The sequence below is a fragment of the Danio rerio genome, chromosome 1, assembly GCF_049306965.1.
Source record: "Danio rerio strain Tuebingen ecotype United States chromosome 1, GRCz12tu, whole genome shotgun sequence".
NCBI lineage: Eukaryota > Metazoa > Chordata > Actinopteri > Cypriniformes > Danionidae > Danio > Danio rerio.
In genome coordinates, this window is record NC_133176.1 from 18,909,514 (window position 1) to 19,192,500 (window position 282,987).

General features: G+C 36.1%; 5 protein-coding genes across 61 annotated transcripts in view; 3 read left to right on the forward strand and 2 right to left on the reverse strand.

Moving 5' to 3' along the window:
* The first annotated feature begins 7,899 nt into the window (after nt 1-7,899).
* fat1a (FAT atypical cadherin 1a) lies at nt 7,900-158,214 on the forward strand. 44 transcript variants are annotated; one of them, XR_012394540.1, is made up of 31 exons: nt 10,033-10,144; nt 12,390-15,673; nt 45,879-46,193; nt 68,599-68,660; nt 79,075-79,404; nt 82,302-82,512; nt 82,836-82,904; nt 85,139-85,278; nt 113,031-113,306; nt 113,577-113,787; nt 114,478-118,548; nt 119,679-119,875; nt 120,310-120,463; nt 124,749-124,982; nt 129,502-129,891; nt 130,587-130,801; nt 131,403-131,540; nt 131,631-131,774; nt 133,409-133,606; nt 138,290-139,112; nt 139,565-139,696; nt 140,807-140,964; nt 142,884-143,340; nt 144,076-144,229; nt 145,133-145,243; nt 146,451-147,097; nt 148,355-148,492; nt 150,268-150,649; nt 153,159-153,218; nt 153,663-153,698; nt 155,125-158,214. XR_012394540.1 is itself a non-coding variant. In XM_021469232.2 (30 exons), the coding sequence occupies exons 2-30, from the start codon at nt 12,415-12,417 to the stop codon at nt 155,793-155,795; spliced, it is 14,001 nt and encodes a 4,666-aa protein (XP_021324907.1). In that variant the 5' UTR covers nt 7,900-8,122; nt 12,390-12,414; the 3' UTR covers nt 155,796-158,214. The 44 variants fall into 44 exon arrangements, 10 of the variants coding, with proteins under 10 accessions (XP_021324907.1, XP_073786694.1, XP_068071879.1 ...); XR_012394536.1 differs by having other exon boundaries at nt 150,268-150,328; XR_002456398.3 differs by having other exon boundaries at nt 150,607-150,649.
* A 2,484-nt stretch (nt 158,215-160,698) lies between these two features.
* On the forward strand, nt 160,699-197,428 carry casp3a (caspase 3, apoptosis-related cysteine peptidase a). 3 transcript variants are annotated; one of them, XM_073951668.1, is made up of 8 exons: nt 160,699-160,806; nt 161,322-161,570; nt 162,467-162,609; nt 164,521-164,649; nt 164,758-164,933; nt 165,039-165,165; nt 167,643-167,913; nt 196,415-197,428. In XM_073951668.1, the coding sequence occupies exons 2-7, from the start codon at nt 161,527-161,529 to the stop codon at nt 167,870-167,872; spliced, it is 849 nt and encodes a 282-aa protein (XP_073807769.1). In that variant the 5' UTR covers nt 160,699-160,806; nt 161,322-161,526; the 3' UTR covers nt 167,873-167,913; nt 196,415-197,428.
* On the reverse strand, nt 170,675-220,908 carry acsl1a (acyl-CoA synthetase long chain family member 1a). Of its 11 annotated transcripts, none has more exons than XR_012401073.1 (22): nt 220,856-220,908; nt 199,030-199,251; nt 189,470-189,584; nt 189,298-189,362; nt 188,747-188,848; nt 188,538-188,637; nt 187,383-187,558; nt 187,250-187,282; nt 186,297-186,348; nt 185,984-186,057; nt 184,106-184,183; nt 182,294-182,428; nt 182,064-182,198; nt 180,393-180,488; nt 180,128-180,200; nt 179,924-180,012; nt 177,867-177,983; nt 176,801-176,944; nt 176,242-176,343; nt 175,403-175,474; nt 171,595-173,142; nt 170,675-171,425 (listed from the first exon to the last, which is right to left on the reverse strand). XR_012401073.1 is itself a non-coding variant. In XM_005168350.5 (21 exons), the coding sequence occupies exons 2-21, from the start codon at nt 199,222-199,224 to the stop codon at nt 173,002-173,004; spliced, it is 2,094 nt and encodes a 697-aa protein (XP_005168407.1). In that variant the 5' UTR covers nt 199,225-199,251; nt 220,856-220,908; the 3' UTR covers nt 170,675-173,001.
* Nucleotides 220,909-226,745: 5,837 nt separating this feature from the next.
* helt (helt bHLH transcription factor) lies at nt 226,746-228,399 on the forward strand. The gene is given in 4 exon segments (NM_207065.2): nt 226,746-226,965; nt 227,492-227,596; nt 227,679-227,775; nt 227,871-228,399. Coding segments are annotated over 4 exon segments (813 nt in total). The 5' UTR covers nt 226,746-226,791; the 3' UTR covers nt 228,308-228,399.
* Nucleotides 228,400-251,372: 22,973 nt separating this feature from the next.
* The window catches only part of si:ch211-197n1.2, a 57,276-nt gene continuing 25,661 nt past the window's right edge, over nt 251,373-282,987 (reverse strand). For both annotated transcript variants that reach the window (XM_005168366.5, XM_692079.8), the window contains exons 13-18: nt 266,208-266,307; nt 265,493-265,617; nt 257,501-257,744; nt 254,027-254,199; nt 253,075-253,222; nt 251,373-251,874 (exon numbers count right to left, since the gene is read on the reverse strand). In XM_005168366.5, coding sequence (XP_005168423.1) covers nt 251,617-251,874; nt 253,075-253,222; nt 254,027-254,199; nt 257,501-257,744; nt 265,493-265,617; nt 266,208-266,307 — 1,048 coding nt within the window. In that variant the 3' untranslated portion in view covers nt 251,373-251,616. The remainder of the gene's footprint in view (nt 251,875-253,074; nt 253,223-254,026; nt 254,200-257,500; nt 257,745-265,492; nt 265,618-266,207; nt 266,308-282,987) is intronic.

Below are 282,987 nucleotides of genomic sequence, written 5' to 3' on the forward strand. Positions count from 1 at the left end.
AGCCTATTCACACGGGACGTCAGCATCAACGCTTCCCATTGCTTTGAATGGGTGACATCAAGCTTTTGGCGAACTGAATTTTGGATCCAATGGCACTGCTTCAGCAGAAGTAGAAGATGGGACTCTCAACCAGATCGCTGTATGCAAAAACACCAGTTCAAACAGTAGCCGATTGTTGACTAATTTCATTAGCTGATGCTGCTATGACGGTCGTGTCAGCCCCAACTTTAGACACACCCTCTGTCAAGCGTTGGCGATGAACCCCCGTGTGAATCAAACGTAAGTCAGTTAGTCAATCTACAGCAGCCTCTGGTGGATTTACGAGAGAACAGCAAGCGCGAATGGCATTTGCGAGACAAATTTGAGATCTAGAATTTACACTGTCGCCTCTGGTGGATTTGTGAAAACAAAAACTGCAACAAATGTAGCTCCTGCAACGTGTTAGGTGCTCTCCAGAGGTACATTTTCAGAATGAGCCTGGATTGCAAATGTAGTGCAATGCAATTATTATGCCAAAGCTTAATGTTTTATAACACCAAGTGCAAAGTCTAGTACAAAATTGCGAGAAAATTTGCATTAACATTAAAACTAAGGAACTTGAATAAACACATTTTCTCAACAAAAAAAGTGTGACATAGCTTCATTTTGGTAAAGCTATGTTTAGACTGCACGGATTTCGAAATAGTCATGTCACAAATGTTTTCACACTGCATGACTTTCTGGGGTAGCGTTTCGTCGCTGCTGTGTTTACACTGCAAGATGGATTGGCGACAGCTACGGGGGTTTCACACTGCATGACTTTACTATAGAAAAAATGCCAACAACTTTGTCTCAGTCAGCAAACTACATCTCACAAACAAACACGTGCGAGAAGTGACATGGAAACAATGCAGAGTCACATTGTATATATTAGCAATTTCTCCTCAACTGTTTTTCGACCCGACTGTGGCATTGCTCAGATGACACATCAAACGCGTGCTCTTGCCAAATTAACACTAGTTTTTCCTCCATTTTTCTAAATAGACCAAAAAGAAGCCCTTTTAACTCCTCCCAAAACCTCCCACTAGCCTGCAAATACCATACTAGTAGATGCTGCTCTCTCATTGGTTGTAGGTGATTGCCGATGTTATTTTCAATCAGAACACATTTCATACGGCATGATTTGAATTTGCAGACAGCTATATTTAGCATGCCAAATATCTGACAGGTTTCGGAGACTGATCTGTGATTTTTTAGATCGCGTCTTTGAAAGTTTACACTGTGTGATTGTTACGTGAACCAGCACCAATTAGCCTGGGATTTCAGGCATTTGTCCAATAGCATCTAGCTTGCATCTAGCCTAAGCTTGCATCATAGAGGCTGCATCACTCAGTGATGCAATGTCAGACACAATGCACTCAAATGGAGCGAGTGACATCACTGCCAGGGGTAGGGTTAGGGGTGGGGTTAGGTGAGCCTATTAAAAAAGCATTGGATGCAGCTCAGATTGCACTGCACCGGGTTTGCATCCAGACCCCTCTACATTTGTCGCAATTTCTCAAAACTTGTCAGCAAATCAAAATCAGAGCTAAAATCTTACAGTCTGAATGTGGCATAAGAATTTATGTTGATGCCTTCACACATGATATGTTAATTATCAACTGAAAGTAAATAGTAAATAAATAAATAATTATCAAGAAACCATTAATGTCTTAGCTAATAAGCTTGTCATAAAAGTTACTAGTAGCTATACAGTCAAGCTTGCAAAAAACGAAGTTCAAAAAAACAAAACCGCATATTGGTCATGATTGTAGGTTTGAGCTGGATTCAAACCAATCATCAACTGCAAATAACCAGCTCTAACCAGCAACCATAGTTCAAAATCATTTTTACAGCAGAGAACTCTCCATATTTTATTTTTGTTCTCTTTTCAGCCAATATTAATAATATTTAATTCAATTACATATTCATAAGCAACATTTATGAGTAAAAATCAATATAGAAACATATGGAATGCAAATCAGTTGGATCATGGAGTATTTAATGTCAAAATGTTGGCATGTGAGGTAGCAAAAACCCTGTGTAAACTCAAAGACTGTGATGCATCATGTTTGTTTGTGGGCAGGTTATTTTGGGCCAAAAAACGTCTCATGAGCACTGGCCAAACTAGCTCTGTAGGCTGTCGAATATAAGATGATAGTATTTCATGCTGTACCACAGAGAATATTAGCAGCCTGCAGCAATATATTAGAGATATATTGTACTGCCATCAGTGGCTAAAAAGTTCCTCTAATACTGAATGAGAAAAAAAGTTATCAATATCTGAAAACTATCTTTTCTCTGAAATGTAGCATGCTCAGTGGGATGGCAATGCAGCAAATAAAACCAAATGTTCTAAAGATCATCCGTGTTCATTTTCAATGACGTATTAAATAGTGTGGGGTGTGATACTGGTAAGTGGCAATTATGTTGAGACTTTTAGCTAGAAGGATTTATAGAGATTATCTGCAGTTCTCCAGAGAGTGAAAAAGAGAGTGCTCAGACAGCCACGTTCTTCATAAAATGCCACATTTTCTAAATATGTTGAGGTTGTAACTGCATTTTAGCTTCTTTGGGAACAGATCTTTTTCTTTGCTAAATTATATAAAGCTTTTGATAAAATGTCTGTCAAAGTTATACATTATGTATGAGTTTGGCAGTCACTTTTATAGTAAGCGACTTTGCGTTTACACTTGGGAAGTGAAGCACGTGTCCACTTGTCTTTTAAGATGAACTTCAATTAGACTGCATTTTAATGAGTCGTTTAGATTTCATTAAGTGATCTAATATGTCTGTGATCATATTGGCTCTAACTTCGTTAACTAAAGATATGATAAAAGCAAAAGCCATAGTGTAATGCTTATTGGGGTCTTTCTCACCAAAGGAAACGGTTTGTAGTTCCTATAACTCTGCAAAACCACAATCTTCTGCTCGGTTCCCATACAAGCACCAAGTGGTGTTGTTTATTCAACATCAGGGATTTTACTATGCACTCCAAAATGAATTTTCTGTCAACATTTGCTTGCACCCTTAACCTGACTTTCATTGTTCTGCAAAACATAAAAGAAGATACTTTGAAGAATGTTGACAACTAAATCATTGACTTCAAATATATGGAACAAAGTACTTACCAACAGTTCTCAAAATGTGTTTTTTTTTCCTGCAAACATGGTTGGAACATGTGGGCTAGATAATAAAACCTTTATTTTATAAAGAAGTATCTCTTTAATTCATTTTTTAATTACATTTTTAAAGAAGCACAAACAAGCTGGTTTTACATCTTCCCTAAAGTTAAACTGTTGAGTTTTACCATTTTTTAATGCATTTAACTGATCAACAGGTGTAGAGGGAGAAATTTTAGCTTAGCTTAGCATAAATCATTGAATTGGATTAGACCATTAGCATCTTGCTCGAAAATGTAAAAAAAAAAAGTTAAAAAAAAAAAAAGAATTTTGATACTTTTGCTATTTAAATCTTGACTATTCTGTAGATATTGTGTATTGATACAAACAGTATATGCATACCATCATTCTGGTGTAATAATCAAGTAACTTTGCTGCCATACCATAACTATTGCAGGTTAGTGTGATTTTAGTGAGTCAACATTTTTCAGAATTTGCCAATCAGAATTGTTTATGTTAAGTTTAGGCTTACATTTAGATTTTTTTTACTACATGATTGTCATCCAACTATCATTCCCCTATAGGAATAACTTACCTCTATGGTAGGGTTTAGGTGTAGGATTAGATATGTATTTCATTTTCTAACAAAAGGACATTCCAGGATCTCAGCATGGATCAACGTTTATCCTTTTCTCATCATCCTGTTTCTCATTATTTTTATTAAAGATCATTATTGAATAATGAATAAAGTTAACACATTGCTTAATATAAGAATGTTCAGTGCATTTGCCGGTCTCTTTGTAACTTTTTTCAGGAGCCACCAAACTAGGTCAGAGGTCATGGAGACCTTGCGTGGAATTGATGTCGCTGAACAATGAAAGCAACTTTTTCTATTGTTATTTCTATGAGTTAATACTACCTAAAATGTCTAAAAGGATTTTGCTATTTTTACAGTGAATTATTTTAAAGTGATTCAACTTTTTATTCAAGATCGACTTTGTGTAGTAAGGATATAACTGCCTGAATGTAGATTATACTGTTTTTTTTTAACCAGTTTTGATAAAGACGGCTGAGAGTACATTCAGCCTTGGGTAAGAAACAGGTTGTACTTTAAGTGTGTGTGTTCTATTTGATTGTGGATCAGTTTTACAGGTCTGGAGTCAGCTCTAAACAGTCTAGTGGATATCTGATGTTTACATGCTTAAGATATTTCTCAGAGCTGTACGCACACACTCACGTGGAAATGTTCCTATTCTATCTGTGTTTTAACCAACTAGGTTAGAACACCTATATGTCGCAGTTAATGACGTTATGTGAGAGTATAATTGTTATTGATTTGTGATTGTAAGCAGAGCGGCCTAGGAGCTCATTGCGAGTGTTGAAGCTGGCTTCTGCTGATGAAACTGCAAACTGTCTTCAGTAAACTTCATTTATTTATTGGAATCTCTGACTCCGGCTCTTCTTCATCTGACAGACTGGTCATTCTTTGGGTTTAAACTGTATCAAATCCCTACACAGCATACATGTTAATCCAGGATCGCATCCTTGACAAAGTCACACCCAGCGACTGCTGCAGAAGCAGTGAAATGGGGTATATGCCGAAGCATGCTAATAGGACTCTTAATTTGCCAGTAACCTGGGTTAAGCGCTTCCGGCGAATTAAATGCCAACGCAAAATCCGGTGCGTTTAAGGTCTGTTTTCTTTAAAAATCAGCGACCTCCACTAGCTGAGTGATATCCGATTTAAAGTGGGTCTCAGATTGCACAAGAAGCACTGCATTAAATTACATTTTTTCCTGCCATATCTTTATAATATGAGCATTTATTTTACCCCACTATATTCAATGGAGCTTCTGTGTTAGCCTGCCGATTCTGACGGGCGCGTGCAAGTAAACAGCAACCAAATAAATGCTAAAGTTTATTTAACTGAGTGTATTTTAATTAAATTACAACATTGATGCTGTATAAGGAACCGTATAAAACGGAAAAAAAGTTCACAATAACAGGTCACCGGAAGTGTATCAGCATGGGAACAGCACTAGCTCGGCATATACCCTATTACACAGCACCTGAATATGGTCCGCAAGGTAACTGAGGCAGTCACGATATGGCTGCTAGGTTCCTTGATTATTAAACCAGAAAGAGAGTATAGTTCCTAGCAGTGGTGTAAACTAACTAATTACAAAGACTTAAATGTAATTGAGTACTTTTTCTCAGGAATTGTAATTTACTAAGTAGCTTTGAAAATGTGTACTTTTACTCTCACTTGAGTACATTTTAGTGCAGTATCTGTACTTTTACTCTACTACTTTCCTTCAACCTGCAGTCACTACTTTATTTTTTTTCTTGTCTATGGGGATTAGAAAAATCAGTCCTGTGATTCCTGTCCAATCAAATCGCACATAGAAAGAAAATTGCATCATCATGAACTACCTCAAGACATGTGTGCTTTATAATTGCAGCAAACTGTTTGGAAGCATTAAAAGAGTCCAAGATGATTTCCAAAATCTTTACACGCATCAACCCAGAGACTGTTTAGATGTATGTCACTTATATGAGAAGATGATGCATGTTTACTGTGAGATGACCGAAATAGCCTTAAACAACTAGCAGGCAAAAGACATCAACATGATGTCAGATTGACGTTGTACCCTAACGTCATGGGGACGTTGCCATTTGTTTGGAAATGAAAATCGGGTTGACATCTGAACTCTATGTCAGACCAACGTCAATGTCCAACCTAAAACCAACCAAATATCAGCGTCTAATGATGTCACAGCTTGAAGTTGTGTGGACGTTACCACTATGACGTCTATCAGATGTTGAATTTTGGTTGCCATACCTGATGAATAAATGTCCGTATTTGACGTGAGTATGACATTGGTTTAAGAAGTTGGCTCGACGTTGGATTTTAGTCACTTTCTAAAAACCTTAAATCGACTAAATATCAACGTCATTTGACGACATTATTGGACATCAATGTGACGTTGGTTTGAGATGCTGGCTAGACATTGAATTTTGGTCACCTGACATCACAACCTAAATCTAACCTTATATTAACGTCTTATGATGTTGTGTGCCTGCTGAGCAATAACTAAATGCACTACAGAATGTTAAGTTTACACACACATGCGCAAAAGTACATATAAACGCAACAGCTATTTACAGCATAATACCAACACAATCTCACGGCAATTCGTAACTTTTTGATTTAGTAGCTAATTTGTATGATTTTGTACAATCTAATTCGTACAATTTAGTAAGATTTTCTCATCACCAAATGACGGTTGGGTTTAGGGCTGGGGTTAGGTGTCACGCCTCCTTTTTAAAATCGTACAATTTCGTACGACTGAACTCATACAAATTAGCCACTAAACTGGCAAAACGTAAAATACTTACTTTTCTCATGAGATCAGGCTGGTATTACTCACTACTCACTACTTCAGAGTACTTTTTAAATGTCTACTTTTTACTCATATTCTGAGTAATATTTACAACAGATACTTTTACTCTACTTGCACTACATTTTTAGGCAAGTAATGGTACTTTTACTTGAGGATGATAATTCAGTACTCTTTTCACCACTTTTTCCTAGCCATATAGACATAGAAATTAGCAACTTTTCATCCTTTGGACATAATGTAATTGTGATGCCAAGTCAAGGTTTAAATAGGAAAATTATCAAAATTATTTTCTGAATCTTCAGTGAGATGCTAATGGTCTAATCAGATTCAATAATCTATGCTAAGCTAAGCTAAGCTAAAAAATGCTTCCACTGGAGCCAGAGATTTGCTGAATAGATTAAAAAATGGTAAAACTGGTTGTAAAATGGTTCTATTTTCAAAAGTGGGTTGTTTCTTGAAGACACATCTGTTTTTAAGCCTCTCTCTTCATAGCCACTATTCTGAGATGCTGAGGTAAAAAAAAAAGTCACTCTCCACTAGTGCCAACACATCCAGAGGTTGTGAAGCTCTCATTCCTGCACACACACACACACTTGTATGCTCCTCCTCCATGCCGGCTGTTCGTTCTTCGGGCTGGCACTCCACAAACTCCAGACCAGCAACGGAATGTCTCAACACTTGCAAGATCAAAAGCACTGGCCATCTCCCTCACGTCACCTGACCGGAATCCAATTAAACCTTTATGGGGGATAAGACTGAAGCAGTGTGTCTGTGTAACTATGCAAGGAGGTGCGGTGGTGGAGGGGTTGACTGAACAATCCTGCATCAGGATAAATGGTCAGAAGAGGGGGAGTTAGGGGCACACAAACATGCACACAAGAGACCTGATGCCTCACATTCACAGAGCCCCTGGGGCCAAAGTTTTATGACTGAGTCTAAATCTAATGAACATCAGGTGCAGTTATTTAAGCAACATGCCACAGTGCAGCTATAATAAAGCTTCAAATAAAAGGTCACTGCGCACTCACTTTATACAATCAAGATGTTTCACACTCTCAGATTTGATTATTAATCTGAAGAGTCTATCCGAGAGGCAGGATGCTCTGTTTCATTGATCCTAATGGATCAGCGCTGACAGCTTAAGTCTACAGTTGCAAAGTTCCATTACGCTGATAATTCAATAAACAGCCTTCAATGTCGGAGCAAAACGTCAACGCGTACGGTAAAGGTGAGATCACTGAATCAAATGATCGACTCCAACGGGAGAGTGGTGACGTCACAGCGGCGGAAAGCCAGCCAGGCATCCCGGAGGATCCGCGCGCCTCCTCCACTGCCTGAGCGCACGAGCTCTGAGTGAGTGTTGTGGATGGTCACTGCGCGCGTGGCCGCGTGGAATCCTGCTCACGAGGGTTTCGGATGTGTAAGGAAATGTAGGGGCTACTACACCACGAGCCGGATTTATTACGACATTTGACTGATTCTCCATGCGAAGATATGCTCACATACTCTTTTTGCCAATACGTCCTGGAGATCATTTAGACGCAACTTTGGAGCGGCGGCTCTCGCCCGCTGGATCTGGTGAGCCTCTTTCATTATAGCATTACAACTTTTTTTCCAAATGCAACTATTTTGTTTTTAGAGCAAAATACATACATTTAAATAAGTAGCTTAGATATTAGTCTCTACTGGCACAAAAGCTGTTACTGATTTACTAGTACTTTACCATGCGATGCATAACCTATAGTAATTGCTAACCTTCGGGCATTACGCATTTTAATAAATGGTCATGCAGTGGCAGTGGGCACACGCAACTCGATGTAAGAGCATTATAAAGTGAGTTGCACAGATTGAGGTGTAGAGCGCGCAGCCTCGTGGATCGCTCGCGCTCTGGCACAGCAGTGAGACAGCGCCATCATTCGCGAGCAACAGAGTGCATGTGCCGTGCTGGGGCCACGCTTTAAAAAGCTTTTCCGTCAGACAATACAACTTTTACTGGTATCCATTTGGTTTAGAACGTTGATTTGATTGTGGAAATTTAAAATGTAACCTTTGGAATCTCAGTAGGGAGTTCTAGCCTAACTATTTTAATCTATAAGGGGAATTCTGATAAGATTCACCTCACCAAAAAAGCAAAGAGTAATAACAATAAATCTCTTAATTGAGCAAACATTGCTTAATTTTCTAAAACACTTAAAGGGATAGTTCACACAAATAAAACTTTACTAATCATTTGCTCACTCTTAAGTGGTTACAAAACATTTATGAGTTTTTTTTCTATGTCGTGGATATTTCGAAGAAAGTTGGAAACTGTTGAAAAATATCATGGAAGTCAAATGGTTTTCAACATTTTTCAAAATATCTTCTTTTCAGTTCAACAGAAGAAACACAAATAGCTTGATTTGAAATAAGTAGGGGATGAGTAACGAATGACAATTATTTTTTCTGAACTACCTCTTTAACTCTTTAAATGCCCCACCAAGAAAAAAAGTACTGTATTTCTTAACTTTTAATGTCACTAGTTAACACACTCAATGCATTTATTTCAACGCATCCCATAATTTCTAAAATATCAACCTCTACCAAATGGTTGATATGTCGATTTATGGTAAAATACCAGATTTAATACAAATACTGTTAAAATCTTTATTTTTTTTAAAAAATGATGTGTAAGACCAATTTATTAAAAAAACAACAAAAATGAAACATTTTTGAATAATAAATCATCTTTATTTTTTTTGAAGTATGCCTTAAAATATTTCAGATTCTCATTTTTCTTGTTTTTTTTTACAATAAAACCAAATGTTTTTGTAAATCAACAATGATGTGTAAACTAATATTTAAAACAGTAAACATTATTTAATTGACTTTAACAATCATTATTTAAAACAGTAAAAATATGGTCAACCATTTGGTAGAGCAGGCCGTTTTAATGAAGATCTGACATGTTATATTTCATGATTCTTCAAAGAACTGAAAGAATATTTTAGGAAGCAAATTGTTATTTTTCCCATGACATCACTTTTTAAAACCCCATTTGACGAATCTTTATTTTTGTAAAAATGTGTATGGAATAAAAGCACCACTTTATAATCAAGTGCTCCATTCGTTTGTAAAAGCGGACACGTGCGCAACAATCCGAAAATATAATTTAGCAGAAATAAATGTTATTTTTTTTACTGTCAACTTGGGACTGAGTTGCAATTACATAGTACCTAATAGGTAATGTGACGAGTAGGGTTTTTATCATATAACTCACAGCCGTGGAGATCATCTCTCTCCTTTGTTTTAAAAAAACCCAATGATGCAGCATATTTCTTCATTAGAGGCACAGGTTTGGCACATAAAATAAAACATCAAAGGCTTCTCTCGTCCCACTGTGAGGGGAGAGCGACGGCTGTTTCATCTTCATGCCAATAGGAAGTAGATCCGTGCGCTGTGCGGAGAGATACAAACGGTGCTTTGTATGTGTTTGTGCGTTTGAGTGGAACGGAGAGTTCAGTGAGCAGAGAGCGCGGCTGAGAGTGTCGGTACCATGCAGAGATTGGGAACTTACAAACTTCATGAAAAGCCACCTAACAAAGGACGTTAATACTGGAATCGGTACGTACTATTTTAGAAGTCTTCACATTGCGCGAGGACTTTGTTGAAGTGTTCTGGAGTTGTGCTATTTTCAGAAATGCGTAAAACTTTCAGTCAGCTCGCGGTGTAAAGTTGCCGTTGGTCCTTCACTGCTGCCCGTATAGTGGAAATAGGGCAAGTTTGAAGTTGATCGTAGCATGGCAGAGCGTTGACATATTCTAAGTAGATAGTTTGAGTTGAATTGTTTAAGAGAAGCGGTGCAAACTGGTCAGCTAATTGTTTTAAATGGGAACAGTTCGTACATCTGGCCAGCGCATGGGGTATCAGTGTGGCGACGTAAAATGAATAGGAATTGACGGACTGGGGGGATGGGGATACACTTTTAACAACGGAGCTGAAACCCTTCTTTTGTTACTTTGGTATTTTGTTTCCTTTGCAAAAGCTAAATTGCCTAACGTTAAAGAGAGGTCCCCTTGACAGCATACAAGTCTTATGTTTTAATGTGTTTACAGCAAAGAGGCTTTAACGTTATAGTGTCTCTGAAAAAGTTCGGACAGCTATTTCATTTCTGTACTAAACGTCAGTGATTGTGTTTTTACATGCTCGAGGGCACGAAAAGTCGTGTGGAAATTTTGAAGCGTGAAGTCATCTGCTGTATAAAAGGTCTTACAGAGAACCTAATAACGTTAGTCACATTAATACGTTTCAACACTCATACAATGCTCTAAAATGTGCGTCTATCCGCAAATAATTTAATACAGAAAAGAAAAGAAAAATGATAAGACAATGAAGACATTTGCGCTGAAAGATTTCTTTATTTGTTTAATATGATTAGTCATTCAAACGGCACTTTCCTATTGTGCAGCATATTAGAAACAAGACTACACAATGTTACACTGTTAAACCCAACAGTCAACTTTATCAGATGTGTAGTTAATTAAAAATTGACTGAAAGTAGTTCTACTCATTTGAAAAGAGTTTTGAACTCAGTGTTGAAGGTAATTAAATACTTCATTACTTTAACGTAAATAGAGCAAGTTGACAGTACTTATATAGATTCGTTTTTTTTTTAAACTCAAACTGTTTGTAGCAATCGGTTTACTCAAATGGTTTGAGTTGGCTTAATTTATTGGGTTTTACAGTGCTCAGTTGGTTAGAGTTCTCTTCATTTATGGAGTTTTACTGTCCTCAAATTGCTTCTTTTACTCAAATGCATTAAGTTCACAGTAGTCATTTGGGTTAGTTTTTGAACTTAAATGGTTTGTAGCTATCAGTTTACTCAAATGGTTTAAATTACCTTAACATTTTGGGTTTTGCAGTGTAGAGTATTTCTGACTACTTTAATAAAGATGTTTTTTTCCTTACCACTAATGCATAGCCTATAATTTGAAAAAATAACAAGCTCTTCTGTTTGTCAATCGATCACTGAGTTCGGGTAGATCATAGAATTGATGAAAGAACGCATTTTGTATTAAAGGGCTAGCTTATCCCCCAAAATTATTTACTCACTATTTACTCACCCTGAAGAGTTTCCAAACTGTTATGTGTTTATTTATTCTGCACAATAAACTGTTTATTCCACACAAAATATATTTTAAAGAAAGCTAAAACTCATGTAACATTTGGTGGTTGCAAGTTTTCAGCCTTCTTTAAAATATCTCCCTTTGTGTTTAACAAAAGAAAGATACTCAAACAGGTTTCGAACAAGTGTAGGGTGATTTTTAATTTTTGGGTGAGCTATATCTTTAAAAAAAGTTTTCAATTTTCATACACATACCTGATTGTTTTCGTTCTTATGAACATATCATTGAACACATCTCTCTTTATGCACTTTGTGTTGCACATAGCTGAAGAAGATATATGGCAGGAGGCAGTGAGAATAATATATAATTTATTCAGGAAGCAGTGGAATGAGACTTTATATACACAAAAGGCACTTCCATTCTCACAACAATTCATCATCTGGCTTATCATCTGTCATGGTGTCTATGGTGAAGTTGGAAACAGAGACAAATAGTCAGGGCCAGTGGATGATGCTGAAGCACTAATCATATTTGTTTTTGAGTAACGATGTGCCATAAATATTAAAAATGGTCTGTTTCTTATGTGTTGTCAAAACTGTATTTGATGCAGCCAATTTTTGTAAAGGTATTTAAATCTAACATTTTTTAGATTAAAGGCACAAATCATGTGAACTTATTCAAAAACTAAATCTGTTTTAATCTGGAGTTTTATAATAAAGTTTTTCTTTTTTTTTCCTTCACAGTTTCAGAGAGGAGTGCGCTGCAAACATGCAGAACCACATGACTTCATTGCTGGTGGTTCTGCTGCTCCTGTGCGGCTGCACTGCGAACCAAAGCCAAGACAATGCGCCCATCCCTCTGTTTACCCAGTCTGTTTACAATGCTACCATTTATGAGAACTCTGCTGCTAAGACCTATGTGGAAAGTCCTGTCAAAATGGGAATCTACATCACAGATCCGACCTGGGAAATACGGTACAAAATTGTGTCAGGAGACAACGAGAACCTGTTCAAAGCTGAGGACTATCATTTGGGAGACTTTAGTTTTTTGAGAATAAGGACCAAAGGAGGTAGCAGTGCAATTCTTAACCGGGAGGTCAGAGACCACTATATTCTCACAGTCAAAGCCATGGAAAAGAATTCAAATGCTGAGGCTCGAACACGAGTCAGAATTCAGGTACTGGATACAAATGACCTTCGACCACTGTTCTCCCCAACTGCTTATAGCATATCTTTACCTGAAAACACAGCTATTCGCACAAGCGTAGCTAAGGTGATGGCGACAGATGCCGATATTGGTACAAATGGAGAGTACTACTACAGCTTCAGAGAATGGACAGACATGTTTTCTGTCCATCCCACAAGTGGCGTAGTTACTCTTACCGGAAAGCTGGACTACTCTGAGACAAAGCAGTACGAATTGGAGATTTTAGCTGTAGACCGAGGCATGAAGCTGTATGGTAGCAGTGGATTTAGCAGCATGGCAAAGTTAACGGTACGAGTGGACCAGGCCAATGAGCATGCACCAGTCATCACTGCTGTAACCTTAGCAGCCTCAGAAACAGACAAGGACCCTACTTATGCTGTTGTAACTGTCGAAGACAATGACCAAGGTGCTAATGGTGAGATAGCATCTCTCAGTGTGGTTGCGGGCGACCCTCTTCAACAGTTTAAAGCCATGCGGACAAGTCCAGGAAGTAAGGAATATCAAATCAAAGCAGTTAAGCAGGTTGACTGGGATAGTCAACCCTTTGGATATAACCTAACACTGCAAGCCAAAGACAAAGGAAATCCACCCCAGTTTTCATCCGCAAAGGTCATCCATGTCATGTCTCCCCACTTTAAAGTAGGGCCCCCTAAATTCATTCAAGCTATTTACAGAGTCAATGTGAGTGAGTTCGCACCACTGCACACACCTGTTGTAATGGTAACAGCTGTGCCAAAGTATCCCCAACTTAAATACGCATTTAGACACAGATTGGATAAAAATCATTTTGCCATTAATCCAGATTCAGGCTTGATCACAACAGCTGCGCCCCTTCACGCAGACTCTGTGAACAAGTATGAATTAGAAGTTGTGACCAGTGACAAAAAGGCAGTCACAAAAGTTATCATTGATGTGATTGATGTGAACAACAATGGTCCAGAATTCAAGCAGACATCATATAAAGCTAGCCTTGATGAAAATATGCCAACAGGTACAAGTGTACTAACCGTAAAAGCCACTGATTTAGACAGTGGGGAGAATGGATATGTCACTTACAGCATTGCAAATGTGAATTCCCAGCCATTTGTCATTGACTACTTCTCTGGTGTCATTAGTAGTTCTGAGACTCTGGATTATGAATTGATGCCAAGGATTTATACCTTGAAAGTTCGGGCATCAGACTGGGGTTCCCCTTATCGCCGTGAGGTGGAAACTCAAGTTACCATCATGCTTAACAACTTGAATGACAACAAGCCACTTTTTGAGAACGTGGATTGTGATGCAACTGTGCCAAGAGACCATGGTGTGGGTGACCAGATCACAACAGTGTCTGCAATTGATGCTGATGAGTTGCAGTTGGTGAGGTACAGAATTAAAGCGGGCAATGACTTGAATGTTTTTGAAATGAATCCAAGCTCAGGTGTGCTATCTTTGAAGCAGACTTTGAGTGAGGGCGAGGCAGCAAAAGTGTCTTATCACAGCTTGCAGATCATAGCCAGTGATGGAGAACATGAAACTCAGCCCATGTTTTTGAACATTACTGTCGTTACGGCACACAAACCAGTACAAGTAAAATGTGTTGATACAGGAGTTGCCAGCATGCTGGCAGAAAAACTCCTGCAAGGAAGCAAGGTCCATACGCAAAGTGAACCTGAAGACCACTTTCAAGACTTCCACTCTGTGAATCGCGTTGCACCACAGTTTGCAGATACTTTTCCCAGTGTGATTGAGGTCAAAGAAGATCTACCTGTTGGGGCTAGGATTGTCCATCTTAGTGCATCAGATTCTGACAGTGGTTTTAATGGAAAACTGGTTTACGTTATCTCTGGAGGTGATGCTGAGAGTCGTTTTATTATTGACATGGACAGCGGATGGCTCAAAGTGTTTGCTCCTCTTGATCGAGAAACAACTGATCACTATACATTGAACATTACCGTGTATGACCTTGGAATACCCCAAAAGTCATCTTCACGTCTTCTTGATGTGAAGATACTGGATGCTAATGACAACAGTCCACAGTTTTTAAAGGAAACGTACTCTGTGGAAATCAGTGAGAGCTCCACTGTTGGAACAGAGGTCATTCAAGTTGAGGCAAAAGATAAAGATCTTGGGGACAATGGTGTGGTCAGATACTCAATATTGGCAGACACAGATCAATTTGCTATTGATACAGAAACTGGGATTGTTACAGTGAAGAAACCTCTAGATCGTGAAGTGCAACCCGTTTTTGTGCTCAAAATTGCAGCTCGCGACCAGGCCACTGCTGAGCCTCAACTTGTTTCAACAGTGTTGCTAAAAATCACACTAGAGGATGTAAACGACAACCCTCCAAAATTTATTCCGCCCAACTATCATGTGAGAGTACGTGAGGATCTACCTATCGGTACTGTTATAATGTGGCTGGAGGCTCATGACCCTGATGTTGGGCCATCTAGCCAGGTACGTTATAGCCTCATTGACAGTGGAGATGGTAAATTTGAAGTAGACAAATTGAGTGGTGCGGTACGGATCGTACAGAATCTGGATTACGAGAAAAAGCAGGTGTACAGTCTCACAGCAAAGGCAAAAGACAAAGGGAAACCAATATCTCTGTCCTCGAGTTGCCACATTGAGGTGGAGGTTGTGGACGTGAACGAGAATCTATACAGGCCATTGTTCCCATCATTTGTGGATAAGGGATTTATCAAAGAGGATGTGCCCATCGGAACGTCTGTGATGAAAATCACAGCACAGGATGAGGATAAAGGAAGAGATGGAGAGATCCGTTATTCCATTCGGGATGGATCAGGCCTAGGGATCTTTACTATTGACGAAGACACTGGTAAGTTCTCTTCTCTTCCCTTTAATCCATTCATGACTGGGGTGGGGTAGCGGGGGATGTTTTGTCTGGTCATGAATTATTCAAGAAACAAATATCCTATGCATGAAGGTGGCCGGTGATATGAATGGTGAAAATGTTGAAGGACTTGCCATATTAGAGTGTCCAAAAGTGATTGGTAGTATTTTGTAGGGCATCAGTAGGATGCTTGCACAGGTTGGTGGTAGCAGTTGGATGTCTTTGAGAGAGCTGATGAAGAGCATCCTGATTCTTTTCATTTTTCCGCCGGAGGAGAGAGAATTGATGGCAGGAACAGATGGAGCAGCTGTCTCTCGGACCTGCTGTAGACATTCCACACTAGTTGCCGTGGTATTAAGAGGATTGCTCACCCTCCCCCTACTTCCGTGCACACATATTTTTCTATGTGATTCTTTTTTTCTCTGTTTATGTTTTTTTTTTAAATAAGCAAATCAAGCTATTTCTCTTTTGTAGATTATTATGTTATGTAGGCCACAGGGTACTTAATGTGTATTAATATGAGCTAGTGAGAGTCAGAGAATGGTGCATTTTAAAGCAAACACTTTCTGTGGCAAAAGTCAACATCTGGCCTCATTATCTTTATACAAAGAATGTATTAATACCTCTCTCAGCTGCCCTGACCACTCAAAGCACCTGTGCCAAAAGCTTAAAATAAGCAGCCTGGAATTTCAACAGTCTTTGACACTGTGTGACCATTGGCCACCCACTAAAACAAATGAATGCATAAAGTATACCCAAAGCTCACAAAAATGCTGCTTTTTTATTGATTAATGAGCTTTTACACTGAACACATTACATTATTGTTAATGCATAAACATGTTTGTTGCATGCATGCAATCAAATTTAAGACACCCTAATGAAAACATAAATATTTTTAAAGTTAGTCATCATGGTGGGTGGAAACATGTTAATAGGTAATAGTACTGTTAATTATGTCAGGTAGCCAGGCATATCTGCCTAAGAAAGTAAATTAGCAATATCTCCTCTAAATTGCTTTTGGGAAATCTTGCTTTCCTGGGTGGTAAATTTAGCATGACAGGATGTGCTGGCATAGGGTTGTCCCCCCAACAAGACCATCTGTTTGCTATTGTGCCTGCCCAGTCTTATGGAGATTGGGCTGTGCTACAGGTCCAATGGATAGAAGCTTGCTTGAAGTTGTTTCCAACTTGATTTGAGTATAAAAGGTAGTTAAATGGTGTCTTGAGAGGCAAATCAGGAAAAAAAGAGTTGATTGAGTTCGACACTGCCATAGTCAACAATTCTCAATGTCAATTTCTTTGCTGGGTGAAGTATTGGTTCAACAATCCAAGAGAGATTTGGCCTGGTTAAGAGAGCTGTCAGTTGCACATTAAATGTTTAGACATTCATTCATCTCCATACATGTCAGCAAAGTTAAATAAATCAATAAAAACCATTCTGATGAGTTGTATAGCTGCATAATCTAATGTAGTAGTCTTGGGCGTTTAATCGAAAAGTAATCGAAATCAGCATTCAGAATTTTTTTAAAGATGATTTTTCAATTACTTTCCCTATGTGTCCCATGACCCCAGTCTGTTAAAGGCTGTGGCTGGCTTCTACTTCTGTGACCACTTTGCAGCCACCTCTGATCTCTGGTCAAGTAGGACGATGGACTCATTTTTGAGCCTTACTTTGTACCACATTGACGATGATTGGAAGCTGTCAGTGAACTAAATGATTGTTCATTAATCGTAATCGAGTTAAAATGTTCAGTTAATTGAGATTTTGATTTTAGGCCAAATCGCCCAGCCCTATAGTTAAAACACTAATATACTATAACATGACATTGCGGTAACTGAATACTGTCAATTGAAACTCCACTAGAGATTAGGGTCATTAGGAGTCTCTGACCTTCTCCCCCACTCTCTGACCCCCAATTTGATCTATCTGCTCTGGCGGCTATGCCATTGTCTTTTCCAGTGTCCCATTGTTAAGAATCATAGCCAGGGCTGGTAGCAAAGCAAATATGCCTAAGGTAACAGCAGCTCTCATGGGAATGGAAAGATTAGAAGAGGGATGGGTAGGAGGTGTTCAGGTTTGAGGTCACTACATGTGGGATAGATATCATGTTTCAAGCACGGAATCAATCTTTACACTTGAGACTGGAGAGTTGTAATAAAGAGTCATTTGTTGTTCTGCTCTAAATGGGTATTTTGAGAATGAGAGGTCACCGTTGCTGGAGGCCCTGGGCACTCCTTTAGTCATGTTTTATGAGAATTAACACCAAAAGAAAATGAAGATTGAGACACATCTGGGCTAGATTTGGTGCTCTGAACTATATTTTCTACATCTTTGTGTTATTTACCCATTTTATCCTATGCTTTTGCAAACCCCACAAGGGGGAAAGGAATGTGCAAATTAAATGTTTTCCATCTTTCATTTTTACCTCCCATTTTGTTTGCTTCAACATGTTTGACTCCAGTATGTTCGCCTTGTAGGAATGTCAGGCTTCAGTCATTTGCATCCTGTCTTCCCATGTATGTATTTTTGTTTGTCTGAGTGGAGTGAAAGCTACCCACAATAACCTCAGTTCTGGGAAATGTACTATGAATTATACTCTTACTGACACAATGAAACTTCATTGCAACTAGGGTTGGGCCATTTGTCCTAAAATCCAAATGTAAATGATTAAATGAACATTTTAACTCGATTACAATTAATGAAAGATTATTTTATTTATTTATTACATTTTTGTTGCCCTCATTGTTCACTGACAATTTTTATGGCCCATTTCCACTGTGTGTCGACGTCATTCTAGCTTGAGAAAATGTCTACAGTAAAGCTGTATGGGTCGTTCACATATCACATGAGAAGCACTTCTCACAAAATAGATTCTTTACACACATAAATACTTCTGTATAAATGTTTATTACTAATCTTTCTATGAACATAATTTGATTATAACTGCAGATCAATGATGTGCGAAATAACCTAGTGTAACGTCTGCAATTATATAAAATAACACATACAGACCCTCACAGGCTCTGATATGTTACCAATTACAGAAAAACTAAACACAGCATACATTTAGTCCTTATTTGGGTTCAAAAACAACATGCAACATACAGCCCCCTATCTGTATCTTTAATCTTCATCAGCACATGTAACCTCTTGTAAAGTAATTCTGTCATTTTCGAGTTCAAAGTAGTCCAAAAGGTGATGATAATAGTTAAACATGCCAGTGTTTGTTCATGTTTTAGGTTGCTGAAAGAATCATTTGCTCCTTAATTTTTGTGGGCTTCTGGTTTGTTTTTTCACACATCACTCTAACATTTGTCCATTTCTAAAAGTATCGTAGGTCAGAAGCGCTTAAATAATCAAACGCACGATATCATCATCAGCTCAAAAAGTTCGTTATTTCAAATATAGATGCGCAATGAGTTTTAGACTGCCTTGTTAACAACTTTGGGGCACAGGGTAGATTCTGTTCCTCTCTTGGCTTTGTGGCTATTCAGCAAGACGATGACAAGATTTGTTTGATCTCGGGTTGACCATGCCTTGTTATTATATGTATATATTATTACGATGTAATGTCTTGGCTGTGTATTTAAAAATGGCACTTTCTTTGTTTTCATTCTCCTGTCTTGTGCACGAGAGAGTGACGCATCTCTGTAAACCAATAGCATTCAGTTGCGCGCCTAGCTCTGCCTTTTGGCACCCTTTTGTTGTGCTAGATAACCTTTGCAAAGGGTAACCAAAAGGTAGTATGGTACAGTTTGCTCTTTGGTACCTTTTGACAGTGGAAACACCCATAAAAATGTACCAAACTTAGTCATACAGTACCGTACCACTTAATGGAAACGGGCCATTATCTCTGGGGCTGCTTCCAATCATTGTCAATGTAGTGCAAAGTAAGGCTCAAGAATGGGTCTATCGTCCAACTTAACCAGAGATCAGATATGGCTGTAAAGTAGCCACAGAAGAAGAAATGAGCCACAACCTTTAACAGAGCGTAGTTAGGTGGCATGTAGGAAAATTAATTGTAAAAATCGTCTGGAAAAAATTTGATTGATTATAGGATCTGAATGTCAATTTTGATTACTTTTCAATTAATCTGCCATCCCTAACTGTAACACTATTAGCTTGCTTCAAAGTCGGTTGAATTATTACTTGAGTTTATCAATCTCAAATATTTTTTCTGTCTCAGCAGTCAATTGCAAAGCTAGATCTGTGTGTAGAGTATGTCTGTAGAACCTCCTGCTGTGTTTACATATGTGATTTTCACAAACACGTCAAGAGCGGAGGGCTATGTTGGGCTCTGTTGTGACCTCAAACCAGACAAATTTTGCCGTGTGTGTGTTTGTCAAGATCATACACACACACATATATACAAGCACAGATTCTTGAGTCACTGAGGTATGCCGCTGAATTGATTGATGTCACCAGAGCTACGCAAAGAATTTAGTGCCTTTATTTAATAAACCTCTTGTGGTAAATGGGAATGCGAAAAAGTGGAGAGCAAAGTCACGGGTCAAGGATCTTAGACTGATATTTATAAAATGAAATGCTAAGAACAAAGTCTTATAAATAGATGGTTGCTGATGCCAATTTTTCTCTAGGGTTACTTTCAGTGTCCTTCAAAGTCTGCATGGATTCAGCTATCAATAGTTTTTAAAAAAGCTTTATTTTCCTCTGTTTTTTTTTAGTTATTTATTTTTTGTTTTCTTTAAATGTACAATAGGTAATGTTTCTGTTTCATCAATATGTTCAAAAACACAAAAAAATAGTATATTTATATATTTTTTACTGAATTATGTACTAATATTATCCCTAATGTTAAGGAATTAAGGAATTTCATTTAGACATTAAACACTAGATTTCATGACATTTCTCGTCTCTCATAAGCAATTGCTTTAGCAGCCTCGATTGTTTCAGCAGTCTTAAAAATGAGCTGAAATATTAAGGTCAGTGACATTGTATGAACATTTAGTCTTAACTTTTTATTTTAGTTCTGACACCTACTGCTTATTATGCAGAACTAATAATAAATAAATGGTAAATAAAAAATGTAATAATTTTTTTTATGGTTTTTCTTCCTTAATTTGGATAAAAAATTTTAGGTTACAAGCATAAAAGCATTGGGAGCAGAGATAGGGGAGAGGTCGGCAAAAGACCTCAAGCTGGGAATTGAACTAAGGTCACTGTAAGTACCACGGTGCTATAAGTCAGTACACTTAACCACTAATGGCGCCAACAAGTCGAAGCATGTTTACCAGGCTTTTTTTCTTACAGTAGACCCCAATAATCTCCTTGATTTTATTAATTTACTCTGTAATGAAGTTGGCTCAGATTCTTTGCCCAGTTGACAAGATGTGTTTTAACCTCCTGTTAAAATTTTCATTTTGAGAGGCGACACAATTCAGATCATAAACTTTTTATATGAGTTTTGCCCTCTAAGTTAATTTAATTTGTTTCATAGTTACCATGTAACTTCCACATGAATAAGCAGAATATACACCAAATAATTGGCTTCAAAGGCTACAGTTTGTGAACTCTATAAATATTAGTTGGATTTTTGAAAACGTTCCTCAAACATTGGCTATGTTTGCATCCAAAGATGCAAAATAAATTTATATGCAAAACTTTAATAACGCAGAAAATATTAGCAAATTAGGCATTGTTTCAATCTAATGAGTTAGAGTCACTTCCAGACACTTCCAGAGTCATCTCTAGATAAATTGTATAATAAATTAATAAATAACTTGTGCCTCAGAAGATGATAGCGACAAGCAATGAATGCACTGTGGCTTTTTGGGGGATAAGACTGTTCGTTGGGAATGCATCCTCTCAAGACAGTTAAGGAGGTAATAATACTGAACCACTTTTAATGAAGGACTTTGGCAAAGGCATTTTAAGAATGACCAAACCAACATTTTAGGTGTTGTGAAATGTGGTCAGACCGCTAGTTTATCCATTAGTGCCATCCCATTTTTATCATCACATGATCTCTTGAAACAAATTTACATTTTTTTTTACGCACATGCTGGAATTTATTTAGTAAAAATGTTCCCATTGTGCGCACACTTTTTGATGCATGTTCAATTAAATTTATGCACATCTCACATTTCGTCAAGCTTTGTTTTATGTGATATTTAAAAATGTGCATACAAATAGGTGGATGGAACATAGCTATTAATGTCAAGATCGCTATGTTTTTTTGTCCCAAACAACAGAAACTTGTGTAAAAAATGTATCATGCAGTTTTTTGTGCAATTTGTTGGAATTAGGCTTTATGGTTTCACTCTGAACCAACTGCGTACATATTTAAACACAGAATTGGGACAGACCTACTATACGTAGGCATAGGGACTTACCTGCTTTAGCTAAACACCATTAGGTCAGAGGGTGCCCCATAATGCTGAGCATGCAACTAACGAATGCAACCGACTCTCTGCTAAAACATATCAGTGCATGAAGCAATGTATGAAGCCAATGCCTTTTTCTTTATTGCTGTTCCCCATTGATTGATGATCAGAAAATTTAGACTGACTTGTGATAAAACAATACTTTCATAAGAAACAACATTTACAACTTCTACTTAAAATGTTTCCGAGATTGATTACTCACTAGTTGGCTAGGCCAAAAGCTTTAAACTGCAAGTCTAAATGAGTTTTCATTTATGTTCCTGTTCCTTTATTTTATTACCATATCTGTTAACATCTTCCACTCTTTCAAGTCCATATGCCCTGGCTAGAGTTCTCTTTGAAGTTTCACTACCTCACTATCTTTAGTATGTTTCAAAATGCATTTTTGCAATTGCCATTTTTAAAAAAAAAATTAAGTTTACGTGATGTTATTTGACACAAATTAAGTACTCTATCCCATTAACGACTTTTGACAGAAAATATTTGGAGAATTGTTCTCAAACTACAGTAGTTGAGCCATATGTTTGAGATTCACTAAACAGAACTGGGAAGATTTACTGATGTGTAATCAGACTACACAGGTCATGCTGTCTGTTTTTGATTCTATGAAGAAGTGGGTCATAATTCACTGGTTTAGATCTTATAGCTTAATGGTAATAATGTGTGTTTTATAGATTCAGTGGTGTTATAAAAGTCAAACTTTGTAACAGAAAAACGGATAAACCAAAAGGAAAAATTTTGGCCAAAGCTGAATAATAATGATTAGGGCTGCACAATATATTATATCACGGTTTCACGGTATTGTGCTGAATATATTCTTTTTAACTGTCTGGGTAAAAAACTAAAACTTTTTTCCCGTTTGAACACAATATATTTATTTAAAAAATATTTTGGAGCAGTAAACATGTCAGGCTAAATAATTCTAATGAATAATTGACTTCTGCTGTCTTTATTAGTTTCAAAAACACAGATTTCTTTACAATTTAAAAAGGCGTCTTTGGATATTTTTTCTGCTGAAGAGACTGTTGTCCTAAAAAACAACAAAAATGTAAATAAAAAATCTTACACATACCTTGAGAACGGTATTACAGAAAATTTTGTCGACTTTAAAACCTTGACTTTTCCAAACTGCGGTATACCTTTAAAACGGTTATCATCCCATGCCCAGTCTGAATTAAAGTTGACCAGGAGTTACATAACACATGTGACTTGTAGTTTAACTATAAAAGAGTGCAACAATATCATTTACATGTGTTTTTACAGTCTTCGATTGAGCATTTCAGTTTTAAAAATTTGGCACAACAAATTATAACGTTGAAAAGTGTAACAATGCTAATTATTTATATGAAATTTAAATGAATCCAAACTGAAAGCAAGATTATTTTACTTTTTTTTCCAAGTTCTGCTTTTAAGAAAAACCTCTTAATTTCCCCTGATTTCTTCTGAAGGTGAAAACAAAACAATATTTTTACTTTATTTAAGACATTTTAGATATCTGCATTAGAACCAAGACAAAGCAAGGGAAACATTTGTAGAATTTAGATTGTTCAATATTTCTGTACCTGAATACTGTTAGACTCTTCAAAAAATTGCCAAATAGAGCTATTCAAACCATCCTGTAAAAGTGTATTCATGTCGCAATATTTATCAAAAATAAAATATCGCAATGTAGGTTTTTCAATATCGTGCAGCCTTGTTAATAAAGCATATGGCCAAATAACTGAACAGTTTTTTTCCCTCAATTCTTTGTTTTTTTTTCACCATCACATAAGCTAAAAATAGTCAAAATGTGCTTTTCAAAGAAATATAATCAATTACAAAACTACAATTTAATTATTTAAATAAAATTTATTTAAAATTTACAACATAGGGCTGGGCCGATATTATATCAAATCGTGATAAATTTTTGTCAATAACAGCGATAAGCTCTGGACTTTTTTATTCTATATTGATCTAAGAGCAAATCACACAGCGGAAATGTGCAACAATGGAAATCTGGAAAAGTGTGACATTAAAGATGTACTGAAATTTCGACCACAGAAAATTATCGGCTGAAATGTTATGCCTTTTAATGGACGCTATAATATTTGTGGCTTCAGTCATTGTTGGTATACTCTTTTAAGTATGGAAGCATTAACAACTGATATCGAAATATATATCGTTATCTTTCAATATGGAAAATAATTATCGACATTGCGATTTTGCCATATCACCCAGCCCTACAACACACTCTATCAACAAAACAGAATAAATTAAATATACATCTGTAATTACATGTAATTTAATTTATTTATTTACAAAATACTATTTCATGACGCATGTTTAGTCAATTTTTTAATGAACATACATTCTGCCTATTTTCTATACAAAGTCAGAGGGGGTATGACAGGTGCCTCCATATTATTTATTTTTCTTTTCTTTTATTTTTTTTTAGTTTTTTGGTTACAAAAAATCTCAGTAGGTTCTTGAGTGTTTAATGAGTCTTAAAAGTTTTGAAGAAATGAATTAGTAAATTGTACAAAGCACCAGTATAACAGTGCGCATATGCTGCTTTTTGTGCCATATCCCCCATGTGCCCTTCCTGTCGGGAGAAAGGTTGGCTGATTCTTTTTGATGCCAGATAACAGTGGAATGTGCTGGCGGCTTTGTCTTCCCATTCGGTTGGCCCAGGCAGGGATAAGGGGAAGGGGGTCATCTAAAAGAAAGCTATCATGAGCCAGTTTTCTCTCCTATCCTGACTCTCCTGGCATGCCTGCTGCATTTCGCCCTGGCATTCTCTTCACTTTGGCTTTTTGCTTTTCCCACAAAGTGTCAAAATATTGAGCCTGTTGTTTGACTACACTCTCGTCTATGACCCATCTTGCCATCTCACCATTTTTTTCCATCTCTCAGGAGTGTGACTACCTTTTTTCTCCACGTTTTTTTAAGAGAGTAGATGACTGGCTGACTCCGTGTAGTCTCTGCTTGAGCCGTGTTGCTGGGGCAACCGGATTCTGGAATGCAGGATCAGGAGTTGATTGTAGGGTGCTAAATGAAAAGCACACTTTCCCTTGTTAAAGCGGCCTGCTGTCTCCAACTATCAGGTCCCATTTTTTGGAACTTGCGCTGATGGTAACTCTTGGTAGTTTAATGTTCCCTAAATAAAAGCCACTTGAGCGAAAAGCAAACCAGCAGTGTTTTTGGTTTTTAGACGTGTGCGCTGCAGAACTGATGGTTTGAAGTTAAGCCCGATATTTAGATTCCGTATGGCACAATCCAGCACTCAGCCGTGCCTATTCTCATTACGGTGAGCACACTTACTGTTCCCTGGTGATGTCACAGAGTTTTTTAATGAGAATCGAAGGCAAGTGACAGCAGATGTAAACACTGCGCTGGTGGATGCAGAGTGCGAAACCAAAGATGCTAACCACCGACGCGAGACAAACTGTATGATGCATCTTCTTCCAAACTGTATCTGACTGTGTCAAAGTTAACTGGCATTTTAGCATTGCACATCCTGGGACTATGAATGTCAAACCCACGGCTTTTCCACTCAGAGGTTAGAGATGAGAAATGAAGATGAATGCTTTTATATCACTGTTGGGCTTTTGTGTTCGACAGATAATCACAACAGCTTGCCATAAAGTGCAACAAATCATTGGATCATGGTGGAGCAGTTAGCAAAACAGCATTGTTTTTGTTAAGCTTAGCTGCATGGTACACTATACATATGTACTACTTATGCACTTACACACTCCACAGCATATGTGAATGTAGTGTCGTCCCAATATGCAGAAATTCAAACCGTTTTCCTGATGACGTTTTTCGGTTGCCAAATTAGTGACCAAACTACTAAATAATACCTGCCCTGAGTATAACCACATTCATCATTTGGAGGCGGTATAATCACTCTCGTAGGAGAATACTGCTTTTACAATCCAAAATAAATAAAGTTATCCGACATCAGCGGCTGAAAGCTCTGACACTTTCGCTACGTGAGCAATTCATTTTGATGGTTGAATAAGTGTATCATCTGGGTAATTAAAGTGTACTGAGTTTTCAGTGTGAACGCGCTACTTACACTATTTATACTACAAGATGGCGTAGAATAGTGCATAAGAATGCGTTTGGGATGCACCTCTTGTTTTTTGAACAAAAAGAGTCAATACATCCATTTAGAAAATGTATTGTTTAGGGAGCGTTAGGCACAACAAAACCAAAGCATTGTCCAATTTCAAAGAGGGAGACTAGTGTATGAAGAGTGGTACGCTGAGTTGACAGAATTCATTAACTCTTGTATATAATTATGTATAAGGCTCTGAAAGATTCCCACAGAAATAAAAATCTTGCTGCCTTATTTTTTAGCTTAACTTTTCTAGTTATCTCAATTAAACTGGCTAAAATGTTAAGTTAAAATCTGCATAACCTGAAAACATAGTTAAAACTTGATTAACTTATTAAAGTTTAGTTTTGGGGTGACATGGTGGCTCAGTGGTTAGCACTGTCACCTCACAGCAAGAAGGTCGCTGATTTGAGTCCCAATTAACTAAATTGTCCATAGTGTATGTGTGGGATTTCCCAATGATGGGTTGCAGCTGAAAAGCAATCCGCTACATAAAACATGTACTGGATAAGTTGGCGGTTCATTCCACTGTGGCGGCCCCAGATTAATAAAGGGACTAAGCCGAAAAGAAAATAAATAAATAAACTAATGTATGTGTGGGGATGAGTGTGTATGGATGTTTCCCAGTACTGGGTTGCAGCTGGAAGGGCATTCGCTGTGTAAAACACATGCAGGATAAGTTGGCGGTTCATTCCTCTGTGGCAACCTCTGATGAAAAAAGGGACTAAGACGAAGGAAAATGAATGAATGAAGTTTAGTTTTTAAAGTTAAATTAACATAAAAACATTTGAAGTCATTGCTTTTTTGCCATATCATTTTTTTTTTGTACAGTGCAGTGTTCATTGTCACAATTTAGCTTAGCTATTATTAGCACACATATAATTATTACATATTAGCTTAAAGAATTAGAGTGTATTCTAAATCTACTGACATTTGGAATTGACATTGATAGTCCAAAAAACCAAAAAATGAAAGCTCTGCCATCATTTACTCACCCTTCATTTGTTCAAATCAAATTTGACCCATTGACTTTCATATGAATTGTTTTCCTACTATGGAAGACGATGGGTCCCAGCATCCAGCATTCCTAGTTAAGGTTTAAAACCACACGAGAGAGATATATAATGCCCATATATAAAGGGATCATTTTTGGATGACCTATTCCTTTAAGATGATTTATCATCCATATATTTGTTTTAAGTGGTTTATTATCGTACTTGTCGTATAGCCTTATGAAATAATTCAGATCCAATTAAATTATGATGCATTTAAAGGTTTCCCCTACATTCATTCTTTCATGACGAGGAGGCACCAAACCAAACTCATTCCCAGCATGTAGGCATGGGACTATAACTGTTTCAAGGTATACCACGGTTTAGAAAAGTCAAGGTTTTTAAAACTATGAAAACTTTCTGCAATACTGTTCCTAAGGTATTTGTACGATTTTTTACTTACATTTTTTTGGTTTGTTTTTTAGAACAGCAGTGTCATCTACCAGAAATAAATCTAAAGATGCCATTTTAAATTGTAAAAAATAAAAATAAAACTTTGAAACAAATGAAGACAACAGAAGTTGAATTATTAATTTAGCCTGACATGTTTACTGTTCCAAAATATTGTAAATGTTTCTCAAAATATGTGTTCAAAAGGGGAACAAGTTTTAGTTTTTTACCCAGACATTCAAAAAGATTATTTTTTAGAGCAGTAATCATAATACCGTAATACTTTGAAACTGTGATATTTTATTTAAGGTTGTCATATCGTCAAAATCTTATGTCAGCCCATGCCTACCGCCATGGCTACATTACAGCTTCTCATTCAAAAGCTTCAGTTGTTGCTTATAAATTTTTTATTTTTTTATTGCAGGTTATAATCACACCAAAACATATTAAAACGTAAGTGCATTATAACAAAGTGAACTTTTCTGTAATCGTAGTAGTGCTGTTCTTCATTTGTTTAACCCTTTAAGGTTACATGCTGACTGACTGACTGACAGTGCTGGGCGATGCATGAGGCCAGCAAACACAAGGAAGCTTTCAGTTAGGATGAGTTTTCATAATTATACTTTATTTATAGATAAAGGTCTATGGTTCTGCACACAATTACGTTATTTTGCTGGTGTTTATGGCTGTTTCACTTTACTTCAAGATGCATCAATGCCATTCTGTAGCTTTAGTGGAGATATTCATAAATATTCCTAGCAAATCTAATAAATGTTGGAGACATACTTGTTACATAAACGCACTAAAATGCACTTCAGCAGCGTTTATTTCAGAGGGCACAAGAAAATCAGTGTATATTTTAGGGTGAGCAAGAAGTTATGTGCACGAACAGAGGATATCGGCACGCGAGCAATGAGATTTGCATGGTTATACCACATGAATGCGATCTCAACTTGTAATACTGCACTCATGACAGTTGTCATTGAAATAACACTATAGGTAGTTGGAAGATCTGTGTAAAAGGCCTGCCGCCACTGCTGGAAAAACAATCCTAGAGGAAACACTGAATTTCATTAAATGTTTTCAAGTATTTAGATTTCCTTTATTACATTTAACACTTGCATTGTCTCTTTGTCCCTAAATTTAGGGAATCCCATCCATTTTTTTTTCTCATAAGATGATCCATGCAAGTTCCCAGCAAGCATTTTTAGTTTTTAAAAAATGTCTAATAGATGTCTAATAGATGTCTAAACATAGTCATCTTGGCTAAAACAAGGCGAAATTCGGGCTGCCAGTGAAAATCTAATAGATGTCTTATGAATAGGCCAAAACTAGTATAGTTATCAATTTGACAACTAGTCTAGTTTTGGGCTATTCTTAGATGTCCATTAAACAAAAAATTGTTTGCTGGGTTGACTCAACTCAAACTCAACATGCATCTTAATTCAGACAGGTTCATTTGATTAGAACATGCCTTCCAATATTACAGTCTTGTTCGCTGATTCAAATCAGTTTGTTTTGGAACATCAGTTGCGCAGCTTTGCCCCTAGATAACGGTTAGGTATAAATTCGCGTTCGTAATGATATGTAAAGGCGTAATTAGGAGCCTAGTTAAGAGTCAAACATCTGGGGTTTGAACCAAATGACTTTTCTATTCCCTGTGTTTTACTGCCTCGCCAGACTCCTCCCTGCAATATTTTAAACGCCTTTGATCCTCGCCACACAGAAACACTCCAAGGAGCATACGTTTATAAATAGAAAAGTGAGAGGAAAAAAGAAGTGAGGCTTTCAAAATGTCAAGGCAGCACTCCATATGAAACACACACTCTCACTTCGTAGTCTTATCAGGCTTCCCAAAAGAGGAGAGAAAAGCTCTCCGGCGTGAACCGGGACGCTAATGCGCAGGGCCTAGTGATAATGCCAGCGCCGACTGTGTGTCACTGGACAGCTATTTCATGCCTTGAAAAAATGTTGTTATAACGGAGGACAGACGCTCGTTATCAGGAAGGGCTCAGAGATTGGAGTCAATTCAGAGGGGAAAGAGCATGCTTAAAGTACAAACATGATATTTAAACAAACAGGCCGCGCTCACTGCCAGGCCTCTGCAAAAACACAAGGTTTCCTGGACAATGGGATCTGTCTGGACAAGTGTCAAAAGAAGCTTTCAGTTGGAATTAATATGTTAAAGCGGTCAGGAAAAAAACTCCTCTTCATTTATTTACGACTTTTCTTTTTTTCTGCATGATCCTGTTTTGTTTTCCAACTGTGAATTTGTCAGCATCGCTGGTTTTTGTTTATATCTTAGTGTCGTTGTTTTGCACATGTTGTGATTTTGTTCACTGTCTGCTTTTTAGATGATAAGATTAGTGCGATATGTTGAGTAGAGTATTATGTCGGTCAAATCATTCAGTTCCTCCTAAGTATGATTTTTCCCCCCAGCCAGATGTAGTAAGCGGGGTTTTTTTAGTGCTCGTCAGGTTGATAGTTGCTTTGTTAGTCCGGACGATATAGTACAGATGCAATGATGCATGATACGGAAATAGAGGGTTGACTCAAGAGGCTTCGTAAGGCTGTAATCACTTTGTCCAGGATGCCCTGAAGATAAGATGGCTTTTGTGTGCCACAGTGTTTGTTAAAGTCATCAACCGCTCATTCTTTAATTGCTTCCTCAATCCGCTGTTTGAAGCTGATAAACTTGGCAGTGGCAGTTCCTTGTTTCCAACTCAGTTTTTTTCTTTGTTCCAAACCTAATTTGAGTATTGAATGGACTATTTCCACGTAGATTTTTGTCAGTGCTCATGCAGTATCCTAAAATGCTCAAAGCTCAACCATGAGCAATTCCAGCGTTATGGATGTGACATTTGCAGTAAAAACTCAAAGCATAAATTGGCTGAGAATGTACACTCAATGGCCACTTTATTAGGTACACCTACCCAACTGCTTGTTAACACGTTTCTAATCAGCCAATCACATGGCAGCAACTTAATGCATTTAAGCATGTAGACATGGTCAAGACGATCTGCTGCAACAGTAACTCAAATAAACACTCATTACAACCGAAGTATGCAGAAGAGCATCTCCGAACCCACAACACATCCAACCTTAAGGCAGATGAGCTACAGAAGCAGGACACCACACTGGGTGCCACTCCTGTCACCTAAGCACAGCAAACTGAGTCTACAATTGGCACAGGCTCACCAAAATTGGACAATAGATGTTTGGAAAAATGTTTCCTGGTTTGATAAGTCTTGATTTCTGCTGCAACATTCGGATGGTAGGGTCAGAATTTGGCGTCAACAACATGAAAAGCATGGATCCATCCTGCCTTGTATCAACGGTCCAGGCTGGTGGTAATGGTGTAATGGTGTGGGGATATTTTCTTGGCAAACTTTAGGCACATTAGTACCAATTGAGCATCGTGTTAACGCCACAACCTACCTGAGTACTGAGGATCTGACAGATGTGAAATTGGCACTTGTGTGACTTTGGTAAATCAAATAAAATTGTTTGAAAATGTTCCGTGTACTTGTGTATATTTTTTTCTCATTTTTGCTTTCTAAACAAAAATAAACAAACTTTTTTTTTTGGTGCCAAATTTGAACCTTCTCACAAACAAAAAAGTTGTTGTTTTCAAATATTTATTTTTGTTTTCATCACATTTTGTTTGTTTAACACAAAATGAAAATGCCATAAAACCAAAACGAATAAACAGCTTTAAATTTGTTCTCTGTGTGGGGGGGAATTATACACGCCCCCTCTCCCCTGATTGGTCAACCAAACATCAAACCACCGTCATCAGCGTTTCCTTTAAATAGCTAGAAAAGTGACCGATTTTTGTTATATCATGATAATTATTTTGGTATTGTCGCTGATGCACAAGTCTTTCCTCTGCAGTTGTTTATCTTATGTAATTTATTAATATACTAGTGTGTATTTTTTAGATATTATTCTGAAATGCAGGATATACTGGCAGGTTAAAAGCGCTGTTGTTTCAGTGATTAGAAGTACACATGTGAGATGCCATTTTGCAACATTTTGCTGGACCAGTTGGCATTTCTGTGTGGAGTTTGCATGTTCTCCCTGTGTTTGTGTGGGTTACCTATGGGTTCTCCGTTTTCCCCTACAATCCAAATTCATGTGCTATAGGTGAACTGAATAAACGAAATTGGCCGTAGTGTATGAGTGTGTGTGAAAGAGTGTGTATGGATGTTTCTCAATACTGGGTTACAGCTGGAAGGGCATCTGCTGCGTAAAACATATGCTGGAAAAGTTGGCAGTTCATTCCGCTGTGACGACCTCTGAAATAGAGAATAAACTGAGAAAGTGAATGAATGAATGTTGGCCGGACAAACAGAAATCTGAAATTCTAGCCCAAACTGGGAACAAAACTAAAATTCTGCTATTGAACCTAGATAAAATTCACGAGGTTATGATGATGTAGTAATAAATATTAATTTGTAGCACAAGTATTTTTCATGGCTTGCGTCACACCATCAAGCAAATCTGCGTCCGTGAAGTTAAAGTGAAGTGGGGTATAGCCCTTTCAAAACCACAGGAAAAAAACTCTGGGAACCGAGAGCATGATATGATTAAAGTTGGGAAAGAGGAGAGGGAGGGTGTGATGGGAGCTTAGCCGAGGGTTCCCTTATAATACTCTTGGTTCTGACACCGGAATCTCAACTATTTCTCTGGAGTCTCAGGGAAGAAAAAGAGCGAAAAAAAAGAGTGAGGTGAAGAGAAAAATCGCTGAGAAAGTTTATGTAAGCATGTGAGCAGGAGGCCTAAGAAGGTAGAGGAATGCAGGAGCTCGGCAAACAGAATTAACCAAGCCAGTTCAAAGAGAAACGGACCGTTTTTTAAAGTGCAGACCAGGGGAATACACGTCCCAAGCTGCCCTAGCTTATCCCTCTGCTTGCACCACCTCCACTGCATATGTGAGGCCTTGTAGAGTCACTCTCTGAAGGTCAGAGAATTACTCACAGCTAGTCAGGCTTTGGTGATGTGCACAACAGTTCTGTGAACGTCAAGTGCATTTTCAGGAGCTGAAGTCCTCTGGTTTGTTACGCATTTGCAGACCCAAAAAAAGATAGTATTGACTGTTGTTTGAAGGCAACTTGTCTCTTTCTGAAAATGAGCACTAGGGATAAACAAGGGTTTATATTTCATAATCCTCTATTTGACAACCCCGGTAATCTGTTTCTGGCATTGTAATTTGGTGCAATTGCCAGCTTTTTGTATGCAGTTTCCAACTAAAGCTGTGCCATGTTTGTAAAGACAAGAGGATGACTTGTTAATGTATATAAGTGTTTCTTCAGCTATGGGCACTGTTGTCTTTGTTAACATGTTTTCTAGTTTAGTTTGTTCTTCAACAAACTGTGTGTGTGAATGAGTGTGTTTGGATGTTTTTCAGAGCTGTTTCCCAGTGATGGGAAACATTTAAACACACTCATTCATTTGTTCATTTATTTGATTATTTAATATAATTACAGACGTTACAGTAACCAGGGTTCAACGCTAGGGATTTTTTTCTCCTGGCCCGATCGGGCAAGTGGTTCAGATTTTTACTTGCCCTGCCAAAATTTTCTCAGGCCCCACCAAAAAAAAAATGTTAGCCATTTAGTTATTCAGCATAACTTTTCTTTAAATACAACTGACAGTTTAAAAATGATTTAATTTAAATACAATACTGATTAGATTAATTAAAGTGAATTGTTTAATGTGTGGTTTAGTTTAATTATTTAGTTGACAATTTTATGTTTTTTGTTTGTTTAAAATCCATCAAAATTCCTAATTTTATAAGCCAGCTCATTACATCAGTCTATAATACTGTCAGTATTTTTATTATTCATTTATTTGTAAATCTTAATTTAAAATGCATTTCACTTCTTGTTCTTGCTTGATCCATCAACATAATAATCATATTAGCTGCACGAATCGCGCTTACTGGGCAAACAAGTTCTGAAACAAACGTTTGGGCATGAAAGCACGCAATTGACAAACAGTCGCAGCCAAATTAAACTTTAGTGACAAAGCAGCACTGGCCCCTATCGGGCCAGTAACCATTCTGTATACTGTCCCGAGCGTCTTGCACACTGGCCCCGGGCCAGCGGGCAGTCCTTATTGTTGAGCCCTGGTAACGTTAGGCTATTTTGCAGTCATTGATCTGCAGTTATAATGAAATCTTGTTTATAGAAAAGTAAGTAATAAACATTTATCAAAAAGTATTTATGTGTATAAAGCATCTGTTTTGTGAAAAGTGCTTCTCGTATGATATGTGAGCGACCCGTACAGCTTTATTGTAGACATTTCCTTGAGCGAGAATGATGCCACTAAAACTTTCTGTCATAACTCCACACTGAAATGCCAACTGATCCAACCAGGGATCGAACTAGCAACCTTCTTGCTGTGAGACGACAGCACTACCCATTGCTCCACACTGCCGCCTTTACAAAAAGGTTGATTGCTTCAATTTGATTCAAAAAAGGAAAGCTGATTACCCCTTATATAACTTATAGTCGTTTGGTATTGCTTAAGCCAATTCATAACATGGTGGCTATGTTTATGCTACTGTTGGCCACAGAATTCAACACAGCACAGAGACCTTCCCTCTGACCCTCATTTTTTGGGGAGAAACATTATAAGAGACAATGGAGCATGGAGGCTGTGCTATTCCCCAATCCACTTAACATTCCCATCATTATGGCCCTTGATGCTTTCAACCAGGACCAACTTTAACATGTCAAGTCAAGATCAGAAACCCTTCATGCTTGTTAACTCAGCGTTTGGAGTGTAGTCATGGCCATCTCATGATCCAATCAGTCACCAGGGATGTCGAACCAGTCTGAGAATGAAATGAGCTTCCTTTCTGTCTGTGTTTGCACGTTCGGATATGCACACACACACCTACGTGCAAGGTCAGCCATGTTGAGCCAGTGCGAGCGCTTCTCATTGTTCGTCGAGGCATTCAGGTAGCTGTGAAATATCTCGCTTCAGGGTGAAGAAATGAACAGATGAGGCAGCCAGAGAAAAAGACCCGCTGTATTTCTGTCATCATATTCTGTAGCTTCAGGGCAGGTTTCGCAACTTCCTCAACCACAGTTGATTCAAAGGTGTGGCAGAATTACCTGTGAAGCAACGTTAATACACTGAGTGAATCATTACATTTACAGACTTTAAGGGCTGTGCTTAGATATGGAAGTTCCAAAATCTTTTGTTTAATGGAAACACTTTTTTTTGTTGTGTAGATAAAGGACTCAACTTTGGTTATATATGTGCAAACTTCTTGTTGTTCTTATCCTAAGGATTATACCAGCAATTGTGCTACATTGATGAAGATTGCCTGAAGCTTTTTCCCCCTTTTTTACACAATAGCTTCTTCTCAGTCAGGGTTGGTTGGTAATAGGAAGGACTAGTGTTTATGAATCAGAATCCTGTTGGGAATGTTTATTGTTTGGTAAATGTTCTTGCATGTAATTCAGGTCTAATCCACTCAAGCAGCTTCTAAAAGATCGTGAGTTCAACTGCTAATGGAATAAAAGTGTAATAAGGCTGAGTAAAAGTCCCATTATTTTATTATAAAATGTTAATTAGACAGTTCTTTTGTCTATAATTAAAATAATAAAGTTTGTTTGATTGTGTATAATAGGGCTGCACAATATTGGAAAAATCAGATTTTGAGTATGGTTATACAAAGTTGCTTGAATAGCTCTATTAATGGTTTTCTGTGCAGTCTAACAGTAATCGGGTATAGGAATTGACTATTCTTAAATAATTTGCTTTGTCTTGTAGGGTTTAATGGTTTGCCGGTACTATGGTAGTATCGCGATACTATGGCTCCAAAATACTGGCTGTGCCACTGTAGTTTGTAAACGGTAGTATCGTCTTTAAGGGTTTATCTACGATAGATAATGCTGCATGTGGAAAAGTCACTAAGATGCTTACACATTTGTGCAACAATAGACCATTTTATTTTTAATGAGCTGTGGAGCTATTTAAGGTTGCAAAACTGTGTAGAATTCGCACCCTTTATGGTAACCCATTGCACGTTTTCTAATGCTTCGGTTTGAACACACATCTGAATCGGTTAATTTCTGTTCCTGTTAATATGATTTGCTAGTAGCAACAACAACCACAACAATCTCTTAAAAAGAAAGTGAAATTTTGAATTACTTCGGATTCTTACCTGAGAAGATTTTGCCCAATATTTTAGCTGAAAATGTGGTGAGTTGCAAATAATACTTTTTGGCCTTAAGGGAATTATGAACTAAATTCAAGTAGGCATATTATAACATAAAATATAGTATTTCTGACAAATTTCTTTATAATTTGGGTAGAATCGCAATACTACCGCAAACTACTTAATCCATTGAAGTTGAAGTAATGAAGTATTTAATTAACGCATTACTTTCAATACTGAATTCAAAACTCTTTTCAAATCAGTATTAACTTCCAGAAACATGTTGAGTTTTCAACACTCAATTCAGTTGATAAAGTTGACTGTTGGGTTTTTACAGTGTAGTCCAAATAGCTAAAATTTCTTAGAGCAAGAAAAATAAATAATATATATTTTATATAAAAATAAATAAAATATATTTCTGTTTTTATCTTCAGAAGAAATGAGGCAAAGCTAAGAGTTTTTCCTTAAAACAAGCACAATTAGCCACAAGTGGGGTTAGTGAAACAGTCTTGTTTTTGCTTTGAAATGTAAATATTAGGACTAGAAGTAAGACTAAAATTCTATGTAAAGAAAACATTTTTTTCTCATAAATCACATAAATTCTGTATAAATATAGTGATTAAATTCTGTAGCTCCTGGTCAACTATGATTCAGACTCAACATTGCAAATCTTGCGATGTGAATATTGCAAACGCACACATTGTGCTACCGATGCTAAAATAATATAATAGTACAGCCCTATTATAAAAGGTAATATAATAACTAATATTGTGACTTTTGTTATTGATATAAATAAACTGAGGGTGACGCCGTGGCGCAGTAGGTAGTGCTGTCGCCTCACAGCAATAAGGTCGCTGGTTCGAGCCTCGGCTGGCGTTTCTGTGTGGAGTTCTCTCCGTGTCAGGACCTCCGGGTGCTCTGGTTTCCCCCACAGGACAAAGACATGCGGTACAGGTGAATTGAGTAGGCTATATTGTCCATAGTGTATGTATGTGTGTGCATGAGTGTGTATGGGTTTTCCAGTGATAGGTTGTGGTTTAAAGGGCATCCGCTGCGTAAAAAACATATGCTGGGTAAGTTGGCGGTTAATTCCACTGTGGGGACCCCTGATTAATAAAAGGACTAAGCTGAAAAGAAAATGAATGAATGAATTAATGAACTGAAAAAGAAATATTTCAGCAAATTGCCACATAAATATTTATTATTTTACCTAGTTTAACTTAAAAATTAAACAGCTAAAATTAAAAATAAATTTTGAATACAAAAACTAAGAAAATACAAAAATACAACAAAAAAAATCGTTAAAATAAAAAATAAAAAGAAAAAAACCCAAAAGATTTGTAATTGAAATAAAAAAACAGAAACTCTGAATATGTGCGGGTATGTGTGTGTGTGTGTGTGTGTGTGTGTGTGTGCGCGTGTGTGTGTGTGTGTGTGTGTGTGTGTGTGTGTGTGTGTGTGTGTGTGTGTGTGTGTGTGTGTGTGTCTGTGCTTTTATTGTTCATTTTCCATGGTCTGAGATAAGTTTAAAAGTTCTGAACTGCATCTGCCGGAAATGTCTAGCAGTGGGTTCACAGTCTCTGACATGTTAAGGCATGGCACTCACATGGCGGTGCAAACTCAAACTTGGGATCTGTCAAGCTTCTCTTAATCAGTTTCATTTCTAAATAAGGCCGTGTTCACACTTGGCAGGTTTGATTAAAGTGAATTCTGCTGTGATTGTTGTGTTAGGGTGATTCATTTGAATGTGTGTAAACACTGCCATCTAAACCTTGAGCGTTCCAGACAAGTAAAAAAGATGTGTCTTTGTCTCATTTTAGATAAACTCCAGTGCATTCTAACACTGTTCAAAGGCAACTAAATAGCCTAAACATGATGTCACAAGTTATGACCATTAACATGATCGAAGTATACTTGGTTTTGTTGTCAATGTGATGTTGTTGTCCATTACTGTTTAATGCAGCAGACATCAAAATGCATTTTTCCCCATCAAAATGTACATCATAAAACATTTTTATTTCATTTTATCACATTTAATTTCAGTCTTGAAATGTCAGTTTGAACACTAAGTGAACCAAGAACAAATACATCTACAAGTATAAATGCATCCTGAGTGTCAGAAATGCCAAATGTACACAAGAAACACTGTATTGTTATGGCCATTCTAGTGGGAATGGTCATGTGTGTGTGTGTTAAAGTCATCATTCTGGTCACTGCTTTTTAAGCATTGGCCTTTTGAGCTTGAAGGAGCAGCTTTCTTCTGTGTGTTTGCCCTGGTCATCCAAATGAGCACTCAACCATGGACAGTCGCTTGGCAGAGACAAAGCTCATTTTCTGTCTCAGCCGTTCTCTCTTCTCCTGCCATCTCTTTCGCGTCCACATCTATCGTTAGGCTCCTCTGACTCCATTTGACACATTCCTATACCCATTCTAGCCGTTTGCACAGAAACTCATTTGTCTTTGTCATTCTTTCTTTTCTGCCAGCCGTCTACAAATAAAGCATGTTTTATATAAACGGCTAACGTTCAGTCTTGCACAAACATTTCTCCACTCACCTTTAGTTCAGTACGCCTAAACCTCTACTCTTGTACAAGTTAATCTGGTGCTAATATGAAGCCTTTGCGAAGTTTAGTTTAACAGTCATACTGTTAAAGATGATTTATTAGGTTGCCACGGCAAGAATTGCAATTACTATTGCTTGTACTTGTGGTTGGGGATTTGAACAAATCCCTGCCCTGAGCATTACAATTAGGTATGTAACTCATCCCACATTATTTGTGCTATGACATGTACGATGCTGAATAATGTGGCCTATTTGACCATGCTGCTGTCATTTAAAAAATGGATAATGTTATGTTGTCAAACTAATGTCCTGGAAATAACTGTGCATTTTCAGTTGCATACAGATATTTCCAACTTTAAAACCCAACCCAATGCAACGTCAGTGCCCAATCGCACATCAAAACATTGGTAACATAGCCGTAACAACAAACAACCAATTTTCCTTGCTTTAAGTGTATTAACTTTACTAGCAATATGTTTATTGCCTGATGGGCAGGGAAGTCAGTGTGACATTGGAAAATTTCATGTAATGAATTTAGTTGGTTAAGTTTTGCAAGGGTACTATTAAAGCAGGTCAATAATATGCAAGCTAATACTCTTTAATTGTTGTAATGATCAGATCATTTCTGTGAATAAGCATATCTTTTTTATAAAGATATAAATCTTATACATTTTATATGAGGCAATCTCTAGGCATTTTGTAACTCTTAGATTTAGTGGCTAATTTAAACGAGTTTGTGCAATTTAATTCATTCATTTTAATATGATTTGCTCCCCCAATGAGGGAATATAGGAATGAATATAGGGGTGGGGTTTGGGGTGCACACCTCATTTTTAAACTTGTACATACTTGTACAAATAAACTTGTATGATTCTGTATGAATAAACATCTTTTCTCACAATGCACAAAATAGTTATGTTTCATAGTTAACTGCACATTTAAGGCTGATTTATACTTCTGCGTGAAGTGCACACGTATTCTCCGGGGCAGCTTTCATGCGGATGAATAGCTCTCGTCGTAGCTGATGGCAACGCTTACGCGCACCTCTCAAAAAATGTAATGATGCGTAGCACAAGCTCTGTGATTGGTCAGCTTGGTAGCACTGACAATTGTGGGTGAGGGTGGGAGCCACATGAATCTATTGGAGCGAGTGCTTACAATTGTCGAGTCTCATGAAAGAGCTCCAGATGGAAGCTTTTGTTTTGTTTACCTTATGATTAAAGCTGTTGCACGCCTGCCAGTTTCTGCCTCTGAATGAGTGAGTTTTAGCTACTTGTAGGGCTGAGCGATTAATCGAAAATAATCGAAATCAACATGTAGAACCAGGAATTTTTTCGATTACTTTACCTACCGTTTGTGGAATCACGTGACCTTGCTCCATTACGTTACGTTATTCTGCTGGCATGTCAAGCATAGACAACTTCAACACTGAGACAACTGAGCAGCATGAGCAAGACAAACAGCACACAAAACTATAAATGCACAGCAATACGCAAGGCATGCACTGTGAGTCACGGCGAACACTCGAAGCAGAAGTATAAACCAGGCTTTGCACATTATGTATAATAGCTGAATTTAATTCAGTGTCACACACACTCCTTCAGAAAATATCCTACTATGCAGATTTGTTCCTAAGGAAACATTTCTTATTGTTGTCAATGTTTAAATGATTGGGCTGCTTAACATTTTGTTTAAAACTGATAGATTTTTCTAGACTCTGAATGAAGGGTTAACAAAATCAGCATTTATAATATGATTATTTTCTGTCGGCGCCAGTGGTGTAGTGGTTAGTGCGTCGACACATGCACTCCGGTGCTCAATTCCAGCCTCACGGTCCTATGCCGATGCTTCGCGTCTCTCTGCTCCCTATGCTTTCCTGTCAATAATCTCTACTGTCCTATCCATTAGAGGTGAAATACCTATATATATATATATATATATATATATATATATATATATATATATATATATATATATATATATATATATATATATATATATATATATATTATTTTCTACTGTTGTATGCTACTGTAACTTCAGGAGCATTTAAGATGTCCTTGCTGGATAAAAGTATTGACTTCTTCCAAGAAAAAAAAAAAAGACTGAATGGCAAAGCACTTCTCACATTTTCTTGTGCAAACTTGAGTGTATTTAAACAAACTGTTCTTTTTTCCATTCATCTCATTTTTAATGCATGCTCCTTTAAGAGTGAACTCTACAGAGTTTTTTTCAGTGTTGAGTGTGTAACAGTCTGATCTATGGGCCACCCTACGCCAATAGCTATGGGCAAAATGAACTGAGCTATCCATTTCCTTTCTCTCACCTCCTATATTAGAGCCCAAAGCTATCCAGCTAATGTCAGGTGTTACGGATCAATGATGAATGAAAAATCGGGCCAACAAGGTCACATGAAACAGCCCGAGAATTGGAAAGCAGCGGTTTTTCCTTGTCTGTTTTTAAAGAAGTAAGCTCTTCACTGTCAACTCCCTTGAGGCTCCATCTAGTCCTCAGAGTCTCTAAAGCCCAGTAGAGCAAGTTAAGGAGACAAAGAACCAGAACTTGTACCAAACACTGTGGAAAAGATTGCCCTGTAACAAACAGGATCAAGTTGCCCGTTGTTTATTTCCTTGAGAGAAAGCTTGTACTCTGTGACTAAATAAAAAATGCTGAGCCAGCTTAAATAAAGTTGGGGAATTAGTAAATGAAGCTTTGCTTGCAACATTTTCTACCTGAATAAAAATCGCATTAAGATTTCTTAACAAGCTAACCAATATTACCTTTAAGCCACACAGAGGACAAAAGGATATTTTTGATTATACTTTTGTATATGATAAACAATAACAGTTCTCTGGTCGTCCACTATTAAAGTTAGAGTTTGCTAGAGTGTTGCTACATATGTTATTCACCAGCAAAACAAGTGTCCATTTATCTTTAGAATTTTATCTTTGAACTGATGTTATTGTGGTTATCGGACATGTTTCCTAGAAAGTGAATAGTGTCTTTTTCTAAATCATTTTCTTCTGGAATGTTTGTAATTCTTCACAATACTCACTTCACTATTTGCAAATGAAGTAGCTCAAAATGAGAGACAACTCAAATGCCAAAACTTGTAAAATAGTCTTAGACAATGGACGATAGGCGAGATATCACGATGTAGAGCCAGCATCGTGATTCCCCGCACCTCCCCCATGGCAGCAGGAACAGCCAGCCCCGTAAAACATAGCATAGAACTACTTGTAGTTAAATGCGTTCGAACAGCCGCTAAAGTACGCCTGCTCTCTGCCTACTGAACTCCTTCATAAACAGAGCAAGATGACCTGTTGAAATAGAAACCTGTACTCCTGCGGGAGTACTGATGCAACTGAATTACCATCATTGCACCCAATGTCAGGGTCAATCATGATGTTTCACATTAGAAATCCTTTGATGACTTATTAGTTGACTTTGACTAAACCTAAAAGACAGACAAAACATGTGAAGTAAAACGTTATTAAGTTTTAAAGTACAGTGGCTTGGGTATAGTGGAAATAACAGAATATAAATGCATTATGGGAACACAACTATATTTTTATAAATTACGGTATATTAGATGTGATCCTGGATGTATTATGTTGCATGGGTACATGTTTAGCAATAGCAAAAATACATTGTATAGTTCAAAAATCATTTAAATATTAAGGAAAAATAATGGCTGTGTCAGAAATTGCATACTATTCAGTAGACTGCATTTGAATTTAAATTTACTACTCATCCATTACAAAAGTATGTTCTATACAGTATGAATGTGAGTAGTATGAATGGTACTCGGATGTACTACATCCGCCATTTAGTCACGGTCACGTGACCTACCAGCGTCAATTTCGTCGCATCACTCCCATTCATGAATTCTTACGTGGTGCGTCATGGTAGAGGGTAGCGTCCATCGCATTCACACTTCAGAATCTCGGTGGAAGTAGTAGGTCATTTGTGTACTTCTCGCATACTGTTTTTTGAATTCTATGAATTCGGACACACTGCTTGGCTTGCATACTGTTTTTAATGTACTATATTGTATGGAAGTATGCGATTTCAGATGCAGCCAATAAGTCATTGAGACATTTAGTCAATTTTCATTTGTAAATAATCAAAACTCTTATCTTTAATCATTGCTAAGCTCTTTATTTAGAACACTTTAAAGGAGATTTGTCTTACTATATTTTTTTATTTGATTTTCAAAAACCTGTATATCGGCCAAACATTGTTCTAACAAACTACAGTAAACATCACTGGATAGCTTATTTATTCAGCTTTTCAGAACATGTATAAATCACTTTTTTAATTATTACACATTATATTAGTTACAGTAGGGGAAATAAGAATTGAACACGTCATCATTTTTTTTCAAAAAACATATTTCTGTTAACTTGACATTTTCACCGGATATTGGTAACAACCAAGGAAATCTACATATGCAAAGACAACAAATGTAATTAATTTACAAATTAAGTTAGTTGTAATAAAATGAAATGACACAGAGAAAAAAAAGTAATGAACACATGAAGAAAGGGAGGTGTAGAAAGGCAGTGAAAGCGCAGACAGCAGATGAAATCCCTGTGTAGTTATTCAGCAACCCTCTGCCCTTCGTCAGTATAAATGAATATTAGCTGCTTCAGTCCAACATCAACATTACTAGGATGATAAAGATGAAACCAGGATGTACATTTCAGCAAGACAATGATCCACTTCTCAAAAAACTTCTCAAATGCTTTCTGAAAAAAAAAAAAACTTTAATTTGTTCAAATAATTTTTTAAAATAAGATTTAACATGACGAAAGATAGCCTACTTCAAGAGACATATTTAATTGACAAAGAACATTTATATATATATATATATATATATATATATATATATATATATATATATATATATATATATATATATATATATATATATAATTTTTTTTTTTCTTTACTTTAGTCTTTTTTTAATCTGTGTGCTGTACAATTCTGGTAGAAAGAATACTTTTGCACAAGTGGTCAAAATGTCCGCCCAAATAGAGAAAAGTTTGCTCTGCTTGAAGAAAAAAAAACAGAGAGAACATTGCAGCAAGGTATAATCTCAAAGTTTAACGGCTCATGTTTAATCGGATCGAGTTTTTCGACGACAGTATCCTCACTGTTCTGGCAGAGGTAAACTTTGGCCAGGGAGTGTCTATCTAGCTCTCTCTATTTCTTTTTTTTTCTTCTTTTGACACAAACCTCACCTGCCCGATGAGATCACTGGATACTGATAACATTACAGGTCTTTTCAGGCAAGTCAGGTCTTTATTGCCCTTCAGCAAGCCCACGCTTTATTCCGCATGATACAATAAAATATCAGTAATAAACCAATAAATCACAATGAATCATTCTGCAGCATAAATTACACCACACCTGGCTGAATGTAGAGATCACAAGTCCACTTTCTATTTAGATGTGATGGATTCGACCTCTCTTTTGTATGCAGGCCTGCTGTTTGCTCTCTGACGGCCTCCACCTTCTCCTCCTCCCCCATTTCATTCCTTTATGGCAGTCAAAGAGAGAGAGAGTCTTGCCCTTCTGAATAGGCAGACTGTTGACACAGCTGAGTGCAATGCAGCGCACATGTGAAATGTCTCTAATGTTTAGAAATTGCAAGGTAGTGAGCCGAACAGGTGACTCTGGCTCTAAGTAGGCAAGTTTAACAAAGGCATTGTACACTTAGAGAACCGGAAGGCGGTCTATAGGAGGTATCAGGTTCCCACTTAAACCTATCAGAGCCACTTATCCGCTTCCAAGGCTACCATTATCATGGGCAAAGCATTATGGGTAGAGACTGTGGAAAGTAGAAATGCTCTTTGAAGGCCTGCTTTAGACTTTACACCTAGAGAAAGAAACGTATAATGTGTGTGAAGTGATTTGCACTGATTTGTGATGAAGAGAAGCCAAATACTGCGTGGTGGTGGTGTTGGATGTGAAGTTGAATGAATCATTGGTGACAAATGGTTGTGAAGAATTGCAGAAATGTTTGCTGTATGTTGTGTATCATATGGGGGATGTGGAGTGCCACTAGGAAACCAAATTAAGTAATTATTTACAATGTGAATATATAAGTTCATTTTAAATGGCATAAACGTGGAAACATTTAAAACATTGTGTACTGTTCATGTTAAAAAATGTAGCGTTCATGTTAAAGTGTAGCAAACTGTTCACCTTTATAGACCCATTTTAATGTGGTCATGTCATTGGCCGATGAACATTTCTTGCTTGTTATCAAACTATTTCATAACTAACAATAGGCAATTTAATCATAACTTAAAACAGACATAAAATCCTTATTTATCAATATGTGGCTCTTTTTATATTCTTGGAAGCTATGGGAATAAAAACGTAAAACAGGAAATACGTTGGTACCATTGTTTTTGTTTACATCCCTCAAAATGGTCTATAATGACACTAGGGCTGCACAATATTGGAAAAATTTAACTAGGGATGCTTATTTTGGTTAATTAAGTCAAATTAATAATGATAATAAAAGAAAAAATAATAGAAAAAATTAAGAGTAAGAGAGAAAAGGGAAAATATATTAAACTGAATAGGCTGGGGGTGACACATTCTTCAAACTTGTGGTTTTACGTCAAGAAAGAGCTGTTTGCTTGTGCTATAGCACTAGTATTCATATGGAAGGTACAAACTAAAAGTGCAAGATGGACAACCTTTCATTCTACAGTAACTGCTTCAAGTAGCATGCTGCAAGAATGCCAACAAAATGTTAAAAAATGTAATCACTGAACCTCGAAGATTGTATTAGATTCTTTCTAAATTTACAAAAAATAAGATGTCTTTCATAGGTGTCCATTGAGTATGGGATGGGGATAAGCAGACAGGGTATTCAAGAGGTTTTAAAAAGTCTTAAAAAAGTTCATTTTAAAAGTAAATTTTTCTATGACCAAGTAAAGCTACCTTATCAAGTCGATACCCAATCTTTTTATTTTTAAGTTTTTTATTGTAAAGAGAGACAATTCACAACAGCTGTTAGACAGTTTTACTGCCAATTCTGCAAATTATATATTAATAAATTCCCTAATCAGGGAAAATTTTTAAAAACTAAAACCCTTTACATGATCTTTCATTAATACAAAAAATATTTACTGAACTAGTTGGCCCAATAGAAAGAATCCTTAATGTTTAGCCCTGTACAAGTCTAAACTTTCATTCACAATGGTCATAAAATGGCCTTAAAAAGTCTTAAATTCGACTTGAAGAAACCTGCAGAAACCCTGGGAGACTTCCACTGCAACAAAATAGAAAAGCTATTAATTCAGAAAAATAACTCACAGTCAGGGGTAGAGCTCCAAATAAGCGGAGAAGGATACATTTTACTAGATGTTTGTCCTTATTTTTTAAGTCGCTCCCAAAGTCCTCAATATATGCATATAGAAATAAAATAATTTTTAAAGTTGATAAGGAGATATGACCATAATTCTTCTTTCTTTTCCTCAGGAGTGATCCGCACACAGGAACTGCTGGATCATGAAACTGTACCTCACTACTGGCTGACGGTCTACGCCACCGACCGCGGTGTGGTCCCTCTATCTTCCTTTGTGGAGGTCTATATCGAGGTCCAGGATGTCAATGATAATGCCCCACAGACCTCAGAACCGGTCTATTATCCGTCCGTCATGGAGAGCTCCCCTAAAGACGTCTCAATCATCCAGATCGAGGCCTTTGACCCGGACACAAAGTCCAGTGAAAAACTTTCTTACAAGATCACCAGTGGAAACCCACAAGGCTTCTTCAGCATCAACCAAAAGACCGGTGAGTGTGTTTTCACCTCATATTACTTACAGTGTATGCTGAAGATCCTGCTGAGGTAGACTGGAGTAAGCTGGGGGATGTTTTGATGTTTTTTTCTGTTCTATAAATTGTGAAAATACACAAGAATTGTGATTTACATGAAAATAAAAATTAGTTGGGATGCTCAGATCAGTCAGCCAGAGATGGGTATCGGCCCATAATCATATTTAATGACATAAACCGATCGCAAGTGTTTGTGTTAGTTGGAGATTAACATAATATTTGAATGACCTTGCTTGTTTTACAAACAAGAACTGAGACTTCTGTGTTTTTGACAATATTGCAAGGTCACTGAAACATGGCTGGAAAATTATATATATTTAAAAAATGTAAAATTATATTTTAACATGAATATTAAATAATTTAACTTCTTGTAATATACTTATCACAATAAACAGTAGCATATAGGCCTATTTCCTTTTAGTAAAGAAGTGATGAATTCATAGGTTTGCATTTTAACTTCTTATGCATGAAATATGCTCTCCAAACCTTTTCTAGATTGAGACATGTTGTTTCCAAACTGTATTGTTAGTCATTTTTCAAACTTTTAAAAAAATCTGTGCTATCTATTGTTTTCTGTAAATCTGACCATGATATGTTCACACCCAAATGGTTATAAGCGACGTATTCAAGGGATTATATGCAGCATCTCTTACTTATTCTCTCAGGTAAGATGAGATCTCCATTTAAGTATCATACTTACATGGAAAATGTGCATTATGCATTATAAAGCTTAAAGCATCAGAATCGTTACTTATATTGGCCGATCTCCATGACAAGGAATCTGTACTTTGTATCGGCTGCAAAAATCCTGATCTGAACATCCCTAATAATTAGGAATGTTACTCAACCACCAAGTCAGCATACTAGAATGCTTTTTTAAGGATTGTGGGACACATAAATGGATAGTTCACACAAAAAGCAACTTTCTGTTATAGTTTCCTCATCTTTTACTTAACTCAAAAAAAAAAAATATATATATATATATAATATATATATATATATATATATATATATATATATATATATATATATATATATTCAAGTCTATTTATCTTTATTTCTCTAGAGCTTTTACTATGTAGATTACAAAGCAGCTTAACATAGAAGTTCTAATAAATTGAGATGTGTCAGTCAAGTTTTCAGAGTTGAAGTTCAGTTTAGTTTAGTGTGGTTTGATTTTTACTGTTGAAAGTCCAAACACTGAAGAATAAATCCACTGATGCGCAACTCCACAAGTCCCAAACCAAGCAAGCCAATGGCGACAGTGGCGAGGAACAAACTTCAACAATTGATAAAAGTAAAGGAAAAAATACTTCTATAAAATGAGCTGAAACAACACCATTCTTAAATTTTTTTGGGAGGACAACTTAATTGTTTTTCATTCAGTCTACTTACATTTTTGAAAACAATTAAGTGAACTTAATCGATTTGTGCTTAGACAACATGAAGGAAATGTGTAGAACCCAGCATTTTTTACAGTGTTCTATTGTTCTGTTGAACACAGAAGAAGCTATTTTGAAGAATATTGGAAAACTGAAACTACGAACTAAGGAAAAACAAATACTATGGAAATTAATAGAAATGTTTCAAACATTTTTGTTATATCTTTTTGTGTACAACTGAAAAAAAAAAAACTCTTGAAAATGTTTTCAGTTTAGATAGAGTTCATCTGTTGAACTGGAGAAATAATTATGCAGAATAAGCTTACATATTTAATATGTAAAAATTACATATTTAAATATATTCAGATAAAAAAACATTTATTTGTTATTTATTTAAAACACTTTATTTGTATCATTCATTTTCCTTAAGCTTAGTCCCTGATTATCACCACAGTGGAATGAACCGCCACTTATTTGTATGACATTATTAATTTTAATGAATTGCTGTTTTTACAGTATTTTTAAACAAGTAAATACACTGTTAGTAAAAAAAAATCTTACCAACCCCAAACGTTTGAACACTATTCAATCTATGAGTATTTGTTGACCAAACAGCAGTTTTGTTAATAATTTGTTAAGCTCATGCACAGCTCAGTGATTCATTTCCTCACTCAAACATGGTTTGCAGAGCATATTTTGTTTGAAAAAGCCTTTTTCATGTCACATCGACCTGTGTGTATACTGTGAAAATGGTCCATCAGAGTAAACATCCATCTACAGGACACACATACAAACAGACAGGAGGAGAGAGGTTAGCTACATCCTAATGGTCTTCTGAGATTCTTTGACTGCCATCAGTCCCAAACATCAGGTTTTTATGTAAATCTACTGAAGCATAAGGCTCCCTGAAAAAGTGTATGAAGACACACTCGCCTGCACTCATATCAGCGGGTTCTTGCTTCTTCACCCAGTCTCCCCCCCCCCCCCCCTCTCTGTCTCTCTCTCCGGCTGACGCTCTCTTCTCTTTCTCACTTTCTTCATGGATCACTGTGCACGCATATGGGGTTTACTAAATGGACCCACACTGAATATTTTATGCAGCCGTGCCCCCCCATCCTCTTCTCCCCTGTAAAAACAAGATTTGTGGGCTTACAGGGGAAGAGAAGCGTAAAAAGGTGCAAACAGCCGATCCAGAGGTCAGGCTGTCGTAGGAAACCTTGAAATGATTCACACTTCAGGTACAGGACTTAAGACTTTTCAGAAACATGTTAGGTCAGATTACCTAGCTTCAGTAATATCTGCTCCATTGTTGTCTGAACTTGTTTTAGAGCTAAAGTACAGACTTGTAAATCTCAGATAAAGAAGATGGTGATAGCTAGTGGCTACACTTCTTTTACTGTTGCAGTTTATTTTGCCATAAGGGAAAAAGAGAGAGGAAAAAATGAGCCAGTGAGATGACAGAGACTGCATCTATTTGATCAAAATACAGTTATGTTTTTAATTAATATTACAAGCTGAAATGTTAATACATTTTAAACTATAATTTATTCCTGTGATGGCGAAGCTGAATTATTTTGCAGTTATTACTTTAGTCTTTAGTGTCACACGATCCTTCTGAAATCATTTTAATATGCTGATTTTATAGTCTGGAGACATTTCTTATTTCTTTAGCTGCATAATATTTTTGTGCAAACAGTGACAGTTTTGTTCGGGTTTCTTTCATGAGTGTGACGTTTAAAGCTGAAGAAAAGTTTTTATTTAAAATAATAGTCTTTTGCAAATCTTTTATAAAGCTTTTTTTTTGTGTGTGTGTGTGTGTGTGTGTGTGTGTGTGTGTGTGTGTGTGTTCAAAGCAGAAAAGTCAGTGAATCAAGTCATCAAAATTTCAGGATTAGGTAGCTTCAATAATCCTGAAATATGACTGTACACATAAACAAATCATGAAAGAATTGTTGATGTAAAACAAGAAATTCTATTCAGATAAATTCCTAAAAATGCAGTTGTAGCATTTTGTTTACTGAGATTGGAATAAAATATAAAATTTAGTTCTTTGGAATGAATTTAGGGAACTGTTAAATAAAAACTTGTACAGCTCATGTCAGAATTATTAGCCCCCTTGTTTATTATTTTTTTTTCCCAATTTGTGTTTTACAAAGAAGATTTTTTTTCAACACATTTCTAAACATTATAGTTTTAATAACTCATTTTTAATAACTGGTTTATTTGATCTTTGCCATGATGACAGTAAATAATATTTTACTAGATATTTTTCAAGACACTAGTATTGAGCTTAAAGGAATTATTTGAAAACGATGGTTTGGTTAAGTTATTGTAAAATTATGTTTTTCCTGTAAAAATATAGCTTAAAGGGGGCTAATAATTTTGCCCTTAAAGTGGTTTAAAAACTGCTTTTATTCTAGCCGAATTAAAACAAATAAGGCTTTCTCCAGAACAAAAAATATTATCAGACATACTGTCTTGCTCTAAAAAAATTAAATATTAAACCATATGCTAAATACTATACTAAAAACTTAAAACTATATTAAACTATATAAAAACATTTTCTGAATGACTTACAGACACTAAAAGCCCCAGTATACAGAGTACGCACAGTATAGAAATCAGAAAAGCACTGAAATGATGTCATTTCAAACAAACAACAAAATTAGTTTTTAGTTTGTTTCGGCAGTATGAAACAGCTCACCAAAGCCAACTTTTTGTGTTAGTTCATTCATTAATTTTGGGTTAGTTATAAACACTTTTGATCTACCATTGGTCTTTGATGATTATGCAATCAGTAGGTGCGTTCTGGAACTCCACCTTCTCTGACATGTAATCCGTAATCATTGAGTTTAGAGTAAAGGAGAGAGGAGAAAAAGCATCCTGCACAACAACACCAACTTATCAACAGGAATAAACTGGTGGGTTGAGTAGCAGAGCTGATATAGATGTAAGATCACTCGTGGATTTAACGGTTTTCTCACAACAGGATGTGAAGCACAACCGCATCGTGCCATGTCTGATAAAGTTCTAAACATCATTTCATTTGCTGTCTATCCGCAGCAAATAGAAAGCATTTTGGTGTATGCTGGGTTCCACACAATCGATTAAAATTAGGACAAAATAAAGGAATTAAGTTAAACTGTTGTTCTCTCAGATTACATTGTTCTCCATTGTTGTTGTTGTTGTTTAGGACTAGCGTGACATATTACAATTCCGCCTCTGCAGCGCATAGTGAGGTTCGAAATCAGTAGACTTTTTTGCTCGCAAACGACGAAAAAGAGCTTTATCTGAAGAATATCAGGGCCTTAAACCAAAAGTCTTTGTTTGCCCTATCGTTGTCACAATACTGGAATTTTGGTACCAATCAGTAAAAAAAATTTTAAAACAAACATTTTTGCTAACATTTGAGCGCTGATCTTATTGATGGCCAATCATGGTGATGTCTGTTGAGCATTTGAACACAACAGCCAATTAGCGGTATTTAAGAATGCACTCAACAGCACTCAAATTAGTAGGAAATGGACATTTCTAAATTTCAGTACCGAAGTATCAAAATTCCAGTATTGTGACAACACTAGTTTGTTCTAAAAAACACATTGCTGTCTTTGTGAATTAATTTGCGATTTAATTGTGATTTAAAAAAAAAAAAGATTTTCTCAGAAGTCCTCATTGCACTGTGGATGTGCAATGAAAATGCTCACTGAAGTGTTGTTAGGCTTCGTGAACCTGAAAGCAATCATTCTGAGAAACTGGCCCTGAAGTTTTATTTGAGTTGAAGGTTTTGGCCAGTCTGTGAAAGTCAGTGGCCAGCCTCTCTCACAGCATTTTACAGACTTGTGTGGTCTTTTTTCCCCCATGCAGTTACATACACAAATGTGAAGGTTATTTTTGCTAGCAGTGGCCAATGAGTTTTCCGACCAAATAAGGGTTTGTCCTCCAGCAGAGTGTGTTCTCTCACTAACTGTTCCACACTTGGATTCGCTCCAGGGAAGAAAGAAAGAAAAGGAAGGGGGAGAGCAAAATTGAGGCACTTTGTGTATTTAGTTGAATATTAACTGTTCCGAGAACAGCAGATCTGTGGATTATTAAAGCGCATGGCTGTTAGTTACCATGAGAAAGAGATAAGACTTCTATTTAGGAAAACTGCCACACTTCTAGTTTAGTGATCAGCGTAGTTGTTACAGAGGAGATCCTGAACTATTTTGCCATCTTGTAAGTGCAGATCAGATCTCCAGACGAAAGGATCTGCAAAGCATAACTGATCTTATACAACCATATCGGTATGTAATGTAGACGGGACAAAGTTGCTCAAAAGCACAGGGTGCTCTCACCCACCCAAACACTCACAGACGCAGACATAATAGAACAAAACTGGGAGTAATCAGGGTGGTTCCTTCTCTTTCTAGATAGCATACAGCTGTACGAATGAACGTCTGAGAAGTTCAGTACAGGAGATCTCTTCTACACAGACCTGGCTAAGTCATATGGCTTGGCAACTTAATTATGTTCTATTTATTTCAACATTGATAAATTTACAGGTGTTTCTAGTCATCAAAAAAGCTTACATTTTTAGGCTCAATGCGATTGTTGCTATTGTTAACTATGGTTGAAACTCTTAAAGATTTTTTTGTTAGGTGTAATAAACATACTGATACAAAACATGCAAATATTATTTAATTGAAAAAAACAACAACACATATTTGGGAAATGACTGATAGATGTTCAAAAACAGAATAAAAATACTAGGCAAAGTAACTTAAATGTAAGTAAAATATTAAAGTTGATTGATTTGGCCACTTGAATTTCCTTCAGTGCGGATTTACAGTCTTATCTTTAAATGAAGAAGATGATGCTCTCCCTGCTTTACTAAGCGTTTCACAATAACTGGGAATATAATCCTTTTAATCATGAATGATGACTTGCACTGCTGTTTGAGTTTTTGAGCTCAGAGGGAAAGTGAAAGATTTCACTCAGAAAGAAATGATAGAGAAAAAACAGACACCTCTTGCTTAGAATGAAAATTAAATGTTTCAGTTACTTCCCTTTTAAAATAAATGAAACATTTCGGGTACTTTATGTAAAATAGATGACACATTTTGTACTGATTGTAGTTAATCAATCAGAAAATATAGAAATTTTAGAAAATTCTTTTAAGGGTCAGTCACATAAGAATTGGGAGCATGCAAAATTTCTTTGGACAAGATATATCGCATTCAATTCCACCTATTAAAAAGTATAATTTATTAATTATAAGTTAATGGATTAAAGGTCCCTTGAAGTGCTTTGAAATGTGCATTTTAATCCGATGTTTGACGTAATCTCAACTGAAACATGAAGAGAGGGTGGGACATAGAGTAGCTCCTCCCCTTTAAAAACAGCCAATAGCATGTTGTTTTATCACCGCTCTGCCAGTGAGAGTGGTTGAGCTCGAGTGCATGAAATGTGACGGGGCATGTCATGTTATTATTAGAAGTTTTAGCAGACATTCATTCGTAAATACACTTTTTAAAAAAATATATACCCATAAAACTGGCGACGCAGTGGCGAAGTAGATAGTGCTGTCGCTTCACAGCAAGAAGGTCGCTGGTTTGAACCTCGGCTGGATCAGTTGGCGTTTCTGTGTGGAGTTTGCATGTTCTCCTTGTGTTCGCGTGGGTTTCCTCCGGGTACTCCAGTTTCCCCCACAGTCCAAAGACATGTGGTACAGGTGAATTGGGCTGGCTAAATTGTCCGTAGTGTATGAGTGTGAATGAGTGTGTGTGGATGTTTCCCAGAGATGGGTTGCGGCTGGAAGGGCATCCGCTGCGTAAAAACGTGCTGGATAAGTTGGCGATTCATTCCGCTGTGGCGACCCCAGATTAATTAAGGGACTAAGTTGAAAAGAAAATGAATGAATGAATAAACATAAAACTTAAATTCTTGCACTTACAAACTTTCCCAAGCATACAAGCATTCCCCAACCAACCACCCACCAGTGCAATCCAATGGTAAAAGTAGCTACTAAAGACATAATAAACATATTTATCACAAGTTTGTAGAAAGAAAAAAAAAGGGACCAAATTTTTTTAAATAACAAAACCTTGTCTATAAGAGCATACCTTATTTTTTCCAGATGTAAAGTACCTGTTAACTCTGTCAGCCATAATTTAAGAGTTGGAACTTCTATTTTCCTCCAAAACAAAAGGATTTGTTTTTTTAGCAGAGATCAACTCATGGCATGTCAGATATTACAGAGCATTTGATTGGTCACGATTTGAAGTATTACATGACGTGAATAAAATCATCAATCCATTTAGGTAGATGTGAGAAACTGCAAATTTGACTTGTTTTTCTCTGTTTAATATCTCCTAAACATGAATTTAGTCACTGTTTTGGTGCGTATTACTACTTTGGTGCATTACCCATAATTATATTAACTTCACCTATAAAACCAATAACACCTAAAAAAACAATCCAAAATCTTTAAATATTGGTTTCAATAGTCTCAGTTCAAAGGTCCAAATCTCAGTAATTACTAATGTCGAAAGCCTGGAGAAATATACCCCAAAAAAACATTTAATGTAAAAAAAAATGCATATGCATAACAAAAAAAAAAAAAAAAAAAAAAAAAAAACTTTAGTATTTAAACAAACATTAAAGTGCAAATATGCAATTATCAAAGTGCAAAATCCACCTTTTAATCTTATTCTCACAAGTTATGCTTTCGAGATATATAATTGGAGGTGGGCTTTAAGAAGCACTGATGTACAGTCTACCTAACGCTTATTCAATGCTGCAAACATGTTTTAATGTACTTTGTATTGTTTTAATTCAGCTTGCTTGTTTCAGATTTCAGTAGTCTTTGTGTTCTTATTTTGACAAATATTGGAATTCCCAGTTTCCCATTCATATATGAATGGAAGTCACCGGAAAAGCAAGTGCAGTGTGATCCCCAACTTTTCCCCCTGAAGGGGGATTTTTCATTTCTCTATTTCTGGTTTAGATGTATTTCGGAAATACGGACTGTAGTGAACTGTGGAGATTGAGAGCAGGGACATGTTTTGAGGCAAGATATGATGGCAGACAGGCTCTGTGAGTGCCAGCATATCAAAACCTGTTAAACTTTCATCACAGACTCTGAATAACTGAGATTTCTCTGAAGCAGAGCTCTAGTAAGAGATCACCGCAAATCTCTCTACACGACTACAGCAGCCATTTTGTGTGTACATGTGAGAGAGAAAAGAAGAGGGCAGACAGCATTACAGACCGTCTACAATGTTTTTTTATAATTTCAACAATATACAACTTCATTTCAACATTTTAAAGCGCTTCATGCAATATGGTTCAAGCAATCAAGCAATTAACTCGTAACCCTTATCACAGGTTTCAATATCACCATAGCTACCGGTGCTGTTTATATTTGAATAAGGTTTCTGCGAACGCTCCATTAAATATGGATTTAATTGTTATCACCACTGACCTCTATTATTAGTATTCTGTTTTCCTGGCCAAAACGTCACGCCTGACGATAAAGCAGTTAAATATACAGCAGGCCAAACCTCAGTAATTACATGCTCAGAAACTGCAGAGCCCTTCTCTGGCGCGTCTACAAAGCTGCCCTGCAAAAAATAGGACCTGTGGGAAGAAACAGAATAAACTTGTTTGTTGGTTCGCTGGTAGAGCCGTGAAGAGCACATCTGCAGTCTTGGAGTTTGATTGTTTATTCCTCAGCTGACATTTCTGTCTTCTTGGTCACAAAAAGCACCTTGAATGGTATTGACTAGTTGATTTAGGTGTGTGTGTGTGTGTGTGTGTGTGTGTGTGTGTGTGTGTGTGTGTGTGTGTGTGTGTGTGTGTGTGTGTGTGTGTGTGTGTGTGTGTGTGTGTGTGAAAGAGAAAGAGAGATAGCAGTAACTAGTGCTTTGGATGAGTTTTTTTTTTTTTTTTTGGCAACAGTAAACACATCTTAGTGCAGCTTTTGTGTTTCATTGAAGAGAACATGTCATGGAAAACAGGATTTTCCTTGATCTTCTGTAAAGAGTTTATTGTACCACTCTCTAATGTGCACAACACAAAGCTGTGCTTCAAAGATGTGCTTTATTCATGTCAAAACTGGCAAAATTATGACATAATGTAATTTCTCCATATCTTTAAGGTCTTTCCCAGAGGCCTTTGCTCATTGTAAGGCATGTGGGTGGTTAGCCAGTCTCTTCGTCTTTTCTTTTGCCCTCGCGGAATGCTTTCTCTCAATGACTGCACTTTTTGCTCATTCGTATGTGTAAAAGAGATCCTTGCTGCACTATACCTGTCGCTGAAGAGAAATTAACCTATCTGCCTGAAAGCTGCTTTCAGCCTATTTTTCGAAAGAACCACGCTGAGTTAGACTTTGAACAATGTGATAAAGGAAAAAGGCTTTATGTGAGCAAGTGTGTTTGCACAAGCGAACGTGACTACTCATTTTTCTCAGAGTGAATGCGCATGTGTAGAAAGAGCGAGAGAGAAAGAGATCAAATATCACTGTTTTCTGTCAGCAGCATTTTAAAGTGATAGTTCACTCATTTTCTTACTCATATCGTTTCAAATCTGTAAGACGGTCTTTGTTGTGAGGAATACACAAATTTAAATATGAATGATACAAACGTATGAAGTCCGGCTCCAGTGTTGTTGGGTTTTTTGTTTCTGTATTGATTCATTTGTTTCTTATTTATTCAACAGTACAGTTACTAAAATTACATTTGATTTTGTCAGTGAAAATTGCATTTTAAAACCTCTTTTAAACCTTTAACAGCATATTCAAATCATTTAGCTTCATGACCTTTAACATGAAGTTTGCAACACAGGCTCATTGTGAAAACGTACCCCCATATACATTTCTCGAGAGCGCAAATTATGTAGCCAGAGCTACGTATGGCTACATTTCGTCTTTAAAGGAAACGCTATGGGGTGGTATGACGTCGCCGACGCCTTCTGTTTCTTTTTGCGATACCTTACCTCCATGTGGACCCAGTAGCACGCCGTGTACGCTGGCAGACTTGATACGCAGAGAAGAAGTGACCACAATGACAGGGGTTGAGTATGGCGAAGAACGCAGGTAAAACAAAAACAAAAGGCAAGTAAATAACAGGCATAAGTAAATAAAAGGCCGAGTAAACAAGTAAATAACAGGGTGAGCACGTGGTAAGATCTAAAACTGTGGTAAAAATCAGGCTGTCGCAAGGGCTTTCTTTTTCTGGATTGCTTTTGAAAACACTGTCTGTTGGGTTTAGGGTTGATCAGTTGATCATTCAGTCTGTCAGCCGACAGCGGCCTCTAGTGGATTTACGCAAGAACTGCAGGGGCGAATGTCACTCAGGAGAGAAATTTGAGATCTGATAAAGCTCACCCCTGGTGACCCCTGGTGGATTTGAAAAAACAAAAACAGCAAAAAAAAAAAAAAAAAAAAAACTCCTTGCATGTATTTCGCAATCTCCAGTTGAGCTGTTCAATTATCAAAAACTTATCGCAATTGCAATTTGAAATGTGAGCCTGGGTTGGAATTTTAACAGGAGCTTTGCTAACTGAATTAACAGATTTTTAGATACTGTTTTCTGTTTATCTTAGGAAAACGCTTTTTTTTAATTTGGATTAAATACATGGTTGGCATATTTATAGTTAAAATGGACTAAATACAATAAAGCCTATTAAGAGAAATTGGGATCTTCACTCATGAGAACAGACTTATTTGATTTTTTTTTTTTACGTGCATTACTGGGAAAAAGACAAAGGAGAAATTTTTTCAGCTCAAAGCCTGAAAATTAGATAATGAACAATAACGTTTGTGTCTTTTCCCAGTAAAATAATGTCAAATAAAATGAAATAAGAAGACTGTATAAATTGCTTATATCAAGCAGTCTAATAGAGTGACGCACTAAAAGAAGAGATACTGTAGCAGAATAGCGCAGTGCAAATGGCATTGTTGAACTAAAATGAACTTGAACCTTAAGATAAAAGACACCTTGAGTACTTAAATTACTTTAAGATACTTATTAGCTATTTATCAAATATAACGAAACTAATATAATTATTATATTATTAAATATAATATCAAAATTAAGACGTATACAATTTTATTATCATAATAGTATATAAATAATTCTAAAACAGCACCTCACATGCTTAGTATTTTTTACTCTTAGTATGCAGGTAGATTATGTATGGGAATTATTTCTCTAGCTTGCAGGCACAAGAAGGAATTGTGCTCAGAACAATGCAGACAGCTCTTGTTCTGGTGCACAAACCACACACACATACACACACTTCTAGGAAATCTCAGACCTCTGGTGTAATACCTGATATCAGCATTAGCTCCTTCTTTGTCCTATTACCACACCAGTTATGGCTAGCTGTACTGACACTATGGAGAGCACTGGATGCCGGGATAGAAATCAGCTCAGGTAATTAGAAGTCTATGAGCCACCCCTGTGCGTTTGAGCTCCACACTGCTTATTTAATTGGAGTGAAGGGAGGATATAGCCAAAATGATTCTCAAGACCTGCTCCCCTCTCTTCTATACTCCCTTCCACTTTCATATCATCTTTCAGTTTTTCAGAGAGAGAAAAAACTGGTTGGTACACTACAATGCCATGCACATTTTTCAAAGGGATCAACCCAACGCAGAGGAAGCTTGAAAAGAACTGGATAGTATGTCCAACGACTTCCTGTCATTTTCTGCTTTTTAGGCTCCCACAGTTGGCACGAGACACAAAAGGTTATTAAGGAATGAAAAGTAACGCGAGGTGCAGAAGGGGAAAACACACAAATCATTCCCCCTCCCTCCTGCTCACTCATTCCTGTGGATAAAGTTGCAGGGTTTTAGAGGCTTGTGAAGCATATCCAGCAGCACACCTGTCCCGCTTGTTTACTGCTAACCGACGGATTTCACACACCAGAAATCTCCCTGATGGTCAACCCAGCCGAGCGGGTCCATGAAAGTGTCCGGAAGAATCTTCCATGGACATTTGAGAAACATTGCATTTCTTTCATTGGCAGGGGAAAGTATTTGGTTCCGTTTCCTAGACAATGAAAATAATGCAATTCTTGTTCTCATTTAACATGCAGACCAGATATTATTAGTAAGCCATTAGAAGGTTGACTTCACTATGGCGCTTTTAAAACATGGCCTTCAGCATGTGTGAGACTATTTGCATGACAAAACAGTAGAGGAACACTTTATATTAACTACACACTATGAATCATTTATTAAGCATTAGCAAATAGTTTGTTCATTATTTGTTAAGCATTAAGTCTTTATTAAAAGATGTTAGTAAGCAGTTTGTAAATACCGCTACAAATGCTGTATTCTTCATTTTAACACATGCATAATGTGCTTAATTATTGTATTTTCATACTTTGTTAATGATTCATTTTTTATTACCAAATTAAGAATTGCATTGTTTGCTTGAAGTTATTTAAGTTTAGCTGGTGGTTTTTTAGGATCGGTCAGAATGCGTAGATAGATGATTAATAAACCATTCAAATGAACATTTATACATATTATTATTCAGGCATTTATATGCACCTATGATAAAAATCATCTTTTTGAAGCTGTTTGTGCAGAACTGTATAGGTATAGTGTGTTCACTGTCATATTAGGGTGATATAAGAACAATAATTTTTTTATTTCCTGAAGTTAAAATAGGATTCAAATCCCTCCCATTTTGAAGCCCACCGCGTGACGTAGGTGTGCAGTTACCCCGCCCACCGAATTGATTGACAGCTGCATATTAACATGTTTCCGTAGTAACGCGTATAATCATGTCAAGACATGTGCAAATCTGTTTAGCTCTCTGTGATCATTAATCATCATCAAATGTGATCAAGAATAAGTTTTACAAGTTTAAAACATTTTTAAAACAGTGCATGTTTGTGATGATTTAAAGCGATTTTACTCCACTGTATCACCACAGCCACATGTCAGTACAATTATAAAGAAGACGCTTCATTCCCCATTTGTGGATGTTAAATCAGGTTTATTTTTGTGCGTGCAACCTTGTAACGACATTGTGTGTGACTTATCGTTGCAGAAAGACTTGAATTAACTCCACATCAAATACATCAAATAACCGTTGGTAAAGTTCTTACAGTAGTATTTCTCACAAACGTTTAGTGACATCTGCTTCATTCATGTTTGTCACTGTGCTGTTTATCTAACGGAGCTGTTTATCTCAGAGGCGGAGATTGAGGCACATTCTGACAGGCACATGGGAACGGTGGACAGGGAGAACTAGTATTAAAGGCACAGACAACAAAAACAGCTACATTGTCTTTAGAGCAAAATTGCAAATTTTCTGAAATGTATAATAAATAATCTGATGGGTGTTTTGAGCTGAAACTTTACAGACACATTCTGAGAGACACAAGATTTTATGCTTCATAAATAAAGTGTGTGTAACTATATTCAAGCCGAACAAAAAATACAGTATGCCATGTGTATTCTTATGTACCAGGGCTCTACTTTATATCGTTTCAGCATCGATATCACAATGTGATCATTCGCAACAGTTACATCACATGTTTTGAAATGTTGAGTCTTGATTATAATTGATCATTGATCATAGAAGTCCGGAGATGGTGGCCTCTGCTGGCCAGCGAGGGGAATGACTGGGACCGAGTCGGTGACAGCATAAGAAATTGTCATTGTTTTAATTTGAACTTTTTCTTTACTGCATTTATCTATGCTTTTAATTTGTTTATTAGATGCACTTCCCTAAAGAATCATCCCAATCAATCTCAAAAGATAAATTCTTTTCATATAGAGATATTCAAGTCATCTGGTGAAATCGTATTCATCTCACAATATATAATGTTAACAAAATAACAAAATATCGTAATGTTCGATTTTTCCAATATCGTGCAGCCCTAATACGTACTGCATTAGGTTTGTTTGTTAAGTTTTAAATGAATAATATAAATGACAGTGGCATTCCAACAGCATTCTAATTAGTGCTTTTGAGCGCTCAAGACATGTTTTGTTTGTTTTATTTTACAAAGTGAGTCACATAATAATGTCAACTCGCACATTGCTTAAAACTATTTCTATGCTTTTGTAGACTATAAATTACAGACTACTAGGAAGTAGTGAAAAACAAACAAACTAAATTGACTTTAGGATTACAGAACTGGACGTTTCAGGGACTTATTTTTGCATTTTTGGAATTATTTGTATAACACTATAATCATATATAATGTGTGTGTGTGTGTGTGTGTGTGTGTATATATATATATATAATGCATATATAATTTCTATGTATGTACACATATATACACACACACACACACACATATAGATGGCGAAGCAGTGGCGCAGTAAGTAGTGCTGTCGCCTCACAGCAAGAAGGTCACTGGGTTGCTGGTTCGAATCTTGGCTGTGAGGATTAAAGGATTTCAATTTCTTTTGGTATCACTTCATCCTTAAAGGACAAAATAGACACTTTTTGTGGCAGTGTGCCATACCTTGTGATGTACAGAAAAAAATCAATGTTACAGTCTTAATACGAACATGACCTTGTGCACACAGAGACAGGAATGCTCTGATTTAGTGTGGTAAATCCAGGTCGTCCCCATGCATGAGTGAGCCATGAGCGCTGGAATACTCAAATCAGAAAGAATGTTTTGAAAGAGACATTATCTGCCAGGGATTTGTCTCTTTATTCTTGTTCATTCTCTCTCTCTCTTCCTGACCCACACTCTAAATGGAGTTAGCACAGCGAACGGAGTGGAGGTCTGAAAGCTCAGTGTTTGTAATCTCAGTCACTCTCCGATAGGAATTTCCTACCATCAGCTGCCCCATTTCCAGGGGCCTTCGGTTTCTAAATGCGGAGACTGAGCTGAAGCCACCAGACGAGACTGATGGGATTTATTCAGATGATGTCTGCTTTATCTACCAATGAGTTTAAGAGCTCCTGCTTTGAGAAATGTAGGGGGACATCAGCATTTAAGTGAATCTATAAATACAGAACACATAGGCTGGGGGAAAAGAAGTTGGTTTAACATATATTTACATATTACATCATTTTAAAAAATCCCAGAAAACCTGAAATGGTATTTTCATCATTAATATACTTGTTCACTTGTAAATACTTGTAAATACTTATATATAAACATAGTTGCATGGTTTTGAATGACCAAAGAACACAATTGAATGGGACTTTATTCATTTGTTAGTTACTACTTTTGGGTAAGATTACTTTAAAAAGTAATAGATTATAAATTACTGACTACTACTGGAAAATTGTAATCTGATTAAATTACTAATTACTTAATGTAAAAAGTTATCAGATTACTAATTGCTTTACTTTGAAGTTACTTTTAAAACATAAAATATACATATAAAATACAAAATAAACTTAATTTCGAAGGTTTTCAACTGGTTGCGCCTGAAAAACGCGAGCGCACGCAAGCCACGCACCTACATCGGAAATAACGAACTTGTACATGCAAAAGACGCTATACTGTATATGAACGGTCCCATAAGCAGCTACGCTTCTTTTCGCATACAGAAAATACCTTCACTTCTGATTCTGCACAAAAATCTAATTTAGCCTGATTAAGCTGAGTTTTGCCAGTGTGTTTTCGAGTCCCAGTGTCCTCTTGGCGGTGAGTTGTCGAAAGTTTTTTAAAGACTGGACATAGACTGTAATATTTTTGTTTTTACACAATTAATGAAATCAAAGTAATGTCTGGATTTCCACTTAAAGAAGCAACCACTTTCTTTAGGTAATTTAAAAGCGTGTGCTCATTAATTGATGTTGCAGCGGAAAATGTGATTTAAAAGAAGCATTATTTTCTTCTAAAAAGTATACTTGCTGTTTCAGAGCAATACATATAATGACTACTAGTCACTGTAGGTACGGGTTACAAAACGTTTTGAAGCTTCGACACATTTGCTTAGACTGTTTCAGTGTTACATTAAGCTTCGCTTTGCCCACACCTATTAGCAGCTTAGTCAGGCAGGCAGTGGCCAAACAGGAGCAAACGGCATCATGAGGGTACTACCATAGCGTATACGTGTTCACAGGCAGAGGTCGGTGCAGGCTGCAAACATGATAAAAAAAGAAGTAAGGCAAGGCTCTAAAGGCACAGTGAGACTAGACAGCAAAAATGCTTCAGAATGTTACAGGTAAACATACAACAAGACTCAGCAATGTGTTTGTGAGAGAGGTCAATATATAGTCAATGTAATCTGTTTATAATTTGTAAGTAACGCAAGTTACACAATTACTTTAACTTTAGTAACAGTAATCAATTTGCACACATTACACACATCAAATGTAATTTGTTACATTACTGCAATGCCCAAAAATGTAATTGAATTATAGTAATGCATTAATGTGGAACGTATTACATCCAACTCTATAACAAAAATATTAGAAGATAAGTTGAAATGTTTCAGTATTTGCATGCTTTTCTCTTAACCGAGCACATATTTGTGCGTGAGTGTGGAAGAGTGTCTTTTTGATAGGCTCTGTTGAGCGTTCAGCAGGAGGTTAATGGTGTAAGGCTAATGCAAGACGTTTTCTGACACACACAAACCAAGCAAAGACTTCCCCCTCAACCTCAACTGTTGCCCTTATATCTCTCTTTCTCAGTGCTGCAATGGCTGCCACACACACACACAGTATGTTTTGGAATGGGAAGGAGGGTTAGGGAGGGAGTGTTTGGGAACATTGCCCATGTCTGCCCACTTTGTGTATGCGCTCATTTATCTGTGTAGCCGTGGCATAGACTGTTTTGTGCTTGTTAGTGGGCCTTGAGAGCATTTTGCATGCACATTCATCTGTTTAAGAGCAGTGCATGTGTGTTTTTATAAGTGTGTGCGCTTTAACATGTGTTCGAGAGCCTTAATGAGGAATGTGGTGCCTTGGTCTCTTATACGAGGTGTTGCATTCTTGCCTGCTAAACGATACCTCTTCTAAAGTCCATCAATGGGCCTCGGCCTAAGCAAGGGAGAGTTCAAGAGAGCTAGAAAGAGAAAATAGCCCTTCTTTTTTTCCCTCCCAAGCCGAAGTGTTTTAGAGAAAAGGCCAGAGTGTCATTTACCCAGGCATTTCGATGCTCTTTTTTTCTGTTTTCTTTCTGATTTTTATCCATTTCTGTTCTCTAGAGGCAGTGTGGCAGCGCTATCATTATATGTGAGATTTCACTATGTGTTTACTGAAGGAGTTGAGCGGTTAGTGGAGAGGATTTTTAGCCGAGGGTCACATGCTTGTGCTCAGCGAAACAAACGCAGCTGTTAGTAGCTCAGACTACACAGACAGATCAAATAATGAAATCTCTCGGCAAAATTAATTTTCTTTCTTAGAAATAATGAGGGTGAACAACACCATCTGATAGCTAGTAGATTAATTTAAGCTAGTTTTCTGGTGTCCTTGGTAGGCTTTATAACTAGTTGTTTGGTCAACTATAACTATGTTCATTCAATTATGGCTGATGTATTGTCAATGACCATAAAATAAAATGAAACAGCTTCGAAATACACAAAAGTTTGTCTGTTTGTAAAATATTTTACTTGAGGTCAGTTGAAAGATTTTTTTTTTAAATACACAAAATGTTTGTTGTTTGTTTGTTAAGTTTGTTTGTGTGGTCAGTTGAATTAATTTAAAGTACACAAAGGTTTGTTTGTTTTTGAATATTTTACATATGGTCAGTTAAAATTTATTTAACCGATATACACAAAAGTTTGTTTGTTAAATTTGTTTCTTTTGTTGGTTGAATGGAATTGGAATACACAAAAGTTTATTTTGTTAGTTATATATTTATGCGTGATCAGTTTAAATTAATTTTATTGAAATACACAAACGTGTTTATTTGTTAAAATTGTTTGAGGGACCAAACACAGTTTATTAACAGCTTAAACAGGCAATGGTCAAACAGGAGCAAATGGCATCATAGGAGTAATCCAATAGCATAGTTGTGGTCAAAGACAGAGGTCGGTGCAGGTGGAAAACAGGATAAACAAAGTAACAAGGCAAGGCTTTAAAGCAGGGGTGGGCAAACTCGGTCCTGGAGGGCCTGTGTCCTGCATAGTTTAGCTGCAACACTAATCAAACACACCTGAACATGCTAATCAGTGTCTTCAAGATCACTAGAAATCTATAAGCAGGTGTGTGTGATCAGAGTTGGAACTAAACTGTGCAGGACACCGGCCCTCCAGGACAGAGTTTACCCACCCCTGCTTTAAAGGCTAGAGATGGCTGACATGAAACTGATGTTTTAACACAGTGACGAGATCCCGAAGAGCAAGTGTTTCGAAACACTGCACTAAAGCATGATCCGAAACACCCAGGTCACGTGACTAAAGCGATTCAAAGCATTGGTCATTTGAGAAGTGTTTCGACACCTGAGAAATTTACGCTTAACTGACAGGGTAGAAAAAATCTCATGTAGGCTAGTGGCTCATGCGTGTGCACAAAGTAACTGCAAATGGCCCGAGTTCAAATCCTGACTTGTACAAATACCTTGAAATTATGGCTTGATGTATTTTAATAATGTTTTTTATGACCAAAACAATACATATTTATTCAGTGTTCATTTTCAGAGGTCGGTGCAGGCTGCGAACAGGATAAACATTGAAACAAGAAAAGAATCTAAAGGCAAAGTAAGACTAGACAAAGAAAACATTTCACAATGTTACAGGTAAACTTAAAACAGGACTCAGCAATGTGTGTGTGAGTGTGTGTGTGTGTGTGTGAGAGAGAGGTGAATATATAGTCCATGTAATCAGTCTATGGTTCATTTCCAGCTGTGTGTGTGCAATCAGGGAGAGAACTGGAACTGGTGTGTTGTGTGTGTGAGGTGCTTAATAGAAATTGAAGTCCAGTACCCTGACAGATTTGCAGTTCTCCAGTGATCTGCAGCTGCTAGATCACTGGTAATTGTGAGTTTGTTTAATATTTATTTATTAATTATTTATTTGTTTGTTAGTTTGTTTGTTACATTTGTTTGTGTTCTCAGTTGAATTGAATTGAAGTACACAAAAGTTTGTGTGTTTGTTCGTTTAATTTGTTTGTATGGTCATTCAGTCATTTGTCAAGTTGTTTTGTTTGATTCTTTTGTATTTTCTTGCTCGCTTTCTCTACACGTTAACTCTTGCATCTTTCAGCTTGAATGTTCTTGTTTTTCTTTTTCCAAAAATGGCTGAACTGTAATTTTCTTTGGCCATGCTTAGTTTGCCATGCAGGAGACCACTGCTTTTTTGGCTGGGGAAGAAATGGACTGTGGGTACAAACATGGGCGTCTTTTTAGCAGCGTGTTCTTAAGGTCTATCCAGCAGCAGTGCACATATATGCTCATGTGGAATGATATCTGGTGCAAAGTTGTTCATTTCAGCTGAAAAATGGGGTTTAGTTTAATGTGCATCCATATGGAGCATATTCAGTGGAAGTCAGAATTATTAGCCTCCCTTAGATTTTTTTCTCTTTTAAATATTTCCCAAATGATGTTTAACAGAGCATGGACATTTATTATTAATAATGATAATATTTTTTCCTCTGGTGAAAGTCTTTTTGTTTTATTTCAGCTAGAATAAAAGCAGTTTTAATATAAAAAAACACTTTAGGGTCAAAATGATTAGCCCCTTTAAGCTATTTCTTTTTTACATAGTCTTATACAATAACTTGCTAAATAACCCTAATCTGCCTAGTTAACTTATTCACCTAGCTAAGCCTTTAACTTTAAGCTATATAGAAGTGTCTTGAAAAATATCTAGTCAAATATTATTTACTATCATTATGGCAAAGATAAGTTATTAGAAATGAGTCATTAAAACTATTATGTTTAGAAATGTGTTGAAAAAATCTTCTCTTTGTTAAACAGAATTTGGTCAAAAAATAAACAAGGGGGCCAAAAATTCTGGGGGGCTAATAATTCTGACTTCAATTGATTATGTAGATTCATGACATAGTCTTTATTAGAAAAAAGTCATATTTGCATAATTTTCATATTTTTACAGTTAATAATGCTGCATAATTGTTAAATTGGTAAAATCAATTAAATATACTTTATAAACTGATTAATGAAAGAAAAAAAATTAACTTATATAACTCCCTTTCCTTTGTTTGATGAGTTTCAGAGGCAGCATTTATAGTTTGGACATGTAAACTTTGGCTAAATTAAAATTTTATAATATATTGTTTACAAATAACTTTACATTAACTTTAATGAATATTTTAGAACATTAAAAGTAATCAGAATGAGTGTCATTATGGATAAAAACAGACATTTTATTCAAGGGATTATGCGACATAAGGACTGATGAAAATTATACTACACTTGTTTTGTATAAAGTAAAATGACTAACTGTCTTTATAGATTTTTTTAACACTGAAAAAATTGCTTTTAAACAAGAAACTATGCTAATAAAACTATGCTGAACACTGTGTCCTTTTATTATTAGGTCTTTGAAGAGAACATTCCCTTATTGTTATTTTTTACCAAACATAGGATTGTCGACAGAAAGTTCAAATCCCATCTAGTCAGCACTTTTTAATAATGTTCTGTAATGTTTACAAATGAGGTCAGTAAGCAGAGAGTACAGGTGGGTTTTGTAACAGTTTGAACACATTCAACCACATCTACACACAAGTGAAGTGGTCAAAATTGGAAAAGTTCAAAGGAACAATCAATTTTAACACTCTTTTTTTTAATGAAATTCTAATGTTCAATTTTAATCAATTCATTATGCTAAGCTAAGCTAAAAGAAATCTGCTGTGAATGGATTTAAAATGGTTCAAGTCAACTGTTTAAGTTGTACAATGAGCCTTTTTCAAAAAAAAAAAAAAAGCTGGAGTGTTCCTTTAAACTGTTTTAGACCTGTTCACACCTGTTTTTGCATCATCTGTTTGTGATCATATTGACACAAAAAACACAGCCTTAGATTAGCTCGAAAATGCTATTACTTAAGAGTGTAAAAATATATTGGATGTACAATAAATTCCTTCCTATTTAATGTCCTTTTCCATTCCAGTTAGGTTCTTGGTCTATAAACATAGCGTTGCCTTTAATATACCGTTTTACCGTGCAGAGATTTTCATGACTGCCCACATTCAGTTTATTTTCATTTTCCGTGTACGACTGCGAGAGAAAAGGAGAAGGAGACGGTTAGCAGCCTAACACAGTTTTGAGCAGGAGCAGGAGGCGTGTTGCGGCCAGGCTATTTTCTGCAGCCTGCATGTGCGCTATTGATGCCTTCTGGTTTCGGAAATCCTTTTTCTGCACTAATCAGACGTGGTGCGGTCGGCAGGCGTCTCTCGTGTGGCCGGGCCTGGCAACGTCCGGCGTGCTCTCTGCCCCATCTAATGTACAATTATCCTGACGGAGAAACACAAGTCTGCTTATTATCTGCAATCGAAACGCTCTTTACAGAAGCGCTTGCTCATTTGCATTGTTGTTCGATCTCTGTCTGCCTGTTTATACACTCCTCTCTGGGTTCGGCACTTGAATTCACTTCCAACTGGATTTCCGTTCAGCTCAAATGGTGTTTTGCTATAATATAAAGAAAAGCCCTTGAGAGAAATCTTCAAAAACCCACCGCAGAAAAAAACACACAACTACTAAAAGATTCACACGTAGAGTAAACCCAGTGATGGTTGCATTGACATTTCACTCATCCTTTCAGAGCTTGAAGCTCTTTATAATGAGTGTTGTGTGTTTGGTGGAAGGTAGTGTGTGAGTGTGTGTTTAATGCGAGCCTGTTTGTTCAGCTTTAAAACAGTCCTGACAATTCCCCTTTTCTGCAGTTCTGTGCAGCTGAATCTCTGGTATTTAACGTATGTGTGTGTGTATGGGGGTTATTCTACCATATTGCAACCAGACGTTAAATAAATCTGACAAAAACCTCCCTTTCAGAATGTCTGTGCATTCTCACTGATAAGTTTTATTTTAATTAACAGCTTGCACTAAATTAATTTGGTTTTATATGGACGGTTTTACAAGGTTGTTAAAATGTGCTCATGTGTTTGCAGGTCTGGTCACCACTACGTCTCGGAAGCTGGACAGAGAACAACAGGATGAGCACATTCTGGAGGTAAAAACACCTGGATTCCATTTACAGTACTCTGTTTTACAGCAGTCACTCACTCTAAAAATGTATATTTAAAAGCCCCATTTGTAGGTATTCTTCTAAACCAATATACTGGGTTAAAATTAAGTTATTCTGTGCTGAGGATGAGATGTTGTATTTGTTATAACAGGGATATATATATAAAGCATATATAGAAATGCATTGGCAGTTGAAGACTCAAATAATATTCATGTTTAATTTAATTAAATTCATCTTTATTTCTATAGCACTTTTACAATGTAAATTGTATAAAGCAGCTTAATATAGAAGTTCTAGGCAGTTAAAACTGTGTCAGTCCAGTTTTCAGAGTTGAAGTTTAGTTTAGTGTGGTTTAAGTTTTACTGCTGGAAGTCTAAACACTGAAGAGCAAATCCATCGATGCACAGCTCCACAAGTCTCAATCCAAGAAAGCCAGTGATGTGGAACAAACTTAGAGAGGGGTCTGGATGCACTGCAATCTGAGCTGCATTCAATGCTTTTTAATGGGCTCACCTAACCCCACCCCTAACCCTACCCGTCCCAGTGATGTCACTCGCTCCATTGAGTGTATTGTGTCTGACATGGCATCGCTGAGTGATGCAAATTCAGCTTGCATCATAAAGGCTGCATCCAGATACTATTGTAAACTTCACCAGTTGACAAAAGTGAAGGAAAAAACCTTGAGAGAAACCAGGCTCAGTTGGGCACGACCATTTCTCATCTGACCTAACTTCTATGATGGCAAAACTGAATATTATTAACTTAACTATTAAGTTAACAAGTTAACTTAACTATTACTCCAGAATCTGTCCTAGAAACCTGGTGTCCTGGTGACCCCCACTCATCTCATAGAATGAGTTATTTCATACACTCAATCTGAAGGTGTTAAAAGAAAAGACATGTCATTAAGGCCCGATCCCAATTCTACCCCTTAGCCCTTCCTTTACCAATTTTTCTGAATTCTCTTTAGTTTAAAGGTGTAGGGCTACAGGGAAGGGCTAGACAGCTCTTGAAATTAACATTTTCTTGGACCAAATTCGAAACCAAATGGTAAGAAAATTTCCCAGAATACACCAACCACAACGGCTGCTTAGCTGCACCCGGAAGTAAGGAGATCCACAAATTAGTATTTTTTGTTTTTTATTTATTAGTTTTTTTCACAACATACTTTCACATCTGACTCTTGATGACACTCAAGAGTGGCTTGGAATGATCTTTTTTCAGTGTCTGGTATAATGCTTGTTGTTTTTGTGTGTTGAGATGAATGTGGCTATGATGTAACTGCACAGTACAGTTATAAGCTTATTGCCGCATTATATGGTTATGATTACATGATATCGTTGCCTTCAGTGATTTCCTGAAGATAAATGGCTAAAAAATAATGCAACTGGATTAACTACAGCAGTCGCCATTGTCAATGTCATATGATGTAAGAGATTGTGATGACGTATGATGATGTGTTCAGGTGTTGTAGTGCTGTCTTTTTTCTTAGGAGTAAAATTTGAAGCCCCTCCCCTTCACACTGTTTCAAGGGCCAAAGGGAAGGGGAAAGAGGAAAAAAATTGGGATTGGGCCTTAATGTGGTATTTTCATGTGCTTTCAGATGTAGCAGCAACAAAGAGTAAAAGTTCACTAGGAAGTGACACAAACAACTGTGAAATTGCAGAATGATTATCTTCGATTTCAGAGTCGATCCAGTTAAAATGTCTGTGATTATATATATTTTTTTGCATAGCTTATGACTGAACTATGGCTTTGTGTAGTAAACACTGCTACATCTGAAAGCAGGTGCTGGAGATTTACTACTGATAATACAACCGGCTTTACTGACAAAATGGTCATGAAAATTACCTTCTGTTAAACGTACAGCACAAATGTCTTTACTGTCACATTCAAAACTAAATCAAAATGACTAGTTTCTTGAATAAAAAATAAACTTTGAAAAGTTCTGTAGATGGATTATTATTTAGTTTCTTTTAGCAGTTTTTTCTTTAAAAAAAGTTTTGTACATTAAACTGGATTTTGTGGAAAATGTATAAACAGATAAGTTTAAAACTTGTTTAGACCCAAGGCACAAACCTAAACTGCACACGCGAGCAGCCTGAATTCTTCCCCCTCCTTTCCTTCCAACATGTTTCTGAGGGGATTTAGATATCCGGTGTGTGTGGAGGGTAGGTGTGTGTGTATGCATGTGGGGTTTGCCTTTGTTCTCTCTCAGTGTACCGTCTCGGGATTAGGCAGGCCAGAACAGGAAGCGTCACCCTGCCCAGCCAAAGTTTATACTTGTGGATTTTAATTGAGCTGCAAGCATCTCTCTCCCTCTCTCTTTCCATCTCTTTCACAATAACACTTACCCGCCCGCTCCCTTTTTTCCCCAAAAACTAACCGCAGTTTGCTGATACTTCAAGTTGTGCACAGAAGACTTCACAGATTGATGCTCCTTTAATTATCATTATAAATTGTGCAATTCGTGGCCTGTGGCATGCCGTTTAATTTGGCAAATTTGCAGCAGCCATTCCCGGCTCTTCCATGCCTATTTCTTCGACTCTAATTGCATTTGTAAATGACAGGAGGGATGCGGACAGGAAATCAAATCAGGGAGGATGGTACACCCTGCAGCCTGCGCTCATCCAGTGCCTGTCCTCCCTTCTTCTCTCCACGCATCCGTGACGTGAAGAGCTTCACTTGACTTCAAAGCAAAGCCCGCTGACCGTTAGACAGTAGGCTTGTAATTAGCTAATGCCAATAATTCAGCTAAATATTAGTAGTGCCAAGATCCCCTCAAGGTTAAAGCTGTTCCTCTGGTTTTTAATTAACTAAGCTTTTTTTTTGTTTTAACCATCAAGATTGGAGTTTGGTGGTGCGTGTAGTTTCATTGGACTTGGATGGCACATCTTAACCATAAGAAATGCTTTTTCACCTGACATTGTCTTTTACCCTTTTAATTGCACTTTATAATGGAGTTGTGGAACTGCATAAATTGGTGGCAAGACCTGACTTTAAATCACATTTGAAGTCTCCATGGGTTTATCTTGTACGTAGACATATAAGCAGTAAAGGAGAAGCAAACCTTTTGAAGACATCTGAAAATTTGATGCACAGCGAAGAGACAAGTCAAGCACACTTTTGGCTTCAGCATAAGACATGCTTCAAAAAGTTGTGGTGTCAGTGAATAGTTTAGTCCTCCTCTTAAGTCCACCTAAGCTTGTTTACAGTTCAATTGAAGTAAAAAAAACATCAGTTTCCAGCATTTTTTAACAAAACCTGCACTTTTTCAGTGATGCCACTTTAAGTAAAAGTAAAATACAATATTAAAAAATAACAATAGGCCGGCAGACTAATCGGTTGCATATATTGTCCATGGAGTCAGAGTTGAAAGGTACAATATATAATTTTTTAAAATTAAGAAATCCAAAAACAAACTAGAACAGTGTTATATTTTTTGCTGACTTGTGTACATACATTATCCAAAATCTTCAGAACTATGTTCAAATCCAGAATAATAATTTTAACTAGTGACACAGACCTGTCATGCCTTCTTTTTTCAGTTTGGTTTTGTAGAAAACAGGGAAACACTAAAGATGCTTTGTATGATGTGCATCTCAACAGAGTCTCAAAAGAGCAGTATTATAACAGAACCCTTAAATGTATTTATTATGTGATCACGACCAGAAGAACCAGATGTGGTCAACCATGGCATAATAAAAGCTCTGCTGCTTTAATGTGGAGTCTAACTTGTCTATTATCAGCACTTGCTTAATACTACTATAATAATAAGTTTTAAATACTTTAGATCAGTGGTCCTCAATCACTGGGCTGCTGATTGTTACTGGTCCGTGGATCAATTGGTACCGGGCCGCACAAGAAATCATTAATTGTTTCCGATTTATTTATTATCCAAGTCTGAACAATCTTTTTTTTTAATCTACCGTATTCTCTCTCTTACATATCGGTAACTTGAGCGCCCAAATTTAACCCACAAGTAGCTAAATAATTAAGAAACAGATGTCTTCGAAATGTTTGCTTAGAGCAGGGGTCACCAATCTCAGTCCTGGAGGGCCGGTGTCCCTGCAGGGTTTAACTCCAACTTGCCTCAACACGCCTGCCTGGATGTTTCAAGTATACCTAGTAAGACCTTGATTAGCTTGTTCAGGTGTGTTTAATTAGGGTTGGAGCTAAAATGTGCAGGACAACGGCCCTCCAGGAACAAGTTTGGTGACCACTGGCTTAGAGGAAAAGGTCCAGTGAAGTACCCGTGAACTGCCAAGGAATCGCATCCCATGCATCCCATTTTTCAACAAATCAGATAAAACCACCATGTCTGTGCAAGAAGATCAACTGCTGGAGATCGCAAATGCCGTGGTCTTTTATAGGCCGTTTGCATATGGTGTCTTTTCTAGAGTTCACTAAGTTCATTATTGCCAATGTTGGTGTGACAAACATCGTGACACGCTCACGCCTTCCAGACGCACATAGTTAAATAAATACTGGGAGCCTTCGCGAGTCACATGAAAAGAACTGACCAATAAGCTTCAGCTTGTATGGAATATACACATTTCAGTAGACTAATTATCTCAGACAAACACAGAGTACCCAAACACTGCAGTGCTTTGTAATTTTTATCATAAATAAGACTTGCATCAGAGTGACAGCAATGTTTTGTCAGCTCGTCATTCTCTGAGAAAACATTTGATGGTCACCTAGCAACCTACGAACCACCGCCTCTTAGTCTGTGGTAAAATTGTCAATCATTCACCGGTCCGAGGTGGTAAAAAGGATGGGGACCACTGCTTTAGCTCATCCATGAACATGAGTTTTGCAGGTGTCCTGTAGGATGTAATGAACACAGCAACTCCCATGATTCCACACTCAATCTTAGCATCAACATACTGCCTGTATTTGTTATGAATATGTGCACTCTAGCGGCAAAATGACATACCATGGCTTTAATGTGATCTCTATTTTAAAACAACTCCCTTCTCTTTCAAAACATCTTCTGGCACTGTTAGGATCTCACGCTTAATTTGATTACCACACCGCTTTAGACCAGCTAAGGAAAAGACTAATAAACAAATGACCATCAGTCTAGTCCCTGTTCACACACATTCTTCTAGATCTTGTTTCTACTTTTTTTTTTTTTCTCGCACTTCTCCGGTGGCCCACTGCAGTAGTCATGACAACCCTGGCAATTTGGGTTTTTGGCCAGTGTTTAGTCAGGGGTCCAGCAACAGGAAGCTCTTTATTGACATCGTCCCTCCAGGGGTCTTGTCTCCCCCAGCCTCCCGCCCATGAGTCTGGCTGTCTCTCTCCCAGGGGCAGTGCAGTCCTGCTGGGCACAACACCGTAGGGGACAGGGGAATGAGCTGGTGCTTGGGGCTCATGGAGGTTAGTTAGAGGCAGCAGATGCCTGAGGGGGAGGGAGAGGCAGTATTACGGGGCCAGGGTGAGGGCATTTCTCTCTCACTGTGTGTGAGATATATGGGAGAGAGCCCTGCAAACTTTCACACACACTTAAGAGCTGGGAAACAAGGTGTAAGGTGCAAATGCTCCTGGAGGGGGAGGGGAGGGAAATTCAAGAAAATAAAGAACAGAGAGAGAGCTGCTCTGGAACATGTTGAGGCATGCACCGCATGTCAGAGAGTCTGCCCCATTGCTCTTTGAACTTCTATAGCCAAACAGGAAAATATGCCCACGATTCACTTAAGTTGATTTGCAAAGAAATGAAATTTATTTCTGGGAATGCTCTCTGGGCGTCTGAGGATGCTGGGCGTTGCTTTGCCTGTTTTCCAGGCATGTGAAATGCGTTACTGGCTCGAGAGCTCAAAGCGCATTTTATAATGTTCAGGGTGCTTTCACCTATTAGTGGTGGTTCATTCAACTCACTTTTCAGTCGCTCTACCTCAGGTATTTCTTATTTCTCATTTTATTTAAAGTCAGTTCTTGTGAGTAAGGATGTGCGAGACTTGTGCACACTGCAAATAGTCACTTATTAATTTTTCACATTCATTTTTTTGCTTTATAGCTTACATGAAACTATAAAGGGCGTCACTGTGGCACAGTGGGTAGCAGCATTACCTTATAGCATGGGTGGACTGGCCATCTGGCAATTCTGGCAAATGCCAGAAGGGTCGGACCAATTTTTAAATGTGGGCCGGTCAGTTTGTTGTTTTTTTTATATGTATTGTACTTAAGTGCAGACAGCTTTTATCTCTTGCTAGATGTGATATTATGATGATGATAATAAAAATAATAATAATAATAAATGTTAAAATTTGGCCCAATCGGCAACTGCCGTCTGGTTTCAAGATGCGCCGACGCAATCCGAGGTTAACTGGACATAATCAAAATCTGGCAAGAATGTCATATTATTTCACCATCTTTAAACCAAAATAAATAGTGAATGTGCGTGTCCGTGGGTGGGGCTGTGTCGGTGTGGAAATGTGGGCTGGTGTGACTACAGTGCCAGGGCTGAATTTTTGTCCCAGTCCTCCCCTGCCTTATAGCAATAAGGTCGCTGGTTTGAGCCTCGGCAAGGTCAGTTGGCATTGCTGCGTGGAGTTTGCATGTTCTCCTAGTGTTTGTGTGGGTTTCCTCCGGGTGTTCCAGTTACCCTCACAGTCCAAAAACATGTGGTGTAGGTGTATTGGGTAGGCTAAAATTGTCCAAAGTGTATTTGTGTGAATGGGAGTGTATGGGTGTTTCCAAGCCATAGGTTGCAGCTAGAATAACATCCGCTGCATAAAACATGTGCTGGATAAGTTGGCAGTCCATTCTGCTGTGGCAACCTCGGATTAATAAAGGGACTAAACCAAAAATGAATGAATGAATGACTGACGGGCATCATGGTGGTGCAGTGGGTAGCACGATCGCCTCACAGCAAGAAGGTTGCTGATTTGAGCCTTGGCTGGGTCAGTTGGCATTTCTGTGTGGAGTTTGCATATTCTCCCTGTGTTTGCATGGGTTTCCGGTTTTCCTCAAAGACATGTGGTATAGGTGGATTGAGTAGGCTAAAATTGTAGTGTATGTGTGTGAATGGGAGTGCATTGGTGTTTAACAGTCATGGATTGCAGCTGTAAAGGCATCTGCTGCATAAAACATACTGGATAAGTTGGCGGTTCATTCCGCTGTGGCGACCCCAAATTTATAAAGGGACTATGCTGAAAAGAAAGCGAATGAATGAATGAAACACTGACGTGGGGGATTTGTAAAATATTAAGGGATTTGTTAAAAAGAGGTATTCGTTAACCTCAAACGTTCAAACTTTAATTTTTATTTACCCTGTGGACCGTTTTACTTCAGAAAATGTTGAAATCTAGTTGTATAATTGATGTTCTGAGCAGACATGGTAAAATTTATTGTCAACTGGAAATTTAATTTCAACTGTCTGAATTCTTTCCAGTTACTGGAAAGGCTTTTTAAAAGCGCTGCATTGCAGGCATTCAAACGTGCTCGGCTCAGGAGAGTAGACTGTTGGAGCTGACGGAGTCCCTTGTCTTGCTGTTCAATTAAATCTGTTTGGCCAAAACACATGGACAGCTTTGAAAACAAATACACATTAAAGGTCCACTCGCTGTTCACACCAGAAGCTGGAGCGCTTTTATGGAGCGCTGAACAGATGCTACTAAATGTCTACGCCGTCCTGTTATTCATCTGCTTCTATGTAGACTGCGATAGTTTGTTGTATTTTGCTCTCAAAGTCTGCTGAGTTCATTAGCAGGAAATAGTGTGTATGTCTGCATCTCTTTGTGTGTTTGCATTCATCAGCTTATGCGCCAGTGTGCCATTAAGCGGCCACAAATGGGCATTTTCCGAGATTAACTGAAGATATCCAGAGGAAATTAATGAGCTGGTTAACGGATACCAGCTGAGATTGGACACAGCATTCTGAGCATGAGTATATGCTCAACAAACCACCAGCGTCTGCTTAATGCAGCCGTCTCTGCTCGTTTGGAACAGCTCCTGTACCTATTATAGCTCATATTGTCGAGAAAAGTGCTTCGCTGTCAGATCTTCTTTTATTTCGTCACAGTAGTGTGCTTGCAAAACAATTGAACTAAACCGATCTACTAATACCTGCAGTACTACTAGGTCTTCAAAAAACACAATTGAATTAGACGAGAAATGAAAAGCACACTCAAAAGCCCATATCCTGCCTGAATATCACATTCATAATGCTATTTTTCATCAGTTGTCATAAAAGAGAAATTATCTTGAAACCGTCGTTCCACTGTCACACAGGGAAATGCATAACAGTCTGTTCTCACCCCCGGAAACCCTTCTCCACCTTTCTGCGCGCTTCTGAAAAGATTGCTTGACAGCTAAGCGCACGGGGAATTACTTCAATTTTGTCAGCCAATTGACTTAGATAGGAACACTTGCCCAGGTGTTCCGAACAGGAGATTTTTCTTTACCTCTGAACGGCGATTGATTGAAGCACTCGGTATAATGAAGGTTTTCAATCACTCGTGTCAGATATTCTTGAGCGTGTTCTATTATTGTCCTGTGCAGCTCTTAGTAGCGCTCGTTTTGTCACTCTAATTGAAAATGTTCATTATGACACCGACTCTCTCGGGTTTTGGGGTTATTTGACATGAAAGGGAGGAAGAAAACTAGATCTGAGTGAATGAATCTTTCCGCCCCCTCGATTACAGGGTTTTCTAGCAGTCCCCTGAAGCTTACTTTCCAAACAAATCTAACTTTGAAGAAGCAATGTGCAAAAGTGCATACTTTTTTACAAACAGCTACTCATTGAGTTGCCAGAACAGCTAGTCACCTAAATGGGTTTAAAATTATACCCATATCATCTCAACTGTATATATGATTGTTTATCCATCCGTCTTGCAAACCTACACTTAGAATTACAATATGTTTTTATTTTAGGTAGTGTTGGGCAGCAGTGCAAGTAGTGGTGCTACTAGTTTAACTACATTTCTCAGTAGCGTGGCAGTAGCGTCACTACTTTCAAAATTAAATAGCTTTTCAATAGCGATGCTACTATTTTAAGCAAGTAGTACAGTAGCATCCACACAAGCTACACTTACCAATCGCTGATCATTAAGTGACACCACTGCCATTCACGGAGCTGTGAAGCTGGTGTCTGACCGATGAAAGTAAATCCATATGATAGCGAGAATGGCAAATTCTTCTTCTTCTTCTTCATGTTTTATGATGGTTGTAAACAAACTTTTTGGTGAGTTGCTGCCACCTCTTGGTCCGGTTGGTGACGTCGCCAATCAATCATTGAGCTGACACAGAAACTTGGTTGATGGAAAGATGACTGTAGAGGATTTATTTCTAAAACAGGACAATACCTCAAAGTACATGTCTTAAAGTTAATTCTGATGCTGTGCTCTTGTTAGAGTTGTACTGGTTTTACATTTTGTCATTCTTTGTTCTGCAAATGTGCCCAAGTGCAATTGCATACAAATAATAAAAATTAAGTAAATATATATTGTGATGAACAACATAAACATGGATTGTGTTTTATGGATTTGTTTGCTTATATTTGTATTATTTAAAGTTTTTTTATTTTATATTTTTATAGGGTTCAATTTATTTGATTTTCTTATTCAGTGTATTGTTTGATTGTTTGATGGTTGGATATGCTTGTTTATATTATTTGTCACAAAATTGCATAAAGCTGTTTTATAAAAGCCAAAACCAGTTGTGCCTTTTGATGAAAATAACAAATTTATTTTTTTCTAGTTGGATATTGTGAATTGATTTACGATTATTTCAGTAGTGTGCAGCACACACTTTACATAAAAGGAATATTACATTATTCAACTGTTAATATAAAAATATAGTTTTATAAACTGCCTAAACATGCATTTACATAACAGCCTTTAGCCAATTGCAATGTTGCGCATAATGATTTTGCCAAGTATGATGCGATCCTGGATTAACATCTATTGATCCTGGAACATATTTTTGTTTAAAAATGTAATCCATACCTATTCTCTACCCCTAAACCCAACAATAACTGTTAATTATTCCCAAAATCAGAGGCGAATAAAACTTGGATAACAATCATATAGAAGTGCTTAAACTGTAAGCCTAAACTTAACATAAACTGTAAACGTATCCCTTAATTCTCATTGTTATTGTAATGTTGTTCCCGGATCAACATAGTAAATGCAGGAACATGTCCTACTTGGTGAAATCAGGTTGGCGTCACACACAAGTGCTATTGGATTTTACTGTGAATATTTAAATTTGGAAATTAATCAACAGTTATAATTTTTAGATATAACATATATGTTTTCAAAGGTTTTCATGATAATAAAAAATTGAAATTGTAATGCTAACATCAATAAATTTACCATTGTTTAACCTGAAACTGATAAACATGACAACACTAGAAGTTACACTTATAGTATTGCATTCTTCAATCTTACAGATCACAGTTTCTGATCAAGGCGTTCCTGCGAAGTCCACCACAGTCCGAGTCATTGTGAAAGTCTTGGACGAGAACGACAACAGTCCACAGTTTATGGAGAAGGTCTACAAAATCAAACTTCCTGTAAGGGAGAAGCCAGAGAAAGAGCGTGCTCTTAAAAGAGATCCCGTGTATCGTGTCATCGCCTCAGATAAAGACGAAGGACCTAATGCTGAGATCTCCTACAGCATCGAGGAAGGAGACGAACAGGGAAAGTTCTTCATCGAGCCCAAAACTGGCATGGTTTACTCCAAGAAGCTTTCCTCTGCTGTAGATTATGACATCCTAACGGTAAGTACACACACATTTGTTTGTACCACATATACCGTTGAAGTCAGAATTAATAGTCCCCCTTTGAATTTCCCAAATGATGATTAACAGAGCAAGGAAATTTTCACAGTATGTCTGATAATATTTTTTTCTTCTGGAGAAACTCTTATTTGTTTGATTTCGACTAGAATAAAAACAGTTTATAATTTTTAAAAACATTTTAAGGTCAAAATTATTAGACACCAATATTTTTTTAGAGTTATTTTTTTCTACAGTCTACAGAACAAACCATTGTATAAAATGTTATTTACTGTCATTATGGCAAAGATGCAAGAAATCAGTTATTTGAGATGAGTTATTAAAACTATTATGTTTAGAAATGTGTTGAGATCTTCTCTCAGTTAAAGAGAAATTGGGGGAAAATATAAACAGGAAGGCTAATAATTTAAAGGGTTAATAATTCTGACTTCAACTGTACATAGTCATTTGTGATTGTGCTTGATTCTTGGAAAGATCAGAAAGTTGATCTTAGTGGATCGTTTTATTCCATATGTTTTTGCTTACTAGCTTAGGTTACAGCATTTAAGGTGTCTTGGAATGTAGAAACCTGAGATCTCAGATTTGACACGCACTACATTTTTCTTGAATGGCCGTCTGATTGATGTTTTATGACTGGAAAGTGAACTTCCTGCCGCCCATGTGCCTGGTGACATTTTTTTTTTGCCAGACCTCCCATTCTTTCATTATCTAACATCTGTCGCTTTCCAAACGCCACACAGACAGGTGTTCTGCTGCCAGTCTTTCTCTAGCACTTATTAATAGTGTTTATAGAGCTCTATTCATTCTGTAATGCAGAACTGGGGTTTATTCTTAAAATCCAACAATATCATCAAAGTAAGCTGTATAATGTGAAATGTCACAGATTTTTCAAGTTTTGGACTAATAATTCCACCTAATTAAATCGTAATATGGACAGAATATTTAGCCAAATGTTAATATTTGAATATAAATGTTGCATGGTGGTTTCTCAGAGATGGGTTGCAGCTGGAAGAACATCCGCTGCGTAAAAACGTGCTGGATAAGTTGGCGGTTCATCCCACTGTGGTGACCATGGATAAATAAAGGGACTAAGCCGACAAGAAAACGAATGAATGAATGTTGCATGGTGGGCAATGCGGTGGCACAGTAGGTAGTGCTGTTGTCTCACAGCAAGATGGTCACAGGTTCGAGCCTCGGCTGGGTCAGTTGGCATTTCTGTTTGAGTTTGCATGTTCTCCCAGCATTCAAATGGGTTTCCTCTGGGCGATCCAGTTTCCCCCACAAGTCCAAAGACATGTGGTACAGGTAAATTGGGTAGGCTCAAAAATATTCTGTAGTGTATGTGTGTGAATGAGAGTGTATGGTTGTTTGCCAGGGATGGGTTGCAGCTGGAAGGGCATCCACTGTGTAAAACATATGCTGGGCAGTCAGTTCATTTCGCTGTGGCGACCCCAGATAAATAAAGGGCCTAAGCCGAAAAGAAAATGAATGATGGAATGTTGCACGTTGGTGTTGCCAGCCTCTGCTATCTTATTATTTGAGGACTTGAACACATTTACTTTTATTCCAGAGCTAATCTGATGGTGGGATCACACCAAATGCACAGCACCACATCGCTCACTCTTGATAAGTCACCCCTCCGAGGAAAATTTTTTAATCGAGAACACTCAATTGAGGCAAACTTCATGTCGTAGCAAACAAATCATGCATTCCACATCATTTTCACCCCCTGGTAGTAATTTCATGTAGTAAAAACTCTTTTCATGCATCTGCGTCCACTTTGTATATAATTTACTTGCGTGAATATTTAGTTTCTCATTTAGTGTGGAGACACTTTACCAGCATTTTTTTCTAAGAGAAACTGTTGTGATTTTATGTAAACATATTAGAAAGCCTTACTGTCTTTGAAACAACAAACCTAGATAAATGGCAGGTTTAATTCGATTTATTTGTTTATTTATTTATTTATGTATTTATTTATTTATTCTTAAGTCCAGAAGCATTCAAATGAGAAAAAAAAAAAAAAAAAACGGATTTTGGGGGAATAAAAATACAATTTTCCTATATTCAGATTAAGTTCTAACTTGTTATTTAAATTTAAGATGTGAGAAACCACTAACAATACCAAACAGAATTATTCACAGACAAATGGAATGCTTTGTTAAATCTTATCATAAGCTCAATGAAACCATTGTTGTTTGTTTATTTGATATTAACAGGTTAATTAATTTTAAGCAATAGTTTTAATCAGGGTTCATACGGGTGCTGGAAAATGCTTGATTTTAATATAGTGTTTTCAAGGTTAGAAAAGTGCTTGGATTTCGGACAAAGTGCTTGAACCTGCTTGAATTTGAAATTGCAGGGCTCGAAATTGTGACCGTTTTGGTTGAATATGCGCCCAAAATTTTATCCATGCGACCTTAAACTTTGGGAGCTAAGTGCAGTGCTCAGAAATAGTTTAAAACTGTTGACAAGTCAACTCGCTGCAGTATAAAAAAAGCCCGCAATGCCTTAAAGCTTTTCTGATTGGCCCACTGCTTTTTAACTGCATGGAATGGATGTGATAATATCAGCTGTTAATCACTCAGTCAATGCCTTCCTATAAATGACAGGAAGCGACAGCTGCGAAAATGTAAAGGTCTGGATATATTTGAGAATGAAAATACCAGATTTTGTTTTAGAAACCACCTTAAGTTACAAATAACAGCACATCTGATCATTGATCTTATGATGAATGTTAATCCACCCTTTACAGTTTTCGAAGAGTGGATAAAAGACCTCCGCTGGGTTAAAGTCTGCTATGCAAATGTCTAAAGCCTTTCATTTATTTTAAGCTATAGTGTTACTGGTTTTACATTTTATTCAACACTTACCCCCAGATTAAAGCAGTGGATAATGGCCGACCCCAGAAATCGGCCACCTGCCGTCTACACATCGAATGGATCCCCAAGCCGGAGCCGAGCACAGTCCCCCTGGTATTCGATGAGCCCTTTTACACCTTTTCTGTCATGGAGAGTGACACCGTGTCCCACATGCTCGGGGTCATCAGCCTGGAGCCTGTCGACACACCAGTCTGGTTTGAAATAACAGGTACGCCGTTTGTTTGACAGACTTTACATGCTCAAACTTGCATTCTAACAAGCTGAATTGATAAAATCTTCTAATCAAACTTTTTAGATGAAAAGTCTTTGCATGATATAAGCTTTATCTTTGTCTTAATCTTCTCAGTAGAACTATTCTTAATAATAATACTACAGTAGCTCGCATCCTCTCCCTGTCCCTTTATCTTTTAACCAATCTGTCACTGACAAACTTTACTTTTCTCTCTCTCTTTTCCTCCTCTTCTCCTTTTATTCTGGAATGGTTTGGGTTTTGCTTTCTTCCTCTTGTTTGCCTCTTCTTCGCTTTGGAAGAGGACATAGCGGCTAAAGAGCTGTTTTACATCGTTCAGATGGCTTGCGACCTGAACTGCACTGCAGAAGGTATCTGCCGCAGATCTCCTAATACTGCCTTTATGGGATCTGTCATGTGCCTTTGTACTTGTGCTGTGTCGTGACTGTTTCACATTGGTTGCACCACGTCCTGAGTTTTGATTCTTTCTTGCTGAGGGCACAGAAGCTGGCAATGAAAGAGTTACATTTATGCTATTACAACAAATTGATTTATGTATGTCCACCTAGTGCATACAAAAAGAATGACTTTTTTCATTGCCAGCCTATGCACTTAGTGTTGTTCACTTTGAAGACCCTGCGCTCTCATTTTCTTTCATGTGTGTGTGTTTTATTATTATTATTGTTATATTTATGTTTGGTCAAATAATCAAGTTGATGATTCAGGGCTTGCTGGCAAGATCATACGTGCAGGATGACTGGTACATTGGTGTAATAAGAATTATTTAAAGGAGCATAAAATTGCTGAAATCAAGTGAGGAATGTGTACTCAACATTCACATTAATATATAAATAATTAACTATTGGCAAGTATGTTTTTTTTTTTTTTTAATAATTATTGGTTTTTGCCAGCAATCTTAAATGTTAAATGCCAAAATAAGTTGAAATACTGATTAAGTATTAGATTTTCCTTGTGCCAATTCCAAAATCTACTATTTTTGAAACAAGAAATGACGAATAAAAAGGTGTGAAGCACCAAAAGTAGCCCATATTAAAATTAGTTTTATTACTAATCTGGCTATTGTTGTTATCCATGAATATTCGAATGTACTTTTTTAAAGAGAGGCTAGAAAAATCGTGAAGCTCTACATTATTATTATTATTTTTATATTATTATTTTTATTATTATTATTATTATTATTATGTTAAAATCTTTTGTTTTCAAATGGCCAAATTCTGACTGTGAAAAGTTGAATATGCTGGTCAGTTTGTTATTTGCTTAATAAATGATAATAGGCCACGTTTTTAATTTAAAACTATTTAAACCTATTTTTTTCTAACAATGTATTATGATAAATTTGTTTATTAAGATAAAATTATTTTTAAAATAGATTTTTTTTATTTCTTTGTTGTAAATGTTTACGAAATGTTTTTGGTACATCAAAACATGTAGATTTGATGACCATACGGCAATTAATTCAGCTAGAAATAGTCGCAAAATGCAGTATTTAAATATCATGATTAAATAGAAAAGGAGGTGAATAACTGCAAAAACGTTTACTTTTTGAGAAAAAATAAGCACCCCTTTCAGCAGGCTGGCTACAGACCTGCAGATTTGTTTTGTGAACCTAATTCTCTAACTATTAATAACTGCAGAAAAAAAATAATGGTAATCAAATTTTGTATAAAATAAAATAAAAACTGCTTTGGTTGACTTTTTAATCTGGACAGACATTGGTCATTTATTTTTATTAGTATAATTCTTTAGCAAAAAAGTAATCACAATCAAATTAATATAATATAATATAATATAATATAATATAATATAATATAATATAATATAATATAATATAATATAATATAATATAATGTAATAAAGCTCTGATTTCCCCAACAGTCCAAAGACATGTGGTATAGGTGAATAGAAAAACCTAAATTGACCATAGTGTATGAGTGTGTATGGGTGTTTCCCATTGTTGGGTTTCGGCTGGAAAGACATTCGCTGCATTAAGTGTGTGCTGGATAAGTTGGTGGTTTATTCTTCTGTGCGACCCCAGATTAATAAAAGGACTAAGCCGAAAAGAAAATGAATTAATAATATAATATAATATAATATAATATAATATAATATAATATAATATAATATAATATAATATGACATGACATGACATGACATGACATAATATAATATAATATAATATAATATAATATGACATGACATGACATGACATGACATAATATAATATAATATAATATAATATAATATAATATAATATAATATAATATAATAATATTTGCTTGTATTTATTTCTATATTTATTGTGGACACTATTATTTGTTATCACTTTGTAACACTAAGCAATAATATAGTCATATATGTTAAGCGCTAGGGCAATGATATGGTAGTCTGCATGTCTGTCAGCCATTTTTGTGATCACACTCAAAGTGTCAAACAGTTGCTGCAAAAGCACACACGTGACACTGGTTTTTGCCACCTGTGCAGTTCTCTCTTTTTCTCTCTCTCCTGTCTTCAACTGGCTAACTTGCGATGATGGCCGTCTAATTTCCTGTCTATTTTGCTTGTGCTGAAAACCTCCTCTCAACAGGTGGTAATTCTGACAGTCGATTCGAGGTGGGGAAGGCGAGCGGGACAATGATTGTGGCCCAAGCGCTGGACGCAGAGCAGAAATCCCATTACAACCTGACGGTGAATGCAACAGATGGCACCAGATCTGTCAGCACGCAGGTAATTGAATTGCTAATGAAGTGTTTATGGAAGCAGAGCATTGTGCGCTCACCATAGAGGCCTGGACTTCTTTTTTTTTTGGAGATCACTATGAGGGGCAGAAATGACTCACTTTTTTGTGCATGTGTATTTCGCTGGTGGCAAGGAAGGAACAGCAACCCAAGCATTTCTAACTTTCCAAATTGAGTTTCCTCATTCCTGCATTGGCACTGTAGGTCCCAAAGGTCGTTCCTGCTTGTGCTCATTTCAGCCTTCAGGATTAAAAAAGAAGCACAGCATCTTGCTATTTAAAGGCCTTTTAGATGAGATAGAGAAAGCACAAAATGCAGTTATTAAACCTTATCAAATACATGCTTTACAGGGACTTTACAGGATGTACAGGTTCTATGTCATTTAGATTATGGGCTGCACTGTACACTCCAAAAAATGACGTTTGTTATTTATTCAAACTTGTTTTGAGAACAATTTATTTGTTTTATTCTCAATCCACTTACACTACCTGACAAAAGTCTTGTCACCTATCAAATAAGTTATTATTTGTTATTCTTAAGTTTTAGGTATAACAAATAATAACTTGACTTCTAGTAGATCAGTTGGTATCAGAAGTGGCTTATATGAAAGGCAAAGGCCTCAATATTACCTACACTGTTAGACATTTCTGTAAATTACACAGTTATTTACTGTATTTCACCCAGTGTAATACTGCAAATTCCTTTCACGGTAAATAACTGTATTTACCGTTGCATTATGGGAATTAAGTGTGACGTCGAACAACATATACAGCGATGTACTGTATTTGTAAAAATTCGTGTATTATACTGTATTTTCCACAACTGCTTCAACGCCACCTTGCGGCGATTCGACTACTCTGCACCACATTTTGCCTGAGGACCCTGGAGCAATTCTGGAGGACAATTTATTAGTGTGCCTGAAGAACATACTGGATTTAACAAACTTTACTCTGGTAAGCTGAGGCAGTGTTTCATTTTACAGAATGTTTTGTGGACGAGAATAGAACAAAGTAAAGTATAAAGTTGGCTATTATTATTTTCTCTGGCTTGGCGTTATTTCGCCCATTTGAGAAATATATCATCTATTAAGATGTTACCTTTATTTAATTTATTACATTAACACTACTATTACTTTAAATAAGACTGTTTATGACTATTAGCCATTGTTCTCGTCATATCTTTTTATTTATTTACATAGGAACCGGTGTTGCAGCGGGTTTTGGTTTAGGAGGGAACCAGAGGTAACGAAGACAGTTTTGGAGGACACTTAGCACGAGACAACGGTCCGGCAGAGAGTGTTTTCCCCCAGAAGAATATGAATGAAAGACCAACAAATAATCCAGGTAAAAGCGCGTCTGTCTGTGCTGACAACACTCGACATTGATTTGAGCACCTCTATTAGCATTTGTTTGCTCGGCAACATTGGCTGAAGCGATCTTAAAATGGTAATGTTAACTGTTAGCTAAACTGAGCTAAGTTTATACTGAATTGGACTCAAACTCATTTTAACGTGCAACGTTTAACTTATATTGATTTATACTATATATATTAGATGTGAACTTATTTTTCTCTGGTTTAGAGTAACTTATAACGTTAGCTTGAGAAAATAACATCGCGACGTAACCTATAACGTTAACGTAAATCTATAACGTTACAATATGCATAGAGGTAAAGTTGGTTTTATATTCGCACATTCGTTCATTTAGAAGACTCTATACTGTTTACCATGTTACTTTGAATATTCGATCAGAATTAGCATGCCAGTATCACTTGAAATCAACATTAACATTGTTTATTTGACCTTGAGCACGTTATACTTTGATAGTTATTAGCTGCTAAAATGATTTCGCTATTTAGGTTTGCAAATAATACTTTTATGAAATTAAATTATTAAGGGGGAAGTCTGAATCTGCTAATATAAAACCAATTTTACCTCTATGCATTATGCTAATAACCACCTTTTTGCTATTTATTGTTTGCTAATTATTTTTTTATCACAACTCTTGACATTTGGTTTAACATAATTGTTACCATTATATTTTTTTCTGTTTAGATATGGCACGAGCACAGCACCAGGTTTTGTCTGAAGAAACAAACAGCATTTCAGAGGAACATCTTGATCAGCACAGCCTTATGCTTAAAAAATAAGCAAGACCAGTAAGCAACCAAGGTAAACAAATAAAAAAAGTTGTGTGGAGGTTGTGGATTGTAGCATGGTATTCTTATCTGTATTTTTGGCTTTTTTATGGTCTCAATATTGAATACTGGGAGCCTGCCTGTGCAAACTGGACCTCATACAACAGTAAGTACTGTACATCTATTTGTTTCTCAATATAGTAACGTTACTTTTAATACAAAATGTGTCACATGTTTAGTTGCTAGCTAAATAAAAAATTGTTTTCCCTTTTTTATTAAACCATTTAGTAGTTTTTTTTTTCATCTTTGTTTATAATATTTTTGAGCAGATTGAGGTCTGTCATGGGTCAGACATTTCAAAATACAATAATTAGTATTGGGATACATGCATTTGTCTATGTATTAAATGTCTTTTTCCCCATTTCATGTTGCCTAAATATTTTGTAATAAATAAAATAATACATTTTTTTGTATAAATAATTTCAGAGGATGAAACAAAATGCACAGCAACAACCAGAGTGAGCCAGAAGATAGCAGGAGAAGTAGTGAAGAGAATGACAACCATGAACAACAGTGAGTTATCCTTCTTTCACCAGCTAACTGAGAACTTGGATTAGGTGAGACACTCTCAATAGTTTTATCAGTATTCAGTCAGTTTTAGTTTATTAGGAATACATAAAACAAATAGTCTAATCTGTCCTGCAGTGAATCAACCCATCACAAATGCTACAATGTTTTTGTTAAACCTTGTTAGGGAAAAAAATAAACAGGACATTCTGGTTAGTTATCTTTTAAACATGGTAGTGAGCAGGTTATGAGCAGGAGCCAGTAACCAGCTGAAAACTAGCCCAACCTAGCTGCCATGCTTCAAAATAATTAACCAGTATATGATTTATTTTTTTTAAACAAGCTTCTTCTATGCTTATGTTAGTCTGTTTCTCCTTATCCAGAGTTCTTCATAATCCTGGACTGGGCCAAATCCTGACCAGATGCTGTGGTGGTCATGGAGGAGTGAATCCTGAAAGACACACGTGATCAATGAGTTTCCGCATTGATCCAATGGGCCAGCCTGACCACCCGCTGGTGAACTTTCAAGCCTCTGGTGCCTAGACTGCGGCCTTGCACAAGTTTGGCTAGAGGAGAACTGGTCGTGCCCAACTGAGCCTGGTATCTCTCAAGGGATTTTATTCTACACTTTCGTCAGTTGGTGAAGTTTGTTCCATGCCACTGTCGCCACTGGATCACTTGGCTACGATTGGTGGATCGGTGGATTTGCTCTTCAGTGTTTGGACTTTCAGCAGTGACATTTACTGCTTCAATTCTGAAAACTGGACTGAAGCAGCTTCAATTTACAAGAACTTCTATGTTAAGCTGCTTTGACATCATTGATCTACATTGTAAAAGTGCAATAGAAATAAAGATGAATTGCATTTGAACATGTGAATTCAGACCTTGTTGAACATTTGACACCAGAACTAGTACTATTTTAAAGTTGGGTTGTTTCTGAGTCTGCTAATAGTTACAAATATTTATTTTTCCAACAATATGCAATTCAGAAGTTTAAATTTTTATTGTACATGTATGTTCTAGTGCTTTGTGTGATTTATTTATTTTTAATGTGTTGATTTTATTGCTTAATGTAATTTTCACACATTTTCCTTAAATGCTTTAAGCATTATTAATGTTTTAAAGAATGGAATATTTTGTAATTGTGTCTGGTTTAATGTCAGTAGTACTTAGTACAATTGTTTTTTTTTCTCAACAATATGCAGGTCAGACACTTCAATTAGTTTTGTACATGTATGTTAATGTGCTTTGTCATTTTCAATGTTTTTTTTTCTTAAAATAAAATATTTTGAATGATTGAAATGTAATGTTTTTACACATTTTTAAGCTTGTTTTAAGCATCTCCAATGTTTTAAATAAAGAGTGTTTATTTTGTTAATATTTTGTAATTGTGTCTTTTTTAGGTCTATAGTATTAAAATAATATTAATAAAATTATATTATAAAATATTTAGGACAAAATTAAAAGGTTTACAGTAGCTAACTGTTAACTTAGGTTTTTACAGTAGTTAACCATTTTCAGACACTACGGTAACATGCTGTAAACGGATTTACAGTTGTATACTGTAAATCTAAAATACAGTAACTTACTGGCAACAGTGTTGCCAGTAAGTTACTGTAAAAACCCTTTGAAATGTCTAACAGTGTAAATAAAATATGATCATGCCTTGATTTTTAATTATTTAATTAGGACAGCAAGGTCTGACTTTGCTTAGACAAACATCGTGTCACTTAACAGAAATAATGTACAGTATAAAATATAAAGTCATGGTGCAGTGGAAAAAGAATTAATATTGTGTATGACTGTCATGAACTTGGATGACTGCATCCATACATCTCTGCAATGACTCAAATAACTTATTAATAAAGTCATCTGGAATGGCAAAGAAAGCGATCTTACAAGATTTCTAGTGTTCATCAAGATTCTTTGGATTCATTTTCAATGGCTCCTCCTTCAACTTACTCCAGACTTGCTCAATAATGTTCATGTCTGCTGACGATTCTGGCCAATCCTGGAGCACCTTGACCTTCTTTGCTTTCAGGAACTTTTATGTGGAGGCTGAAGTATGAGAGGGAGCGCTATCCTGCTGAAGAATTTGCCCTCTCCCGTGGTTTATAATGTAATGGGCAGCACACATGTCTTGATACCTCAGGCTGTTGATGTAGCACGCTCTCACACACCCCCATACTAAATGTACTCCAAACCATGATTTTTTCCCTTACCAAACTTGACTGATTTTTTAATGAGAATCTTGGGTGATTTATTTGTTCCAACACAAATCAATTATGTAGAACCCAGTCTTATTTACAGTGTAAAAAATGTTGGGTTCCACAAAGTTCCTTCATGTTGACTCAACACAAATTGAAGTTAACGTAATATTTTTTATACATTTATGTGGATTGAACATAAAACAATTAAGTTGTCTCTAAAAGAACTTTAAGCATTGTTTTAACTTATTTTGAAGTATCAAAAGTCATTCTAGGAAAAAGCTCTGAAAATAGCACATTTTAGACAATTTTTGTGGTTAGAGTCAGCTCCGCTTTTGTAGACATTTTTTGATGTCTGAAGGTTCCCCCGAATGTTCTTCAAATACCTCACGTCACAACATGCTGGCAGACATTCCTTGGCCTGGCGGACGGAGAGTTTTTGGCCAGGGTTTCTGGAATCTTCCATTGTCTCATTCCTGGAGCGTGTGAGGAGGATGAAGCCGTCTGGCTCCTTGCTCTTTCATTTCGCTTCCTCTGACAGTCTCGCTGTCTTGCTTTAATTTAGTTATATGTTTATCTTATGAGAACAGTGGGATTGATCTTGCCTTTCAGTCCTGTTGGTTTTGCAAAGGGGACTTTTCATCAAAAAATAAATGTGTTACAGCTTTACTTTGGAATTTTTCTACACTAGAATATTCCCTTTTGACTACATCTTTACCATGCTTTACAGAAAATAAACGTCTGCTAAAATATCATTGAGTGTAACTAGTTTATATACAGACAAATCTTGTTTGGTGTATTAATTAGACATGTTTAATGGCATAGTAAAAGACCACAGGATCACAATACAGCCTCAAAATTGTAATTAATTGTCAGTATTGCATCTTTATGCTTTGCCACTATTCTTCAAACAACTACGTTTTGCTGTTTTGTGAGTACATTTTATTATATCATAAAAATGTAGCCTATTTCTCTCTACTTTGATGATAATAATAATGCCTTACATTTATATAGCACTTTTCTGGACACGCAAAGCACTTTACACATTTTTGGAAGGAATCTCCTTATCTACCACCTGTGTGCAGCATCCACCTGAATGACACGTCGGCAGCCATGCCACACACCAGCTGATTGGTGGAGAGGAGACAGTGATGAAGCCAGCTATGATATGGGAATTGTTAGGAAGCCATGATAGACAGGGGCCAGTGGGCAAATTTGACCAGGATGCCAGGGTAAACCCCTACTCTTTTTCAAAGGACATCCTAGGATTTTTAATGACCACAGAGAGTCAGGACCTCAGTTTAACGTCTCATCTGAAAGACGGTGCTCACTGAGCAGGACCCACGCAGACTGCAGGAAAAGCGCCCCCTGCTGGTCTATCTTACACCCTTCTGGCAGCAACTTAGCTTTCCCATGTGGTCTCCCATTCAGGTACTAAGCCCTGCTTAGCTTCTGTGGGCAACCATGTGAGAGTTGCAGAGAGCTAGCCGCCGACTAGTGATAATAATAGTAAAGTAAAAATAGTATAGCAATGCTAAAAAGTAATGAAATTATTATATACATTTTTAAATACACCTTTTTACTGTTTATAATGAATGCTAATATAATTCCTGTTTTTTTTATACTTTATTTTTCTTTTATTTTTGTTTCAAAAATGTTTAAAAGTTTTTGTGGTGAAGTGGACCAATGCAGGTTTACAATGTGTAAATATTTGATATAATGTAACACTGCCATTATTAATGTATTATTTTCATATTGTTCTCATCTCTTGCTCATTAACGAAATGTGTACCCTTGACAGATATAAATGCATATTTTCAACTATAAGTTAGTAGTAGTTCCCAAATTGATTTGTAGTGTTTAAGTGAGTTATGGTACAAAGTGTAGCACACATTTCCTCTGATCTTCCCTTCATTAATATCAGCTCTGAACTTGCCGTGTAGCTTATGTGCTGATTTCCTGTCGGTGCATGAGTAAATCTTTGCATATGGTCCTAAAGAGGTCAGTGAAGAGCGGGGCTCTCTGGTTGAGGGCCATGTTTGTGGCCTCGCTCTCTCAAACAGAGCCTGCATTGTGAGCGGCTCCCCAACCCCCTCCTGAGAGATGTTTAGGCAACACTGTCGGATCTCTCTTGTGATCAAGCGGACCACTGAGGCCAACGATACCAGTGCACACATACATTCCTGCACGCAAAATTAACTGCCACCAATATCCTGAACAGATCCCCCCCCACCCAATCCAACTCGCTCTCGTTCTTATTGATGAAATTTCCAAACACAAAAGCAGTGACATGACACTGTGAGTCCTTGCTCTGGAGCTCTTCAAAGCGTCTCTCCATCGGCCCTGCTTAATCTGAAGCCATTGTTGGACCCTCGAAACCTTTCAAGTCGAATCAGTTACAGTTGTCAGATTCAAAGGGCACAGAGTGCAGACTTCAGCACCCTGCGTCCGGCTTTTACTGGACCTGCTTATGCACACATTTTGTTGCGTTTTTTGAATTTTGTTTTGTGCTTATCATGTTGGTATGGTGATAATGCTCGGGGTTTGGTTGTATTTGTTGATGTGTGAGTGTTGAGGCTTTGATGGAAAGCATTAAACTGGCTCTAGATCAGTGATTGTGTGTCTAATGTCAGTTTTGTCGGCTGAACGGCTTCGTTTAGTTCTGTGTAATCAAAACGACTATTGAAATCTTATGTCTGAAAATCAAGCACAGGCAACAGCTTTCGAGCAACTGTCACAACATGTGGAGATCACGTTTCAATACAAAATCAACAGGAAAACTATTTATATTTTTGGAAAAAGAAGGGAAAAACTGCATATATTACAGTCTTTATAAAAATGTGCATTGTTTTCTGCCCAAATTTACATTACTGCAATATGTCTGTCGGTGTTCAGGCAACATTCTTCAGCTTGTAGATATATGTATCTGATAATAATTTTATTATTTTTAGTATTACAGATCGTACAGCATCCTCACCCTTGTTTATTACTCTGCCCACATAGAGTGACAGCAGATTAATAAACCTACTACAATTTGACAAATATTGCAGTTGTTGGACAACATAATGTACTTTTAAGGCTTTTTTAGGCGAGAATGTTGTTGTTTAGATTGCAACTATGCAGTTTATTTATAAGGATAGTGCCTATTTTAAATATTTGTAATTTTTGAGATACAGCACGTCAGCATCCATCAGCCTGTCTTACTGAGCAGAGCAAAGACGGTTGACGTTGTCTATGCACAGGATGGCGACACGGACCGCATAATAACCCCTTAGAGTAGAAAAAGCACTTTAGATATTACGCTAGAGAATAATTCAAATACTATAAAATGGCGTTTGTAAAATAGCAACGGTTTCTGCTGCTCTGACGTCAGCTGCAAATGTGAATGAACGGTGGAAGAAAGTAGTTCCTCATACAAAAGGGTTTTGAGACTTTACGTTTTAAATTTTCCTATTCTTTACACATGATTATGCCGTCGAACTGTCAAACTGCCTCCCACTAAAGCCTAAATACAGCAATATCGCACTGCTACTTAAATATTTCTCTCTCTCTCTCTCTCTCTCTATATATATATATATATATATATATATATACAATTCTCAGATTTTTAGACCTAATCATTATATTAATAACAATATAATTAGTTGTAATATAATAATGATTAATGAGTAAACCAACTAGAAAATAAAAGTGTTAACTTTTTTGGGTTAACTTTTTCAAGTATACTTATATATTCAATACCTTTAAATTTGCTTGCATAAACACAATATGCTTGTATACTTGTATTCTTATCTAGTGTCTACACTTACTCTCGTAAAGTAAAAAAAATAAAAAATTACAGTTAAAAAGATAGTTGGATCTGTTCCTTTTGCTGTTTTTGGTAGTTTTTGTTGTTGAATCTTTTCCCATTGTGAAACAATGGGTCGGTTAAGCATTGACACCTTCTAAACCAAGTATTGCAGTATATATCAATACGCATGTGTCCACAACATGTGCTCAGTCACAGAAAATGAATAGTGTGTAGTACTCGCATGCCGTTCAGATGACGAATTTCGCATCGCACACTGTACACAGACCTTTGAACACATACAAAAACTGAAGTGTACTTTATGCCTACTTTCGGTAGACCGGGAAAAGACTGTTTGTTTTTCCTTTGCAGGCGTCCTTGGTACGTTAGACCACCCTGACAGGAGTTTTCCGCTTGCTGGCTAATTAGCAGTGACAAAAGTCAGTTTATACTCAACACTTTCAAATACCACAGTAAATGCTCAGGCAGGTGCTGGAAACTAGGCCAAAGGAACAAATCAAGCAAATATTTGCTGTTAAAATATTAAAAAGGCGATATTGAAGGCATGCCTGTAAGCTTTCATATCGCCTTACAACGCAAGAGAAGGATGGATGGCTAATATAACCCACTTTAATTTCTTCACTGACCAGCTAATGAGTTTGGAAGCCTCTTGTGTTTGGATGCAGCTGTTCCAAAACAAGTGCTTCTCTCAGCCAAAGTCAATTTTAGCGTGCAACCCATGGAGTATATCCGCAACTGTATCATGCGCCGCTTGCGTTTGGAAGAAAACAGCATCTTTAACGGATTACAGCCAACTAGGAGCGGATTTTATTTATTCTTTTGATTTATTTGTATGAATTTGTTTACCCTTTCAACCCACCAAGCGCACGTTTTTAATCACAAATCTGCATTCAGGCTCTGCTTTTGCCTTTTGTGCGTCTAGTGACCCTCTCCTGAAGCGATTAGCTCTCTCCTCCTCACCGAGCCGCATATCTTTGTTTAAATCAAAGTCATGTGTATTCCACATGGGCTTGCCAGACCTTCTCCATGCTCTATTTTCATTGTTTTTACCATTTATCTCCACAAGTTTTTTTCTTTTTTTATCTCTTTTTCACCCCAATCTCAACAAAAGCGCCACATTTCAGACAGGCAATGAGGGATTATGATTATTTTGGAAGGAAAGAAAAGAATGCAGAGGGGGGGGGAAATGTATGCTGGGTGTAATCCTATTTTAGGCCTTCGGAGAGAATGTGTAGCAAGTCTGTGTATTTGCGTCTGTGCCAAAGTCATTTTCCCTAAGACATGTCACATACAAAGAAATATGGGGATCTGGGTGAACAGTGCCCATTTTTGCCTGTGATTTCTTACTCTTGTTTTGAGGGAACGCTCGGATGAAAAATAACCATCAGTGAGTTTTTCCTCTGATGAAAATTGCACGATAACTCAGGGCTCTAGTCACATTTGCATGTGTAAATTACTGTGCGAATGCAAGCCCTTTTTGACACCCGATCAAAACTTTTGAATTTATGTACAGCGTAGGACTTTTTTCCAATAGATTTTTAAAAATGTAAATAAAAACAATCTCTAATGTTCATGCAATGAGTATTGTGCAATTATTATTATATACATTAACATTTTTAATCCATTATTATAAGCTCTATGTGTAAATAAAAAAGTGTTCAATCCGTGTAAAATATACATTTGTGGCCCATTTCCACTGAGTGGTACGGTACAGTACTTTACAGTTCGGTACGGGTCACCTTTATCAGGGTTGTGTCTACATTGCCAAAGGGTACCAATGGTACAGTTGCAGTTGACGTCATTCAATGAAAATGCAAAATAGCCTGTAATGCCTACAACTATATTGTATATCAACAAGGTTTGTTTGAGCTTGGGTCAACCATAGGTTGTTATTATATGTATACATTATTACAGTGTAATGTCTCGGCTGTGTATTTAAAAGTGGCGCTTCCTTTGTTTTCATTCTTCTGTCTCGTGCATGAGCTAGTGACGTTTCTCTGTGAACCATTAGTGTTCAGCTGCGTGTCTGGCTCCGCCTTTTGGTAACCCTTTTGTTGTGCTAGGTACCATTCCAAAAGGGTACTCAAAAAGTGGTACGGTACGGTTGACTTTTATTTACCTTTTGACAGTGGAAACTGAGATAAAAGCGTACAGACCAGTCTTGTAGACTGTTTTTTTTTTCAGCAGCTGGGGTGCCGGAAAAAAAAGGAAAATAACGTCCGTTAAATAACAGAAAATTACCGTAAAATCACAAACTTTAAATTACAGAAATTTCCTTAAATGTAAGCTTTTCTGTTATTTAACGTCTCTTATTTTACGGTAACTTTCTGTGATTTAACAGATGCTATTTTACGTATTTTGCCCCCCCAGCTCAGTGGAAACGGGCCATTAATGACAAATTATTAGCCTCCTAAAAAAAAAAAAAACATTTTTAAGCAAAAACTGTAAAATCTTACAGTCAAATTTACCAAATGAAATGAGTGTCTGTAACTCAAATCTTACTGGAAGTTAATTCTACTCATTCACAAAAAAGTTTTGAACTCAATTAGTTCTAATAGCTTGTATAAATTGGTTTCCTCGAATGGTTTGAGTTACTGGAGCACCCATAGGAACCCATGTGAACACGGGGAGAACAAGCAAACTCCACACAGAAATGCCAACTGACTCGAACCAGTGATCTTCTTGCTGTGAGGCGACAGTGCTAACCACTCAGCCATCGTGCCACCCTTATTTATTTATTTATTTATATTACAGCCAAACTAAAAGAAATATGCTTTTGTGACTTTTTTTAAAATATAAATGTCTTGTGACATTAATCAATTTAATGCATCCTTGCTAAATAAACCCACCAGTTTTTTCTAATTGACCTCAAACATTTGAACGGGAGTTTAATATAGTAATTGTGCCTGTCACAGTACGAATGCCAAAAGGAATGCATGTAATTGGGAGAGAGCTTTCAAGGTATGTGCATGTCTATGATTCGAATCGAGACAAGCGAGCCATTGAGGCGACTAATGAAGGTCAAGCATTAGAGATCAACTGAACAAATTGGATTACGGTTGCAAAACAGAACAATATTCAGACGACTAAAATGTGACCAAATTTAAAATGCAATTTAGCCTGAAGTCTAAAATTACATCTCTTGCTAAAAGCAGTGCTGGTATGTTCCGTGTTATAAACGTCAGTGTGTGTGCGTGTGTGTACATATATATTGCATCTGAGAGGTTTTAGCCCAGTCTGTATGGTGTCAATGTGTGGGAGGTAATGCATGTATAAGTGTAACAGGAATTTCTCTTCAATAGTAGGCTGCTGGCTTCTGGAATAGTCCACCCTCAGGGATCATCTGCTGTATATATACACAGTATATATTACGTTCACACCATCCAGATCTTCATTTTCATATAGTGTTACATTCCTCTCTGCTTCTCTTCCTCTCTCTCTTGCTCTAATTTCTCATTGTGTCTCTCTTCTGTTCCTCGTCTTTCGTCTTCTCTGTCTTTCACACTCGCGTCCTTCTTCATCTGTCATTCACACTCTCTGATCTTTTCCTTTAATCACTCCCTCACTCGCCACTTCCTCTCCAATCCCTCCATCTGTCCTTCTTTCTCCGCGTGTGTGTGTGTGTGTGTGTTAGACATTAGTGGAGCTCCTTTGAGTTTTTTCTCTTTTCCTCTTTTACATTTACATCACAAGTCTCGAAGCCTGTCGTGCTGCTTCTGAAGCATCATGGAAAGCAGGCAAACAAATACAAGCTACAAGCTTCATCTATTTACTTCAATGCTTTCAGTCGACTGTCTGTGCTGGCGACAAAAACGCGCCAGGCTGCCAGGGCCAGGTGGCACGTCTCCAGGGTAAGGTGTGAAAAAGAAGGCAAGAGTAAAAAAAGGCAACGATTTCCCTTCTTTGACCTTTGGCATTCGATAAAACCAAACATGTTCTTCTGGGACAGGGGGACGTGCTGATGCTGTCAGGACAAGTGTGAGTGTTGCCTACACTCACACTCACACCCACACAGGCTAATCTAAAGCTGAGAGCAAGTGGCAGCTAACAGTTATGCATTTTTATATGCCCTTTTTGGCAGTGATGTTGTGAAATAAATGCTGTAAAGTGAAAAAAAAAAACGATTTTAATGTGGCCTTAGGAAGTGTTCAGACATCATATAATGACCTCTAGGTCAGTAGTTTTGAATAGTATAATGTCTTTGTTTTATTGTGAATTTTTTAATATGTGTTTGTGTTCAGTAACAGTTTAACAACATTTTTTTTTCATTCAACAAAGATACCTTTATTCTTTTTATTTATTTTTTTCTTGAATGTTTTAGGGGCGACACTGTGGCTCAGTTTTTAGCACTGTTGCCTCACAGCAAGAAGGTCTCTGGTTTGAGTCCCAGCTGGGTCAACTGGCATTTCTATGTGGAGTTTGCATGTTCTCCCAGTGTTGGCGTGCGTTTCCTCCCTAAGCTCTGGCTTCCCCCACAAGTCTAAAGACATGCGTTGTAGATGAATTGAAACTTAACTGGCCATAGTGTGTGTGCATGTGAGAGTGTATGGGCATTTCCCAGTACAGGGTTGCAGCTGGAAGGGCATGTGCTGTGTAAAACATATGCTGGATAAGTTGGCAGTTCATTCCACTGTAGTGACCCTTGATGAACTAGGGACTAAGCCGACTATTTATTTGAACAAAACCTAGCTGAAAAAGTGGACTGCATTTTTTTTATGTAAAGTCAAATCTTCTCATTGACCTATTCATGTCAAAACATTTATATTAAATACTAATGAATGCTATTTCTGGATAGTATACTTAATTAAGTAGATCGACACTTAAGTCTTTAATGGTTGCTGAAATTTTTTTTTTTATTTTATGACGCGGTGGCACAGTAGGTAGTTCTGTCGCCTCACAGCAAGAAGGTCGTTGGTTCGAGCCTCGACTGGGTCAGTTGGCATTTCTGTGTGGAGTTTGAGGGTAAACAAATTCATACAAATAAATCAAAATGAATTAATATAGCCTATGGTTTCCCAGTGCTAAGAACATATGCTGGATAAGTTAGCGGTTCATTTGGCTGTGGTGACTACTGATGAATAAAGGGACTAAGCTGAATCAAAATGAAATATAGGCTCTGATTATGTGAACAAAATTACAAATTGCATTGCAATTGTAGCAGACTTCAAATGGACTTCCCTCTCAAACACGGTCACACACACAGATGAGGTGGAGAAACACTGATTTATTCCCTTAACAAAACAGTGAGGCACAGTCAGTATAGTTTAACACTGGAAACCCTCTCAATCCTCTGCTTCACCATCTGCGTGCACCACGCGACTGAGCAGGCACACAGAGAAATATGTATTTTACTATTTTAAACATTTAAATGCCAATAAAAACAAAATCACATAAATTGCATAATATAAATAAAATATGTAACATTAAATAACTGTTAATTGTAAATTGCATTAATTTTCTTTTGATCACTGATAAAATAAAACCCTTTTTGTTTGCATTAATTAAATTATTAGTTGAAAATCTGCCATGACACAATTAAATGACACCATTACTGTAATTTAAACTGATTTACATATTTGAATCCTTAAAATAACAAGCCAATAACCAAAACAACATACCTTAACAAAACAGTGAGGCACAGTCAGTATAGTTTAACACTGGAAACCCTCTCAATCCTACATGAAAAATACACGTGCAAATGAAAACTCTAAAATCACAATAAACACACCATTTAAAGTAAAATATACTCATCACAACAATACACATTACAACAGAAACCCTAAACAGCATTTTAGTGTCAAAATAAAATAATTGTGACTGCAAAGGGATAATAATTGTAGGATCAGAGGAGAGCGAAAATTACCTCTGCTTCACCATCTGCGTGCACCACGCGACTGAGCGCGGGCACACAGAGGGAAGCTTTAACTTTCACCCGGTGTTACACTATTTACAGCCCCACCTACAACAAACATAGGAACTCTTGAAGTGAATAAAACAAAACATTAGATGCAAGTTTTGCTGAAGTTAACTATTACTTGCATATAAAAATAAATAAGTAAATAAATAAATCTCTTAAATGAATCGGCCACATACTCCCCCCTTAACTTCACAAAACTTGTACTACCACACTTTAATTCAATAAGGAAGCAATTAAGTCAAATAATTTCTGACAATTTACACCACTTAGTCATGCAACATACTTGTTACCCGAACCTCCCGGGAGAAAGAACAAATGAAAGTTGATCAGGCTTCCAGATATTCCCTTGCTAAAGAAGTGCCTCTTACACTACTCAACTTGACTACTGTGTTATTTTGCTTGCCTATATTCCTATGACTTGGCCGAATATCCTAACTTCTTAAAATAAAAGTGACTTGGTAACCCCTACGACAGCGTTGTGATTTACTCTCTGTGTCATGTTTTGAATCAGTCTGTTCACAGGTCTAACTAACCTACCAGCCCGTGTTCGTACCTGGGTTACGATTTTAGACACATTAGGGGGCGCACTGGAAATGGACAGAGAACTGGTGGATCTTGGACAGGGCACTGCATCAACTCTGGGAACACTGAGTTCTTCTGTCAGAGTTGCTGGAACGGTATGAGAATTGACTCCAGTACTATCATTTTCACTCTCTTGGAGCTGGATGCTTGTTAATTTCCTTTGCTCACCAGAATCTACTGGATCCTCCTGATACCCTATGTCTGATCCTCCTCTCACTGAATCGTCTTTTGCAGGTAAGGAAGCCACCCACTCAACGATCCGCTCTGTTTCTACAGGATCATTCTGGGTTAAGCTTTCCATTAAGGTTCCATCTGATTGTTCTTGACTGGATAGTGAACCGTCACAAGACTCTCCTACTTCCACTTCAAGAGGCAAGAAATTGGCCTTCAGCATGAGATTACGGTGCACTACCTTTTCTCTACCCGTGTTGGTGTTTTTGATGCGAAAAGTGTGACATCTAGAGTCTTTTGAGATCACCACATAGGGTATAGATTCCCACTTATCAGCCAACTTCCTGCGGCCTCTTTCTCCCTTATTAGCCAACAACACTTGATCTCCTTCCTCAATGTCACAGCCTTTTGTCCCCTTGTTGTAGAGTTCTGCCTGTCGTTCCTGACTCGCTCTCGCATTTGCTTGGGCTAAGTTAAGAGCCTCCTTAAGATCATCCCTCATCTTTGCAATATAGCTGTCATAGTCCATAATGTCATCATCTCTTCCAATGCTGTGAAACATAACATCTACTGGCAGACGAGGTATCCTTCCATACATCAGGTAGAATGGTGCATATCCCGTGGATTCATGAGCGGTGCAATTATAAGCGAAGGTTAGCGTCTGTAACATCTGAGGCCATTTTTGCTTATCTCTCGGGGGCAATGCTCTTATCATACTGCCTAGTGTGCGATTAAAGCGCTCAGTAAGACCATTTCCCATAGGGTGATAGGCAGTCGTCCTCGACTTCTTGATGCCTGCAAACTGCAACAGCTCCTGGATCAACTCACTTTCAAAGTTTGCACCCTGATCGGCATGGATCCTCTCTGGGAACCCGTAGATGCAAAAATATCTGTCCCACAGTTGACGTGCTACCTGTCTGGCAGATTGGTTGCTACATGCAAAGGCATGAGCCATCTTAGTGAAATGATCTGTGACTACTAGTACATCTACAGTGCCACCCTTGCGATCTTCAGCACTCCAGAAGTCGATACACACTAGCTCCAGAGGCCTAGTTGTTCTCACACTCTCGAGCGGTGCCTTCGCTTCTGGCTCAGGCGTCTTGCTCACCACACAACGCTTACAGCACTTAACATGTTCTCTGACGTCTCGCTCCATTTGGACCCAGAAGAATCTTTCTCTAGCCAGGTAGAGTGTCCTGGATTGGCCTTGATGGCCAGCTTTGTCATGTATCCCTGTCAAGACTTGATCAGTCAGTGAAGTAGGAACAACATATTGCCATCGTTTCTTTCCTGTGAGCTGATCTTTACACACACGGTACAGAATCCCGTCGAGGAGCTTTAGTTTTTCCCACTGTTTAAGAGTCTTCAGAACCCTTGGCGCCTCTTTTGTCCTCTCACGTCTTGATGGCCTTCTGCCACGAGTGACATAAGAAAGAACTCTGGCCAAGACAGGGTCTGCTAACTGTTTATTCTGAAGCTCTCCCAGTGTAAACATTGGTAATGTGTCCTGACCTGCTGGGACCAAGTTGTGTACGTCCTGAATGAGCCAGTGATGCACTTTATCCTTTGGTCCTGCACTCCACTCTGCCCGACTATCCAGTATGGCTGACACTTCATCCGAAGAAAGCAAGCATTGGGGTTCAGCAGACTGACACTGAGCACTAATGCGAAATGCATGTTGGACAACATCTTTCTTAAACTGCTCCGCCTGCTCCATCAGGGTCTCATACGGTTCAGACACAAGTCTCTGACTTATGCGTCCCTGAACAAAAGGTTGCCGACTCATTGCGTCTGCCACTACGTTCTTGCTCCCTGGGATGTACTGAATGCTGAAATTATATGGTGCTAACTTAGCAACCCATCTCTGCTCACACGCGTCAAGCTTTGGCTTCGTTAAGATGTAGGTTAACGGGTTGTTGTCTGTCCATACTGCAAAAGAATGACCTTTCAACCAATGGCTGAACTTTTCACAGATGGACCACTTTAGAGCCAAAAACTCTAAACGGTGAGCGGGATAATTGCTTTGGGCACGTGTGAGGGCCTTGCTGGCAAATGCCACAGGACGGGCTCTAGTCTCACCTTCAGGGATCTGAGAAAGTACTGCGCCTAATCCATCCAGCGAAGCATCCGTTGATAGAATGAATGGACGATTGAAATCTGGGTGTGCAAGCACCACTGTTTCTAGGAGAGCGGACTTCAGCATATTAAAAGAGTCACGCTGTTCACTTTTCCAGTCGCTTGGGCTTAGCTTCCTCCAATGAGACAATTTTGCTCCGTTGTTCCTTTGTCCCTTTGGCGCGGCAGTCAATGCAAATAAAGGCTTGGCTATACTAGAGCAGTTCTGTATGAATCGCTGATAGAACATAACCATTCCAAGAAAAGCTCTTATCTTTTTCTGAGATGGTGTGACCCCATCTTCCAGCATGAGATCTCTCTCATCCATCGCAGCAATAGCCTGAACTTTATCAGGGTCAGCTGATACTCCTTTTTGGTCTATCACGTGACCTAGAAACTGCACACTCCGACGTAACAAGTGACATTTTTTTGGAGCAAGCTTCAAGCCATGAGCCCTCAATCGAATAAACACCAACTCAAGCCTCTTCAGTGCTTCACTCTCGTTCGGCGCAAATACTAAAAGGTCATCCAGATAACATAGTAAAGTCAGGAAGTTCTGGTCTCCAAATACATGCATCATGAGTCGCATAAAACTTGCAGGACTGTTGCACAAACCCTGAGGAAGTCTGTTAAACTCATAAAGCCCCATAGGCGTTGTAAAAGCAGTAAATCTTTTGTCTTCTTCTGCCATCTCTATGTTATAGAATCCCGAAGTGAGATCCATGGCACTGAAAATGGCGTTTCCACCCAGCGCAGCTAGACAGTCTGCCTGGTGTGGCAAGGGATGAGCATCCTTAGTAGTGCGGGCATTCAACCATCGATAGTCGACACATATGCGCAGATCTCCACTTTTCTTCCAGACAAGCACCAATGGGGAGGCCCATTCGCTAGAGGATTTACGAATGATCTCAAGCTCCTCCATTTCTGAAAGAACATGTCTGAGCTTATGATAGTGCGCTGGTGGCACTCGTCTATAAGGAAGCCTAAAGGGTCGATTGTCAACTAGATGTATACGATGGTAGAAACCATTCGCCTTGCCACAATCCAACTTGTTTTTTGAGAACACGTCTTCATACTTGCAGATCAGCTGCACAAGCTTTTCCTTCCAATACTGGGACACTTCGCATGCCTCTATGTTGAGGTCACCTAGGCCAAACGAGTCAAGTCTGTTGGGAGATCTTGAGTCAGAAGACGTGGCATTGTCATCCATGCAAATGGTAACTTGACTGGAGGATATCAGCTCATGACTGGCTGGCAATTGGGGGCTCAAGTCCAGGTCCTCGAGGGCTATACAAGGGGATACGTCTGCCATTTTTGCATTCCTCCGTAATGTCACAGGCTTGTCACTAGCATTTAGAACTTTGACTGGCACCCATCCATCACTACTCATTGATGCCACAACACGGCCAATAACAACATTCTTGCTTGAGTGTGATTTAGCAGGCTCAACGAGAACGGCACTTCCTTCTGAGATAGGCACATTGGCAGGTAACTTGGCCCATACAAGGTGCTCTCGCTGGGGACACAACACTACAGCTTGGGTAAGTTTAGCTGTCCCTACTTTAGTAGGCATTTCAGTTCCTTTCCATCTGTGGAGGCCAGACAACATGTTCAAGAACTGTGCGATATCATCATTTCCTGAACTTTCTGGATGACTCAGAACATGCCAATAGCCCTGCACATTTTTCATCTGGCTAACAATGTATTTGATGACATTAGTACCCAGGATCATTTCATCTCGCTGACCAGGGACAACTAACATTGGAACATTGACCACATATCCATACACTTCTATCTCGAGGTGACAAATACTTTCAGGCTGAACGTTGACTCCACCACAACCGACAAGGATGATATCTGGTCTTTTCTCACTTGATGTAAGAACAACCCCTGCACTCTTTAACTTGCACTCAGCTTCCTTGTTTATGGTACAGGCCATAGACCCACTATCAAGAAGTGCACGTAATGTAACGTTTGCTCCTACAATAGAGACATCGGTGTAAAACAGACTGTCAGCTTTTTCCAACTTCATCACATTTTGAAAAAGTACATTTTTATCAGGGGTTGCCTTACAGCTTTCCTCAAATATCTGAAGTTCATCCTTGTCAATGAGGGTTTCATTCTCCATGCTCACATTGTCCCCTCTCCAATGCGAGCATACTCGTTTCCCTGAGAGTGTGAGGTACCAGTTGGCTGCGGGGTTGCTTCCACCACATTAGGACAGTCTCTACGCTGATGTCCGACCCTCAAACAGTTTAGACACCGCCTCTCTCGCATGCAATGTGAACGGGTGGAATGTGCTGGATCTCCACAAACACGACAAGAGGAAAAGCGAGCCCTATGTGTCTGAAAGGACCCTGGAGAATTATGTGCGGGCTGGCTGGTTCGTTCCAACACTCTCTCCAGCATGTTGAGGACACGTTCCAATGCTTCAGAATTAGACTGGGACACTTTAGCTTCAGAATGACTACTGGGTGTGCACGCTGTAGCATTAGCAGCAGTTAATTCACTTTCTTTTACTTCCTCTAAAACAGGAACTGCCTTAGCTGTAGATACATGGAGGGTGTGGGGCTTGACTGTATTGGGGATTCTACGACATTGGTTTTCTCTCTGATGTTCATCAATAGCTTCCTGGATTTCCTCAATAGACCATTTGCTCATAGGTTTGCATTTGAACACACTAGATAGCTCAGGGTCAGGACAGTTTCGTATGAACATCATGGCCACTTCTGCATTCATGTTTTCCATGTTACTGCCACTGCGCTGTAAATGACTGTTAGCCCGCTCTGCTGCAGAATTTAATCTCACCCAGTAATCTACAGGGCTCTCCTTAAATTTAGGCTGAGTGGCGTAGAAATCTGCCAGTGGCAAAAGGGACACAGGGTGGTCGCTAAAGTAGTGTCTTAGCATATCATAGATTTTCTCAACACTAACTGAACCAGTGCTTTTAAGCCCTACTTTAATAATATTTTTGGCTCTTCCAAGGAGATGACTTTGGATAGTGCTTGCTTTCTCTGCTTCAGGGCAGCTACTCTTCTGCAGATACAACTCCATTACATCTATCCACTCATTGACAGTGTACTTGTCACTCTCATCACCCTTAAACATTGGTGGTTCTTTAATGTCTGATCTCACTATAAAACTAACCTTAGAAGTTTCGAGTGAAGGTTGCCCTAACTGTGTTGTAGTTGTGGGTGTTGTGTTAGCGACATTTTGGCTAGCTAACAAGCGACCGGCTATGGATTCACCAATCTGACTACCCAGCTCTCCTATCAGATCTATTAATTGCTGAGTGACATTGTTGTTACTGTCAGAAGGGGTTGAACATGCTGGCTGCGCTAAATCAGGACACGGGCTCACCTCTGGTAACGAAACTGAACTGGGAAATAACAATTTTGGTGTGGCTCCTGTATTCCCTTCAACTCTGTACAAACCTCTACCCCTCCCACCTAATGGTGTGAATAAATCCGATGTATTTTGTCCCTTTTCAGCCATTATTAATGATACCACAAACTGAATTATGAGTTACTATTACAACTTAAACTTGAGAATATGTAAACCCAAAATAACCAAATGTACAAAATCTCAAATCAGAATATAGCATTAAATGAAAAATCAAGTCACCAAATAAATGTTAATGTCCAATGTATGCTGATGTCCAAAATGTGTATGTGTAAAATGTGTGTAATTGTGTATAGTTCGTTGTAGACGAATAACGACGTATGTGTGTGCGAATGTCCAATGGGAATCACTTGAATATCTGCTGCGTAGATCCTTGTCACACGGTACAGCACCAGGACGTCTCAGCACACTGCTTGACCCCGGCGATCGGCTGCGGCTGACCAATGGATCCGGGTCACGGCACCAGTTAGATGTAGCAGACTTCAAATGGACTTCCCTCTCAAACACGGTCACACACACAGATGAGGTGGAGAAACACTGATTTATTCCCTTAACAAAACAGTGAGGCACAGTCAGTATAGTTTAACACTGGAAACCCTCTCAATCCTCTGCTTCACCATCTGCGTGCACCACGCGACTGAGCAGGCACACAGAGAAATATGTATTTTACTATTTTAAACATTTAAATGCCAATAAAAACAAAATCACATAAATTGCATAATATAAATAAAATATGTAACATTAAATAACTGTTAATTGTAAATTGCATTAATTTTCTTTTGATCACTGATAAAATAAAACCCTTTTTGTTTGCATTAATTAAATTATTAGTTGAAAATCTGCCATGACACAATTAAATGACACCATTACTGTAATTTAAACTGATTTACATATTTGAATCCTTAAAATAACAAGCCAATAACCAAAACAACATACCTTAACAAAACAGTGAGGCACAGTCAGTATAGTTTAACACTGGAAACCCTCTCAATCCTACATGAAAAATACACGTGCAAATGAAAACTCTAAAATCACAATAAACACACCATTTAAAGTAAAATATACTCATCACAACAATACACATTACAACAGAAACCCTAAACAGCATTTTAGTGTCAAAATAAAATAATTGTGACTGCAAAGGGATAATAATTGTAGGATTAGAGGAGAGCGAAAATTACCTCTGCTTCACCATCTGCGTGCACCACGCGACTGAGCGCGGGCACACAGAGGGAAGCTTTAACTTTCACCCGGTGTTACACTATTTACAGCCCCACCTACAACAAACATAGGAACTCTTGAAGTGAATAAAACAAAACATTAGATGCAAGTTTTGCTGAAGTTAACTATTACTTGCATATAAAAATAAATAAGTAAATAAATAAATCTCTTAAATGAATCGGCCACACAATACAATGTTTTAGCACAGCCACTCAACCCAGGTATAAAGTATATGAGAATATGTTTCTTAAATTATTTATTTTATTATTTTAAAAAGCAGATTTAATTCCTATGAATTTAGCATTTGTAAATAAGCTGTCCCAGTCAAGCAGTAACACTGTTTTAGATTTTCTTTGGATAAAAGCGTCTGTCAAATGCATAAATATTACAGCTTCCAACTTTCACTCCCTGACTAGTCACTTGAAAACATATGTGACTACAGGGACACATATGTGGCCAATCCATTTGTGAGGATTCTGGTTTGAATCAGTGTACCCACAGAGCTGTAACTTTTTTTTTTTCTTTTTTTTGTGTTAAACAGTGCCCCCCTATGGCCGGCATGCATGTAAACTCTATCAATACAATACATTTAACTTCTTTGTTTCTCCATCTTGACTTTATAAAAGTGTTATTGTATGAACAGAGCTAATTTTTACACACAGGCTTTGTTTTTGTGTATTGTTTGGACATTCCATAGGTTTCCATAGTTTTTATACTGTACAAAATGGATTTTCTACTGCCCTGTAGCTCGACGCTATTGCTTAACCCCACATTCTTTTACTTTCTGAAAAAAAAAAATTTAAGTTCTGTATGATTTATAACACTTTTGAAATATAAACCCAAGTGCAATGTCCTCAAAAGCCACCTTCTCTTGTAATTCCTGTCATGCCCATGTCATTTAACAATTCTGTGTCCTGACATGTCACATACTAACAAGTATTCACGCACACAAACATTCTAAAATGCACATATCTGGTAGTGTTGAATTTCCCAATATCACAAATCTTACCCAGAAGGCTAATAGATGGATGATGTACTTTGATTTAAAAGTAAAATAAAGAAGATAAATATATGTTTTTGTCTGTCAGCAGCCATCAGCCTGCATATAAGAAGTGTGTGTGCTGGCAATTTCTAAAACGTCAAAATGCTCATAAGTATTCAGCGAAACAACCTTGGCATTTCACCGGTTGTAGAACTTTTAACCGTTAATGAAACATCCTTCTGCATTCCCGATACAATCATTTCTCACCAAAGAAAATGTCAACATGCAGTGCTATCACAAGCAGCCACAACTCATTTGGATTCATGTCGGTTTGCTAACATTTTGATTGTAAGCCTTAAGTAAGCATGCATTTCAATGATTGCCTGATTTGTTTTAAGTATTGATTGGTTAAATATCAAAGCACACATGATCTGAGTTCTCATCCCCTGAGGGTTGCATGGCACTGCAAACATAAATTAGAAATAAAGTAAGAACTCTTATGTTCTTATCGCTTTAACAACTAATATACTGTTGATTTAAAAATACTGTATGTAGCTGATGTATAATGGCAGTGATTATATTTAAATTCTTGAAGTCTTGCATCATGCACTGCTATTTTTGTTTAAAATGCTCTATCAGAAAAAACACACCTTGCTAATAAACACTTATTAAATAAGAAAAATAAATTGAATCATGAGATTAATCTTATCTCTTTAATGTAGTCTCATCTGGCGAAAGCTTATCTTAAAGATGTGCTAAAAATGAATGGTGCTCATAAAGACAGGTTGAGGATTCTCACTTAACCCTTATGTACTGTTGGGGAGGTTTTTATCCACTCTGGTGTGATTTTGAGTCTTAATATAGCCAGAACCTTTTTTATGGTTCAGCTAGAAGAATGATTTTTTGTGTGACAAATCTTATTTTAACACATATTTTGAGAAAATGCTTTGAAATTTTTTGAAGAACTCAACGATACACTCTAGGCAAATATACTACCCTTTTGTTATGTTCAGGATGAAAACATCCAGTAAATTAAACTGCTGAAAAAATGCAACAGATAAATATTTTCTTTCTTTCTTTCTTTCTTTTTTTTTTTTTTTTTTTTGCATAAATCTGTTAATCAACCTCAGTCCTGATCAAAACTACTAAATTGCTTAGAAGATTGGAGGATTTTTACTCTTTAATTGGGAAATTCTTAAATGAAGTAACTGATTTGGTGAAAAAAAAAAACAAGAAGTGAAAAACACAATGACGTGTTTTCAATATAAAGAGTAATTGAGGACTAGATTTTTTTTTACCTTTTATCACAGTGTTGGACATGTGAAACAACATTGCCTTTGATGCATAGATTTTGATTGATTTTCAGTTTTTCTCCCTAATTTACTGTTAGGGGCTGTTTTGACTTCCATTATAACCACATTTTTTATTGCAAAACCATAACAATTAACATAATGATTGTTGGAGGTTTTCCCTTTTGGAAAGAGGTAAAATTGGTAATTTTTACTTTTGATCATCTGTTTGCACCGTTAACCTTTTAGCTAAGACTTTTATATGGAGTATAGCAGCAAATTAAAGTGTGTGTATGTGTATCAGTGAGTGCGTGAGAGTGTCCTTTACGCACTTACCTTGATGTGTTTGAGAAAATCAAACTATGCATCTCAGCTCTCAGAACTACACGGAGTCAATAAACACAAAGATTATATTTATGCAGCATCAGTTGTGGTTATAATGGGAGTCGATGGGGCAAAAACAGCCACCAACAGTAAATTAGAGAGAAAAAATGAAAATCTAACAATGCATCAAAGCCAATGTTGTTACTAATCATTCACATGTCCAAGACTTTAATAAAAGGTGAAAATAAATCCAATCCTTAACTACTATATTTATTGAAAACATGTAATTTTGTGTGCGTTTTTCATCAAATCAGTGACATTATTTGTGAAATTGGCAATTGAAGAGTTCAAATCCTGTCATTTAAAACATTTACTAGTTTTATACAGCACTGAAATTTAAAATATATATACAGTTGAAATCAGAATTATTAGCCCCCCTGAATTATTAGACCGCTTGTTTCTTTTTCCCCCAATTTTTGTTTAACGGAGAGCAGATTTTTTCAACACATTTCTAAACATAATAGTTTTAATAACTCATTTCTAATAATGGATTTATTTTATCTTTACCATGATGACTGTAAATAATATTTGACTAGATATTTTTCAAGACACTTCTATACAACTTAAAGTGACATTTAAAGGCTTAACTAGGTTAATTAACTAGGCAGTTTATGGTAATTAGGCAAGTTATTGTATAATGATGGTTTGTTCTGTAGACTATTGAAAAAAAAATAGCTTAAAGAGGCTAATAATTTTGTCCCTAAAATTGTCTTTAAAAAGTTAAAAACTGCTTTTATTTTTCCCAACATAAAACAAATAAGACTTTCTACAGAAGAAAAACATTATCAGACATACTGTGAAAATTTCCTTGCTTTGTTAACCATCGTTTGGAAAATATTTAAAAAAGAAGAAAAAAATTCAAAGGGGGCTAATAATTCTGACTTTAACTGTTTATATATATATATATATATATATATATATATATATATATATATATATATATATATATATATATATATATATATATATATATATATATATATATATATATTCAATTTTTATGGACCATTTTAGGGACAAAATTATTAGCCCCTTTAAGCTATATTTTTTCTCGATAATGTACAGAACAAACCACTGTTATACAATAATTAGCCTAATTAATAGCCTAATAATTAGCCCCTAACCTGCCTGGTTAACTTAATTAACCTAGTTAAGCCTTTAAATGTCACTTTAAGCTGTATAGAAGTGTCTTGAAAAATATCTAGTCAAATATTATTTACAGTCATTATGGTAAAGATAAAATAAATCAGTTATTAGAAATGAGTTATTAAAATTATTATGTTTAGAAATGTGTTGAAAAAAATCTTCTCTCCGTTAAACAGAAATTGGGGAAAAAATAAACAAGCGGTCTAAAAATTAGGGGGGCTAATAATTCTGACTTCAACTGTATATATATATATATATATATATATATATATATATATATATATATATATATATATATATATATATATATATATATATATATGATGCATTTTTACAGCATTTTTATCCCAAACCTAACAAAAGGGTAGTAAATTTGAACAGTACACAAGGGTTTAATTGGAGTAGGAACAGTATTAATTCATCATATCTTAACAAGCAGATCATTTTTATTCAAGTTTGCACATAGCTCTCATAGTACTTCTAAACAAACCAAGACCTACAGATTATGCATAACCTTATGCCAGCTGATGATTTGAGAACTAGTAGTAATTGTCTCGAAATATATTGTTGAAAGCAATTCGTTTGTTACAAAAGCAGCGCTTTGATGAAAGACGTCAGTGCTTTAAAGGGGATGAATTAGACACAACTTCCTTTTAAGAGGGTAACAGCTTGCCTAAGCTGACAGGCACAAAGAAATAAGTTTTTGTCTTTTAATTTATCCTTTTAAAAGCATCTGCAGTACAAATATAAAAATTTAGAGACAAGTAACAGTCATTCCAATTAAAAATTTAATTTGCTTTGTTAGATTTTCCTTTTTTTGTCCCTGTTGTTTTGTTCTAATGTAAACATATTTTATTGTAGGTGAATTTGTTGATGTTTTAACACAATTGTTAGGTTCTTTTATACATTAAGGACACATTTAAAAGTCAGTCTCTTATACACGTCTTGTTTTTCCTGGGCAGTGCTGTATTTCATGGCTATTTATAATCTTATGACTTATGAATTAAGTTATGTTTATCCTGTATCTTACTTTTAGCGCTATTAGTAGCTTTATATAATGGGGAAAAAAGGTTGTAACCAATCATGTCATAGTATCATTTGAAGAACAAAATGTTATATCCCAATAAAATTTCCATATTGTTAGTGAAGGTGAGATCTGTGCCATCTGGCATTGCTATCAGAGTACATGAAGTCAGACACAAAAGCAATGTACTATTGTTATACCTCGATGAAAATATGAATAAACATTTAATAGTGTGTTGAAAATACCTTTTGTTCACCATATTTCTGTTCCTCCTCTTGTATGTTATGATTTTGCCAAGTACAATGCAATCCTGGATCTATGTTGAACCTAAAACATAATTTTTGTAAAAAAATGTAACCCATGCCTATTCCCTACACATAAACCCAACTATAACTGTAAAGTATTTACAAAATCAGAGGCGAATAATAGCAAATGATTGGATAAAATTCATGTAGACGTGCATAAACCTAGCCTAAGCCTAAACTTAACATATATGGTAAACGTATCCCGTAATTCTGATTGGCTGATTGGAATGTTGTACGATGATCAGCATAGATGTTAATCCAGGAACATGTCTTACTTGGTGAAATCAGGTTTGCGTCCCCCTCTTACAGTGATCTCAGTTGGCTAGATGTCTTGATGTTACTTGTTAAAAGCTATTCTTATTTGCATTTGAACAATTTAATCATTGTAATGTAGTTCAGATGAAATGCACTTCATATCATTAATGAAACTATTGTAATATAAATATATATTTTTTCCAATATTAACTTTGTTTTTTTTTTTTAAAGGTTCTTATTAAAGTGATCGACACCAACAACCATCGTCCCCAGTTTTCTAAACCAAAGTATGAAGTGGATGTCTCTGAGGACACCCCACCTGAGACTGAAGTGTTACGGATTACTGCTACAGACCAGGATGAGAAGAACAAGCTAACATACACCCTCCTCAGCAGCACTGACCCATTCAGTTTACGGAAGTTCAGGCTTGATCCCGGAACTGGGGTGTTGTACACAGCAGAGAGATTAGACCATGAGACCATGCACCAGCATACACTAACTGTCATGGTAAGATCATGTGGTCTGCCACCTTCTTTACAGCTTCATCTGTACAATTGATTTTTCTGTCTAAGTTAGAAATGTTCAGCCAGTCAGCCATCCATCACTGTAAACTATCCTGGCAGTTTGTTTTCCCTTTAATTCAATCGACATGGAGGCAGAACTCCTAAGGGCTTGCATCTAAAGTGTTTGATGTGTTTCACACACGCTGATAATTAAAGTCTTGAAATAACTGGAGAATTGCTTATATTCCCCCCTATTCTGCCTTCCTCGCTGCAGGTACGAGATCAAGATATCCCTGTGAAGAGGAACCTGGTGCGTGTGATTGTAAATGTGCAAGACACCAACGACAACGCACCTTGGTTCTCTGGTGCGCCGTATGTGGGCCGAGTGTTTGAGTCTGCTGCCACCGGCTCTGCAGTGCTTCAGGTCTCTGCTCTTGACAAGGACAAAGGCCAGAATGCTGAGATCATCTACAGCATTGAGTCAGGTAGTCCATCTGATTGATTTGATTGCTTTTGACTTTCATCCAGTTTATCCAGGAGACTACATGTTGCATATATTTATGAGATATATAAAAATGTCTGAACATGAAACCTTCAGAAACAGACCATAAGTTTCAAAGCCTGTCATGTCATCTTTGTTCGAACTTGGGATATCGGTGAGCCATGCAGCCTCTTAGAGTTAAAAATGTGGGAGATATTGAACATGGCAGCCAAGGGTCCTGCAGTTCACCAAACTGTGAGAGTTTTGAAAGACAGGCATAGCACAGAAATGACGCTGAGTAGCCTTTTGAGAATGCACATATTTGAAATGTCTGAGATTACAGAAGCTATTTGAAATGTGTTGTGAGTGTGAGAGAGATGGCAAACATTGTTCAGATCACATACTGAATGGCTGATGTTCGGGCTGCTGAATAGTCTATGGCAACATAGTCATGTTCTTTTTTTCCAGCTAACTGCAAACTAAAATATTCATTATAAATGAAGCAAACAGATTTGCACAAAAAAAGGATTTTGTCTAGTTTAATCAATTTATACAGGATTTTTGTTTACTTTAGTCTTTGAAAAAGCCAAGTTTGACACCAAAGATATAAAATAATGAGTTCTAAAGAGTTCTGAAGAGGAAAATCGAAACCGTTTTGCCTGTGTAATGCATCTTTGTCATCTTTCCTCCTTAGGAAACGTAGCCAATTCATTTGCCATTGATCCTGTCCTGGGAACCATCACTGTGGCAAAGGAGCTGGACCGTAACAACAAGAACAGATTTGAACTAACTGTGAAAGCCTCTGACAAAGGAACACCGCCACTTAGTGGTACAGCTGCTGTCGACATAACAGTCACTATTTCTGACAATGCCATCCCTAAATTTGCAGAGAAGGAGTTTTCTGCTGAAGTCAGCGAAACTGTTCTGCCTGGAGCCTTCGTAAGTCTGGTCACTGCCAACAGCCAATCATCAGTTTTCTATCAGATCAAAGATGGAAATGTGAATGGAGCATTTGACATCAACCCTAACTCTGGAGTTGTTGTTACCCATTCAGTTCTGGATTATGAGACCATTCCATCATACAAACTAACCATTCAGGGAACCAACATGGCCGGGCTGGCTAGTAACACTACTCTACTGATTCACTTAAAGGATGAAAATGATAATGCGCCTGTTTTTATTCAAGATCAATTTGCTGGAATGGTCAGTGAGTCTTCTCCAGTCAACAGTGTAGTCCTCACCAAAGACAACACACCTCTTGTCATCCGTGCTTTAGACACTGATCGTGATGCTAACTCGAGGCTTGTCTATCAGATTGTTGAGCCATTTGCCCATAATTACTTTGCCATTGACTCTAGCACTGGTGCAATCAGAACCATCAGTGAATTGGATTATGAACAGAGATCAGTGTTTCGCTTTTCAGTTCAAGTCCATGACATGGGAATTCCCCGTCATTTTGCAGAGAAGGCTGCTAATGTGACTATTGAGATTCTGGACGTTAATGATTGCCCACCTCAGTTCAGCCAAGATCTATATGAAACAACAGTCTTAGTGCCAACTTACAAAGGAGTTGAAGTGATCACAGTCAATGCCTCAGATGCAGACTCGGGTCCAAATTCAAGGCTTTTTTACTCTATTGTTGAAGGCAATATTGGAGAGAAGTTTAAAATGGACCCGGTCACAGGGGTTATCACTATTCAAAATGTCACTCAGCTCAGAAGCAGGTATGAGCTCAGAGTGAGGGTGTCTGATGGCAGGTTTTCTAAAACATCCTTAGTGAAAATAAATGTCAGAGAGAATAAGGAGAGTACTCTTCGGTTCACCCAAGAATCATACAAGGCATTCGTGCCAGAAAATTCCTCAGAGAAGAAGACTTTAGCTGTAATTGCGGCAGTGGGAAACCAAGTCAATGAACCTTTGTTTTATACCATTCTGAATCCTGATAAGAGATTTACAATAAGCCGAACTTCAGGAGTACTCTCCTCTACAGGCACACCTTTTGATAGAGAAGAGCAAGGTGTATTTGATATTGTGGTGGAGGTGACCAGAGATGACAAGTCACCTGATGTAGCCCATGTCCTCGTCACTGTGATAATTGAGGATGTCAATGACAACCCACCTGTGTTTGTCAATTTACCTTATCAGGCACTAGTGCAAGTTGATGCAGATGTGGACCACATCATCACCAAGGTGACAGCTGTTGATGCTGATATTAATGAAAATGCTGAGATCAACTACCACCTTCAGGAGTTGAATGAGTTTGTTCAGATCAGCACAGATGGTGAAATCTCACTTACAAAGAAGCTTGACAAAGACTCAGTTAACACTGAATTTATCATCACAGTTGTAGCCAGAGATGGAGGTGAACCGGCACTTTCCTCATCTGTTGAAGTCCCAATATTGGTTGTAAACAAAGCTATGCCTGTGTTTGAGAAAGCATTCTACAGTCTGGAAATTCCAGAGAACATACAGCTACTAACACCTATTGTACACATCCAGGCTAATGACTCCGAAGGGCCTAGAATTGTTTACACGATCACAGAAGGGGACCCTCTCAATCAGTTCACTATCAACTTCAATACTGGTGTGATCCAGGTTGTAAAAACTTTGGATTTTGAGACCCACCCAGCCTATAAACTTAGTGTGAGGGCCACTGACTCGCTAACTGGTGCCAAAGCTGAAGTGTTTGTTGACATAATCTTGGAAGATGTTAATGACAACCCACCTGTGTTCCATACCAAACTGTACAATGCAAGTCTTTCGGAAGCATCAGTGATAGGGACATCCGTATTAGAAGTCTCAGCGACAGATGCTGACACTGGTAACAACAAAGTGCTCTTTTACCAGATTGTTGAAGATAAAGATAAGAGCTTTGATTACTTTAGCATCGACCGTGACACAGGCACAATCTGGACAACTCGGATGCTTGACCATGAAGAAAAACCTTCACATAGGCTGTTAATTAGAGCAGTGGATGGTGGTGTGCCTGCTCTTTCAAGTGAAGTTATGGTGTTAATTGATGTAATGGACCTTAACGACAACACTCCAGTGTTCTCCCAGAATGTCTATGAAGCTACAGTGAGTGAACTAGCACCCCGTGGCCACTTTGTCACCCAAGTACAGGCTTCCGATGCTGACATCTCTGATAGTGGAAAACTTGAATTTTCAATTTTGTCTGGAAATGAAGGACAAAACTTTGCAATGGATCCAAACACTGGGGCTTTAGTCATATCAAATCATCGTAAACCTCATATGGAATCTCTCTACAATATCAATGTGTCTGTATCAGATGGTGTATTTAGAAGTTCAGCCATCGTGAAAGTCAATGTTATAAGTGCCAACTTCCACAATCCTACCTTCAACCAGGTGGATTATGTGGTCGAGCTTCTTGAAAACTCACCTGTTGGAACACTGGTGGCTGAAGCCCAAGCGACAGATGATGACTCAGGAACATATGGAAGACTTACCTACCATATAGTCAATGACATTGCTAAAGACAAGTTTTCAATCTCTGAGAATGGAGAGATTTTTACTTTGGAAAGTCTTGACCGTGAGAACGCATTGGAGAAAGTGATTCCGATCTCTTTGATTGCTAAAGACGGTGGTGGCAAAGTTGGCTTCTGCACTGTGAATGTGATCTTAACAGATATTAATGATAATGCCCCACAGTTCAGAGCTGCTGATTACAGAGTTAATGTTGCGTCTGATGTGTCAAGAGGAACAACCATACTTAAGATTGCAGCATCAGACATGGATGAAGGAAGTAATGCAGATATCACCTATTCTATTGAAACTGATGCAGACAATGTTGAGGAGAACTTTGAAATCCACCAGTTCAGTGGTGTCATTGTAACAAAGGAAAGCCTCATTGGATTGGAGAACCAAATGTACACATTTCTTGTACGAGCAAAAGATGGTGGAAATCCCACAAAGTCTTCTGTTGTTCCTGTCTACGTCAAAATTCTTGCTCCTGAGGTCCCAGTGCCAAAGTTCATAGAGTCCCACTACAGATTTGCCATAGAAGAAGACCTTTCTCTTGGTTCAGAAATAGATGTTATTCAGGCCGAAAGTGATCAGCCAGTCTTTTATAGCCTGGTGAAAGGGAATACTCCTGAGAGCAACCAGGATGAGGTATTTGTCGTTGACCCCAGTTCAGGATCTTTAAAGCTGGACAAGAAGCTTGACCATGAGAGCACCAAATGGTATCAGCTAACTCTACAAGCCCAAAGTGAATATGAGGGAAGCAAAGTTGTCTCCGCTGTGGACATTAGCATTCAGGTCAAGGATGTCAATGATAATCGACCTCTCTTTGAGTCAAACCCTTATGAAGCTTTTGTTGTGGAAAATCTCCCAGGAGGCACCTCTGTTATACAGGTAAAGGCCACAGATCTGGACTCGGGCACTAATGGTCATGTGGTTTACAATTTAGATCCCAACCAAGAGACAAGGGACATTGTAGAGTTGTTTGCCATAAACAGTGAATCCGGTTGGATTACCACATTAAAGGAACTTGACCGTGAGACGAGAAATAAATACACAGTTTCAGTTTTGGCTACCGACCGTGGAGACAAAGTTCAGCTGATGGCTAGTACCAGGGTGGATGTCACAGTGGTAGATGTGAATGACAACCCACCGAAGTTCACAGCAGAGATCTACAAGGGCACAGTAAGCGAAGATGACCCACCTGGTGGAGTCATTGCTATTCTTAGCACTACAGACCTGGACACAGAGGAGAATAACAAGCAAATCAGCTACTTCATTACAGGTAACACACTTCTTGTTTAATTTAAGCCATTATCATTTAATGGGAATTATAAGTAATGGTTTAATTTCAGTTTTATGATGGAATAATTTGTTCATGTTTTAGAAATGAGCAATTTGTGGGGATGTAATTATGTTGGCCTAAGTAAGCCAACATATTGTTATGCCACTTAAACGTATTATTGTTCTTTTTTTCTGAGCAAAAAATTTACCAACCCCTTCTTGTCCTAGGGCTTTAATCCTAAGACCACCAAACTTCGACCAGGCCTTTAGACTAGTCTGACTCAAGTTACTTTATGTTTTTAAACTGATCTGGCTTTGAGTTTTCCAGAAACTGACCCGGAAACTCTGAAAAATCCCATTGACCTAATATTGGACCAAACTTTTTTGACCAAAGAAATTTTAGAAACATGTGATCTTCCACAATTTAAGAGGCTGCCAGACTGTATTAATCTACATATTAAACTGGGGTGTAAGTTGTACCTCTGGGGTGCTAGAGTGCCCCAATGTTTTCCATTGACTTACAATGGTGAAAAAACTTTCATTTAAAACATAGGGACTTCAAATCCCATTGACTTAACATTGGACCAAACTCACAGGCTCTTTACATTAAACCTTCAAGGAACTTTAGATTCTTTTTCTAAACTATTCTTTAATGTGTGTTAAAAATAATTTTTGCTTAAAGAATGTATAGACATTCTAAATAGGAAATGTTATTATTTTCCCAATGTCGTTTCTGAAAACCAAGCGGGAATATTTCAGCTCTGGTGATAATTAATTAGCATGAACGTTGATGCCAAGCAGGAGATGGGATGAGCATTTCTTGGCACAGAAAACAGTCTAATTACATCCAGTCATCTTCACATGACCGTAGAGTGATGACAGAAATTGGCATAGCAAGTCACACTGCCACTTATTTACATATGTGTTAATAATGTGAAATCCAACCAAACAAGAATCAAAGCTTCTGGAGAAGTCATTGCACAGATGTGAAACCTGTGAATTATGAACACAGATTGATCCTTTACTATAGCTTCTAAGCACACAACAGGAAACCACACAAATATAGAGGCATTTTAACAGCCGTTTATGTTCATTAGTTTGACTGGCATTTCTCATGTTTGCTCTCTAAAGGTGGAGACCCCTTGGGACAGTTTGCCATTGAGCATACTCAAGGCGAGTGGAAGGTTTCAGTGCGGAAACCACTCGATAGGGAGGAGAAGGACAATTACTTGCTGAACATTACAGCCACTGATGGGACCTTCACAGCCAAGGCCGTGGTTGAAGTCAAGGTCTTGGATGCCAATGACAACAGCCCAATTTGTGAGAAGGTATGATGTTAGTTTTGTGGGGATGTGTGTGTGGGAAGTGCATTGCAGCAAAATGTCATGTAGTCTGATTCTGTCTGTTAAGGGGAGGGCTCTGCCTACCCGCTGTGCATGCTAAATGGGACGAGACTTAGAGAGAAAGAGAGAATGTCAGGAGGGATTTGAAAAGGTCCTTATGTGAAATGCAGCATTTAAGAAACAAAGAGGGTGATTTTGTTCTGTGAGAGGGTTTTGTGAGGACTAATGTGCTTCTGTTACTCATTGTGTTTCATTTTGAATAATGTTAATTTAATAGAACTCCCGCGGTGAAAATCTTTTAGCCAGTTTGGCTTCAGAATTGCCACCAAACTCTTCCTTAATGCTTTCGTTTCTCTCTTTTGGCCCTGTCACCCTATTTGTGAAGTGGTTTCACATGTTTCTCTGTCTGTTCTTTCCAGTCATTTTATATGGAAAGCGTCCCTGAGGATTCCCCTGCCGGCAGGCTCATACTGCAAGTCTCCGCCACAGATGCTGACATCCGTTCCAACGCTCAGATCTCCTACGAGCTGCTGGGGCCTGGATCAGAGCACTTTAGCATCGACTCAGAGACAGGTATATATTAAAGTTCACATGTGATCCATATTACAATATTTTTTAAATTGCATATGGGTATTTTATTGTGTTCCCATGCAAGCTTGTGTTCCCTATTGAATATCTGTATTATGAGCTGTGTCAATCCTACAGTATTTTGTGAATTATATAATGGCTTATATTAATATATTAATATTAATATTAATATTATATAATTACAATTTATCCAATTTACAAATAAGTGTTTTTAATGTGAATATTATGCAAGGTCCGCCAAGAAAGGAGCTTTCCTTTCACAGTGTTAGATCACAGTCTCCACACCAGATAAATATGATCCAGCCCCGGACGCCAGATCTTGTCACGAAATGTTAGTTTCTCCAGGTATTTGGACAACAAGTCTGCAAAGTTTCCAATACCCAAACCTGTTAACCAGTATTCAGCTGAATTAGCAGTCTACTATCAATATAGGAGTCGACTGTGGAAGGAAGTCAGAGAAGAGCAGAAGCAGGAGACGAAGTGATGATAATAAAAGAGCAGGGTTTATTGAATAATCATTGTTGGGTGTGTTTCGGTGTGCTCTCATACTTCGTCTGAACAGCACAAACAAAACAGATGTTATTATACATCAGGCCACAAGACCTTGAATTAGAGACATACCCTCAAATCTCATATCAGTGCAGAGGAACATCAAATTATTACTAAGCAATGGAAAAAGCCCTAAAAGCAGGACAAGTAATAAGAAATACATAAAATAAAGAAATCAAATCAATAAATGATAAGTGTAATAAATGATAGACATAAAAAATATGACTCTAATAAATGGATGATTAAATGAATAACTATTTTTTTAATGATTAAATAACCATAACTGAAATTATCAATGCAAAGCAAATAATTGAAAAAACTAAAGCAAAACATAATAGAATATAGAATTGATTCCATTTAAAACACACATGGGTCATTACAAATTTCAGATTCTACAACAGTATTACTTTTTTATTGCATTTTTTATTAAATAAATGCAGCCTAATGTGCATAAGAGACTTTTTTCTGAAACATTTTTAAAGGGGTGGCCCACTCTGATATCATATTTTAAACTTTAGTTGATATGTAATGTAGATGTGTGAACATAACATCTCTGTGAGAAACAACATCTCTGAATGTAATATGCTCAAAGTTCAACAATGGGAAATGCTCTTTGGCACCACAAAAATTTAGCTACAAATTCATATTTATCAGTCAAACTGCTGTACACATCCACAATCTTCAGCAGCGCGTGCAGTGTCTCTCTATGCGGACGCTTTCCGTGTTTCTCTATGCGGAATGTTTTCCGTGCATTCTACATCTCAGGGTGCATTCACACCTAGACTTTTGTTTCGGAACCTGTCTCATTTGCCTAGTTAGTGCACTTTGTTTGGCATATGTTAATCCAGCAATCGTGCTCGGATCTGCGCCAAATCAATCGGTCCGAGATCACCTGAATAAGGTGGTCTCGCCTCAATTGAAACAAACTCGGGAGCGAGCGATTGTAGTGAAAAAGCGATACAATCCGAGCCCGGCTATATCACAGTGTATTATGGATATGTCATAGGCATATATACGGCTATATAAAGAGAGAGTTATGAGTAGGGCAGGTAAATGTGCGTTTCATGTAAAAGCCTATAATGCATAAGCCAACTGCTATGTATGAGAAAGTGTTATCTCTGATTTATACTTGGTGACGATGTCTGTAGGTGTCACTATTCAAAATGAAACCGCAGCTTTTCACTTATGATGTATTTATTGCTCATCATCATAAGTTAAAATAAGGACGCATGACAGCTGAGAGGGACTCTGACCAAACTCTGACCAATGTGAGGAGAGTTTACTCGCACGTGACTTGTTTTAGCTCTTTTGGTCTGTTTAGAAACTTTGCCGTGTGAAAGCAAACCGCACCAAGAACAAAGAGCAACATTATAACAATTTTAACCCATTTCGGAACAAATGAATCGATTCCCAGGTGTGAAAGCACCCTCAAATAACAAAATTGCAAAAGATATGAGAACGTTTTATATTACTTACACATGCTTATAACCCGAATATATGTGAAAGACACTTTTCAGATTGCTTATAGGGGCGTGAGGTGGAGCCAATTCGCAAATGACAGCACATTATGTTAGCTGACCAATCAGAGCCTCTTGAGAGTGGGCCTTTCAGAGGAACTAGGAAATATGACAGTCGGTTTCATGTTAGCCGAGTAGCTGTATATAATCAATGTAAGATATATGAAAAAATAATTTGATTTTCTACAAGTGAGGCATGAGCACACATTGCTTTGAATTTTATAAATACAACCAAGCCTTTAAAATACATTGTAGTTTTAAACTGTTGTATGAAAAAGCCAGATTAAATACGCAACATACACACAGAACATTTTCAACATCATTTGCTTTTGCCTGCAGTCAAACACCCATCCCATTTAAAACCATAATTTCTAATTTAATTACTTAAATAATTCCAGGGAAGGATGTACACCCTTGGGCTTTTATTACGATTTTATAGTGAACAACGCTGAATTCTTTCACTCATATTTTTTCTATTCATTTTTTTTTTCACTCGTCTTTTTTATTCAGACAAATGTAGTCGTACAAAAGATTTTAATAAATCATTTCAGCAAGTGTTGGCCCATTTCAGCTATTAACCCTAGTCAGCTGTCTTTCATCTGTGAATGAACCATTGGTTCCAGGCAGAAAGAGAGCAGAAATCAACAGTGGGTTGGTGACAACGTCACACTGCTACAACACAAAAGCTATTGTAAAGGCGCTACTCACTGGCTCTTTGATAGCACCAAGTGTGAAGGCAGGGAATGCTGGCTCGTAAACTGAAGGAGCGCTACTGTTCTTCTGTGTGGGTTTAGTGTGCACGGAGGATTTTCTTCACTTTTTTCCTCTGTTCGGTCGTGGAAAAGAAGAGAAGCATTATTGCAAGTTAGCGGTGCCAAGAGTGCTCTCGTGCGCGCCAACCAGACCCCTGAAAGCTGGCGGCTGCTTTTCTGTGTGACTTTCCCTTCCTCCTTTTCTCTGCTCACTCTCTGAGCAGCCCACATGCCAACTGCACTTTATCCTCCCTTGCTATTTCTCTCATTTCTCACCATCCCTCCCTTCTTTAATCTTTTCGATTTCTTAAAGCCGCTCAGCGCAAGGATGAGTTGAGCTCTTTTCGAGGGGGGAATTTCGGACACCCTGCATTCATTCCTCCTTGAGATGCGGACCCAGATAAAAGGTCGACACCAAACAGATGGCACACAAAAAGGGCAGTTTTAAATCAGCGACCTCTCCAGTGTAACATAGCTTGCTAAAATTGTTAGGCTCAGATTATGTATTCATGAAAGAGACGATTGTTTCTGTCGTGTGCTGCTTTGCTTTTTAGAGGGTCCTCTTGGCTTGACCAGTGAGATGGTTTGAAGTGTTATTGGATTGTGTGTTGTTCATTAGTTCAGTGCCAGTCGATGTTCACAGTGATTGATGAAGAGTGAAATTTAAGGTTGTTTTTTAAGCAAGAGACAGCTTTTATAAATCTACAGAAAGCAGATTGCAGACATGAAGATTGAGAGAGCAGTGAACACTTTTTTTTTCGTGGTAGCAGCAACAGGTGGCCTAGAAAAAGGTTTGACCTAATTTATAGAACATTGCAAGAGTTGGTTCTCCCAAAAATGACAAATTAATCTTATAATTAAATAATAAAAATAATATAATCCTAGCAGGCACAGGACGTCAATATGATGTCAGATTGACGTTGTACTCCAACATAGGGGATGTTGCATTTTGTTTAAAAATAAAAATCTGGTTGAACTCAATGTCAGATCGACGTCAATGTCCAACCTAAAATCAACCAAATATCTACGTCTAATAATGTTGCAGCAGGGCGACAAAAGACAAAAGTATGGATCCAGAGGTGCTCTGTGGGACTCGAAACCCACATCACAAACTTTACTTCTCTCCCATGACCCTCAGCCCCTCCCACATTTATCAATGCTTTCTAGACAACCAATCACAGCTCTTGCTCTTATTGGTAGTTAATTACTTAACTTTTTTTAGATTGGCAAGTCAGGATCTGTGTCAGGGAACAGCAAATGCTATGTGACTCTGCAAACATCTATGACAGACCTATTGTGTGGACTCAACACAGAACTATACACCTTTAGCATTATTGTTGCAATTGGTTTTGGCAGAAATGCATAAAAAGTACATGGAACAATTTTTTTATCCCTTGTGACATTCTTGACAACTGTTTGGACACAGTGTAAAGTGTGGTGTTGTTTTATCAGGTGAATTGAAAACACTGCTTCCTCTGGATCGTGAGGAAGAGGAGGTGCACAAGATGAAGGTGCGTGCTCTGGACGGAGGCGGACGCTTTTGTGAAGCAGAAGTTGAAATCACAGTCGAAGATGTAAACGACAACCCTCCGCAGTTTACCACTGACCCCTACACCTTCACTGTATTCGAGAACACTGAGATAAACACACCAGTGGCTCGCCTGTACGCCTCTGACCTGGACACAGGTAAGAGCTCCAGTTTACAGAACAATAACTTATATTTACGTTCAATGTATCAGCTGGCAGACAACTTTCCCAAAGCAACATGCATTTCATTTCTGGTATATATTTACATTTGATAATTTTTGATGTCCATGGATAATCCACGACTAAGGCCAGACAGAAGAAAAAGAAATATAATATAGTACGAACTATAAATAATGAAATAATAAAGATACAATAATTTTAAAATAAACTATTACATTTTTTTTAAGTTTAAAATGCTAATTCAATCAGTAAGAACTACATGTTTGGTAAACAAAACGACAGAAGTTCTCTTATATAATCTAAAAACATCCAAAAAACTATTGCTATCAAAATATAAATTCACACTTTTATTGTACACAAATTATTGTCTCATTTAACAATCCATTTATGTATATTAGGATTTTTTTAACCACTTTATTCTAATTCCTCAATATTACTAAGGCAAATAGTTTGAATTGTCAAAAACCAAAACATTTAAACATAATATCTGATCTCTTTAAAATACAATAAACATGAGTGTTAAAAAGACTCTTACACTTGAAAAATAAAATGTCGCAAAGTGTAAGAGTCCTTTTAACACTCAAGTTTATTTTATTATAAAGATATGAGATATTTTGTTTATATTTTGTGTGGTTTTCTTTATTTGCGCTCGCGCTCCCCTGCCCGCCAATCTTTGTGACCATCACCCGTTTTCTCAAGAGGATGATAATCAGACAAGCCATTGCTGCAGCTTCGATACAAGTTTCTGGAGAAAGTTACAAAAGCACTGCAGTGTTTGGGTATGCTGTGCTTGTCTGAGGTAATTAGTCTGCCATTATTACAAAAATGTGTATATTCCATACAAAGTGTGAAGAAGATTTGGTTAGTTCTACGTACATGAATCATGGAGCGCTTGTGGCATGACACTCTAAGCTGACACACTAAGCCTACGAATACTGTAGTAAAGCTTTCTCAGCAGCTACACTTTAATAAAACTAAAGCGCTTCATACCAAACTTTTTATATCAAAATTAGGGGTGTCAAAATTAATCGTTTCTTCGGTGCACTGCGATGCACACGCGGACAATTCGGTATCGGTTCAGTAATAATCATAACCGGTTATTACTGACGTCATTTACCTCATATGCGCTCTGTCGCGAGGGAGGCGATCGCGAGTATTTACAGCGCTTTAACTACTTAAAACTCCTAAAGTGTGCACAATTTCACTGTGTGTGTTTGCTGGATCAGTCTTTCACTGACAAATACAACAAGAGCCCCTATTTCACCGAGATAGAGAGAATGAAAGTAGCCTACTCCATTTCTCTCTCTCTCTCTCTCTCTCTCTCGCTCTCGCTCTGTCTCTCTCTCTCTCTTTCTCACACACACAGCTTTACTTTTGCATACAGAAATGAGCGCGTGTCTGCAGAGTTTTCTCAACCGTGTCTATCATACATCAGCTGTGAGATCGCCGCTGCCGCCTGCCGCTTATCAGTATCACTCATCTGTGAAGAGCGCAGTGCGCAAGAGCCAATCGCAACCGTTTTTTTTTTTTGAGGGTGTGACCAATCAAAGGGGTGTAAGAGAACTAGACAAGGATCAGAAATTGAGCTGGATATTTATATTTGTTTATATTATTTGCTAAATGCCCGTTTTGTTTAAAGTTATAGTTTATATATCTGACTGTTTGTATTAAATGACAAAATTGCAAATTTTGTATATAAATATAAATATATTCATACATTTTAATACAAGAACTGCTGCTGTGAAGAAAATATAAAACTGTGTATGGAAAGCACCGTCAATGCACCGTGATGCACCGAAATATCGAATTGAACCGAATCGATGGCATGATAATCGTAACCGAACCAAACCGTGAGACTAGTGTAGGTTCACAGCTCTAATCAAAATTGACAATTAGTATTAGGTCAAGAAATACCGATACTGATTTTATCGCCCAGCCCTGATAAGTAAATTCGTAAGCCCTAACTCATTCATGTGGAGCTAGTTTCCTGCAAAGTTTAGTTTCAACCCCAATCAAACACACCTGAGCTAGCTAATCAAGCTCTTACTAAGCTTTCTAGAAACTGGATTTTTGCAGGCACAGATTCCATGTGGGCCTACCCATGACCTTACTTTTGCAAGTGTAACTCTCTAGTTCTACTCGCCCTTGTCCAAACCGTATTCAAACCAAATTTTTTAGCATGGAAAACAATGACTGTTGTGTTTAAATGCAAGTGTGTTTTCCAAGATATTCTCCAATTTTGCAACAGTGTGACCCGCTGGTGTCCATCTGTTGTGTTATTACTTTTGAGAGGAAACCAACACGCACATATGATGTTCTCAGTCAACCGGAGCAGCACCTTTAATCTAAGCGAACACAAACTGATATGTCTTTCTCTCTCTGTCATTCACTGAAATCACTCCAGTTTCCATTTGCATGCTTTCCTGTCATATCCTTTTGTTCTGTTCTCTCTATCCTGAAACAGATGCATTGTGTGCTCTGTGTACTCTCCAGTCTATATTCCACTTAAGCCAAGCCTAGATGCAACCAATCTTTTATTCTTACCTTACATTTTAGCCTCAATGCCAGTACTTTCAAAGCATTAGTCACATCTTTTAACTGCTCATACAAAGCACTTAGCACTATAGACTTCAAAATGAACTATATTCATTGATCAATAAACTGGCCTTGTATTGAACTGTCATGAACAACTGCTTTCTAGTAATTTGGCTTGAGTAAAACTTTGTAAAGATTGCGTTAACTGGCTGTTATGAGAAAGTGTGTCTTGGCAGATAGGATTGTACTCGCAAGCCACAAATGAGGCTTAGTCAAAAAAATGCATTAGAGGGATTAAGTGTGCTCTATCTTCATCTTATTTGTTAGTGTCCGTGCCTTCCCCAATACAAGAAGTATCACTCCCTCACGCTTGTTAATATGCAGTAAAGAAAACAGAGGGTTTCTCTATTGAGTCCTTTATAGGATTAATTTATTACTCGTTATATTTTACTAAATGAGACAGAGACACAGTAGAAGTACTTTTTTTGCAAATCATTACGACTGCTTTAGGCTTTGTCGCTGATATGGAAGCTTTTTAATATGTAAAATGTATTGATTTGTTTGCAGTCTTTATGGATTGGCTTTCTTAGTAAGAAATATGATGCAATATGATGCAACCACAGGTCAGGAAAACACTCACAAATCGGTTTCAATTGTACATTAAATACCGGAATAACTGACAAATGAGCTGCTGATGCTTTGTTATTTACACCACCATTCAAACTTTGGCTTTTATTTTAGACAGTTAAAGGGGCATTAAAAATTTTAAATAAATGTCATTAATCGAACTTAATATTCATCACAAAGTTTTAAACACGCATCAGGGTTTTCTGCACAACCCTTTCAGCTGATAATGAAAATAAGACGGTTCTGAATCAGAATGTTAGAGTGATTGCAATTAAAATGTTACAATAGAGACCTAGACATGTCCAATTGACTTTTTTGTTTGACTGCTATACTCCAAAAATGCTGCTTAGCTTTACAAAAAGTGTAAAAAAAAAAATTTATATTTGTAAATTTTGACTGCCATTTTTGTGTACATTTTTGACATTGATGCATAAGGGATGAAGGCGTTCACCAAAAATAGAAAATTTACTTACCATCTACTCAGACTCAGGTGGTTCTAAATTTTTATAAATTTTCTTCTGTTGAAAACAAAACCAGATATTCTGATAAATGTTGGGGGAAAAAACAGCCAAGTCAATGGCTGCTTTTTTACAACATTCTTCATTACATGTATATATTTCTTTGTGCTATACAAGAAAGAAGATCAAACAAGTCTGGAACAAGTGGAGAGATATAAAATGATGGCAGAATTAAATGTTTTGATAAACTGTCTCTTTAAGAATGTGTCAGATAATCAGAATCTTCAAATCAACAAATTCTTCCAATCCTAATTCTATTTTTTTAACCCTGCCCTTTGGCCCTTGACAGAGTGTTTAAGTGTCAGATCAGAATGGTGTAGGACTACTACACAGGAGTTATAATTATGGATTAGCAAAATCTAGCAATTAAAAAAATAAATTAAAGCATGACAGTAAAACAAACACCATTATAATGTATTAATACATATGGTTGTTTGTTGTATACATTTTTAATTATACCAAAAAATACTTAAATTCGTGCATTTCCTGACTCATGTGTACAGCCATGTTGCAACTGCACCTGGCGTATTCTGAGAAATTTTTATACCCCTTGGTTTCTATTGCGGTGCTGGATAATCTCTGCTTCAAGCGCTATTTAACCCTTCCCCTAGCCCTACACCTTCAAGCTAAGGAGAATTGGGACAACCCTACCCCTTCACATAAGGGACAGGGCTAAGGGGTAGGATAGGGATTGGACCTATAATTGATCTATTTTCGAGATAGTAGTCAAAAAAACAGAAATCGTATTCATTATAAATTGTACACTTACACACATCTTAAATGTCTGTATTAATCTCACTCTGCTTTGTGTGTTTTAGGTGCTAATGCAGAGATCCTGTACTCTCTGTTGGACTCTGCTGATGGTGTGTTCTCCATCGAGGAGGAGACGGGTGTTGTGCGACTGGATCGTCCTCTGGACAGGGAGCTTCAGTCGCTTTACACTCTTCGAGCCCAAGCCACAGACCGTGGGTCACCACGGCACCTTTCGTCCCACACCACTGTCAGTGTCTCCATCTTAGACATCAACGACAATCCTCCAGTGTTCGAGCGTCGTGAATACACCGCCACTGTCGCTGAAGACATCCCTGTGGGCACTCAGGTGTTACGGATTCATGCTGCCAGCCGAGACACAGAAGCAGGAACAGAGATCACATATGCTATTATTAATGGAAATGAGAGGGGAGCGTTCCGCGTCGACCCACAAACAGGTAAACACAGTGGCTTTGGGGAAACCACTCAGATCCTTACAGCGCTGCAGCATTCAAATAGTCAAAATAAGAAACATACAACTGCAGAAAATGTTGTATTGTTTTTGTGCTCCTTTTTTTATTCAATCATAATTAATTTTTATTAATAAATAAAATTTTATCCATTCATTTTAATAATTTCTTGATTTTATCCATTTTATTTTTATCTCTTTCATTCTTCTTTCTTTCCTTTTTCATTTTATGCATTTATTTTTGATATATTTAGTTATTTATTTATGCATTTTTTACCTATTTATGCATTTGTATCCATTTAGTAATTAATTTGTTTATCAATTATTCATATGTTCATTAATTTATCAATTTATTTTATACATTGCTGTTTTTACTAAACACTTTACCTACTTTTGCTGAACTTTTTCCTAATTTATTAATTTTATCCATTAATTTATCATTTATTTGTTTGTTGATAAGTTGATGCATTATGTGTAATTATTAAATTCATTTATTTATTCTTCTACTTTAATTCACTCTTTTTTTTATTTAATAAAATGAGTGAATTAAAGTAGAGGAATAAATTAATGAATTTAATTTACCCTTTTTTCAGTTTATTGCTTTAATTATTTAGCAAATAAATATGAATGGATTTAGAGAGATTTTTTTTCTAGCCAAATTTTACATTGCCCTGTCTTTCCTAGGTGGTGTGTTTGTGATCGAGCCATTGGATTACGAAACGGCACATGAATTTTATCTGACAGTGGAGGCAACAGATGGAGGCACACCATCACTCAGCGACCTGGCCACTGTGAACATCAACCTGACCGATGTTAACGACAACAGCCCTGTCTTCAACCAAGACATCTACTCCGCAGTGATCAGCGAAGACGCAGAGCTGGGAAAAACAGTGCTTACTGTAAGTCTTTGGCTCATGATTTTATTCTGCCTTCAACAGTGTTATATTCTCTATTAAAGATCCCCTAAACTGCCATCAAATGTGCAGTTTTGTTTAATGCATAACGGAATTTCAACTGAAATGCAAAGATAGGGCGGGGCATATAAAAGCCCCCCTCCTTAAAAATTAGCCAATATTACTTTGTCAGTCAGAGTCCAAGACATATTGTTAATAACAAACAAAAAACTTGAATCCTGTTTTCAAGGGGACATTAAAATCAACACAAATAGTGCACACGATAAACAAACACAGTCCAATGTCAAAACTAGAGCCTTCTGGAGCCAATCTTTAATCTGTAGTCTCTATCTCGCTCTCGCTCTGGTCATTTATTAGAGATGTTCATGTCTTATCATGCCTGAATATAAATTGTCAGTGTTAAAATTGAGGCTTTGATACCCAGCTCTGTTTCACTTGCTTGCCTTCTGATTTCCCTCGAGGGTCTCAGCCAATAGTTACTGACTCACGAAGCAAGAAGGACGAGGGGGGTGGGGTGGGGTTGCTGCATACCTGAGTCCAGGGCAATCTTTATCTTAACCAGGTGTGTGTTTCTCTGTGTGTGAAGGTCATGGCCGACGATGCAGATGGTCCATCCAGTAATCAGGTGCGCTTCTCCATCATTGATGGGAATCAAGGCAGTCCATTCACTATCGACCCCGTCAGAGGAGAGGTCAAGGTGGCCCGGCTGCTCGACAGAGAGAAGGTATAAGACACTCTAGGATCTCAGTAGAGGTTGTGCTGACAGGCTGTTGCTGAAACTGAATGATGACATTTTGTTTTGTTTGTTTGTTAGACTTCAGGTTACACGCTGACCGTGTTGGCCTCTGACAATGGAAGCCCGGCTCGATCCAGCAGCGCTACCATCAACGTAGATGTCTCGGACATCAATGATAATCCACCTATCTTCTCTCAAGCCAACTACAGCATCATTATTCAGGTCTGAGTTCACAGAGAAGATGAAGTGATTCTAGTCTCAGTGATTTCATTCTAATGCTGGTTTGTCTTAGTGAAGACCAGTTATGCTGAGTTATAGTCATGGTTAAGGGTCACTAAACACCATTTATTTGATTCATTTTAAATAGGGGGTGTTCACAAAAGATTATTCTGTTTAAAAAATGCTGAGTAAAGTATCAGAAATCTTAATACCGGCCTGTTGTAATGAAGGTTGAATCCAAATACAGCTTTATTTAGAACAGTCAGGCAAGCAAGGTTCAAAACAGGAGCAGATGGTAGCATTAAAAAAATTTAAAAGAGTAGTCGATGTAACAGGTGTAAAGGTCAAAGCAGGCTGAAAAACAAACATAAACAGTATAAACAAAAAGTCTAACATGGAGGCAAGGAAAACACTTATTATCTCAGCAATAATATTAATGTGTGTGGTGTGAATGGGCTAAAGTGGGCTTGACAAACCACCTGTAATAACACTCTGTTCTCTCTTATGCACCTGACACTTTATCTAAACTCAATCTTACAAAAACTTTATAATGAAAACGGTGTATACTATAAATATACCACAATCATGATGCACTGTTTGCTTCAACCTTAAATAACTTTTGCATAATCGTAAACCCTTAATACCTCTCTTGCACAATATTGTGGATACATTGTTCAGTCTCCTTTAAAAGTACTTGAATAGCTTGTCTCATGTGTATAGTTAAGTATCTTATAGTGTATGTTAATTATTCATTGTTTTTTTTAAATAGCTCTTATATCCAGTGTTGTTGTCCCGTGGACATTTCATTCCTCTGTATGTCCACACATGTAGCGGAATGACAGTAAAGCTTCACTTGACTTTATTTGACTTAAATAAATAGTCCATGTAATCAGTCATGATCAGTTTCAGCTGTTTGTGTGTGTAATGAGCAGGAACCGGTGTGTAACTGCAGGACATTGGATATGTAGTTCAGTTCTGTGGCAAATGTGATTCATACCGTCTAGATGACTTGGTGACTGTGACACTTTAATTTATTTTATTTTATTTTAATTTATTAAAATGTGAAAGCTTGATTGAATACTGTAATATTGTATAAAATAAAATAATTAAAAAAATTACCCAACACCAACACTAAACTCAAATGACATGAACAAAAAAACTGCACTGTGTTGTTATTATTGTTAATTAAAAATTAATTAAAATAGAAAAATTGCTCTCTTTTCTTTAAATGAAATGTAATAAAAACTAAGCATATAAATCTTTATTTTTTTTTCACCTAAAATCATTAAAACTGGTATTTAAAACAATCGTTAAACCTAATCAAAATTAGAGGCTCATTACATAAACAGTCTATTATTAAAGTTGAATAGTGAGTACTAATGCAATTAAATATGAATAGAATGGCCCTCCTTACATTTATAATTCTCAGAATATTGTTTAGTGCTTAAATTCATAAGGCAATACACTGAAAATATACATGGGACATTACTCAATAAAGAAAGTATAATTATTCACCACTATTGCCTATGCTTGCTGGCACATTCATAAAAAATGTATTGCTTCTGAGTTACTTGCTAGATTGTGTGTCTTTTGATTATTTCAATTGCAAAACCTTTTACACTGCATATGTTCTATAGGAGAATCAACCAATTGGTGCCAGTGTTCTCCAGCTGACTGTGTCTGACCGCGATGCCTCCCACAACGGTCCTCCTTTCACTTTTTCGATCATTAGAGGGAACGAGGGCGACTTCTTCCGCATCACTCCTCAGGGTGTCCTGGTCTCTGCAGCAACTCTGAGCCGCCAGACACAAGAGTTTTACCTCCTACAAGCCCAGGTGAGACCTCAATCTCGCTCTCTGATTCAGCCGCTCGCACTGAAGCTGCAGGGGTCTTGTTCAGTTTTCATTGGAAGTCTGGAGGGATAGATGAGCAGTGGAGCTGAGGTGAAGAGCTGCTTGTTCAGTATTCTCCTTACGGGCCAGGCATGGCCAATAGAGTATGAAGACAGAGCAGGCATGAAAAGCTGAGCTCTTTCACAATGACCTCCTGTTTTATGTGTTGTGTTTCCTTTTTGTCCTTTGGAGGTCATCCTGTCACTCTTTGATTTTGAACAGATGGCTTTCTGAATGCATGGTATTGATGTTATTGTAAGAGAGATATGCATGCAGGTTTTAATTTACACAGTTTGACCAGTAGTTCTTTATCAGAATGTCCAAACTGGATCTTTTAGGGCCTGAGCACAGATGGTCCGAGGACCCTATTGGAATTGCTTCGTTTATTGTTATTAACCAAATGGAGAGTCTAAACATGATGAAAACCAGGTTTCATACCTGGGTGTTCACGCACATATTCAACAATTGGCTTACACATGAGACACCTATAAAAAAAGTCTCTTGGAGCAAAATCTGTAACTGAGAATTTATTAGATCAACACCAAATTTAGGTAGTGTTATCTTAAATGTTTTTTAGATTTTTAATTATTTATAATATTTTTTTTAATTATAGAGAGTTTTCGTTGAGGAGCATGTACATAGTGGCCTTGCAAACTTCAATGTTTAGCCAAAAACCAGGCAGTTGTTAATTGTGGCTTGCTATGTCCGATCTGCAGCAAAATTCAGATGTTTGATAAGTCCTGTCTTGAAGACATACAACATACAAATACTTATTTAGTCATAGTGCCATCTTCTGACAGAAGATAGTTTATCACAAATTGGTGCCATTGACGGAAGTTCTTTTCATATTCACTATCTTAAATCAGGGTTCCCTCACTTTTTAAAAGTAATTTAATTTCAGACATATGAATTCAATGCCTGGAAAGTGCTTAAAAACATAGGTCCTTGAAAGTGTTTGAATTTAAAGTGTATGGTGTCACTTAGGGCTGGGCGATTTTTTCGATTTTTAAATTTTTTCGATTAATTCAAATTAACGTTTTGATGACTTTTTATTTTATATTAAATCGAGAAATCACAATTTTTTTTAATAAAAATATTTGAAACATTATAATGGCACCAATGCGCTTTGGTTCACTCTCTGTATGAACCAGGTCGCACACCTCGCAGCACCATGCAGCGCCATGGATTTTACAATTCTAATCATAGGTTTCTATACTCACACCGGCGCCGCCCAGCCAAGGTTTAGGATGCAATTCATATTTCAGCCGCGCCACAGAGAGCCATCTGATTAGTTTCATGTTAAATATCATGCGAATGTGCGCGTCTGGTGTGTGACACTTTAAACTGTCATGTGCGCATCGTGTCGCGGAGTTCTGGTGTGCGACCTGCTTGACTGCCTGTCTGAGTAGTGGCGGACTGAACACAGAGACTGGACAGCCTAATTTAACCCAGTGCATAAAGTTGTGAACATGCATCGCAGAGCTGGTGCAAATACAACAAATACAAGCATTTAAGTGTCTTAAGTTGTGCATTTTCCTTTTGTTAATACCTTTGCATCAAACGTGCTTTGGTCCACTCTCTCGCTACTCCAGCACTGCGAGGGGATTTACATTCAGACTAATGCAACAAGTGAAATCCTACATGACTTCACGCTTCACTAAGTCACGTTTGTGTGGATTGTCAAGACATATTCCCTTATCAAGTCAATAAACTCGATCTCAACATGTATGAAGGATGTAAAAACTGCGCAGATCTTAGTTTGAACCGCGCTGATCTTTTGGTTTGAACTATATTTAACTCGTGAATTTGTGAATTTATTTACACCTTGTTGACCAATTTGTGTATGGCATGGCCATTAAAAATACAATGTTCCTTAACCAGGTGGTTTTACAAGTTACTTATAAAGAGAATGTTACTTCAGTCATGTTGTTGTAATGTTTTAAGTTGACTAGTTACACAATAAAAAAAAGGAAACCGTGAATCGGTCATACTTTATAAAAAATCTAGATTTTTTTTTTTTTTTTGCCATATCGCCCAGCCCTAGTGTCACTTCAACAATTATAATGTGCTGCTTTCAAAAGCTGAACGACAAAACTAATAAATTCTTAATTAAAAATTATCTTATACAAGAACTGACAAATAATGCACATTTTATCAATATTTCAGAAACTGCATTTGAATATTAACAGTATTCAATTCAACAAATTGTCATTGACATTTTTGTAAGTGACACATTCAAAACAGTCCTTGAAAGTCCTTGAATTTAGTGTCCATGAAAGAGTGGGAACCCTGGTAAATGTTTTGCTCACTGTTCTCTGTCTCTTGCCCACTGTTCTCAAGGCCACCGGTCAGTGGTGAGGATGGGTGCGAGGGCCATTTCTAAACTGCCTGCAGCTTTAATGGTGTATTTTCTTTTTTAGTTATTTTGCTTAAGCCCCGCCCATCTCTTTTCAATTGATTGTAAGCTCACATTTAGGTCTGCATCTGTCGAATCCATCCAGTGATGAATAGTTCAGAGTCTCTGCCCTAGATTTGCTCTCCAATATTTCATTTCAGTCTGAAGGACATCACAGTATTGGAGAAAAGATTTGATGCTACTTCTGTTTCATTACAACTTTAAACTGCATTTTTGTACAATTTTAAACATCTCATATGTTTAGGATTAAGATTCTTTACATTGTGTCCTCTCGAGATTTATATATTTCTTTAAAAAAATAGAATATAATCCTGGTATTTGTGTGTATTGTCAATTGTGCATAGTCATGGTAACACGTTTGACATTTTAAGGCTTGCAGGACAGTAACTTGTGACTTTTTCAAAGAACAGTGCTTTCATTGAGTGTTTCTGGGTTGTGGAACATTTCATTTAGGTTATAGGGTCAATGAACAGCGTAAGACACAATTAACATCTTGTTTTGAGATAATATAATGTATAATAATATTATAAAAAATGATGTTTAGTAATATATGATAAAATTACAAAAAGTATTTTAACATAATGATAACAATAATAATAATATAAAACAATAATTATAACAACAACAACAACAACAATAATAATAGAATAATCAGGAATTTCTGGTATATTTAGAAATACAGCATGCTAAACGTTAAACTTCTCATTCATGTTTTTATTAGGAGTAAAATTAAATTACCCAGGGAAAGGGATGAATAATTGACTCAAGCCAGACTCAAAACTTGGATGTGCTGTATCCACCAGGCCAAATCTTTTTTCTTTGCACATGTGATTCTGTGCAATAACAAACGGCTCACTTAAATGTGTGAGCTGAGAAATTTGCTGCGACTCAAACTGTGGATCCTTTCAAAAGTAAATCTAAGCTCAAGTGCTCCCTCTACTGAACGTGACTGGCACTTATTATAATTGCCTCAACACAGAAGCTTCAGTTATTTTGTCTGTGAAGTGTGATTTATCAGAGGTGGCTGTGAAGTAAAAAATAATCTTATGAATTATGAATAATGCTTGCTTATAAATAATAAAAACATAACTATTGTTATTGTTTAAAATATGTTTGGGGATTATCCATCATGAACACCATGGGTTTATATATGCTTTTGTTATATACTTTTAACTACCTTTAGTGTATTATATTTCTGTTCTATGTAAAGGTCTGCCAAATCATAAAAAAAACACAAATTCCAATCCAGGGTGGCACGGGGGCTCAGTGGTTAGCACTGTTGTCTCACAGCAAGGAGATTCGAATATTGGCTGGGCTAATTGGTGTTTCTGTGTGGAGTTTGCATGTTCTCCCCATGTTCATGTGGGTTTCAGAGACAACAGTGCTAACCACTGAGCCCCCGTGCCACCCTGGATTGGAATTTGTGTTTTGTGATTTGGCACGTTTTCAACCTTTACCTAATCAACAGAACACTATGACAATGATCACCTTAGCCTACACCTCATGTGCTGTATTTAGTGTTAAATTCTAATAATGTGAGTTTGAATGTGATTTTACATGGCATTTATTGCCATATACTGAAAGCAGCAGCAGACAGTTTACCTCAGATCTTGATGTAATGGGACTTTAGAACTGTGACAAATATCAGTGAGTCAGCATGTACATTTATTAATGTTAAAGAGTTTTAATATGTATTAATTACATTATAAATCTTATGGTTGCGTTGGCGCGAAGTAAGTGCACTATTCTGTGCTTCTGAATTGTTATATTTAAATTTTGGTCGTGTTTCGTTTTTTGAAAACAGCCAAATTGCTTATAAACTGCAAATCTCAGCTGGTAGTGTGTTGTTAGGACACAGGGTTTCAATGTAACCTGCTCTCCTAATGCTTTTGTTCAAAATATTTATATTATTTGCCAATCAATAACCACCTCATGTGGAACTCTGAATCTGCATCTCATTTCGGAGGCTGCTACTGTCCACTGGAGGGCGCATTTTTCTTAAATATCTGCAGACATATCATGGGTAGTTTTATGCTTTAGAAGAGTAAAGAACTTACATGCAACACCTTTAAGACACATTCTAGGAGCTCCTAAGAGTTATCACATCTTATAAAAAAGTATATTATTACCACTTTAAATATTGCCAATATGTGCAAAAACCTAAAACTTATGATTGTGAGTCCTTTATCTTTTGACTGTTTTTGCTCTAGGTAACAGACAGCGGTCGACCTCCATTGGTCTCCACTGCATTTGTGAGTGTTCGTTTGATCGAGGAGAGCATCTACCCTCCCTCCATCCTACCGCTGGACATCTTCATCACCACAGCCACAGACGAATATTCTGGTGGAGTCCTGGGTAAAATCCACGCCACCGATCAGGACGTTTATGACACTCTAACTTACAGCCTCGCCCCCGACAGTTCCTCCACCTCAGAGAACTCCGGCCTCTTTTCCGTCTCCCCTGCCGATGGCAAACTAGTAGCCCGTGGGAATCTGGACGCCGGTCAATACGTCCTAAACATCACAGTGACAGATGGCCGCTTTACTGCAGCTGCCCGTGTCAATATTCACGTGCGGCAGGCGACAGCACAAGCACTCGATAACTCCATTGCGGTTCGGTTCTCTGCAATAGCACCCGAGGAGTTCATCGGAGATTACTGGCGCAACTTCCTGCGGGCTTTGAGGAATATCGCCGGTGTCAGACGAGGGGACGTGCAATTGGTCAGCTTGCAACCTGCTGCCGATGCCTCTGGTGACCTAGAAGTGCTTTTAGCTCTAGAAAGATCAGGAAGTCCATTCCAACCCCAGGAAGTGTTGTACAGGAAACTGAACGCCTCGGTCGGGGTGATCGAAGAGATGACGGGAGTGCGTATTGTGAGAGTTATGAAGAAACTATGTGCTGGTTTGGACTGTCCTCTTAGTTTCTGTCAAGAGACCATTGCTTTGGAGACTGGAGCTGTGTCGGCTTACAGCACCGCCAGGATTAGTTTTGTTACACCACGTCACATGCGCACAGCTAAATGTCTCTGTGAAGGTAAATATACTGACAGAAATTTCTAAAGCACATGTCATTTTTGAATCTAGAGTCATCTTAAGCCTTTACAGTTGAGGTCAGAATTATTAGCCCTCTTGTATGTTTTTTTTTTATTTTTCAACACATTTCTGAACGTAATTGGTTTAATAAGTTAAGTTAGGGTAATTAGGCAAATCATTGTATAACGATGGTTTGTTCTGTAGACAATTGAAAAATATATATATAGCTTAAGGGGGCTAATAATATTGACCTTAAAATGGTTTTCAAGAAAAAAAACAGCTTTTATTCTAGCCAAACCAAAACAAATAAGACTTTTTCCAGAAGAAAATATATTATAAGAAATACTGTGAAAAATGCCTTGCTCTGTTAAACATCATTTGGGAAATATTTAAAAAAGAAAGAAATATTCGCAGGAGGGCTAATCATTGGAACTCTATGTGTTGGTTTTATAGGAGCTGAGTGTTCTATCTTGAGTAAACTCTGTGAGGGAAGCCCCTGTCCTGATGGCATGGAGTGTGTAGAAGACCCTACACACAGCAAATACAGATGCATCTGTCCTGAGGGAAAACAGGAAGAGTGCTCAGGTAAAAAACACATGTCTGTCTTCTGAAATTGGCTTTAGTGCAACTCACAACAGAGTATTTAAAATTGGTATTCAATTATTTTAGTAGTGGAACCTGCCAAATCAGTTATTGGAGTTATTTATTTGGGTATTCTTGTTTGATTGAATAAATTAGCCAAAGATCAGTTATCTTGATTAAAAGATCTCGTATCTGCCAAATCATTTCAGGTGCTTTAAGCAAGTTAAGAACATTCGTGTGCAGGCACAGTGTTTCAATCCAAAATGACGTGTCCAACTACTGACCTGGCATGCTGCTTTTTTTGTAAATTATGCAAATTTGTTAATAAAGAAAGTTTTAAATAAATTGTCATACGCACAAAAAATCTCCAAAAATACTCAGGAAACATGTCTTGGTTTGTAGTACCTTGTTGTTGTGAAATGATAACCTTAGTTAATGATTATAACTAGGGCTGGGAGATTTTCATGCACATTGTGACTGTAAAGCTGGTTATACTGTAGTAAACCTCCAGCACATGCTTTCAGAAAAAGCCTTTTTGGAGTGTTTTTGATAAAGAAAATGGTTTTAACATTGAAATTAATATAGTTGGATGATTATGATATAAGTAATGCTTCTGTGATAATGACATTTATTTGTGTATCTTTGCAGTGAACCAACTCTGTGTAGAAAATTCTGCATCTAAATTTACCAAATATGATAACTTTCAGTCGAGTTTTTGAAATAACATCTTTTGTGATTCCGTAGTTGTGGGATTATTAGCAGTGCTTAAACAATGAAAGTAGTTAAAACCTCTGTTTATAATGCTTGTAATATTTATACTGCTATGTTGATTTCCTATTTTTTTGTGTTTGAATGTTTCTATGATTCCATGGCAAGATCTGCATGACAAATGCAGTGTTGCTCAAATGTATTAGCAGTTTTTATGTCGATGAATCGCGCAGCCCTATTTATAACACTAATAGAGATCTTAAAATACCATAACTCTGAATGACAATGGAACCACACTAATTTGTGAAGCACTAATATTTCTCAAGTAATGTAAATTTCATCAGTGTTGTTGGTTTTGGACATCGATAACCTTACTTAATTTTTGTTTATCTTTCTGTGTTGTAGAGCGTCAGTCTTTAACATTCAGCGGAAACGGATATGCCAGGTACAGGCTGATGGAGAACGAAAATAAGGAAGAAATGAAGCTGTCCCTCAGACTGAGAACATTCTCCACCCACGCCACTGTCATGTACGCCAAAGGCACAGACTACAGCATACTGGAGGTGAGTGTTTACTCTTAACCCCCTCAATCCTTCCAAAAAAAGAAGAGAAAACAGAAAGCGAGTTATTCTGGAGCTGGGAGAGGAGAGGGGAGCTCTTTCTCACGCATTCCTCTTTAGTGAGGAAAAACCACACGACTGACAGAAGAAGCAAAGAAGTCTGGGAGTGAAATGCAAGCGGTGTCATCTCCCTGCTGTTTAATTACAATAATGTGTAGCAGATTCAGCTTTTGCCTGAAGCATCATTCCTCATTTCATTTGTTAACTTCAACATCACACCTGAATAAATTACCAATAAATGGTGTATTTCTTAGTATGGAATATTCCTAAAATGTGCAAAAAAAAACACATACACATCATGGGCCAGAAATGTTGCATGTGCTTCGATGGACTTGGTTGCCCTTGATTGAACTTCTTGCTTATTACTTTAGGTGTGTGTGTGTGTGTGCGTGTGTGTACATAATATATATAGAAAACATCTGACATTGCAATATTTTGTTTTGCTTTAATATGTATTGCGATATGAATATATTTTCTTACCAAAGGACTTGAATAGCTCTATTTTGAAACATTTCATTAATTTAGATCGACAGGGATGATCAAGCATAAATAAATTACAAGCAAAAATAAATAAACAGTGTCTGGCAGTATTCAAGTACAGAAATTGAACAGTCAAATGTAAAATAACATGTTCATCATTGTATAAATAATAATAATAATTTATATATTAAAAAAAAAAAAAAAAAAAAAAAAAATATATATATATATATATATATATATATATATATATATATATATATATATATATATATATATATATATATATGTTTTAATCTTTATTAAATAGTCTAATCCTGCAATGTGATTATTGCAGATACACACATTGAGTTATCAATGCTCAAACAATATACTTTTTTTAATTATTATTCAAAAAATATGTTTTTATAAAAAAATTATATATATTATAGAAATATATTACTATAGAATAATAATCAAAAAATTATAATTAAAAGTATTTAAAACATAAAAAAGACTAATAATAGGCTAAAGATATATGTAACAAAGTAGACACTGAGAACAGTGTTGCGGATCCAAATGCAGTGAATAATCAAGGTCGTACAGGCAGAGATCAAAAACAGGAGCAAAACAATAATACAAGGGCAATCCAATAACCCTGGTCAAAATACAGGTGAGAGGTCAGACTCAACGGCAATGAATCAGAACGGGGAACAAGGCTAGATTCAATACCACAGGAAACAAAACCAGGGAAACCACTTTGTACATGTTCATCATAGAAACAAGACTCAGCAATGTGTGAATGAGGGTGAGGTGTATTTATAGTCCTTGTAATCAGTATAGATGAGAAGCAGCTGTATCTGTGCGTGAGTGTCCGGATTATTGTCAGCTGTGTCAGAAGTTGATGAGCGCAGGGAGTTTTGGGAGTTGTTGTTCATTCAGCAATAATCTCCCATATAGAAAACTCTGCTGGCGATTGCAACAAACTACAGAAAGCAAATCGCCACAAAAAGACAACATAATGGGAAATATATTTTAAACAATTTTTAATTGACCCAAGATTATAAAATTTGTTGTTTTCATTTGAAAGTTTTAGTCACTTTGATGTTTTTATTAAATCATTTTAAAATTTTATGTAGTCTTTATTGAAAAATATGTAACAAAACCGGTTATATTAGTCACTGTATGTAGAATAATATAATATAAAAACCTGCACTTAAATGTAGACCAATTTTCCATTTATTTTTGTTATATTTTATTACAATAATAAACTATTAAATACACTAATAATACACTATTAACCATTTTGTATCATTTAAAAAAGTTTTTATACCGACCCCAAATGTATGCCAATGATAATCTTCATAGGTTCAGCATAACAAAAAACCTGTGCGCGTTTGTTTCAGATCGTGAACGGCCGCCTGCAGTACAAGTTTGACTGTGGTAGTGGGCCTGGTGTGGTGTCTGTGCACAGCACCCAGGTCAGCGATGGACAGTGGCACACGGTCTCCCTTGAGGTGGACGGTAACTACGCCAGACTGGTTCTGGATCAGGTCCACGCTGCGTCTGGCACAGCTCCAGGCACCCTCCGCACCCTCAACCTGGACACCAGCATGTACTTCGGGGGTCACGTGCGGCCCGCGTCCGGCTCTGGCAGACTTGTGATGAACGGTCTGCGGGGTTGCCTGGAGGGAATTGTGTTTAATGGGAGAGAGCTGCCACTGTCTCAGGTTCGAGGAGCTCATTCAGTGCTGGAAGAGTTGGTGGAGGCGGCTCCCGGGTGCAGCTTGGCTCCTCCAATCCAGGGCTGCACCAGTAACCCCTGCACCAATGGAGGCACATGTTTAGCACTGCCTAATGGAGGTATGTGTGGCATGATTTTGGATGCATGTTATTGTATGTACAGTGCTCGTGAAGTGCTCTGAAGTGTGCATTGTTTGATGTAATTTCAACTAAAAATGAAGATGGGTTTTGATATAGAGTAGCCCCTCCTTTTTAAAAAACAGCCAATAGCATTTGTTTTATTACAGCTCTGCTATTGAAAGTTGACAAATGATAAGCGTAATGAGGGGCGGGGCATGTCAAATACTAGAGAGCATTTGATTGGTCAGAAGATTTGATGAGAAACTTAAGTATGAGGTGATGTCAAAAACATTTAGACCCATTTAGTGGCAAACAGCTAGCCTTGGATGTTTATGGCTTCTAAATTCGAGTTTTGTCTTTGTTTTGGAGCAAACTAGCTTACAGATATTCTTAAGACTAACATGCTGATATAATTTTTAATTTTATTTTTGATATATAGTTAATTACATTTAATTTTACAAGGACTTTAAAGGGAGTTTGCCCACTCAAAAAACGAAAATTCATACAATATATTCTCACCCAATTATTTCAAACCTCTTTTTTTGTTCAATTGTGTATAACCATATAGTATTTTTTTGCTACTATGGATGTCAGTGGTCACAGGTTTCCAACATTTTTGAAAATATATTGCTTTTTGTTTGTAAATTTTTTTTATGGTAAACTGTCTCTTTAAATATAGGACTGACTAATATGTTTTTTTTAATATGTTATTATGTTTTCTATTGTGTGCTGTAGGATATTTCTGTAAGTGCACCGCTGCATTCATGGGCACTCACTGTGAAGTCACTATCAGCCCTTGTGCCTCTAATCCCTGTCTCTATGGAGGCACATGCATCCCACGAGGAGGAGACTTTTACTGCCAGTGCAGAGGACAGTACTCTGGGCAACGGTGAGAGCATGTGTTTGTTAACAACCCTAATAATTCAAGAATTCCATTGCATTAGATAATGATCAACAAAATGGTGGCAAAAACATGTATAGTGTATTCAGTTATGGGTATACTGAGTGACATTTCTGAGGATATTATTTGTAAATAATAGCAAAATCTTTGAAAAACAGTGCCATGTCCCTATATATGGGAGTTTTTTTTTACATTTCTTGTTTTGATACTTGATCTCTGATGCTATTTTTCTTTAAAATGATTAAAGTGTCCAAGTATTTTTTTCTGGGCAACTGAAATATATATTATATTATTATAATAATATATTAATCAGTATTCTCCATTATGTGACTGTTTTATCAGATTGTTGTTTGTTTGTTTTTACTTTTTATTGTGTTTTATTTCTATTTTTTAGGTCACTGATTTGTTCCTAAATCTCTCTGTTCTATTTTTATTTATTTATTTAGACACCAAAGCATTAAATTCCTCTTTATTTGACTAATTATTTTAAAAGTTTGATATTTCCCTTTTTGTTTTGTTTGTTTGTTTGTTTATTTAACTTTTTACTGACTTTGTGTGCCTACTCCAGATATGTAGCCAAATACAAGAGAGCTCTGTCAATATTTTCATTAATTAAACTTCATTAATATGCATAGTCTGGCTCAAACTTAAGAAAAACACTTCAGAGATCCATATGGCATTCTCAGTAATTCCTATTAAATTGGAAATTTAATCAGAAGCTTCGGGAGGGGATGTTATTGGTAATAAGATTTAATTCAGTAAGACAGAATCAATTTTCTCTCTGAGAATTTTTTCACTGCAGCTTTAAAGCACCTGAGCGCAGCTTTTCTTATTTAAAGTTTAACTGAAGATTTTTGAATGATTTATTGGCTCTTTTTAATTTTCATTCAGGTGTCAGCTGGGGCCGTACTGCACTGATAACCCGTGTAAGAACAGTGGCAAGTGCATTGATAGCCTAGATGGCCCTGTATGTGAGTGTGAACCGGGTTTCCAAGGAGAAAGGTATGTGTATTGAAATTTTCTAACAAACCTGTGAGACTCTCAATTACTTATTTTGTTACTATATGAAATGGACATGGTGAAGAACTTCTTTATGAGATAATCTGTCATCAGAAAACATGACAACTATCAAACTTGTATGCAATCCTTTCTTTTGTGGAACATAAAAAATAAGTTGGTAAATAGCAGGGAAAAATGGCAATTGTAATCTAAATGTTTTTTAGTACAGGGTTCCCTATGGTTCATGGAATTACTGGACTTTTTATGGACTTTTCAAAAGTCTATTTCAGACGTTGATAGTCAAGGAGCATTTATATTGTTTTCTCCTGGTCATGGAATATCATGAGTTTTTGTTTGTCACTTTAAATTGTTGTTTTCGTTGATCAAAATGTACATTTTCTGTATTGTATTTTTTCTCTAATACTGTTTTGATGCCTATTGTTATGGTTGGGCAATTTGTCAGCTCCATTTTATTCCTTTCAAGCTCATTAACTGGCAGTCACTGAAGTCAAATGCAGCTATCAGACTGTACCTGTTATTTAAAACCAATATAAAAGTAATATAAAATAAAATAAAAAAAATTAAGAGGTTTTGCTTTAAAATGGCTACTTTAAAATCTGGTTGATAAAAAAAGTAGATGACAGAAAAGTTCAGTTAAATGTACAATTTAATAGGAATATGTAAATTTGTAAAGATACTATTGAGCTATTAAATATAAAAGAGGGAGCACTGCAAAGTCACTTAAACAGTAAATACTTCAGATTTATTTCAAAAACTGAGGTAAACTATCCATTGTTGTTTTCAAAGTGGATATTAAAGTCATGCACAAATATATTCAATCTAAAAGCATTTTAAGACTGTTAATATTGTAACATAATATTTTAAAGTAATATTATTAATAAATAAGCATGATATTAATATATAAGCACAGTAGTGGCCTGTTTTTTCATTGAAAGTGGAACTCTGGTAATAAATACTTTGTTGTTTTAAAATATTGCATTTAACACAATAATGTCTTGACATTTTCTGATATGATATGAAAATAAAATGCAGTTAAATATTTTGAATAATTAATTGCTACATTGCTTTATTAGTTAAGATTTTATCATTTGAATCAACTGACACCCCTATTTAATACACCACCAGCTACAAATTATTGATCTGTAGTGATCTGTAATTATTGATCTGTGTATGTTTTGTTTGTGTGCAGGTGTCTCAGTGATGTAGACGAGTGTTTGAAGAACCCTTGTGGCAATGGCGGTCACTGCCAGAACACATACGGCTCCTTTAGCTGTAATTGCTCCAATGGTTACAGCGGCCAACATTGTGAACTTCGTTCCGAAATCCGCAACGAATTTGTCTCCACCTCCTGGAACATCGGCTTGGAGGAAGTGATCGGAATCGTTGTCTTTGTCGCCAGCATTTTCTTTCTCGTTCTGCTCTTCGTCGTAGTTCGCAAACGCATTTGTCGGCGCTCAAAATCCAAATCTGATGACGACGACAAGATCGGCATCAGCACTGGCACCCAGAACAGCTTCCTTCACCGGCCATACTTTGACGCCAAACTCAACAGGAACATCTACTCCGACATCCCACCGCAGGTCCCAGTACGACCCATTTCCTACACTCCCAGCATTCCAAGTGACTCCCGCAACAATCTAGACCGCAACTCGTTTGAGGGCTCAGCCATACCAGAGCACCCAGAATTCAGCACGTTTAACCCTGACTCGGTGCACGGGCATCGGAAGACGGTGGCGGTCTGTAGTGTAGCACCTAATTTACCTCCTCCTCCACCCTCCAACTCTGTTTCTGACAGTGACTCCATACAGAAGCCCAGCTGGGACTATGATTATGATGGTATGTATTAAACCCATCTTGTTGTTGTGCAATGAACTATTTGTGCTAATTAGTGACTATTCACAGAAACTCCTTGTTTGTTGTGTAAATCGGATCCGTGTGCCTCATGAAGTGACAGCGGGCTACATTCCTATTGTTGAATGTGTTTAGTATTTATCAGACAACAAAAACAATCACTAACTGCTCTTGAATCAAGGATTTTTGTAGCTCCAATAATACAATTTTCATCAAAGGCAGCAACACCAAAGCTCCAAAAAAACTAATTTATTAAATTAAAAAAGCTTACACAAAAGGTGTAACGTTTCGAGCCACATGGCTCTTTATCAGACAGCGTTCATCACAATCAGGTGTCCCTTTTTGTACACATCCAGGTCACATGATGTCCTTTCGCATATATGTCCACATATACATACATAGATATCAGGGGTGGCCAACCCTGTTCCTGGAGAGCCACCTTCCTGCAGATTTCAGTTGCTACCCATATCAAACACACCTGAACCAATTAATTAGGACCTGAACACCACGTGATAATTACAGGCAGGTGTGTTTGATATGGGTTGCAACTGAAATCTGCAGGAAGGTGGCTCTCCAGGAACAGGGTTAGCCACCCCTGATACTTATGTTTACATACATACATACACAATCATTTATATACACATATACATATGAATACATACATACACACACACTCATTCATAAATATAGCTTAGATACTTCAAGTGAAAATTCCAAAAAAATAAACCATAATATTACATCACAAATTATAATAAAGAACAGAATGCACAAGGATACACCAGACTATACCACAAAATATAGCCAAAAAACCATTCAATCATCATTCATTCATTTTCATTTTGGCTTATTCAGTATCAATGATAAACAAACCAAATTGAATTCTTACAGGGAAGACTAAATGCTAGGGCTTGGCGATATGCGACAAAAATCTCCTATCATGAAATAAGTAATCCGATAAATTACGATATATATCACGGTTACCATTTCTGTTTAAATATATAATTGATGACTTGTAAAGAATTTGTTTTTGTTTACCTTTAGAAGTATTTTGTCAGAAATGTACTTCTTTGTTTATACGCTTTATCAAAAATGTAGAAATAGAAAATAAATATTGTTAAAATAGAAAAGATATCCCCCCCCCCCCCCATATTAAAGCAACTCTAACTGCATTTTAAATTTCATGTATGTGACTCAATCTGTTTTATGTGGTTGGTAATTAAAAGTTTTTTTTTGTCCTCACAGCTAAAGTGGTGGACTTGGACTCATGTTTAAGTAAAAAGCCGGTGGAGGACAGTGCATGTCACCCGTACAACACCAGAGGAAGCATGTCTGAGGTCCACTCTCTCAGCTCCTTCCAGTCTGAGTCCTGTGACGACAATGGTACGTACAGTAGGGAAGAGAATAGGTTGCTTTTGTTTTATCTAATAGATGCTACACAATTGAAATGTTTTAAATACTTCTTGTTTTATGCATTTTTTTCTGCACTGTAGAAATATTTATGCAGCTTATTTTTCTGTAATTACAATGCAAAAGGTCATGTGAAAAAATACGGCTTTAGTCGACCCAAAAAAAAGGTTTCTTTAGAATTACACAACATTACTCTGAATGACAAAACTTTTATTTTTGGCTTATATTGAAAAACACTACTAGCAGCCAGTATTAAAACAGTAAGCTTGACCAGTTCATTATTATTTACAACATTTACTTATTTAAAAAAGAATTATTAATTAAAATGAATACACAATGTGCTTGTCATTTCTCCAATTGACCAAACTAGAATGACTTAACTTGAATTACTTCAGCATCTATTTGTTGATGTCACAAACTGTTGATTTACTATGTTTTTGTATAATGTGTAAGTTCATTTTAATTTTAGTACTTCAATAATTAATTTTATACAAACAAAGCTGACCTTTTTGAATATGCCACAAAAAACACGTTTTAATAATTTATATTTATTTGTTATATTATTATTATTATTATTATTATTATTATTATTATTGTTGTTGTTGTTGTTGTTGTTGTTGTTGTTGTTGTTGTTGTTGTTGTTATCATCATTACTATTATTGTTATTATTACTACTGTTATTATTATTATTATTATTACTATTATTATAATTATTGTCAATAATATTACTATTAGTATTCTTATTACAGTTATAATAATAATAATAATAATAATTATTATTATTATTATTATTATCTTTATTATTATCTTTATTATTATTGCTATTATTGTTATTATTCTAATTATTACGGTTATTATTATTGTTAATATTACTATTATTAATACTATTATTATTATTATCATTATTATTCTTATTATTGTTATTATTATTATTGTTGTTGTTGTGGATATTATTATTATTATTAATATTATTATAATTTTTATTGTTTATTTGTTTAAAGAAGATGTAGTAGTTCAACCGCTGTCTGTGTTGTTGTCAACTTTGCAGTTTGCCACATTATTTCACCAATATTTTAACATTTTGTTTTCGCTACGTTACTTGAAACATGAAATTAGACACTTTACATGCATTTAATATGTTTTCTATGGAATTGATTTTGTACATTTCATTTGATATTTATTAATTTCAAAATATGTATAATATCAAAAACATATCAACTATCTTTATTAGTACTTCAAAGGTAAAACTAAAATCATAGTAATTTTATTTTGATGTTGTAGGTTACCATAGACATTAGTTTTGTCAGGAGTGTACTGGTATATGTAGTACATACTAAACGTTAGCACTTTATGATTTAGTTCCTTTTTTATTTAGGAATTAGTGTTCAGTAATTGAAGTTTGAACCTTGTAATTATGTGTGAAATTGGTTAAAGTGTCAGCTATCATTTCTGTTCATTCAGCATAAAACGAAAGGTCAACACTGTTTGCTGTGCACAGTATTGAATGTAGAAATAGTAGTAGTATGCTTTTCCAGACATAACCAAAATCTCTTGCATGCTCTTTTAAGTTGGCAGACCCCTATACTGTTCATCATATGGTTATTCTTTTTTCCGATTATTACTCTGAACATCTGCTAACCCTGTCTGTCTTTATTTTACTGATGTAACCCAGTGTAAAGGATGATATGTTTGGGTCATGTGTTATATCATTTCTCTTTCTCTTCCTTATCGCTGCACTTGGGCTTCAGCTCCCATTTGGATCAAATCTCACCACAGACACAGAGCAAGGTTTTAAATAGAGGCCTGCTCGTAAGTGAACACTCGCCCACGGTGCAAGGAAGCGATCACTGAAGGCCCTATGAAATTCTCAAAGCATAAAAAAAGAAGAAAGCATGTCTTTTCTCTAAGCCTCGTCGTTTTTTTTTTTTTTTTTTTGCTTTTGGCAACTTCTCATAAGTTTTTCATCAGTTCAGACAGCATCTGAGAATGGCCTATATAAGATCTCTATTAGTTCTCTGTGTGGAATTCATGTTGTGGATCTCTTCTCTTCTTTTTTTCCTTTCCCTTCTTTGTTTCTCTTAATGAAGCCAATGGATGGTTGAAGACATCAGCTCAGAGTGTAAAAGCAGGGTATGAAAAGTACACATGATGGGTCTACAGCACACATCATTTCTGTTGATCTTGAAGGCCCTTTCACATGACTTCTGACAGCGTTTCCTTGGGTGCTGAAGTGCAGGGAACAAACTGCTAGGAGCTATGTTGCAGTACAGTTGAACTTTGTAGCACACTACTTTAAAGTACAACCCACTTCAGCTTTGAACTGTTTGGTGCTTGACCTTACGAAGCACAGCAAATAATAACGTGTCATCATGAGGCCCGATATCATTGCAGAAATTCAAGGCAGCAATGATTGTGCTTGTTGAAGATTCATTTGGGTCAGAATGACAGAGTTATATAAAGCTTAGAGCAGGGGTCTCGCGGGTCATTTGCAGGCCTCTCTCTTCCTTTAAAATATAGCGAGATTCGGCCCACCAAATCATATATTTTTGAATCACTATCAATGTTGTGCAGTCGTTTATAGCCACTTGTGGTTTTGACCCCCACCTACTGGACATTTAAAGGATTGTACTATATGTCCAGGTTACTTTAGGTTTCTCGCAGTGTGCAGTTGAGAGTAACGCTGATTATTTCTTGGAGCTGATTTAAACATTGAAATATATGTCCATAAGTACTCTATTTTTACTAAAGCTCTATTTTTGTAAATATTCAATGGTCATTTAATTATAAACAGTTTTATACCACCTGTTTTTGTGGTACAAACACCTCTTCATGGCTTACACAGTATGCTGTTAGTGTTAATATGATCATTTTGCTAATTTTCGATTTAAATGCTTTTTTTATGTTATTGTTATCTGTCTGATATCAGAATTAGGTCAATATCTTTAAGCCGATAGATTAGGTCATTGTACAGAATTGCCTGCCTCTCGTTTTGTTATTCAATTTATTATTTTTATGCAACAGTCAAGTTGCATGTTAATTTGCTATGCAAAGAAAAGAAAATAATCTATTTTTGCCATGCTGATTTATGTGAAATCATATAACTATATAATCACCATGCAATTTTAAAACTACAACTCTTTTTTTTTTTTTTTTTTTTTTTTGCTTTTAGTAGGCTATTCTAAGATCTGTTTAAGCTTCTATGAAGTTTTAAAAATAAATTCAGTTGTTCACTGTATTAAGTTGTCTCTACATTTTAAAATGTTTCTATTTATAGGCTAAAGTATATCGGTTATCAGCCACCATATCTAAAGAGTTTTCGGTTATCGATATCGGCCCAAAAATCCATATCGGTGCTTCCTTACTTTTTGTTGTAGTTTTACAAAAAAAAAGAAACATATTGCGAAGAACAATTGTCAGTAAAGCCACTAAAGTTACCTGGTTTCTGCTGTCTTACTGCTATCTGTTAAACTTTTGGTTAAGCGACAACTGATTGGGACATAATAATTTTTATTATTGCTTATTATTAAATCGTAGCATTTTATAGCAATTTAAACTATACCCTCAATGTGTACAACAAGAAACAAAATGAAGGAGATTTGATAGGAAAAATGTTATCAATTACATCAGGTTTTCACTTTCCTTCTTTTGCTTGAATGTTAAAATGGCCCTCCTATGAAATGTCAGTCACTAATATGGCTCCCCGCCAAATTTTAGACCTTTGGCATAGAGAAACTTTTTGTGTGTGTGTTACTGCTGCAAGGTTATTTGAAGGTGCTTGCGCTTTAGTGTGCATGGTAACTAACATCCCTTGCAAGGCACAAGTCATTGAAATGAATAATTGGGTTTCACAACGCAGTGCTCTCCGTGTCCTGTGTGAAAGTCATTTTAAACTGCACAGTGGTAACGACTGGAACGTGACCAAAACCAGCACGCTGAACACTGTAGGACAGGGCTGTTCTCTATTTTAATACTAATGGCAACTGAAAGTTTGTTGCATCCCTACTTATAGGATGTGTTGTGTGAAACGGAGTCATGGATTCATGTGAAAGAGACCAAATCATCTAACCATTGACCCTCATTTGACTTTATCAATCCCTGAACTTGACCTAACAACTTCCCCATTGAATAAATGATCAATATTGTCTTAAGGTCATATACCTGCATATTCTTCCAAAGCGCCAACCCTTGCTCGTTAATGTTTGCTCCATCTGCTGATTTTGGTTTGGGGCCAGAGTTTGTCCTTGTTCTTTTTTTTTATCTTTGAGAATTTCCCTGATCCTTCCTTCCGCCTCTCTGTTAATGTATGTAATCATGAGCACAACGTCAGCCTCCACTCCCACTGTCCTCAACCCAGACGTGTGCCTTACCAACACAACCCAAACCCCCTCTGCCATTAACCCATCCTCAGATCACACCCTTGTCAGAAGCCAGAACTCCCATTAATCCAGAGTTAATATCTGTTGGTGCTAAATCAAATCAAATCCATCAGTTATGTCAAAATACTGTATAATGTCTCATCGTGAGAAGCGCTTTTGTCTGTGCTTCTTTGGTTCTTGACTTCCAGTGTTTCTGTCCTGTCATGTTTACTCGTGGAAAACAAAATTAATGTTAGATTTCTCTCATCTTCCCTTCTTACAAGCCTCCCTAGTGACAGTAATCCACCTTGTCAGCTCTGTTGTTGACTCGGTGGAGAAAGAAGGTACTCTTTTGCTGCTTCCTTGCTGATTATTGGGTGTTTGTGTCGTTAGGGTTTGGTGGGTGATTCATTTGGTCTCCAAAATGCCATTTTCTTCACCCATAACTCATCTACAGAGACAGAGAAATGAAAATTGACTAATCGCATCTGTCTCACACCTCATTAGCCAACCCAGGTGCCTCATTTGACTTCAATGGCACTTGATTGTTGAGCTAATTTGAGGTGGTGTAAAGACGGATTTCAGCATTTCATCAGTGCTGTGATAGAAAGCTGTGCAAGCAAATGGCATTAAGATCACCTCAAACCTTCATGGTGCTTATATTTATATCCACATGCTCCTGCTATCTTTGTTTTGTTTTTGTTCCCACAGTGGTCTTCAGTCTTTCAGTATTGACATTTTCTCTTTTCTCTCCTTTCTCTGCAATTCTGTTTGCCTTTTGTCTAAAGAGTCATTCTCGGCTCATGAACACAAGAACCCAAGAGGTGATACATTTCTGTACAACTTGCCTGAAGCCTTTTTTCTGTTGTATTTTTTTATTTTATTTTTTTTTTTGGTTTTGCTTTGTTTTCCTCTGATATAACACAATTCTGCATGTCCACAAATCTGTGACAAAAATAGTATCAAACCAACTTACTTTTTAAAATCAATTTACTGTAGGACCCACCGTGCCTGCATTTTGTGCATTTTTTGTCACAGCTATAAATTATTATTGATTTTATTTATTTTTTGCTTTTGTGTTCCCTATTTATCTTACTAAATTCCCTCAAAACACTACATTTGAACAACCAAATAACACCCTCCTTAATCATTTCTGTTCAAAGTTTTTTTTCACAAACTAGACATTTATTTTAAGTTACTTTCAGTGTGATGTGTGTATTTGTGTATATATTTTGGTTAAAATATTTGTGTGATGTGCATTTTGCTGGTGTGATACTGACGTTGCATGTTGTTGGTTTTAAATGCCTCATTTATGCCAAATTTTTGAAGGGGTTGAAGTCAATTCAGTTTTTGTTCAAGCAGAGAATTTTTTATTTAATAAAATAATTTAAAAGTATGATGATATCCACAGCCATATCACCCTGCAGCCCAAGACCGGTTACTCACTGAAGCTAAGCAGGGCTGAGCCTGGTCAGTACCTGAATGGGAGACCACATGGGAATGTTAGGTTGCTTGGATGTTAAATCAAGGTCCTGACTCTATGTGGTCTTTAAAAATCTCATAGCTCTTCTTATAAAGAGTAAACCCCGGTGTCCTGGCCCTCCATTGGCCCTTGCCCATCATGGCCTCCTAATCATCCCCATCCACCAAATTGGCTGTATTACTGTCTTTTTACTCCACCAATAGCTGGTATGTGGTGAGTGCACTGGCACCATTGTCCTGTGGCATATCCAAGTGAATGCTGCACACTGGTGGTGGTGTGGAGAGACCCCTCTCATGATTGTAAAGCGCTTTTGGTGTATGGCCATACATGATAAATGTGCTATATAAATACACATTACATTACATTAGTTGGTTATTTATTAGTTTATAAAATTTTAAAATGTATAATATAGATCTAAGTTGATAACTTAAACATAAAGTCATCATTTACATAACTATTTGCTCATAAATAATTGTGGAAATTAATCTAAAAAGATCTTCATGATGGCAGTGCATCAATACAGAACATTAATCATGTAACACCAAATTAATGGCAAAATAACATCAATAATAACATCAGTAAATGTTACAGCAATAACAGCAGCATAATAAGAATTTTAATTTCCTGAACTGACCACTGAAATTGAATTGACCTCAGCCTTTCATTGGTGTGTAACCACAACCTAATCAAAAGGTTTATTTATTTCAGTTTATTTCTCCTATTTTGCCCGCTCACTCTGATGTTTACTGATTGTTCTTATCTGACAGGCTATCATTGGGACACATCTGACTGGATGCCGAGCGTTCAACTTCCTGGAATCCAGGAATTCCCTCAGTATGAGGTAGTGGAGGCTCCACCCACCCTTTACAGTGACCCCGCCCTGCTGGACACGGACTACTATCCTGGCGGATATGACATTGAAAGCGACTTCCCTCCTCCGCCTGACGACTTCCCATCCCATGATGACCTACCCCCTCCTCCACCTGTGCCAGAGTACGGTGATCGCTATGACACATTACAGCCTGCCTCACGCGGGTTAAACAGCACCCCCTCTAGTCCTGGAGGGTCTTCAATACGCCATCGGCCACCATTACCACAGCTCTACAGCCTCACCCAATTCCTACCCCACCACCACTACTCCTCAGACCCCGAACCCCAAACCAACCCCACCAGCACCAGCACATCATCGTCCACTGAAGGATACCGACACGGAGGCTTCTCGCTAGGCTACAGACGCGACTTCGATCCCCCTGCCGCCGATAACATGTCGCTTTCGCTGTACACATCCACGGCGTCCTGCTCGGACATGTCAGCCTGCTGCGAGGAGTCAGAGGTGATGATGAGCGATTACGAGAGTGGCGGAGAGGAGGGAGCACAGTTTCAGAGGCTCATTATACCACCGCTGGACTCACAACATCAGCAGCATACTGAAGTCTGACACTGGATCCAACACTTACGTTCAAAAGTGCCTAAACCAAACCCTGCAACAGGAGACTTACTGTGTGTTTAAACCATAAACCACATAACGTTCATCCTGCACCAATCTGCCACACAAAGGAAAAGCGCGGTGACTACACGTGTGGACAAAATTAAGTCCTAAAATGGATCTGCTCTGAGAAACGAGTGTCAAAATTGCAGTATATAAAAAAAAATTGTTTTCAGTTTGCGTAGATACTGAACTTTGCCTTTGTTGGGCAGAAATGTAGTCTTAAAGAATGTTCACAACAAGAAGTGTAACCATTGGCTGAATGCATAGCACAACTACAATGATAACAGCACAGAGAGGTAATATCGTACATTCAGAAAGATTTTTTTTCTGGGCGTAAATCAGAAGTAAATTTCAAAAGTAAATCGGTGAAGTGGAGTTTAAAGTGCTTGAGCTTTTACAGCAGCAGGCGACAAACTAAAAGCATGTGCTTTTATTAAATTTACTTGTGCATCGTGTAGATGCTAATATACAGTGGGGAAAATAAGTACTGAACATGTCACCGTTTTTTGCAGAAAACATATTTATAAAGGAGCTGTTACCTGGAAATGTTGTTGAGAACTATCCATATTTCCAAAGAAAACAAATCTAATTAGTTTACAAATGAAGTAATAATAAAATGAAATAAAACAGGGGGAAAGTATAGAACACATGAAGAAAGGAAGATGTAGAAAGACACTGAAAGCCCAGACAGCACCTGAAATCTCTTAGAAGTTATTCAGCAATCCTTTGCCCTTTGTCTTTGTAAATTAATATTAGTTGCTTTAGTCCAACATCTACATTAGCAGGATGATGAGGATGAAACCAGGGTGACATTTCAGCAAGACAATGATTCAAAACAGCAGAGGAAACTCTTAAATGCGTTCAGAGATAGAAAATCAAGCTGTAGAATGGCTTAGCCCAGGGGTGTCAAACTCAATTCCTGAAGGGCCGAAGCCCTGCACAGTTTAGTTCCAACCCTGCTCCAACACACTTACCTGTAGGTTTCAAACAAGCCTGAAGGACTCAATGAGTTTGATCAGGTGTGTTTAATTAGGGTTGGAACTAAACTGTGCAGAGCTGTTGCCCTTTTTGAACTGAGTTTGACACCTGTGGCCTAGCCAATCACCTGACTTTAATCAAATATAAAATACAAAACAAAGATCAGATTTGATAGACGAGACACACAGAACCATCTTTGTATATTAATATTAGCTTCTTCAGTCTAACATCTACATTTGCAGGATGATGAGGATGAAACCAGGGTGGACATTTCAGCAAGACGATGATTCAAAACACAGTCGAGGAAATGATCTAAAGCTTTCAGAGAAAGAAAGTCAAGCTGTAGAATGAGAGTGTTTGTGTTTTTACCAAAATCTGGCTCAATTCCTTGTCAACAGCTCCTTTAGAAATATTATTCCCAGGAAATAAACATGACGTATTCAATACTTATTTTCCCCGCTGTAGTTGCCTTTCTTGGTGTGAATGGGCATTTACACCACATAAATGCCAAACATCCAAACACACACATCGTATATACATCTGTATCTCACTGAAGATGGGTTGTTTTTTTTGGAAAGACTTGCTTGAAAAAGAGTTCTCTCCAGTAGCTCTAATATGGGCTGTTATTAAGGTTATTTAACAGTATTGGAGAGGGCGTTAGACTTGGCTGTGCCATTAAGTAATACATGATGAGATGTACAATTCACACAGAAAATGATAACTGATATATTGTCACAGATAATGGGAGACCGAGCATCATTTCACACATCAAGGTGATATCTGTATTTGTATAGATATAGCCATGCAAACTGATTTTTTTATACAGATCCTCATTCATTTGTAATGTAAATTTTACTGTACAGTTTTGATTTCAAGGTTTTACTAGGTTTTTGTAGATATTTTGTTTTTCTCTCGCTTTTTTTTTCCAAAAAAAAGAAAGACAGGAAAAAGTAGTGTACCAAGTCAAATGGTGTGTCATTATCAGCCTTACTGTATGTTCATTCACAAGTAAAGAAAAGAGCATTTAAAAAAATAATAATAATAAAATATTGTAAAGGATATGAATGTGTGCTCGTCACAACACACGTTCATTTCTGAAAGGATCATCATCTGATGGACGTCTGCATATTCTTGTGATGTTGTTATGTTTTCTTTTCTTTTTTTTTTATTTGTTGTTTGTAAATTGTGACTTTGGAACATCTTTATTTTTTGACCATGAAAATGGGACCCAGTATATTTATAGTGCGAGATTATTCACAGACATGTGACTTTTTCAGGGTCTGCGTGTGTGTGTGTGAGCAATGCTATGGTCTTGTTTTATGATTTTTATTAAATACTGCCACTAGCTTAACTGCTTTACTACTGGCAATAAATTATTCTCTAAAACGGGTGTTTGTCTTGCATGCGTTTATTGAATTTTTATACTCGCTTAGGCAGAATCACTTAGATGGTGGATTTGAAACACTTTAAAATTATAAAAACACATCAGGGCTTGAATGTGCTGTGGTATGTGACTACAGCTCCACATGCTGTGTTGATGCAAATTCAGGCACATCATTTCTGTCAGCTACAGCATATTAGCTGCCCAGCAAGCAATTTTTTGTTTTTAAAGATGTCCAATAGACGTCTAAACATAGTTGTCTTGGCTAAAACAAAACTAAATTTGGGCTTTCAGTGAAAATCTAATAGACGTATAAGAATAGGCCAAAACTAGACTAGTCATAAAATAAACAGAAATGAATGACAAAATATATAAAGTCTGTCTATTTGATGACCACACTGTAAATTACAGACAACGCCTGTTAAATCAGACATTTACCATAAAATAATGGCCATTAAAGTACAGACATTTGCTGCAAAACAACGCCAGTTAAATTACAGACATTTACTGTAAAATAATGGCCGCTAAAGTACTGACATTTACCGTGAAATAATGGCCAATAAATTACAGACATTTACCGAAAAATAACGGACGCTAAATTACAGACATTTACAGTAAAATAATGGTTGTTAAGTAACAGACGTTTAATGTAAAATAGCGGGTGTTAAATTGCAGGCATTTACTGTAAAATAACGGATGTTAAATTACAGACATTTACCGTAAAATAATTGACATTAAATTACAGACATTTCACATAAAATAACGGACGTTATATTACAGAGATTTACCGTAAAATAATGGACAATAAATTACAGACATTTCACATAAAATAACGGATGTTAAATTACAGACATTTACCGTAAAACAATGGCCGTTAAGTAACAAAACAGCGGCTGTTAAATTGCAGACTTTAACTAAAATTTTAGTTTCTGGTAAATTTCTGTAATTTACTATCTGTTATTTTACGGCAAATGTCTGTATAATTTAATGACCGTTATTTTACAGTAAATGTCTGCAATGTAACAGCCATTATTTTACGGTAAATATGTGTAGTTTAACATCTGTTATGTTATGGTAAATGTCTGTAATTCAAACGTCCATTATTTTATGGTAAATGTCGGTAAAGTATTTTCTTTACAGTTTAGGACTATAGTTTTGGACTATTTTGTCTATTAGATTTTCACTGACAGCTCAAGTTTAGCCTTGTGTTAGCCAAGCTGTCTACGTTTAGATGTCTGTTAGTCGTCTTTTAAACACAAAATTGTTTGCTGGGAAGGCAACTGACACAAAATAAAACAGGAACAATAGTCTGAATGATCTAATGAGACCCTTAGTCAGAGTTTATTTTAGTGTGTGGCTGACTGTAACAGCATCATTATGAAGAGGAAATGATTAGATTGCAGTTGTTTTTGAATACTTGACATCTGAGAATAAATGATTCTTTCACAGTTTTTGAGCACTTAATTGTGGCATAGATTTAACATGGTGCTGGAAACATTCTTTAGAATATTAGATTCATATTGTTTGCTGCACATCCATAAATCAACAAAAAAAATATTCTACTGTTCAAACAAAAAGATGCTAATAGATTTAGATCTGGGCCCCAATGTATAAAACTTCTCAATAATGCTCTTAAAATTGGTGATTAGTGAACAAATCTTGGTAAAAACTTTTCTAGGAGCAACTTTGAGTAAACCCATGAGCCCATATTCACAATTTTTTGTTTTAGTTTACCACTAAGAATTCTACTAGCAGTAACAGTTTTTAGCTATCTAAATATATGAATATATATATATATATATATATATATATATATATATATATATATATATATATATATATATATATATACGGCTTTTTTACGGCTTAGTCCTTTTATTAGTCTGGAGTTGCCACAACGGAATGAACTGCCAACTTTTAAGTAGGCAGGTTAGATTAATTAGGCAAGTTATTGTATATCGATGGTTTGATCTGTAGACTATCAAAAAAAAAAAAAAGCTTAAAGGGCCTAATATTTTCGACCCTAAAATTGTTTTTGAAAAATACAAAAATGCTTTTATTAAAGCCAAAATCAAACAAATCAGACTTTCTCCAGATGAAACAATATTATATATTATAAATGTGTGTGTGTGTGTGTGATTATATATATATATATATATATATATATATATATATATATATATATATATATATATATATATATATATATATATATATATATATATATATATATATATATCCATTCCTGTTTTGCGGTGAACATATATTTTAAATTTTATTTTATATATTTACTTTTTTGGTGTGAACATGGCTTGACAAGTTTCTTCCATGAAGCATTCTTTCCTGTGTTTAAACGTGGAGCAAGCAGACGTTTTACAGAGCTGGCTGTGTCTGAAACTTCTATTTATGGGGCAGAACGTGTGTGTGAAAATAAGTCACTAGATGGCGATATTGTATCATTATGTTTTTGAGGTAACGTTAGTGTTGTTACTTGCCATATCGCCCGCATACACTTCCTGGACGCTGCTGAGGAACCGCTTTGTCATCGGAATCTTGCACATAATAAGGTGCTAACTAACAAGCGGATATTTTCGGTTCTCGGTAAGCGTCTTCTACATTCTTTCTTCTCGTGACTTTTCAGTTTGAGATGGTTTTGTTGGTGTCCCCTTGTTATCCGCGTAAACTCTCAAAAGCAGACAAAGAAACGCCATGCTCACTGGTCGATAGTTTATTCTTCCGTATCAAATATAGACTCTACATTCACGTGTGCACTAGAATAGTTAAATTCTTAGACGGTTATTAACGTTATTTGCTGAAATGTAGTATTCATAAAGTTTAATCGTACATTAGCAAGACGAGTGGAACTTGACCTTCATTACTATGACTGTCTTAAAACCTCCACACGTAAATAAGCTCCTTGTGGATCTTTCTGTTTGAAGTGTGCTGACTAAGAAGACAGCTCAGTAGGTTTTGACACACAGTCATTATGTTAATAATAATCTACAGCTGTAAGAAATCTTTCGGTTTGCCAGGAGTTATATTTGCACACACAGCATTTTATTTGAATAAATGTCCACACCCAAATCTTATTTCAGGTTGATGTTTTTTTTGCACAGCTGTTGAAGGGTGACGTCTGCAGCTTCTCATTGGCTGGTGGTGCCAGTCAACAAACAAAGAATACACATCGGACATGCGGATACGGAGACTACTCTTTTTAAGAGCTGTTATAACACCTTAAACACCCACAGTTACACATATAACAGCTTTCAGGAGGAGAAGAAACCTGTTTACTGTTTAAAAGGGCTCGTTAAGCGGTTGGAGATGAACGGAGACTGTGTGGACGCAAAGCGTGTGGATACAACAGAGTAAGATGAGCTTGACGATTGTTGCTATGCAGGTTTCACATGTGATTGACAGTTCAAAAACAGTATTTAATTCCCTACACTCCTTTTTTTTCACCTTAGTAGTGAAATAGAGACTGATTTCTTGTTGTTTATTCTAACAATAGAATTTATTATTGTTTATTGTTTATTATGTTTTATCCACATACAATAATTATTGTTAAAGGAATAAATACCATACGATTTGTGCATCATTGTTATGCAAGTCGATATTTGGCAGTTTCTTGCATCTTTCTTATGGTCATTTAATTTTTTTTTTACTTTATATTGTGCAACTTTTTTGGCCAATTACCTGTAAGATGAAACCTGACAAATAACTATTGACCTCTGAATATCAGAAAGCGTTTTTAATTTCCAGGCTTCCAGAATTTACTCATTATTTACTCGTCCTCAAGTGGTTTCAAACCTTTATTAGTTTCTGTTGAACACAAAAGACGATATTTTGAAGAAACCTGTAACCATCGACTTTCATAATTGGAAAACAAATACTATGGAAGTCAATGGTTACAGGTTTCCAACATTTTTTAAAATATCTTCATTTGTGTTTAACAAAAGTAAGAAAATCATACATGTTTAAAACAAGCAAATGATGACAGAATTGTCTTTTTTTTAGGTAAACCATCCCTTTAATGATTTTATTCCAAATTGAAAGTAGTGATTAAAATTAAAGTGGTTTGGAATTGGTATAATTTGCTGGTGGAAATAAATAAATGTTCAGAATAATGACATATATATCCAAACACTGTAAATATAAGTAGAAAACTCACCCACAGAAATCATGTGCAATCTAATTTGATACTAATTACTTATTATTGCATTAAATGCAGTTCAATGTGATTTACTGTACTGTGTTTGTCCAGTGCTAGTAAGGATGGGGCATCTGCATCACAGCCCATGCAGGTTGATGCCAAGCCTCAATCCCATGCCTTCAGATACAGCTTGAACTACCCCAACATCGGCCACTGCATCATCATCAACAACAAGAACTTTGATCGCAGGACAGGTAACACTTGTTTTGCGTTTTCACCGGTGTGAGTTGTCTTGTGTTTGTCATATCTGTCAATTTGAATGTTCATCAAACTGGCTGATGATGAGGATTGTTGAAAGGCTTTCATACTTGAAAGGTAATCATTTACTTGCCTCATGTATTTATCAATAGGATCTTTATTAAGGGTTTCAAAAGTATGGCTGATGAAGATTTCTTTGTTTTTTAAGACAGATGGACAAAAAAATTAATGGTCAAAATTAAAAATTAAACACTCATATCTGATCTGTCTGTGTGATATATTCAACTTAGAAAAGTCAATTTATATTACAATAGTGCAGGTTTATTTTAATGTTAGAAATTATGTGAAAATAAAATGTTAAATGATGAATGGAAAAAAAGCTATATTGTCATTTGTCATAAATAAAATAATTAGTGATTATATATATGTTTGATTTGTAAGTTTTCTTATATTATTAAAAAAAAACTCTTGCTGATAGACAGCGTGATACTAGTGGTTTGAAGGATAAATTGATTAATTATGATAATTGCTCAACATTTTGGGCCTGCATTGTGATTTTTAAATAGCAACTTTTAATATCTAATCAATTGGTTTTTGTTCGAAATAAGCATATGGACCAGTATATAGATTTTTTTTTTAACTGTTTTACGCTGAATGATATTTTAGTAGGATTATTTTTAATTACAGACAGAAGGTACAGGAATTATGTACTATTGTAAAATAATGACAACAATACATTTCAGAACTTCCTCTGGCAATAGTCAGTAAATTAAAGAATAAAAATAATGAACATCATTCATCTTTACAACAATTTACAGAACACGTCCATTGAAATTTCAAGTGTAGCAATAGTTTATATATGATTTAAAACATGGCGAAATTTAGCATGGTTGCGTATTCTTTTATATATTCTTTTTACAAGTTTTTATCTGTTACTCTGAATAAGAATGAAGCGTAAGTTGTATATTAACCATAATTTATCATCACAAAAGTTAATGGAAACATTAAAGTAGATAATTTGCTTTATTTTGTGCTTAAAATTACTTTTTTCAGTTCAGTTTGACAAACTGTCTTTGACCCAAATCAGAAAATTTGCTACAGACCACAAACCAGGGTTTCCGCAAGGTCTTAAATTCCAACAAATTGTTAGGCCTTAAAGATTCCTACATTTACTAAAATATTGTTTTGTAGATCTTAAATATTTTTAAACAAGTCTTAAATTGTATCTCTCCATGTCTACAATAACAATAATCCATCTAAAAAAATTTAACCAAACTCTATTTGTCAATATGTTACAGAAGAATACAGAAGAATAGTTCTGTTTCGTTAGTAGTTATTGACACATTACTTGAAATAAGTGGCAAGGAAATAAATAACTATTATACACACACACACACACACACACACATACACACACACACACACACACACACACACACACACACACACTCTATATATATATATAAATAAAAGTAAACCTCTTTTCTGCATTACCTATTGGCTCATAAAATAAAATCCTTAATGTTTAGCCCTGTATACGTCTGAAATTTAATTCATAAAGGTCTTAAAAAGGTTTGACACTGCAGAAACCCTGACAAACTACATCTGACTTCACAGAAACCTTTTAGCATGTTTACATTTTCAAATAAGCATAATTTACTTTATTGTAAAATAATTGATTTCCCTTCTGTGGACTTCCTATATTGTCACAAATGTAATCAAATACACAATAAAGATATTGACATCAGCCTAATGCTGGGAAATTCCTGAAAAGAAATCCCTGATGTCAATAGTCAAATTGCATCGCTAAAAATGGTATATTAAGGATATTTTTTAAATTTGTCATAAACCTTTTATTTAAAAGTTTTGGATCGTACATTATTTTTAACCTGTTGTTTACCTTACAGGCATGAACCCACGCAATGGCACTGACGTAGATGCAGGAAATGTAATGAACGTGTTTCGAAAGCTTGGATACATTGTGAAAGTCTACAATGACCAGACAGTTGCGCAGATTATGCAGGTTTTAACAACAGGTAGTTATTATACGCTGAGCACAAACAATTAAAAGAAAACATATGTTATATCAATTGATAATTATATGCTGCTTATTGTACTCACTTATGTTTGTTGTTGTATCTCAGTTGCCCATGACGATCACAGCCGCTGTGCTTCATTAGTGTGTGTGTTGCTCAGTCACGGCGATGAGGGGGTGTTTTTCGGCACTGATACATCTGTGGATCTCAAGTCTTTAACTAGTCTGTTCAGAGGAGACCGCTGCCCATCACTAGTGGGAAAGCCTAAACTGTTCTTTATTCAGGTACTTGCTCAATCTCTGATATGTGTTGTCTGAGTTCATGTTTATTTGGATTTGGCTCAGTTTTATTTTCCATTAACAAGATTTTGCTGACTAATGTTAATCTAGGCTTGTCGAGGAACAGAACTGGATCCTGGTGTGGAAACTGACCACCCTGATCACCCTGACATCCCAGATGGTCGTGTAAGGATCCCAGTGGAGGCAGATTTCCTCTATGCATACTCTACTGTACCAGGTACAGATGCACAAATATATATATATATATATCCATCCATCCACCCATCCAGACACCCAGCCTCCCTTCTTTTATTATATTAATTAAAATTAATAATCAGTAATTTTTAGCATTTTTTATGAATCAAAAATAAGGCATTTATAATTGTTTTTTTTAATTATAATATTATCACAATATTACTTTTGTTACATTATTTTTGATCCAAAAATGCACCCTTGGTGTAAATTAGGACTCAATGAAACAGGATGATATTCTAAAAAATTACAAATTGTATTCATGCCAAAAATCCTTGACATTACATCTCTTTATATACATGCCTGCAGGTGCATACACACATAAAGACATAAATAAAGACATAATTCACCAGAAATAAGTTGTTGCTACTGATAGTATTAAAAAAATTTGATTGGATTTGAGTGTCATTGGAGTTTTAAAATAATTAATCGCATAATATGTTGAATAATTAATCTCTAAACAGGTATAATTTGTTGTCATTGAACAGAAATTTTTCAAAACATCGCTACTTACAAACTGTATGTGAATTTTAAAAAACATATTTTAAATAATAATTGCATTGCATTGTGAAAGTTAGTAGTGTAGCTTTAAATATGCTTAAACATTTTTATGTCACTATAAATTTATTAACATAATTTAACAACCTTTTGTTCTATGTATCTGTGGGGTCTTAAAAAGTCTTAAAATGTCTTAAATTTCATAAACATTTTCCCTGAAATATGGTGTTGTAGGTCTTAAATAATTTTAAACAGGTCTTAATTGTCACTTGTCCATGTAAAGCTACTCAGTCGGCACAACCAACAATCTATCTAAAAAAACATTTAACAAAAAGTAAAATTTATTAACCCTATTAACCAATATGATTTAATTATCCTTCTTACATCCTTACAATACCATTTGTTTAAAAGTTCTCCATGTATTTATGAAGTTGTACATTAATTTATTATAGTTTTTAAAACTTGATTTTTTGAAAAATTGCTAAAAAAATATATATATATATAAATGTATATAACTGGAGTTTGCTTGTTTATTCATTCATTCATTTTCTTGTCGGCTTAGTCCCTTTATTAATCCGGGGTCGCCACAGCGGAATAAACCGCCAACTTATCAAGCAAGTTTTTACGCAATGGATGCCCTTCCTCCGCAACCCATCCCTGGGAAACATTCACACACACACACACTCACTCACACACACACTCATACACTACGAAAGATTTAGCCTACCCAATTCACCTGTACCACATGTCTTTGGACTGTGGGGGAAACCGGAGCACCCGGAGGAAACCCACGCAAAGGCAGGGAGAACATGCAAACTCCACACAGAAATGCCAACTGAGCCGAGGTTCGAATCAGCGACCCAGCGACCTTCTTGCTGTGAGGCGACAGCACTACCTACTGCGCCACTGCCTCGCCCGAGTTTGCTTGTTTCGACTCATTTAAGATATGAGGCAAAGAAATAACTGAATTTTAATTTTGATAGAGGAAGTGAAAAAAAATCCTTAGCGTTTTTCATTGTAAAAGTCTACAATTTCATTCATAATGGTCTTTAAAAAGTATTTAATTTGACTTGATAAAACCTGCAGAAACCCTCTGTACATTTTAGTTTTTGACCCACAAATTGGAGGGATATTTTCATCAACGTAAAAGTTTGAAAAGTTTATTTGTAGCTTTGTTAACTCTGTTCCCATCTTTAATACATTTGTCAAAAATCACATATTATAAGCATTGAGCAAAAGCTTTTTAATGTATTGTCTTTACTAAAGGGAAGTTTCTAGACTTGGAGCCTCTTCTCTGCCCTTCAGACACATAAAACATTAGCATTAACAAACATATTGTTTCTTGAGCAAAGAAAACACTGTACTTGTTCAAACAGCTAGGGTATTTACCCATCCACTGCAAACAAGCCGAAACTACAAGTTGACCCAAGCTTTTTAAAATACTTTTCATTGCTTAAATATTTGTAAAACCCACAAACATAAAGACTGTTCAATAGTGTTGATTTATATAAAAAAGAATGCTAAAATATGGAAACACAAAGCTACCACCAAGCAATGAGATATAGTTGAAGTCACAATTATTAACCCTCTTGTGATTTTTATTTATTGATTTAATTATTATTTTTTTTTATATATTTCCCAAATGATGATTAATAGAGTAAGGTATTTTTCACAACATTTCCTATAATATTTATTCTTTTTAGAAGTGTCTTAAAAAATATCTAGTAAAATATTTACTGTCATCATGGCAAAATAAAAGAAATCAGTTATTAGAAATGAGTTATTAAGACTTAATATGTTTAGAATTGTGTTGAAAAAATTTTCTCTCTGTTAAACACAAATTGGGGAAAATATATACAGAGGGGCTGATAATTCTGACTTAAACTGTAATTGTTTTACTAAAAAAAGTTGCTGATCATAGAATAGTTATGCCTTTTTCCTAATGAATTTCTTTCCTCTGTCAAGGTTATTACTCCTGGAGAAACACAATGACCGGCTCATGGTTCATTCAGTCACTTTGTGAAATGATGACAAAGTATGGCAGTGAACTGGAGCTCTTGCAGATCATGACCAGGGTCAACCATAAAGTAGCACTGGATTTTGAGTCCACCTCCAACATGCCGGGCTTTGATGCCAAGAAACAGATCCCCTGCATCGTCTCAATGCTCACCAAAGAGATGTACTTCACTCCTTAAAACCACCAGGGAATCTTTGAGAACGTCAGCAGCTGTTTTTGGTAGGTTTCACAAGTAGGATGTGCACTTTTAAGGGTTGGCTTTAGGAGTATAAGACCATTTCTTTACAGCAAAACTCTTCAGAACCACTGAAATATTAGCAGAACATTCTCAGTCTCAGGTTTATTGTGTTTTTCTAACAGTTATAAATGGTCTGTGCTTGCAAATAGGTGCTCAAACAGTTTTGTGTTCTTGTGACTTTATATGGTTTCACTTGCCTCTGTTCTTTCTATTCATGATGTAATAATAATAATAGTAATGAACAATCTTCAGAGGTAAGTGATGTTGGGATTTCTAGAGTTATAGTAATCGGGGACTTTCATAAGCATTAATATGCTATTGCACTGTTAAAAAGGGAATCATAAATGGGCATTGAATTAGTTAAATCAGTGATATTGGAGATGTATCTTAATCAAAGGGAGACCGCTGTGCCTATTTTAATGTGAAAAGCAAAGAGCAACAGTCAGAAATAACTATTGCCTAGTGCCTCTCTCTGAGCCATGTGAAGGGATTTTGATAAACCTTTTGAATAAATCTTTTTTACAGTTTTCCACGAGACACGATAAATGCATTATTTACAGAAATATTTGGGGTTAAAGGAAAGTTCAACTCCCACCTCCTCAAAATACAGCTGTCACCATGTACTCACCCTTCACTTATTTCAAACCTGTTTGACTTACTTTCTTTTATTGAACAAGAAGATATTTTGAAAAATGTTAAAAACAATTGGCTTCCTAGTGTTTGTTTTTCCTACTATGGATGTCAATGGTTACCCGTTTCCAACATTCTTCAGATTATCTTCTTTAGTTTTAAACAGAAGCAACTCGTAATATCTGGAACCACTAAAGGGTGAGATAATGTGCAATTGTTGGGTGGACAATCTGTTAATATCAACTTCAGCTTTGGACATTCTTTCCAAATCTGTTTGACTTACGTTCTTACCGTGAACAAAAAAGAAGATATTTTGAAAAATGCTGGTACAGTGGACTTGATAGTATTTGTTATTCCTACTATGGATGTCAGTGGTTACCCATTTCCAACATTCTTCAGAATATCTTCGTTAGTTTTAAACAGAAGAAAATCTAAATATCCGGAACCACTAAAGGGTGAGATAATGTGTCATTTTTATGTGAACAATTCGTTTATATCAACTTCAGCTGTGGACATTCTTTCCAAACCTGTTTGACACTTTCTTCTCTGGAACAAAAGAAGATATTTTGAAAAATGTTAGAATCTGGTAGCAATTGGCTTCATAGTATTTGTTTTTGTTACTATGGATGTCAATAGTTACCCATTTCCAACATTCTTCAGAATATCTTCTTTTGTTTTAAAGAGAAGAAACTCTTAAATATTTGGAACCAGTAAAGGGTGAACAAACGTGTAATTTCTGTGTGAATGGTCCGTTTATATCATCGTATTTTACTAACAACGTTAAAAAAAATCTACTAACATTTCTAGACTTAAAGTGGAAGTCTATTGGCTGTCAACAAATGTTTGTGGTCATTTGTATTTGATCTGGAGTGCTCTGTAATTTGTCCCCTTAAGATGATGATGAATGTCATTCATCTGTGAGAAATCATGTACACTTATTACTGCTGAGGTCACTGATACATTGTGTGTTTTCCTGATGCATGCGTACATAGAAAACAACATACCTTTTGTGTTTATTGTACAATCTTGGTTATAGTACATGTTAGTTTTTTTCTATGTAAAACCACCTTTGTATGTAATAAAACAGCTCTGCAGTACACTGGCTGACTGGACCATGCTCAAATCATTGAGAATGCATGTGAGCTTTGGTGTTACTGAAGGGTTTCATGTTTTTTACTAATCAGATTTTGGATGGAAACTGTGGAAATTCATCTTTGATAATTTAGATTGATCATTTTTAATAGTTTTTGTAAATAGCAGTAGCTTTTATTGGCTTTTTCATGTGGTAGATGAACAAAATATCTGATAGATTCTATCATTAAACTAATAGTATTCTACAGTAGATTATAACATGCTTTGTTACTGCAGTGCATTAAAGCAGCTTGTCAGATGTTATCTTTTTAATATCATTTGTATTATCTGGATAAGGTTTTATTAGAGTAAAAATATGGTAGCCATGTTTTTTAGCAGATTGATTACCACAGATTTACTATAGTTAACCTCTTACTGCATGCTTTTTATGTTAAAGTATTTTGCTAAATATATTATATATTTATTGTTAACCAGTGTTTCTGTTTTGTTTTGTTTTTTGCATTTACTCATTTAGCAGATGCTTTTATTTGTTTTTGTTTTTATTTTATTTTATTTAATGTCTGAATAATTTTGTCATATTTTTATAAATTTATTTCTTGTTTAAAAAAGTTATAGTAACATAAAAAGATTACCATTTAATAATAAGCTAAACTGTTTCAAATGGAGTTTCGGGTTTTCAGTTACGTGTGTGCTTGATAATGAATGAATGACAGCCAGTCATGCTAGTGTCTTCACTTTCAAGAACATTATATGTGTTCAAAATGAAAATGTTCAGGTCTATCAAGAAACTTGCAAGTAAAAAGAAAAAAAAACTCAGAAGCATCTGAAATTAAAGAAACAATATTCAATCATTCATTTAAAATGTAATCCTTCCCAATATATGAAAAGAATGTACTTTTGGTAACATGTAATAGAAAGATTCTTAATGGCAGTTCTATACATTCACACTGAGGTTATACTTTGATTGTTAATGTTCCTCTTCTCACTCATTCCAAGAAAATATAAGTATACACTGACAAACATATTTAGAACAGTTTAATATCTAAAGCATTACTACAATTTCAGTGTTTCCAAAACAAAACAGGAAATGTCATCTGCATCTTGATAAGCAAAATAAAAGCATAAACAAACAAAAACCAAACACTGGTAAAAGACAACGCCATCAATTTATTTCTGTCTTCAGCACCGGCATGCTACAAGTAACCATTTGCACAGTTTGAATGAGCCAGAATACGTTAAAGATGTACAAACATAAATAGATAATATATACACAAGCTTTAAATCTCCAGGAGAGGCACATTTGAGTTGTTTTTAGAATTGGTTGTGCTGTGAGTGGAATCTGACGATCAACCACTGATCTATAATATAAATAACCATTAAATAAAGACCAATCCAATTTGTGCTGTCATTCTACAGTCAATGGAAAATTTTGAGGAAATTATATATAGACATCCAATATGCCAAACACATGGTTAACCATAACAGAAGCAGTGTTACAATCAGTAACTTTTACAATGAAATATACATTTACAGAAGTTGTGGAAACCACAATGGATATATTTAAATTAGTTTGGACGAAAATAGCCGTAAGTGATTTAAAAATGAGCAGTTTTTGGCATGTCAGGGGCCTCATTTATAAAACGATGAAGAGAATCCTTGCTAAATTAGATCTGAGATCATTTCTCAAAAGTGTGCAAGTGCAAATCTGAGAAAAGTAATGTGCGCATAAAAACATTCTTTATGTTTACACCAGGGGTCACCAATCTCGGTCCTGGAGGGCCGGTGTCCCTGCAAGGTTTAGCTCCAGCTTGCCTCAACACACCTGCCTGGGTGTTTCAAGTATATCTAGTAAGACCTTGATTAGCTTGTTCAGGTGTGTTTGATTAGGGTTGGAGCTAAAATCTGCAGGACACCAAACCTCCAGGACCGAGTTCGGTGACCCTTGGTTTACACTTTACTAATGTGTCTTTAGTGTGCCATTAATATACTGACATATATTTTGTACAAATACAGTGCTCAGCATATTAAAGTTCACCCCTCACAAATTAATCTTTTAAACTCATTATTAATAGGAAGCTATACAATATTATATTTGTGCATATACAGTTAGATTCAAAAATTTTAGCCCGCCTTTGAATTTTTTTTTCTTTTTTTCTTTTTTTTTAATTTCCCAAATGATGTTTAACATCAAAAACATTTTCACAGTGTTCGATAATATTTTTTCTTCTGGCGAAAGTCTTATTTGTTTGATTTTGGCAAGAATAAAAGCCATTTTTATTTTTTTAAACACAATTTTAAGGGCAAAATTATCAGCTCCTTTGATAGGGCTGTGTGAATTGGGGAGAATATCTAATTGCGATTTTTCTGACAGATATTGCGATTTGAATTATGAATTAATTTTGTAGTCAAGCTTCAGCTCGATAATCTGTAAGCATTGGCAACAATTCTGTGACAGCTCTTAAAAATGACCTGTTTTTGTTGGGTGGCTGTGACTCTGAAAACAAAATGTTCCCATATTACCAATGTACTGTTTTTCTTTGATATTAATCCATCTATTAATGCTTCTAAAGCAGCAGACGCCATTACCTCACTTGTCAGCGCTTTCCTCTTTCTTTTCTGATTTCTAATTGGGCAGATTGAAAGTGTGCTCACTCAATTGGCAGGTAAGAATGTCACACCCAGATGACAGTCACACATTTGCTCTGGGTGTGGAAGATTAAAGAATACAGTACATGTATATTTCATATTGCAGCCCTTTTGTGATTAGCTAATCGCAAAAGAACACCAGGAAATGTTTAACATGTCAAGATCTGAGCAGGCGAATTCCCAAACCTGTGCGATTAATCGAAATCGAATCGCTATTTTTTTTTAATATATATTTATAAATATGAACAAGCTCTGGATTTAAGCGCACACACACACACGTGCACACACACTAAGATCAAATCTGAGCATAGACTTTATAACTGAGGCCCCAGCTGTTTCAGTGTGTCGTGTGAATTAATATGATCTCGTCTGGCTTATTAGACTCAAGGCATTGACCGGCCTAAGGCATTGGGTTGGTTCAGCTTCCAGTTTTCTTCAGTTGTCGTCCCAGATGATGATCAGGGCTGGTGAAATGTTTGGCATGTGCTTTGCTGATGGGGCTGAGGGATGACTACAGCTCCTCCAAGTGGTAGAAAAAAAAACAAAAATTAAAAAAAAAAAAAAGAGTCCACTAGTGGTCCTTCACTCCCAACAGCATGACAGAACTGGAGCAGCTCCTTTGTCAAAGTGTGTATTCTGGGGTGTTGTAGTTCAGTCAGTGTAGACGGAGGAGGGGGGTCTTTCGGTCTCTGTCCAGCTGCTCACATTTTGATTTTGGCATAGAGCTGGTCGATCTGCTCTCTGAAGCGGCTCTTCAGCTCGGTTCTCTTAGCTTTCAGTGTTGGTGTGAGGAGGCCGTTCTGAACAGAGAACATTTCCAGGTGCAGAGCGATGTCTCTCACCTGCACACACACACACACACACACATTACAGTAAACAGATTAAACACTCACTGGTGCACAACATCAACCTTTTCTGTCTCTTGTCTAGTTTATCAACTCTGATTTTCACAAATATATAATGTATATATTTATTAGTAATTAGAACATATGAGCAAATAGAGCTTATGTACACAAACTTTGAACAAAAACATTCAGATCCAGATTACTTCAAGCACAAGGCAGTATTTAGTGTGATCCCCCTTGGCACCAAACAGTGTTTGCGCAGTGGGTAGCACAATCGCCTCACAGCAAGAACATTTCTGGTTTGAGCCCTGGCTTTGACAGTTAACATTTCTGTGTGGAGTTTGCATGTTCCCCTATATGTTTGCGTGGGTCCCGTTTCCCCAAAGTCCAAAGACGTGATATGGGTGAATTGGGTAAGCTAAATAAAAACTGTCTGTAATGTATGTGTGTGAATGAATGTGTATGGTTGTTTCCAAGTGATGGGTTGCAGCTGGAAGGGCATTCGCTGTGTAAAACATATGCTGGTTAGGTTGGCGGTTCATTCCGCTGTGGCGTCCCCAGATTAATAAAGAGACTGAGCCGAAAAGAAAATGAATGAATGAATGAATGAATGAATGAATAATATCAGGCCTTTTCTAGCACCTCTCAGGGTTAATTCTTAAATTTAGGCTATCAGAGCTTTCTTTCTCTGCCCAAATGATTCTCATACCACCTCAATAATATTGAGTTCTGGACTCTGTGGAGGCCATTTCATCACTGTCTGCCCATCATCAGCTGTTTAAATCTCCAAATATGACTTAATTGTATTAACATTGTGTTTATTAATATTAAATGATTATAAATGTGTAGTTTAGAATATTATTCATTCATTCAAATTTTTTTCACACTTAGTCCCTTTATTAATCTGGGGTGGCCACAGTGGAATGAACCATCAGATTATCCATCATATGTGTTACACAGCGAATGTCCATCACTGGGAAACATCCATACACACTCGTTCACACACATACACTACGAACAATTTAGCTTACCCAATTCACCTGTACCACATGTCCTTGGACTTGTGGGGGAAACCGGAAGAAACCCATGTGTACACGTGGAGAACATGCAAACTTCACACAGAAATGCCAACTGACCCAGCCGAGGCTTGAAACAGTGACCTTCTTGCTTTGAGGTGATAGTTTTACTTACTGCGCCACCGTGACGCCCTTAGTATGCTATGTATAGTGTAATTATGAAATAAACACTAAAAAAGTGTTGACCAGGGCGACGAGATGGCGCAGTAGGTAGTGCTGTTGTCTCACAGCAAAAAGGTCTCTGGTTCGAGTCTCGGCTGGGTCACTTGGCGTGTCTGTGTGGAGTTTGCATGTTTGCATGTTCTTCTCGCATTTGCGTATTTTTCCTCCGGTTTCCTCCGGGTGCTTCGGTTTTCCCCACAAGTCCAAGGACATGCGGTATAGGTGAATTAAGAAAGCTAAAAATTGTCTGTAGTGTACAGTATGTGTGTGAATTAGTGTGTATGGGTTTCCCAGTGATAGGAAAGAAAATGAATGAATGAAGTGTTGACCAGATTTCTCAATTCATATGATGTTAAACTGAGATATGTGAATATTATTTTAATGGTTAGTTTTAATAATACAATCTTATCATTTATGTCTAGATAGTATTGAACATATGAATAATTACATTTAGTATATAAATGATTAAATAAGCTATATTAAATATTTTGGGTGACGCAGTGGCACAGTAGGTAGTGCTGTCGCCTCACAGCTAGAAGGTCGCTGGTTCGAGCCTTGGCTGGGTCAGTTGGCGTTTCTGTGTGGAGTTTGCATGTTCTCCCTGCGTTTGCGTGGGTTTCCTCCGGGTGCTCCGGTTTCCCCCACAGTCCAAAGTCATGTGGTACAGGTGATTTGGGTAGGCTAAATTGTCCATAGTGTATGAGTGTGTGTGGATGTTTCCCAGAGATTGGGTTGTGGCTGGAAGGGCATCCACTGCGTAAAAACATGCGGGATAAGTTGTCAGTTCATTCTGCTGTGGCAACCCCGGATTAATAAAGTGACTAAGCCGAAAAGAAAATGAATGAATGAATGAATGAATATTAAATATTCTGTTTTTTTTGGACAACCTTGAACCTGGTTGAAAACCTATACTCTGGTATGTTTGTATTATGACATTTGGATTAAGTTTTACAATAATAATAAAAAAAACAAATCAAGATATTAACAGAAACCTAGAAAATGAGTTTTGTTGCACTCACCTGTTCAAAAGACTTCAGTCCAGCTTCTTTCCCAAGCTGAATCATATCCTCTAGGATGGCATTTTTCACCTCCTGTTGAAACAACATCAGGTGTCAGTACTTCAAGGATGGCAAACAGCGCTCAAACATAACATCGCTTTTAATATCTCAGGATCTTAAATCCTTAATCTTTCTTTAATATGGTATTCAGTGTTGAGGAAAGTTAATTTTGAAAGTCATTCAATACAATATTGAGTTACTCCCAAAAAGTAACTAGTTGTGTTACTTGGTTACTTATTATAGTAAGTAATGCGTTACGTTACTTTTGCAATACTTATCATCACCTGTCTGACACTTAATTTCTTTCAGAACTTCTGCAATTAACAATGCACTGTGTATACCCTACACATTCATTTACCTTTGACAAAACACATCAAATATATATTTTAGGATAATGTTATCTGACCTCAGAGCTCTTCATGCCGGTGTATACACAGATTAATGAAAGTTTAAAGCAATGTGTTTGCTTCTTTTCTACTATTTATCTTAAGATAAATCACTGTCCATTAAGACAATCCCCTTTTCCTCGATGCGTTCAAAATATTGAGCACATTCTTTCATTGACTGCTTATGACTACAATCATTGTGACTAATTTTAATTCATTTACTTTATAGTTACTTAGAAATGTCATTCTATTATATACAGTAATTTGCATCACTTGTAATGCCCCAATGGAGCCATTTCTTCAATTAAATGTTTTAGCTGAAAATGGTAGTAAACCTCTGAACACTATTATCTGTACTCTACTATGCTGAATCCAGATCTTGTAAACGTCTTTTTTCTGTGTTCCGTGTTTTACCTTGCTTTTGCACAAGTCATTGAAGGATCCCTCAATGCCTCTATTCTTTGCCCATCCTGGCAAAAAGTCTGGATCAGGAACCACAACACCCACTAAACATGCCTAAAAAGAGAGAAACAGGATGGGTTTATGCTCACATATATTCTATTCTCACACTTCTTTTGAAGTCAATTCATCTTTATTTCTACAGCGCTTTTACAATGTAGATTGTGTCAAAGCAGCTTAACATAGAGGTTTTAGTAAATGAGATGGTGTTAGTCCAGTTTTCAGAGTTGAAGTTCAGTTTTGGTTCAGTTCAGTGTGGTTTAAATTTCACTGCTGAAAGTTCAAACACTGAAGAGCAAATCCATCGATGGGAAGTCCCAAACCAAGCAAGCCAGTGGCGAGGAACAAAACTTCACCAATTGACAAAAGTGAAGGAAAAAGAAAACCTCTAGAGAAACCAGGCTCAGTCGGGCATGACCATTTCTCCTCAGCGTTGGAGAACACTGGACGTTCTTCCTACATAGGGATGTGCAATAATGTAAAAAATAAAACACGACAGTTGAGTGTCTCTCACCTGCAAACTGTCTCCATGCACAAAGACCTGAGCCACAGGGTCACTGCGGATGTAGATGTTCTCAATCTTCTCTGGAGCTATGTATTCACCCTGAGCCAGCTTAAAAATGTGTTTCTTCCTGTCGATAATCTTCAGAGTGCCATTCTGAAACAAACAAATATATAAATGCTTAATGATAAAGTGGAGCGTTTTGTTCCCTTTAAACGCAAACATTAGAAATCTATTATAGAAATCTGATACATGCAAACTACATACGACACATGCATTTACATACTGTAAAAATGGCCACTTTCATATATATATATATATATATATTTTTTTTTTTTTTTTCTTTTTTTTTTTCAACCATTGGAATACCAACTATTTTTAATTATATAAGCTTTAATTTTATATATGTTCAAATATGGCCATTGCTATATTGTTTGAAATAATTTGAAATACAGTATATGCTGCATATATGACATATATTTTATATGTAAAATTCAAATGTGAACTTGTATATATTTAATTTGCATGTATTTCCATGTATCAGATTTCTACATTTCTATATCCCACATTCAGGCAGAACGGTTCTCTTTGCGTAACCATTGAAATGAATGCCAATCTGAACCAGTCAGCATGGATACGTTTTATTTTCTACTGAAATGCGGGTCATGGAGCTCTCTGGAACGCGATACAAATGTGTCAGTCGTAAAAGTTAATGCAAGTGTCATTTAAACAGCAAGATGGATTATGAACAGATGTTTAAGTTTCGGGGATTCATTTTTTCTTGATATTGACTTTGTTGAATAACAAAAAAACAAAAAACTGCATTTCCTGTGCAATGGAAAAACTAGTAGCCAGCCAATGTCATGCGTCACCAGTTCAAGACTCTACCAGTAGAATACCAAGCCGAGAACAGTTTATCATGCCACCCATAACAGGCTCACTGGAACTGGAACCACACTTGACTCTTCTCAGCAGGATAGTGGAAAAGCAGCTTTTAAATTAATGCACTGAAAACATTAAAAAACATTTGACAGACTAAATTCAGATAGTAAGTGCTGAAAGTGGATGTGGAATTTACCGGAAGCCATTTGCCAATGTCTCCGGTGTGCAGCCAGCCGGCTTTATCCACAGCCCCTGAGGTTTGCTCCGGGTCTTTCAGGTAACCTTGAAACACATTTGGTCCTTTCACACACACCTGTGAAGAGCACACACACACAGAGTCAGGCAACTCAGAGTGCCACTGCAAATTTACAATGTTAAATAATTAAAATAATAATTGTTTATTAATTAAATAATTGCTAGAGTCATGACAAAGTATTTTTGTGCATCAACTAAAACTCCATCTATTAAAGGCATAGTTCATCAATTTGTTTTTATTTCTAAATAATGTTGTATTACACTTTTATGAATTTATTTCACAAAATAAAATATTCTGAGGAAAAAAAAGCAGCCATTGACATCCATAGAAGGAACAAAAAATACTATGGAATCAATGGGTGTTTTCCCCACCATTCTTCAGCGTGTGTTCAACAAAAGAAACAAATGGAGAATAGCTAAATGATGAAAGAATTCGATTTTTTGGGTGAAATGTCAATTTAATTTTCATCATAACTAAGAGATTCATTTGTATGAAATAGTTTTTATGATTACATTATTATTTTGATGCACTTGCAAACTGACAGAAATAAACTAAAATGTATGCTAGAACTAAAAAACACCACAGCAAACTAGCAGAAATACTGTGTGTCTGCAAAAGAGGAAATGAGTCTCTACACCAGCAGATATCAGTGGAATATTTATAATTCAAAAAGTCAAAATGAAACAAGAACTGCATTAATACAAACTAAACAACGCAGCACTCTCTGACCATTTCAGAACTAATAATATTGATCACTTAATTTATTCCAGATGCTTCATCTTGTAATAAAATCTCTGCTTAATGAAATGCTCAGTTCAGATGGTGTAACGTTAGAATAGCTTTCAGTCTGTAATGTTATTAATAATTTGCTTGCTTTCATTGCTTTTACTTTTACTCTTGTGACCAAGTCTCTAAACAAGTTTGGCGTTCACTCTCTCACTGGCGCCAACTGATGCAGATTCACCATGTTTGATCAGCCAAAAGTCAGAACACAGCAAACACTGAAGTGACCAACACTCAACAACAGCCCAATGATGACTGACTGATGACCATTAGCTTGATGTTGTCTTTGTATTCTGATACTAATTTGTAAATATGAAACTATATGCCAATTCCACGACTTTTATCGACTAAATAGCTGAATGTCCATGACCTATAATTGATAATAAAATAAAAAAGGCAGCTGCTGTGTCCCTGAGAATTACGGGATTCTGCTTTTCATAGAATTTAATTCAAAATCAAGCAAATGAGGCAAAGTTTGGCAGATTTTATTTACTGCTGCAGAAGTGCTGCAAACTTTGGCAAATGGTGCAAAATGTGAAGCAATTTTATTTAAATTGCAGCAAAGACACTTTAAATTCCTTCCATGCCATCCGCATTATAATTTTATTTCATATAAAACATTCACATCAAGAAAGTGCTCATCTGGTAATTGCTAGACATGCCATCTCTGTGTGGGTTTCCTCCGGGTGCTCTGGTTTCCCCCACAGTCCAATGACATGCGCTATAGGTAAATTGGGTAAATGAAATTTGCTGTAGTGTGTGAGTGTGAATGTGATAGTGTATGGGTGTTTCCCAGTACTGGGTTGCAACTGGAAAAAAATTTGATGTGTAAAGCATGTGCCAGAATAGTTGGCAGTTCATTCTGCTGTGTTAGCCCCTGATAAATAAGGGACTAAGCTGAAGGAGAATGAATGAACGTTGGAAAGGTTTAAAATGGTAAATGGTAAATAACGGAACCATCAGAAAAAGCTAAACATGTTAAACCAATTAAAAAGAAAGAAAACAGGGCATAGAAAAAAATACCGTTGTTGATGAATGGAAAGTACATCAAACTCCCTGATTTTCAATGTCTGATTTGCATGAAATTCTGGAAGTCTGCTAACAGTCTAATTTACTCTTAAAAGAGCTTAGAAATAAAAGCACAAAAGTAGTCTTTAGATCCAAACTTTGAATGTAACCCCGCAAACTGCTTTACTTTTGCACTGGTGACCTACCTCTCCCTCTCCATTTGCAGCAAAGTAATTCATTTCAGCTACATCCACCAGCTTAACAAAGTTACAGGGCAGCGGCGCTCCCACATGACCTGAGGACACACATCAAAACAATAGTGTGTGTTACCACACAGTCTGTTAAAACAGGACACAACTGTCCAGCTGTTTATTTTTTAAACATGTTAATGTGTGCAGATTGAGTCTTACCGGCTGTCCAGTCTCCAGGAAGTGACATTGTGCAGCCTGCAGTACACTCTGTCTGCCCGTAACCTTCATAAAACTACAACAAACAATAGAAAAAAAGATGTAACTTGAAAGTCTGATCACAATACTGGTAGCAGGAGGTGTGTGTGTGTGTGTGTGTGTGTGTGTGTGTGTGTGTGTGTGTGTGTGTGTGTGTGTGTGTGTGTGTGTGTGTGTGTGTGTGTGTGTGTGTGTGTGTGTGTGTGTGTGTGTGTGTGTGTGTGTGTACCTGGCAGCCCAGTGCTGCTCGCAGAAAAGTGAGGACGGTTGGAGACACTGGAGCAGCTCCTGTGATCATCAGCCTCACGCGCCCACCAAGACTGGCCTGTAGGGGGAGTCACAGGAGTTTAAGAAAATCTGCTCGTCTCACTCACTTTGGTTCATTTCTCAGATTAGAATTGAAATCCTCAAAACTACAAGACCTGTTCAATCATCAGATCATTGTGACACTTGTGCGCATCAAAAAAGCAGTAGAGTAGAGTACACTTTTGTAATTGAAACATTAATTTGACTGTCTTATTTGCACACAATGACCCAAGGCCTAGTCATTCTGACGGCACTGACACGTCATTGACAAATATATTTAATTTTAAAAGATGAACTAAGGATTTTGAGCAAGAGACTGGTGTTTGCAGGAACACCATGGTGCTTTGCTATTTGTACACGTTGTTTAAAAAATGACAAATTTTAATTCTGATCAGAGAAATGAACCAAAGTGAGTGAGAAAAACTGTAAAACGATAATTTAAACAAAAATGTAAAGGAATAGAACACCCAAAAATGTAAGTTCTGTCATCATTTACTCATTTAAAACCTTGTGGTGTTTCATTTTTAGCTGAAAGCAACAGAATATATTTTTAAAAATTCTGAAAACCAGTAACCATTGACTTCCTAAGTATCTATTTTTCCTAGTATAGAAGTGGATAGGTGCAGGCAACCAGCATTCTTCAAAACATCATCTTTTGTGTTCAACATAAGAAACTCATAAAGGTATAGAACCACTTGATGAGTAATGAGTGAGTACATTTATTTTTTAAGCGAACTAACCCTTTAAAAAAAGAGAAGAGCTACTTTTTCCAACAGAATATTAAAGATGACTTTTAGCTTAAGTAACAGACCTTAGAATTTCATAAAATGCAAGTTAATGGTTGCAGACACTTTAAGACTAAAATAAAACCCCAACATTTAAAGGCAAAACAAAACTGACACCATTACTGATCAATTTCAAATCCGCCTTATCCATGAAAAAACAATTATAATCGTTCTGGGAAAGAAATGTTTTCTGCAAGGAATTCCAGTCAGGAGTTACGACCAGAGTACCACAAGACTCAGTACTTGGTACATTGCTTTTCACAGTCTACATGCAACCCCTGAGAGATTTCATTCAAAACATTAAACACTATTATGCTCACTAGACATAGGCTGGTATAAGATTCAGACAGTATGATAACCTTGGATAAAACTATCACGGTATCACAGTATTGTGATCACTGCTCTAAAATCTGTTCTTTTTAAATGTCTGGGTAAAACTAAACGCTTTTTGAACACAATATATTTTATTTTGAGAAACATTTATGATATTTTGGAGCAGTAAACATGTCAGGCTAAATCATTCAAATGAATCACAGACTTCTGCTCTCTTCATTAGGTTCCAAAACTCAGATGTTTCATAATTTAAGACGGCATCTTTGGATATCTTTTCTGCTGGAGATACTGTTGTCCTAAAAAAATGTACAAAAAAAATCTTAAACATACCATAGGAATGGTGTAGCAGAAAATTTTGGCAGTTTTAAAAATTTTTCCAAACTGCAGTATACCTTGAAAACTGTTATCATCCCATGTCTAATGCTCACTGTTTTCCTTGAATGCCCTCAAGGTGATCTTCAGTTTTGTCTGGTTACCTGCACTTTGCTGAAGATTAATTTATCCCACATGCTGTCCTTCCTCACAACTCCACTTTTTAGTTCCGCTTCTTTCCTGCTGGTGGCAAAATCCAACAGCCATCTTTTAAGAGGAGTGTTCGCCTGGCCAAAAATCTAAACGCAAACACATATAACACACACACAAACACATGAATGTTTATCAAACAGAAATGCAAACAGCTTATGTATGATTAACTAAACCGACGTACCTTATCAAACATGCGGTTGAGTAGTCTTGGGACTACGGGAAATATAGTGGGCTTAAGATTCTTCAAATCATCCATAAGGAGACGGATGTCACCCTGAAAATACCCAATCTTGGCCCCGTGGCACAGAAGCACACCCTACACACATAAACTAAAATTATGCAATGAAATTCAGAATAGCATGTGAGAATGTTAAATATAAGCACACACACATGTATAATTTCATTTTAAATTGTCCACACATAGCCAATATAAAATAGATGAATACATGTAAATTCATACATACAGTCACTTTAACCAAGACATGCTAACAAATTAATATATAGCCTATAACCGGCCCTTTTACAAGAAATATGTTGTCTTAATAAAGAAAATATGTCTCAGCAAAATCCATTTACACCAAGAAAATACCTTTTATTACCTTATTAAGTGGAAAAAAAAAACAATAGCCTATATAGTAGCCTAGCAGGTCAGCATTGCACCACCATAAATGAGTTGGCCTATCTGGTTTCGGAATATAAAAAAACAAGCCTTTTTTAGTTTTTGTTTTCTGGTTATTTTATTTTTTATTATTAAAAAAAAAGAAAGCTAAATCAATTTTAAATTTTTGGTTTCCACCATAAAAAAAGAAAAACAAGCTGTTCGTTTTTTAATTTTAAAAGTACTCATTTTTTTGTTTTTCAATATCTATTTGTAAATTGTTGAGAAAGAAAAATCTGATAGATCACATTTTTATTAATTCAGAAAATTCATTACATATTACATTTTTTAAGTTTCCACAGTATACAAAAAATCTTTTAAATTTACCACTACACTGAACAAAAATAATCAAAATATTAGTAAAAAAAAGTATAGAGACATTATAAACATCAATATAAACAAACAAGTTTTCGATTTAATTAATTTGTTTACCAAAACTAAAATGCTCTGTACTCATGTGCCTTTCTTATTTGGGCAAGGTTCAAAACGTTTGTTTGAGTGACTCTAATTGCATTCCAAATGGATTTAAAATAAAAGAATGTGTTTAGTTTATACACTACCTGACAAAAGTCTTGTCACCTATCCAAGTTTTAATGACACTAATGATAACTTGACTTTTAGTTGATCATTTGGTATCAGAAGTGGCTTATATGAAAGGCAAAGGCCTCTAAATTGCATTTATTTTACCAAAATAAAATATCCATGAACACTGACCTTTTTTGCTCTCAGGAACTTGTGGAGGCTGAAGTATGAGGAGCGCTATCCTGCTAAAGATGTTGCCTTCTTCTGTGGTTTGTAATGTAATGGGCAGCACAAATGCCTCGATACCTCAGACTGTTCATATTGCCACCTACTCTGCAGATCTCTCGCATGCCCTCATACTGAATGTAACCCCAAATCATAATTTTTTTCTTTCACCAAACTTGCCTGATTTCTATGAGAATCTTTGCTTCATGCGGGTTCCAATATGTCTTCTGCAGTATTTGTGATTATTGGGATGCAGTTCAACAGATGATTCATCAGAAAAAATCTAACTTCTGACACTTTTCCAAATGATCAACTAGATCAAGTTATTATTTGTTGCTCTTACAACTGGGATCGACGACAAGACATTTGTTTATAAAAAAAAAAATATATATATATATATATATATATATACACACACACACACACACACACACACACACACACACACACACACACACACACACACACACACACACACACACACACACACACACACACACACACACACATACAGACATATATATGTATATATATAATAACTGAATAATAAATAACGGTTTAATGACTGTGTGCATCCATAATACATACCTCGACCACTCTTTCAAACATGTGCGCTAGTGGTAGGTAAGAAATGTGAATATCTGTCTGGTTAAGCATGCAATGAACCTGTAAAACACACACACACACACACACAAACACATGGGCAGTGTGAAATACAGCGTACCTCGACTACTCTTTCAAACATATGCGCTAGTGGTAAGAAGGAGATGAGAACATCTTGAGGACAAAGTTTCAGGGACTCCTGACCACACACACACACACACACACACACACACACACACACACACACACACACACACACACACACACACAAACATATACACACATCCACACAAACATATACACACATCCACACACAGGACATGAGAGAGGAAGAACAAGAGACAGACAATTAGATGAGGAAATGAAGCACAAGAGCCTAATATAACAAACAGAAAGAAAGAAGAATTGATCTGGTCAGTAAGTTACTTAACTTAAGATTGTAAAAAAAGAATTGTCTGCTTTTTCCATCAGAATTGGATTTCAGAACTACACTCATCGGCCACTTTATTAGGTACACCTGTCCAACTGCTCGTTAACACAGATTTCTAATTAGCCAATCACATGGCAGCAGCTCAATGCATTTAGACATGTAGACATGGTCAAGATGATCTGCTGCAGTTCAGTTCAAACAGAGCATTAGAATGGGAAAGGTGATTTAAGTGACTTTGAACATGGCATGGTGGTTGGTGTCTGAGTACTTTAGAAACAGAATGTTCCAAAACAGAGAAAATACCCAGTGAGCATCAGTTCTGGTGGAAATGCCTTGATGATGCCAGAGGTCAGAGGAGAATGGCCAGACTGGTTTGAGTTGAAAGAAAGGCAACAGTAATTCAAATAATGGCTCAATACAACCAAGCTATGCAGAAGAGCATCTCTGAACGCACAACACATCCAACCTTGAGGCAGATGGGCTACAGCAGCAGAAAACCACACCAGGTGTAACTCCTGTCAGCTGAGAACAGGAAACTGAGGCTACAATTCACACAGGCTCGCCAAAATTGGACAATAGACAATTTGAAAAACATTGCTTGGTCTGATGAGTATCGATTTCTTCTGCGACATTCGGACGATCGGGTCAGAATTTGGCATCAACAACATGAAAGCATGGACCCATCCTGCCTTGTATCAACAGTTCAGGCTGGTGGTAGTGGTGTAATGTAGTACCAATTGAGCATCGTGCCAATGCCACAGCCTAACTGAGTATTGTTGCTGACCATGTCTTACCCTTTATTACCACAACAGGATAAAGTGCCATGTCATTAATCAGGAATCATCAGGTTTCTTAAACATGACAATGAGTTTACTTTACTCAAATGGCCTCCACAGTCACCAGGTCTCAATCCAATAGAGCACCTTTGGGATGAGGTGAAATGGGAGATTCGCATCTTGGATGAGCAGACGACAAATCTGCAGCAACTATCATGATGCTATAATGTCAATATGGACCAAAACTTCTTAGCAATATTTCTAGTCCCTTGTTAAATCTAGGCAGTTCTGAAGGCAAATGTGGGTCCAACCCAGTACAAGTTAGGTGTACCTAATAAAGTGGCCGGTGAATGTATATTTCCTAATTCTGAGGAACAAATTTAGAACTGCAAGGAGAAAAGACAGAATTACTATTTCATTGTAATTCCAACTTTTATTTCTCACAATTGTCCAGATAACTAGATTCTGTATCACCACTCATGAAGAAATGATCTGTTATACTTTTTAATTCAGTTTCAGAAAGAGCTTCCAATCCATACACATCTGACTTGTCATCTGAATCTCATTTGCTGTGATTCTTTGTATTTTTTTTGCCAAGAAAGATAAGGCTACAATAAATTATAAAGGACACAGAAGCGAAGAAATCTCTTGGCTTACCTCTGTAATTTTAATGAAAGCAGAACAATTGGAAACAACATTTCCATGTGTGAGCATCGCTCCCTTTGGATTTCCTATCGGGATAAGACATCAGATACATTTATTCTCCAGATGGGAGTCCTTAAAGATGCCAAAACATGTCAGCAAACCAATGGCAAAATCTGACAGAAAGAGGAATGCACGAAGCTGTGTGCTAAAAGTGCTGAAGCCATGTTTGTACGTAGTTTTCTTTCATCAAAATGCATATCACTACAAAATTATTCTCAGAATAGATAAATCAATGCTACAACACATTAAATATATAATCTAATACCTGTAGTTCCACTCGTGAAGCAAATCAGTGCCAGGTCTTCAGGTTTAGGAGGCTAAAAAAAGCATCAATTAAATAACTGTGATGTTAAAAAAAAAGAAATTATACAGTGACTAAATAAAACCATATGTTATTCAAATATAGGACTCTAATTTAACTATTTAAGCAAATGGTCTGAAGCAGTGGTTCTTTTTTCACCAAGTACCACCTCAAAAAAAAAAAAGTCTCTCCAAGTACCACTATAATGACCGGTATTGAAGTACAGTAGCATAGTAGGCCTAATAAAGCAGCTACGGCTCTGCACAGTTCAAAAATCTGGCAGATTAATTCTTATTATGAATATTTATTATTGTCTGCCACTTTAAACATTATAAACATTAACACTGCACAGTGCTTACAGGTGAAAAAATAAAACGTCAACATTTAAATTAAAATGAGCTTTTAAAGGTTAATTAAAATTTGCACAGTTTTTAAAAAGTAAAAAAAACTGCTGTACTTAAATGCAAAGTATTAACTTGTATTTTAAATATATAAATTGGATTTAAATACTTAAATAAGAAATTAGATCTGCCTACTGTGCGATAGAGTAGGTCTTTGTGTTTCAGAAAAGCAAGTGATTAAACCATACCTGTCAACATTGGTATATAAAAATAAGGGAAACGTCCCAAACAACGCTTACAAATATGAGGAGGAAACTAGCTTCAAATAATAAAATGCATAACAAACATTACACAATTGAAAATAAAATAAACGATTAAGTCTGTTAAAAATCAGTTTACTGATCACATCAATGTTATCGTAAGCATCAAAGGGTGGCATAAAACATGAAAATGATAACTGCAACAGGTCGAAACTAGCCAAAAGCACTTGCCCTGCGCCTAGGGCCACATTGCACCAAGTATACAGAACACAATGTTGCATGTCTGTAAATCAATACAGTGCTCAGTTTAACTTACAATGGGTGTCTTGTGGTTTGCTTTGCCAATAGCCTGAAAAAAAAAGACTTTATTTAGTGCAGTGTAAATACACGTTTAATGGGATCACTATTTACAAAAGAAGGGTGTGTGTGTGTGCGTGTGGGAGAGAAACCTCCAGCTCCTTGAGGCTGATAATGTCGATGCCACAGTTTTGTGCTTGTGCTGTCAGCTCACTGTCAAAGCTCTCCATGATCACTATAGTCGTGACGCTGTGCTTCCGGCCAGACACACAGTCCAGGATCAGACGAGCTTTATCCGCGATGTCACAGATGATGGTGGTGATGGAAGCTACGACAAAAGCTCTGTTACTCAAAACACATTTCTCACAAGTTTTACTGTTTTTGTGCAGTCATGTGATACAAGCTTTAAGCCATTATTTAATTATTTAATGAGTTAGCTAATCCAAAAATGACAATTTAACTGTAATGTACTTAACCCTTAAGCCATCCACGGTGTGTATGACTTTTGTCTTTCAGATGAGCACAGTTAAAGTAGTTTTAAATTTCATCCTGGCTTTTCCATTTGCATTTTAAGTTTACAAAAGTGCAATAATGTGTTGTAAAATTAACCCATACACCACCAGGGGGATAACGGACATCTTAAGCTGACTGATGTGTCATTTTTTAATTATAAACTCAAATCACTGAATACCGGCAACTACCGAATGTGCACTTCTTGACTGACTTCTGGTGTAACACCGTTGTCACGAATAGCAGCAATCCAGCCTGTGCAGATTGCTGGTAAACACAGATCACATTTGACTTGAGAACTGCATTAATCCTTTGTGGCATCTATTCAACAAGATACTGGAAATATTCCTCAGAGATCAGCAGTTTCCGAAATACTCAGACCAGCCTGTCTGGCACCAACAACCATGCCATGCCATGCCACCACTGGTATAATGAATGAGTTAGCTTTACAACAGATGTATGTGCTTTTAGAAGCAAAAAAGAGCCCACTACGCAACATCATTATACAGTACATAAGAGCCAAAAATAAAATGAAAACTACTCAGATTGTGCTCATCTGAAAGAAGACAGTCATATGCTCCAAAGATGGCTTGAGAGTGAATAAATGATGGGGTCAGTTAAGCCACAGGTTTTAGTTACTTTTCCAGTGAAAAAAAAAAAAAATAGTTACTCCAGAATCACACACAAAACATTGCTCTGTAAATAACAATAAAAGAGGATATTTTTATCATTATATGTGTCATATCATATATGTTTTATGATTAAAAACACTACTGCACAGAATCCTAAAGAATCACCTTTGTCAATGACGTAGCTGATGGCTTCTGTACCCAGTGTGTCATACAGTGGCACTGCCACCAGTGAATATGTGTAACATGCCAACTCTGAAATCGTCCACTAGGATGACAAACAGAGGTATAAAAGAAAGAGAAAGTATTCACTACAAACAATATTTATTATAAATGCCAAGCCTTTGTGCGTGTTTTTACTTGCTGGGTGTTAATACCTCCGGTCTGTTCTGTGCGAAGATGCCAATGTATTTGTCTCCTGATTGACTGTGACCTCTGTGGAGTAAAGCTGAACCTGCAAACTCTGCCCTGTCTGCAACCTACACACAAAAATACTAAACTAATTGCTGTCATTTATTTGTTGGTTCTTTTTGAACATTTTATTGACTTTAGGTCGCATTGCAACTACTATATGCCAACTAATTAGATTATAAGACTGTCTGCTCAATATCTGCTGATACCACACCATCAACAGACATTCAACCGATAATAACAAACCTTTCAAATATGTCAACTTACACTAACCCAAACCTTACAGCCTACTAATACTCTACTGAGAATTAGTTGGAACGTAGTTGCAATGTAACCAACGATCAACAAAATGTGTTAAAGAGAGCATCAAAATAAAGTAATAACAACTGATTAATAATTACAATGCACATACATATCTGATAATATCTAAATATTAAGGGAATAAAAAATATAGAGAGAAAAATAAAAAGCTAAATGCGTTCTGCAATTAGGTCAATAATTATTTCACAAATCTTACCTCCTTATACGACAGCCATTTATATGGCTGGCCTGCCTTTCGCGACCCCAAACAAGGACCATTGTCTGTGTGAGTAAAACAAAAATGTAGATCATGATTTTAACCATTTTAATAGCTTATTTTAAACTATTCCTTTGTCACAATGTCTGCTTTAAATGGCCGGATAACTCACTTGACACTCGTAGTCCTCGTAAGAAAAACTCATACAGTGTCAGAGCGTCTTTATAGTAGTACGTCATGTGTGTGTCATTGTCCATTAGGATAGAGCGACGTGCATATTCCTTACCCTGAAAAACACAACCAACAGTCTATGATAAACTTTAGCAAACAAGCAAATACCAGCTCCTCAAATCCAGGCCTGTTGATAATCTACAAGGCCATGAAGAGAAACTTCACCTGTACAATCTTTTAACACCATTTAGATTTGAAGACATAAATGATCAAATCATTTAATGCTTAAAGCAGGAATAAACACACTCCAAGGTCATGTTTTTACCTATACTCATTTGAATACTTCATTCATTCATTTTCTTGTCGGCTTAATCCCTTTATTAATCCGGGGTCGCCACAGCGGAATGAACCGCCAACTTATCCAGCAAGTTTCTACGCAGCGGATGCCCTTCCAGCTGCAACCCATTTCTGGGAAACATTCACACACACATTCACACACACTCAAACACTACGGACAATTTAGCCTACCCAATTCACCTGTACCACATGTCTTTGGACGGTGGGGGAAACCGGAGCACCTGGAGGAAACCCACATGAAGGCAGGGAGAACATGCAAACTCCACACAGAAACGCCAACTGAGCCAAGGTTAGAACCAGCAACCCAGTGACTTTCTTGCTGTGAGGCGACAGCACTACCTACTGCGCCACTGCCTCGCCCCATTTGAATACTTGTCATTGCAAAATTATAGAGAGCCAATCACATAGCAGCAACGATGTTCATGTTGACATAGTAAATGTGATCTGCTGTTCTGTATGAAGTTCAAAACAACAATCAGAATGAAGAAGAATGATTATTTAAAGGGAAAAATGCAAAATAAATGGTCTTTGTGTACTGCGTTCAATCCTTGACAGTTTCGAATTCTTCTGTCAAACACAAAAGAAGATATTTTAAAGAATGTTGGAAACCTGTAACTATTGACTCCCATAGAATTTGTTTTTCGGTCTAGTGGATATCAATAGTTAAGGGTTTCCAACATTCTTCAAAAGTAAATAAATAAATAAATAAAATAATAATAATAATTATATATATATATATATATAGTGTGTGTGTGTGTGTGTGTGTGTGTGTGTGTGTGTGTGTGTGTGTGTGTGTGTGTGTAATCAACAAATTAAAAATCACAACAACTAAAACTTGTTCGGAACAAGTTAAAGGTGAGTAATTGATGACAGAATTTTCCTTTTTGGGTGAACTATCCCTTTAAAAATAAAAATAAACAGCAGCTGATTGAGCTCAAATCAACTCTTTAGAACCAAAGTTTACAAAATAGCATCTCTGAAGTCAAAACATGTCATGGTTATGAAGCAGATTAGCTACGGCAGAAGAAGAAAACACTGGTGTCACTATACAGTCAGCTGAAAACAGTAAACTGAGGCACGGGATCACAAAAATGTACAACAGAAATTTGACAAAGGTCGCCTGGTCTGATGAGTCTAATTTTGCTGCAACATTTGTCTGGTAGGGCCACAATTTGGTGTAAACATCATGAAATGATCCCAGCAGGCACAGGACATCAACATGATGTCAGATTGACGTTGTACACCAACATCCTGGGTACGATGTTGCATTTAGTTTGGATTTAGTTTGCATTTAGTTTGGAAAAGAAAATCATGTTGATGTCAGAACCCAACATCAGGTCGGCGTCAATGTCCAACATCCAACCAAAAAAATCAACCAAATATCAACATCTAATGATGTTACAGCTTGCCGTTGTGTGGTCGTTATCACAGTATTGAGTAGTATTGTATTGAGTATTGAGTATACATAGTAGTATCACAGTATTACCTGTGACGTCTATCAGACGTTACATTTTAGTTGCCGAACTTAAATGTCAGTATTTGACGTCAATATAACGCTGGTTTAGGATTTTGGCTCCAAGTTGAATTTTAATCCATTTCCAACACAACCTAAACTCAACTAAATATCAACATCATTATTGGACGCCAAAATAGCATTAACACTGGCTAGACATTGAATTTTGGTAACCTGACATCACAACCTAAATCTAACCAAGTGAAGTTTCACAAACTAATTTCAAGAGGAGCACATGATATGATTGATTGTGGCTGGTCTCCCATCCGTAATCATTAGTAAGCCAATTGGATTAAGCCAAACTCACTATAAATAGCCAGTCTAAAACTACACCCTTATCATTGTTTTTTTGAAGAATCCCCCATCCACTTCATCTCACCCTTTTCCTCTTTTACCACAGCGAGCTCTAAAGAACTACCTGTTTTTATACTACCTTACATGCTCATCGACCAGGCAGAAGCCTTGAGCTTAATTATGTCCAAGCTCAAGGTTCTCTCCCAGGACAGCATGTCAAACCTGCTATTAATATCAAGCAATGTCTAAGTGTGAACTCTTGAAATATTATTGTCTAATGATGTTGTGTTCCTGCTGGGATGAATCCATCCTGCTGTATAAATGGTTTTGGGTGCTGATGGTGTAGCGGAGATTTTCTTGCCACACGTTTGATTCATACTAACTGAACATTGCTGAAATGGATCAGCCTTTCTGAGTATTGCTGCTTTGAGGACTTAAGCCTCTCACACAGGGTGAAGGACAACAAAAACTGACCAATCTTATACCTGCAACAACCTAGACAGGAAGTCTGAAGATGACAGATGTTTTTTTTTTACTAAAGGAGACTCACACAAATTCCAAAGGCAGATACTGATAAGATCAGGGCCTGGTGTGTGGACTTTGGGGGTTTTACGATGTGGTCACATGTTGATTGGTCAGTTTGAATGTCTCAGTGTTTAGGCTTTGGTCACATGGTCAAGAAAGAGACAAAATAGCTGGTAAACATTGGCTCTGCCTCTTTTCTGTCTCTGTGCTCTGCTGGTCTGCTTCTCTCCTGCTCTGGAGGCTATCTTCTCTGACTCTCTTTGTCTCTCCCTCCCCCTGTCTCTCCTTGTACCTCTGGTAACTGTATTTAAATTTAAACTGGGTAAAATTTATATCATGTTTTATCATTTCATATTTTATTATTTTATACAGTTATTTTGATTCAGTAATTCAGTTGTAACCATAGAGAATTATTGTCATTTATCATTAATTCATTTTCTTGTCGGCTTAGTCCCTTTATTAATCCGGGGTCGCCACAGCGGAATAAACCGCCAACTTATCCAGCAAGTTTTTACACAGCAGATGCCCTTCAGCCGCAACCCATCTCTGGGAAACATCCACACACACACTCATACACTACGGACAATTTAGCCTACCCAATTCACCTGCACCTCATGTCTTTGGACTGTGGGGGAAACCGGAGCACCCGGAGAAAACCCATGCAAAGGCAGGGTGAACATGCAAACTCCACACAGAAACGCCAACTGAACCGATATTCGAACCAGCGACCCAGCGACCTTCTTGCTAACGTGCTACCCACTGCGCCACTCCGCCCAGCTCCATACTGCAATAGAATACAATCACACAATAGCAATGCTCTCTCACATTTTAAGCTATTAATACAGCCCTTATTTCCGTGTTTGGTATAAGATTGCAGAAGAATGGTTTGACTAGAAATGTACAGTTTTTTATAGTTCATCATCAGTACTGATAACTTTTTAGTCATTTGGCAAAACTACGGTTCGCACCGCTGTGGTTAAAACCCATTCTTACACTACAGACCATCTCCATCACTTTATGACCACAGTGAACTCATCTTATGATGGCTAAATCAAGCAGGAAATGAATCAAAACATTCTATGTGACTTCAGTGGTTCAACTGTAACCATATGAAGCTTCTAGAACACTTTTGTGCTACTGCTGCTGGAAAAAATGTAAATATGTATTTGTTTGCCTACATATTCTCTCTTGCCTTAGGTCAGTGTGCATTTTTACAACAGGCAGTAAAACATTGCCATCAGAGTCAGCAGCATAACATGGAATTGTATTGCCAAAACGATATGCTGGGCTCCACACAGTTCCTTCTTGTAGTGCCAACACAAATTGATTAAGTTAACTTAATCGTTTTTACAAATTTAGGAAGATTGAACATAAAAAAATTAAGTTGTCCCCAAAAAAGCTATAGAATTGTACCGTTTCAACTAATTTTAAATAAGTAATTTAAACAAGCAGCAAAAGTTACTTGCAATGTTTTGAAAATGCTTTTGGTTGCCAACCTGATTAAACTGGATTAACAGTTGATCATGGAACAACATTCCAATCAGCCAATTAGATTTAAGAGATGTGTTTATTGTTTATGTTGGCTTACGGTTAGGTTCATGCACTTCTATGTGATTGTTATCCAACTATTAATCCCCTTATTTTGGGAATAATTTACAGTTATGGTTGGTTTAGGGGTAGGGAAAAGGTACGGGTTACATTTTCAAATAAAAATGATGTTCCAGGATCAACATAGATATTAATCCAGGATCGCATCATACTTGGCAAAATAATGATGTGCGTTTTTGGTTTCCATTTTGTGGACATCTAGAAACCATTTTTGTCTGTGGAGAATGAGCAAGCCCTGAGGTTTCTTCTAAAATACTTTGTGTTCCAAATATGATCAAAGGTCTGAAGGGATTGGAATGAAGGCGTTTAATTCTTAACAGAATTTTAATTCTTTTGGGTGAGCTGATCCATTAAGGCAATTCTGAAAGCAATCCAGTACTAGCAAGGTGTGCTTAATAAATCAGCCAGTGAAAGTGAAAAGAGACTCTAGAAAAGAAATTCACAAATGAAAGGTCACTTTAACTTTACAGTACAATAGTGTTTAATTTAAAAGACCAGCCCACACGAAAGGGAAAAGGACTTCACGCTACAGGAATTTACAGATGGTCGTCGCGCATTGAATCTGAATGGCTTTATAACTGTTGCCAACACATTTCAGCTTGTTGCCATAGCAAACATACAAGAAATGGTGAGAATACAAGAACCTCTTTCTGCCAAAGACAGACAGAGATCAAGGACATACTTCTATAATTAAACTCATCTTGGTGAAAGAGGCTGTCATTTTACAGTAACTAAAGTAAAGTTAGAGTCTGTGTACACATACAAGTATATACAGGTAGGGAAAGGAGGAATGTGATGGAAAGACCAGTCTGTTTTTGGACTGTAGATGGGCTCTTCAGTGTTTTTCAACACAGAGCCATTTAAAACATTTGGAGTCTCATTCATTCATTCATTCATTTTCTTTTCGGCTTAGTCCCTTTATTACTCTGGGGTCATCACAGCAGAATGAACCGCTTACTTATCCAGCATGTATTTTATGCAGCGGATGGCCCTCCAGCTGCAAGCCATCATTGGGAAACATCCAAACACTCTCATTCACATACACTACGGAAATTTAGCTTACCCAATTACCCATACAGCAAGTCTTTGGACTTGTGGGAGAAAACTGGAGCACTGGGAGGAAACCCATGTGAACACGGGGAAAACATGCAAACTGATCCAGCCTAGGCTTGAACTAGTGACCTTCTTGCTGTGAGGCGACAGCGCTACCTACTGCGCCAATGTGCCGCTTGTTTGGAGTCTCTAAAGTTTTTAAAATTTTTAAGCCTTTTATACTTACCAATGCCTCACGATCATAATTATAATTTTGTGACATATTATTAGATTCCAGTCTGGAGACCCATTAGGCAAAGACACAAGGACATGTCTGTAGAATTACAGAGTTTAAATGTAGAAATACACACAAAAAAAAAAATAAAATAAAAATTGAAGGGAAAATGTTCAAAGTTTAAAAGATAACCAGAAAAGTATTGCTAAAACAATACAGTAGATTTTTGTAAAATAAATAAATAAATTAATTAATTAATTAATAAAAGTTTTACTGCAAATAAAATGTAAAAAAATTACTGAGGTATTCTTAAAAAATTGTTAATTTACAGATTATACTGATTACTTAACAGAGTACTGAATATAATATAAAATAACAGAAAACTATTGTAAAAATAAAAACAGTTCCTGTAATAATTAGGATTTTCTTTATAGTGATATTAATAAAATTGTATTTTAATAATTGTATTTTAAATATATTGTATTGCTGTTATTGCAAAAATATATATTAAGCCATTGACCGATTACAATTCTACCCCTTAGCCCTTCCCTTACCCCTACACCTCGTTTTGCACGTTCATGTTTTACCTTCATGTTTAAAAACAACACTAAAATAAAAAATGCTAAATTTTTTTTATCTATAATCCCTAATAATAACTCCTATATAGCAGTTCCACAACATACTTTCACATCTGAGACTCGAATCGCTTGTCAGAAAAATCTAGTGGCTGGGAATGACTTTTTTACAGTGTCTGGTATAATACTAATGTTGTTTTCGTGTGTTTAAAATGAATGTTTTAGATCAATATGGCCATGGTGTAAATGCACAGTACAGTTATGATCTTATTTCCACATTATATCATTATGTTAACATGATACTGTTGCCTTTAGTGATTCCCTGGAGATAAATATAAAAAAATACCAAAAAAAACAAAAATACCAAAAAAATAAAGCATAAAGCACTGGAATAACTTCAGCAGTCGCCATCATCAATCTTTAAGGAAGTAAGTGATCGTGATGACATATGATGACGTCTGCAGGTGTTGTAGTGCTGTCCCATTCTTAGGGGTACATTTTGAAGCCCTTCCCCTTAAGGGGTAGGGGTACAAAAATAGAATTGGGATTGGGCCTTGGTCTTAAGTGGCACATTTTTCTTCAAAAATCCATATGTTGATTTGGTGCTCTCATTATCAATATTGAAGAATGTTTTTTTTCCATGATAAATGTTTTTCTTTATTCTGTCTAAAAAAGGAAGCTCAAGAAAACTGCATTTATTTAAAATGAAAAGTCTTTATTATCGCTATTAAAATATTGTATGCATTGCTTCTGAATCAAGTTTCTGAATGGCACTGTATATGCTTAAAAGTGTTCTTCTACACACAGGAAGACATGGTGACTACAGAAAACCACTTTTTGTGCACCAAGACTTCAAACATGCGGTATGTTGCAGGACACAGATGGGCAACAGAAAACAGTTAGAAGTTCATACAGAACATGCAGAGTTCTATGACGTGCAGCTGGCGACCACTTTACATGTTGAGAGGAACCTAAAGAAAGCCACAGTCTGTATTGCTCAACCGCTTTCTAGAGGAAGTTTGAAAATATTCATAAAATCACAAAAAGACTGAAGTTGCATCAGACTCTTTCATCGGTTAACATTTACATCTTGTCATTTAGCAGACACTTTTGTCCAAAGTGTCTTACAATTGAGAAGGCATGTAGCGACTTAACAACAAGAGCTAATTATACAAAGGAATTGTTAGTGCTCAGAGAATGAAGTGGGTTTTTGTACTGTGCTAAGTTGATCATTAAAGAGATGAGTTTTTAGTTGTCGTGAATCAGCAGTCCATGTTCCAGCGAGGAACATTAAATGAAAAGGTTTTGGAAAATGAAAGAAGTTTTAGATTAGGTTTGGTAAAAAAGGATTCCCAAAGTCTTTAAAATATAAATTTTTTTCAAAATATTTGCTTCTGTTTAGTGAGGTTCTTTAAGCAATACTAAGCAACTGTTAAAAACCAAACATTACTATTTTGGTATATTATGAATTCTGTGAATCGCCACAGAAGGTGACAACTGATTATTTCTAATACAGAACTTCAGGATGCACCAATATGAAACTTTAGACCGATACCACTAACTAATTATTGATAACCCAATTATATATGGAAGTTATATGGAACCAATAGGTGAATTACCAGCCTATGTTACACATGACGTCAGACGGGTTCCCGGTTGCAAAAAGAGACCGGCTGCAATAGAAAACATGTTGTGCTGTGCAGTTGGATGCCAAATTCAAAAGTCCAAACATAGAAAACTTTTACTGTACACAACACTGATTTAATGTCAACCACAGATGTCTTTGGCTAAAAGGGAGCTGAATAAAGTAAGGACCTAATTAAAAATACTCAACTTTGCAGTTCTCATTTCATATCAGGTAAGTTCACGCTATGCTGAATCATACACATTACTCATTTTTGATTGCAGCAATGATTTCAGCAAAAACAGTTACATATGGTTAATAAAACTGAATGCTAAGAATATAATGTGAAAGTGTAAGCTCCTATACCCAGCAATACAGGTGCAGTTTGTTGTCAGAATGGAGTTTTGCCTGTTGAGGATTACCCAGGCTTTGTATAGCTCCGTCTTTTTTCCTTGTCTTTAGCTAGGCAGAACCTTTTTAGCACTACATATTTTGAATCTGGTAATCATGGAACATTATTTCTTGCACATCACCACACAGAAAAAAATTGGTGGCATCCAAAGACTTGTAGTTCTTTAACTTCTCTCTTGTAAAATCACTTGGAGTTTCATGAAAGATGTATATTTTGGGCTGGATGCTTGGCCATTTTGTCTTATCCGATATCCATTGGGAAGGTGCTATCGCAGATGGACCTGTCCGACGAACGCTGCTCACTTTAATGTTAGTTTTGCAGATTCTGTGCTTATCACTGGGTGACAATACGCTGAAAGCATTATGTAAATAATATATATAATATGTAATCAATTTAACTTTTTTTAGACAAAAACAAACTCTGTACCACATCGCATGTCATTCCCTCACTGTAAATGCTAGCGCTCCCAGTTTTTTCTGCAATCTTGCTACGCGCAGATCCAGAATGTTTACAAACATGGTAATTCATCTTTGTATGCCAATCAAAACAAATCTTGATATCATTTTGTCAGAGTCTGGTTAAGAAAAAAAAGAATAAAACAACGCATCAAAGAATGATTTCATTTTAAAATCTTATGTTCAGAAAACAAGGAAACCACAAGCAAACATTGAGATTCCTTTATTCTAGATTTCCCAAAATAAAACATTAAAGTGCTCTCTTTTCACTGTAAAAAACCTTCATGACCACCGATATCCACCGAAAATCCACAATATATTATATACTTAACAAGCTGACTCAATTTAACATTAAACAAACTAGCATTTATCATTTGATAATAAACAACATAGACACGATATATTGTATTGCCCAAGGAAAATTTGTCGATGGCTGTCTTAAACCTTTTTTTAAACAATCCAATTTTTGAAGTAAGAAATTTTTAGTATCTTTGTTCAAGCTGGTAAGTTACCTTCAAAAACAACTGTATATCAGCTTTCATAATAGCATAATCGCAAAATCAAAAGTCTTAAAAAGAAACAATTACCATATTATTGCAAGTATTAGTGTGGTATCTTCTAAATATAATCTGTGCTTTGTGATTCCGCATGGGGGAAAAGAAATCTTTATTTTCAATAAAATAAAAAGGCTTATTTAGACTTGATGGTTCAGGAAAGAAATTTTACATCCATGGAACTTTTCAACAGCACAAAAGGTTGAAACAAGTGATCAGATTTTTAAAATGTTCCTCAGCCAAAATAGAAGAACTCTCTCACTAAACTTTTTTTTGGTTTTTATTTATTATTTAAAGTATAACCTGACATCAATACATTTCATCTCCCCATTGCTATTTAAAATGTTTTTTACAATAGAAAACATTTACTCACTTACCGGCACCTCCACGGACTGCATAGTGAGGTCACAGGGTGGTTTTAGAGCTTTGGGACGGGTAGCCAGCCAGTATGTGGTGATGGCAGCGAATGCACCCATGCCCATGAGGGTGTTGGTGGGTAAACTGCGCACATACTGCCTCAAATCATCCAGCTCAGGCATCCGCAGGTGCCGGATCAGATCCTGGGCCTGCATCGCTTTCACAACTCAGCTTAGCGACGTCTGTAATAGAAACACAAATACTGATAAAGGAAAAACAAAACAATCACTTACATTAAAATGCATTTGGTTATTTATAAATTTATTCTGTCAAGAGAATAATACATTTGGTTAGGGCTCCACAATTTATCATTTCAGCATCGATATCACAATGTGTGCATCCAAAATAGTCACATCGCAGTCTGAATTATAGCTGACCAGGAGCTACAGAATTGTATTTAATCACCGTATTTATATAGAATTTATATGATTAATGCAAAAAAAAAAAAAAAAAAGCTTTGTTTCTGGTCTAAATGTCTTCATTTAAAAGGGAAAACAAGATTATTTTACTTAGTCCACTGGCAGAAAATTTTGCTCATTTTAAGGAAAAACTATTATTTTGACTTATCTCTTCTGAAGTTAAAAAAATATATATTTTTACATGATTAAGAATTTTGAGATATTTGAACTAGAAATGAGACAAAGCAATGTAAATGTTTAAAATGTCATTTTTGCATGGTGATTATTCAATTTCTGTACCTGAATACTGTTAGACTCAAAAAATCTTGTGAAACTGTATACATTTTGCAATTAGTGTTGTCGGTACAGAAATTTTAAAATGTCCATTTCCACTAAAATGTGAGCGCTGATGAGCACATTCTTAACCCTATCACAGGTTCTTAACCCTTTCACGCAACAAGTGCAGAAGAAATACGAGCTGCTGGATTTAAGTCATGTTTATTCATAATTTTCTTCCAAAATACATGAAAGTAAGCAACTGTTTATCTGGGAGAGAAATAGAGAAAATATTCTAGTCACATAAACAGTTATATCTTACGTGAATAAAGCACATCATCCAGTTATATTGAAAAATAATTATTTTTGCTGTCTCCATAGATTTCCGTGTGTGTTTTACAAACCTTAAATGGTATGTTTTGCTTTTAGATGAGTGTATTTGAATGTCTAAAACCTAAAATAAATGTTTATTGTTTGAAAGTGGATTGTATGACAAGAGCTGCGCACCATTTTCTGCGCCTAAGCGTGCGCCATAAGATTTTAATTTTAAAAGTTGATGACGTACGCTTTGAACATTCTAATCACAGACCGGTGAGATTGTTGACGTGAAAGGGTTAAACAGCACTGATTTGCCTATGTGCTAAACACAAATGACTGTGAAATGAATGTTATGAATGTTTAAATGTAAAAGTACAGAATGATATCGAATTCCTGTATCGTGATAACCACTAATCTAAATAATAAATCCAGAAAAATAAAATATCGCTATTTTAGAATTGACAGTATTTATGAGGATCCTTTGGCATTATTTGATGATTATATATTTTGTTTTTGAGCCACATTGAGTGATTTCAAAAGAATAATATTTTATATAAAAATGGAAGAATCAAAAAATGAAGTCAAATGTGTGTAAGACCCATATTACAATATGTTACATCCCAATTTAAAATTATAATTGATCACACAGATGTAAAAACAGCCAGAACCTCCAAACACGATAAGCCATTTTATGTATTTGATGCTCATGACAGCTCTATATGAGCAGAAAACGGAGCTAAAATAAAAAATGCAATGAATATTTCAGCTGCATCAGCCCACGCCTCCAGCAGCGTTTCTCTCTACAATTTCTCTTCATGGAAGTGGACTAATTACAGTCAGGAGAAGGATTCCTCATTCAGACTTTTTATCAGCTTGACTGTGTAATGATCTCAAACTAAAGACGGAAACCATCACCAGCTGACGACTTCTTAGCTGATGATATCTAGCCAACTAAAGCTGATAAAATCTCTTAAGACCACTTCGTCTTGCAGAGGGTGAGAATGAGTGATAAGCCTGTGAACTGCACAGTGTGTTGTTAATAATACGGTGGGCCTTCAAAGAGGTCTGAGTGACATCGACCTGCTGCTTATCTGCTGAATTCTAACATATAGTTAAGGCATATGTTGTATACTTTAAACCTAAAATGTTTATTTTACTAAAAGAAAAGTGAGGAAACCTGTTGTAACTTAGAACTTTTCACTGACAACTTAATTTTTATAAATATGCATATACAGTTGAAGTCAAATTATTAGCCCCCCTGAACTATTAGCCCCCCTGTTTATTCTTTTCCACAATTTCTGTTTAACAAAGAGCAGATTTTTTAACACATTTCTAAACATAAGTTTTAATAACTCATTTCTAATAACTGATTTATTTTATCTTTGCCATGATGACAGTAAATAATATTTTACTAGATATTTTTCAAGACACTTCTATACAGCTTAAAGTGACATTTAAAGACTTAACTGGGTTAATTAGATTAACTAGGCAGGTTAGGGTAAATAGGCTAGTTATGAATAACAGTGGTTTGTTTCGTATCAAAATATATATATATAGCTTAAAGGGGCTAATAATATTGACCTATATATATATAAATTATTATTATTATTATTATTAAAAACTGCTTTTATTCTAGTATTGAATTATTAAAATGGTTCAATATACTCAATAAACAACTCATTATTAATGGTGTACTACAGTGATTCTCTCTACAAATATTTCTCTCCATGCACACAAGAGTGAAATCACAGGAAACCAGGTACATCTTGATTAATTAGCGTTGCCAGATCTTGCAGCAAACAGCAAAAAAATATTTATATTACATAGTACACAGCACATAGTAATCTTAAAAAAGGTACCACCAAAAACAAAATTACTCACACAACTTCTCACCCTCAAGTAGTTTGATACACCATCATGAGTTGTTGGAATGTTGGAAACCTGTGTAACCATTAACTTTTATAGTAGAAAAAACTAATACTACACTGTAAAAAAAAGGCTGGGTTCCACATCCTTCATGTTGTCCCTTAACTTAATCGTTTTTACAAATGACTGTTGATTGAACATAAAACAAATCAGTTATTCTAAAAACCCTTAAGAACTGTGTTGTTTCAACTTATTTTAAATAAGTAGTTTGAACAAGCAGCAAAAGTCATTTTTGAGTGTAAAAAAATCAACGGTTTGCAACATTTTCCAAACTAAATTATTTTGTGTTCAACAGAGGACAGAAACTCAAACAGGTGTGTGATAAGTGCAGGGTGAATAAATAAAGACAGGCTTTGGGTGAACTACCCCTAAGACCAAATGCATTATCTTAGAAATACGACCACACATCAAAATATTGTGATCTGCACCCAGCAAATAATTACTCCATGAACTGAGTTATTTAAGCTTAATATAAGCATCGATTTAAAATAATTTGAAATAAGTACTGAAGAATTGTTTCATTGGAAATTTGAAATTAACCATAAAATTCAAAATTTTTAAATGGTTCTAAGAACTCAGTCTAAGAAATGGATAAATTATAATAATTATGTTATTAAGTTTTAGTACGTTCAATCTACTCTACTGAAGGACAGCATAAACAATTTCATATTTGCTCTAAAATTAAACACCAAAAGTATATTTATTTCACAAAACACACAAAAAAGCCAAAATGTCCAAATCAGCCATTATTATGGTTAAAATGAGGTCAAATTAGGTATTTCTCGAGGTCAAATCTAGTTACCGCTCTACTACAACCCAATTGTCCTTGAGTTAACCTGAGTTAACCCAAGAGTCTATCACGCACACACACGTTTACAAAGCTATCTGAATGAGGACTTTCCATGAATATTATTTGTTTAAAATACAGTCTGAATTTAATTGAATTTTAATTTACAACTGAGAACACCAACTCACTCCTAGAAACAATACTAAACCCAACGTACCAAACATTTACCAACCGAGTCAATTTAATTACATCACACATTCAAAACAGAAAGATTAAAAAACACTTACTGTACAGCTTCCTTGGTCTATGTGTGTGTGTAAATATAATAAACGCTGTGTTTTAAAGAGACGCTTTCTGTCGTAGTATTTAAACTGACCTAAGCAGCACTAGAGGAAACTCTTAGCTATGAATAGCAGAGTGACCCTCACACACAGCAAGACCACCACGTGCGTCTCTCTCTCCTTCCCTCACTCTCCCTCTATCAATCTTTCACTCAGAACAGTCACTATACTTCTCTTCTCATTATCTCCCTATATTTCTTCTCAAGTGAATCATGGATGTTTTTTTAGCTGCTGGCTCCAGTATCTATGTGTTTTAGCAGATGTAACTGCGCATGCTAAGAGAGAAGTGGGTCTTTTAAAAACGCAGCAAAAAGCACATGGTGATACTGGCATCCCACACACTAAAAAAAATACAAAGCGCACTGTTGCTCTTCTTATCTCTGAAACATAAGCACACAAATCCGACTCAAAGAAGTGCGGGCTGACACTGCTGCGTGTGAAATTTCTGCTGAACAGCACAGTGGCTGATAGTAGTGCAGCAGATCTGCTCTGTAACATGAGAATTAGACATGCCTGGCTCTGCTGCTCAAACACAATACAGTAATTCACAAAGATATATGGGGAAAAAAAGGGAAAGTGTCTACATGCCGTGCCAGGAAACACTCACACTGTCACATTTCATATTTACAGTTTAAATATCAAGTTTATTATCTGCACTGCTGGCTAAGACAGTTGGATTTTATAATTAAAAATCCAAAAGCATATAAAATGTGCTTCAGGGGTAGTTAATGTGATTTGGATGAGGGATTAATAAAGATAAACAACAAAATCAAAAGTCCAAGTAAAAGATTGTAAATGTTTTCACTTATGATATTGTATAGTTACTTAGTCTGAAATGCAATTATTTAATAAGTAACATTACTTCACAATACTACTACAGTCCCTATAAATCTCAACAAATAGTCAATAGAAATTAAACTCTTTAATTACTTTAATTTGACGTAGGAATGCAGTTTCTCTGCCCACCGAACTGATTGACAGCCCATGTCTCCATAACAACATGTATACACATGTCCACAGAACATTTCTTGTAAAGAAACTGGTATTAAAAATTATGTTACAACTCTCTGTGATCGGCTGCACCTCAATAATTAATTTTATAAGTTTGAAACATTTTTAAAACAGTGCATGTTAGTAATAAAGAGTAAAATCGCTTTGTAATTCTTAACCGTTATATTCACCATGGTGTAGTGTTGTCTCAATACTGGAATTCGATACCAATCAGTACTGAAGTTTTAAAAGCGTCCATATCCCATGCATGAACATTTAAGGGCTGTGGAGCACATTCTTAAACAGCGATGATTAGTCGTTGTGTTCACGTGCTCAACAGAAATGACTGTGATTAGCAGTGAAGGTCATCGGTCCACTGAACTCACCACTGTTTACTGAGTGTAACCACAGATACAGGGACACTGAAGCATTTAAAAGCCGCTATTCATCAGCGGATCACTCGTATGTCAGGTTATAGTCAAGCCAGCTGATTGACGTGACTTTGAAACGCTCCAGTGTCCCTGTATCTGTGGTTACATGCAGTAAACAGCAAGACTTCAGTAAACCAATGACCTTTACGGCTAATCACAGTCATTTCTATTGAGCACGTGAACACAGCAGCAAATCAGCACTGTCTAAGAACGTGCTCAACAGTGCTCAAATGTTAGCGGGAAATGGATGTTTTTAAAACTTCAGCACTGATTGGTATCGAATTCCAGTATCCAGACAATCCTACACCATTATCATCTGGTGTTAGTAGATGCGCATATGTGTGTTTGTGTGCACTGCAAAGGGTTTTTGTGTGTGACTCATCATTTCAGAAAGTCTTGAATAGACTCCACTACAAATACATCAAATAAACTTACTTGGTATTTTTTTTTTTTTTTATTGGAAGAATATGTACAATTACAGAATGTTTGCAAATATATAAAAAAAGATCCTCATCATTTTACTTATGCAAATAAAAAAATAAAAATAAAAGAAATTAAAACAAAAAATTTCCTTCTATAATTATTAGGTACAAGTGATTATATTACAACTACATGTCTATATGTATATATACATACACATACACATATATCCACACACACATACACACGTACATACAATTTTTCCCTTGGTCTACTAACACAATTTACAGAGTCTACATATGAATATGTAAACCATTATCTGAATTGACAGAGAAAATAAAAAAAATAAAAAAAACGTAGTTATCATTACAGAAGGAAAAGATGAACAAAATATATACGCACTCAAACAAAATAGATCACAGTATGCAAACGAAAATAATACCCTATAATACCCCCCCACCCGTCAGTTTCCCTCTGTAGTGCACACCCGTAAGAAAGATTACTGAAAATGGGAGCTGCCATATGATTTAACAATATCCCCATCAAACAACTGTTCCATTTCTCCCTTCCAAGTTTTACTTGGTATTTTTGACTAGTGACCATATTTCAGCTTCATTCATGTCTGTCTCTAGCACTGACTGCTGTTTATCTGACGTAACGCATGAGAAGCAGACACACATGTGTGAGCTTTAAGTGGGGAGAAGCAGCTCATTTGGCTTTCAAGCCACAGGCTACAAAAACTGCAACCTAGTCCTCAGACACTGAAATGGGCAGATTTTACATTATATAATAAATAATCTGATGGGAATTTATTTTGAGCTAAAACTTTACAGACACATTCTGGAGACACCAAAGTCTTATCTTGTAAAAAGAGTAAAATAGGTGCCCTTTAAAAAATGTTAAGAATACTGTATGTAGCACAACACAAAAAGTTTCAATGTAATGATAATATATTACAAACATATTGTCATAAATCTCTTACTAAATTAATTGATTCTTAAGCATGTACTACAGTCTTAGTATAGTTCAGATGAACAATATAATTATTCCTTTTTAAAATATTTGTATAACAAACAACATTATTTTTAAATTTATGTACATTTGTATTTAAGGCAAGCACATTATCAGTAACTGTAATCAAAATAACTAAAATTGAAAGTAATCCCTTACTTTAGTTTTGAAAAAATATAATTTAATGATAATACAACCTTAAAAATGCTATGTTATTTCAACCCAATTCTGGGTGTAATACAAACTAAACCAACTGCTGGGTTAATTTTTGAACATTTAATTTCTAGGAACAGATTTAACAATGTTTGGTTTTATCCATATTTGACCAAATCTGAGTTTTAATAACCCAGCATTACTTAGGAGTGTAACTAATTACTTCCAGCACTGACTATCTGTAGGACTTTATTAAAGTTAATAAAGTTATTAAAGTTTATTAAATTATATTATTAAGTTTAAATTATAATGTCAAAATAATCGAATCCTGAGTTGTTTAATATCAATTTAATAATTAATAATATTTTAATAATCACTCACTTGCTATCCTTCGGCTTAGACCCTGATTTATCAGGGGTCACCACAAAGTCACCATAATCTAATAATAATAAATTACATTTAGATTAAAATTTTGGCTACCGCATGATATTTATGCTCTCAAATTAAACCAAAAACTAAATTAAAACAGACTTTTTTGACAAGTTGACATAAAGAGTGTCTGTGTATACATAATTTTGTTTTCCAAAATAAAATGATGAAGTGCGACACATTGACTCAGTGGCTTGCACTGTCACCAAGAAGGTCGCTGGTTCGTGTCCCGGCTGGGCCAGGGCATTTTTGCATGGAGTTTGCGCGTCCCTCCAGTTGTTGGTTTCCTCCGGGTGCTCCGGTTTCCCCCACAGGGGAAAAAATTAGCCTTAGTGTATGTGTGTGAATGAGTGTGTATGGATGTTTCTCTGTACTGGGTTGCAGCTGAAAAGGCATCTGAAAGGGCATCTGCTGTAAAACATATGCTGGATAAGTTGGCAGTTCATTCCACTGTGGCGACCCTTGATTGACTAAGCCAAAGGAAAATGAATGAATGAATGAATGAATGAATGAATGAATGAATGAATGAATGAATGAAATGATAAAATGCTGGTCAAGACTATCAGATCAGCTCTTGTTTGTTTGTGTCTTATTCATGTCCTCAAACAGGGAGACGTTGGAGGTCAAAACACCACAAGCATCACACCCCTTACAAAATAAAATAAAATAAAATAAGAGCATCACATGTTCAAATGGAACACAAATGACATGTGTGGCTTTAGAACATTTTAATATAGTTTACCTGGTTTATTATGTTTATTGTGTTTAATGTTTCTAAAGTACCACTTACACCAAAGTGTAAATGGAATGACCTGGCATTTTCAGTCTCTGCCATTTTTACAACAACCCGTCAAAATAAAAGTCCAGTTTAATTTTAATTTTGGTCTTATTCAAGAAAACCGATGTATAGTGTTTCTCAATTTTAGATACACTTCCAAATTTACATTGTTCAATTCTAAATAAAGTGTTATTAAATTCAAGTTTCATGATTTCAATGAATTGAACAGGATTTTTGAGTGGTATTTGGGCAGGGGCCTATTTATTCATAGGACCCCACTGGCACTCAAAAATACTGTGGACAAGCAAAACAAATAAAAAGTGTGAAAGTATGCATGTAAATGTTCATGCTTGCAGCTGTGTGTGTGTGTTTGTGTGTTTGTGTGTATGTGTGCGTGTGTGGGTACGTGTGCGTATGCTTATGGCTCACAGATGGGAAATATGCTGATCACATGGTGGGTCTGGCAGTGCTTGTCTTCAAAGTGAAGGCTAACCTCTCTCCATACTTGGGCTGCAGAAAGTACAACCAATGACAGAGCTGCATTCACACTCAGCCCGCAGAGAGAGAGAGACAGACAGAAAGAGAGAGACAGACAGATAGTCCTTTAGCAGAACACATGAAGACAGATTGCTCATTTGTTGTCATTACAATTCACATTCAAGAATCAGCTTCAAATCTGAGACACTAATCTTCGGCAAAGCTGGATCAAATCTTTTTTCTGATAACGAGAAAGAGTTTAGATATTAGAGGATTACAAACAGACACACGCACATAGACACAGTGTTGTCTATTATTTTATAGGCTGGGAAAGTCCTGCAATGCATTATGTCACAGAAATGAAAGCCAGTGGAAAAGAGAGAGAGAACAAGCAAGACCAGGCAGAACAAACAGCTGTTGTGACAAATGGAACGCAATACTGAACTCATGACACACAACACGTCATGACACGCACACAATCTAAATGTTTTACTTCTGTAAAAGCCCTCTCTGTTTAAATATATCTAACCAATAGCTCTTTAAAAACTTAAGCTAAACAAAATGAGCGGAGCAAATATCACAGTAACTTCATCTCTCATCTTTAAATGAAACTTCTTAATGAATATCTGCAGAAAACTGCAACTAAACATCAAAATATTCTTTTCTCAAAGTCATTTACAAATAGCAATTCTAGAGTCCTCTTTTGTTTCATGGTGAAAACTCGCACATTGCTAACATCTCGTCAGTCTTCCAGTATAAAGTCTTCTGATGTGCGTGTCTGTAGTGTGTGACCTCATGTCTTGTGTAGCCACCAATAAAAAAAACCCTTACTGCAGCAGCACACATCTGGAGTGGATCGACTGGTGGAAAAAATCCAAAAAATTCCTATTGGGCTATTCATTTATTTATTTATTAATTGTCCTTCATTTTAGTCTCTGATTATTCAGAACTTGCCACAGTGGAATGAACAACCAATAATTCCAGACTGTGGGTGAAACTGGAGCTCCTGGAGGAAACCCACATAAACGTGGGGAGAACATACAAATTCCACACAGAAATGCCAACTGGCCCTGCCGGGACTCGAACTCGATCGGGACCTTTTTGCTGTGAGGCAACAATGCTAACCACTTAGCCACCGTGCCGCCTATTGGGCGAATATATCAATAACCTAATTTAATATTACCAACATACTGTATTGCAAAATGGGTCAATATCAATATGGTGGCCAATGTATTGGGCATCATTAAAAATTATGTCACTATTTGCTCAACGTCAGGTACTCCTCCAAACCCATCAAACACGAACACAAAAAAACATAATTTAGCCAAATCTAGAAAAAGATCTCCACTGAAATTGTATCTGTCCATCTATTTAAAGTATTCTCTCATAACTTCATAACTTCAAATCATTCATTAAGTTATTAAAAAAATAAATCTATAAAAATCATGCTGTGGAATCCAAGTCTTTTGAAGAGAAACGGTCCCTTTACATTAAGGTTTTTTTTACTTATAAAAAAGATCAGCTTATTTTCGTGCAAGCAAGTTCAAATGTATTTGCATAATGCACAAAAAACAACATCTACAGTAGCTATGTTTCCATCCAAATATGTGAATTAAATGTATGCGCAAAACTGGAATATCGTATAAAAGATGTGCGAATAAATCATCGTTTTCATCCAACGAGTCAAAGAGAACAAAATCGTCACTTCCTGCTTAACTGGTGCCAAATATCAACAATAAAAATGGAATTCGCTGTGGTTGGAGAATCTTTTCCTTATTTAATAAATGACTTGTGCTTTAGAACACAATAACGACACGCAATGAATGCGTCTTGGCATTTGAAGGCGTGAGACGCAGAGCACAAACACTCTCAACCATTCTGGAGGTAATTAATAATGTAATAACACTGATACTGAAATGGTTAAGGCATTTTAGAATGACCAAAACAACATTTCAGATGTTTTACAATGTGCTCAGCCTGCGGGTTTATCCATTAACACACATTTTTATCATCACATGATCTCTTATGACAAAATTACATGACTTTTTTTAATGTGCATACTGGAGTTTGTTCAGTAAGTGTTTCTATTGTAGTTTATGCACATCTTTTCTAATCAAATAAAAGGTTTACTCAGTTATGCGCACACGTTTTTCATGCACATTTTCAAAATTGATGCACATCTTGGTGTTTCCACAAACTGCGCATCAAAAATAGGTTGATGGAAACAGAGCTAATGACAAAAACAACGAGCTTCATTGTACCAGTATGATTCACTCTTACTTCTCAGGCAGGCTGAGATTCTGTTTATGTTTGCTGATCAAGGGTTAAAGGTGAAAAAGACATGAAAAAGATCTCATCAGAGGTCTTTGATTAAAACACTCACTTTTATATCCATTTTTGACCCCTTTCTTTTGAAGTATCAGAATTTTAACTTTCAATGGAGGGACAGAAACCTGGGATTTCATTTAATTATCTTTATTTGTGTTCAGTAGCTGAGCATTTATCTAAAAGGCTAAAACAACATAAGGAAAAGTAAAAATGATCACTGATTTTTGTATTTTTTTATTGAGTAAACAACCCTGTTAATTTAATGCTAATTTATTTTATTATATTTATTTATTAGGGGTCAATACCGGGAAATGAACCACCAACGGATGCAGCGGATGCAGTTCCATCTGCAACCCAGTACTTGGAAACACCCACAAACTCTCACATTCACACACACACTCATACACTACAGAAATTTAAGTCATTCACCTATAGCACATGTGTTTGGACTGTAGGGGAAACCAGAGCTCCCTACGGAAACCAACACGAACACTGGGAGAACAAGCAAACTCCACACAAAAATGTTAACTGACTTAGCCGGTACTCAAACCACCGACCTTCTTGCTGTGAGATGAGCCACCATGCCGCCCCACTTTTTATTATTATTCAAATTAAAACTAAAAGAAAATTACACACACGCACACGCACACACACACACACACACACACACACACACACACACACATACAAATGAAACAAATATTTATATACTAGTTTATTATTATTTATTTATTTTCATTTTTGAGAAGTCAAACTGGACATTTGTCCCTTATAATTCCATCATAATATGTAGTCTAATTCTAGGAGTTGTGTCTCATAATAACACTGACTTTTGAATACCCTTTATAACTCCATCAGCGGCTCAATCAGATTTAGGGATTAATTTTTTTGGATTGAGGACTGCAGTATAAAAGATCTTGTTGAATAAATGTCCTATTCTACATAGTCAGTCAGGCCATCGAAGCAGCTGTTGAACTATTCATAAACTCCCCGAAGGAAAGGGAGCTAAAGATAGATAGACTGAGCTATAGATATGATCTATAGATAGACTGAGCTACTGACAAGATCATCTACGTATGTATCAATAATCGGAGAAAAGACAATCTTAGCACTGCAGTCCGAGAGACTTGACGAGATTTTACAATCAGAATCAATGATCGAAGTCTAAATGCAATTCAATATATAACAGCTCAATAAATGTGAATTAGTAAACATTTTTTCTCATATAACTCCTGTTGCAACTTTCATAAATGTATGACATAATGTCTCAGAGGAATCTTTGACTCGAGAACACAGACAGATCTGTTTGGGTGTTAAAGATTGAGCTATTAAAGAGAAACAACGGCAAATGGCCGATGATGACCCTGTCACATGATCATCAATGCATTCACATTATTAATGAATAATCAGAGAGAAAAATAATTCACATACAGAGAAAAGTATTACATTACATGATAGATGATGTTAGACGCAAAACTAATGCAGTTTCTATTCAGTAGCCAAGAGCTGCTACTTATAAAACTCACTATAAAAAAATCATTCACCCGACTTCTTTACAGCTTATTTTAAAAATGATGGTTCGTGATCATGAAAATGTGCTGTTGATTTACTCACTCTCAGGCCATCTAAGATGTGGTGGCTTTGTTTTTCTTCAATAAAACATTAAAAGTAAAACAGTAAAACACTCCACTTTTTGGATAACAGGCTGATCAACTCCCTTATAGTTAAACTGTTGTGTTTAACCTTTTTTGAATCCATTCAGCTGATCTTCAGATCTGGCAGGAGCACTTTTAGCTTAGCTTAGCATAGATCATTAAAACAGATTAAACCTCTAGCATCACTCTCAAAAAAAAAAAGAGTTTCGATCATTTTCCTATAAAGGTCAACTCTTCTGTAGTTAAACTGTGTCCTAAGATTAACAGAACATTTTAGTTGCTATTTTCTACACTGTTAAAAATTGTCCCGTTAAAAAACAGTAAAATACTGGCAGCTGCAGTTGCCAGCAATGTACTGTTATTTTACAGTATGTTGCTGTAAAAATACATGGACTACATTGATTTACACAATACTCAAGTAAACTCATTTTGCTCACTGAAAGCAACTGCCTCAACTTGGTCAACTGCTGAATGAGTTTATGAAGTAATGTGCTATATATGCTTAGAAGCATACTTATAATGATAACTTATTTTAGTTAATTAGAAAAGTTCGGTTTAACTCTAATGTCTTATTTTTCACAACAGCACACATACATGTAAATCTGGAATCACCAGAGAGATTCTGACTGCATCAGCAACTAAACAGCCGCTATCTTTAAATAGAGAAACATGCAGAATAACATCAGCAGTTCATTGTTCATCTTTAACTCATATACTGGCTCTACTCTCCTCCACAACGGTGACATACAGAAGAAATTAGATTCAGGTTTTACAGTAAAATACTGTTTTTTCCTTGATTTAACGGTAATCTACTGGCAGCTTTGGTTGCCAGCAATATACTGTTTTTTAACAGTCTACTTCCGTAGTGTAAATTAACAGTATATTACTGTTAAAATACATTTTTACACTGTGTTTTTACCTCTCACACCTTTAACCCTTTAAACCCCAGAGCCTATACTTCAGTTTTAATTGAAGTGTCCACACTACTGAGTGTTCAAGAAACATGTAGCAAAGCTGAAGTAAATTAATTAATTAACTGACTAATTAAATGATAATTGAGGATTAACGATGAACAAATGAAGAAATACTGAAGGGAAAAAACAAGAACAGAACATACAAAACTTTAGTCACAGCTTTATAATGAAATAACCTGAAGAACAACAAATGATTAAATCATTTAAATGATCAGCGGATGATTAAACAACTCTACAAACATCATCACCAGCTACACTTATTACTTAATACATGTATTTTTGTATAACATCTACTAAAGTTCTTCTTGAGGGAAAGGTTAACGTTTTACGTCACCATCATGGAGAACAGAGTTTGCTTTAGTTGGGCTCTTAGCCCTGACATTTTTAACATTTATATATCTTGGCTGCTGCAGTTGTTAAGAACTTTGTTTAAAAAGCTCCTTTGTTGAGGCAAGCCAGCCAAAAACCTAAATAAGATCTGGTGATGTTCATGTTGCTATTAAATGGCAGAGTCTGTTCTCATTTAGTATAATATAATTTACTGCTCCTATTCAATGTTAAATCTATTGTTTTACATTATATGTCTATATATGGCAATGATTTCTGGAAGTTTTTAAGAATATCTTGGACAATAACACTGCTCTATGGTGTACATCGCACTCAAAGAGAGATCAATAATCAGCATATGAACCTCAATAATGGTGACAACAAATTTAACAAAATTAACAGTTTAACTCACAAAACAGGCAACTGAAAGTCTAAACATAAACAACAGCAGAATCAAACACAAATAAATAAAACTGTTAGACCATTATACAACATTTATTTATACCGCAATGCATGCTGGGATATTTGTACAGTGCCACTCCCAGCATGCATTGCAGCATGAAACATTTGAGATGTTACCATTGTTGAGATACAAGGTCAGATTCATCAGGTCTGAGTGTGTATTTGTCATAGCTGAACTGTTTTTGTATATTATCTCTTAACTGTTAAGTAATTACAGAGGTATCTTTTCTGTTTCCACTTCTCATTAATTAAATACCTGCAACTAAGCATAAAATCTATTGCATGAGGCCCTTCTTCCAGATTTATACCAAAACATTTATCAGAACTAATTTCAGATAAATAGATTTCTCTATTTATTGACTTTCCAACTTTAGTGCTATGGTACAAACGTTTTGTAAACGCTGTATTACAGCAGTTGGAAATTCTTCTTAAATGAGTTCAAGGGTGAAGAGCCCAACTAAACCAGCCCCTCACTCCATTACGGTGACACAAAAAACACCTTAATTTCTGTTGGATCTCAATGTGAATTGTATGGACGTCAAATCAGTCAGTAATAAGTGTGTCTGCTGTTGTTTGTGGAGTTGTTTAATGATCCTCTGCTGAGACTGAAGCTGTTTTATTTTATTTGATTTTATTTAATGCTGTAACTCAAGTCACTGTTTGTATTTCTTGTTTATTTTCTTCAGTAATTGTGATTATTAACAGCAGGTGTTCATCAGTGTCTGAATTCACTCATTAGTGTTCATTAAAACTGTCAGGTGAACTATATTAGTTAACTAGTGTATGAAATAGTGAACAAGGACACAAAGTGTGATTTCAAACACAGACTTCAAAACATCGAATCTGAACTCTGTTAGCTCATAGTTTTCTGCAGTTGGTTACTTTCTCGAAAACATAAATGTTACCCAGAAAGCACTGTTTTTAACAGAATATTACTGTTTTAGTGAAAAAACATTATTTTACCGTAGAATCTGACCGTTTTTTAACAGCAATTTTTTACAGTGTAGGTTGATATGGCTAGTAACTATACTCTTGGATGTGACTTGGCTGCAGCAGGCACAATGAGCGCGGTCAGGACACGCTGCCTGTGCAAACAGGTTGTCATGTAGGAAGTTAGCTAGATATATCATTATCATCCTTAGCACTGCATAATATCATTGTGACTGCTGCAGCCTAAGAAATAGCAATTTTTCATTTTCTGTTGATCTTACAATGTTTCTACAGAAAATTATTTTTGATAATTGTTTTTATATAGTAATTGCTATTGTACTGTGTCCTTAAGCCTGTTTCACACGTTACGCGAGAGCAGCGCGTGTTTTTTCGCCGTCCATGTTAACAGATTAGAGCATTTATACAGCACGCAGAAGCAGCGCATCAGCAAGGAGCTTGAGCTAGCGGTGCTGAACAATGTATGAGGCAAATGCTCTGCCTGCGCACTGCTCTCAGGTCCGGTCTGAAATAGTTACTGTTTTTACCTGCTTTTATGCTGCCTCTCGGCCTCTGTTCTCAACTCACTTACCTGATTAAATAATGGTTGTTATTATTGTTAATATTATATAATTTATGTATTATTTTAATGCATGAATATAATAATAATGATAATAATAACAATGATGATAATAACAAAAATAACAACAATAATAATAACAACGGTAATAATAATAATAATAATAATGATAATAATAATAATAACAACAAAAATGATGATGATGATGATGATGATGATGATGATGATAATAATAATAATAATAATAATAAAAATAACATTAACAACAACAACAATAATAATAATAATAAAAATAACTTTAACAACAACAACAACAACAATAATAATAAAAATAACTTTAACAACAACAACAATAATAATAATAATAATAAAAGGTTTTATAACAAATACAACAGAAAGTTAAACTACTTTTTACGATAGTGAGGTGCTACACCATGTGTTCATCATTATATAATATTGCATTAAATAGAAGACCATTAACCATTTTTGAAGAAAATAAATCTATATCAGCATCCCAATGTAAGCTACCATAAAAAGTAAATTTTTAGGAGACATGTTTTGTAATAATATTAATATTACATGTACAGCAGATCCAAATAAGAAGATGGTGTCACTGCCTGTAGAATTTGATTGACAATTTCGGTAACACTTCATAATAATGGTCAATTAGTTAATGCATTTACTAACATGAAGAAACTATTGATAATGCATTAATTATGCCATTTATGTATTTAAGTGTGTTAATGCTAGTTTAATGTTATTTAAGTTAAAAACTTTAGTTCATGTTAGGTCAAATTAAATCACAGTGTATAAACTATAATGTAAACAAGCACAACAATGTGTTTAAACAATGCATTAGTTGATGTTGAATTATGATTAATAAAAAATGCTTTACAAGATTACTGATGCTTAGTTAATGTTAGTAAATAACTAATATTAAATAATGGACTATTATTTTAAAGTGTTACCAAAAATGTTACTATTTGTGTTGCTGTTTCCAGTGCTCAAATTTTCAAAAACGTGTTCTTACAGAAAAAGAAAAGTGAGTATGGTATCTTATATTATTATTTTTATTTTTTTTTTGACTATCAAAAAACTGGTCACCTTTGACTTGCAATACATGAATCACGAAGGACCACAGTTTCAGCTAAAACTCTTCTTTATAGTTCAAATGAAAAATGTGACCTGCATCTTAGCCATGAGGGTAAATAACTTTTGATCTAAATTTCTGATTGAACTACTACTTTAACAATAACACTCACAACAACTATATGCACAATATTTATGTTTTTTCATCATGCAATTTTGGGATATTTGATCACCTGATTTCTTAGTTACACTTAAATCATTTTCTTTTCGGCTTAGTCTCTTTATTAATCAGGGGTTGCCATATGTTTTATGCAGCTGATGCCCTTCCAGCTGCAACCCATCACTGGGAAACACCCATACACTCTCACTCACACTCATACACTATGGACAATTTAGCCTACCCAATTCACCTGTACTGCATGTCTTCAGACTTGTGGGGGAAACCGGAGCACCTGGAGGACACCCACACCAACACGGGGAGAACATGCAAACTCCACACAGAAATGCCAACTGACCCAATCGGTGACCTTCTTACTGTGAGGTGACAGCGCTGCACTTAGTTACTCTTTTATAAAGTAAAAGAATAAAGAGACTCTAGAAGGCTAGAGCATGTATTGAAATGGGCTTGGTCATGTTTGAACAATTCCAAGTCAAACTACACCCAAATCATTCGAGTTTAAAAGTGGAGCAGCACATAATACAAAACATATATATGATGCCAGAAAAGAGAGTTGAGATAAAAGGACTCACAATAGAAACAGATATCAGTTTCAGAAGATGTGAAATATGAGGCAGGCTCTTTTATATTTTAGTCTATTGTGTCATCTTATTGTGTTGTGATGGGAAGTCTCATTTTTATAGGTAACCACAGCAACAGGTGTTATTATGGGGTGGGTCAACCATCCTCAAGAGGCAAAGATTATAATTATGTAGCATATATTGTATAATTTCAAAAGAAGAATCCCTTTTAAACAATCAGATATCAGAACATTCGAACTATGTGAATGCAACAAAACAAGACGTTTAAATATCTATCTGGTTTCTTGAGAGGGAAGTCAAACACGACCATAAATACTAACGATGCTGAATAGACTGTCTTTATGAATAAGAGGAGAAACAGAAGGAAATGAAAACAGCATAACCTCAGACCACTAGACTGCCAAAATTCCAAACATTCCAGTCTCCAGAGCGTGTCTGCTGCTCATTTTCCACAAGATTCACTACAGATATATACAGAATACATAAACAGAACAATACCAACATGTAATGCAAAACCTGGTTAAATGGAAAGTTTTGTCATCATTTACTCTCCCTTGTTCAAAATATTGTTGACTTTCTTTCTTCTGTGGAACACAGAAAAAAAAAATCTTTAAAAAGATTTAAATATGTAACCATTGACTTCACTGTTTGTTTTTCCTATGGATGCCAATGGTTACAGATTTTCAGCTTTCATCAAAATATCTTGTTTTGTGTTCAAGAAAGCTATTCATAAAGGCTTACTGTATAGCCACTTAAGGATGAGTAAATTTTATTTCTGGGTAAAATAACCTGTTAACCATATATATATATATATATATATATATATATATATATATATATATATATATATATATATATATATATATATATATATATATTATATCATCATTATTCTATACCAATAGTATGTGAGTCTGTCTGATCTGGTGACACATATAATTCCCCCAACATGTTTAAAAATCCAAACATAGGCCCATCTGCATAATCAAAACGAGGCCAAATTAAGTGTGTTATGAGGTCTTCTTGTATCCAGACCTGTTGCATAATGTTCTGTTCTATAAACCTTTAATAGACCAAGTCAACACACTTTTTGCATCAAACTAATTTGTGTCATTCGTTTCATATTTGCTCGCTAAAAGCATTTGTTTTCCTGTCTGTGACAGTTAAATGGTTAGAAATGTAGTTAAATGGCTAGTTCAGGATGTCTGCACCTAATTTGTGGTGGCCAGTGATCTGGACGAGCAAACATGAGGTTAAACAACAAGGAGGGATGACACTACATGCCTTGGACAAGGGCTGCATTGTCTCTCTATCCGATTCCGTTGTGTATTAGCTAATTAACTAACAAAAGAGCGCGCGCGGCTCCGACAAGCGTCTCCAAACGCACGCATCACCGCCCCTCTCTTTGTGTTCACACCATAGCTTGTAAAAATAAACCTCAGCTCAACTTCAGCCATTAAAATGCCAGAGTGGTACTAAAGAAATCTTATGGATTATTCAAATTATCTATACGTTTAAAAAAACGATTTCGTTTTTAACACGCAAAGGCGGACGCGCTCTCTTCAGCGCTTCGTGATTTGATTCGTTCTTTTGAGTCGGATCTTTTAAGTGAATCGATCGAGCCGGTTCACACAACAACTCTAAACGATTCGCTCGGTACGAACACTTCTGGAGCCAACAAATCACTTTATTTAAAGGTGCAGTTTACCCAGAAGCAAAAATTTGCTGTTCATTTATAAGCACTTTGAGAGTGAAAATAATTTTCTGGACAAAACATAAAATACTTGTGATAATCCACTGAGGTCTTATGAACTGAAGCCATTGGAATTTAACATTTGCAGCATAATCTAATTTAATTGGTATTATGACAGCTGGAACTCCTGTCGCAAAATTCATTCATTCATTCATTCATTCATTCATTCATTCATTCATTTTCTTTTCGGCTTAGTCCCTCTATTAATCAGGGATTGCCACAGCGGAATGAACCACCAACTTATCTATAGCATGTGTTTTACACAGCGGATGCCCTTCCTGGGAAACATTAATTCCTGTTGCATAATAAATAGATTTTTTTAGACTTTAGTTTGAGCTTCAACTGATTGTTTGAAGGTGCAAACACAAATAGGCCTATTGATTTACTTTTCTTTACTCATAAAGTCCTCAAGAAATCAAAACTAAATATATTTTGTTTGCTCACATTGCTAGTTTTGTCGTGAACATTTCATTTGCACATGTCATTAAGAAAATAAATTGTTTTCCCTTCTAATCTTTAATTGAAAGCTGAAAATGCACTTTTTGTTTGTTTTTTTCAGTTAAAATGTCAGATTACGTATATCTTAGTAAATGCAAACATGTTTATTCTCTGCTCCAACTGTAAGTTTTGACAACAAACATGAAAAAAAATGGTGAGCAGGAGAATTCTGTTAGGTTGTAATAACTATCCCCAAACACTTTTCCCAATCTTTCTGAATGAAATGCCTACTTTACTACATCCATTCATCTCATAGTAGTAAAAAAAAAGTCATGCCCACTGTTTGCTCATTTAATATTCCGTAAAATAACGGTCGTTGCTTCTGGTTCATGGGGACTTTAAGGACCTGTGGCTTTTGACTTGCATTTTATGAATTAATGACCACATTTTCAGATATAAGTCCTCTTTAAAATTCAGTTGAAGAAAATAAAGTCACATTATCTTGGTAGGCTTAATGTGAGTAAATTAACATCAATATAAAAACTGTGTTATGAAAGGAACTCTTTTTCACTGTTTTTGGACTGTATGAAGATTCAAACATGTTGGACTTGTGTCTCCAAAAAATTGAGAAATTATTCTGCTGTTCTCTATCAGGGACCTGTTTATTAGGCTTGAGCAAATAATTTCCAACTTAATCTCAAAGGTCTCACTTTATTCCACTGTGCTGGTGTACCTGTTAAATTTTCCTACCTGTCAGGCTGTCACTAAAAAAGTAGGAAGCACAACTGATTATTACAGATTACAGATTATTGAGCTGAAGATTGAATTAAATAAAAATCAGCTTGAAGCTTGAATTAAATCAAATCGCAATCAGAATATCTGCCCAAAAAAATCGCAATTAGATATTTTATCCAAGTATCACAGCCCTACACACTAAAGACAAAACATAAAAAAAAACTAGAAAGGGGACTACCCTTTCCTCAACTGTCTTGGCAGAAAAAAACTCACTAAAGTTGGGATAACAGTTCTTAGCATGGAAAGTTGTACTATTTATGTGCTCTACTTATTATTATTCATTTTATTTAATATTCCTTGTGTTATATTTATCCTCATCATCATGTTGTTGTTGTCTCTTTCTGTTTGTTGTGCAGAGTGCATAGAGTGGATATTTTCAGACTGGTCTACTCTGCTATAAAAAAATATCAACGACAATTAACTGATAACTTCATGATCGACTCGATATGGCGAGAAGAGTTTGGCAAGAACAGATAGTTTGACTGATAGGGAAAAACATTAACAAACGAATCAGTACTAGAAATGACACAAATTATCGGTGGTGAGAGGCACATAGACCAAACCATAATGTATGTGTATAGCATGTGTTTATTAGTAGCGAATAATGCAACACGTGTTTACTGTTTACTTGCATATGCCACTATGGTATGGCAGAAACCACGTGAGGACTCTCAAAAAACGAACTGTTCAAAAGAACCGACTCCCGGAAATGAGTTGGAGTTCCCACCACTACTCTTGCAACGAGCACGCATAAAAATAAATCCTCTTGTCGTGTCATCATGAATACAGTTGTGTTAAACTGAGCATGCAAGATGAGGCTGAGCATTAACGCATCCATTTACATCTTATCTTTGATAAATTTATTATCACGCATGATTCTACGGTCTTCAGGGCAATTCAATACAACAAATAGGAATAAGAAGTAATATGAATCCAACCAAGAATAAAGTATAATAGCACAAACCTCAGTGGTGTTAATGTCGCGTCCACACAGCTGTTATCTGGAGAGGCGTGTATGATTCTCCGCGCTGTGCTGTCTTCAGATAGGAAACCAGGCTCTCGACCAATCAGAACACCCGACACATATGCATACGCGTAGGAGTTGAAAGAATGAGTACAATTGGACATTTATTTTAAGGGAATTTGCATACACACTGTTGTAATGTTGATAAATAAAATGCGATGTTCAACGATGACACATGATTTGGCAACGTCTTTGTGTTACCGTGCACAATGAAATAAAGTAAGAAAGAAGTGTTATTATTAGTGTTCCTCAACCTTTTTGACTCCAGGGCCCCCCATTGTCCACAATATTCAAAGGCCCCAATATTTACGTTTTCAAAACGCACTGGCTTCTCTTCTCTACACAAAACTAGACTTATTGTTATTATTCTTATTTTTATTCCTATTTTTTATGCAGCTAGAAGGGCATCCTCTGTGTAAAACATATTCTGGATAAGTTGGCGGTTCATTCAGCTGTGGCGACCCCTGATTGAACTATTATTATTATCATTATTATTATCATTATCATCATCATTATTATTATTATTATTATTATTATTATTATTATTATTATTATTATCATTATTATTATTATTAATAATAATAATAATAAAAGCATAAAAATTTATACTTCAAAAGCTTATTAAATTTATATTAAATTAAATATTTAAAAAACATTTTATTCTGTGATTCTGTTGTTAAACCACTGAATTTGTATGACTCTTGCAGCTGTCTAAAATAACATATATAAAGAGTTCAGATTCACAAACCTCTATGTGCCGTCAGAAATGTTCCTCTAAAACAAGCATTCTTCTAAGCCTCCCATGTTTATGTTCTGTTATTTACCTAAAATGCTCTAAAATATCAGACGGCACTTAGATGTTTTACAAAATGTAGAGGTTGTCAAAATTTTAAACAAAAAACACCCAAAACTTTAGATTTTACATTTTATGTCGTGTGATTTTACACCTGATTTATATTTCCAGTGCAAACCTTGGGTTTTTAAGCACTAACTAATCTATCAACCAATTATTAACTAAATCAATTATTTCTCAGGCAGGGTTATTAGTTTTAATTTAAAAATGAAGACAAGCAAGCCAATATGCATTTGTGTTAGGTTACTTGAAATACAAGAAATATTTACTGAATATAAATGTATTTTATCAGGCCAGTAGCCAGCCTATTGAAATGGGTGGACCTTTTTTTCTCAAAAAGTGGAGCTTTTGCAGTTTACTCCTCAATTTCTATTAAATTATGAGGTTCAAATACTTTGTTTTAGTGATATTTTAAGCATTAACATTTACTGCATTAGCTTGTCGAATGGTGATCAAAATCACACTTTTTGATGCAACAAAAATATTTCCTACTATTTTGTCAAAGTGCTCACCATACTATTTCACCACAAAGAGATTATTTAGAAATGTGCACTTAAACTTTAAGTTATTACAGGTTGATAATAATGTTATTCATTCATTCCTTTTCTTTTCGGCTTAGTCCCTTTATAAATCTGGGGTTGCCACAGCGGAATGAACCGCAACTTATCCAGCATATGTTTTACGCAGCTGATGCCCTTCCGGCTGCAACCCATCACTGGGAAACATCCATACACACTCATTCCCACACATACACTTTAGACAATTTTAGCTTACCCAATTCACCTGTACTGCATGTCTTTGGTTTTGTGGGGGAAACCGGAGCACCCGGAGGAAACCCACACGAACACGGGGAGATCATGCAAACTCCACACAGAAACGCCAACTGACCCAGCCAAGGCTTAAACCAGCAACCTTCTGTGAGGCTTCTCAACCTTCTGTGAGAACGTTACCCATTGTGCCACTGTGACACCCTAAATAACGTTATGAGGTTAGAATTTCAAACTAAAAATTAAAAATAAATAAGTATGAAATTTATTTATTTATAAATACTAATTTATTATCAAGTCTAACAAACAATTAGGAAGCTGTTAAAGCCAATTAAAACCCATCTAAAAAACAAAACATAACAAACAGATCATTTCCTCAGAATTTGTCAATTTGAATAATGAAATGACTTGTTTATAATGGCATACTGTCAAAAATGGGACAAATGAGCTCATATAGGGGCCAAAATGCTGGACTTTGTCAGTGGGGGGTGAGCCTGTTTATATTTACATAAATACATGTTTATTCAGTAAATATAAATGTTTTTGTTGCTATTGACATTTAGTCATTTAGCAGACACTTTCGTCAAAAGCGACTTACAGTTGACAATACATACAAGGCAATACATACAAGAAGTGCTAGTTATTCAAAGTAACCTGTTTGTGCTCAGAGAATTTAGTGCTAGAGAATGTGTGTTTTTGTTTTGTTTTTTGAGAAAGTGCTTCTTGTAGGTTTTCAACTATAGCTGCCAAGACATTTTTTTTTAAATTAGTGAATAAATGAGTAAATAAATAAACAAATACATCTGCAACCAGGTTAATAAAATTAACTTAAAATACAAACAAGGCAGAAAAAAATAAAAACTAATAAAAAAATGAAAGTGCTTTTTGTCTCCCTCTAGTGAGCAAGAGGGCGACATTAAATCATGTTTATTATTTTGAACTAACCTATATACACATTTTTAATAGGGAAACAAAAAGGGAAAGCTATTCCACCTATTTGATTGACTCACCGAACACTAGTGTTATGTTTGATTTTGGACGATTTTTGAGAATGTTAAGGATGCTCTATTGTGAGGCGGAACAATGCTGAATGTCTCGTGTGAAGTGATGCAGAGGAGACTCACGGTGGCGCGCGAAGCTAAAGGATTGTGCGCGTCTCTGGCCGGAGGTCACCACGGGTCACCGCCTCTCGCATGACAACACATCGTCGACAGGATCAACATTTTTTCCCATCAACGTAGGAATTTCAAATCTCGCACAACACACTATACATCACAAACATCATGTATGCTGCAATGTTTGAAGTTGCAGATGACAACAAACGACAGCCTGTGGTTCAAAAGGTGCTAAGTGTCATAAACATTTCTAGCCTAACTGAAAATTTAAATATAGTTTAAGACATCTGAAGATGACGTGTATGCTTACTTGTTGAAATTTCCACAAGATGGCGCTTTATTAAACTAGCTATAAAACGCAAAAAACTTTTATTGGACTTAAATCAAGTTCTTGGGAGGCCAACAGTGTGCTAGGGCTTAAACAATTTTAATAAATAAATTGCTAAAATCAACAACTACAAAAACCAGTTCACACTAAAACAAAGTGATACTTGACTATAATACCGAAAGACCTAAAAAAAATAGCGCAAGGCGATTGGTAAGACCTATTAAATCACTCTTTAAAAGATTTGCCTTAGCAACCCTTAACACAAGCGAAAGCATCCCCTCCTGTCCGAAAAAGCCCAGACTGGTTAGGGTGTCTGTGAAAAAGTCTTAGGTTGGTTGGGATATAAGGCGAACTGTACTGCTGTAATCAGGGTGACATGCATGACTGCGCTCCTCTAATTCTCTTTCACATGGAGAGATCCTTACAGACAGAGTTCAGCTTTCAGGTAGCCCCTCTATAAGAGTGTGATCCACATACAGAAGCGTGTTTGGACAGCTTTAAAATTCTTATAAGGCTCAGGAATGAAACACTGATGCGACAATTAGGAGAGTTTATGACTTTTATTGGACTCAAAAACTTTCTTAAATTAATTAAATTTGTTGGTTACATTTTTATCCATTAATTGCATGGCTTAAAATATTTGTTAATTTTTTTTGTAGATTAAAATACATTTAAAAATTTTAAAAAATGAGGGTTTTATTTTTTGTAATAAATAGCTTTATTTTACAGCCAATAAATTATATGATCGTTATAAATAAACCGTATAAATCAGACATTTTAGATTTAAACTAAAATAAAACAGGTTTCCTATTTTGTCATATTAAAAATAATTTTATTATCTTAAACATTAGCTTGGACAAATTTTAAATAACATTTAAAGTACAATTACGACAATAACACGCATAGTGATAACTGCGTTTTCCGTCTAAATATTTTGCTCAATATTAAACGCATTGTGTAAAGATATTCAAAATCAGCTGTTTGAGATATAGCACATTTTTATTTACAGTCAGTATCAAAATAGAAACCCCCCAGAAAAAAAAACAAATATGGCACCCACTTGTTGCATGCAAAATGCTTTTTTCCTCGCTGCGCATTTGTTTTTAGTTTCTTTTGAAATAAACAGGAACATAGCATCGATAAAATACAATAATGTTTTGTATCGTATTGTTTGGCGTAATATTGGACAATTAAATTACACAGTGATGGGAGAAAATTCTGTTGGCGTATTGCTGTTCTTAAATGCACCGTACACGGTTACAAAAAGAAAAGATAAAATAGTCACGTTAAAGTACTTCAGCTTCAGAAAGCAAGTTAAAAGATTGGTTGTGTCGGCTCCAAAGTGCGTTTGCATAAAATCTTGTGGTAAATTCAACAATAAAAGTAATGGGATTTTATGCTTTCGTCTGTTTCACTGGTGCTTTTCTTTTGCGCGCCGTATAAAAGTCTCCAATGCTTTGGATATCCAAAGAGCTTGAATTCTTTAAAAGAAAAAAAAAATCCTCACATCTTTGATTTTTTTCCATTCTCGATGCAACACGATCTTGCACTTTAAAGCATAGCCAACCTTCGGGATTAAAACGTTCCCAGTGAAAAAAAGCAGAAGATCCAGGCGTTTTGGCGCATGAAGTCTGAGGCTGGGAGCCTGAGCGAACACAATAAACCTGTTGTTAACCTTGCTGTGAAAATATGTTTGATGAAAACAGCCAATTGTTGTATGAAATGTATTCAAGTATAAAATAATGCCCTTTGTTGGGCACAAACTTGAGCAATGTGGGGGTACAAAAGTCCCCTGTGGCATGAATTGCGCTTTGGCGTCGCCACTTGGCGCGTTACCCAGACCCCTCTATACGCGATTGTTTCTTTCTTTCTAATGACATTTACCGGATCAAAACATGCTGTTAATTCGATCAGAAAGCTTCACCCTGCACAACAATGCCAGAATAATTTCTCCCAAAGTTTGTTAAGTTGACCGAAATTAGGCAAATGAATAGGGGTCTCCAGGCGCAGGTGACGGAGAATAATGCGCGTCAGGACCAGCTGCATTCTTCTTTATTTCTCCTCTTTCTTTTCTTTCACTGCATTATTAAAATTTAGGCCAATGAAACTATTCATTCCGCTCAATAGACATTTTCTTATAGGATAATAGGATACAAATTGAGCCCCTCTGAAGGGAATCCAGCGGTGGGTAACCCTCGTGTGCCAAAGACGGCTGGAGTCTCTAACATGGTCGGAGGGGCCGCTCGTGTGCCAGGCCGGGTCCCCACACCTGCCGAGGCCCCTAACAAAACTAGAGAATGTAAACAAAAACCCGGCCGTAGCCCATGAAAGATGGACGTGTCACCAAGTCGTGTGAGAAACGCTGCGAACAAACGGGGGGACTCCGTCTCCAAAAGGTCTCCCCTGAACTCGGCGGAACAGCCTATTATGTGCTTACTTAATTACTATAATAACAGTAGACAGGCTTTAAACCTAAGACGGGCTTGGGATGGAAGTTAAGATCGCTTGCTGGGACCCATAAACAGGCGATCGTGTGAGAAACGCGACGTGGAACAGAAAGGGACGCCTTGCTCCGGGGGCTTTGTTTTCATTGCGCGCGCTGCGCTCGCTCGAGTCATCTCCAGCAAGGCCTGTTACTATGCAAATAATATTCTACAACCCATCACGTGTCTTTAGACAGGCCACGTGGATTAACAAAGTAGGTCTGCCCCCCGCTAGCCCACAGCTTCAGGTTTTACTATTTCTTTAACTGATCCTAAGTGCACACATTAACCAAAAAGCTCGCCTTTAATCCTATGGAATAATTTAGGGCCATGAATGCGCGAGCACTTTATAAGCGGCCGCCTCCGGTCAGCTCTTCTCAGTCTGAAGCGTCTGGAAAGAGGAGAACGCGCACACTCGATGCTCTAGGTTTTGACAATTATATAATTTGTAATTATAGACTTGTTTTTTACGAAATGATGGCGTCAAAGATGAAGGATCGCAAGGTATGTGGACACTTTCATGGCGCACACATAATGCCACTGACGTCATGTTCTCCTTGAATGTTTTACTTTTTTACTATTTAGCTACTGTTTGAAATGACCTGTACGTTTCATGTGTTTTTTTAAAATATACTTTTCAGTATGTCGTTTTATTAAAACATCATATAAAATAAATCAGCAATTTTCAGTGCGCGCGCGCGCTTTTTTTAAACGGGGGAACTGTACAGCATACAGTTATATATACAATTATTTTATATCAGATACACAGATTGATTTTATTGCTCTTACATTTAACGAAAGCTTATGTCTTGAGAATTTAATTAGAATGCTCCAGATTCCAGATGCATCCTTTCTCGAGCAGATATTTTGCGCGCAATGACGCAGAGCGCAACACGACTCTCCTAACTTCTTGCTAAACGCATGCTATTTATAATCTCCAGTCTATGCAATCCAGCACACACTGCAACTCTTCTTTTTATGTTTGGTAATGTTTGTTCCTTTAACCAATCATCATCTCCCATTATCACAGAAAACTCCCGTTTCTCATAAAGTCATCGAGAAAAGAAGAAGAGACCGAATCAACAGATGTCTAAACGAACTGGGGAAGACTGTACCAATGGCATTGGCTAAGCAGGTGCGCATTTGAAACACTAAAAGAGTTTACATGCACATCTCTGTTTTGGATGATGACTGACACAATCTATAATTAAAAACAGAATTCTGGCAAACTTGAGAAAGCAGAAATCCTGGAGATGACGGTGCAGTATCTGCGCGCGCTCCACTCAGCAGACTTTCCGCGCGGGAGAGAAAAAGGTAGGAATCATGACATAAATCTATGAAGTACAAATCTAAATACGTTCACCAAAACAAATAAATAATTACAAACGCCAAACCATGTATTTCCACAGGCGAACTGCTGACAGAGTTTGCGAATTACTTCCACTACGGCTATCACGAGTGCATGAAAAACCTCGTTCACTACTTAACCACCGTAGAGCGAATGGAGACCAAAGACACCAAGTACGCGCGGATCCTCGCCTTTCTACAGTCCAAAGTGGTTACCGAGCCCGTGTTTGGCTCGTTAGGCACAATCTCACCAGACCCCACGGACCTACTGTGCCAGCTGGAGTATCAGAGTCCAAGTCCCACCGAGTCAGTGTTTCAGCAGAGCCCACCCGGACACTTTTCCTGGCACAGCTCGACGCGGAGCCCCACGCTCGCCTACCCAGCGATGTCTCAGCACAGCGGATACTTATCGCCGGTTCAGGGACTCGATCATCACTACATGAACTTCATCGGCCACAATGCCTTCAGCTTACACAATGCACAACACGCCGCTCTGTAAATACGTCTTAATATGTCCTTAATTTATATCAAATGTACATGTTTTATGTTAATATGTAGATATGTCTCGAAATAAATAACTTTTGAATAAGATTCTGTCTTTCGGCAAGATGAAGTTCTTTTTATCTCACAGAGGAGAAGTTGAGCGGGATACAAATATCAGCACATTTTGAAAACCAGCATATACTTCTATAAACTGTAGGCGACTGGAAAACTATTGGATTGTTTGAATGAGTTAACCAAATAATTCACAAATTCAGCAAAATGAGAGCTAAATACGAACAGTCTATTTAAACAATATAACAATTTGAAGTAAACAGCCTCATTTTATTTCAGTTTTATATTTATGTATTTAATTTTATTTTTATTTTACTCGACAAATATACTAATTCTATTTAGTACAAAATATATTGGAGATATTTTCATGTATGTTAACTAACAATATTTGTACCCATAGGAAAATTTCATTTGCAGCATACACTCACAGAGACCATTTCACATTTACATATAAATATTCGCATTTATAAATAGTTGAAGTCAGAATTATTAGCCCCCCTTTGATTTTTTTTTTCCTTTTCCAAATTTTTTCCAAATGATGTTTAACAGAGCAAGGACATTTGCACAGTAAGTTTGATAATATTTTTTTTTATTTTGGCAAGAATGAAAGCAAATTTAATTTTTTTAAAAGCCATTTTAAGGTTAAAATTATTAGCCCCTTTAAGGCAATTTTTTTCCAATATTTACAAAACAAACTATCATTATACAATAACTTGCCTAATTACCCTAACCTGCCTATTAACTTTATTAACCCAGTTAGACCTTTAAATGTCACTTTAAGCTGTATAGGAGTGTCTTGAAAAATATCTAGTAAAATATTATTTACTGTCATCATGGCAAAGATTAAAAAAATCAGTTATTAGCATTGAGTTAATTAAACTATGTTTAGAAATGTGTTGAAAAATCTGCTCTCTGTTAAACAGAAACTGGGGAAAAAATAAACCCCTACTCTAAATAAATATCCATCAGCCATCAGCTACTGCGAAAGGAAGAATTTAAAAATGAAATTGCTTGTAGTATAAATGATCATTTTGTCCTATTTCGTACATATCTGGGAACACAATATCAACGACCTGATGGCAACAACTGGAAGTTGTTTGATAAAGCATGTCTCTCATCATTGACAATCGTGATAACCTTATTGGTCACACTTTATTTTGATGGTCCATTTGTTGAATTTAAGTTACATTTCACCAACATGCCAACGAATTTTCATTAGATTATAAGTAGACTGTTAGGTTGGGGTTAGGGTTAAATTTGACATGTTCTTGCAAAGTTTCTTTTGGTCAGTTAAATGTCTGTTGAAGTATCAACAGATATTAAGCAGACAGTCTACTTATACTCAAATGGACCATCAAAATAAAGTGTTACAGCCTTATTTAGTACTCTTTCTTTGACTATACTATCAATACTTTTTAGTTTTATTCCCAATAACTTACTGGCTGTTGTCACCACATTCCCCAGTGACCTCTTCTGGGTCTCAGAAGCATTTCCATACCAACAGATCAAACAAAATATTGCAATCCTTTCGATAAAAGCACTATAAAACAATCAACATATGTATATTGATGTATATTTATTTGTTAATTTATTACATTTTGATAAGTTAGTACAGAAAAATGGAATTTAAATAATTAGCTGCTTTTTAGTTGCAACAATCTTTGCTAAATGTTTAATCAAAATGTGTAAACAATGGCATATTAGACGATATTTTAAGAAAGCAAAACAATTTAATAAAAATATTATTAAAAGAGTAATTAAATATGTTGGCGGTTCATTCAGCTGTGGTGACCCCAGATTAATAAAGGGATGAAGCCGAAAAGAAAATGAATGAATGAATAATTTAATATTTAGTTTACTTATTTGGTCTAATTGAATATATTTTGTTTAATAATACATTTAAAATAATTGAATGCACAAAAATGTTGCAATTAAAACTAAGAATAATTTCTGAATTATTTATTTTTCAACAGTCAAATGCAAATTTCTATGAAAATACAATGGGCAAATTTGTCTTTTTATCTATAGACTGTTGTCTCTAGACTGTCTCTAAGATTAACACTTAGCGTAATGGTCTGCTGGTCTGAGACCTCTTGATTGACAATAAGCCTCTCTTTAGGGAATCCTGCCCCCCATCCTATCCCAGTGTCTCTTCCACCTATATTTAAATAGGATGCTAATAACAAATCAAACTGGTAAATAGTACTTAAAGAAAGGGAGTTAGTTGGATATGAGTTGTTTAAACGCAGAGAGCAAGATCCTTTGATAATATCTGGATTTCTGCATTGATTTCTCAAAAATGTGATTTAATTTACAATAATAAATTTAGCAGAGACTTTCCCCCAAATGTCTTATTCTCAAAAATACACCACTGCATCAATCCAAAAGCTTTCAGTGGATCTTAAAGAAATAGATCCACTTCTCCCACTCCTAAAAATGAATATTTGCTCACTACTTATTGACACTCAAGTAATTCTAATCTTTTATGAATTTCTTTCTTCTGTTGAATACAAAACAAGACATTCTTAAGAATGTTGTAAAACCAAAAAAGAAGCTAAAAAAAAATAAAAACAAATGTGGATATCGGCAGTTTCCCATTTCAGTATATCTTCATTTGTGTTCAATTGAAGAAAGAAACTTCAGAAGAAAGAAACTATTCTGGGTTTGTAACAAGTGGAGGATGAGTATTTGATAAAATTATTTTAATTTTTGGGTGAACTATCTTTAAAAAACATCAGAGATGAAACATTTATAAATGCAATGTGACTAAATCATTTAAACAGTAACAATTGTATAATTTAGCATTTTATATAAAAGCTGTGAAGAAATGTGGATTAGGCATGGGCCGGTACAAGCTTGTGATGGTATGATAACCTTGAATAAAAATCTAAATCTAAAATAAGTTCCAATATACAGTATTGCACTTTAAAATTTTTCAATTTACAATTCACATTTATAATATTTTGGAGCAGTAAACATGTCAGGCTAAATAATTAAAATAAAGAATTAACTTATGCTGGGTTAATTAGTTTACAAAACACAGATATATAACACATAAAAACAACCTTTACATACACTATAGGAAAGGTAAACCAGATTTTTTTGCAGTTTTAAAACCTTGATGTTTTCAAACAACGGTAAAATTTGAAACCAGTTATCGTCACATGCCTATTGTGAATTCTTAAATTTAGCAACTTGGCGATCCTATTTTAGCATCAAAACCTCAAGCAAATATTTCCACAGCTTCTTATAAAACCTTGTACCAATTATGTTCACCCCAAAAGATTTTTTTACACATATATAATGTATTATATGCATTATATACATGTTAAATTTATAAAGTACCACACATACTATGTAAATAGGTTTTTAAATATTGGATATGATTAATTATTATTAATTATATCATTGTAGAGAATTGTGAAATGTTGCTATTTTCTTTAGCACTATACATACACTGCAAAGTCGAGAAAAATGTAGTTTTTTAATACAATATCTGGACAGCAGTCTATGCAAAAAAATAAAAAAATAAAAAAAATAAACAAAAAAAGTTTTTAAAACTGTCTAAAGACAAAAGTGTTGTTCAATAGCTTTAGGACAAGTTTGATGAAAGGTTTTGATTCACTTCAAATGTTGAACTTACTCTGTAAATAATGCAGGCTTCCACCCAATTCATTCATGTTGTCCCAACTCAAATTAAGTTAACTCAACACTTTTAACAAATTCATGTGGACCGAACATTTAAAAAAATTGAGTAATCCCATTGAAATATCAAGAATTGTGTTGTCTCAGCTCATTTTAAATAAGTAATTTAAACGAGCAAAACAAAATATTTTTTAAGTGTATATATATATATATATAATTGTGAATTTAAAATTTTATTTTTGAGTGCAATTAATTGTTGCCCAATCCTTTTTTTTTTTTTTTTTTTTTTTTTACAGTTTACATAAAACATTTTAAGTTTTAAGATGTAGTGAAGCTTTTGGGATGGATAGAGACGTGTTTTTATATTATTTAGTATCGTGGGTTGCCAGATGTTGGTTGTTGGTCCCATATGGAGGTTTTGTTTGAGTTTTTGATTGTAAACGGGATGACTGCTCATCCTCCAGCTAGAACAGCACTTCACCAGCTCTAGCAAGCATAAATCAGCTAGGACCAAAATGGAATTGTTGCTGGTTTATGCTGTATTAAATCTCAACTTTTCAATCCAGCAATAGCTGTGGCACAATTATAGAAAGAGTAACTTTTGGCATGTTAGTAAGGTCTTAACTGTGAGCTAGATGAAGGTCTTACTATATTTTATAAATAACTAGTTAAGAAATTTAAAAAGTTTTTCCAGTACAAAAACAAACATAAAGGTGAATTTCAGAAAAAAAGTTCTATTTGAGTGTGCTGTGCTCCCATAAATCATCCAAACATTTTCCTTCGGGTAAGACTCTGATTTAACAGAGGTCGCCACAGCGGAATGAACCACCTACTAATCCAGCATATATTTTTACACAGTGGATGCCCTTCCAGCTGCAAACTATAGTACTGTAAAACACCAATACACACTCAATCACACTCATTTATTTAGCAAAGCCAATCTTGTTGACCCAATTCACCTATAGTGCATATGTTTGGACTGTCTTTCAGCTACCTTCTTGCTGTGAGGCAACACTGAGCCACCGTGCCGCCATTTCCATAATATATAATAATAAAAGTAAGAGATTTAAAAGCTATACATAAGGGATTATTTACTTAATAAAAGCAACAAGTTGACTTTACTTTAAAGAATCCATTGTAACTAGGAACCGTTAAGTTGATTTATCATATTTTTTATGCTTATATGCACATAAAATTTGGGGCAGTGGGTTTACTCACTTTTTTAGTACACTTAACAAACTTTTCTTAAAAGCAACAGGTATATTAACTTACTTTAACCCAGCAGGCACACAAAAGCATAAGACGTTTATATTTGGTTGGATTTAGGTCATGGCATCAAGTGACCAAAATTTAATGTCTAGCTAGCATCAATAACAACGTCAGGGCTGCATGAGTGTGTGTGTGAATGAGCGTGTATGGATGTTTCCCAGAGATGAGTTGTGGCTGGAAGGGCATCTGCTGCGTAAAAACGGGCTGGATAAGTTGGCAATTCATTCTGCTGTCGCGACCCCGGATTAATAAAGGGACCAAGCCGAAAAGAAAATGAATGAATGATATTATGTCCACTGAGTTCCTGAGTCAGGTCCAGAACAACTTTCATCCCTTGATTTTTCTCAGGGGCTCCTCCATCAGGTTTCCCTGTGTACACTTGTAAGTTCCAAACATATCAGGAAGTGGCATCACAGCCAGCCCAGATCTTTATACCATATTTTGCAGGTTTCAATGGTATATACTGCCAAAAAGGGTTGCAGCCTCTAAATGGCATCAGTTGCTCATCGATGGTAACATTAGGCCCAGGGTTGTAAAATTTCTTGGGCAAGAAGACCATTCAATTTCACCATTTTTTGACATCCACATTTATTCACTTGCTGTCTGGTGGGCTTGCTCTGGTCCTGGAACTGGCTGCTGAAAAGCTGGTAATGGAGCTGGCTGCTGATGGGGTACTCGTCTTCGTTTTGTTACTAAATGGTGCTTAACCTCATCCTCTTCTTAAAAGTCACTGTCAGACTTTGAATTTTCAGAAATGTGATCATCATATTTATTATATATGTGATCATATATGTGATCATATATTCTGAAACCTCTTCCTCGACATCATCATCAGAAGCTCCTCTCTCTTCCACAATCAATTGTAAGGCCCTCGCAGCAGATAATCTTTTGGCCATCTATATTTATTTATCTATTTCCTTTATTTAGTCAGGAGATCACATTGAGACAGTACTGTCTCTTCTTCCAGTGAGACCTGGTCTTCCAGTGAGACCTGGATCAGTTCTGATAAAGAACCACACTGGCAAAGTTTTATTTATAGTATTATGCCCCAAATTCGCAAATGGAAGCGAAGAGCAGACAGTGTTGATTATAGAATTTTCAACAATGTTACAACTTTGTGCGGGAGCAGGTGGGAGAAGAGAAGAAAACAGCAGCACCAGAAAGGATGACAGAGTGTAGGAACACTGGAACTACACTTTCAACACTTTTATTAGGCCTGGGTCCAGTGGACCCGAACACCTTGTATGTAATGTAAATGCGTGGAGGGAGGTACAGTATGCGGTCACTGAAAATTTGTTCCGATTTATGTTCTTCACAGAAAATAAGCCAAAGCCAATGAATTTCAGGTTGAAAAAATTATTCTTTGTTTAAATTATTTTTCTTTTGAAAAAAACTGAAAACGGGTCTCACAGACCCGAACACCAGACAAGGGTTAAGCTTTCATTTTTTCAATAGTCTACAGAACAAATCATCGTTATACAATAACTTGCCTAATTACCCTAACCTGCCTATTAAACCTAATTAACCTAGTTAAGCCTTTAATTGTCACTTTAAGCTGTATAAATGTGTCTTGATATATATCTAGTGAAATATTATTTACTGTCATCATGGCAAAGATAAAAAAAGAAATCAGTTATTAGAAATGATTTATTAAAACTATTATGTTTAGAAATGTGTTGAAAAATCTGGTCCCACTTTATATTAAGTGTCCCTAACTACTATGTACTTACATCAAAAAAATAAATACAATGTACTTACTGTGTTTATAATGTATTTGAGAACACTAGTGGTGCTTTTGAGTTGGGATAGAGGTTGGGTTATGGACAGGTTTGGTGGCATGGGTAGGTTTAAGGGTAGGTTAAGGTGTAAGGGATGGTCAACAGTGTATTTACAAATGTAATTACAAAAAATAATTACAGATGTAATTACATACATGTATTTAATCAATCTGAAGTACACAGTAAATACATGTGTTTACACAATAAGTACATTGTAACAAACTATTAATTCCTATGTAAGTATATATTAGTTAGGGCCACTTATTATAAAGTGGGACCAAAAATCTTCTCTCCGTTAAACAGAAATTAGGGGAAAAAAAAGAGGGGGGCTAATAATTCAGGGGGGCTATTTCTGAGACAGATACTTGTCGCCCCATGCTCACTATCCTTAAAATGATACTTTTATTCCTCTAAAATCTTATTTAAGGAAGTGACATTATCAACATTTACACATCTTTACATCTAACTATCTAAAATAAGATCATATTGAAGCATTGTGAATGGAATCTAACAGCAGTGGGATACAGCTATAAGCTAAGGCCGTATTACACACAGTACTCTTATATATCTGATATGTGAATCAGCCCACACAATATATGTCATTTCCATACTTGACTTAAGCAAATCAGACAGACGGTTGTTCACTATGGTCAGGATTAGCTTAGCAGAAAGACGGCCACCATGGTGGAAAATAAAGGCCCTCTGCCCACATCGCATATAATTTTACCAGGTTCCAGTCAGCCATGACGCTGATTGTTTCTGAGATGTTGGCACTTGTGTTCCTCCCTTTTTAACTGTAGAGGGTTTACTTTCTTTAGCTTCCACAATGGCATAGAAGAAGAGATCCCCGCCCCTCTCCACCCCCGTCCCGCACGCTTTTCACACCCAAAAGTACAGCCAGAAACCAATATCCCTAAATCTCTCCTACAAAGACACCTGAGAGACAGAGAGAGTCATGATTTCACTAAAGCAGGGGTGACCAAACCTTTTCTTGTAAAGGGCCAAAATACAAACTTTATTAAGGCTAGTGGGCCGAAGGTAAATATAGTTGGCATGGGTAATTACCTACTTTATTTAATATTATTTAAAAATAAGTAAAAAACATTGCTTTATATTAACCATAAATTATAATAGACATAGACGTAGTATCCATAACGTCACCCATATGTTTCTGAAGAATGCAAAAGAAACTACAAGTAGACGAGGCCAATTGTCGCCATTTTGTTCGTGCGTCATCGCACCGACCGGAGGATACCAAACAAGGGAAAAGAGGTGGAAAGAGAGCAGAGCTACAGACAGCTGCTAGCATTTTGCTTAGACAGGCTTTTCTTTGGGAGAAACGCTTAGTATGTCTATACCTGCGATTCGTTTGTGTTCTGACTCCATGTGCTTGGTTGTACACTATATCAATGTGTTTAGACTTTTGAAAAACACTGTTGTAATACATCAAGCAACTAAGCATTGTTCTTATGACGTTTCTCTATAGGAGGAAAACGCAAATCACTTCAAAACACTTCAAATATAGTCCGTGATAGAGTAAATGCAAGGCTATTGATGAAATCCAAGAGTAAAACTGTATGACAACGTTTCAGATGACTGTTCTAGAGCCTACAGCTAATCAGTCTGTCAGATTTTGGAGTGCATCAGGTGTCTATAAATTAATAATTTAACTTAAATAAAACAAATACATTTGTAGATATGGTATATAGGCTAAGTATATAATTTCACTCACCTGGGGAAATGGAGGCTACGTGTATGTTTGTAAGCACAATTAAGTGTACACCGCATGCCACATCATCTGATAATTGTAACAAATAGTTCCAAAAGGCAATTGACTGTGTGAAGCCACATAAAATAAAGCAAAAATATGATGAATATGCCGAGTTCCGCGGCTAATCAGCTGGAATCAGCTGAGGTGAAGTGACGGCGACTAGCGAGACCAAGCTGTCACTCAAGTGGCCAAACCCTTAATTATACAGACTTAATATAACTTAATAAAAATGAAACGAATGAGTTATTAAAAAGTTCACCCCTTCACAGTCAATAAGGGTAATATTAGCTATTTGAACCAAAATCGTTCTTTGTATCAGGCTGTAAACACCTTTTTTTCTGCTGTAAAGTTGGCCATTTTAACAGTGGGGTCAATAAAAATTGCTCTATTATGGAGCCAGGACTAGAGGAATTTAGATGAATTGCAGTTTCAGTTACTTCAATATTTGCTTCACGAGGGAGAGCGGGAGGTTGCGGCTTGATATTAACTAATACAGAACTTATTACAGTAAAAAAAAAATAATAATCTCATTTATAACAAAATGGAGTTACATTAGTTTTTGCTCTGATTTGTTAGCCGATGTTTTCTGCATAATCCTCAATTTGTGGAGTGACAGTACTTACGTTTTAAAAACTCAATTTCAAATTGCTTTTTGTAGCGAAATACATCAAACAAACAAACAAACAAACAAACCAACAAACAAAAAGAAGGTTTCATCATATTAGAAATTACTCTTTTAAAGGCATTGCTCCAACCTTATCTATCATTCTCAGATGGGATGGTGGGCCAAATCAAAGGTTACAATGGGACAACTTTGGCTTGCAGGCCCTATGTTGAGCATCTCTGCACTAAAGCGACAAACTGTATGAAACATGGGTACAAAACAGGTACAAATGTGCCCAGACAGATGACCCCAGACGTATGAATCCCTGCTATCACCTTTAATGGGACAGTTCACTTCAAAAAGTTAAACTGTCACTATTCACCCACAACTTCATTCAATCATTCATTTTGTTTTCGGCTTAGTCCTTTTATTAATCAGGGGTCGCCGTGCATAAACTGTCAACCTATCCAGCATATGTTGTACACAGCAGATGCCCTTCCAGCTGCAATCTATCACTGGGAAACATCCATACACACTCATTCACACGCATAAACTATGGACAATTTAGCTTTCCCAATTCACCTGTATCCCATGTTTTTGGACTTGTGGGGGAAACCAGAGCACCTAGAGGAAACCCACTTGAACACAGGGAGAACATGCAAACTCCATAAAGAAATGCCAACTGACCCAGCCAGGGCTCAAACCGGCGATCTTCTTGCTGTGAAGCGATTGTGCTACCCACTGCGCCACCGTGTTGCCAACACTGAACTAATGGACCATTATTTCAGTGTTACCCAAAGATTTTACTTAGAGAAACAAAATGTACCCACAATTTTAGAATCACTCACAGGCCTGTAGCGAGCTAATGAAAGGAGGGGCTTTTTTTCTCAAAAACTGGAGTTTTTCTCATTTAATTTTGAGGTTAAAAAATTGCGTTATTGTATAATTATGATTTGTTCTGTAGACTATTGAAAAAAAAAAAAAAGCTTTAAGGGGCTAATAATTTTTACCTTAAAATGTTTTTAAAAAGATTAATAACTGCTTCTATTCTAACCATAATAAAACAAATAAGACTATCTCCAGAAGAAAAAAATATTATCAGACATACTGTCTATATACTGTATATATATACACACACACAGAGAGCAAGGGAATTTTCACAGTCTGTCTGATAATATTTTTTCTTCTATCTATCTATCTATCTATCTATCTATCTATCTATCTATCTATCTATCTATCTATCTATCTATCTATCTATCTATCTATCTATCTATCTATCTATCTATCTATCTATCTATCTATATACACACACACACACACACACACACACACACACACACACACACACACACACACATATATATACATACAGTATATATACAGTTGAAGTCAGCATTATTAGCCCCCCTGAATTATTAGCCCAGCGGTTTATCTTTTTCCCCAATTTCTGTTTAACAGAGAGAAGTTTTTTTTCAACACATTTCTAAACATAATAACTTAAAAAAAAAATCTAATAACTGATTTATTTTATCTTTGCCATGATGATAGTAAAAAAATATATGACTATATTTTTTCAAGACACTCATATACAGCTATATAACATATATAACTATATGACATTTAAAGGCTTAACTAGGTTAATTAATAATTTTAATATATTATATATCATATTAATATATTAATAACAAAATTGTAATAATAAAACTGCTGAACATGTATGTTGTATGTTTTCTTAAACATCTATATATTGAACTAGTGAAAAATAATTGTTTCCATTGGCCAAAACTGATTAGCTGAAGTCATGCTAAAGCGACAGCCAACAGAGGTTTCCACTTGTTCTTAAAGCCTTCTTAAATAGGTTGTTTTTCACAAAATATTAAGTATTGGCAAACCTTCTGGAAAAGATGCTTTCTTGACAAAGAATAACATATAATAATAATCTAATAATAATAATAATAATAATAATAATAATAATAATAATAATAATAATAATAATGTTTTCTGTGAAACTGTATTTGACAACCCACAAAAATAGTAAAAAGTAGATAATCAAACTACTACATTTAGGTGTCAATAACACCAAATAAACTGATTTATTACTAAAGTCTTATAACCATGGCTCATATCGTTGTAAGTAACATGAATCTGGACAACCGTTTATTTCAGTTAACTGACTTTTGTAAGTTATCAGCTTGTCAGCGTGCATACAAAAATGCTCAATCTTGGAAACACTGTGACATCTATTTGGATTTTATTTTATTTTTTTACTACAATGGAAGTCGATACCCAACATTTTTTTCAGTAACTTGAAAAATGTTTTTCAACATTTAAAGACCTCTAAAGACTGTCTGAAATGTTCTCCTAAAATGAGATTTGTTTCTCAGCCTCCTATGTTCACGTTCAGTTAATTCACTTGAAAGGCAATGAAAGGAACTTATTTGTCACTATACACAGCAAATTTTAGATAGTAGATTTAACTACCTTGGAGTTAAAATTAACACTCCCTCAGAGTTTATATGGGAACCACTATAAGTGTTAAAAATAACACTTTTGAAAGTGTTAACATTGTCAACACCAAGAGAGTGTTAATTAGCAAACTCTTGTTGTGTAAAATATCTGTTCAATTTCCGAAAAAATACCAGCAGCTGTGGCTGCCAGAATCTTTTTGTGAAAAACATGGAAGTTTTATATAACTGTATAAATTTACAAAAAATAACCATATTTCATGAACTAATACATTGTTCATTTTACAAAATCATAGCTTAGTGCAAAAAAATGTAAAGTCTTTAGATGCAATAATGTTTTCATGTGTGATGGCAAGTAGCAAACAGATTTTGACAGCATTAGTAACTACACAGTTACCTTTAAACAAAAGAAGATGCAGCATAACATCAAATTTTCTTAGTTCATCTTGGACTTGAACAGAGACGCTATTAACCTCCACAATGGTGACACAAAAACCGTTTTGCTGTTTTTCTTTCTTTTTTTTCATTTTTAGATTTTACGGAAAAATACCAGCAGCTGTGGTTGCCAGTAATCTGCTGTTTTTCACATTCATAAATTCAGTTTACAGAATATTTCTGTTAAAAGCACATTCAACAGTCTGTATTTTTTATCGATCTCACACTGCAAATTTTAGATTTGGTAGATTTAACTACCTAAGAGTTAAAATTAACACTCCCTCAGTGTTTATATGGGAACCACTATAAGTGTTAAAATAACATTTTTGAAAGTGTTAAAATTTTTAACACCCAGAGTGTTAATTAGCAAACTCTTATTGTGTAAAATATCTGTTAAATGTAAGTCAAAATACTGGCAGCAGTGGTTGCCAGTAATCTGCTGTTTTCAACATTTTAGATTCGTAAATTCAGTTTCCAGAATATTTCTGTTAAAAACAAATCCCATTGTCTGTATTTTTCATTCGAACACACGTAAGCCTTAAATTCCAGAGCAAAATCCTCACTAGTGTCCTCACTACAGAGGGCTGAACACTTAGACAGTGATGAAGTTAATGAGACAATAAAGTGTCTAATTAAAGGATGATTGAGAATTGTTGATGAACAACTGTTAACAAGCAGAATCACTGAAGGACAGAAAAACACAAGCCAAAACCAAAGATGAAATCAACTGAGAATAAAAAAAAACTTTAAATAAAATAATAATCAATAAAAATAAAACAAATTACACAATAAAATTTTTTATTTTTCAACATCTTTAAAAAAAACTCATCAAATTAAACAACTTATCATGGAGCTTCACCTATTACTGACCAGTGACTTTATTTCTGTCATGTGAACAAAAGCTCTTAATAAAATTTCCTTTGTTCATTTGAAGTCACCATGATGGAGGACAGAGTCTGCCTCTTCAACTTCATACTATAAATGTCTTTTATTTTGGCTGCTAAAGATAGTGTTAATTACACTAATTAAACATATAGCATGGAAAGCTGAAAGAAAATTAAAGTGTCAGTCTGAAGAGATTATTAATGATAACATAGCCATCCTTTCCTGCTTGATTTCTAATTCAATATCATATTAGTTATGTGTGAGAAAAAAATAATATACATAAATGAAACCACTGAAGCTCCAATAAAATAAAAAAATATTTACAATGAGAATGTTTGATCTATGGCTAAACTTATAAACACCCAGACATCAATAATTAGTCTTTTAATCTCAATGATGGTGACAAACAAAAAAATAAAAATCAAGTAAAAAAAAAAAACACTACTGAAATATCACCTCCCAAAAACAACACAAAATAAAGGAAAATAAAGAGATTGTAAGAACATAAAGCTGCATAATTTATTCATGCTGCAATGCATGCTGGGAGCTTTGTACTATGCTGGCACCCAGCATGCATTGCGGCATGAACTATGCAGCTTTTTTTTTTTTTTTTTTTTAGCAACCACGGTTGAGGTTCATGTCCTGATTCTTGATGCCTGTGTGTCATAAAGAGCAAGCTGGAGCTTGAATGTTGAATGCATGACACTCTAATTATTAACTGCATCCTAATTGTTTGTTGAATTTTCTATGAAGAGCAGCAAACTGCCAGTAGTATTGTCCCATGCAGCTTTAATATAACTATATTTGCATATCTTTATGAATCAACTTAACAAACACCTGAAATTAAATCTATAACAATTAAGCATTAACAGTATAGTTTCTCTTGATCTTTCTTGCTATAGCTAATGAGTTTTAGAAACACAGCTATAACAGTCAGAGAAACATTAGGATATAAGAATAAAGCTTCAAGAACTCAAATAAGCAGCCTCTGATCTCTATGATGGTGAGGTCAAATGAAATATTTTTAATAAAAAAAATATATCCTCTGTTCATTGTCAAATATTCTTACAGAAATGAAGTCATGAAATGAACTGTAATCAGTGAAGCTGCTTATACTATTATTTAATGAAGTTGTTTAATCCTCTGTTTTAATTCAGTTGGTTTGGTGTGAGGCTGTGTCTGTAGTTTTATTTCTTCCTTCAATTTCTTATTCCTTCAGTGATTGTGCTTGTTAACAGCAGGTGTTCAACAGCAGGTGTCTCAATTCACTTATTTGTGGTCATTCGCTCTGTCTAGTGGACTAAACTAATTGACCAATTTAAGGGCCAGGTGAATGAGGGTGTGGCGAGATTTCAGACACTCTGATTAGTTTCTCAAATACAAGGGTTTTCTACAAAGGTAGATATATGTTACTCTGTGTGACAAGGAGGCAAATCAGCTTCTAACGCCGAGAGGGTTATTTTACCTTTATCTAACTCTAGAATTTTAACACTTTACTCTGAATTACCACAACACTTGAAATTTAACACCAATGAATTTGCTGTGTATATGTAACATTACTGGCTCTACACACAGGAGTTGGAGAAACAAATCTAATTTTAGTAGAAAATATCAAATGGCTTTTAGAGGTTTTTGCATCTAAACTCTTCATTTTTAAACATGTTTTCTTTTGTGTTCACCAGAATAAAAGTTTGGTGAGGAAATTTTCACTTTTGGGTGAACTATCCCTGTAAGTCCTTCTTTAAGTGAGTTGTATGGCAGCAGCTTCCCAGAAAGCACCAGGGAGAGAGAAAGGAGGAGAGAGGGATTCTGGGTTTGCGGTACTTTGGCGGGGGTGGTTTCATTGTGATGGGGCTGAAAAGAAGACAATCTTGGGTTCCTTGGGCTTCATCCTTGAGTGGACCTGAAGAAAAATAATCAGGCCCATGAAATCAAAGCTGCTAAAAAGAGGGACAGAAATTCAGGGATCAGGCCGAGATGCAGGACAGAAGCACCAACACAAGCTTATGCAAGTGTTTTAATTTGTGCAATCTAATTTGTACATTTATTCCAACTCTTCAAGGCCTTGTGATGCTTATGTTTATGTGCCACTATTTTACGATAAATGTCTGTAATTTAACAGCCGTTATGTTACAGTTTTTTTTTTCCAGCAGCTGGGGCAAAAAAACTTAAAAATCACAGATTTTTTTATTTTTACAGTGTCCTTAATAAAAAAAATACTTCGTTACACTAAACAATATATTTACTTTCAAATTAAATGCTACTTTTTTTATTAAACTCACCAACCCTAAACCTTATGAAAATTAGTGCTATGAACAAAAATGAAATGGCTGCATCAAAATTCTGTCTGAAGTACAAAGTAAAATCTAGATTCTGTTTAACCACACCTACATTAGCACACATACGAGAAGAAAAGCACAGGTGTCTGTCCTCTAGCTGTCAAGACGAGTAATTGATGGATGAACAGATAGATAGACGTATAGATGAACGGATGATCGGCTGGATAACACGGAGCGGTTCGCCAAACGCTGGAGCGGAAAAGAGGAGAGAAGACAAAGAGGGCATGCAGATGGGAAAAACGATAATGCCATGAAAGACGAATGCGATGAAAGAGCACTGAGTGACCAACAAGCCAATATTGGTTTAAATCCGCAGAGGGAACACTGTGTTAAGCGGAGGGAGAAAAGCTGGTAAAATTAGAGTCCTTTAGCTTCATCACACAGTATGAATCAAAACAAATGAAGCAGAGCTAAAATGGCTCAGGGTTTTATTCCATTGTCATGTAAAAATTCTTAAAATGCCAAAGAAAGCAGCCAAGAAAGTTCCTTCCCATCTGAAGTTTTATTTATACGCAGGCGGTTCTGTTAAGAAAACCGAGGGTCTTTTCTTAACTAAACACATCTGACGCTGCAGGGAATCGCATGAAAAAGAGTCGTTTCGGTGTGCTGTTTCATATTCTCCTGTTCACTCAGTGTGATCGACACATTCACAAATTAGATCTTACAACTTAAAAGAGTTCTAAGAGGTTCACAGAAATATATATGCAAGATTTTGAAATGAAACATGGTCAGACTTATTTTATCAAGGTAAACTTTTTAAGGACTTTTAAACACTACAAATTAAATTGGTCATTTGAAGAGTGTTCAATGAATCAATATGTTCATTCATTCATTCATTTTCTTGTCGGCTTAGTCCCTTTATTAACCCGGGGTCGCCACAGCGGAATGAACCGCCAACTTATCCAGCAAGTTTTTACGTAGTGGTTGTCCTTCCAGCCGCAACCCATCTATGGGAAACATCCACACACACATTCACACACACACTCATACCCTACGTACAATTTAGCCTACCTAATTCACCTGTACCGCAAGTCTTTGGACTGTGGGGGAAACCGGAGCACCTGGAGGAAACCCACGCAAAGGCAGGGAGAACATACAAACTCCACACAGAAACGCCAACTGAGCCAAGGTTTAAACCAGCGACCTTCTTGCTGTAAGGCGACAGCACTACCTACTGCGCCTCTGTCTTGCCCATCAATATGTTCTCTAAATGTTAATTTATAGGAAGCAGAGAATAAGATAAAGTAATAAGAGAATGAGCTGTAAATTACTAGGCGAGAGCGGGGATGAAAGTAACATTTTTCATAAAAACCTATTTTTAAAAGAGAATGTTTTTAGCTGAAATATAGTTTTGCTGTGGTTACTAACTTACAAGAGTGGTCTATGAAAATCTGCTGTTATTTTGTATCATTGTAGACCAACTCCTGTATAACTTCACTTTCAACAAAAGTTGCACATTGTTACTTTTGATCCCATCGGCAGGAACGAAAGTAACACAATATTTGGTAGATTTACTGGTTTATTCTTGTTTATTTTAAATATATCTGACTATGACCTTGTTAATGATAACTGCAAACATTTTGTCCTTTATTTTTGCAAAAAAAGATTACACAGTATTTTCATTATAAATTTCGCTTCCATCTAATGTTTCAAAAGCAATTCAACAATGCAAAATGTTAAAATTTTCCAACATTTTGGAATATTTTATTATTATTAGTAATATGCATTAATTCGATGAGACATATGAATTAGAAACTGACAATTGTAATGTGGAAGTGAAAAATAAGATTTGTCTACTAAAAGTGGGACATAAATAACTCTTACTTTCGTACACAAAGGAACTCTTGCTATTTAAACCCGATTTACTTTTGAGCTGAAAAACTCAGACATTGCAAACTTAAGGATGTGTTATTGCACTAAATAACCTGTATATAATAAATAACCAATAAATTTTACCTGTAGAATATCCTGTAAGCTTCAGTTTTGTCAACTTGCAAAACTCGCTGCTTGTCGACACCCCGTGTCATAAAAGTAACATAAAAGGCAATTACTCCGGTTACACAGTGCATGAGCGGCGCATATGTTATCAACGTGTATATAAACAAGAGCAGGAGCATATTGTGAGGTGGGCAGGAATGGTTTTCTGTGCATATGTGTCAGTTTGTTTTCACCAGCGTTGTTTCTGTTGCACAGAGAATAATAAAACTTGCGCATGCAAAAGATTACCACTCTAAATTAATATATTTGCATAAAGTAAATTGTATTTTTCAAAGCTTACTGGGGAAAAGAGGATTTTTACTGGGGCACATTTTTCTTTTCTTTTTTTTTTGCACCGTCTCTCCAGCAAGATGACGCCCTGGCAATCGCTCATATGGCCCATGCCTAAATCTGCCACTGCACATGAAAAGAGAAGCAAAGCTCGTAATAAGTAAAAAAGAAACACTACAATGATGAACTTTCTGCAATTAAAAACAGAAATTTGGAGCTAACTGTGGTATATGGTCGCAAAATCAGATCATATTTAGCAGCTCCATCAAGGGTTTCATGCTGAATGTGCTATTATAGCCTGGAAAGCAAATGTTGTCAGGGCTTCAAGAAAATCGGTGTGACTTTTATCCAATGTTGCTTTTGTCCCTGCTCTCCTCTACCTTTTTATTTTTGAAAAAATAAAATAACATTTAAAGTACAAATCCAGTCGGCACTTTGAGGTCAAAACAACATAAAAAGTCACGTCACAAAAACGTGTCAAACAAGCAAATTGATTTGTTGTCAAAACCATTATGTGCAGTTTTGTTTGTCTGAAAGCTTCAATTACAATTTACAAAATAAACTGAACTTTGTATCCCTACAATGCATGTAAACTATTGCAAAGTGTTTACAAGACATCAAGGTGCCTGCTGGGATGTTTTGTGTAATCATTTTAATTTAAACTTTAATGTAAATCATTGATTTTTGCTCAAGTTCTCAGAAAACTTTTCTTCATTTTGCATTTCAGGTAGATATATCTGGTTTTAGATATTTGTATCACAAAGTTGTTTGCACGATTTTCATTTTTAGAGGTAGATAATGCGAGGAAAAAAAACGTTATCTTGTTTTCCTTTATCTTGTTTTATTTTCCTCTCCTTGCTCTTTTTTTGTGGGACATCATTGGATTTGTGTTTTTATGTCGTGTCTATCTCAGCACTTGACTATAGCTTCTCTTGGCCAACAACACACTCCCTCAAAGCTAATAGACATTTAGCATTATTCCTAAACAACCGATATAACCATGTAAATTTATGTGCATGCTGTGCTGTGTCTATGAGTAGTTATAGATGCGCATGTGTGTGTGTCTTGATTCCAAAATTGAAACAGGTAGAATCAGAACATTGCACAGTTCAGGAGCATGCAGGAACACTCTCAATATAACGACATTAATATTTCAGAATCTTCGAGGGCAGTCATCCTAGCACTCCCCACATGTACACCCAATTTGAATGTTGTCACTCGATTAAATGGGCGTTATGATGGTTATCAGCTAATAGATATGGGCCAGTAGTGGCCTTCTGCACCTATTGGTACGCTCAGAAGGCTAATATCATCTATCCACATGGTTAATTAGCTATTCTAATAGAGAAGGCTCCAGATCCAGATCAGTTTTTACATTACTGTGTTGCTTGGGTTTAGGGTTGGGGCAGGGGTAGACGTTAATAAAATACAATTAATGGGAAATTTAATAAAAAATATAAATAATTCCTCGTCAACTTCCGGCCACAGCTGTATGTGATCTAAAGCTTATTAAGCATGTGGATGGATGATAACAGCCTTCTGAGCCTACTAGAAGGCCCCTACTGGCCCATATTTATCAGCTGATAACCACTTTCAACGCAAATTCAATCGAGTAATAACATTCCAATTAGGTAACATACAAAGGCCCTGTGCATTCAGGTATTCTTTTTCCCCTCTCTTACAACAGCCCTGTATGCAGGATATACTCATTTGCATTCTTTCTTTCAGCCATCCTATATTTATATATTGACCGGTCATAATTCTGAGTTTTAATGCAAATTTTGTGTTATTTAAATACTGCAAAAATATTTAGTTTTTAATTTTTTTTTTTTTAGCTTAATCATTTTTAATTCAGTTTCTTAATTCAATATGATTCATTTTAAACATTCCTGCACTCTATAGGATAAATGTGGCCAAAAAGCGAAATATTTCAGATGCAGTATAGCATGTTACTTTTTTAATTGACAGTTTTTCTCAGTCACTTTGCTAAATTTCTCAGATCAGAATTGAAATTTGCAAAACAGTAAGTGCATTTCTCAAAGCAATGCTTTCAACTAGCAAAACCATGGACCACCTGCTCAAAACCCTTAGTTTATCTCTCAAAACTAAATTTCTGTGCAATTGAACATGTCAGTGCCATCAGAATGACAAGTCCTTTTGTCATTGTGTGCTGATAAGTAAATTAATTAGACATGTTGTCAATATAACAGAGTATTCTGGAGAGGTGTTCTAAACTATGGCTAAATCAGTTTTTTAGCTGTCTGTACTTTAATTTGTTGAGAGATCATGTCATTGTGATAGAGAAAGGAAAAGACAACACTGCGAAGCACAAAGAAAATCAAAACAAAAGTAGAAATGTGAACACAGGATATTCTCCTTTGAGATGCACCTTCAGTAGAAAAAGGCAAGATTCACCCGGGAGAAATTGACTTGTTGTAGACAGATTTAGAAAAAAAAAGTCTAATGAAGATGTATAGAAAAATACATGATGACAAAATATTTTGACTACATGTTCAACCATTGTGCATATAAAGACTTCTGTCATGAACAAATGATCAGAGAATTGCACATAATATGTAAAGTGTTTACATGTAATGTAAAAACAATTATTTTTGCTAAATTATTGCAAACAATATCTATGGGCAGAATTTAAACAAACAATTAAGTGATGTTCAACATAATTTGTTCGTTTAAATTCACCCCAAATAAATAGTTTGCAAACACTTACCTTCAATTCTTTTTGTGCATCTAATCAACCTTTTTTCAGTGTGGTCAATAAATATTATAATTAAGTATCAATTGATCAAATTTACAGAAATGGTACTATATAATGGTATATCTTGTTATTAGAATATGAGATAACTTTCTGTATTGTGATATGAGATTTTTGTCAAATCGTCCAGCCCCCATTTTCACATCCTTAAAGAGCCCTATTATGAAATAAAAAAGGTGATATTTTGGTTTGCGGGGTCTCCAACAACAGTCTGATATGCATGCAAGGCCAAAAAACACATTCATTGTCTTCTAATATGCATTTATTTTTACCTAATTATCCCAATGACTCCCATATGATTCGTTCAGGATTCAGTTGTTCCCAAACCCCTCCTTGGTGCGATGCTAATCTGCGCTGATTGGTTCGATGACCCAGTCTGTTGTGATTGGTCGACTGCTTTCAGCGTGAGACAATGAGAAATGCCCACCAATGTTGCTAATCAACAGTGTTGAAGTAGTCAGAGTGCAGAGTGTATGTTTGAGCCCAATGCAGGATTGCATAAAGCAATGCAGTTTAACAACAGCATATTGCTCTACGCTAAACCATGACACACATTCAGTATTAATCCACAGTGGCAAAAGCTGAACTATTCTGAAACTTGCCGGCCGCACATGTGTAGGAACAGCTGATGGTGGCCATAGCTATGACAAATTGCAGTAGATCGTAAGCTCACTTACGCATTTAAATCAGTAAACAAAGCGGCACACGGCGTGTTTTCAACGTGCCTTTAGATGCAATATGAGAATATAAAGAGTTAAGCGGATACAATACAAGTGGTTACAAGTAACAAAACACAATTAAATACACAATTTGCAAGCAAGAGGCAACTATTTTTATGGCACTTAAGTTACTTTCACTTAAGAAATGGAGGAAGAAACAGATCCATGAACTGTGTACTGTAAAGTTCCTGTCAAGCTCTGACAAAGTCCCATATGTCAGTAGTCTTTTCTGATCCTTCATTTACCAAACGTTTGAAGAATCCCCTGTTGTAAGCGTTTAGATTGCTGAAGCACTCGTCAGAAAAATGACGGGAACAAAGCACAAGGCTGGGGCTATAATGCTGAGGTATTTTTTGCAAAATTAAACTTCAACCACTATTACTATTATGAAATATGCTATCCATCTCAGATGCAGAAAAGCTAGTCCATGCTTTTATGACTTTGAGACTGGATTACTGTAATTTGCTGGCTGCCCAGCATCCTCTATTAACAAACTTCAATTAGTACAAAATGCAGCAGCCAGAGTTCTGACCAGGTCTAGAAAATATGATCATATGACCCCAATTTTATCCTCCTTACACTGGCTACCTGTTAAGTTTCGTATTGAATTTAAAATATTACTTCTCACCTATAAAGCTCTAAATAATCTAGCTCCTGTTTATCTAACCAACCTTCTGTCTCGCTACAAACCAACTCGCTCTTTAAGATCTCAAAACTCAGGGCTTCTGGTAGTACCTAGAATAGCAAAATCAAATAAAGGAGGTCGAGCCTTCTCTTTCATGGCTCCTACACTCTGGAATAGCCTTCCTGATAACGTCCGAGGCTCAGACACACTCTCCCAGTTCAAAACTAGATTAAAGACCTATCTGTTTAGTAAAGCATACACTCAATGCATCACCTAGCGGGTTCCACACAGGCTTCTGCATCTTGTTTATATACACTATGAACAGCAGCTACGCTAATTACTTTCTTTATTCTCTATTTTCACCTGGGGATACTCATCCCGAGGTCCTCAGATTATGCGGAGTCACTGATTGGATCCAAGACCAGCGACGAGATGATCCCAAGGATTCCATATCTGGGACCAGGCCATATCCTGAGCTGCTGCTGCGCTGATGGTCGTGGGGAGTGGAGAACCTGAGTCTGATTCCAGCGACGCTCCAGGGACAGACGAGTCTTCGCTGAGGCCATCTTCCAGCCTCAACCACGGCGAATGAAGCTCTGCACAAGACTTTTGGCCAGCGGAGAAATTAAAATGGTCGTGCCCAACTGAGTCTGGTTCTCTCAAGGTTTTTTTTCTTCACTCCCATCAGGTGAAGTTTTTTTTCCCTCTCCGCTGTCGCCACTGCCTCGCATGGTTCAGGATTGGTAGAGCTACGCATCGATGAATTTGCTCTTCAGTGTTTGAACTCTCAGTAATAATTAAATCACACTGAACTGAGCTAAACTGAACTGAACTGAACTTAAACACTAAAACCTGGACCACACTGTTCCAGTTACTATGACCATTTATGTGAAGCTGCTTTGACACAATCTACATTGTAAAAGTGCTATACAAATAAAGCTGAATTGAATTGAATTGACTCTTCACAGCCTCATCTTTGGGTAGGGAAAATAACACTTGAGAGCACAGTGTCTAAGCGGCTTGATTCAACTGGAATCTGCTATAGTGTTTATCTTCTGCTTTTCGACAGTGTTTGTGGGTGGAGCTGGAGGTTTAAATTTTCCCGTGTCTGTGAGCACAACAAATGGGTGGGGCTCGAGTTCCGTATCAACATCTCGCCGACATGGCTAAAGACTCATTACAGCAGCGATTAATTTGAACCACTAGGAGTCGACTCTTTTATAGATTAATCAATAGTTTTAAACTACTAAACACTTTCAGATTGAAACATTAGCTGGATATACGCACTGTATATAATGTCATTTTCAAAAACCATAATAGGGGCTCTTTAAGATGCGTTTATGTCACTCTGATCACAAGTAAACAATGCTAAATACAAGGCAAATCATAATACAAAAACTAGAGTAAATCAAGTAAAGCCATTTACATCAAAATCAGATGACTTTCAGTTTTATTAAGCATACTTTAAACATGCTTACAGTGCACTGCATGAAGTACAATTCACCCATTCTAAGCTGATCTAATATAAAGCAATACAATAATAAAGTTTATGACTTGAAAATCAATCATGCCTAACTACATGAAGTCAGCAGGATTGGTATGAAACATTTACTTGTATCTCTCTTTTAGTGGAAGATATAGTAATAGAAGTATCGATCCAGCATAAGCATCATTAATTTAAGCCTCTGACCTACTCTGTTTGCTTTGCTGGCTGTGACTGGAGCTCCTGTGTTTGTCCAGTAGTAGCGGGCGGTAGTCCAGGCATCCCGACGGGTGTGTGTGAAGGGTAGAGAACACACTCTTGAGCTCTTCTTGACTCTGACACACTCCTAACAGCTGTAGCACTGCACCCAGTTCAGCCGCAGACAGAAGCCCAGAGGAGGAGCTGTCCAGACGAGTACAGGCCTTGCTGAGAGCCTTCGCCTTACGCTGGAGCTACAACACCAAAACACAAGAGGAGCATGTAGACATTTAGAAATCGCGACTTATCAGACCAGGCAACGTTTTTCAGTCTGGCCATTCTTCTCTGACCTCTGGCATCAACAAGGCATTTTCACCCACAGAACTGCCGCTCATTGAGTATTTTCTCTTGATCTGACCATTCTCTGTAAACCCTAGAGATGGTTGTGCGTGAAAATCACAGTAAATCAACAGTTTCTGAAATACTCAGACCATGCCATGTTCAAAGTCACTTAAATCACCTTTCTTCCCCCTCTGATGCTGAGTTTGAACTGCAGCAGGTCATCTTGATCATGTCTACATGTCTAAATGCATTGAGTTGCTGCCATGTGATTGGCTGATTAGAAATTTATGCCAAAGAGCAGTTGGACATGTGTCTAAGAAAGTGGCTTGTGAGTGTACACAGTACACTTCAAAAAATCTGTTAATTAACAGTTTTTGTATTTTGTGTTTTCCATTTCTTTATGGTTGTAAATAATATTTATATTTTTTAAGGAGCTGTTGACATAGCATTGAACCAGATTTTGGTTAAAACTCAATAGAGTATAAACAATTTGGATCATTGTTTTGCTGAAATGTCCACCCTGGTTTCATCTTCATCATCCTGATAATGTAGATATTGGACCGAAGCAGCTGATAATAATTTATAAGGATGAAGGGCAGAGGATTGCTGAGTAACTACTGAGAGATTTCAGCTTCTGTAAGGGCTTTCATTGCCTTTCTACACCTCCCTTTCTTCATTTTTCCCTTTTCCCCTATGTTATTTAATTTTTTAACGCATAACTTCATTTGTAAACTAATTAGATTTGTTTTCTTTGCATATATTTATTTGTTTGGTTGTTACCAACATCCAGGGAAAATTTGAAGTCAACTGCACCATTAGAAATATGTTTTCTGGGAAAAACTGTGACATGTTTAATACTTTTTAAACTAATTTACTTATTTTCCCTGCTGTAAAACTTTAAATCGTTAAAAATGTTTTTAAAAGTCACTTTTTTGAATTTTTCTACATTACAAGTTGTTGGAAGAAAGATCAAGATCCAACAATTCAATTCAAAAGCTTAAATAAATGGGGAAAAATCAAAACATAAATCACACAATTTGAAAAACTACTAAGTTCTTTAATAATAATAAAAAAAGATATTTATAGAGTATTGTCTATAAATAATGCATTACCTTTTTCCTAATGTTGCGGTTTAGTGTTTCCGGGGTGGCAATTTCTTGATTTTCTCTGGGAGTCTGCAGAGCAGCTGCCATATTGGATCCATGCTTCCATATCTGACTCTGGGATAGAAAAGGCCTGAGGAATTCTAAGTAGGATACACTGATAAGGCAAGAAAAAGAAAACTAGGATGAATTATATGAAGATATAAATACCAGGTCATGCTTCATCTATAGGATGAAAGTGAAGTGAAGGCTTGATCTTAAGTTGGATAAAGTTGTTTACTACAAATACAACTTTGTTTAAACTAGTTTACTTTCAAAAAGTAAAACATAAAATCCATATTTGTCAATAATCTCTCTCTATATATTTATTATATCAATCTATAAACTCTATAAAAATGAAAATCAAATCCATAAAACAAATACAAATGGTCAAGATATTATATTTTTTTATATTACTATACTTAAACAATGTACATTTATTTTTCTTTCTTTCGTTCTTTCTTTCTTTCTTTCTTTAATAATGTAACATCTTCTCAGTTATTTAAATATTTATTCTAGAATGTCTTGATTTATTATCAAAAATCAGTTTATTTTAGTTCGGGCTTTTGATATCTTGTCTTTCTTATTCTTTCTTTGCTTAATTTGTTTATATTATATCATTTCACATTCTCTCTTGTTTACATATTTATGCATTATTCTTTTACGCATGTCTTGATAAATGTATGGTACTTCATTATTTCTCTGCATATTTATTCACAATCTCTATTTTTTTTTATAATGAACAAAACTCTTTGATTCCACAAACGCACACACACACACAAATGGATTTGCTCAGTTGTTTGTGTAATAATTAATTATTTGCGTAATAATTAATGCCTTTAGCCATTTATTTGATATTTTTTAATCTATTTACTTCAGAGTTATTCCTCCAAAAGGTTTATTCATGCATAATTGTATCTACCAGCCATCATGGTTGATGTCAAACTTCCTGGCCAGAACATCACACTCATACTGGCTGAGATGAACACACAGGCTCATGAGGATCTCTTTAAATTCGTCGCTGCTGACAAAACCTGTTCCAGAAAAATCCATTTCAGAGAACTCAGTCCAGAGCTCAGAAACAGACATCTCAACCTGTCAAACACACAAAACAGAAAGAGATTCAGAAAACTGCCTGAAGAGCAAAAGCAAACGAGAGTTCTTTTCACAAAAACATTTCAACAGTTCACTGTACTTTACAGTTACACAAACTCCAAATTGTATTACATTAAGATAATTATATATAGAGCAGGGGTGCCCAAACTTTTTTTTTATAAAGGTCCAAAAACCAAATATCACTGAGAGTCATGGGCCGAAGGAAAATATACCAAACTATATTAAAGTTGCCATGGGTCATTTCTTAATTTATTTCATGATATTTAAAAACAAATGAAACATTACTTTAAATCATATTAACTTATGCAGCAACTTTTAAAATGACTTATTGCAATAAAAATATAACAAGGAACAGTGCAGTTCAATGCTGAATACACTGGTCAAGCAGAATCTGCCTTTGGCTTGATTTGCTCACCAAAGTCTCTGCATTGTCCTCTATCCATTAGGTGAGAGCTAGTATTTAAACTAAATCAGATTATTTACTAAACAATAAAACAAACAAACAAAAAGTACTTTAGATTTTAAAATAACATCTATAAACCATCCCTATCATTTTCACTCTTCTCAGATGGGATAGTGGGCCAAGTCAAAGGTTACCATGGGCCAACTTTGGTCCGCGGGCCTTAGTTTGGGCATCTCTGACTTTATAGGAGCATATTTCTAGCTGACTGCATAAAATTGTTTCAGTTTTCTTGTTTCTAGTCCAAACATCTAAAAAAATTTAAATCAGGAAACATTTTAGGACAAGCAAAATAATCTCCAAATGGTGTCAGCAAAAATTAAGAAAAGTTTTCGCCCTTGAAATAAGATTATTTGGCTTAACTTAATTTTGACATATTATAACATGATTCTATTGACATATTGATAATAAAAGACAAGAATATTTAGATATTTATACTTGAAATGAGATAAAACTTTTTTACAGTTTTCCTAGCATGCTTTGTGTCAGACTGTACAAGGTAAACACTTGTCGAAATCTAGTATTATTCCATGCAATTTAGCACATGATTAACATGAAAAGGGGATAAATTAAACTAATTTTGTGTTATGTTGTGATTAACAGAGATTTACGCTATGATAAAATTTGTAGGGTTGGTACTGTGGTAGTTTAGGTTGAAGATGGGCTGAGAAAAACTGAGTATACTACATAATCCACAACTATGCGTTTGAAATTGTATAAAATAAGTTTCTGATAGTTACTTGGAAAAAAACAGCTTCTGACTTCCTAACTAGTATTTTTTGTTCCTACTGTTGATGTTAATGGCTGTTTTATTTTCAACATTCAGAAAATGATGAATGAAATAATAATAAAATACATTTCATTCATTTTTAAAATATCTTGTTTTGTATTCAACAGAAGAAAGAAATTCATGGTTCAAGTTTAGAACCACTTGAGTGTGAATAAATGGTGAAGACATTTTTATTTTTTTGGTGGGGGCGGGTGGGTGAATTATCCCTATAAATAAACTATAATCAACATTGTAATGAGTAGAGAAACGGTAGGAAGAGCACCAGAAAAACATACTCAAGTAAAAGTACCATTACCTGCTACAAAAATGTGGTGCAAGTAAAATAAAAGTATTTGTTGTAAATACTACTCAAATATGAGTAAAAAATAGCCCTTTTAAAAGTACTCAAGAGTATGAGCAGTGGTTATGTTTCTATAAAAGGTTGATGCATTTGTATTTGGAGCAAAATCTGTGTAATTTAAAAGGTCAACAATCTAGTTGTGCCGATATGTTAACACCTAGGTTATACACTTAAAACCCTGACTAACAAGCTACGAATGTCTAGCAGTTGGCATCACAAAGATCTCAGAATGTTAAAAACTAGGACAACTTAAAAAAAAAAAAATTGTATATATGCCGCCATATGTATGTCTGTATGTGGTGCCCAACAGAGCCTGGTTTCTCTTAAGTTTTTTTTTTCTTCACTTTGTCAATTGGTGAAGTTTATTTTCCTCGCCACTGGCTTGCTTGTTTTGCGACTTGTGGAGCTGCGCATCGATGGATTTGCTTTCAGTGTTGGAACTTTCAGCAGTGAAAATTAAACCACACTGAACTAAACTAAACTGAACTTCAACTCTGAAAACTCTGACTTTACTAGAACTTCTATGTTAAGCAGCTTTGACACAATCTTCATTGTAAAAGTGCTATAGAAATAAACACGAATTGAATTATGGAACAGTCTGGAACAGATTCTCAAACAATGTCAGGATAGTAATCAATTAAAAAGTTATATAAATATATGTTATTAAAGGAATATAATGATGAACAGAGGTGATTGAAAAAGAACCAAATGAGAAAGGTACGATGAAATTTCAATTAATGGCTGTTTGCAATACTATGTATTTTTTGGGTCTATGTTATAAAACATAAAGCTACAAATAGAATCAAACATATAATACATTAAAAATGCCAAAAGGATAAAATATGTCTCATTAAAAAAGAAGAGATGGAATTTTAAACCGTGTTAAACTGTATTTTGTTTAAAGAATTGTTTTGTGTATGATTTTTTTCTGTTAAATTAAATTAAATTAAATTAAATTAAATTAAATTAAATTAAATTAAATTAAATTAAATTAAATTAAATTAAATTAAATTAAATTAAATTAAATTAAATTAAATTAAATTAAATTAAATTAAACCAAGGACAGACCCCAGATTATTCTGTGGTGCATTTATTTATTATTTAAGGCCATTTATTGATGATTTCAGTCATCATACAGTAGGCTAAACAGTCTCTCGATCATTGAGTGTAATGATTTTATCTTCTTTATATAAGTGTCTTCTTGGACACTTTTAATGCTTCCTCACTTGATGTTTGCTGCTTTTATAAAGCATCTGTGTCTTGGGGTCGCTTTGTCTGATATAATTTTTCTAATCGTGATTTGATTGTGCAGGAATCATGGGACAGACTTTTCTACTTAGCCAATAACCATAGAAAAGAACCGAATAAAGCAGTGACTGCAGGTTGAAGGAACATAGAGCAGTAAAAGTACAGATTTCAGAACTAAAATGTTCTCAAGTAAAAGTACACATTCTTAAAACTACTTAGTAAATCACCATTCCTGAGAGAAACTACTAAATTACAGTATTTGAGTATTTGTAATTCATTACTTTACACCACTGGAGTATACTGAGGCTGAAAGCTGTGTGAATGGGAAATGGTTAAAATAAAATAGAAGTATGTTCTTTTATGTAAGAATTTGTGTGAAAAATGACAAATGTTTTGAGTAATCTGAACTCTTACAGTGAGTATTTTTACAGTACAGCCTTACCTTGGCCCGCAGAGCATCCACCAGTATATCTGAGACATAGCTGAGTCTGTTGGAGAGACGCATGAAGTCATTGTCTCCTCGTTTCGGGGGATTGCGCTTGGCATTAGGGAAACAGCAGGATCTGGGCGATGGGCCAAAGTGACGTAAAAACTGTTGAAAGTCTACAGTGCCATCCTGCTGGGTGAACAAAGAGGACCACAACCTCCGCACCTCTCCACGAGTCACCTCTTGATGGGGCACTAACCTGAGCGGGATGAGAGGAATTAATAATAGTTGAGATTAATAGGAATTATGAACAAACCTCAACTTCTTAGAAGAAAACAGACACTGTACTTTCCCCCCTCAACCCCCACCAACTACATAGACTCTGAGAAACCCCTCACCCCTTTTATATGAGCTGCATTTCAGCTAAAACTTGGCAACCAAAAGCACAGAAGCAACAGTTTCTCTCACACAGATGCACAAACACAGTGTCACGCCTGAAGAAAGGACTGTACTGCGAGAAGACACACTGTGAGAGGGGAATTTGACAGTAAACAAACACACGGCTGTTTCATATAATCCTCAGTTCCCTAGGGTGTGTGAAGGATGAAAAGTTACATACATTGTGTTTTAGGGACACACATTTGTGCACAGCAAATTAAATTGTGCATCATGGTATATATATATATGTGTGTGTATGTGTGTGTGTGTGTGTGTGTATAATATATAATTAAATATATATATATACATACTGTTGAAGTCATAATTATTAGCCCCTCTTTGATTTTTATTTTTCTTTTTTAAATATTTCCCAAATGATGTTTAGCAGAGCAAGGAAATTTACACAGTATGTCTGATAATATTTTTTCTTCCGGAGAGTGTTATTTTGGCTAGAATAAAAGTTTTTTAATTTTAAAAACATTTTAAGGTCAATATTATTAGCCCCTTTAAGCTATATTTTTTTCTCGATAGTCCACAGAACAAACCACTGTTATACAATAACTTGCCTAATTACCATAAAATGCCTAGTTAACATAATTAACCCAGTTATACCTTTAAATGTCACTTTAAGCTGTAAAGAAATGTCTTGAAAAATATCTAGTCAAATATTATTTACTGTCATCATGGCAAAGATAAAATAAATCAGGCTGGGTCAGCTGGCGTTTCTGTCTGGAGTTTGCATGTTCTCCCCGTGTTCGTGTGAGGTTCCCGTGTGCTCCGGTTTGACCCACGGTCCAAAGACATGCGGTACAGGTGAATTGGGTATGCTAAATTGTCCATAGTGTATGACTGTGAATGAGTGTTTATGGATGTTTCCCAGTGATGGGTTGCAGCTGGAAGGGCATCAGCTGCGTAAAACATGTGCTGGATAAGTTGGCGATTTATTCCGCTGTGGTGACCCCTGATTAATAAAGAGACTAAGCAAAAACGAAAATGAATGAATGAATAAAAAATATATAAATAATAAATAAATAAATAAATAAATAAATAAATAAATAAATAAATAAATAAATAAATAATAATAATAATAATAATAATAATAATAATAATAATAATAATAAAATAACAATTATAATAATAATAATAATATAGATTATAATTATTTAATTAATATAAATATTTGTTTTATTTAGGCTAGAATAAAAGCAGTTTTTAATTTTTTAAACATCATTTTAAGAACAAAATTATTAGCCCCTTTAAGCTATATTTTTTCAATAGTCTACAGAACAAACCATCATTACACAATAACTTGCCTAATTACTCTAACATGCCTAGTTAACCTAATTAACCTAGTTAAGCCTTCAAATGTCTTAAAAATTATCTAGTGAAATATTATTTACAGTCATCATGGCAAAGGTAAAATAAATCAGTTATTAGAAATGAGTTATTAATATCTATCTATCTATCTATCTATCTATCTATCTATCTATCTATCTATCTATCTATCTATCTATCTATCTATCTATCTATCTATCTATCCATCCATCCATCCATCCATCCATCCATCCATCCATCCATCCATCCATCCATCCATCCATCCATCCATCCATCCATCCATCCATCCATCCATCCATCCATCCATCCATCCATCCATCCATCCATCTATCTATCTATCTATCTATCTATCTATCTATCTATCTATCTATCTATCTATCTATCTATCTATCTATCTATCTATCTATCTATCTATCTATCTTTCTATCTATCTATCTATCAGACTATCTATCTATCTATCTATCTATCTATCTATCTATCTATCTATCTATCTATCTATCTATCTATCTATCTATCTATCTATCTATCTATCTATCTATCTATCTATCTATCTATCCATACTTGTGAAGAGTTAGATAACACATTTCACTATTATATTATGGACTGGCCTGTTGTCAATTATCCTTTAAAATTTTTCAGAGGGTTGCTGAATAACTCCTAAGAGATTTCAAATGCTGTCTGGGCTTTCACTGCCTTTCTAACACCCCCCTTTCTTCATGTGTTCAATACTTTTTCCCTGTGTCATTTAATCTTATTACACATAAGTTCATTTGTAAACTAATTAGTTTTGTTTTCTTTGCATATATGGATTTCTGTGGTTGTTACCAACATCCAGTGAAAATTTCAAGTCAACAGCGCCTTTAGAGATATATTTTCTGAGAAAAATGGTGACGTGTTCATCACTTATTTCCCTCACTGTATATGTGATATATTTAAAAAAAAAAACACATAGGGGTTTGTCTGGGCTTTGTAAGAATCAATCAAAGAAGCAACAGTTTCTCAGCAGACACACACAAACACACACACACTGTTCACTGTGGGAGCCAGAGAAGTTGGCACTGGTATGTCAGCCAAACCCTCTGTGAACTCGGCTGCTGTAAAGCCTGTTAGTGTCACTAATCTCTGAGCTGGCGAGGAGAGTTCAGTTCACCTTGGACTGGTTGGCACCGTCTCTCTCAGTGTGTCTGTGCACCAGTGCCACGCCACAGATTATGCAAATCCACTCGCGATGCCCCCCATTCAGACCACGACTCCTTTTAGGCCCGCCGCCATATTCCAGCCAAAAAATGAATAGAGAGATAAAAGAGGGTGATGTAGAGAAAGAATGAAAAAACGGGTGGGAGAGAAATCACAAAGGGGTCGAAGGAAGAGCTGCGAAAACAGCACAAGGAGGGAGCGAAGAGAGTAAATAAACAGATAAATAATGTAAAGGATCGGAGGAGGTTTTCACATGGGGTGAACAGTTCAGGACTTCACCACAACAATATGTTCACGTTCACTTCACAGACTGAAAGAAAAGTGGAAAAAGATGCAGGAGAGGCTAACGAATGAAAAAGACAAGCCGCTAAAGGAAAGAGGGTTGATATAAAAACAGATGACAGGTAAAAGAGTCTGAGAAACTGAATTGCTCCGAATCACAACATAGAAAACATGATGACTACATGATTCAAACGGCAAATAACACACATAATGGCATGAGCACTTCTTCAATGGTGAACATTTCTCAATTTAATTTCATGTTGTGTATTTAATACATTATTTTATTAATTTTTGGTGGGACATTAATTTAAGAAAGTATAAACTGATCTCATTTAAAAAAAAAAAGGTAGAGACAACAAATCAAATAAATTCTTGAAGAAAAAGTATTTAAAAAATCTTGAAATATTGGGGAAAAAAACTATATGTAAATAAAGATACATATGTTTTATTGGGATATGCCAATGATTTATTTATAATCCAGATTATATCCAACAAGTTACTATATTGTTATGTTAGTTTTTATAGATTAATTGACGATGACATATTCACACATTAATGTTAGCTCATGGTTAAGTAGTTTTCTTAATTTTTTTAGAAGATTTAATTATCTTTTTGTCTCAGCTGAAACATTTATAAGATTTAACACACTTTAGGTTTTTGATAATGAATGAAACTGATTAATATGATTCAAATATATGTAATAAATATTAGGTATAATTGGTACCTTAAAAGCAACTAAAATGCAGTCAGATTAGACCATGTAAATCCCTGATGGATTATGCAACTAACTACAACTTTATGCGATAATATTACTATAAAATTATTAAATATTGCATAGCATTTATTTCTATATAATATAGTTAAACATTATATTAAAGTGTCCTTGTTACAATGTATGTAACTATTAATTTAACTACTGTGTAATATTAGGTAATTGCATATAACTACTATAGATAGGGTTAGAAATAGAATGTGGTTAATGTGTATGGTTAGTGGCATGCAATAATGCATAATTAATTGTAATAACTTTGGTAATTACATAAAACGTGCAACAAGGATGCCTTTAAATAAAATGTTATACACTATATATACAGTTGAAGTCAGAATTATTAGTCCCCCTTCGATTTTATTTATTTATTTATTTTTTCATTTTTAAAAACATCCCAAATGATATTTAACAGAGCAAGGACATTTTCACAGTACGTCTGAAAATCTTATTTGCTTTATATAGGCTAGACTAAAAGCAGTTTTTATATTTTTTTAAAAACCATTTTAAGGTCAGTATTATTTGCCCCTTTAAGCTTTATTTTTTCTTGATAGTCTTTAGAACAAAGCATCATTACACCTGCCTATATACTATGCCTAATTACCCTAACCTGCCTAGTTAACCTAATTACCCTAGTTAAGCCTTTTAATGTCACTTTAAGCTGTATAAATGTGTCTTGATATATATACATATATATCTTGATATAACTCAGTCCTGGATGGCTGGTGTCCTGCACAGTTTAGCTCCAACTCGAATCAAACACACCTGCTTATAGATTTCTAGTGATCTCGAAGACACTGATTAGCATGTTCAGGTGTGTTTGATTAGTGTTGGAGTAAAAGTCTGGAGGACACCGGCCCTCCAGGACCGAGTTTGCCCACCCCTGATCTAGAACATATATTTGAAAGAGATACACCTCTAGAACAGTGGTTCTCAAACTTTTTCACCAAGTACCACCTCAGAAAAAAATTGTCTCTCCAAGAACCACCAAAATGACTGGTATTGAAATACATAGTATGCCTAAATATGCGGCTACAGCTCTGCACAGTTCACAAACGTGGCAGATAAAATCTTATTATTATGAACATGTATTATTGTCAGCCACTAATACAAAATAAATATTTTGAACAATAACACACTTACAGGTAAAACATAAAGATAAATAAAAGGTCAACGTTTGAATTGAAATGTGATTTTAAAAATTAATAAAAAACGGCACTGTTCTTAAAATGTTAAAAGAAAACTGCAGTACTTAAATGTAAAGTATTATCATGAATAATAATACTGGCCATTCCAGGTGGGCCCCACGCAGGCCATCTCAGGTGGGCCACATGCGGGCCAGCCCAGGTGAGCCCCACTCGGGCCATCTCAGGTGGGCCCCATGCGGGCCAGCCCAGCTGGGCCCCACGCGGGCAAGCGGGCCATCCCAGGTAGGTCCCACACGGGCCCAGGTGGGCCCCACGATTAGTCAATACTGAAGCCAAAGTTTTAGCCATTTAAAAAAAGAAATTACGATAACGGTCCAAAAACTAGTACACCCATATTTAAATGTTCTAGAAAAATATTAAATGCAAATTTAAAAAGAGGAAAAATCAAAAGAAGCAAAATTATATATTATATTATAATATTGTATTATCTTTCAATTTTTAAAGATGTTCTGTGACTAAAATATTATTTGAATAAATATATCTGTTTATTAAATCTGTTTTGTTTAAATGCACCAAAACACATATTCAATGAGAAATGGATAAAAATATTCATTTTCAAAATGGGGTGTACTTAATTATGGAGTACTGTATATATTTGTTGGCATGGGATCTATCTTACAATTTGAACACTTAGAATGACAGTTTTTCCAAGAGAAACGGTAATGTATTGTTTGAAAGCACTGCTAACTAGAGGAACAACAGAGACATATTGTTACGATCATGTGCACGTCTGTGCTATACAGCAATGTATCTGAAAGTGAAGCAGGCATGGGAACATCTAAACAAGCGTGCAGCATGCCATAGAAAAACCCACAGCCACAGATCTTCAACAAACACATTTGCTATTCATGGGAAAAGAAGAGCAGGTTGTTAACTTGCACAATTAAGGCATCATTTGCCAAGAGAAAAGGCCTGCTTTCCGTTGCCATTGTTTTAGGGGACAAAAGAGTGCAAGCGCTGCGTAAGAAGCATGGCTGGGAGACTCGGCTGGACGGCAGAGGTCTGGTGAGACACACAAGGGATGTTTGTGTCACGACTGCTGACTCTGAGAGACACCCAGGACTAAACACCGCAGAGAAAGACTCAGAGATTTGACATGGTGCTAAAGACAATGAGGAGGAGTGCTTACCACATTCCAGCATACTAGAGTGTGTGTGTGTGTGTGTGTGTGTGCGAGAGAGAGAGAGACAACTATCAAACTGAGATGCTAATAGACCTAATAAAGATGTTATGCTTGAGAAATTTTACCAATTAGCTATTTTATATTCATGTGTTTATTGGCTCCTAAAGATTGTTGTTAAGGTGAGGCACTGCAGTTCAAAAACACGTTTTTTTTTGTTTTGTTTTTTTTTACTGTCGATTTTGAAATAGCCTATATTTTTTTTACAAAGTACCTTTTCAGATGAATGTAAAGAAAACAGCAGAAATACACCTTCACGTTTTTCTTAATTCATTTGTGTCAGTAGATTTCAATAACATTTCATATTTTAAAAGATTGTTTATGACAGCGTTACTTTATTGTAACTGATTAAACTAAGTTATTCATGTTCTAACTTAATTTTAGTAGTTACACAAGCTGTTTTAAGTAAGTTAACATATGAACTCATAAGGTTAATTTGAGTCAGTTTAAAAATTCAAGACAACCCAATTTTTTTTACAGTGTAACCTAATTAACTTAAGCCTTTAAATTGCCCTTTAAGCTGAATGCTAGTGTCTTAGAAATATCTAGTAAAATATTCTATACTGATACAAATCAGTTATTAGAAATTAGTTACTTTGTTTGTTTTAAATATGTTAAAGAAAATCTCTCCATTAAACAGAAATTGGGGAAAAATATAAGAGAATTTAAATTAAACAGGAGGGCTAATAATTATGACTTTAATATTACATACAGGTTTTATTCATTTCTGTATTCCATTTATTTTTATACATTTATTTGCATTGTTTTTCATGATATTTACATATTGTTTACAATTACTTATTCCGAATGTTTTACCTATGGATAGGTTCACGTATAAATACATAATTATAGAGTGATACACTTTGTCTGGCTTTTTGTAGTGTTTTTTTTTTTTAAATATTGAATAATAAAAAGAAATATCCAAAATTCCTGGCAAACATCCCAGCAGTCACACAACATCATAAGATGTTAATATTAGGTTAGATTTAGGTCATGATGTCAGGTGACCAAAATTCAATGTCTAGCCAGCGTCTAAGTATAACTTTATTTTGGCGTCCAATAACGACATCAAATTATGTTGATTCTTGGTTGATTTTAGGTTGTGTTGGAAAGTGACAAAAATCCAACATCTGATAAATGTCATAGTGGTAACATCCACACATTGTTAAGGTGTAACATGATTAGACGTTGATATTTGGTTGATTTTAGGTTGGACATTGGATATTGACTTCGACCTGACGTTGGGTTCTGACGTCAACCTGATTTTCATTTCCAAACAAAATCAAACGTCCCCATGACGTTGGGGTTCAACGTAAATATGACGTCATGTTGATGTGCTGTGCCTGCAGGGATATGGGCTAATGTTCCAAATTTCAGCTAGAAAGAAAGTGCATATTTAATAAAATTATCCATGATAACATTTTACAACCAATCTTATTAACTGGGTAAGGGTTATCATAACATTTTTACCCTGTCCACCAGCAGTGTCTTGCCTTAATATTAAACTATAATCCCCTGGTAATTGTGGCCACTAATAATCCAGTAAAATCTTTGCAACATAAGAGAATGTAGAAGTAAGGGAATATTTTCAGTTTTGTTACCTTTTCAGTAACTGGTACATGTCCTCCTGAGTGAGACGTCTGGTGTTTTTTTCATCCAGCTCTTCAAACACTTGCAGTACATCTTTATAACGGTTTGCCACCAGACTCTTCACCAGGCTAAAGAGCTGAAAAATAACCAATTCGCATTAATAGCACAGAATTTATATGAATGTAATCTTAAAAATATATATTTAGTATAATTTTATTTTTAATAAAAATATTTTAAATATTTAATAAAACATTTAAGACAATTTCATTTTAAGATGTAATAAAAATTATGAATGAAAATAATAATAATAATAATAATAATAATAATAATAATAATAATAATAATAATAATACACCAATAATAATATTAACTATAAAATATAATAATAATAATAACTATAAAATATAATATTAATAATAATAATAATAATAATAATAATAATAATAATAACTATAAAATATAATAATAATAATAATAATAATAATAAATAAATAATAATACTAATACATAATGTATTATTATTATTATTATTATTATTATTATTATTATTATTATTATTATTTAATAAAAACTGCACTAAGAATTAAATTAATTTTGTATTAGTGTTATTATTTCAGAAGTACAAGTTCCAGAACAGGAGAAATTCTGAAGAAAAAAAAAATGTTTTCCTCAAAAATATTATGCAGCACAATAATATATATCCTATAAAATCCTTTGAGGTCATACCTGGAGGTCACGATGATCATCTTCTGAGCCCTTCTCCTTGGCCAAATTGTGGTTTAGGGAGGGTTGAGCTGCTACCTGGAAGAGACTGGGAGCTCCTTTCCTGAGAGAACAAGAAAATGCAAAAGTCTTTCAGACCATGGCTTATTATTGCACTCAGATTTTTCACTTAACCACTTACTTTCAAAAATGGGCCTATGGGTAACTATGAGTAGGATATTGTTTAACCATGACCTGAGTTATAAATACTAGGCAACACACAGGCCAAGCATACCTACTCACTATATTAATGGTTGAGCTTTACAAAATGGGAAGTGGCAAAAAAAATATATAACAAAAACACTGACAATGTCGGTCTTCACCATCAGTGCAATAATCAATCAACTAAAAAGGCCCTGAAACCAAGAAGAAGAAGATGTGTGTCTACAGAAGAACGGTTTAAGTGATTAAAAAATATTTAAGTAGCACAGCTCAAGAAGTACAGAAATGAGTTGATTCCTGGAGTCAGAACGTCTTCAAACTACAAGTCACATACATCACCACCAATGTGACCCTGGACTCAAAGTGTTACATTTATTGATGGTTACATAAACCATTACATTTTATTTTTTAAATTACAAAAAAGCTGAATAAATAAGCTTTTCATTGATAAATGGTTTGTTATTATAGGACAATATTAGAGTGTACTCACACTAGACATAGTTATCTTAAATAGTACCCAGGTGCGAATGTCCCCTCTCCCCTTCCCCTCGGCCCGCACTCACATTGCATTTTTGCCTTCTAAGCCTGAGCACACTTACGTCATCGATAATGCAACTGTTCAGTTTAACAGAAGACAAACCATAGAAGCCTTCTTGCTCCGTAAAATGGAGACTGCTTTAGTTAAGTTTTATATTATTTTAAGTTGCTTGTTATGCAGTGACACACAGTCAAATCTTTTTCTGAAAAGATCCACCAATTTTGAGGCTCATAAATGTTCATCAAAGTCATTGTGCTGCACGCAGTGTTGGGGAGTAACAAGTTACATGTAATGGTGTCACGTAATTTAATTACAAAATAAAAGTAACAGTAATTTGTTACAGTTACTGAGAAAAAAATGTGTAATTAAGTTACAGTTACTTGTGAAAATGTTAAAGATTACAAATAGGGTTACATCTAAAAATGTTTTTTTTAAATCTGGGATATGTTGAATAATATTAATCTGCTGCTTTGCTTGTTTTTGATGTGCACGATGCCTTCTGCTGAGGACATTTATTAAAGCGGTGCTATTCTGATGCTTTTGATTTGCAGCGCACCCACGGGCTTAAATCTGAAGCTTGAAAATGATTTAGTTGAAAATGTCCATTTAAACACTTAAAAGTAATCAAAAGTAATTAGTTACTGTACTTTTATAAAGAAATCGAAAAGTAGTGTAACTTATTACATTTTAAATTGGGTAATTTGTAATCTGTAATCTATTACATTTCCAAAGTAACCTCCCCAACACTGGCTGCACGTATTAGGGGGTGTGCTGAAGATGCAGCTGTTGTGCAGCCGGGGGTTTGTATCTTTAATAAACTATGACGGTTCACATTCATTGAAAAGTAAGAATGATTAGTAAATCCATATGAAACAGTCCCTTAAAAGTGAAGTTGGGTCTTCAGTTTCGCACTCAGGTGCGCTTTGCACTAACACTACATGTCACGATCCATATACTGTATGCATGTTCTTTTGTTGTTAAGTCTGTCGCATGGCTGTGTTTGTTTACCTTTTCTTGACAGCGCACATTCCAGTCAGCTGACTAATCAAATGAATTGGTTAAGTGTAAGCTTTAAATAATTCTATGTGAATCACGTTGGAATCTTTGGATTTGAATCCCTAAAGAATATATTCGTTTTAAACCAAAGCGCTGATTTCTACACTAATGCATTAATAAAGTCTAACATTGTGCTTGTTTAAAGTAGTTAATGCACCATGAGCAATGTGAACAAATGTCAATTAACTACTGTTAAAAAGGCTTATAAATTCCATAATAAATGTATATTAAATTGTTTGTCCATGTTAGTAAATAGATGAATTTCTAATGGACCATTTTTTCAAAGTGCCACTGAAGAAATAAATCCACTTTGTCCCGTTCTCGCTTGAGTGGCAAACAGGGAGAACTACAAGACCTGACACCGAAACAACCTCACAGCTTTGAGAGCAACTGGACTGGTCAAACTGGGCAGACACCTGACCTTCTTGAAGTGTGAGCCCAGCTACGAAGAAGCACATGAGAAAAGCAGAACACACAAAGCCCAGCCTAGGCTAATGTGTTCCCTGTGCGCATGGATGAGTTGATGGGGGCCGGACTCGACCGAGCACAGAGACGAGGCTCTTTTGTGCTCCAGAGAGGACAACCACACCCCAGGCTTTAGGACAGTGGCCTGGGCCATTTTAAGGGCCACGGTCCGAACGAGGTGGGCGTATTGCTGGCTTGAGAGGTCACGGGCCGGAGCACAGTTGCGTAAAGCAAGAAACAGAAAAGGAGGAACAGAGAAAGATGGCGCAATTTCAAAGACAGAGGTGCTTCAAATAACGTTCAAAGACGCAACTGGGAGTGACAATGACCGCAAGAGGCACCGTGTTTGTGTTTGTGCATTGTGTCGATGACATCACGAGGGATTTTCTCAAGATAAACGGCTCTTTTCAGCGGTTAAGCTGACCTGAATGAGGCAGGAATAGCAATAGGCCGTGACTGTATGGTGAAATAAGTGTTTACAAAAAGCTCTGTGAGAAACGCTCCTGAAAATGGTGCTAAACAAAGAGGGAGGCTTCACTTGGAAAAGCGCTCAAATATAGAAGTAAACAAGGATGATTCTGGAGGTTGAGTGTATTAGTGGACACACTGGATGGAAAGGGACGAAGACCTTGTGACCTAGTCAGGACATCTCAGCAGGACTTCTGTGTCCAACAGGCCTGACACAAAACACACACAGCAGGACGTGACATCGGCCAAAGGCCAAATAAACACACTTGAGCATCTTACAAACAGATGCATGTACCAAAGATCCACCGAGTCAGATCACAGAAAATTTGAACTGCTCTTTATATTAAATATTTGATTTCAAATAAACTGTGCTGTTAAAACATAAACAAGGTTTTATTTGGCTCTGTGTTAGCTTTTCCTATAAATGAGAAGTTTAAACATGTCATCAAATGATTATTCCAAATATTTTTATAGTCAGACTATGCATATTTCTGTTGGCAAAAACACGGTCAGTCATTTTTGCCCAAAACTGAATATTTACTTTAAATTTAGTCATTTAGCAGATGCGTTTGTCAATAGCGGCTTACGATTTAAGAGGCATTCAGTGATTAAATAAGAATAGCTAAATTATTAATTGCATGTATATAGTTAATTATCTGCATATACAGTAATAAATATTAAAATCTGCAAAAAAATAATGCAGATATATTCTGTAAATCTGAAATGTTGTAAAAATTTAAAAGAACCAAATTAAAGAATAAAATAAATAAATAAATTAAATAGCAGCTAGGTAAAATCAATCAAGTTTTTCTAAATAAAACACTAAAATTGATGTTTGTGATTACATAAATTAATTATAAAAAACATTTTTGATATAATTCTGCTAAATATATCTGCACACGTTAAGAGTCTACTTGAAAATTTTAAATTTGTTTTGGATTACGATTTATAGTAATGCGTTTGAGTACAATTAATTGTATATAAAAGATTGGCTGTTAAACATTCAGCTTTAACATCACAGGAGTAAATAATACTTTTAAGGGAAAAAAAATATTAAAATAACTGATTAATTTGTTTATTTTTTATAACTTTTTTAATTGAATAAATTCAGTCTCTGTGTGCCCTTTTTTCAGAATAATTAAAGTATTAACCATTTATATATTTATTTGTTTGCTAGTTTGTTTGTTTGTTCATTCATTCGTGCTATAAACTTGCTTTAAACTGTAAATAAATGACAAACTTGCATTAAGCTGAAGGTAATTCACATGTGTCTCTTTTATGCCCATCAGGGGGCACATGCCTCTGAAGATCACTGAAATCAATGGTTAGAAAGTTTCCAACTTCATTCAAAATCACTTTTTGTTGTCATTGCTGTTGTTCACACTTTGGAATTTGCACTTTGCTTATCAGAATTAAAAAGTCTTAAATATTTGAGAATTTAACGATTTTATGTTGTAGTAAACTAATGATTATATTTAAAGGGATGGTTCACCTGAAAATTTCTATTTACTTACTATTTACTTGCCCTTGAGTGTTTCCAAACCTATATAAAAACCTTTAAGAAAGTTTTTCTTTCTTTTGAACACATAAAAGCTGAAAACCATTGACTTCCATTGGAAAAACAAAGGTTACAGGTTTGCAAAATTTTTCAAAATATCCCCTTTGGGTTTAACAAAAGAAAGAAACCCAAAGGTTTTAATCAACTAAGGGGTGAGTAAATGATAGAGAGTTTTTATTTTTGGGTGACCTATTCCTTTAATAGTTATTGTTTACATAACCATAAATATGTTGTTATATAAACATATATTCTTAACAGTCCAATTCAGTTCAAGTTTATTTGTATAGTGTTTTTCAACATTATTATTGATTCAAATCAGCTTTACAAAAAGTGCACATTATTGCATTACAATAAAAATAAGAAAAGCTAAGGTTATTAGTTACCATAACGGTATTTTTTTTTTACTACTAACTATAACTAATTAACTAATAACTTTTTACAGTTAAAGTTATTACATATAAACATTGTTAACCTGCAGTAATATAGTATATAGGTGAAATCCATGTATTCAATGAAGTGTTTTTGTGTATTAAGATGTGTTGTTCTCCAAGATTTCCAAGTCTTCATTGTTTAAATTAATTCACATGGTTTAATTAAAGGTTTTCAGGATTAATAAAGTTCATTATAAAAGAACATTAAATGGTAACACTTTATTTTGGTGGTCCATTTAAGTATTAGTAGACTGCTTAATATCTGTTGATACTGCTTCTTCAACAGACATTTAACTGACTATAAGAAACTTAACAAGTACATGTCAATTTACACTAATCCTAAATCTAACCCCAACACTAATCCCACTCGAACATTCTACTTATAATTTAACGAGAATTAGTTGGCATGTTTATGCAATGCAACTTAAATTCAACAAATTGACCATTAAAATATTGTGTGACCAATTAAATAATTAAAATTACACCACCAACAACAACCTGTAATTGAACATTTTATAATTTATAAACTGCCCTCACTGATCTACTTATATCTTAAAGTTATGATGATGTATTGGTGTCTTTAGATCTTCAACAAGCTCAGTATGACTTAATATTTGAGATTGCCACCCATGTTCAGATGACGTGACTGAAAGTCTTGGCCTCAGACGACTTATCTTCAGAGAGGAGAGATGGCGTGTTGTTTTAACAGACGAGGGGTCGCTTGATCTCCTTGCAGACCCACTGTTCTCCACAAGCCAAGATAGAAGGATTTGACATTAAAAGAAGAGGGAACTCAAGGGAGGAAGGAGTCCCATCACTTGCAGAGACGAGACGCCCACAGAGATAACCTCTTAGTGAATGCCCCGCTTATTTCATCTCGTCTGAGGATGGATTGACGGAGCGAGGGAGTGAAAGCGAGGAATAAGTAGATGCACATTTAGCACGTTTGGACTGTATTGTTCTGTTTAATCTGGGCCACCATCTGAGAGAGGAACGTGTGAAAGAGACTACAAGAGCCACATGAGTGATGCTGCATGCTTAAAATGTGTGTGTTTGTGTTCAATGTATTCAATTTAGTAAAGCCCATATAAACTGTTTGCAACCGCTTACTTAATAAAAAAAAAAGTAAATCCAAGGAATCATTCTCAGTGCGAGTGTTTTTTTACCATTATATGTTGTCATTTACAAAACACTCATTTACTTTATTTCTTTTCCTACACAAAAGAAGGTATTTTAAAAAATACGAACAAACGAATTAAGGAGCGAGGGATCGAACGAGCGAGGGAACAAGCTTGCGAGCAAATGAACAAACAAACAAGCTTGAGCAAAAGAACAAACAAATGAAGGAACGAACAAATGAAGGACGGAAGGAAGGAATAAACCAACGAAAAAAATTAACCAACGAAGAAACGAACCAAAAAAGGAACGAACAAAGGAACGAACAAGGGAAACAACAAACAAAGTAATGAACAAAGGAATGAACAAAGGAACTAATGAAGGAACGAACGAAGGAACGAATGAACGATGGAACAAGCAAACGAATGAGTAAATGGGCGCATTAACAAGCAAATTAATGAACAAATACAAAAATAAATGAAAAATATTAACAAAAATGGTTAATATTTTTTTAATTATTCTGAAAAAGTGCTCACAAATACTGCATTTATTTAATAAAAACAATAACAAATTGAAAAAACGTATTCGTTTTTTAAATACATTTTCCCTGTATAAGTATTTATTCCTGTAACGTCAAAGCTGAATTTTTAACAGCCAGTCTTTTATATACAATATATTTTACTCAACACAGCTACAAATCGTAATCTAGAGAAGGTTGTTGCAACATAGGCTCATTCTGAAAAGGTAGCCCCTTATTCATTTCTGGAGATTGCTAATTATGTAGCCAGAAGTATGTATGGTTGCATTGAGTCTAAAAAGAATGCTATGGGATGAAATGACAGCATTTCGTTTTGCACTTATCAGCTGACCGCTAATCATATGGATGGGTTTCCGCTGTTACTAGTTTTTCCAGTAGCTTACCATGTACGCTGGCGGACTTGAGACTCAGAGGACTTGACGACGAATGTATCCAGAAAGCAGGTAAGACAAAAAACAAAAATATAAAATAAACAAGTAAATAACAGGATGAGAATGTGGTAAAATCTGATAATGTCGTAAAAATTAGGCGAGGGTCTTTTTACGGATTAGTTTTCAAAACTGTCGGTTGGGTTTAGGGAACTGGGTGGGTGGGTCAATCAGTGTTTTTGGAAACACTATTGGTTGTGTTCAGGGAATGATCAGTCGATCAGTTAGTCCGTCAGAGCACAGCAGCCTCTAGTGGATTTACGTGAGAAAAGCAGGTTTGAACGGCACTCACGAGAGAAATTTGATATCTCAAAAAGTGTACAGAGCGGCCTCTGGTGGATTCGCGAAAACAAAAGCTACAAAAAAAACTTATCTCCTGGGACGTATTTGCTGCTCTCCACAAATGTATATAGGGGTGTGTTTTTTTAGTGTTGTCTCTCAACATGTGCAAATATATTTAGCCAAATTGCAAAATAATATATTTATTTTTGCAAAATGTATCTATTATATGTTATAACATGTAAAGCACCATTTAAATAATAAATATTCAGTGAAGCTGTCACATACTTCTGCATAACAGCGTTTCGATATTAAAATCTTAGTTAGGTTTTCGACTAATGGTCAATTTGTCTGTCGATATCAACATCTATAATATGTTTTCAATGCCTCATTTATAAAAGGGGTCACACTGAATAGTTTCAATGTGTGTGTGTCCAGTTTCCCCTACAGCTGCAGCTTCAGCGGATTACCCATCATCCACACGGCAACATTACACAAGTCGTTCTTTGAACAAAAGTCATGGCTGCTATTAATGAGATGGTAATCCCGGGCAGCGCTACCTCCCAGATCTGCTTCCACTGACAGGGGAAGAATGTCCAAACGGCCTGCTCGCAACACCCAGCACAACACTGAGGCCATTGTCAGCGGCGCTGGTCTGAGCCCTGGACCCAGCTCAAGGAGTGATCCCGATCCTGTCCCCACACCCCCGTCTCAACCCCTTCACACCCCATGAATAAAAAATTAAAGCCCTAAATGGGTGGAGGGAGGAAAGGAAGGAGAGAGAGGGAGCGAGGAGAGAGAAAGAGGAAAAACAAAATGTTTTGCTGGAGATTAGGGTGGGATATCTGGGATTTTGACGTCTGAGGTTCCCACACGAAGATCTGACATCTACCCATCCAACGACTGTGCGGGCTCTCAGTCTCACCATTGGGACCACACAAACTCTGAGGGGCCCAATGACCCCCAAAAAACACAGAGAGGGACAGACAAATCAAGCTAAATTGAAGATGGTGAAACTGTCTGAACAAAACCAGAAGTACTGGTAGAATTACAAAAAAAAAAAAACCCTAATATGGGTTCATCTGAAAAGTCACTGAAAAGTAATCTACTGGTGTGCATATTCATGTTCAATATGTTCAATGTGGGTCTTTTGATTTGGTAAGTATGCATAAGAAATACTAACTTAACTTGAAACTTCTAATTTTCTAAATATTAACTTTAACAAGTTGATGCTGTTTCTTAAAGGGATTTTCCAAAAATTTAGCAGTAAAAGTTAAATGATAACAAAAGTACATTTTTTAGTGAACTAACCCTTTAAAATAAGAGATTGATCTTTATTCTATGGTGTTTTTGTGTTAATTAAACTTCTCAAGTTTCTTAAGAAACTTCACTTCTTCTTCGTCTCATCTTTCAAATTCTGTTAACTTCAGGATATTCATGTGAACGCAGATCATGCTTTAGAGTTGCACATGCTGTGTTAGAACAGTGAATGTGATCTTTCCTTCCTCTTTACTATTAGCTATGACACAAACTCAAATGAACTTGTAAACAATGTCACCTTGTATTACATTTACTTCAGGCAAGTAATTTGGTTTATACAGCTTTGTTAGCTCACTAGAGAACAAAAAATTTAAATATCTCGAGAATATCTGGAAATACCTATATATTCATATATATATATTTACCCACCCCCCCATTCCTTTTTAACAGAGAGAAGATGTTTTTAACCCATTTCTAAACATAACAGTCTTTGCCATTGCCATGATGACAGTAAATATTACAATATTCAATATAATAATACAATATAATTCACTAGATATTTTTCAAGACACTTCTATATAGCTTAAAGTGACATTTAAAGGCTTAACTAGGCTAATTAGGTTAACTAGGCAGGATAAGATAATTAGGCAAGTTATTGTATAATGATGGTTTGTTCTGTAGACAGTCGAAAAAAATAGCTTTAAGGGGCTTAAAATATTGACCTTAAAACAGTTTATAAAAAAAATTAAAACAGCTTTTATTCTAGCCGAAATAAAACAAATAAGACTTTATCCAGAAGAAAAAATATGATCAGACATACTGTGAAAATTTCCTTGCTCTGTTAAACATCATTTGGGAAATATTTTAAAAAAGAAAAAAAAGTTCAAAGGGGGGCTAATAATTCTGACTTCAACTGTATATATGTTTAGCTATATCTTGTTTAATATTTTATTATTTTAAACAACAAAGTGGAGTTGAAACATTCAACCGGCTTCAGCACATCTGCAACTACAGAAAGTCACTAGTCTCTCACTGTACACCACAGACATTACTAGGCTCTCACAGGACATCATAGTCTCTCACAGGACATTACTCTCACGGACATCACTAGACTTTCACAGGGCATCACTAGACTCTCACAGGACATTACACAGACTCCTACAGGATAACACTGACTGTTTCTCAATGTGTTCTTAAGCAATCTTGTGTCCTTGTTTTTTCATGTAACGTCATCATCAACGGCCAAAGTTCAGTTCCAAAACTCAAGAGCACAGGAACGGAGGACCCATGACAGAACTCTGATGTGTTCCTGACATCGATGATGCATTAATGCAGACTTAAGCGCAGTACTTGCTCTAGAAGTCATAGAAGTTGTTGCGACTGAATAAAGGAGGTTTAAAGTGCAGCATATACTGTATATCTATTTATTATTCAAGTTTCCTGTAAATGAACGGTAAAAGTAAACATTAACACGAAAAACTTAATAGAGGCATAAAGACATTGAGGGTGTTTATTTGCTGAAATTAATATTAAAATCTGTTTTATTTATATTATTTATAAAAAAATATTCATTAAATATAGTTATTTCTGTTTTAAGTATATTTGTAAGGTCTTTATACATTGAAAAGGAAAAGAACAATAAATCATTGTACAAATGCTGTCAATTTTTACATAATTTTACATTAAAACGCATGAGGGTCACATGACCATCAAGAGCAATGTAGCATCTCATTTGTCACAGGACACATTCACTGTTCTCGTGATCTCACAGGACACCACTAGTCTCTAACAATACAGGGCGGGCCATTTCTATGGATACACCTAAATAAACTTATTGAGAATTTTACAAGAAAACAATGGTGTGCTTGGCTTTAACGTAACTTTATTCTTTCATGTGTTATTTGCAAGGCGCCTCACATATACTAATGTGCCACAAACAAGCCGTTAATATCACTAACCATTCCCATTTTATTAAGGTGTATCCATATAAATGGCCCACCCTGCACACTACTAGTCTCCAACAGAACTTAGTCACTCACAGGACATCACTACTACTTTTTAAAGTATTTGGAAGTAGCTAGCATTTTCTTTAAACAGAAACAAATGTCCTAAGAAAAATGTTTGACATGGCATAAAGCATTAAACTATTATATTTAAAAGACCAATTTCAGTAAACACATTAGTAAAGGACACAACCAAGCACATGTGGCCAGAACACAAACAAGTGTTTCTCGTTAAGCCTCTCGTTGGTCACTGCAGGGTAAGTGTCTCTCATTGGTCACTGCAAGGCTTCTAAATTCTCTTCAACAGCAAGACACTATACTGAGACCTGTAAGCATTGAATTGCAGAGCAAATCCAGTGGCAGTGTAGAACCAATAGTAATTGAGATTTGACACTATGCTGCTCTCTCATGCATTTGTCTTTGAGGGACGACCAGACTTTTTTGGAGGAATTTGAATGATTTAGTAGTGAGACTGATTAAATCTTGCTCTGTACTTCATCTGAAACACCTGCTGAGGGGTTCAGTAAATTTAGTACGGCTAACCAACTGTCAAAGTCAGTTTATGTTTGACGTAATTTCAACTGAAACAGGAAACCAGGATAGAAGCCACTCCCCCTTTTAAAAACAGCATGATTGGATCCGAAATTGCATACTACCATATAATATAGTACGCTAAAATCAGTATGTGAGCGTGTAGTATGTCCATATTCATAGAATTCGAAAAACAGTATACGAGAAGTACCCGGATGACTTACTACTTCCTGTGAGTTTCTGAAGAATGCATTCAACACACGCTATGCTATCCCATGATGCCCCAAAAGAGAACTCATGAATGGGAGTGTACCGACTGGCATGTGTAGGTCAAGTGATCATGACAAAAGGCGGATGTAGTACATCCGAGTTCCATTCATACTGCTTACATTCTTACATTATAGAACATACTTTTCTAATGTTCAAGTAGTACATTTAAATTCAAATGCAGTCTACTGAGTAGTAGGCAATTTTAGACACAGCCCATGTTTTAGAATGACCAAAACAAGTTCAGATCAGCTCAGTTTGGCTACTGTTCATATATAAATATTTTAAAATATTTGTTTTAGGCGAGGGCGACAAGGTGGTGCAGTAGGTAGTGCTCTCGCCTCACAGCAAGAAGTTCTTGTGGGTTTCCTCCGGGTGCTCCGGTTTCCCCCAAAGACATGCAGTGCAGGTGAATTGGGTGGAATGAATATGTCCGTAGTGTATGAGTGTGAATGAGTGTGTGTGGATGTTTTCCAGTAATGGGTTGCAGCTGGAAGGGCATCCGCTGCATAAAAAACATTTAAGTTGATGGTTCATTCCGTTGTGGCGACCCCAGATTAATAAAGGGACTGAGCCAAAAGGAAAATGAATGAATGAATGTTTTAGCCGAACCCTCAGTCTGAACACTCTTTTGGTTTGAATAAAAGCATTAGCAACAGCATCTTAAAGGGGCTGGGACATATCAAATACTAGTGAGCATTGCATTGGTCAGAAGATCTAATAAGAAACTGAAGTATAAGTTGACATCAAAAAAATTGCTGATTCATTTTGCCAGAAGAGACAAATCTAAAAATATGAATGTTTATATCATATAAAAGTCTATTTTATCACTGTATTGGAGCAGCCTAGATTATAAATTACCTTAAGACCGACATATTGAAGCAAAGGTAAGAAAATATGAATTTTGATTTCACTGGGACTTTAATACCATCAACTGGGAGGTATTTGAAAGTGTTCTTCAATGTTGATCAGTAAAGTTTCAAATATCTCATTAAAATTTTTAAGCTGTAGCTGTGTCACATTTCAGAGGCTGCATCCTCCTTCAAACGCAGCCTCCAAATGCATCCTTCGTTTCCCAGGTAATGAAGGACACAACTGGTGGATCTTTCGCGGCCTTGAACATCCTAAGATTCATTGCGTTCTGATAACGGCAGGGCGCTTTTAAAAGAAAACTCCGGATTAAATGTATGAATTAGGTTTATTTTACGTGGATATGTAAACACATGTTAAATAAACAAATAGACAGTTTACATGTATGGATCAAAGGAAATATATTTACAGCTTTTCTAAGCCTTGTTTTGCCTTTAAATCGCTTAAAATGAGTTTTAAAATCACTTTGAAAAAAAGTCATTCCAATTTTTATTAGCGCTTATTAACAGAAGCTCTTACGATTGCTAGGTGACTAGATCCGTCTTCTGTAGGCTAGATTGTCTCATTTAAAAACTCTCGGCTTGGCCTCTGTGGACTTTGAAGGATTTACCTTTGAAGTCCTTCAGAGGATGCAGCCTCTACACTGCAAAAAATGCTTTTCTTACTTAGATTTTTTTTGTCTTGTTTCTTATATCAAGAAGCATTTTCTAGACAAGCAAAACATATTGTCTTGTTTCAAGAAATAATATGCCAAAATGAAGTGGGAGTTTTGGAGTTTGGAGTTTTTCCCTAAATCAAGCAAAATAATCTGCCAATGGGGTAAGGAAAAAAATCTTATGACAAATCGAAAAACAAGATTATTTAGCTAACCCCACTGGCAGATTATTTTGCTTGATTTAAGGAAAAACTCACTTCACCCACAAACAAGACAATATGTTTTGCTTGTCTAAAAAATGCTTCTTGATTTAAGAACTTTTAGATATTTGGACTAGAAACAAGACAAAAATCTAAGAAAGAAAAGCATTTTTTGCAGTGTAAAATAAGACACAACTTGTGTCTCATCTCATGAAACACTTTCAAATCTTACTTCTGCTAAGGAGAAGAGACCTCACAATGTAGTAAATTGTAGGTCATCCTGTAGTCAAGGAGATCTAATAACAAATATACTATGTACACGTTAAGACTTTTAAAATACACGCTTCTATCAGCAGACAAATGGTTTTATTTTGTATTGTTGCTAGTAAATGTCCAATATAAGTTACAATAATGTGATTAAACAAAGCTTGAGCGGGATGTGAGCGATGTTAATCTGTTGCGCTCTAAATGTTGACAGCCAAAGCTCTGTTTGACTAACATGTCAAAGTTTCACCCAAACAGAGGAAATGCCACACAGAAACTACTGACACCGGGATCAGGCCGCTTTAGCATGAATGATTTAGCATTTCTCATGGGACAGAGAGCGAGAGCAAGAGTTTGTAGCTGTCATGGTCGGCCTTTCTCACTGTTCCCTGTGAGTATAGAAGTTCTAAAGTTTTCTTTCTCTCTATTCAGGAGGTCCCTTGGTGCATGGGCTTTTTCCCCACTGTTAGTATTACAAAATCCCCATTCAGTATAACCCTTGTCACCTGTCAACTAAGCCAGGCTGGTTTTCTAGGTCTTTATCCCCTACACACACTGAGAGAGAAAATAAAATGAGCAGCTAAGCTTATACCCAGCCCCCATTTGATGCACACACACCCTAGACACACACACACACACACACACAAATCACACTAAAACCGCATGTCTCGGAGCTGCTACTCTAGCAGATTAAAATTCATTGCCCTGTTCTATTTAAGAAACGTTTACATTGCGTTGGTTATTGTTGGTCATTCATTAGGTGGTTTGGGAAGTTCACATGGGTCCCCCAGGGTGGTCAGGTCTTAATCCTCATAACCAACCATTTTAACCATCTTCGCACAAACACACAATTTTAGGCGATCATCCTGCTAAAAAATGTTTTGCGTTTATTTCATCGGTGGTTCAAGCAGTTCAAACATTTTAAGTTCATAAATATAATATTCAGATGATTGTGTGATTGTCTCATGATGAAAGGTTTCATGCCATAATGACCATGAAGCATATCCTTAAAAACAGATAACAATAGGTAACACTTTATTTTGATGGTCTGCTCGGGTATTAGTAGACTGTCTGCTTAATATATGTTAATACTGCTCCTTCAACAGACATTTAACTGACTATAAGAAACTTTGCAAGTACATGCCAACTTACACTAACCCTAACCCCAACCCTAACCTAACAGTCTACTTATAATCTAATGAGAATTAGTTGGTATGAAGATGTAATGTAACTTAATTAAACAAATGGACTATCAAAATAAAATGTGACCTAAAAAGATACTGAAACGCATTTTTAATGGCTGAAGAAACTTCTAAATGTGTTGAATAAAAATTGTTCTAGTAAACTTGCTTCAATCATATACACTGTAAAAATGTTGAGTTCCACACAATTGATTTGTGTTGGGACAACATAAAGGAATTAAGTTAGCTTATTAGTTTTTATAAATTTAAGAGGATTGGAAATAAAACAATTAAGTTACTCTTACCCTTTTTTGTGTTTAAATTGTGTTTAAGCTCTTTTAAAATAGGTTGTTTGAGCAAACAGCAAACTAAACTTTTTGAGTGTATGTTTGACACACTAGAGCACACACACACACACACACACACACACACACACATACACACACACACACAAACGCACAAACGCACGCACGCACGCACGCACGCACGCACGCACGCACGCACACACACACACACACACACACACACACAGTTGTTATACAAGAACACCATACATATTATTAGGCTACTTCTTTCAGTGGCATCCTAACGGTTAAAACACAATGACTAAAATACAAAAGCAAAGCAAAGAACCACCCTGAAGCATGATGTCACTATAGACTTAATCTCTACCCTCTTCCTGAATACAAATCATGCAAACAGTTGTTGGGATATATGAGGGGGAAAAAATAAATAGTGCATAAAAAACAAATAATATTATATATTATTATACTATTTTACTTAATTATACAATATAAAATGTTTTTTTTTTTTTTTTTTACTTAATTGTTGCTTTAGGATCAAATAAAAAACCCATTTAACCATTCTCATTGAAATACTTATCAAACCTTGGAGTGTTACTTGAGGTTATTACTAGATTTTTGGACTTTTATGACTTAAAAAGTTATATTTTAATCAATGTCAGTGAAGTTATTATATATGGTTCCTCACCTGATAAAGGATTATAGCTAAAAATGTGCATAAGTCACTCAAATGTAAAACATTTTATAAATAAATAACTTGAACACAATTCAAAATTCCATTCTGTTTCATTTTTTCAGTAATTGCTACAATCTGTGGAATAAAATACTTTACTAAATCGTTTGGGAATGTGAAACAGATGCTAATCAAGAACCCATGAGAATGAAACCTTTTGTAACATTTTTCAATGGTGACACAAATCAAGTTTATTATCTTGCAAACTGACTTTTTATAAGTCCTATAAGTTCCTATTCTGCATGACCATATTCTACATGCCTTAAAACAAACACTCCACTTAAAAATAGGCTCATTTTACAACTCCCCTAAGTTTAAACAGTTGAGTTTTACCATTTTTAATCCTTTCAGATAATCTTTTAGCTTAGCTTAGCATAAATCATTGAATCTGATTAGACCATTAGCATCTCGTTCAAAAGTTTCGAAGCAGAGTTTTAAAAATCTCTCCTATTGAAAGCTTGATTCTTCTGTAGATACATCTTGTACTAAGACTGATGAAAAGTTGCTAATTGCATTTGATCCCCAAACCTAAGGACGGTTCACCAATAATGGAAATTCTTTAATAATTGACTTCGCCTTCAATGTTTGAGTGTTAGAAACCAGTAGCTATTGACTACCAGGGTATTCTTTTTCCCTACTATGGACTGCCGCCTTAAAGCAAGAACATCGCTGGTTTGAGTCCCGGCTGGTGTTGGCGTCGGTTTTCCCCACAGACCAAAGACATGCGCTATAGGTGAATTGAATAAATTAAATTGTCTGTAGTGTACGAGTGCAAATGAGTGTGTATGGATGTTTCCCAGTACTGGGTTTCAGCTGAAAGGGCATTCGCTGTGTAAAACATATGCTACATAAGTTGGCGGTTCATTGCACTGTGGTAATCCCTGATGAATAAAGGGAGTAAGCCAAAGGAAAATGAATGAATGATCAAATGCCTTCCCAAATCTTATTTTAAAGGGACAATCCACCAAAAAGTGATAATCTTTTGTTATTTACTCAACCCTTAATGTTTAAATAATTTTGGAAACTAGCTTGACTTTCACTGTATTCTTTTTCCTTTACTTCGGCTATCAGTGGATAAAGGTTTTCAACAGACTTCAAAAACAAAAATCATAACAGCTTGGAACTATATGCAAGAAATTGTTGACTGAATCCCTGATTTTTCCATTTTAAATTTTATTGATGCAAAATTCTGTTGATAACAACTACTGTGTGGAGCTGCATCCTTAAGTTCTCACCAAACTTTCTTTTTTATGTTGAAAGCAAATAATGACACACAAAATATCTTCTTATAATTTCTGTTTTACTCAATTCCATTAGTAATATTTAAGTTAAACTTCTCTTGTTCTAATGTTAAACTAACGTTAAAAGGATAGTTCAACCAAAATGCAAATTCGGACATCCTTTACTCCCCCTTGATATGTTTCAAAAAAGTTATTTTT

Bases quoted from the DNA above. Each gene is read 5' to 3' on its own strand.
- casp3a (XM_073951668.1), top strand. From the start codon at position 161,527: ATGAACGGAGACTGTGTGGACGCAAAGCGTGTGGATACAACAGA. The intron at 162,610-164,520 runs GTAACACTTGTT...TTTACCTTACAG, and splicing joins GAACTTTGATCGCAGGACAG to GCATGAACCCACGCAATGGC. The intron at 165,166-167,642 runs GTACAGATGCAC...TCCTCTGTCAAG, and splicing joins TGCATACTCTACTGTACCAG to GTTATTACTCCTGGAGAAAC.
- acsl1a (XM_005168350.5), bottom strand. From the start codon at position 199,224: ATGCAGGCCCAGGATCTGATCCGGCACCTGCGGATGCCTGAGCTGGAT. The intron at 186,349-187,249 runs GTAAGTTAAACT...TGCTTTTTTTAG, and splicing joins CAAACCACAAGACACCCATT to CCTCCTAAACCTGAAGACCT. The intron at 173,143-175,402 runs GTGAGTGCAACA...GTGTGTGTGCAG, and splicing joins GACTGAAGTCTTTTGAACAG to GTGAGAGACATCGCTCTGCA.
- fat1a (XM_021469232.2), top strand. From the start codon at position 12,415: ATGCAGAACCACATGACTTCATTGCTGGTGGTTCTGCTGCTCCTGTGC. The intron at 46,194-68,598 runs GTGAGTGTGTTT...ATGTGTTTGCAG, and splicing joins CAGCATCAACCAAAAGACCG to GTCTGGTCACCACTACGTCT. The intron at 153,219-153,662 runs GTACTCTTTTGC...TTTTGTCTAAAG, and splicing joins TGACTCGGTGGAGAAAGAAG to AGTCATTCTCGGCTCATGAA.